The 252,500-nt window shown below is 44.4% G+C and overlaps 14 protein-coding genes across 22 annotated transcripts in view; 9 read left to right on the top strand and 5 right to left on the bottom strand.

Moving 5' to 3' along the window:
* si:dkey-172h23.2 (uncharacterized protein LOC393772 homolog) overlaps positions 1–17,138 on the bottom strand; it is a 96,917-nt gene extending 79,779 nt beyond the window's left edge. For 3 of the 4 annotated variants that reach the window (XM_068576738.1, XM_068576712.1, XM_068576729.1), the window contains exons 1-2: positions 16,850–17,138; positions 3,265–3,308 (exon numbers count right to left, since the gene is read on the bottom strand). In XM_068576738.1, the coding sequence (XP_068432839.1) occupies positions 3,265–3,297 (33 nt within the window). In that variant the 5' untranslated portion in view covers positions 3,298–3,308; positions 16,850–17,138. Of the gene's footprint in view, positions 1–3,264; positions 3,309–13,986; positions 14,096–16,849 lie in introns of all 4 variants that reach the window. The other variant, XM_068576721.1, reaches the window with a different exon arrangement.
* A 13,329-nt stretch (positions 17,139–30,467) lies between these two features.
* sv2ba (synaptic vesicle glycoprotein 2Ba) lies at positions 30,468–42,099 on the top strand. The gene is made up of 12 exons (XM_068573652.1): positions 30,468–30,945; positions 35,212–35,392; positions 36,781–36,932; positions 37,252–37,385; positions 37,927–38,016; positions 38,692–38,805; positions 38,930–39,018; positions 39,200–39,364; positions 39,461–39,594; positions 40,270–40,470; positions 40,576–40,735; positions 41,916–42,099. Exons 1-12 carry the CDS (start codon positions 30,468–30,470, stop codon positions 42,097–42,099), a joined length of 2,082 nt encoding a protein of 693 aa, XP_068429753.1.
* A 6,188-nt stretch (positions 42,100–48,287) lies between these two features.
* Positions 48,288–49,214, top strand: LOC137784532 (mesogenin-1-like). The gene is made up of 2 exons (XM_068575295.1): positions 48,288–49,040; positions 49,161–49,214. The coding sequence occupies exons 1-2, from the start codon at positions 48,288–48,290 to the stop codon at positions 49,212–49,214; spliced, it is 807 nt and encodes a 268-aa protein (XP_068431396.1).
* A 4,449-nt stretch (positions 49,215–53,663) lies between these two features.
* mespaa (mesoderm posterior aa) lies at positions 53,664–54,558 on the top strand. The gene is made up of 2 exons (XM_068575283.1): positions 53,664–54,356; positions 54,472–54,558. The coding sequence occupies exons 1-2, from the start codon at positions 53,664–53,666 to the stop codon at positions 54,556–54,558; spliced, it is 780 nt and encodes a 259-aa protein (XP_068431384.1).
* A 1,518-nt stretch (positions 54,559–56,076) lies between these two features.
* LOC137782761 (aminopeptidase Ey-like) lies at positions 56,077–64,763 on the bottom strand. Of its 2 annotated transcripts, none has more exons than XM_068572379.1 (20): positions 64,105–64,763; positions 62,791–62,923; positions 62,395–62,538; positions 61,393–61,519; positions 61,139–61,293; positions 60,900–61,013; positions 60,650–60,793; positions 60,262–60,327; positions 60,081–60,146; positions 59,067–59,239; positions 58,859–58,935; positions 58,629–58,762; positions 58,479–58,534; positions 58,250–58,397; positions 58,005–58,096; positions 57,420–57,530; positions 57,118–57,285; positions 56,861–57,001; positions 56,518–56,599; positions 56,077–56,300 (listed from the first exon to the last, which is right to left on the bottom strand). In XM_068572379.1, exons 1-20 carry the CDS (start codon positions 64,758–64,760, stop codon positions 56,142–56,144), a joined length of 2,946 nt encoding a protein of 981 aa, XP_068428480.1. In that variant the 5' UTR covers positions 64,761–64,763; the 3' UTR covers positions 56,077–56,141. The 2 variants fall into 2 exon arrangements, with proteins under 2 accessions (XP_068428480.1, XP_068428472.1); XM_068572371.1 differs by having other exon boundaries at positions 62,395–62,534; positions 62,781–62,923; positions 64,105–64,760.
* Positions 64,764–66,859: 2,096 nt separating this feature from the next.
* On the bottom strand, positions 66,860–80,185 carry LOC137785453 (aminopeptidase N-like). Its single transcript, XM_068576700.1, has 21 exons — positions 80,088–80,185; positions 75,858–76,585; positions 74,953–75,095; positions 74,517–74,656; positions 74,199–74,325; positions 73,317–73,471; positions 72,771–72,884; positions 72,533–72,676; positions 72,037–72,102; positions 71,847–71,912; positions 71,581–71,756; positions 70,956–71,032; positions 70,680–70,813; positions 70,418–70,473; positions 70,188–70,335; positions 69,616–69,707; positions 69,318–69,428; positions 68,629–68,796; positions 68,070–68,210; positions 67,710–67,791; positions 66,860–67,605 (listed from the first exon to the last, which is right to left on the bottom strand). The coding sequence occupies exons 2-21, from the start codon at positions 76,454–76,456 to the stop codon at positions 67,453–67,455; spliced, it is 2,892 nt and encodes a 963-aa protein (XP_068432801.1). The 5' UTR covers positions 76,457–76,585; positions 80,088–80,185; the 3' UTR covers positions 66,860–67,452.
* Positions 80,186–81,358: 1,173 nt separating this feature from the next.
* On the bottom strand, positions 81,359–86,799 carry ap3s2 (adaptor related protein complex 3 subunit sigma 2). The gene is made up of 6 exons (XM_068573150.1): positions 86,597–86,799; positions 85,500–85,591; positions 84,990–85,101; positions 84,074–84,145; positions 82,764–82,871; positions 81,359–81,758 (listed from the first exon to the last, which is right to left on the bottom strand). The coding sequence occupies exons 1-6, from the start codon at positions 86,663–86,665 to the stop codon at positions 81,633–81,635; spliced, it is 579 nt and encodes a 192-aa protein (XP_068429251.1). The 5' UTR covers positions 86,666–86,799; the 3' UTR covers positions 81,359–81,632.
* Positions 86,800–91,863: 5,064 nt separating this feature from the next.
* On the top strand, positions 91,864–132,490 carry igf1rb (insulin-like growth factor 1b receptor). The gene is made up of 21 exons (XM_068576686.1): positions 91,864–92,830; positions 99,169–99,735; positions 115,954–116,257; positions 116,679–116,815; positions 117,495–117,639; positions 118,690–118,898; positions 119,097–119,223; positions 119,945–120,180; positions 120,744–120,911; positions 121,042–121,249; positions 121,871–122,178; positions 122,275–122,408; positions 122,988–123,147; positions 123,302–123,401; positions 124,180–124,250; positions 124,352–124,581; positions 124,658–124,765; positions 126,093–126,255; positions 126,798–126,927; positions 127,060–127,194; positions 127,881–132,490. Exons 1-21 carry the CDS (start codon positions 92,740–92,742, stop codon positions 128,407–128,409), a joined length of 4,260 nt encoding a protein of 1,419 aa, XP_068432787.1. The 5' UTR covers positions 91,864–92,739; the 3' UTR covers positions 128,410–132,490.
* Positions 132,491–134,278: 1,788 nt separating this feature from the next.
* Positions 134,279–139,308, top strand: lrrc28 (leucine rich repeat containing 28). Of its 2 annotated transcripts, none has more exons than XM_068573103.1 (10): positions 134,279–134,414; positions 135,016–135,257; positions 135,368–135,408; positions 135,776–135,813; positions 136,107–136,244; positions 137,084–137,290; positions 137,403–137,505; positions 137,670–137,842; positions 138,106–138,265; positions 138,382–139,308. In XM_068573103.1, the coding sequence occupies exons 2-10, from the start codon at positions 135,090–135,092 to the stop codon at positions 138,449–138,451; spliced, it is 1,098 nt and encodes a 365-aa protein (XP_068429204.1). In that variant the 5' UTR covers positions 134,279–134,414; positions 135,016–135,089; the 3' UTR covers positions 138,452–139,308. The 2 variants fall into 2 exon arrangements, with proteins under 2 accessions (XP_068429204.1, XP_068429213.1); XM_068573112.1 differs by lacking the exon at positions 134,279–134,414 and adding an exon at positions 134,784–134,900.
* A 3,373-nt stretch (positions 139,309–142,681) lies between these two features.
* Positions 142,682–176,980, top strand: LOC137785427 (synaptosomal-associated protein 25-A-like). The gene is made up of 8 exons (XM_068576651.1): positions 142,682–142,848; positions 156,405–156,511; positions 157,610–157,651; positions 164,067–164,115; positions 169,775–169,892; positions 173,135–173,254; positions 174,064–174,208; positions 175,536–176,980. The coding sequence occupies exons 2-8, from the start codon at positions 156,440–156,442 to the stop codon at positions 175,602–175,604; spliced, it is 615 nt and encodes a 204-aa protein (XP_068432752.1). The 5' UTR covers positions 142,682–142,848; positions 156,405–156,439; the 3' UTR covers positions 175,605–176,980.
* Positions 176,981–178,842: 1,862 nt separating this feature from the next.
* On the top strand, positions 178,843–181,617 carry LOC137783296 (cytochrome c oxidase subunit 5A, mitochondrial-like). The gene is made up of 5 exons (XM_068573123.1): positions 178,843–179,000; positions 180,152–180,268; positions 180,561–180,682; positions 181,197–181,319; positions 181,484–181,617. The coding sequence occupies exons 1-4, from the start codon at positions 178,928–178,930 to the stop codon at positions 181,308–181,310; spliced, it is 426 nt and encodes a 141-aa protein (XP_068429224.1). The 5' UTR covers positions 178,843–178,927; the 3' UTR covers positions 181,311–181,319; positions 181,484–181,617.
* A 780-nt stretch (positions 181,618–182,397) lies between these two features.
* Positions 182,398–188,989, top strand: fam219b (family with sequence similarity 219 member B). Of its 2 annotated transcripts, none has more exons than XM_068576674.1 (6): positions 182,398–182,612; positions 183,122–183,230; positions 185,140–185,233; positions 185,347–185,424; positions 186,140–186,191; positions 186,538–188,989. In XM_068576674.1, exons 1-6 carry the CDS (start codon positions 182,538–182,540, stop codon positions 186,685–186,687), a joined length of 558 nt encoding a protein of 185 aa, XP_068432775.1. In that variant the 5' UTR covers positions 182,398–182,537; the 3' UTR covers positions 186,688–188,989. The 2 variants fall into 2 exon arrangements, with proteins under 2 accessions (XP_068432775.1, XP_068432766.1); XM_068576665.1 differs by having other exon boundaries at positions 183,119–183,230.
* A 1,070-nt stretch (positions 188,990–190,059) lies between these two features.
* On the top strand, positions 190,060–234,286 carry LOC137785415 (AT-rich interactive domain-containing protein 3B-like). Of its 3 annotated transcripts, none has more exons than XM_068576637.1 (9): positions 190,060–190,134; positions 191,457–192,095; positions 213,034–213,108; positions 213,512–213,584; positions 229,147–229,330; positions 231,589–231,848; positions 233,255–233,524; positions 233,737–233,829; positions 233,964–234,286. In XM_068576637.1, exons 1-9 carry the CDS (start codon positions 190,099–190,101, stop codon positions 234,164–234,166), a joined length of 1,833 nt encoding a protein of 610 aa, XP_068432738.1. In that variant the 5' UTR covers positions 190,060–190,098; the 3' UTR covers positions 234,167–234,286. The 3 variants fall into 3 exon arrangements, with proteins under 3 accessions (XP_068432738.1, XP_068432720.1, XP_068432729.1); XM_068576619.1 differs by lacking the exon at positions 190,060–190,134 and adding an exon at positions 190,198–190,349; XM_068576628.1 differs by lacking the exon at positions 190,060–190,134 and adding an exon at positions 190,519–190,764.
* A 7,311-nt stretch (positions 234,287–241,597) lies between these two features.
* The window catches only part of LOC137783539 (semaphorin-7A), an 11,281-nt gene continuing 378 nt past the window's right edge, over positions 241,598–252,500 (bottom strand). The window contains exons 2-14 of the mRNA XM_068573568.1: positions 250,619–250,752; positions 250,439–250,507; positions 250,244–250,342; positions 249,937–250,045; positions 249,497–249,601; positions 249,249–249,388; positions 248,948–249,126; positions 248,291–248,393; positions 247,105–247,285; positions 246,499–246,614; positions 246,131–246,270; positions 243,288–243,364; positions 241,598–242,250 (exon numbers count right to left, since the gene is read on the bottom strand). Of these exons, the coding sequence (XP_068429669.1) occupies positions 241,895–242,250; positions 243,288–243,364; positions 246,131–246,270; positions 246,499–246,614; positions 247,105–247,285; positions 248,291–248,393; positions 248,948–249,126; positions 249,249–249,388; positions 249,497–249,601; positions 249,937–250,045; positions 250,244–250,342; positions 250,439–250,507; positions 250,619–250,752 (1,808 nt within the window). The 3' untranslated portion in view covers positions 241,598–241,894. The remainder of the gene's footprint in view (positions 242,251–243,287; positions 243,365–246,130; positions 246,271–246,498; positions 246,615–247,104; positions 247,286–248,290; positions 248,394–248,947; positions 249,127–249,248; positions 249,389–249,496; positions 249,602–249,936; positions 250,046–250,243; positions 250,343–250,438; positions 250,508–250,618; positions 250,753–252,500) is intronic.

The following is a 252,500-nucleotide window of genomic DNA, read 5'->3' as shown; positions in this document are numbered from 1 at the left end:
TCGCAATAGCGCCGGAGGACTTGAACCTCTTCAGCACCAGCAGTTCTATCTAGAAACTTTACAAAGTGGATGGTGTTTTTTTTTTTTCTTTTTTCAATTAAAGGCTGACTACTTAACCCGTGTGAGCTATTTCACTGCGAGCGGCTGTGATAAGTGTCCTGAGGCCTGATGTCTAATGAGGCCCGACTGCTCGCCCGGTTCCACTCAACGGCCTCTGGGTGTAAATCACAGATAAGGTCTGGGTGGGTAATGTGTGCGAGCCACTCGAGCCCATTGAGACGCAAACACACATCTCTTTTCTTTTCCTGTGAGCTTTCCTCACCTGTTAGTGGTGTCTCACACACATACACACACGAAAACACACACGCACACAAAACACACACACACACGGTGGGCTGATTAAGCAGCAAAGCTAACTATAGCTATAAACTTGACAGAGTAAAATGAACTTTGCACTGCTGTCGCTCAGCTCTGCTCTCTGCCGTGTTCCCATTCGAGAGAATGCAATTATTTTGTAAACACTCATCAACGATGCAATACTTCACCCACCAGCAACCCGTTTACAATGAATCAGGGGGTTACATTTGTGTGACCCTCCGATTCGCGGATGAACTGCAACGCCCACGGCTGTAAGTCTGAGACACACACTTCATTTCACAGTAAGTCAGAGTTACAAATGACTTATAAACAGTAGTTATGAGAAAAAAGACTGTTGCACCCTATGAGATTATTATTTTCTGCAGATGTTTGCACCAAACTGATTGAAAATGTAATAAAAACCCCAAAAAGGTTAGACAATGGGACAGTGCATCCAATAAGGTTAAACCTTGACCCATAGCGTAATAAAATGTTCTGACTGATAACATTTGAATGTTAATGTGTTTGTTTTGTCTAAACTGAAGTGATTACTTTGACGGGTAATGTACTTTTTTTTTCTGTAGGTGTCATGTTTGCCTTTAGGAAACGCAATCATTTGACGATGATTTCATGTTTAGAAATGTACCTTCAGGCTTCATGTAGAATTTGAGATTTACAACAGATGGCAAGTGGTGCGCTTTAATCAGGCGAAGATGCATTAAACTTAAATCCTCATAAATGGGAAATGAGATTAAACCCTGCCGGTCAAATCTCCCAAAACACCGTGGGTGCCGATCAAACGCACGTCGGTGTGCACGACTCTATTATTCAGTTTAGACGTCATCAGAAGATGCCATGCGCTTCAGAAGGCGGATGACACCACGGCGAGCGATGAAGGCAACGCAGTTGATTCAGTCGTTCATTAAATGTTCCTTTAAAAAAAAAAAAAATTGTTTAAATCGGAGTCAGTGTTGACTCGTGTGAGATAAGTTGAACCCATCGCCTCGTCAGAGTTTATGGAATTTCTGCAATCAAAAAGGGTTTGAAATTGAATTTTAAAAAAAGGAAGAAATAAAAGTACTTTAGTAGGCATTTAGAATTTGCATTACGTTTAAGATTGTGGAAAAAAAAAAAAAATTAGTCGTCTGAGAAAGGACATTTTATGACATCATTGGTCGAGTTATTGAGTTACATTTTGGATCAGGTTAAATCGCAAATTTGATTAAATTTTCTCAGGACATTATTACATTATTGGGTGCTATAGGGGAAACAAGACATTGCCCGAAGCTTTGGTTTATTCCAGGAAGAAAAAAAGGAGAAGAAAGAAGTAGCTTGTTCTGTCCAACTGAAGAGGAAATCTGACATCTTGGAGCTTTATACGCAATTTAGGGGCAGAGGGAGCATGAGATTGACTGCTCGTTAAGGGGGTGGAGATTAGCTGCGATGACAACCAGCCACAAAGAACATTTAAACTCACAATTAACAAGAATATCGAGAGGTCACGCGTCCCCTTTGGCGCCAAGCTCTTTGCTGCAATTGCCTGCTGACCTATTGATTTGGACAAAAGGCACGTGTCCAGGTAAACAAGGCCTCAATTTGTCCTTTTTTAGAGTCATTATTTAAGGTCTTGGATCAAAACCAAGATTTAATCCAAAATCGGAGCCACAACAAAAGCTGCCATAGCTTTGACAATGTAGTTGTGATTTTAAAAAAAGGACATGAATGGGTGGAGCAACACACTGACACTTTGAGAGTTGGAAAAAATATAAACATGGAACAACCATACTTTAAAAAAAAGCAAAGAAAAAGTGCTTTGGATAAAATAAAGATCCACAGTCTTGTTTTTAGTCACTTATACATTACCCTGTACTATTTCTGTTATGTCAACAGTCCACCAAGACGTTCCTATCTTGTATTTCACTGATAACATGTAAAAGATGACGACACGGGACACGATAGAAACCAATAGGCCTCTCCAGTGTCACGTGTCATCATCATGAGACATGTGACACGTTATACAGCCACGCCATTTGCATGCTGCTATGTCGTGTTCCCCGTTAACTGGTCCTTCACACCCACACACTTAGTTTCTGTCACTCAAGCGAATTGGAGCTATTTCTAGGAATTACACAAGGGCATCTCATAAGCATCTTATAAGCACTAATAAAGTATGATAAAAGGCGCAAATTGTACCGCCCCAACAGGGGAAACAAAGGACCCGCGAGGAGCCCACCTACAGCACACAGTCCTGAGAAGAGGTCTGGTGGAGCTGTGTGGAAACAGCTGTGTGGAAACAGCTGTGTGGGCGGACTGATGTTGAGGCATTCAGAGACAAAGCTGTGGAGCAACAGCTTCTGAGTCAGGTCCAGTGTGAATAATAGAGATGAACCGATCCACCGGCAGCCGATTGAAAACCAGGTCAGACTTGTATTTACGAGTGAAAAAACACACGAAGCTCACAAAGGTCAAAAGAAACCGTGGAGAAGAAAACTAAAAACATTTAGAGCGACTGACATTCATTCAGCAACTCAGCGATATTGAAAATCAATATTAGAGACGGAATTACATTTTTAGCTTCCCAACACTTGCTATGAGCAGTTTATAAAATATAATAACTATTAATACCAGGATATTTGCTTTGATAAGAAACAAAATCTTGCTATTAAAAGTTGTAATTATATTTAATGAGCTGATCATAGATAATTCCGAGACATTTTAATTGTGTTTTTTTTTCATGCAAACAACCACTATCGATGACAATAAAGCAAAAAGAAATGTTTCAGATGTTTTCACAATGAAGTTCAAAACAGGGGGAAAATTAAAAGTTAATCTGGAGGCCTAATGTCATTTATAAAAATCGGCAAGAAAGATTGCAACGGGTGCCTCTCCATGAACAGAGATACTTACATAGAGTGGAGCTTGCTGTGGATTGAGTTTCATGTCCCTGGGCGCTGTGAAGACAAGAACACAGAAGAGGTTATAGCTTTGCAGTTAATGTTAATAAACCGTACACACAAACAAGGTGACGCGTCGGGGGAGGGGGGAAATGGCAACAAGCCGTCTTCAGCTTTACCATATGAAAACGTAATGAGGCTGATAGGTGTGCGATGCTCATACAGCAGCAGACGCGGTCGAAACATTTCATTTGGAGTCGTGTTTCTGGCTGAGTCCAACGCGCTCGCTCTCCTTTTAGCGCCGGGAAATGTGACAAATGGGAGCCAGTATTGTGTTCAGATGGAGGAGAAATCCTGCAAACAAATTGCCTTGGATGCCACACAACACTTGACCTCCAGGTTTTTTTTAGTTGTTTTTGTTTTTTGGGTTGGGGGTGGGGGGGTTGCGTTCCCCTTCCCACAAAATGCATGTGTATCAGCTGCAGCGGTGTCAGAACATTGTTGCCGAACAGGTGACAGTTAAGCTCGACCCTGGCGGTCCTCCCAACACTCAGTGGGAAGTTAATAGTGCATGAGTACTCAAAGGACACACACTGAATCCCACACGTGTGGGAACAAACACACACAAACTCACACAAACACACACACTCATCAGCATCCAACCCAAACTGCCAAGTCTCTATTTGTGCTTGTTTATTCAAAGACAGGCTGCGGCAAATTATGACAATTTATTACTGCGCTCCTGCCTCCTCCGATCACCCGGAACTTCTTCAGCAAGCAAACAAAACTTTTTAAAAAAGGGGGAAGTTCCCGGTCTTGCCTCCTCTACATGGCGGGAACGTCAGTTCAGCGGGATTTAGCGGCTCACGTTCACGTTCGATTCCCCTGCCTCGAATGTCAGTCAGGCCTCAAAAGCTTTTTTCTGGGCGCAAGGTCAGAAGCAGCGGGTGTGTAATTGCATCCCAAAACAGAAAACCAACATATTACATTTATCGGCTTGGGAACAAACGGTTTGGTTTTTTTGGGGGGGGCGGGGGGGGGGGATTGCTGAACTTTTCTTGAAGAGACATCGGCCTGCTTGCGTTCATCGGCGGGTCGAGGGGACCGGTGGGCTTTTCCAAAAGAACCGCGCGTTCCCCCCGGTTATTGGGAGACAAATTTTCTTTTGTCCGTCGTTCCCTGGCACTAAAACAAGTCCTCGCTGCCGGCCTCAGTGGTCAGCGGCAGTGCATTAATCACACGAACCCCGCGGCGGGCGAGGAGGGGGAGAGAGAGAGCGGCTGACAAAAGGCCAGGACCTAATGAGTTCAGCAGAAAGGAAAACCCCCGAAAGAGTCGAAGCTCGACGGAGCGCCTAGCCGAGGCCAATTCACTTTCCTCCGCCACCCAATCCAAAAGGGTTTGTTTTCCCCGTCTTTTCTGCTAAATAAACAGGCTCGGGCTGGAATTAGGCGCATCAGGTAAGGGGATAATCAGCGGCTCTAATAATACTCTGGAGTCTAATCCTCTTGCCTTAAGTGCAATGGGCCAGGGACTAGCTTATTCACCACATGCATGACTTTGACTGATAAGACTCTCACATTATGTCCCCATCGGGCTCACCGGCTATTTACATTTGCATATTTTTGGACATTTGTGGCGCACTCTTCTTTTTTTTTTACAGCGCCACAGGTCTAACACACGACGGGGCCTCGGCCTTCGGCTGACATTTTTATTTTATGCAACACCATATTGACCGTGGGGGTGACCTAACATCTTATTACACAACGGGAACATATTTACCAGGAAGTAGGTGTGTTGCTGAAGTCACACCCGCTTAAGGACAGCGTTGATAACGTCTATTGATCCAGTGGGGGAGGTTTTTATTGGACACGTCTTTACATCTATTACAAAATTATTGCATTCACAGTTTCAACTATTGCACAATAATAAATTGTAAAAAAAAAAAAAAGCTGCACACAGCAGGAAGCGGAGTCACTGTGCCGCCTCGTCACAGGGTGGACATTGCTCCACTGCTTGCTTTGGATTCATGGAGGGGACTTTACCACATCCATCTGAAACTTCCTCTTTAGGTGTGGCGGTCGAGCTACGCTAGTTAGCCTGTATGAAGAATCAAAAGGTGTCCCGCCAGCTGAGGAGGCGTCTGTGGCTCTGTGTAGTCAAGCTAACGGTTGACTTATGGTTGGAAAAGGTCCCATTGTGTTCAATTAGTGAGTGAACAATTCCACTAAATACTTTATATAAACACAACAAATATTTTTTTAAATATTTTGTGAAATAAGAGAAAATTCCAGAGCGTTTTTAACTCGTCTGAGCTCGTTTGCTTTAACCGTCCACCAACTTTGAAACAATTAACATGCAAATAAAATAGCTACAAGCTGCATGGAAGGTGTTCATGATAGTGTGGTTATCACTACAAGAGGCTTCTTCACAAGATGAGTCACTTGAGACAATGATAACACAAAATATGCCTCGGTGCAGCGGTTGAGATCCATTCATCGGGCTGCCTTGAATACATTTTCTGTGCTTGACCCACACGGTCGTACAGTTTGTTGGGTGTAATCTGGTCAAACTCTTGAGCGTAGAAGTCATTTCTAACTGCAACTCCTGCAAAGTACAGAAATGACACAGATTTCGTTGTCACAAAAACGCTGCAGTATTTCCCCAGAGGGACATACGCTCTAAGCAATTTCCTGCAAGTGTCTATTTTGGTGCTGCATGTGGATAATACCTGGACTTGTGGGGGAAGTTACAGTGAACATGTCAAGTAAGGCATTGGTGCAACGGTAAAACTGAAGAAGACATTGGAAACCAAACTTTCTACACGTTTTTAAATCCACATTTAAAAAAAAAAATAATTCTACAATTGTACCATCTTTCACAAGATGAAAAGTAAACGAGCATTCGTATTATCCTCAGACAATAATCGACTCAAATTCTGCCCCAAATCAGACCATCAAACAGATATCCTGCAATCTGTTTTCTTCAAACGAGATGGGCGAATTAAAAAACCTGCGCGCCTGCCGTGTAATTCGGCACACAAAAAAAAGAACACACGTCCAAACTAAACTCTGTTTTTCCTTCTATGGTAACAGAAGAACCTTGAGAAATGACATCCCCCTAAGCTCACCCTACGGCCATCCGACACCTGCTTATAGAGATTACACAATCCATTAACTCCACCTAAAAACACCAGGGGGAAGCCAGCCTTCAGCCTGGCTCCTTCACAGGCTCCATTATGGCCCAAACTGCCTTTAAAAAACAAATTTTCTTCTTTTTTTTCCACGGCAGTATGGCCACCAGAGAGGCGCCGCGCTCAAGTGCACGGCCGCCTCAAATGAACCGACAAATCAAGCGACAAAAGCCCCTCGATGCTGTGGGATATAGGAGCCGGGCTTGTGAATGGCCCTCGTTATGGATTCTTTTTTCATGAAGTCTTTCTAATTTTATTCTTTGTTTGGGAATGAAACAAAAGCAATGTTAAGTTATTTTTGCCCCGGCTATCTAAAAAAGAAAAAAGCCGTAACAGCCATGTGACTGCAGCGTGAATGAGGGGGGAGGTGAACGGGATTAGCTTCACAACTCATTAATCGGACTACGCCCTTCACAATCAACAGCTGACAACAAACCCTACACAATGAGCACGCGTCGGGGCAGACCACCACAGCGGCGTGTGGCCCAACGGTCAGTCGTCTGTCTGTAAATGTGTGGCTTTTTGTGTACCGTCGCTGACAAGGAGGTCCGTCTCTTGGGGGAGCGGGATGCTCGGTCTCAGTGGGACGACGCCGGCTTGCCAGCGCGCACGATTCAATAATCCTCACCTGGATGGAAGGTGCATCCGATGTCAATGTCACAGTCAAGTAAATGCCGCTTTGGGTCCAATATAAGAAAATGTTTTTTAAAAAAAAGGCATGGGAGCAGCTTCGCCGAATCCAGTAATCGGGATGAGCCGTCTTTATGACGGCCCCCTAGTATTCTGGCAAAAACTTTGAAAAAGGTGCCCTGTGGAGTCGTCTTGTACACAAGCAAACGTTTCGTTTACATTCAGTGCAGCTCACTAAAAGACATTGTGTGCATCCTTAGGGTCTAAATATGAATTGCCTGCCTCATAAAATGTTTGTAAAAGCTGATTTTCTTTTGTATTTAGAAAGACAGCATTGTCTACATTCAGAACTGGCTCGCTGTCCCTCTTCTTTCCCGTCTTTGCTGGTGCATCGTAGCACATCTTTGTGTCACCGCCACCTGTAGATCGGCGCTAATATGTCAAACCATTGGTAGAAATGTGTATTACATGACACACTAAACAAACGGACAAAAATAAATGGCACCACTATAGGCTTAAAACGTCCCTGGGGGAACTTTTACGCAGGAGATTTTCAGCTTTAGAAATTGAAATGACATCAAAGGTTTAATTGTTCCATTGCGCTCAAGCTTGATGATACAGTAATGCTTGTAATCCAACACGAATCCAAATTGATGGCAATAATCAGGTGGTTTGTTTTGCTCCCCTTCCCTTTGTCATGTAAAGACATGTAATCTTCTTGAACTTTTTCTAAATCCTCCAGATCAAAGAGAATCGACTCCGGATGGGATGACATGAGAACATGCGAGCGAAGCACTGACGGCAAGAACAGTAAACAGTGGAGAGGTCAAAGGTGACTGGAGGCCCGTGACGGCGTCAACACAATCATCTTCTTCTTCTTGTCAGCGCCGTCCCTCAGAGTCTCTCTCCCTCTCCCTCCCTCCCTCCCTCTCTTCCAGTCCAAAGGCCAACATCTCTCGAGTCCACTAAAACAAACGCACGTGTGAAGCGCAGGTCATCGTTTCGTCGGTCGCCAGGAGACCAATTAGGAGTTTGAAAACACTCCAGAAATAAAAAAGCCACGTGGTTTTGTGCGTGATCCAAAAGGTGCTCACCTAAATCTCCACCCTGCAGCCGCCCATCTACGTGCCCATCTGCAGCTTTGAGTCATTCATGGGCTCATTATCACACCTGCGGCGCACGGCTGACTAATCTAATCAACCAAACGCAATCAATGTTGGACAGTTAGGTTCATAGAGGCGTCGAATTGTACTTGTTTCACTGGCCTTGAAATGTTGTGAATAGTATGCACTTTCAAAAGCAGGATTGTATCAAACAATTTTAGATGCAATAATAATAATAATAATTTCCTCAACAACTGGCATTGAGCCATGCATATATTGTGAGTTTACAGATCAGGCCCTACTATTAAATCTTAACATCAGTAAAAAAAAAAAAAAAAAGAAAAGAAAGAAGAATAAGCAGGAAGTGGAAGCCAGTAGCTCAGAATCCAGTGCGGCTACTTAAAAATAAAACAGGTCACATCGATCGTTGAACTCGAAGCACATAACAAATTTACATCCGCATTTTATCGCCTCGGAGCTTCCTGCTTCAGTCTTCTTGGGTCAAAAACCTCCCGTTGGCCATTAATTAACTTACAGAATGCCAATGCAGATTAGGGATGCTAATTTAGAATTGTTTTATTTCTTTTTCTGACTGACAGCAGACCTTCGTTAACCGCTAACCGCTAACCGAGCCCAACGAGCCGGTCAGCCGCGACAAGAGCCAAAGCACGGAGAAGGGTTGAAGCCATCAATATATCGCCATCTGCTGGGTTATGCATTAATATTTTTTAAACCAGTGAATAAATGCCAAAACAACTCAAGAATACACGAGCCAGGTTCTTGTGACTCGCTTGTCACCTGATTCGCCCCGAAGATCCCTTTTGTGACCTTTAAGGTGGACCGGCTATTCTCCTGTAAGTGAAAGGCTGTTCGAGCTCAGATTTTTTTTAAATATATTTCTTTTAACTGATTAACATTAAACTGACAAAGTTCTTATTGCTGGTTAACAGTTCATCATTAACATCCCCTCGAGTATCAACCAACAAAACCAGGAAAACCTGCCTGGATACCTTCTCCTTCCTGTATGTTTTACCTCTTTTTTCACAATGACACACATATGACAAACATTTCAAAAAAACATCACCGACAAGGCATCTTTATCTTGACATGAAATCCATTTTTTTCCAACAACACACAGGTTTAAGGGGGTTCAAGGACCCACATAGGCATCTTGCTGTGAATGCAGTGGTTCTCAAACCTCTGCAGCCACTAATACTGACACAACGTGACGGCTCACACATGCCTGCACTCAACCCGTTTTGTTTTGCAGGGGTTGCACGTTATCGTTAATCATTTAAAAAGATATTCAGTTCAAAACAGGTTAATTGCACCCACAGTAAGCAAGTTTTTTGTGGCGGGGCATGAACATTTGTCTTCCTCTAAAGTGCGGGCGTGACAAAAGTTTGAGAACCACTATCTTGATGTAAGGTACAGTAAGGAGCTTTGGATGGAAAAGCCTTCACCAAATGGCCGATGAAGAGTGCCAGGTAGAGCTTCCGGGCTGATTTAAGCCCGGGGAGAGTTCGTTCTTAACCCCTCTTAACTTCTCTTCATGCTCGTATTATCAACCCGTCTTTTTTCCAGGTCAGACGCTTTGTATTAGCTCTGGATGTTTGAGTGCTGGAGCTCGTGATGGGCATCAAATCATATTTTTAATGCTTTTATTTATTTTTTGATGAAAGACTGAATGAATCTAGACAGGCTTGTTGTTTCTGTCCGAGTCTCCTCGCAAACGCGAGCAACGTCTCGACTCACAACACCGGGACTTCTAAAACTCGTGACGACCGTATCGCTCAAATTAATGAAGGACTCGCCGGTACATTCCTTTGTCAACCGCGCGTAATGGAAGCCTTCAATTGTGGCACGCTGAGGGAGGATTAAGGCTCCGTGTGGCTCAGTTGGGTTTGATGTTTAACTCTGATGTTTGTTTAACCTCTCATGCCTCCCCCCGGGTTAACCACTAGATACTGGCCTACCGCCACGACGCCGACGGCACTCGCCGCGGCACAAAACCCCGGAGAGGACAAAGTGCGTCCCCTTTTTCTTTTCACGGTTCACCATCAGCCCCTGCTCTTCGGGTTGCACGGCCTAATAAAAAGTCGGGCCTACGTCACCCACCTCAACAAGCATGCCACAGTAGCTGGGACGCACGATGTCGAGCGCCATTTAGATAGTCACGGCTGTTTGATTTAATCAAACCTCGTCATTGTCCCCCCGCGGACAGATATGAGGGCCGCCGCGGTGACGTGACCTCACCCCGCCGCGCACAAAAGCGGCCTCTGTGCGGCGAGGACTGCACACAAGCGCTGGCCGACAACACGAGGCCCGAGGATGAAAGGTCTCCTCAGTGTTTGGTGACAGTTATTACCCTCTCCACTGAAACCAAATACCTGTGGGCCCAGATAGCATTATCTTATTGTGAGGCGCACCGGGGGCCGGCCTGTAATCAGGGCCCGGGCCTTGAACAAGCGCTCCTCCCCCTCCCCGCCCCCGCTCTCGGTTTCCACAGCGATCAGGCGCTCTGTACACATCTTTAAAAACAAAAGTGTAGTTTGACATTTTAGGAAATCCGCTCCAAAATGTCCAATGTTTCCTTGAGTTTTAGGCGTGAAAAGACAGGGTTAGGCTAACGTTTACAGGCACGTCTGAAGGGTGTTGTGGCTTTTGCACCAAATGTTTGCTCTGGTAAATTCAATAAAAGAAGAAAACGGGAAACCTTCAGAAGGATTTTTGCTGTTCACCTTTGCACGTTCGGTAAATGTCCAACACTTTACACAATCAGCCGGGCAATTTTCTGCTACTTGAATTCAGCTGCACTTGGCAATCCAATTTCTCACCAGATCCTGACGGGCGATGGCTCGGGTGAGCGACTTGTTTACGGGAGCGGACGCGGGTGCAAAACCTCTTCAAATGATCAGGAGGACATTTCACCGGCAACTTACCGAGCTTACTCATTTCAACCGCGGTGCGAGGAAAAACAAACTGGTGTTGGAAAGAAGACCAAACGTGAGGGAGGCGACGGGGGGCGGGAGGGGCAAAGAAAAACACACAGACGGGGAGAGAAAAGGAAAGTGGCTGTTGGTCTCGTTGGAGAGGTAAGAGGTTTAAGCTCGGAGAATCCTGAGCAAAGCAAACCTCAGACTCGCAGCGGGCTTGGGGAGATTAACGTCACCCTCACTGCAGTAATGGTTGATACATCATTTCAATTACCAAAGCAGTCAACATGTCCCATTAAAGCATGTACAACCCCAAAGCTTTGCCTTATAATGGCATTTTGGTTAGTGCTATTTTCTCACTGCAAGAAGGTCCTGGGTCAGTCACAAACTCTAAATTGCCCACAAATATATATGTGTGTGTGTGTCTTTTTACCCCTGCAATACACTGGTGACCTCACCGAGGGTCTTTCCGACATGTTGCACTCCAACCAGATGACACATTTCAACCCACGCTCTTGTTCTTTGGAAACTGTTCATAAACAGCCAGAGACGTGTGAAACTAAAAGCCACTGCAGCGGTTTTGGGAACCGGATCGTACAGAGTCTGGACGGGTTCCCCAGGAGACTGAACAGGCGGCATCGCAGCCTCAAGCATGTGTTTCTCAAACAGGAAGCTAATAAAAACAGGATGGACTTCTAACTGTTCAATAACGTCAACGTAAGTATTGCATCAAACCACAGAAACGTTGAATAGAAGACCCTGCCATATTACGTAAGCATGAAGACACGCGCTTCATGGATGTTTTTTAGAAAAGAGGCACTCCAGTGATTTCATGTGTGTATCGGTTCCCTTGTCATTTGACATTTCAACGAAATGTTACTGAATATTTAAAAAGGCCGGCATTCAGTTTCTAAATTCAGGTGCGTTTATTTTGCACAAAGCATGACTGTTACATGTGACCAGTCACAGCCTTCGAATGCCCCATGTGACCACGAATTCAGCTAAGAAGTAAAAAAAAAACTGAACGAAAAACAACGCTTCTGCTATTAATTATTCGAACTTCATACGAGTGAATCCTACATCCATACAGAAATACATCAGGTATGTCATAATAAAGTTTCAAGCAGTGAGGAATTCATACCTTAAGAGTTTCGAGGAAAGAAAACATGTAATTTCCCATAAGCGGAGGCAGACGTTTCTAGGCGCTGTGGGGGAAATCGCAGTTAAACTTTGCCCTGGGTTTTACAGTACATCCATGTGTCACTTCTACTCTATCGTGCTTTTGTTTAGCCGACAACACAAGAGCCACCTGCTGAGCTGTACCCCAAAACTAAAAGAGCAACTTCTTTCTCGCCACATCGTCAACGGAAACCTTACCCTCGGTCTTGTCTGATGACGGCGGGCTGCGAGCTGACTCCTTCAGGTGCACATACAAGTCATTGGGAAGTCCACCGGGGGAGAGCAGGTGTGTTTATACTAGGCAGGCATCCCTGAGTAGCGGACTTGCGAGCTCTCGACCGCGCTGATTACACTGAGCTAAATATGGCTTTGTGCGAACACAGACAGTAGGCAGATCAAAGTGCTGATGTCAGAGGGGAGAGGCGGAGCCGGCGAGCCGCGGGTCAGGTGTCTGCTGCAACCTCGCACTGCTGGGACGGCAGCGATCCTGCTACTGCTTTCTACACGTTAATGTGTTGTTGTTGTTGTTGTTGTTGTTGTCCTTTCCCCATTTCTTTATCAGTCAAATACACACAAAAATAAGCGGCTGTGATGAGAGCTAGGGGAGAAAACACAGAGGGGGGTTTGTGGACGACGGCAATGTTTTTGTTTTGAATGAATAAAAAAAAAATCATTAAAACAGCCACGACTATATAATTATAGGGAAACGCTGAGATCGGTTACATGCTAATGACTTTCATATATTTATGTTTTTCTTTTCTGAAAGAGCATCTGTTGCTGTTTTTTCTCATGTTTTGCAGGCTTTTTCGCTGTTCATTAATTGAGATGATGTGCAGATTGCAATAAATAATCAACAGTTGCGGTCTAATATACCGCATCTTAAATCTGCAAAAGTAACGAGCTGCCATGTATTAATCTGGCAGAGTGAGTAAGATACCGTTGGGCTCAGAAATCTATCGGAGTAGTAAAGCGAATAGAAGTATAAAGTGGCATAAAATTAAAACATTTAAGTTCAGTACAAGTGCCATGCGAGTGTACTTAAGAAGAATACCTGTTAATATTAATGTACCATAGTACTTTTACACCACGACAGCCAACTTATTTTGTCTTTGCTCCTGTCATCTCTTCACTCATCGCTATCAATAAAAGGCATCAAATGCCTAAAAGCAGCAGCAGAGCGGAGTCTTCGTGTTTGGCGTTTGTCTTCCAACATGGATCAAACTTCAGCCCACGACGGATTCCATTCACAGAGTGGAAACATCTCCTGTATACGTACTGAAGTCTGACTACTGTTTGTGCACAGGAGAAGACTTTCTTCCAGATAGCTTTGTCTCCATCCATCCTCACAAACCAGTTTTCTTTGCACATTTCTATTTGCATCACTGCGTCTCGAAGCCTTGCGTCTGTTTTTGCTTCCTTGCTACACGTCGGGTTTATTTCTGTCAGCGTGGAGACTCCACACAGTCTTTAATAAGTCCATTGTAAGATCTAATCTGATCAACAGAATGCACATGTAAACAACTATGTGTGATGGTGAACGTACAGCACACACTGGTAACAGGATATGCAGCACATTTTCATCCGGGGGAGACACACTTTCTCTCAAAACAAACTTCTGGCTGGCGAAGTCGATGTTTTTGTTCGCAGAAAGATGCGGAAACCGCCACAGGCACGGAAACAACAACAACCCTTGCCTGATAAGTCCCGGGAGGAGGGGGAGGCGAGCAGCAGAGGTGGCTGCTGTTTAGGAACAGCGAGTGCGGCTGCCGTTCGGCGTGCCGTTCGGATTCCAGCGATCCCAGCCTTAACAAAAAAAAAAAACAGAGTCAAGGCCTCATTGCGGATATCAGCGGGGAATGCAGCGGTCGCCCTCCCAGGCATACGAAAACCCATCCCGCGTCGCCAACTAGTACCTGTAAGACTTCCTCTAATGCTTCCATTCTATAGTAAATACGGTGTAATTACAAGGCTGACACCGTGCATATCCTCCATCATCATTAAATTAGGGGGTTTTGTGAGGATGAGAAATTGGCTGGGTTCAGCTTGGAGCCGGCAGAATCCTCCTAGTAATTTACGGCGCTCTCCATGGGAAGGCCAACTCCTCTTTCATGTGTCGCTTGTGCCGGAGCTGAATATTTACTCGTGACTGGGGGCGGCCGTCAGAACCGGGCCTGAAGTTTGATGTAAGCGACGCAGAAGAGGTTACACAAATACGTTGGGTTTTTTTTTTTAGTGGAACCGTTGTTTAGTCCTCTGCTGATAGCCTCGTGAGGAAAAATGAAAACTCAACTGTATCCTCGTCCGCTGCTGCTTCCTGGTGCTCGTAATCAGTAGAGTGTGTCAGTATCTCATTTGGGAATTTACATTCTTCCTTTTGTGCTTCTTTGCATATCAGGATTGTCATTACTGTCTTACATTTCCACTTATTCAAAACACCCACTGCGACAACATGGTGGCCCTGATGTTCAAGACATTGAAGACTATATAGATTGCTTTAAAAAAGAGTTCCTATAACTCAATATTTAGCATTTAAAAATGAAAAAGAAAAAATCCACATGGCTGTTTGAGTGCTATGAAAACCACATTAAGCTAAAACACGTGGAGACTTTTGTTCATTTGAAAAGCTGAGAAACCTACACGTTGAAAATGTGCTTGAGGAACGCCATGACACACGCCAACACGCACACGTCATAATGGTTTATGATCTGGGTGGTTGGAACTCACTGGATGTTCTTCCCTCTAATACATGCTAATAAGCAAAGTATGAAAAAAAAAAAAAAAGCCAACAATCTCCCAGTGGAGCCGCCAGCAGAACACTGCACTCGTAATGTCCAGTTCCCAGTGTGTTACTGTAACGCTGGAGCACAATTCCCTGAAAAGTATTTATGTTTTTATTTTTAAATGAGCCAAGTACTTGAAGTGTTCCTGTAAATCAGACACACATTCTGGAGAGAGCGTTTTCATATATACGAGGGGGGACGACTTCATGGCCGACACTTCTAAAAAGGTGGAGTCGCAGATTTACAGGCCGGTGCCACTGTGGAGAGCCTCTCCACATAGAGACACACGTAAGGCAGGTGACTTGACTGACTATAAAATGTGTCAACGCTGACTGTAAAAAGCCTGGGTAGTGGCAGCAAGAGGAACAGATACTCAAAAGATTTAAAGGGGTCAAAACCAGTGACGACGTGGGCCGTGCTGGGGGAGGGACCAACAACTGCTGGGCAGAAGTTAAAGATCCATTTTTGTGTGTTGGTTTGCAATAAAACAGGATCTAGATCCTTTAAAATGTGTCCGGCTGCTCTTCCTCATTCTGTGAGTTCTACTCAGGTTACAAAACACGAGACAATTATTGCAGGCTGTAAATGGCAGCGTAATGGAGAGCAATCGCTTGTCAGATTTGTGCAAATTTTGATTGTCTTGGAACTTTTACACTGAGAACTTTATATTTCCAACTAAAACAGTGTGTATGTTTCTGCTGGCTGTCTTCGCTGGAGCGGTATAAGGAAGCCCAGGTGCACCCAGGAAGTGAACGACATGCATTTCCCCTATGGGGGTGTGTTCCAACAAGGGAGGGGGGAACCAGAGGTGCGGCCATGTTTTTGCGGCCTTGTTCCTTTTGAGTGCCTTTAAGTGGTTGAGGTCAAATGGGTGTAAATGAATTAGTAGGCTAGGGATTTTTTTTTTCTTGACATGGGTGCAGTCCCTCCTAGAAGTCTGAAACACACAGGGGGAGGAGGTGGGGGGGGGGTCTCCTGTAACTGAACTTCCTGGAAGAGTACAAATAGTCCCACGTGAGGTCACAGTGACAAGTTTATGATGACCTCGTTGTGCTCGATGATGGCATGTTCATTGCATATGTGATCATGACAATGTGGACCCTCCAAGATGGGCATCTAAATCAGCATTTACCATTTGTTTAAAGTTCTACACAGAAGGGACTCCGTGTCAGTGTGAAACTGGTGTTATGTGGTTACTGCTGATTACGCAAATGTAATTAAAAGGAAGTCTAATTTCTCCCAGTTACGTTTTTCAGCCCGACTTCATCTCCATAGAGTGTGACTCAACGGCACGTGGGACTTTTCCACTCCTATTCTACAAAGCAATATCAACTTAGTGTTCAATTCGTTAATTTTCATATCAAATTTCATCATAATACATGGCTATATCTTACATTATGTAATGCCATTAACGTCTCTGATAGTCACGTTGGCTAACTTCACTTGTAACCGCTGTGGTTTAAATATGACGTGTCCCTCGTTGTATTATCGCCGCTTTTGTTGTCATTATATCACTTTACATGTTGTGGGGGACAACCCGGGCTCGTCCTGAGTTCACAGAAACGTGAGAAGTCCCCACACTGAACCCCCTCCGGGGCTCCGGGGCGAGGATGTCATGGCTACCAAGCAACAAGTGAACCCCCCACTCCAGCCTCCAGCGTCCAGCAGCCATTAAACTCCTTCGCCGAGGAAAAGATACGTAGTAACGCTACATTTGTCTCTTCATAATCAGCCACAACGGCGAGAGACGGGCTACTTAGTGAGTGACTCCTCTTACCTCGAGCAGACGCGGCTCAGTGAAAAGGAGACGAAGAAGACGAAGAGGAACGCATAGTCTTCCTCCTGTTTGACGGACTCGCGCTGTTTGGAGCTGGGCCAAGTTATCCTTTTTGAAAAAAACTAATTAAAAAGTTTGCAGTGTTGGTGGCAATGGATGCGCGGCGGTGCGGGTCTCCCTCCGAAGTGTCCCACAATCAGGAGGCTGGAGTCGAGTGCACTTTCTTACAGTTGTTAGTGTTTCCCAGGACAACTCGGTGGGAGGAGTCTGTTATAAACCCTCTTTGCGTTGGGTTGCTCTCGCGGACTACAGGAAGTGCATTTAGTTTCAGTCGCGAGGGAGGCCAGAGTCGGAATTAGGGGGATTTAAAGGAGAACAATGTCCAGACAACGTGAGCTGTGGTGTCATTGGGGTGACTGTTCTTGATTGGTCTCGTGGTCGCTCTTCTTTGGCAGGATGAAGCTAGCAAACATGTGTTACTGTCCTGTGTGGGGTTTTCACAATAAAATAAATGACAAGTGTACGTTGTGTTGACACTTTGTCAAAAAAAAACAATGTTTTCATCTTCTTTGTACTGACTTGTGGACTTTTAACCCACTCATGTTCTCTTTTTTAGAACTTAAAAGTAGTTTTGGAGCATATAACATGGAGAGAGAGAGAGAGAGAGAGAGAGAGAGAGAGAGAGAGAGAGAGAGAGAGAGAGAGAGTGTGTGTGTGTGTGCGTGTGTGTGTAAGTGTAGGTGTGTGCGTGTCTGTGTGTGTCGAAAAGTGTAGACTCCGTATTACACTGGCAGCTACACCGTAACTGAAACTACTGTGCTTTTATTTTGAAGGCGAGGCTCCAACCCCCAAAAGATCTACCCACCAACTGCTGCAGGTCTGACAAGAGACCTTGCCATGTTTCCAGTCATAAATAAATACGGAAGACAGAGGCGTGACTGAAGAGTTCTTGCTCAATCTGTCTCCTTCTATTTGGGAGTTGTATTGTTCTACGATCACCTTGAAGTGCCTGTTCATATTATCTCCGGCATCACTTTGAGGAAGCTTACGGGACAGTTTCCATCAGCTCTGTACTTTCTCACCACCGTAACAATGAACTACTCTGAAAGAGCAATTATACATCTACTGCAGAAAATATAGGAACACTATGCAAAGAAATAAAATGCATTAACTTTCTAGATCAAATTCAGTGCATATTCTGTGTCTGAGTCTTGCCATGCCGATAAGGTCACTGGTTTTCTTCCTTTCTTTCTTTCTTCCCTTCTTTCTTGCAAGTGGTCAACCGTGTAACTAACTGTCGTTAAAGTGTGAATCGGACATGCTCGGATCTTCTGGTGCAAACACGAGGTGTTCACATGAATGTGTCATCCCTGTCTCATGGTGACTGCATACAGGACATAACCTTTTAGGCAGAACAACTCTTGTGGTTTGAACCGCCCTCTGCTGGTTCAGAGGGCCTTCTGCAATGATCTCTGAAAGCAGGGACACATATCGTGCAGATCCGGGGATGTGGTTTGCAGTAAAAAAAAAAAAAGAAGAAAAAACACCCAACTTCTTTAAGGCTTTTGTGGCATTTTTAACTGGTGGTGCAAATAAGTTGTGTTAAATAGTAGTGAACTGATGCAAGTTGTGAAGGAAAATGCTAGACTGGATATTTGCCTTGATAGTAAATTATAGTTTTCTTCATATTTTTTTTTTTTTCATCATACGGAGCCTCAAAACATTGCAAAAGCAGCGTACAACAAAACCATGCAGCGTACATCTGTACTTCACGTTGATGGTTTCCTCAGTCAGAAGGGATTTACAGTGCACACACACCTGTTGAGCTTAATCTTTATATATTTCATCAGGAGTCTGCACAAAATTGTGTCCATACAACTTATTAAAAATTACTAGAGTTGATTAAAGCTCGTAAATAACACCACACAGGGAGAAAAAAGAAAATCCTTCCTTTTCACAGCACAGGCTCATCTGATTGCCATCGGGGTTTTTTGGAGGGTTTTTTGGGTTTTTTTTTTATCGACATGAATTGAACAATGAAGTTATTGCGTGGTTATGAAGAAGAAGAAATGTGGTTTTCAGCGGAGACTTTATCTCGCATGTGAGCCCACACTTCTGGATGAAATCACCGCTCTATGGTGTCAGACTGGCCCCTGAAACAAAAGGAGTCTCGATGACCTTTTTCCACGGATGCGTTTCATTTCAGTGTGATCATTCGACGGGTCAACATTGGAGATCTTGTGTACTCGAGATTGGCGTCCGCCTCGGCGCTCATCTGCAGTCGGTCACGGGTCATAATGTGACCAAAGCGTGGATGATGAACAGTGGCTTTGTCTGCTGGCGTTTTAAAATAAAGGCCTGTGGCCAGAAAAGAGAAAGAGAGTGAGAAACAATGAATAAAACAAAATAAAATGTCCTCTATTGTGACATGGAAGTATGGAAACAAACATCCTTTGAACCTGAATGTATGCACATTTACGGTTCTTGCGTTTATCTGTTGGGCTTAACTATTGGGACCCAGAGAGATCATACAAATATAAAACGCTAAACTTGAGTCAATTTATTCCAAACAGCGATATCGGTACATTTCACATCCTGTGGCAGCTCGAAGCTACGAAGAATAGCTTTTCTTCAGCTCAACTTGTTTCTGCTTTTTATCGTTTGTGGCACATCAAACACGTTGTGCGCATGTGTGTGTGTTAGAAACATGCCGGGCACGCAGATTTCCATCGCAAGTTGAAGTTGAAGTTGTTTTTGAGGTTGCCCAGCAGGCAGCCGGGGCCTTCCCCATCCCGCCCATCACAAGCATGCGCCTGAGCTTCAGAGCTCCATGCCTTCTCCTCCACCTGTAACCAGCTAAACGGGTGATAAATGGCAGGAGGCATTGTAAAGAGTCCCCATTCTCCGCCGTGCTGAGCTGCACTTTACACATTATTGTAGTCTGGGAGGAGGAGAGCATGGGGCAGGGGGAGGGTGGATGTCAAAGCAGGGCGGGCTGCGAGACTGCCAGAACACAAGCGAGACGGGGGAAACAAGCGTGACACAAAGAAGTACATAGCGGCCTTTGTGCGGCGGTGAAAAAAAGAGGTTTTTGTAAGTTGGAGGACTTGGATGGAAGAGATAGCGCTGCAAAAAAAAAAAAGAAACCCAGCCAGAGTAAACACTTGGAGAGAGAGAGAAGAAAAAAAGCCCACTAGTTGGGAGAGGAGGTAGAAGGAGCGAGAGGCATATCATTTGGCTGAAGTGCCTCCAGAGTGCAGCTCACACTGGCACACTATTCAGTGGGAAGCTTCTCTCACTCGGCAGCGCTGTCCACATTTCATCTCCGGGCCTTGAGGGTTTTGTTTTGGTTTTTCGCCGAGCTAAAACAAAATGCAAGCGTGGGAGGCTCGGAACCGGTTGAACTTCAACGATACGAAATGATTGTCAGCATTCTGGCTGGATTTTGCACCTTAAACTTTGAATATCATGTTTTATATAAGTATACATGTGTATGTAAAACAATGTCTACGAAAACGTGTGAATAATAGCGGTGTGATTTGGTGGTGATTCTGGAGCTTTCAAGCTAACCGCGCTAAGCTTCTTCGTATTTCGTCTTCTCAACCGTGCCGGCTTTCAAAGTCGAGGTTCAACGTTGTTTTTCTGACCTCGGTCAACAGAAATAATGAAGAAAATGAAGAAGAATCTGGCCTCGAGGTGCGTCCGGTGCTTTTGCGCACATCGCGTGATCTTCATCATCAGATCTCTGGCGGTGGGATTGATTTCTGTCGGCAGCTGTTTCCGAGGCCGAGCGGAGCGTTCGCTCCGACTCTCACCGGAGTGACGAACTGAGAAACACGCGCAATTAGCAATCAGTGATGATGAGACGCTCTCGTCTGCACGCTGTGCATTCACTCTGTACGAGTTTTGAAATCACCCGTAGGCAGCAGCAGGTGTCCATTTCTTTTCAACCTAACGTGATAAGGTGAAAACAAGCGATTCTTTTTACTGGTATTATCGCCTTGGACGATCTTGGGCGGCCTCTTTCGGAGGATGAACAGAAAGTATACGATTCCTTTCCGCTGCTGCCTCTATACCCTGCACCGCTTGGAGGGAAAACAGAGAGTTACTTGTTTTTATTGTATCCACAGCAGCTTGATTTAGAGTTAAAGCAGCGACGGTTTAGGGAAATGGAAAAGTCGGGTGATAATTATCTGGGGGTTCAACGCCGTGAGTGATTTCAGTCATTTGATCCATTGTAAATAATGATTAGTTCAGCTTTACGTTAACTGAAACCATCTGTTTGAAAAATGTATGAAGGCTAAAGCTTAAAATCGCTGTGTGTGAATATTAGATTTGTGGAAAACCCAGATGACAACACGGGACGCTCTGACTGTGGCTTTTAAAGTTTCTCATCATTGTTATTTTGGCAAAGATGACACAACATCTAAAGAAGTTCAGACATCACAAAGACCAAACAGATGTCTAAAAAGCTTCCTCTGGGTTGAGACTGTCTGCTTTTTTGGCAACACAGTTCACTCAACTGACACCCGCCGTTTGTTTTAGCGGGCCTTTCAACACGTTAACCCGAGAGGTAAAACAATTCTCAGGGTATTTCACACAAATCCTCTCCAACTGTCAGATTTAAATTGACTCTGGATGTGTGATATTCCAGCAGCTCCTCACTTCCCCCTCCCCCACTCTCCATCTCAGCTTGTGAAAATGTCTAAAAGCGTCAGAACACCCCTCCGAATTATCTTGATACTGTGCGGTGTAATTGCACAGATATCAGCGCACCAGTCATGCCGCTGCCATTCAGCCGCTCGCATCGTGTTGCATCCGACATCGCCATCCCACAGCCAGCGTGCGTGCTCCTGTGAACGGATAGCGCTGGTCATATTCTACGTTTTGTTTTCTGAAGTGTTAACACATCCAATATGGACGCCAAAACCAACTACGATCCCACTAACAAGCGTTCCTCGATACAGCGTAGTCCTCTTTGGAGGCAAATCGCTGTAAAAAACGAAGATTGTAACCAATTAGATGGAGAGATAAAATGGTTTCTGGGTCCGCCCACTTGCTGTCGAAGTGAATTACACGCGCGGCGGTCTGATTAGCACCCGCGTGGCGCTCATTTTGTTTATTTTGCGCTCTCGGATTTTGACAGTGATTTGCCTTCACGTTCATCGCCACCATTGACCTCAACTGAAAAAAAAATACATGAAATCTAATTGTGAACGTGATTATGTGACATTGACAGTTTATGGCAGTTAACAAAGGCATCTAAAATATATATTAAATATAAAAGGTGGATTATTGAATTTGTTGACAGCAAATTTTAAATATACTTAGTATTGTATCCAGTATGTTTAAGTACTTTTATACACATTTTTATTCCCTCTGTATATTTAATATTCTTCTTACTGTTAAATTTTTAATTTTGTTTAATTACCATTCTACTGTTTATTTATATTACTTGATTTGTATCTTTATTTACTTGTAATCCTGTAATTTCCCCACTGAGCAAATTAAGGATTATTTTATTGTATCTTATTGTATATTATTTATTGAATAACTGCTCTTTCTTTTAAATCAGGTAAACAAAACCAAAGTATTCACTCCCAATGTCAGTAACTCCATATCTCAATGATAATATGTCTCATGAAATAACATGTTTGACATGTTTTCTGATTGGTTCTGTAAACTCATATGTGAATTAAATAGAAAAATGAAAAGTACAGAGTATTCTTTTCATTTAATCAACTTAAAAACTTAAACCTTCGGACAGTATACTCAGATTAGTTTGTGTGTGCTCCTTAATCATCAGTTGCGATGATGTAATTGTGTATCCTGATGTCTCCTTATATTAATTAATCTCGCTATAATTCCATTTAAAAAGACAAATGATCACATTAAATGATCCCACAGCTCCAAAGTACCCATAAAGGCTCCAAAGTATCCCTGAAGGGTGCACATGCACCCATTTAAGAAACATTGCTCTCGAGCACAAAAAAGTGTTTTAATCCGCTGCAGAAAATAGTCCTCAACAGATTTACAATCTACTCTTGTTTGAGGAACATTTGTTAAAAACAACAGTGCCAAGCTGTGGATGCCTGAACCTTTTTCTGGTTTTACGTCTCCAGTACGAACCAGCTGACATTTTTGTTATCTGGGGTTTTATTTACAGGATTTATTGGCTCAAAAATAAATGCAGGTTGTCCTGATTACAGAAGCGGCTGGAGTATTGGAGAAAAGCCGCGATCGAGACGTCGTTGCTGCCACTGATGCGTGCGTCGAGGTGAGGCACGGTGCCGCGTTTAAGCTTTCATCATCTTGTCCACAAGATGTCAGTGTCTGCGGTGCCGCGGGTCAGTAAGTCCAGCTGATCCCATCAGCTGGGATTTAGTGTCTTTGTGGAGGCCACACACACCACAATACAAATCACTTCCACACCAGCTCTCTTTCTGTGTGTGTGTGTGTGTGTGTGTGTGTGTGTGTGTGTGTGTGTGTGTGTGTGTGTGTGTGTGTGTGTCTGACATTCTTCAGACCATAGAACGGAGTGCTCCATTGATTTTCAAGACAGTAAAACTGTGACTGAATGTTGTTTTGTTGTTTGTGTGTTCCCTGCAATAAGGCCTATGTTTAGGTCAAAGTTGACACACACACGTGCGTGTTGATGTGTGTGTGTGTGTCGTGTAGTCCCGGATGCGTGCCAGAGGTCAGGTTAGGTGACTTGAGTCGAGCCAGAGCGCCTCCAACCGAGTGGGACTCCACGCTGACCTTTTGTCTTTTAAAACATCCACCATCCGCCGACTCCGCCCGCAGTCGGCGGAGGAAAAATGGCAAGAAACGATGCCGCAGTAATTGTACCAGCAGGGTTTTTTGTTTCCCGCGTCTCTCCGCTGCCTTGTTATCTCAAAGTTATTGGGCGCCCACACACGCAGAGGATGAGGCACTGAAAAAAAAAGGCCCAGAAACCCGGAGGGGCTTCGAAACAATATCTCAGAGACTATCTGTCAGAAGAGAACCAACATTTATCGAGTGCTCGTGTTCGACAAGCGACAGACAGAGAAAGTGAGTCATTCCCCCAGTCGAGTCGGTGCAACTCGTACTGCATTTTAAATGTGGCCTATCAACAAGCAGCTAATTGGAAGGAGGGAGGAAATGTCATGGCGTTCGCTGGAGGAACGCCATAAAGGTAGCAGTGGTTTTAAACCAGTATTAACAGGGACACAGCGATAGGGGGGTTTTTATCACTTCTCCATACAATCCTCCCCCGCAGAAGCTATTCATATCCCGGATGTGTGCATGAGACGCCGCTGTGATCCAGCTTGCCGTGCCATCGCAGGGATTGTGCGGGCTGCAAGCCCCTCCTCTCTCACAGCCATCGTCGGCCGTAATCCCGACGCGCCCCCCCTCCCCCTAGAGGACGAAGCCCCGCAGACAAATTGACACCGCGTTGGCATCGTAGGGAGGTTAGCATGCCGGTAGCCCCCTTCTGCTCTCAGGGTTCCCTCTACGGTTTCACACTTCATCAAGAAACATGAACAGGGTTCGGAGGGTTCGGGGGTTCAGTGTTGGGCCTGCAGATGCTGGATTATTCAGTTGGAGAAATGTCACGAAGGCGTTATGGTGAACCGCGGCGTGTGATTGGTGGACAGCGGGTCTGGGTGGATGGGTAGAGAAGAGTCGAGGGCGGGGCTTAGAGGAAGGGTTATATGGAGACTGAGAGTATGGGGGCTAAATTTAGCCAATGGCTCTGCTGGGGTGGAGCTAATCCTCTTTGCACTCGAATTATCTGGCCTTCGGATTAGAGGGCTTTGCCTCTATGCAAGACATCTACTCTCTATAATGATGTCCCATAGCAGGGTCGTACCATTTCCACTGGCGGGGGTGGAGGGTGTGGGGGATGAGTTGCCAGACGGGCTGCAGACTGGCTGCGGTAATGAACGAAGAACTTGTTTAATGGGCCAAAAATAATTCTCCATTTTATCTCCATATAGTGGCAATTATGCAATGGAGAAAAAGCGTAATAGAGGCTTTTTTTTTGGTTTTACTGGTAATGTCGCCAGAGACACACAGTTTGTAATACTGCAAATATGAGCCGGAGGCTCAATCAACATTGCGTTACCCCATTCCGCCATAGAGAGTGACTTAACAGACGTTTATGGAAATCTTTTTCACTTCATTTCACTTTAAGTCGAAGTAGAAACATCACTATGTACAAAAGTAAAAGTACGAATTAGCACAAGTATGCATCGGCATGATGGCCCCTGTCAGTGTACCATTTAGCATGTATTGCAATTACAATATATAATAATGATTTTATCGGTATTAATAAGCAGAACAAATCATATACAGAACAAATCACTACTCATGTAATCCACAAGTGAGAAGTAGTAAGTATTTGAGTGAATGCACAGATGTTCTGGAGACTGAAGTCCCATTTGGATGCATCGAGCCCTTCATTTCCACATTACAGGAGGGCAGTGTGCACACCAGCCCGTAACAAACAACTACATAAAGGGGTTTTGGTCGAGCGAGACTTCAGATGGGAAGTGCCCCTGGAGCCCAATGTAATCCATCGGCATGTTAAAAAGCATTTTATGTCATATAATGTACTATCATTCGGAGACGAGCCGGTATCATTTCAACATGTATAACTGCTGCTCTTCTCTTTACATACAGAACACTCCATATGTGTTCAGTATGTAAACCACAGGGATGATGCGTGGTGCTGCAGGAGAGCCATGATTATCCATCCCCCGGCAGTATAGGTGGCACTCAGACACGTCCACGATCACATCTGCTCTCGTCCACGGCCGTCAAAACCAACCGCCGGGCCTTCCTTTGGCGCTTCAAGGTAAGAGGGCTTCTTCAAGGTAAGAGGGATATTTCAGCCTTTCTTTCATTTTTTTTTTCCAGCTACTTCGGGATGGATGAGCAGCTGCAGAGAAGCGATGTCTCACTCAAGGACACTTGGACGGGACATGCAGCTATTGCCGGTACGTGCCCTCATGGGAGCGCGGGGGCTCATCTCGGCTGGTGTAACCGGTGATGACACTCCACCTGGTGTGGCGTTTGAATGGAATCTGAAACGAGCTCGCTCTTGGAGAGCACTCGACTGTGACTGCAGGCCCGCCGAACGTCTCCAGGGCTGTTTGTTCTGCCCAGATGACAGTGACCTCTGACCTCCCCGAAGAGGAGCATCTGCAGGGATCAAGAGTATCGCTGAAAAAACCCTGTCGAGAGTCTCCAGAGTTTGCAGTCTCTATCTGTAGAGCCTGTTGCTCTTTACACTTGAAGGACTGTACCACTGGGTCCGAGAGGTGGGGGGGTAGTTCCTGTAGGGATGAGCCCTGGGGAGGGAGGGGCTGGTGGCGGCGGGGGATCGTGAGGTTGGATCCTAATCCCTCAGCCTTGGCTGCAGCTCGGCCTTAGGATAAACCGACATGTAGGCTTTGGACATTTGGAAAATGCTACTTGGACGTTTGCACATTTATATTTATGTTTGTTTTGTTCAGAAGTCGTTTTTACGTTGAGGAAATATCCAACTCTGGTAAGACAAGAACTTTTGTTTTTCTTCAATGCTGCTGTTCAGATGCGTTGTGCTATTTAATTTGACAGTTTGCTGAGGGAGTGAGGAATAATTTATGCTGAAAAGATACCTGTGGTGTCATCCTTTATTTCTCTAGTTCTATCAGCTGCGGAAACATCAAGATGTCGCCGTTATAGTTCCACTAATAACAAGTGCGGAACCAAATCCTTTCATCTCAATGAAAAAAAGTTCCAGTCAGAGAATACAGTCTTATTTTTCCAACCTCAAGTCCCCTTACTACTCTTAAGAAGAGATACTTTGCTACACATCGTATCGTTGGTCACGTTTTCCAGCTGAAAGAGGACATTGAACGTAGGAATGTCCTCTCTCTGTCATCGGGGTCTATTCTACGTATCAAGTGACATATTTAATAAGGCCCAAAATGGCTTACTCCTGCTCCTCAACTGACCTGGTGACATTAAGTGGCTCAGAGACATGTTGCTAATAAACATAAGTTGGCAGGTTAGTGGACACGCGGCCCCCAGAAGTCAGCGAGGATCTTACTTTGACATCTCGAGGTCACACAAGAGCTGAGATTAAGAGGAACTCTGCTTTGACAGTTGAGTTTCACCACCGACAAATGCACAGCGTGCAGCAGATAGATGGATCTTAGATGTTGTCTTTTGTTGTTTCTGAAGAAACAGCGTGTGTGTGTCATACCGCCGGCCTCAGAGGCTTTCAAACCCCTTCACCTTGATGTTTAGTGGAACCCTGGTGGGGAAAACTGGAAGGAAGGTGTCAGCTATTTTTTGTACCAGGACAAATGGAAATCATGTTATGCGTTTGTTGTTTTGTTAGTTTGTTTTATCCTATCAATAACTGTTCAGGTGCATTATTTCCCCACGCACGTATGAGAAAGCAAATCAGCTGTCAGGTTCGGATCAAATATTGTCGCTGCAGTGAGGGATTTGTCTTTTAAATCAACTCTCTGGGTTGAGCTCCAGGTTTAGTGCAGATAAAAAGAACGCAGTGAAAGCAGATGGAGAGGAAACAACTAATGCAAAGTGTGCATGTGCGCTGGAGTCACCCAGAGGATGGAAACATCTCATGCAAAAACAATAAATAAATAAAAGAAAGATAGAAAAAAAGGATGAATATGACAAAATGCATCCACAACGACGCATCTGAGGTTACAAAATACTGATGATAACCCTGATCCTGTGACAGACCAACAAACAAGTCAAGATTTAAATGTATCATGAATATCGGCGATATTTCAGGTTACTAGGCGGCAAATATAAAGCTAAAACGACTTTTTATCCAAAACTCTGTCGCATTAATATGCTCTTGCACTGGTGCAGACGCCTCCGTTGCTCTCCGGAGAACCAGCGACAGAAACCGAGGAAGCAAAGTCGGCGGAGTTTGGCTCAGGCAAACTAATAAATGATCTCAAACGGCAGAAGGTCACTTGTGAAATTGAGATAGCTTCTGGAAAATTACACAGTGACCTATCTGCTTCCTGTTAAAGCTCAGACGCACATTGATTTTCATGATTCAAAGGAGCTCTTTGACTTTTCAACCCTGGTGGACGCTCCCGGAGGAAGGCAGATCGTGACCTATTCCAACTCGGCACAGGCGAAAAATGCTGATTTGACATCTGAATTAATGCGCATGTGTTGGGGGGGAAGTGAGGGCGGTGGACTTGATGCATTCATAAACTCAAACGTAGATCGATAAGGATGAAAGAGAAGGGTGAGGGAGGGACAGAGGTGGGTGAGTGGGTGTGTGGGTGGGGGGGAGTACAAGCAGCTGTACTCTGTTATGTAAGTGCCAGCTGTGAGAGTAAGGGCGCTGCAGCAGCAGGATGATGGAAGCAGCAGCGCTTCCCTCGACCACAGTGAGCATCCACCCTCTCACTTCCTGCCCTGACTTGTTCATGTATTATTCAGGTTACTGGAGGAAACAACAAATAAAAAAAACAACAACACCGGCGGCTCGGATGATCTTTGCTCATGGTACTGCAATTCCGCTCATCACTCCTGTCAACAACAAACAACAAAAAAATGATCAACGTCCGACTCAGAAACTACACATCCGAGATCAGCAGACGCATTTCAGTGCGTCAATCCAGACTCCATAATCCACCGTCAGCCACCTCAATGACTTCCGTGATGAAACAATGCTGTGAGGCAACGAGGGCAAAATGAAAAAAAAAAAAAATCTGCAGTCTTAATCTGGATTAAATCACAGTGTTCGTCATGCTGGCTCTAAACCAGGACAGACCAACCCAAACCGGCCATCCACTTGTCAGACGACAAGACAGCAATTTTTTCTGAAGTATTTCATATATGCAATGATAAAAAGATACACGAATATAAAAAGTTATACACGTATAACAAGTAACATCCAACAAGTAATTATACTCATAAAACATGTCATATCCAACAAGTTATAACACCAATATCACAAGTAATACTCAACAAGTAATACCCATTTAACAAAAAAATACCCATAGAATAAGAAGAAATACCCAACAATACAATACCCGATACAAGTAACACTCTTGTAACACACCATACACATCTAACATGTTCCAAATTTGGAAACAAAACATACAAATATTTGTACAATAGGCAAGACTACAATTCCTCTTGACAGATTATCCCCCATGAAACATTAGCTTATATTGCTAATATTAGTTTACACTAAATGTTGGGAAGATATTGTTGTGTAAATGACATTGCTTCCCTGCTTGTGCTACTGCCACTGTGTTTTAGCATTTACCATTATTAGCATTTTAGTGCAGAACTAGCAAGACACCGATGCATGTAGTTGTAGTCGCACGACAAGTATAACAACCAAATGTGACAAGGAGGTGAAGAAAGGTTTGTGTTACTTTATAGTTTAACAAAGTGACTCATTTCTCATTAACTGTGTGTTTTACTTCCTGCTACGCTGCTCGGTTGTCTGTCACAAAACGTTACACGTCATCTTTTTATTTAATCTGTGGAAATACAGAGGACCCAGCCTCGGGCTGACAGATGCTTGATTCGTACAAATATGTGCCCGACTTCACCGTGCGAGCCACTTTAAATCGTGACAATAAAGCATGTGACGGCCAACTTTCCGAAAAGGATAAACAATTTGCGTTACTGTCATCCTGTTGGTGCCCCTGGACTCTGTCACTGGGAAAATCAAGACCGATCTGAATGTGTCATCGTTGCAGCAGCGCTACGTGATGGATCAAAATGGCGTCACAGCATCTGAGGGTGGAGGGACAGTGAGATTATCTGGTTGTGTGGAAGGACACGCAGCCTGCAAGGGAGACCGGGAGTCCTGAACCGCTCTGTCCCGCCACATCACACGTTTAACTTGTGACAGCAATAATAGCCTGCATTTATGCATGACGTTAAGTCCTTTGCGTGACGTAAAAAATAGTCTAACATGGATTAAATTGACAGGTTAGGGAATGAAAGCAAGGAAACTAAAAGCTAAACAAAACAGTGAGCATAAAAACTGTGAGAGGGAAATTAAATACAAAGAAATGTCTCGCCCTTTTACCATTACGTGACATATCACATAGCTGCTTCCAGACTTTCAAGGACATTGTCAAAGAGAGTCAAAGGTCGTGATGTAACCCCTTAATGTTTCCACGGTATAAATGTTTTGAGGCCCTTTGAGACTGCAATTGTGACCTGTGAAAGGTCACAAGTCCTCCCAAAAGGCGCCGTTGCATGGCGATGCCTCTGCCCTCTAAAAGTGCATTCTTCTTCTTCTTCTTCTTCTTCTTCTTCTTCTTCTTCTTCTTCTTCTTCTTCTTCTTCTTCTTCTGCTGACAGATCATCTGCATTGTGTTTCAGGTCCAGCATGCAGCGCTGTGCACGTCAAGGAAGCTAAAAGTCTTTCAAGGCAGCCGTCGAGGCCTTCGATCTGAGACCGAGACTCTCCAGAAGATCGCACAGAGTTCCTGCACTAACACCGCGAGCGACTCACAGCTCCTGAGGAGGATTATGCCATTATAGCTGACAACTTGAGCTTCCTCACAGTACCACGGCGACAAGGCAAAGTCAGTCCTGCTGCCGCTAGCACCCAGCAGGAACCATGGATGACCCCTACCACAACAACGTGAGCCAGCAGGTGACAGAAGGTGGGGAATACACCTACACCCAGGACGGGGGAGGTCAAGATGGCTACCCCTACCAGGCCGACTACCCTCCGCAGGACGAGGACGCTCGCAGCGACGCCACGGAGGGCGCGGACGACGACGAGCGCATGTACGAGGGCGAGTACCAAGGCATCCCGCACCCCGACGAGATCAAGGAGGCGCGGCGGGCGGCTCGGACGGAGGCCAGGAGGAAAGCCCGTCAGGCCGTCCAACAGGAGGAGGAGGAGGACAACCTGCCGGAGCAGTACGAGACCATCATGGAGGACTGCGGCCACGGGCGCTTCCAGTGGATGCTGTTCTTCGTGCTGGGCCTGGCGCTGATGGCCGACGGAGTGGACGGCTTCGTGGTGGGCTTCGTGCTGCCCAGCGCCGAGAAGGACATGTGCATATCCAACTCCGACAAAGGACTGCTGGGTAAGTGACAGCAGAGGGAGGGGAAGGCCGGGGAAACCGAGGCGTCTGCTGAGTGTGTGTTGCGAAAACGTACATAAATCTTGCATCAGTTTTTCATTATACATTTAAATAACCACCTGTTTTCACCTTCTTTGTACCATAAATATCTGTACGCAGTTAAAAGTTGCTGACACACTCAGTGCAAAAGTAGTGAACTGACTTTTTCTTGCCATGTGGCCAGCTAGCATGGCTACAAAACCTGTGTAGCAAACACATTTCTCCAAACGAGGGAATTACAAGTCCAGCTAATTATATTGATCTGTTGAAGGGTCTCCAAATCTTACCCAGAGAGAAGGAATCTCAGCACTGAACTGCTCTGCTGTTGTGCTTGGCTGAGACAAAATCCTGCATATGTTTGGCTCTTGATGGCACATGGTCGCAGACCACAGACAGAAAAATCCCCCTAGCGCTTGGCTGCTTTTGAGCAAATGCAAAAATTAAGAGAAAATAAGCAACATTGTGTGTCCTCATAAGAGTTTAGGTCCATTGTGAGCCAGACTGAGACTTCCTTGGCTCTGGAAAGTTGACTGGAGGATCTCAATGCCAGATGTTATTTGTTTAAATATGTCAGATACCAGACACAGAAATAAGCGCCTGCTTTCAATATGCTTTGAAAGCTGAATATACTGTGTATTAAGGACAGTATTTCCGGTGCCTGCCAGCTTTATTTGTTTCCAAATGTTGTACCGCAACAGTAAACACGCCAAGAAATGTATACTGAAATTTGTATGCAGCATGAGCCCAAGTTACCGGGAAATGTACCTTGAAAGCGTCTGTTCCTCGCTTCCCGTGCAGACAACCAAACTGCAAATAAAAGCCCCTCACCTTATTTCCCAGGCCTCGCGTGAAGCCAAGCAATGTGGCAGATTGCGCGTAGCTCATCTCGCCTTAACAACAGGCTCCTGGGACGAGACGTTGCGAGAGATTGATGAGGAACCCGGAGGTGATTGTATTCAGTGTGTGTTCTCAGGCTAATATGGAGCATGTTGCAGCCGTCAGAGAGCCTGGCGGCCTGCAGCGCCCGGTGCAGAGCTGTCAGATACGCTTCGGGCCTCTGACAGGCCGCGGTAGCAGGAGGAGGGCCTCGGCGAAAATGAAATCGCAGCGTCTGTTTGGGCAGAGCGAGAGGGGAGCGCCGATCATCAGATGAGAATATGAAGTAGAGCTGCAGAATGATCCCTTTGCTTTTTTTTTTTTGTTGTTGTTCTGTTATCCTCGCTCATGCTCTGTTCAGCAGGCTAACCGGAGCAGAAATGTACTTAATCTTAAGCGTAGTCTTGGAGAGCAGATAAGACTTCCAACCTTGTGTTGGCAAGAGGAAGAGAGCCGGTGCACTCGCCCTGCATGCCGGTTCTATTGTTTAATCCATAGAGTGTAAACACAAGAGGCTAATAGCGGGAGACACAACGCTGAACACAAAGAAGAGAAAGTTCAGGCAGGTTTTAAATCAGAGACTCCATGTGGTTGCCGATATTTAACCTCTAGTAAATTGGTAAACTTCATGAATGCAGATCATGCGTATCTGGAACTGCAATTTAATAACTTTCCTGCTGCCATTCAAGGGATAATGGAGACTATATTTGGTAAAAAAAAACAAACAATTTATTTATTTAGATGTCAACCACACAAGCTGTCAAGTTCCGTCTCTGTCATTTTGATCAACTTTTTTTTTATTGGATTACAGAGATTTTCTTTGTCCGTTTCAGCTTCACAACACTCATATTAAATTATCTCTTAGCTGCATCAATTTATAATTATTCCTTGCGTGTCAAGTTCTTCCTTAGTTCTTTGTGACAACTATCTAGTTTAAAAGGAATTATTCACTAAATCGGGTTATATGATAAAATATATGGAATTAGCGTTGTCCTGTCTGTTACTTAGAAAAGCAATAGCTTTTGGGAGCCTCATGGCACATTGCATTTAGCTGACAATGCTTTATGAATGTGGGCATTATTTTGTTTGGTTTATGAGTGCATACATGGAGGTATACTGTACTTTATATATACTGTACATAGCATTAAAATCTTTCAAAAAACAGACTTTGGATTAATTGTCAGATAAAATATGTAGCACAAATGCTACCAGCTGCGTGACAGGCGGTTAGCATGGACTGTGTATGAGAAGTGGATCGTTTCATGAACTGAAAACAAACTCTAAACGGGTCAAAGGTCAACAACCAAAGATAAAAACCAGGACGACTGTCAGACGCGTGGTCGCACCTGTCAATCACAAAGTAGCTCCGCCCTAAAGCATCCCCTGCTTCATGGTCTATTTGACTCTATATGGAGCATGTGCAACCTTGCAGGTCACATAGGTTAAGTCTGAACAGCTTTCATTCACTGGATACAAATTCAAACAGGCCTGTTTAAGTCTGTTTTTAGTCAATCAGAGAAAAGCAGAACTGACATCAAGGGGAAAATGCAGCAGATTATTACTTCAAGGTGTCCATTGTTAAGGATTCATAAAACTAACGCTTGGTTTCCACAAGAAGAAGAGCAGGTAGAACCTTCAATCACGAGGTACGAGGTCTCGTATGTAAGTATGTAGTGATGAATGAAATCAAGGTGTAATTGCAGAAATGGAGCTAATGCTGCAACATCAGTAATGAGTTTAATTTCTCATAACAAAGTCACCTGCATGCTGCAAACCTTCCTCTGTTGAACCATGTTCACTTTGGTGGGAACACATTGCATCGAAGGAGCTCCGCGGGCATCTGCGCTCGTTTTTCCTCCAGAGAAGCATAATTGTCTCTTCATCTCGATGTGCTAAGCGCTTTCACTTTTCATACTGTAAGAAAAAGGGGGGAATTGTTCTTTGCCCTCCAGGGATTCAGTGTCTCCGCTGTGCTCAAGGACACTTCAACAGACAGACAGAGGCTTGTTGCTGCAGGGCCTGATCCCGGGCCTCCACCTGAAGGACAGGCTGTAATCGCAAGGGCATCCCTGTCACCCGGACCATGCGCCTGGCCTTGGGCAACGACTTGGCCCAAGACATTAGGTGACATTAGGTAACTCGTGGCCTCAGCCAAGCCTCTCGTTGAATGATTTAGGGACGTGTGGCGCGTGGAAGCGACGGCGCGTTCGGACGGCCTCGTAATCCTCGGGGAAGGTGCACACTACGGCTGCCGTTAAGCTGCTTAGTGCCGCTGTAATTAGGGCTGTGCGTAGTAAAAACACAGAGCAGGCAAGATGTATGGGTCTGGAGGGTTAAACTACACGCTGAGGTGGATGGGCCAGGTTGTAGGTTACAGCATAATACTCTCCCTACAGACACACACACACACACACACACACACACACACACACACACATGCATACAAAAAGGAAGCAATCATTGTTATCTCTAATGTGAGGCACAGAGCTGTTGCTTTGCAACAAAAACTGTCTGGTGCATGCTGGGAAATGCTCCGGGGGTCGCCGCGACTCAGGATGAAAATACCGACAGGATGAGTTATGTATCGTTAGAGCGAGTAATCAAAGTTAACAATAAAATGTCAAACTTTAAGAGGGCGACGAAAAAACCTGCAGTAAATGGAAGGTGAGTATTGCGGAAGTGATGCACCTCAAAAATCATTATGACCTTTATTGCTTAGTCAAAAATCTTTCTCGGGAGCGTTGTTATCAGTCTCGCTGCTTGTTTTTTCTTTGTCGATCAGCGTGTGTGTGTATGTGTGTGTGTGTGTGTGTGTGTGTGTGTGTGTGTGAGGTTGCTTCGCATTGAATCACGGTGCAAAAAGATGTGTGAGCTTCCGCCGAGGCTGTGTGTCCATACGAGGGGGAAGAGAGCCCCCTTGTGGAGATCATGGCTCTTTATTCTTTTAACAGACAGTTATTCCTCCCAAGTGATGTGTGTGTGTGTGTGTGTGTGTGTGTGTGTGTGTGTGTGTGTGTGTGTGTGTGTGTGTGTGTGTGTGTGTGTGTGTGTGTGTGTGTGTGTGTGTGCAAGAACATACAGTATTAATGCTCCAATGCCATCGTATTACCACCTTATGTATAGTGTTTTTGTTTTTTCTTCCTTATTATAGTTGTTTTTATTTACTAAACTGTTAATAGCTCTGCGCAAGAATCCCAATGTGTCTGGACTGTTGGTCGATGCACAAATGTCAATTAAAAAACCTTGAACTTTGACCCCCGTGAACCATTTTAAGGGAGCCAAACGTGTATATTGACCTTTGAGTCTAAAGGTCAAATGGGGTTTTGTGTGTTTCTGTGTGTGTGTACTCCGCAGGTCTGCTGGTGTACGTGGCCATGATGGTGGGGGCGCTGGTGTGGGGGGGTCTGTGCGACAAGATGGGGCGGAGGAAGTGTCTGATCTACGTCCTGACCATCGACCTGGTCTTCTCCTTCCTGTCCTGCTTCGCTCAGAGCTACGGCTTCTTCCTCTTCTTCCGGTTCTGCTCTGGCTTCGGGTGAGACGCGTTCACTTCTTCTCGACTGGCTTTATATATATATATATATATATATATATATATATATATATATATATATATATAATGGCCAACTTCTACCATCATTAATCTTTTTTAGTGGAAAAGTTCAGAACCTTTTTTTTCTGTTTTCGGGGCAAGACAAGCGAATCCCTGCGTTTATATTTGACAGGCGTCTGTTCCCGAATAAGACACCTGACATTTAGGTGAGATGAGTGATGGGAAGCGATGCCATGAAACCAAACCGGGGGCCTCTTTGAGAACAGGCTGAGGCCGTAAATCAGGAACGCCGGTCGAAACAAGTGTTAGTTTATTTCCCCTTGTTAATAAAACACATTTACATTGCACGCTGCACAAAGGGAGATTTCTGTTTGTTTACTCCATTAGAGCATTTCTTCCTTACGCCAATTAAAACAAGTGAACAATGCTCTTTTCTTGTTTTTAATTTGTGTTTTTATCGCTAACGTCCCGCCGCGCCGCCTCTGGCCCCCTCGAGGTGAAGCTTTTTTGTTCCTTCACATTTCTATTGATGATGTTTACGGCCCGAATGGACCGAGACCCGCAGAGTGGATGTTTGAGCCCGAGGAGCAGGCGGACTCAAGAGAAAGTCAACGGTGGTCTTGATGTTGAACGTACTGTATCGGTGTCGTGACGGGTTTCTCTCTTCTTAGTTTGAACTAATTATAAAAGATTTGACTTCTTTTTTTTTTCTTTTTTTTACCACTGAGCCTCTCCAGTAATTATGCATTATCTCACAACACACTGATTAAAGCGTGTAGGTTTTAATTGCATTACATTAATGGTTACATTGAACAATTGAATGTGTGTTAACCTGACAATAAAGCACAGCGTAAATGATTTTTGTGAACATTTAGTCTCGAGCCATTGCTTATTTATATGGCCAGTTCACCCAAATAACAGCAGGAAGTATTTATCCAGCAGAAAGTAGTGCCAGTGGAAACTGTTCACAGCAGCACGAGGCTCCCAAAAAACATTAATGTTGAGTCTTTTAAATGTAATATCTAATGTTTTGAGCATTTAAAATGTAATTCCATTCATCTCCCATGTGTGGGGTTGGAGTCAGAGAGAAACAAATAAAACCCAAAGTAGACATCAGCAGTAAATGGATTTTGTGTAACTTAGGTGAACCAACCATTAAAAAAAAAAAAAAAGAAACTTGCGTGAACCAACCATTTAAAAAAAAAAAAAAGAAACTTGCAGTAAAGTCATTGGAACAAATGAGCTCGCAATTTCTAACAGGATTTACAGCAAATCATCCTCTGAATCCTGTCTGTACGATGACGCATTTTTAAAAGGGTTCCCGTTAGGAAGGTTGTTTTTCTCAGACGTCTTGCGTTTCCTCCCCTCAGGATCGGCGGCTCCATCCCGATCGTGTACACCTACTACACCGAGTTCCTGCAGATGGACAAACGCGGGGAGCATCTCAGCTGGCTCTGCATGTTCTGGATGCTGGGAGGCCTGTACGCGTCCTTCACCGCCTGGGGAATCATCCCCCACTATGGTAACGAACGCACGCGCTGACTCGACAGAACCGGACACGTTTCAATTCACCGCAGGTGCATTTATTTAGTCGTGTGACTTTTCCTCTGTCTGTTGTGGCGCTTGAGCCTCACCTCGAGAACGAATACGGGGAAAAAACACGAAAATAATAACTCTACGGGAGTCCAACGGCTCGTCACAGTTTATAAATCCACTCATTGTTTCAAATGCAAACACCTCGGGCTGGAATGGATTCATCGGTGCGTGAAAATAAGATTTGGTAGGAAACAGAAGGCCGTGTTAAACATATAACGTTGCTCTTTACTGGATGCTTTTCCCAGGCTGGGGCTTCGCCATCGGCTCAGAGTTCCAGATCCACAGTTGGAGGTTGTTCATCCTGGTGTGCCTCTTCCCCGCGCTGGCTGCGCTCGTCGGAGTCGTCTTCATGCCGGAGAGCCCGCGCTTCCTCCTGGAGGTCAGAGCCAATGTCGCCGGATGAAAAGAAGACTCAAATATGGGCTTTTATTGTCTGTAAAACATAAAGAAAACACATATCTGCACTGCTAATGAGGAGAAAACTGTCTGAATCCGAGTCTTAAGATTCATCACATTCATTATGTCAGCGTCCAGTATTAAACATCGAGCTGTGATTGGCTAAAATGTGTCGAGTCGTCATCGGCCACCGCTGCAACATCCCACTGCTGTGCAAAGGTAGCGAAAGGCTGCTAAGGCGCCACCAGAACACCACCCACCCCTGCTTTCTCACCCGGCTTCATTGTCAGCCCTTTAACCACATGTGGTATTGTGTTTGTATGTTACAGCGGGGCCGTTCCAACATATCACACACACGCCAAATTATCAGGTCCCCCCCCCCAACACACACACACACACACATCTGATAAGAGGCAGGCCTCATGGGAACGTTGTTGCTCTGTACAGAGCGCTCTCGAGAAGTGGACTTTCATTGATGATTTGTTCATATGTGTGTGTGTGTGTGTTGTTTTTTTTACACCCAGAGTGCCCGACACGATGAGGCGTGGATGATCCTGCGGCGAGTTCACGACACCAACTGGAAGGCCAAGGGCGAGCCAGAGAGAGTGTTCACTGTGAGCGTGTTTTTTTTTTTTTGCTTCCCGCCAATCGCCCAGCGTTCACGGTACCGAACTCAGCAGTTCGTTAACGACGTAAATGCGCGCGCGCTCGGCCGTCGCGAATGACACAATCAGCCGTCGATAGGGAGCCGGAGCGATAGTGGATTATGAAAGGCCAATGTGACAACGGTAGTTTAGAGGAGGGAGAAGCCGACGCATAGTTCAATTTTTCAAATTTGGCAGTAACATGTTTCCAATCAAAATGTCTGTCTGTGCTGTTAGATAAGGACGGTACCGTGCATACACGTCTTGTGTTATGAATAGCACATTGTACGTGCTGTGTGAACAGGTGGAACTCTTTAAGGCAGATGAGTGCAGGTCTAAATATAAAAATGAATGATGGTTTCGGTTATCGTGTCATGTCGTACTGGAACGCATACAGTGTGTGAGCTGTATACACACACAAAGAAACACTTCTGGCGTGTTATCATCAGGTGACCTAATGGCTTACACATGTTCAGATATAAGTGAGAGTGTTACATCGATGTCTTGATAAAGACAGATGACATTTTGAATTGAATAATTGAAAAAAAGAAAAAGCCAATTGGGTCCTTTTGTGTGAAGCGTTCCTTTAAAAATGAAATGATCTGACATCTGAAGATGACATCTAACTCCTCTTTTTTTGTGCAGGCGACCAACATCAAGACACCACAGACCCAGGAGGACGAGTTCATAGAGATCCAGAGTGAGACCGGGACGGCCTTCCAGCGCTGGACCGTCAGACACATGACGATGCTGCAGCAGGTCCGCGCACCAGCGCTACGCTAAGATGCTAAAACAGAAAAGAATGCTAAGGGTTAAACAAAAGAAAGGTTGCATTTGTTCTCCTGCTGACCGTGTGTGTTTTAATTATCTGTCTGTCTTTCAGGTGATGGCTAACATCATGTCCCTATCAGCCCCAGAGCTCAGGCTGCAAGGCCTCTTCCTGGTTATTGTCTGGTTCTGCTTGGCTTTCAGGTAGAAACAATTATACTTAGCCTGCAGGCAAAGCTATTTTAAGAGAAAAGAAACGCCACTGTTAATGTCAAAGACCCAAGTCACACACACACACAAAACATTTTTCCTTATTGTGCTAATATCTGGCTGTTCAGATCATTAAGTCTGTATGCACTCAGGTTTGTATGTGTCTGTGTTTCAGCTACCACGGGCTGGGAGTGTGGTTTCCGGACATGATCAAATACATGCAGTACGAGGAGTACGAGTCCAAGGTCAAAGTGTTCCACCGAGAACGGGTCGAGCGCTTCCACTTCAACTTCTCCCTGGTCAACCAGGTCCACCGCGAGGGAGAGTACATCCATGACAAGTACGCTGTCTCGACACTGCCCCTCACACGCACACACACACACACACGTTATTGTTTATTAACGCTGCCTAATGAGATTCCTCTCTTTCCATTTAGGTTTGCAAACATTGAGATAAAGTCTGTCAAATTCGAGGATTCTCTGTTTGAAAACTGCTACTTCGAGGACGTCAGGTCAACCAACACCTTCTTTGAGAATTGCACCATCAAGAACACTGTCTTCTATAACACAGGTATCATAACAACATATTACTCGGCTGAGGAAACATTGTAATAAAGAATGGAAAGACCTTTTAACCCGTTGAAAACTCTGGAACCAGTGTTGGCTCCAGACCTGCTTTTCCCTGTGTTTGAGTCGTTGTAAGAACCCCAAATTAATTACAATACTGTTGTTTATTGGGGGAAAAAATGTATATGTGCAAAAAATTACTTTTAAAGATATTTTGATCGTAACTATGAACATCCAGCATGATATGAGCCAGATTCCCCAAAAATGCCTCCTCCAGCGGTCAATAACACACCTTTTTGGAAAGATTAGGACCTAAAGAATCAAAATCTGCAACAAAAATCACGATAAAACAAAGCTTGGTCTGTTACAAAAGAGTTTCAGTCCTAAAAACTGTGTTGTTCGGTTCAAAAATGGAAAAATTACGTAAAAGATTTTCTGAATGGGGCATGCTGAGACTTAAAATGGAAGGATTTTCACGCACGGTTCCTAAAAGGTTAAACAGCTGGCTCCTTAAAGTCTCGGGCTCATTGAACTCAACTAATTAGTGGTGTAAAATACTAAACCATTGATGCCGCCCCTAGTGTTGTAAGCATCAACACTTTGCAGTACGTTGGTCCTCCTGCACCGGTGGAGAGAAAACCTCTGTTTCAGCCTGATGTGATCCCTCTGTTCTCTCCAGACCTCTGGCAGGAGAAGTTCAAAGACTGTCGAATGGAAAACACCACCTTCCTCCACCCGAAGAAGGGCTGCCATCTGAACTTCCTGGAGGAGAACGACATCGTCATCTACATGGTCAGCTTCCTGGGCAGTTTGGCCGTCTTGCCTGGCAACATCATCTCCGCACTGTTCATGGACAAGATAGGAAGGATCCGGATAATAGGTGAGACCGGCAGAAAAGTGGAACAGTGCAGTAACCCCCGGACGGGTGGGATTTTAGTACGGTTTTGCCCCAACCTGTTGTGTCATCATCCATCTGTCCTTCCAGGTGGCTCCATGTTGGTGTCGTCTGCCTGCACCTTCCTGTTGCTGCTAAGTTTCAGTCAAGGAGCTGTAATCTGTTGGCAGTGTCTCTTCTATGGCACCAGCGTGGCGGCCTGGAACGGTTTAGAGGTCATTTCTGTGGAACTCTACCCCTCCTCTAAAAGGTACAGTCCAACTATCCCTCTCCACCATATGTTCATCTCTACCGCTCCTCTCCATTGACCGGTTTCCCCACGGTCTACTACAAAACAAAATGGTGACAACACACGTCAGCGTTCGCTAGGGAAGAGATCGGACGCAGCTCCAGAGCGACGGCTGTCTTGTTTGCGAGGTAGCTTGTCCATCGAGGGAGCAGCGGCAGAGAAGCGGAGGGCCGTTAAACCCAACGGCTGCCGCTGGCCACCGGCCCGCTCATTTTCTGGAGCCAATGAAGCGTTAAAGCGTGGAGGAATTAGCCGCTAGATTTGCGAATCCCACCACGCTCCACTGGTAGACTACACTGGTTTGAGAAAATAGGCTGAATAAAGGTAAAGTTGTTACTCATCTGGCGGTGGCACGACTCGTTTAAATTGTTAAAACAAACCTTCCCTCCGAGAGTTTCCAACTTGTAGTTGTTTACCCTTTCAAACAAAAAAGACAAGAAAGATAAAGATTGTAATCAATAGTGTGTTTATCTGTTCTGTAAGTTGCCAACGTTAGCATGCCCAGCTAGCTTACTGCCTACAGTATTGATATAGTGTTACTTTGAAAGCCTTGCAGCTCGGCATTTGCTAACCACGTTGTTCTATGGGGTCAAAAACATCCGTGAGGGAGTTAAGATACTAGTATATCAGAGTTAAAGATAATGTTAGGAGCTATGTCCTCTAGCAAACCAAAAACCAACATTGAGGTACGTTTGTCAAACTCATCATTAGTCCTCATCCTCAAATTTAAACATACTGTTTGAATATATGAACAATTATGGATCAATCTGTGTGTTGTTGCCTTCAAAACTATGTTGATATCAAAACACAAAAGGCAGGTGGAGGTTTAACTAAAACAAAGAGATAGTGTCAACTAATAATGCTTTTCATCAAAAATTGATGGTCATTATAAGTCTGTTGACTTTTGTATGTAGCTGCATAGTTTGTGCCCTCAAAAGTATGGTCCAACAAACACCCAAAGGTTTGGGATCACACCCATTTACACCCTTTGCTGATCTGATCCCATCTAATTCTTATGGTCTCTAGTCCTATATCATTTTTATTCAGATACCAATTCAATCACCAAGAACGAAAATACTCTCGCTGTCAAAACTAAGTTAAATGAATTTGCGGATCTTCATCTGTCTTTGTGTCTCTGCAGAGGCACAGCGTTCGGTATCCTGAATGGGATCTGTAAGTTCGCCGCCATCCTCGCCAGCTTTATCTTTGCGGCCTTCATCGGCATCACAAAGATCATCCCCATCTTTCTGGCCTTCGTCGCCCTCGTCTGCGGAGGTCTGGTAGCTCTCAAGCTGCCCGAAACCCGGGAGAAAATCCTCTCCTGAACAGCCAAACTCCTGCAGCCTCCGGCCCTCCACCACTGTGTAGCTACGGGGAAAGCTGAGTATCAGCTTAAACTTAAATGGAAAGACAAGGAAGAACGTCCATGCTGCGCTAACTGTGTTTCTGAGTTATGATTAAAAATGTTTTAACAAACGGTCTGGTTGCCTACGTGAACCTGTGGTTGCTTTCTATTCCCTCTGTGAGCTCCTCAGGCTGCCCAGCATTTCTGTCACGTCATATAAAACTAGTGTTTGTCCTTTTCTTTTTATCATTTACTGATCTATACTCTACACACACACACACACACCTACACATACACACACACATGCAGAGTGTAGCAACATTTGTTTTCTTTGAGGTTTATGTAAAAGAAAAATTAATATGAAATGAAAATGTGTCTGTACTTGAAAGGTGATGTAGTTCATGTTACCATGTTGTGCTTTGATTTCATTCCCCGCTGGAGAAAAAAAAAAAGCAAAGAGAGAGGACTTATAGTCATCGCTTGAATTGGATTTGAATCCCGGTGTATTGATGCAGAGGCTCAGCAGCAATATTACTGCTGGTGTTGTTATTCAGAGAAAACACCTCTTTCATTCAGTCTTTATTTATTCTGCACTGTCCTGTGGTGTGTAGTCTTCTTTAGTGCACATGTAGTTGCTTGGTTTGATCTTTGTAGACTTAAACCTGGATTGACGATTATATTAAATGTAGGAGTTTATAAACACATTTTTATTGCATCTACTCCTGTCGGTTTCTCCCAGCTCATCCAAATCCAACCCGAACAACCGACTGGATTCTCCTCCTGTTTGTCGTCCTGTCCTTGACTGGGACGTCGTGTCTGTTCCTAACCGTAGCGCTTTGTGCCGTAGGTGGTGATAATAGCGTAGAATCAGAGTCTTATCTGTCACATCTTGCCATGACAACGTGTACGAAATTGTTCTGTTTGTTTCTATTTTTTCGTCTTTTTTCACACAAAAAAAAACCAGAGTGATACAAAACTGTGAGATAACATGTTTTGATATGATGCTCTCATTTTCATGTTCTGATAAAGAACAGTTTTGCTGCATTTCTGACAACATGTGTCAAGATTTCTAAGGCGCATGTTACTTTTTTTTGATGGCATGACTGAGACGTGTGTGTGTGTGTGTGTGTGTGTGTGCGCGGTTGTTCTCCACATGTCTGTGAATGTACACAATAGTCTGACTATAATACTCTGTTTGTTGTTGTACATACTGTAGACCTGTGTATATTTGTTGTAAAATAGTAGCTCCATCATGACTTGAATAAAGTTGAGGGCTTATGTTCCAGTTATCTGGTAATAATTGAAACACACTTTTATAAACGTAAGAGGGTTTCAGACAAGACTTTAAGATAGAAATAAATAGGTTACTTAACTATTTTGGTAATTACAAGAGTTAAATGAGAAGATTTATACCCAATTCACAGTGTGTGCGCTAAGCATAGCGCTACAACCAGCTCATTGTGAAAAAAGGGAAACAGTTTGGCCGTTAAAAATGTTTTAACTCTACAAACACAACAGAAAGGAGTTGTTGAGCTTTAAGTTTAGCACAAAAACAGAACGGGCACACTTAGACATACACAGCCTGGGAGGAGGCGTGAGGAGGGGTCTGTTGCTAGCTAGCTAGCTCACAGCTAACTCTGTACAGGTTGTACGTCACGGTTTGGGACAAATAAAAGTTGCAGCGGTCAAGTGACATTTCATTTTCTGTCCGAACACACAACACAGTCTCACTCCCAACTGGTCAAATAGAGACGCTTAGTCAGTACAGTAACCCTCGAGCGTTTCTTTACTTTGAACGGAGAAGGCTACTCTTTGTTGTGCCACGCTAAAGAGGCTGCTTTCTGTAGCTGTGTGTAAGCGGTATCGATCTGCTCATTTTATTTTGGGAAAGAAAGAGAAAGAAATGTGTTGAACTATTCCTTTTGATGTGGCTGACAACTTTAAATGTGTGTAATGTAATGGAGGCTATAAAATACAATCACAGGGGATGTCATTACTTCACTGTGGTCATCATCGTGATATCTAAAGATGTCAGATTAAGCAGAACACATTCAAGATGTCTTTTTAAAGCTCTCTTTAATGCTCTCTAAATGAAATACGCAGAGGATTTTCAAAATAATCTAATATTTTAAACATACGCTGGGTTATTGCACAGAGCAGATTAGCATTGCGCCGTCTTCTATCGATGTCTTATTTTAGTTTTTGCTTATTCTTGCGATGACACAAGCTGAATATAACTGTTCCCATGTCAGTGGCAGCTGTGTGTCGGGCGGGGGGTGCTTGTAAAAACATGGCAGCACAGAAGTGTGAGCAAGTGCCGGCAGTAGGAGGATGTGTTTACTCTCGCTGAGGTGTGAAGGACACTCTGCTGATCCATCCACCAGGTCTACCTGATGCCAAACTAGAAGACAGCAATGTGGAACTAATGTTTAAATACGATCATAAAATGACTTCTCGTAAATTAGGACATTTTGCCAATTCATTATCTAAAAATTTAGATTTTTTTTTAGGATGGCCCTGAAAAATATATCAAATTATCAACATTTTCCTTAAGTAAACCAAATCAGTTACTGCTCCATACTTATAGTCTGATTTAATAATTTAGTTTATTTCAGTTTATTCTTTTAAGTTCTTTTGAATGTTGTTTTGTTCTTCCAATGTCACTCTCTTACAATTAGAGGAAATTTACTGTCCACCTCTGGCTGACCCCTCCGGCTCTAGCTATGTTTCACACCTAGGGTGCAAAATGTATCCCCCTCACCTGTCACCTCACTCACTGACACACACACACACACACACACACACACACAGACACACACACACACACACACACACACTCACACACAATGAAGCTTTCAACAGACCTAATATGACCACACAAGTTTAAGATAAAACTAAAACTCCTTTGACAGTGTCAAATGTGACGCAGGCCCCACTCCTTCACAGCTTAATTCACTTGATTGACGCCGTCGGTTATTATCTGTCTAATAAACGCACTCCATCGGGAGTACGCTGCGGCGTTAGAGCAAGAAAGCGATCAACTCTTGTTATTTTATATGCTCCATGCATATAATGCCTCGTCTTTGTTCATCGTCGCAAAAGTACATTCCCTCATTTGGTGTTTTTGATGATGACGTCATGATGTTCATTTGGGTCGAGACAAACACTTTTATACCAACTCATCCAGTGAGCCCTCGTGTCCTGTATGGAAGCAATAGCATTTATTTATTTTTAACTTCAACACAGCCTTATTATCAAATCTGGAGCCATCCTGCTGTCTCGGCTGTCTGACCGCAGCATTAACCGAAGCAGCCTGCTCCGAGGGATTATTCCTCTGTGCTGCGGTTGTGCTCTTGTTGTCTCCGCTGTACCACTGTTTGCCCGATGCGCCCGCAGGAATCATCGAAAAGATGTGTAATTTGATCGTATTCCAAGCCGAGGGAGCGCACTGGAGGTCGTGGTGGGGTTGATGGACCCAGGAGGCCCAGACAGGTGGCAGGCAGCCCAGCCTCAGAGCCTGCTGTGTGTGTGTGTGTGTGTGTGTGGTGCAGGGAGGAGGGGAGGGGGGTCCCAGAGGTGCCAAACTCTCAGCCAGGCTCCCACAGCCTCACCTTGGTCAGGGAGCGGGCGGGGTGAGGGCTGGCAGGGTCGCTGTGCGGGTTCAACCCCGGTTCACGCCGCCCTGAGCCCGACACAGCTGAAGTATTACCACTGGTGTTTTCTCAGGGTGTCATATATTTAATCTTTATTCAATTCAGTCACCCTTTAAATCAATCCAGTTTGCAATCAATATCACGGGGGATCCCAAGACTGGTCTTTTGGTTTCATGTGCGATTATTTAATTGGCAAATAACTTGAAAAAAACATTGTCAAGAGCCAAAATCTAAACTAAAGTCTCTGGAGAGAAAAAAAACATGCGATGCGTTATTGAAGTTATGGTCATTTAGAGACATGACATGCTCAAGATTTTATTGAAACTATATTAAGCAGTAAACACCTATGTACAGATGGAGGGTTTGGTGTTTTTTTCAAGGACCAAAACTTGTCTACCCCCAATGTTTGTAAGGGATACTTACGCACTGCTTCAACCTGATTTTATAATCTAATTTTTAAACATTTTCCAGGGCTTCAGTGTTTCGGGAGAAGGAACTCGAAGGGGCTCCACGCTGAAGATCACACTCTATAAACACTAGACCAATCTGCATTTTGCAGAGTTTCATTTATTTTTTTGTGGTCATTGCTTTTGACCAGACGATAACACTTTGATACCAGGTCAACCACAAAAGGGCTGGTGTTTTATTGAAAAACGGAAAAAAAGATGTTACAACGATAAGAAACATAGATCGAACACCCCCCGTTCGAGTTTCACCAACCCAAAGTATCGCAGTGTGCGTCGGTACTGTGCTCTGAAAGGGTACTATTCACCATATACCAAATTAATCCGATGCTGACACCAAGATCGACGCTGGGAAACACCGGGAAAAGAGGGCACAGAGAGAGGTTAGCAGTATTTCCCAGCATTCCCGGTTCTCACAGCCGAGGTGTGAAGCGACGCCATCAGTTCCCAACGGTGTGAAGCCGTCACACCTCTTCTTTAACGGCATTATACAGGTCATTATGCTTCATTAGATGTATTTCAGTTTCACCGCGTACGACGTAGGGACTCCGACGCGCAGACTATCGAGACACACGTACGTACCAGGAGCAGCAGCAGAGGAAATTGAGATAAATGAAAAAGAAGGATCAGAGGTCACAGCCCGACTCGCTGTGGCTATAAAACAATCCTGTTGGTGAGAAGTGGCGGGCTGTAAAGCAAAGGACAGAACACACACACACATGTCAGGTTCAAGGTCGGGGTGAAGAGGAGGACAAGAGGAGAGCGAGGAGGACGAGATCACCTCTGCTCTCGAAGTAATGAGAAATCCTCTGACTTCTGATGCACAGACATGATGACACACACTTCAACCCCACTCGCCTCCATGTCGTCCCAGACGTGTTCGTCTCTCCAGAGATGAAAACGGAGAAAGGAAAACTCCCTCTGGGAGCGAGTCACAGTCGTCGACAGCAGATAGTGAACCGCAGGTCACCCACATATTTACTCTCGGTCTATCCCTGGAAGAAATACAGAGACTCTTTTATGAAGTAGAAGTAGCACACGTAAAAGTACTGCATGCAAAAGAAGAGAACAAGTCGAGCACAAAAGTATTTTCAATGCTGAATCTCCTAAAGGTACTGATCATGCAAAATGATCATTTCAGAGTGCAAGCAAATAGTATTATGTGTGTCAGATTATTGTTTACACAAGAAAACACAAGAATCCAATGTTTTATTTGGATTAATTTGGAACCTTTTTGGATAATTCAATCTAAAAAAAACAATACTTCATATATATATAGAATATAGATATAGATATAGATACAAATACATATATATGTGTGTGTATAGATATATAAATATATATATGCTTGATCCTTTAATTTGTATTCAAAGCTTCTATAAACCGATATATATATATATATTTGGTGGTAATCACTCCTAAATCCTTATTGGGCTTTTATCACCGGATTTTGTGCAGAACGAAGTGATTTGATTTGTATTTGGGTGGAAACAGTACTGAAACATCACCGTGTGCTGAAATAAGATAAGATCATTAGCAGGTATGATGTGAGCGTGTCGGGCTTCTTCACACGATCACAATGTCCAGTTAGTGTCTCTGGGCTTCAGTGCTAAAAAGTGAATGCGGGAGAAATCCGGTCATTTAAAACAAACCCCGTCGCTGAAACATGTGCAAAATGCATCTGGGCTGCCGCAGGGACGGAAAAGCCCAAAAAGCAAAAAAAAAAAACTTGTTTATTGTTTTGAGCAGGAGTCAAAATTCACACTTCCACTCCTGTAGCTGGATTTTCCCAGACACGGAGGAGAGGGAGAGGTACTGAGACAAGGTCCCGGAGAGGGAGCGTGCGTGTGTGTGTGTGTGTGTGTGTGTGTGTGTGTTCAGGGGCAGCGGCCTCTGCTGTAGAGACAGTGATGGTTTGTGAGAATCTGCAGAGGTGTCACTTCACACCTCCGTGGCCTGGCCTGGACTTATAAACCAGTGCAACGGAGCTGAGCGGCACTCGCTGCCTCCCGGTCTCTCCAGTCAGACCCCAGAGCGCCGCTCCACGCAACATGGATACCTCCTCGGCTCCTCTGCTCAACTACAACCTGCAGTACCAGTGGTGCTCCGACTCGGACCTCTGCAGCATCTCCTCCTCGGAGACCCTCTCCCCCGTGCCCTCCATGGACTCCAGCCTCTCTCCGTCCTCCTACCAGCAGCTGACGCAGTCCACTCCGAAGGCGGGCAAGACCGGATACCCGCAGACGCTCGGGTCCTCGCCCTGCTTCCTGTCCGGACGCGGCAGGAAGTCGGGCCGGGCCAGCCGGATGCGCAGCAAGCAGAGGGAGAGCGCCAGCGAGAAGGAGAAGATGAGGATGAGGGATCTGACCAAGGCCCTGCATCACCTCCGGTCCTACCTCCCGCCCTCGGTGGCCCCCGCGGGACAGACCCTGACCAAGATCGAGACCCTCCGGCTCACCATCCGCTACATCTCCTACCTGTCGACCCAGCTGGGCCTCAGCGAGGAGGCGCTTTTCCAGAGGAAGGAGCAAGGGGACACGTCGGCCAGCGACGCCTCCTCGCCCGACATCCTCAGCTACTTCCAGCACGGCCCCGTGGGAGGACAGGAGGCCCAGCTGCAGGACCAGAGCCTGAACCACGGCCTGTACCAGGCCCAGTGCCACAGCCAGGGCGCCGTGCTGCATTCTGGGAGCTGTGGTTTTGGAGCGGATCAGTACAGCGCGCAGTACATGGAAGCGCCAATGGGAGACACGAGCTTCGACGGCATCCTGCAGTGCCCTCCGGCAACACAGCCCTGCTGTCAGGTATGTGAGCGTTTATCATCAAGTATGGATCTCTACGAGTGCAAATCACACTTCTTGCATGTTTTTTTTGGGGATGAAAGTACACATTGCTAATCAAACTTCATGTTTATTTTTTACCAGACGTGTGGCAAAGACTTCTGCATGCCGTTGGTTCCCAGGGAGTATTGGGGTTGAACCCTCAGCGTCGTCCTCCAACAACAGACACAAACTACTTCTCTGTCTTTACTGCCTCTCTTTGAAACACGTTATTTATTTAAAATATATATATATGCTATTTTACAACTTTATTTATTTGATCCTGTGAAATGCTGTGTGTAAATATTGATATGTCTAACAACTATTTTTATATATATATATATATATCCTTATGCCACTATTTATAATAAATGGAATTATTAAAATGTCACTCGTGTCACTGTCATCATTCACAAGCACTGGTTCCCATGATGCAGTTCTCTCCACCTGGTGGTTGAACGTGAGCTCAGACGGCTACAGAGCGCCCTCTGTTGGTCAGGAAGCCACGCTGTCACCCAGATGATGAAAATAATACACAAATATCATAAAATAAAATGACCGAATATATTTGTTTTGAATTAATTTATTTTGATTATGTTGAAGTCAACACTAAAAAGTTATAATTTGTGTTTTTTTTAAAGAAAGTTACTATGATTTATATATTTTTTAATCAGAATCAGAACCTTTTATTTACACAGACGAGGATTTTTTCTTGGCAGAAGGTGCATAACATGAGACAGACGAGACAATTAACAACAACAACAACAACAACAACAACAGTCCAATAGATAATGTGTTAGGTAAAAAATGAAGTGCTCAGACAAACAGATAACAGTGATGTAAACAAGTTAAAGTGTAATGTTAAAGTGTCATGTGTATTTAAATATGAAGTGTGAAGGGATGTGAAAGGGAGTAAACGGCAATTATTATTATTTATTAATGATTTATATGAAAAAAAAAGAAAGAGAGCGTGACAAAGGGAAAGGGATCGTTTGCCCATCAACTAAGGATTATCCAGGATCAACTCTTCATTGAAGCTACAGCAAAAGAAGAAAGCGACATATTCAGACCCACGGTGTCCAATGTCAAATATTCAAGGTAAAAAAATTAAGAAATTCAATAAAACATTGAATAAGAAAACAATATTATGTTGCAGAGGTCCTGTTTTATTAGATTGTACTCTCAAACTCAGCACATCTAAGCAGACATTTGAGCTACAGGTGATTGTGTGTGAAACGTGTGTGTGTATTAATAGCTTAGTATTAATGCTCTTACGTCAGGGAGGAGAACGCTTTTTTTCCACAATAATTTGCCACAGAGACACTACACATAGGTGAATATTACTACAACGCCATAATGTGTAACGTAAACACCCTAAACATGCGCTTGAGCAACATTACCAGCGACACACACACACACACACAAGCTCCTCTGGAAACAAGGCAGTGGTTCCCTCTCATGGTGCATGGAAGCAGACCTGAGCTATCTGCTTTATTTAGTGTGTCTTTGTTAATGTGGCTGAGCAAACAAGAGCGAGGTCCTTGGCGCCGCTAAGTCTAGACTAAGATATGAGATCCTCTCTGCCCCCCTCGCTCTCACCTCCAGCCCTAATTACCTGCTCAAACCAACAGAGAGGGCTTTAGTATTCATAGGGAAGCTCCATAGTAGGTAGTAGAATTAGGCCCCAGTGTTTGGTTTGCCACATACGTGGAGCTCATTTGATATGCGGCCCTGCAAAGACCCAACGCCAAGCCTAATGTGCCCACTTGGGCCTTTCATCACGGAAGAGCTAATAAAGTCTCCGGCCCTGAAAGGGCCGGGGATGAAAGGGTTAACACTGCCGTGCTGATTATTCGCTCATTCCATGTGAGTAAACACTGTCAGAGCTTAATGTGGATTAAGAGAAGGCCGATCCTCTCCATCATCAGCCGGGGAGGGCAGGAGGAAAGCTGACAGCTGGGAGGGAAACTCTGCTGTAGGGTTAGACCTGATATTCAGATGATAGTTTATCATTTGAAAACAAATAGAGCGAAAGGTGTTGGTCTGAAAGCTTTAAAAAGGAACGCAGAAAGTTAAGTACAAGTGGCAGGATCCCATTTGTAAAATGCTTCAAACTTCAAACAAAGACTAAAGTGATAGGATTAGTTGTTTGGTGTCATCCAACACACTCTCTAACTCAGGAAAATAAAATAAACACAAATTAAATTAACCGGCTTTTAGCAAAATCAGCCCCATCTCTGCGCTTCGTATATGATTCTCTGCACATAAGATCGTCTGTTTGTCTCACATGAGCGAGGTGGCTGGAGAGATGTGCGGGACCGGGTCACACGTCCCCCCTCTTCCCCCTCTCCACCCCCTTTCACCCCCCCCACACCAAGCTCGTGGGTTTCACCTCCGCTGCAGAGCAGGGGTCAAATGTGACGCGACGGTTTGTGGGAACGCTGCTCGGGACTCGGATCCACAGTCGACACCTGATGATCAGATTCACAGGAGCACCAGAGAGAGTCTCTCATATGTCATACAATGATATAAAGTAAAGAACCCTGCTCTGCTGAATGATATGTGTGAATGAATGAATGGAGAATTGGTGATGGAGGCATTCAAAAAACACAACAAAGTACATTCTAATTTTAACTTCCCGAACCAAACGAAGAGGTTAAAACAATGTGAGATGAAATCCACACTTGACTCAAGATGATACACATGCAGCATATTTGTCAGCAGCAGTTTGTGAACCAGAAACAATATTTGGGGGATCAAAGGAGAAGAGACGCTCCGTGGGAGTACAATTTTTATAATAAAAAAAAAAAAAAGGCGCTGAGGAAAGACGCAGAGGCGTCTGATGAATATAAAGGGCTATAAGTAAAATAAATACTCTGTCATTGACCTTAGCTGTTACTGACAATTACTTCTCTCCAACATCCTAATACTTTCATCACGGTGGGCATTAACTGGCTTTTTTTTCTTAAAGCTAACAATCTGGAAACTACATCCCACTGGTGCCGTCGTGGATCCCAACCAGGTGCCGCTGAGGCCCGACAAAACCGCGTCTGCGTGGAAGCGGTGGCCGGGATCGCCGGCGTGCAGCTGGATTTAATAAACGACGCAGCGGGTCCAGCGTGTCGGTCGGTCCGCAGAGCAGAGTTCACAGGCCAGCGAGGCGGACTGCTGTCCAAACAGGACGAGGTGTAAACTCCTCACACTTCACAGCTGCCCACCGGCACACTTTTGCAGCCTGACCTGGTTGTGTGTGCACGTGTGAGTGTGTGTGCGTGTTTGTGGGGGGACACTAAGCCAGTTCAACTTGCAGATGAAAGTTCACCTGCTGCCTTAAAAAAGCGAGTTAACTCAACTTAAAACGTCTTTTGATTCAACTGAGAGATGAAAGTTCATGAGGTCGACGTAACTACAACGTGCTAGTTGTCTCAACATTATGAGTCAAGTTGTCAGAGTTGAGTGAACTTTTTGTCCCTTGTTGTTTAAATTCGATCCAAACTTCATCAGGTGTTCGTACAACTCGCCATTTCAAGTTAAGAGGACTTAAAATCCAAATGTGTTTAAGCTTGCATAAAAACGTTATTGTGACTGATGATGTTCAAGACAAGAGAAGTACACACAACAGGAATAGTGGATGTGCGTGTCGCTCCTGACCAACACAAGCTGGCGACGCTAAGCACAACGTCAGATAAACAAGGTGACGTGTCCAGAGTCTGCTTACTTTATGAAAAATAAATTATCAATAATTCTTCCTTCTGTTTAATAGATATAACATTTATTGAAAGAAAATATACACAGACCGAAACAATCGCTTCATCTCAAGACACCCAAATACAATTTACAGTGTTTCCACATACAAGTGGAGGCGATCTGACGGTCGGTGTGGTTGTACACTGGCAAATGACAGATAATTAAACATGTTGATACACTTTCAATGAACAAGAGCATTGAAAACACAAAAATAAACACTTTACTTGATCGCATACTTTCTAATGAGGGGGAATAATATAATTAGAGACAGATGGAGATATGGTAGTGTGGGCTACTGAGAAAGTTTACAAAATTTCTTAAACACAATTCAAACAGCCTCACAAAAGGTTTAACATTTCAAAACAACCAATCCACAGTTTAGAAGTGTTTTAGTCAATAGGGGGCGTCTCTGAGCCTCTCTGAACCCGAGGTCTTGCGGCTCCACGGCTTATCTTTTCACCCAGTCTGGTTTGGTTGAATATTTCTCGGTCCCCTCACATTGGACTAGATTTCTAATTAAAAAGATGTCCATCGGGGTTCAGGCACAGCCCTTTGTCGTGTTCCCCGGGCCGCATGCGGCGTGTCGCGTGAACCTGTCTACTTCCGGTCGCACCTCGTCCCGGAGCTGGCATGTTTCCCGTGGGACCCCCCTCATCCCACCCACCCTGGTCGAGGTGTCGGACCTGCTCACAGAGCTTCTCGGGGTCGGGAGGAGGCTCGCCGGAGGTGCAACCTCGCACCTCCCACCACATATATGGAGCGGTCTCCTGGGTCCTCCTCACTCTCTGCCTGGCTCACCGGCAACACATTGACCGCCACGTTGAAAGACCCCGACCACGACTACGACCAACAACGGCAGCCATGGAGGTTTCCTACCGCTCCCCTCTGCAGCTCCAGGACAACTCTTTCCTGTTTGAGTCCCTGCTGGACAAGCCCTACGACCCCCTGGCCTACGATCCAGCCTCGGACCCCGGTTACTTCAGCGCAAGCAGCAGCAGCCTGTCTCCCACCTCCTCTGTGGACTCCTTCTGCTTCTCCCCCGCCTCCCTCCGGGCCGCCGGAAGCGAACCGAACGCCACGGACTGTTTCGTCTTCAAGAGCCCGGCGGCGCCTCGCCTCACCCGGGGGACGCAGCCCCGGCCTTGTTCCGGCTCCTCCTCCGCGGCCACGTCGTCCATCGCGAAGAAGTCCAGATCCAGGTACCCGGGGAAGAAGCGGCAGACGGCCAGCGAGAGGGAGAAGCTGAGGATGAGGGATCTGACCAAGGCCCTGCAGCACCTCAGGACATACCTGCCGTCCTCGGTGGCACCCGCCGGGCAGAACCTGACCAAGATCGAGACGCTGCGCCTCACCGTCCGCTACATCTCCTACCTGTCGGCCCAGCTGGGCCTCAGCGAGGAGGCGCTGCAGCGGAAGGCCTCGGGGTTTGCGGAGCAGCCCCGAAACCTCAACCAGTTCCTGGGTCAGCCGGCAGCAGCCAGCCACGACCATCAGGAACCAGCCTGCGACACCACGAGCTCAGAACATCTGTCCTCCCTGCAGCCCTCATACCAGGTATGTTTCAGAGCATTGGTCGTGTACAGCGCCACAGATTGAGGAGCTTTTGAGCTAAAGATAATTTGCTTCACTTAAACGAGTTCCTAACCGAACATCTGTCTTCTGTCGTCAGGTTTCAAATGGAGTTTGCTTCACCAGCGAGCCGTTCTGGACGCCACAGCAGCAACTTCACAACCTCGCCTTCTCTGGACAGTGCTGAGAGACACACGGGCATCTATCCGCCATTTTTCATTGCAGCAATGACCTCTGAAGAAATCTATGGACATATCTTCTTCATTTTGTTATTTTGCACAAAATATATTCCTGTCCTATTTGAGTGTTGGTTTTTTTTACACATAAAACTGTATATTTATCAAGCTTTCACAATGTGAACTAAATAAAATTAATTTATGAAAAATAACCCTCGAGTTTGTTGCATTCATCCAAATGTTCTCTTTCTGTAATGTGTGTGTGTGTGTGTGTGTATTTATATATATATTTAGTGCTTGGCCTCCACTTCCTTACACAAACACAGCAGCGTGACAATGAGGTGCTAAACAGGGAGCACATCCCCGCTAAAGTCCTTGAGGAAAGACCCCCACTGGGACAACTGGGGCCAGTTAATTGGGGCCTTTTCCGATCCTGTGTAAACACGCCGGGCGGTTGAGACCATGACACATGATGAATAAATAAGGTTTCTGGATTCAGTTCAGAAACTCCGAAGCCAATAATGTATTTCACTCTTGACTGTCACTTCCTGCTGGAAAGTGTTTCTCTGCAGTGTCCATGTGTGACCTCAGGAGTAAATAACATGGGAACATAATGTGTCTTAGTCATTCAAGATGGATGGCCCACTTTGCGGATGAATGTTTTACGGTGTTGCCGTGTCAGCGCGGTGATCTGCGATGTTGCCGAGACGCCCGGAGAGGCCGCACTCAGCAAATGAATATTTGTAGACATTTATTTTTAGGTATTTCCCATTTAAATGGAGTTTTTTTCCCTCCCTGCAGTGCTCGCAGTATTGAAACACAGTCTGTGCTCACAGTTTGGAGGAACAAGTGGCATTTATTCAAAACACTGGCATCAACAATAAATGCAAAAAAAATATGAGGGATGTATTCAAAACCTTTTGAATGTTTAAATTATTTACAGTATTAAAACATATTTTCATTTGGTATCAAATATTCATAAAAATGCATAATCAAAACTTTACATTTCAAAAACCAACATATTACATATATCACATTCAAGATATTTAGAATAAGGGGTCGATCACACCAGACGCGACTTTTAAACGCCTTGACAAAAACTTAATTTACAAAATGGATTCAAGGTTTGGGGTTCATGATATCAAAAAAACAACAAAAAAAACAAAGTACAGCAAACACCACCATCTATTCCGCGAATTGTGTCTCGATGACGAGTGCTTTCAGTTGTACTTTGGCTGAGCAGGAGTCAGTTCGAGCGTCTTGTGTGTTTCCACCTAGAATTGTCAAGCTCTTCGTAATTAAATACCGCTAATATTAGCTTCTAGTCAGACGCTGCCATTTTCTGTTGAATTCCCCGCTGTTCATACCACACAAAAACAGGATGCGGTAAAGTAATAAAGCCCGCCTCTCGCTTGATCCGATTAGCTGCCTTGGCCGAGCGTGACATTGATAAGCTGTGCGACTCCGCGCCTCGTGCTTAAAGTTGAGAATATGTAAACTCTTAAACGCGCCTAAAAACCCCTAAACGAGTCGCATGTGATCGACCCCTAACACATTTGTTCTCGAGCCGGTGTAAAAGTCGGTAAGATGTGTGTTAATTTGGCGTAGAGCCCTCACTGGTGAACCAATCAAGCACCTGCTTCTCGTTCTCGGCCACCCACTTCATGTTGGCCTTGGTGCGCTCCAGCGCCTGCTCGAGAGCCGTGGTGGCCGACCCGAGCTGCCCGGCGTTGTCTTCTTTGAACTGCAGCAACTGGGGAGCAACAGGGGGGGTTACTGGGATTCAACTCGTTCAACGTTGCCATCAACAGGTATGAACTGTGAGATTAACGTTCATGCTGTACCTGACGCACAGCACCTCGCAAACAATAGTCTCGTCATTCGTAACGACCCACTTGTAAATTGCCCGTGTGGAATTAAATAATGGCTAATCGGGGTCTCACAGAGAACAACAACTGGAGAAACTGTACCTGCTTGTACTCAAACTCAGAGGAGAATCGTTTGGTCAGTCCGCTAATAAGTCCTCCAAAGGAAAACGATCCACCACCATAGCTGGAGAAAAAGACACAAACAAGAAGGCTGTGAACATTTTGCATGCAATACAGGTTGTGTTACCAAAGTTTGGCTGGACTAGTTGTTTTCTAGAGTCAGGATTCCCCCTCTGGTTACTGCGGATATCCTGTCAACATGTCATGGCAGTCCATCCGATGGTAGTTATAGATGCAGTTTGTACCAAAGTGCTCAATCAATACGTTTAACTTTGACCCTTTTGACCATCACATTCTAGATGTGCGTGCACGAGGGAAGACTCACTCATTGAATATATGGTCCCATTTGGCTCTGACAAAGTCCCATACCAGAGGTTGACCGATGGGGTTGCTCGCAATGGAAAGGATGGTGGAGGTGGCGTCCTGCTTACGGATCTTCTTCGGGTCCAGACAATACTCCAGATACCTGAAACACACGCGCAGGTGAGGACAAAACCTTCTATTTGCTGCCTGCTGCCATGATGCGTGGCGTAGAACCGTCGAAACCCTGCGGTGAGTGAGCTCGGTGTCGGTATCACCGACCTGTTCAGCAGCCAGGGCTGCTTGGTGCAGGACAGCGCGGACATGAGCTTATCCGCCTCCGCAGCGATGGTGGAGTTCTTGAACATGGACCAAGCAAAGTCCCACTCCTTTGCCCCTCCCGCTGCGATCGCACTGCAGTACACTGTGGACTTCAGGTTGGGACTAATCCTGCAACCGTTGATGAAGAGGACAGAGAGTTAAAGGCAATGACAGCGGGGGCTTGGCAAATAAAACACTTAAATATTGCAATAAAAAAAACAACTGCTGCATTTAACAAGTTGAGGGTCAGAGTGTGAACATACGTGTTGTTAGTGGGATTGTTCTCCCACTCTTTGAACCAGCCGGTGGTCAGCTCATTACAGCCTTTCACTCCAGTGCTGCAGGCCATGGAGATTGCGTTCACCTGGTTGTACCTGGACAGGGACATGAGATGAAACCCAGGGTCAGGAGAATGACCAACGGCAGAATAGGAAGTGAAGCATCCCGCAAACGGAGACCTCTCCCCATTGGCACGGCGTTGAATGTTCCCACTCATGAAGACCATCTAAACTCCCTGAGTGTTGACTCCCCCGATGAGGGGGACAATGTCATTCAAGTAATGGAAAGTAAGTAAATCCCACCACACCTGAAAAATGCATTTGTTCAGTGGTACAGGACATTTGTGCAGGACAAAGAGATACACAGCGGAGTAGATGTGTCGCTCGGTGAGAGGATGGGTGGATTCTTCTGGCATTATCCAGTGATTCCCGTGGGGGTAATAAATGTTACATCTAATCTACGTTGCATTAACCCACAGGGACACAGTTTACCCCGGCTTACTGCAACCTAAATTGTCAATCAAATAATGTGAATAAGTTAAAACACAAGCGGCATGTTAACATCCTTACTGGTCGGTGTGCTTTTCTGGGATCTTTGTCCAGTTGACAGTGATCTCTTTGAAGTGGTTAAACAGAGGGGTGACCTGTTGTTTCCAGTAAGCCTGTGGAACGAAGATGTGCACGGTTTGCTAGGTTGCATAGGTGGTTGAGAAATGATGAAATAAAGACTTGCGATCCAGCTGCATTCTTTTATAAAGACATTGGAAAGAATGAATTGCGGAAGCGCGGCAAATGTTTCCCCGTTGGTCACAAACCTGCATGGGCCCGTACACTTTGCTGCGGTCAAACATCAGGTAGAAGTAGTTCAAGTTGCGCCTGGCTGTCTCCCAGGGCATGTATTCAACCTCACTCTTGAGGAACTTGGTCGTCCTCAGAGCCAGAGTTGTGTCCACCATCTTGGCCCTGAAAAAAGGTCCGCTCAGCTCTTTCTCTTTCAACGTTTTGATGACAAACGCTTTTGAAAAAACAAAAACACGGCCTCACCTGGCGAGGTTGAAAGCATCGTCGATGAGTTGAGCTCGGTTGATCACTGGGATAAGCTGAAAAGCGAACAAAGGCATTAAAAAAAAAACTAAAGATAGGGGGAGGGGCTTGTTTAGTCCTTTAGAAACAGTGTAGTGCGGCATCACGCACCTGATGTTGGGAGCTCAGCTTGGCGAGGAGACGCTCCCAGTTGACAGAGTCGTAGTTTACTCGATAGAAGCCCTTTGTGTTAATGTTGGCCACCAACCAATCATCAGCAGCAAGAATCATGTTTGTGTTGGTATCTGTTTGGATGGACACGAAAGACAAAAGTAATGCATCTTTTTCTATCGTATTCATCATCTTTTCAATGTACAACGAACACCCGGAATAAATCTTACCCTCTTTGTTAAGAAGCCAGGACTGCTGCTCGACTCCTCCAGTCTTAATCCAGTTGATAGGGACAAACCACTCATAACTACAGACGCATTCATCCCGCCAGACAAAGAGCACAAAGAGAGAGCGGGTGAGCTTCTTATCACAGGCCCCAATATGGCCACACTCGGTATATTCAGCATATTCACAAGAAACATGAAGAACTTTTCCTACTTGAACTCTGAGGGTCTGTCCACGACAGAGTCTGGGTCCAACAGGAAGTGTTTCTGGGTAATTTTTCCAGTCTGGGTGTTGATGGTGACCACCGGGAACCCCATCTGAAGGATCCACCGGTTCATGATAACCTCGACGGAGTAGGGCAGCTTTATGTTGGCGTTGTCCACTGCCTTAATAGAGGAATATGCATGTATTAGTCATATTGTGACCGTTTGTTACACTGACTTATTCTGCTGTTGACCATCGGTCATGAGTCACAATGAATGACATGCAGAATCATTGCACAAATGTTTAAAGTGAGGGGATATATTTTGTTGTTGTGCAGCGGCGATTGTGGTCCCAGGTGAAAATTACAGTAAAATACTAAATAGTAGAGTAGAAGAGTGTAGAAAGGTCATCAAAATGACTGCTATAGTATCAATTGCACAGTGCCATCAAGGCTACCTAAGTTTGCTAACATTAGCTACTTGAAGCTACTTGTTGTACACAAGAACAGGTTGTTGCACCAAGTGGACTGAACTTAATACCACTTTTCAGCTGCACTAATCAGTGAAATGTGAACCCACTGCAGACCGATGTCACCGGCCCAGCGCCAAACAACAGCAAAAACAGGTTAGCCGCTAGCATGGTGAACATAGCGGAGAGTGAAGCAGCTCAAGAGACAGATATTTCGCTCACAGGTAAGTAGAGACAAAAACAGAGCCAATAGGAGAGAGGTGTTTTTTGGAGTTACATTTTTCCAGTACCCAGAAGCACCACTTGAAATTAACGCTCATGTTTCTCTGCCGCTGGATGTTTAAGTAGGCGACTGTATGCTAACACGTTAGCGTGATCAACTTTTGTATGGTTATCAGTTTTGTGTCGTAATGTATTAATGTAATGTAAAGAGTTTTGTTCCACTGCCCTCAAAAAATGTATGTCTACTGCTTTATTATAAATTTAAAGATATACTCTCAGGTTTTAAAGAGGTTTTCTTTAAAAGTGGCTGTTCTGTGAATAGTGATTTCTTACCATTTGCAGGTGCTTCCAGAGATCTGTGTAGACTATGTTATTATACTTGAACTCCTCCAAGTATGTCTGCAAGCAAATTATACAATATTTGTTATGCTAAGTTAGATGCAGCGCAATAAAACAGGGACATTACAAACAGCATCAACAAAATACAAAACTAAATTGAGCCAGCTGTACTCACATGGAGTCCTTTGGAAAAGACGGTCTCAGTGATAAACTCTGAGAGCATCCTGAGGACCGCAGCACCCTGTGACGAAACACAGGAGGATATTAGCAGTGTTAGCGGGTGAAAGATTGGATGTGACACAATTACAGTTTAATTACATTACATTTAATTTAGCTGAGGCTTTTATCCAAAGACTTAAAATACGGATCGGTGATTCATTAGTACTTTAATTCTGTAATTCCCAAAGAGTCCTTGATGAGAGAGTCACCCGGGCCCGAAAGGGAACAGTTTAATTCATTATTTTTTGTTTAGCGGAGGTCAACATGATGTCTCCTGGGGCTTTGAGGAGAACGATGCATTGGGCTCAGGAAGTAAAGACGTCTTCATGTCAATTACGCCGCACCTTGCTGTATGTGATGGAGTCAAACAGTTCGCTGATTTGCTCTGGCGTCAAGACGTCCTCCTCTTTGGATGAGAGCGGGTGGGAGGAGGCCAAGGCATCCACAGACATCACACCAACGATCTCATTCAGAACTATTAAATCTTTCTGGAAAATACACAGGGGAAATATTTTAATTGGGCACATATTCTTCACACATTAAATGGATCCACCTTGTCGGGACTAAATTCTGAGTGCGGTATCAAAAACTCACCATATTCCACGTCGGCTCAGCAAAGTGGGCCCCAAGATAAGAGACGTAGGTGGCAAACCCCTCGTTGAGCCATAGGTCATTCCACCACCGCGTGGTCACCAAGTTCCCAAACCACTGAGAGGACAGAGCTCAGTTTTATCGGCAGGTTTTGAAACACATAGCTAAACACGATGACCGTCAATGGATATGAGTTGGTTTCTGGAGGGCAGAACCCCATTGAACGTGCTTCAGTGTGATACCATATGAGCGAGCTCGTGGGAGATGACGGTTGCCACCCACTCCTTGTCTCCATTGGATGACACGGCAGGATTATAAAGGAGGGCGGTTTCCCTGTAGGTGATCAGGCCCCAGTTCTCCATGGCTCCAGCGCTGAAGTCAGGAAGTGCGATCTGATCTAAAATGACGTCCATAAAGTAATTTCGATTAGCTGTATGAACTCAGTAGCGTAAACCTATTCACTGTCCTGGTGTTGGCCGGTGCGTGTGGTTCCTACCGGACTTGCTCAGGGGATAAGAGGAGTTGTAGTAGTTCTCAAAGAATGCCAGTATGGGCCCAGTTTTCTCCAGGGCATAAGCCCCCTGGCCCTCATCTATAGCCTTCCTGCGAGCCCAGATCCTGATCTGCACACAAACAGGGATTCATTACATAGACAGAGGGGGGAATGAACCAGAGGCCTGAGCTATGCTTGTCGTCCAGCAGAGGGCAGCATAGGAACATTGCCTCCAACAGGGCGGAGCAGCAAACTACATCCAACATCTGCTGCTTGTCTTGGTACTTGTAGTTATAGGAGTAGAAGCAGTGGTTTGTAACACTGCATTTACTGTATAATAAGTGAAAAGAAATATTATATGCAACAAGTTTGTGCAGTTAACTAACACAAACTGTTGAATCAGAAGCATGACTACCCATGGATGGGAATGAAACCACTGTTTCATCTGGTCATGTTGGTCACACGGCTGTGAAAACATGGTCCGTTCCAGTGTTAGGTGGGCTAATCCATAATATCAAGGGTCCAGGTTCACAGTGATGAGCCATACAAACTCTCTCTTTAAGTCAGATGCATTTCTTTCTCAAAAGAATACAGTAGTACTTTCTCGAAACTGCTGTCATGGTTGCAATTTCCCTTATTGTTATATGTTACGTCAAACTGCCAACAGCGTTCAAAGCAGATAGAAGAGAACAATCTGTTCTTGTGAGTCAGATCAGCTCAAATTACTGGGCCTAATTTAAGTTCTAGTTATAAAATTTAGCAATAGCAGATAGTAGCAGTAAATGCAATATTGGTAGTGGCTTTGAAACGGTATTGAGGGGGAGTGTGGTTCTCGTAGATGATTATTAATGTCAGAGTTTATTGGTCATCCTAACAAAATCCTTGTTCCGCTCTCCAAAAAGGTCAAGAGTCAGAGAGAGAGTGAGTGCAAAATGGCAGTCATAATGATGATAGGAGTCATTGGAACCATGTCCATTTGTATGCTGAGACGTGATCAATAATTACCAAAACATCTGCACCCGGTGGCGACGAAATGAATGTGAAATCAGACACAACGAAAGCCAGCAAGTAGGTTGACATAATCTCTGTGGGCTCGAAGCTCGTCTGGATCCAATTCTGTCCATTCACAGTGATGTTAACAGGGTCTGTGTGAGGGTGACGGGTGTATGGGGGGAGGGGGGAGACAGCAGCAGATTCATTACAAAAGAGGAATAATAAGCACATTGTATGGATATGTAATACAACACAGCTGAACATTTTATGTGTGCTGTTTATGCAAATGAAATCAGGGCGAGTCGACGCGTTACACTTGAAGTTCGGGGTTACTGGGAAACATCGCACATGGACAGTCAGTGCGTAAAACCGTTTAGGAAGCTGAGAAAAGGACTTGCCATAGTTCATGGAGTTGGACAGAGCCACGGTCTCGTGGGGGTGAATGAGGGTCATGTGGAAGACGGCTTTCATGGCGGGCTCATCGAAGCAGGGGAAGGCTTTCCTGGCATCCGTCGGCTGCATTTGAGTTGTGGCCACAACCCTGACGATAGCAGACACGAAACCAGAATAATTAACACATCAAATGTTACTACACTTTGGTCACACGTCCAGATAGTCCCGGTTCAATGTGTTCTAGTCATTTTGGAATTAAGTGATTGTTTTGTACACCTCCCTTGGTGAGGAAAGAGCCTTTCCCACGGTTGGCTGTAATGTAACCCGTGGGAAAGAAGTTGGGTTTTTTGTTGCATCAATAGAGAATATAATTATCTGACAAGATAAGACACACAAACTAAAGGGTTGATATCTGGATACCTCACTGAATGTAAATCACCGGCATTTATTTTTAAGGTGAGGACAGAGAGTTCGGTGTGTAATGTGATGTTTGATTGTATATAAGGAATGCAGTTGTTTGGTATTTCAGTGTCACACTCTTGGAGTAAGAAAAGTGACAATATGTCTAATCTTACACATCGTTCCTGTCAATATAACACTACAACATTTAAATTCTTTGTTTTTGTGCAAGAGAGTTTAAAAAAACAAAAATATTTTAGTTTTTTTAATTTGTTGGGTTTAATTTATAAAAAACTGTACTGAAGTCATTCTAAAATCAACAAACACATACCACAAATAATTTCTATTCTCCTTATTTTATCCATTGAGCTGGTCAAGAAATGTTCCTTGTTATTATCAGCCCACCATATACATTTTTATTTAAACAAAACGTAATTCAAATAGTGGAGACAGGCTTCTCTCGTTGACTAATCATTATTCTTATCCAATTAAAGAAATATGATATGTATTGGGAAATACATAAATTTGCCTTTGTACCTAAAGTTAAACGAGTAAATGGATACCACTCTCATGTTTGTACAATACAGTAAACTACAGCAAGCTTAGCTTAGCACAAATACTGGAAACAGATGAATTGGCCTTTTTACACTATGTTTTTTTTTGCACTGACTCAACATGCAAGAAACATGTGTTGCTGTGTGAGATCTCGAGGTTTGGGTAGAATTTTGCCACATTTGTACAAAGTCTGGCGAGAACTTTCCCCCCGTTTCTAATCTACATGCTAAGCTAAGCTAACAGACAAAACTTCAAAGTATATTACGACACATTCATCTTTACACATTGTGTAAAATTGCCCTTATTCTCAGAACTGAACCAAACATATTGAAAACGAATTAAATAATAAAATCGAGATGAAAAGGAAGATCCTACTTTTCCACCCCATCCTCCAAGTATTCACTCCTGTAGAATCCTCCCAGGTCGTCGGCCAGCTCTCCAACGAACTCGGTGAAGAGCTCGTACGTGCTGTTGGCCTTCAGCGGCCCGTTGAGCTGCACCACCAGGTACTGGGTGAGAGTCTCCAGCCAGGTGGTTTTCAGGCCGGGCGCCGCCTCTCCGCTGAGGCCCCTCAGCTTGGCGAGGTGCCCCTCGAAGGAGGTGAAGTTCAGCTTGTTGGAGTGGATGATGATGAGGTCGGTCTCGTTCACACACCTGAACACCACCGTGGAGTGTCCAGTGAAGATGAACAGGCCGAACGCGTCGGGCTCCAGCCGGGGCCACAGGGTGACATTGTAGGAGACGGGAGCGAGGGAGTCTGGGAGTCTGTACCGCTGCCAGGGCTCCTTCGGGGTGGAGGGCGTGGTCGGGCCGGCGGTGCTCGGGCCGGCGGTGCTCGGGCCGGCGGTGCTCGGGCCGGCGGTGCTCGGGCCGGCGGTGCTCGGGCCGGCGGTGGATTGCGGCGCCGCTTCATTCTTTGACTTCTCCTGAGCGTACACCACGGAAAGGGCTATGATGGTGGCTGCGGCGCCGATGGCGGCGACCACACAGGTCACCGCCACAGCTTTGCTGAGGAAGAAGCCTTTCCCCATGTCTTCACCGGAGGAAAAGGAGACAGGTGGAAGAACGGGATGGCTATTTATGCCCCTGCCTTGTTAGATTCAGCCCAGAGTTAATGGTTGATTTACTGGGTTGGGGGGGGGGAAAGCTCAACGATCAAAACACTGATTTGTAAAAAGTCCTTGAGATAAGAGAGAGAGCCCTATCTAATCTTTGAACTTTACACCAGCAAAATGGCTCTGAATGAAGGCCTCTTTAAACGCTGATTTCTATTTGTGCACTACTGTAAATCGTGTGAAATACAGTAGAACCGCGTGTGTGTGTGTGTGTGTGTGCGTGTGTGTGTGTGTGTATACAATTTGCAAATGTGAACTGTATACAGATCTGCCGATGTGAAAGAAGCCAGAGTTGCATAATGAAATGGGATAAAGGAGGGTTTACAAAACGGCATAAACTATTCTTTGGTTTGCGTCGGTTGATCCAAACAGTTGTGGCTTCAAGGAATGGAAAACATTCCAGCAGTTAAGTCGAAAGAACATGTTTGGTGCAAGAACCCCTTTGTCAACACAGCTGCCACAGAAATGTCTTCCAAACGTCATGGCATTTGGAGTATGGTGTCCAGACACAAGAAGAAATACATGTGCAAATCATTTTGATGATCGTGCGATGTTACTCTCGCCCGATAACGAAAGGAAAACATGAAGCGTCAGCTTTTAACTGAAAACTCTCGCTAATATGGAAATGCAAAGTTTCCATCACCTTTGGGGCGAATGAACTGGCCTGGAGTGTGGTTTGGTCTGAAGGTGGCGCTAGAGGATACACATGGCGGAAAATCCGCCAGCAAACGGAGCAGAATTAATGTATCGAACCATCCACCAGAGAAAAATGGAGATATTTTCAGGAATTTCAAAGGCAAAAGAAAAGTTTTCACAATTTAGGAAGCGTAAGATGAGTTTGCTGCTTCCATTGAGCTCCTTTAACGCGTTGCTTCAACTTCACTCCTTTCTTATGTGAACAGAGTGACGTAAGGGTGGTCTAAAAATATAAGAAAACACGGTATTGACATGTCGGAGAAGCCTTCAAATTCTACCAAACTCTTCGTTCTGCGTCATATTTAATCGCCCCACCTAAAAAACAATGTACGCTACAATGCAATGACATGAAACCACTTGCTTGGTAATTGGCTTACTTTGCATTTAGCTAGTTTAGATTACATACAACTTTCCACCTGCTGATTGTGGAGTTCAGTTTTTGTCACAAAGTGACAAAATGTACTAAAGTATTTTTGAGTTAAAAGTAAAATACCACGAGTTCATAGTCACTTTATGAAAGACCGAATTCCGTGTCCCAGATTTACATTTGTGATGTTTATGACGTGTTTTCTATTTTTACTTATTTATTGAGCCGAACCATGATTATTTTCTTAAACCCAAAAGAGGGGTTTTGTCCAAATCCAAGCAAATGTCTTTGTCTTACTTCCCAACCATGTATTTACTGCGCTGGACTACGCAGTGCGTGAGTGAGACAGCGAGCGGTCCGACAGAGCATTACATTGCCGACGCACTTCATCCTTTCAGCATGCACCATGTTGTAAGCTACCTTGAACATGATGCAGGGACGCTTTTGAAACCATTGGATCTGCTTTTTCTGGCTGATAATTCAAAGTGATGAGCTTCTGCCTGTAAAGCAAAAGGAGCTTTGGGGACTTCCTGTTCCACATTAGCATGAAATGCAGTGAAATTGTGTTGGGCATACACATTTCATACTCAATGCTTGTCTAAAATGTGCATTTTTCATACCTCAACATGATTTTTCCCTACTCAAAAGCCAAAGAAGGCATTACACAACTGTTTTCCCAGGCTGTGCAGTACATACGTACTCCCTGTGAACCGTGACAGAGAGACGTCTTTGACCTTTTCATTATGTTCAACTATACAGAGTTTACTGTCATAACATGTTGAAATGAGAATTTCCTGGAAGATTTCGTTTCCAGTTTTTGATATAGTGCTGACAGAGCAGATTGCCAAAGGAGTGGAGTCACACACACACACACACAGATGGACTTGGAAAACTTTCATTTCTATCACAGCATTAAACACAGACGTGAAGAGTGACCATCAGAGACCTGGGAATCCCTTTTGCGTGCAGAAAAATAGACACAGGCATCAGGTTTTTCTGAGCCCTTCTGATTTATTTCTCATTGGAGTCTTTGCATAAACTTGGAAGACAACTAGTACACCATCTCGTCCAATCATCTATGATCTAATCATCAAGTTTGAAAAAACAACAACAAGAAGCTTAATAAAAATCCAAACTCTCTCTCTCCTACAAGAGTGGCAAATGGATTTTCAATGGAAAGACGTCCAATGTTGAGAACGACTTAACATTGAGAGGGACTTTTTGTTAATGACAGTACAAGAAGCTGCATGGAAGGTTAATTTACAAGTTAACATCCCGTCATGAATTAGCTCCATTGGGTGCATTGCATGGATCTGAGAATAAAACAGAAAATGTATTGTAGCTACACTGATTGCTATTGACACTCGGGGCTCTTTGCTCATCATATTTCTGACGCTTTCCAAGTGAGTGGATGACCAGTGAGTTTCAGTTGACTTTGCGCCACTGTTTCCAAGAGGAAGATGATTATAGTGATTGTCATTCCTCACGTCTCCCTGATGACGGTGCAAATACAATAAGCGTGTCATTCTGAGCGCCCCAGTGTTCTCATTTGGACTCGTCATTAAACCACTTAATCACATGGGCTTTGTTCTCTGACACCCATTTGATGTTGGCTGTGGTCTTCTCTATAGCCTGCTCCAGGGCCAAGGTGGCCGAGCCAAAACCAACATGGAGGTTGTCTTCTTTGAATTTAATCAGCTGGAGGGGGGAAAAAAACAAAACATACATTTGTTGCCTTTCTTTTGCTCTAAATCCCCTCGGGGAAATGCCGTGTTTATGTCAGCGTGGTTGTGACTGCGTACCTCCTTTAACTCGAACTCTGTCGAGAATCTCTTTGTGATCCCGTTGATGAGACCAGAGAAGGAAAATGATCTTCCTCCATACCTAACAGAGAAAAGAAAGATGCCGTTCACTTGAAAGGTGTCGTGATATAATGATGGAGCTCAGCGGAGGGATACTGGGTTATATCCTGTTGTGTCTGACGCCAGATAAAAGTCCCTGTAAACAAGAAAGAGTTAAGTCTGATGGCGTGGACAGACCAAACACCATCCATCCATCCATTATCTGAACCGCTTCTCCTCATTAGGGTCGCGGGGCCAGCTGTCAAAAAGACTAAGAAGCAGTTAATATAGGGTTATTGATGATTGTATGGATGCTCTTACTGCTTGAAAAGGTAGCTCCATTTTGCTCTGACAAAGTTCCAGGCCAGCGGCATCCCCACAGTGTTCCTGGCGATGTACTGGATGGTAGATGTGGCGTCTTGCTTGCGGATTTTATTTGGGTCGAGAGTGTACTCCAGATACCTGGATCAGCCGAAACATGTTTTTTTATTAAAAAATACATTTGGTAGAAAATCATTCGATAAACTTGCTGTGTTGAGTGCATTTTCCCTTTTAAGGATGTTCCAACACAAGAAAAAAAATAATTGTGGTTTTATGTGTCATTGTCGTGTCATTGTGGCTCGTGGTCAAAGTGAATGCTGTTTAGCAAAAGTTAAATCCTCACATCCTAGTCTCCTAGTCCTAATCCTAGTCTCACATGCTACAAGAAATGTCTCAGAAAAGTACAGAAAACCTGTGAAAGTCAGTGAAAAGTACAGAAAACCTGTGAAACAACTGGTCTGCTGAATAAATAACAATTCTCTACTAGAGCACATCCATATCCGAGTGTCTCGTTCACAAACTCCTCGAAGGTGAATACTTGACTGGATGTTGCGTGTACCTGTTCAACAACCAAGGTGCTTTGGTGCAGGCTAAAGCCGCCCTGAGCCTGGAAGCTTCGGAGGCAATAGTGGCGTTCTTGAACATTCTCCAGGCAAAGTCCCACTCCTCCACACCCCCGAAGGCTATGGCGCTGCAGTAAACTGTGCCTTTCAAGTTGGGGTGGATCCTGGTCGACATCAAGGTAAACACACGTATGAAGGCAAATTAACGCCATAAATAAAGAGCGCAAATGAGCTCCATGCGAGCTTGCAAATCAAACAGTTTTGCGCTTAATTTACTTAGACGAGCGCTTTTACATCACTCCGCGAGCAAAATCCCCGCTCGCGTGAGCAACAGTTGCGCTCGCGTGAGCAAAAGTTGCTCTCACGCGAGCAAAGTTGCGCTTGCGGAGTGATGTAAAAGCGCTCGTTTAAGTAAATTAAGCGCAGAACTGTTTGATTTGCGCGCTCGCGTGGAGCTCTTTTGTGCTCTTTATTAATGGCATTAATTTACCTTCATACATTTAGTAGAGTAAAGAATGAAAACAAACACGCAGACTCTCTCTCCACACATGCAGCCGATGTGGAACAACTGACGTTAATGCAGTCGTTTTACGGGCTGTCTTTTGGCTTTCTGGCTAATTACGACAGCAAGTCAAATTGTGGGAAAAGGAAATTCGGAAACACACTTCAGCTGCTCTGTACTCACGGGTTGTGCTGTGGATTTTCCATCCACTGGCTGTACCAGCTTTTGATCAGCTCCCTGCACCCCTGCACACCCATGCGGCAGGCTATTCCAATAGCATTGACCTGATTATACCTGAGAAGGGGGACGTTTGAGAAAATGCGGGAAAACGGCGATATGGCATGACAATACGCAGCGTGAGAGTTGTGGAAAAGCTAGCAATCTGAATGAAATATTTGAATTAAATGGAATCACGTCACCAAATGGTAAGTCACCTGCATTTTGCTTTAAAGAATACATCCTCTGGTATACAAATCCTTACTGGTCAGTGTGTCCTGAAGGTACTTTGGTCCAGTTAGCTGTAATCATCTTGAAGTGCTCAAAAAGTGGTTGGATTTGTTTCTTGAGGTATAGCTAAAATAAAAATATACATCAGCAGTAGTTTTTACGTCCAGCTGTTTTACACTTTCCCTTTACACCCATTTCTCCTGTTATACTATGTTCACACTCAGAGGGACACAGAAACAGGCAACGAGGACATTTCAATGGAAGCCAGTCACATGAATTCTTGAGTTTGGGCTAAAAATACTTTGTGAGGTCACGGTGACTGACTTTGATCGTTACCGTCTAATCAGTTCCTCCTTGAGCCCGATTGAATGGTTACGCCAAATTTGAAGAAATTCCTTTGAGGTACTCCTGAGACACTACGTTCACGAGGATGCACCCGATGTACAGACGGACAAATGTAAAACATATAAGCTCCAGCCACGGTTATCGCCAGTATGGAGGCATAAAAAATGTTCTTGGCCAAGTGCCATTTAATTGGCCGTTGTGTTGCTTCTGCCCCTGTGAGTGTGCACACAGCATTGGTATTCACAGTAAAGGAGTACCAACCTGTAAAGCTCCGTAGACCTCAGTGCGGTCAAACATGAGGATGTAGTAGTCGAGGTTTCTCAGCGCGGACTCCCAGGGGATGTATTTCCTTTCCTTGGACAGGTATTTGGTTGTTGACAGGGCCAATGTTGTATTGACTATCTTGGCTCTGAACAAAGGAAACCCATTATTTGCAGAGATCCAACGTGTAAAGGATTTAATACCGAAGAAATTTTTTGTTTTCGTTTTACCTCGCTAGGTTGAACGCATCATCGATGATCTGGGCTCTGTTGATGATCGATAAGGCCTGAAAGAAACGACACAGGCCAACAAGTCCATGTTCAAATTCACATACACAGACCACCAAGCCCGAAATACGCAGACACAACAGCCGTTGGCGCTGCAAAAAGCCACGTCCTCTCTATTTGTATTCATCTGACACACACAAACCAACACAAAGAAAACCGTCACTGCACGGGATGAAAAACGTCCGCGCGATGGCATGCGACTCACCTGATGGTTGGTGTTGAGCAGGGAGAGGAGACGATCCCAATTGTCAAGATCATAGTTCACCCTAAAGTACCCGACGACATTGGTGTTGGCCAGCACCCAGTCCTCTCCCGAAACTCTCATCAGAGCGTTGGAGTCTGAAGGGAAATATTAAAGAATGTGCAAAATATTCAGTTGAACGCCGTGAACAGGGATTGTCAACTATTCTGGTCGGAAGCCTTTTCTTCTGTAGCATTCAGATCTAATACAGAAAAGAAATGGGTGTTACTATGAGAGTACCTGTCGCTCGAAGGAGCCAGTACTGCTGCTGCTCCACTCCGGTCTTCATCCATTTGATCGGGACGAACCACGTGTAACTGGACCGACACAGATAGAGATGGTGAGTGACAAAGGGGCACAACGATGGCTCCTAGCCATGCTAGCGGCATGGCTCTAGGGATCACAATGGCCGGGTCCTAGGACATAGGACGTAGGATATCTACAGATTGTAACGCCCTTTGAGGCAAATCTGTGATTTTGGACTATACAAAATACATTGGTCGGTCTTTCTGTTATATTTTTGAGTGGATTGCCTTGGAATATGGCACAGATATTCATGGTTTCCCAGAGAATTCATCCTGTTGACCAACTTTTTTTCATCCAGCCCCACCACATGGTTCACATTTGTGTACTTGGGTTAAATATTTTAACAACCATTTGATGGATTGACATGACATTTGGTTACATATATGTCACCCACATGATGTATTGTGATAGCTTTGGTGGTCTTTGTACATTTCGTCTACTTTTCAACATTTCCAAAACTTCCAGTGTATGACCAAATACTTGCAAAGCTAATAACTTTCCAATGAGCCTCCGCTGCACCTTTTTGTTCAAACACTTCAAGCTCAAACATGATTCCTACTTGAACTGAGAAGGCCTGTCCACAACAGACTCTGGATCCAACAGGAAGTGTTTCTGGGTGATACTTCCTGTCCGGGTGTCGATGGTGACGACTGGGAAGCCCATCTGAAGAGTCCAGCGGTTCATGATGTCGTGAACGGTGTGAGGAATATGCATTCCTGGTGTGTTATCAACTGCCTGACAAACAAAAAGTCACGAGAATTTAAGAAGAAACGCAGCCAGAGACTCATTGCCAGGTGGCATATAAAAGGTATTGACTGTACCGACCTGCTGGAGATGGTCCCACAAGTCCGTGTACACTGTGTTGCTGAAGGCGAATGTGTTCAGGTACGACTGAGAAGAAACAGCGACACACACACACCAGGATGAATCAATGAATGTGGTTTGGTTATGTATCTAGCGCTTGCATACACACACACACTAAGTGATGAGGCCCTTCAACAGAGTTAATACTCACACTGAGTCCTTTGGCAAACACTGGCTCAGTGAGGAACTCTGACAGCATCCTGAGCACCGCCGCTCCCTGACAACACCAGACACACAGAAACCACCAGATATCGGATGGTTGGTTTGAACTTCTCGTATCAGCCAAGTATTTTGCATCAAACCCAATATATTACAACAAGATGTTTCCAAGATGAGGCCAGGGAGCTCCTGATTCAGGTTATGAAACGATTTTTTTGTGGAAAAAAGACTCATCACACTGAATATCATCGCTTTTAAAGGTGTTATAGTTTTCTTGGGTGTTTGTGCTAAATGCATTTGAAAAAGAGTGCATTAATAAATCAGGTAAAACTGCACATAAGGGGACAATAAAAAAAACAATCTCACAATGGTTTGCCTCATTTTGGAGTATTTTCAATCCTCTGGGCTCCTTACTAAATACGTATAAGAAGATATTCGTATAAGATCCTACATCAGATCAGGTATGGGATCTTGTCAGAAAAGCAAACCTTGCTGTAGGAGATGGTGTTGAACATCTCGCTGATCTGAGCGGGGGTGTTGACCTCCTCTTCTTTACGGGACAGCGGGTGGGAGGAGGCCAGGGCATCCACAGCGAACACCTTATGCACGTCGGACAGTACGATCTCGTCTTTCTGCAGCCGAGCAGAGGGATGAGTAAGAGGCTTTCTGACCCAACCTGTGCCGTTAGGACGTCACTGATCCCCGAAATACAATTAGCAAGCTTACAATGCTCCAGGTGGGCTCAGCGTGGTCCGCTCCGAGGTATTCCACATATGACGCGAAGCCCTCGTTCAACCACAGGTCATTCCACCACTGCAGAGTCACCAGGTTGCCAAACCACTAAAAAAAAATATATATATGATGAGTAAAGCGTTAGAGACTTCTTCCACAGAAAACAGTCATGTCTCCGTTTAGCTTCAGGGAACCGATGACCAATTGAGCAAAATTACCACCAGAGTTCCCAAGAAATATAACGAGCTTAAGAAAACACCCCAACCACAGAGTTTCACATCACTGATGATGTCAGGTTTTTAATAGAATTGACCGAAAGTGGAACTAATTTGTCCCTAGGTGGTGATCTGTCATCCGCCTTTGCAAAAGGATATTGAGTACTTTGGCTAAATGTACGTTTACAACATTACTAAAGTAGAGCTGAGATTGAGTTTGGACTGAACGAGCGTCCTGCCAATAAACGGCTATTTCAACTTACTATAAAATATGTTTTGCTTCAACTGGATCAGATAGCAAATGGTCAGGAATATTGCGGCCTACCATGTGTGCGAGTTCGTGGGAGACCACAGTTGTAATTCTCTCTTTGTTTCCAGTTGAGGACATGATGGGGTCAAAGAGCAGGGCCGTCTCCCTGTATGTGACCAGACCCCAGTTCTCCATTGCCCCAGCATTAAAGTCAGGCAGAGCGATCTGATCTGGGGATGAGAAGAAATGCATCAAAAAATCTGAAGATTCTTCAGCTCTTTCATTTTACCTCATTAGGATGTTTTCCAATAAGGGTACACTGGTGAATTTGGTATTCATCTGATCCCAATAGATTTTCAGTTTGATGGTAGTTTATCATCCACGAGGTGTAAATTAAATAGCTGAAGTTGGTACAAATTTGAAAAAAAATGTGAGGTTGGAATGCTCTGGAATTAATTAACTCACCCCCGAGGGACCTATTAACCCTTTGAAGGTATTGATTCATCGTCTATCTATCGACAATATTCAGGAGAACATGTATGTTGTGCTGTCTCGCTTCTGCTTTTTAGCCACGCTTGCGAAAGACATTCTTGGCCCTCAGAGGATAAACCCTGATGACTTTGGTGATCCTCTGACTTTTTCCTTTACCTGCCACCAGGAGGTTTACATTTGTGGTTGTGAGTGAAAACTGTTGGATGGATTGTCATCAAACTTATGATATTCACTTTCCCCTCAGGATGAATGATGAGGACTTTTATAGTCCTTTCATTTCCTTTAAGGCACCATCATTAGGTCAAATTTCCACTCTGGTTAATGACCTGCAGAGGGTGAATATGACACACACCTAAAAACATTTACATGTTGACATGCTTTACTTCAAAGCTTGCCGTGGTTCCAGCTTGAAGCTGGCTCATGTTTGTTCTGTCCAGCTGAATGGTTGACGCATAGTCGACCTACCTGACTTGGAGAGCGGATATGTTGCGTTGTAGTACTGCTCATAGAACCGAAGGATCGGCCCTGTAATGTTGAGAGCATAGTCACCCTGCCTGTAATCTATGGCTTTTCTTCGAGCCCAGATTCGGATCTGCAAAGAATGAGGCAGCTTTGACGTGGTGAAAAAAAAAAAAGAGTCCTTTCATTTTGTTATTCCAGAGTCACAGGAATGTAATCCAGCTGACTCTCATTAACACGGGTTGTTTGTACGGCGATGCAAATTAGTTTGGATGCTGACCACACTGGTAGTTACAAAAGATGAAGGGAACCAAAATGCCTTACCAACAAATTCTTGTTTTGGGTTGATTGAATGTTCACAAAGTCACTGACAATAAACGCCAGCAGATATGTGGACATTCTCTCTGTGGGCTCAAACGTCGTCACTCTGACAGGCACGCCGTCAATGACAGAGTCTGCAGAGCCTGTTTAAAGAGGGGGAAGTTAGACTCTGACACTCATTAAAGCATTAACAGCATCTAGTTGCTGATTTTCCCATTACATGTCTAAGTTATCAATTATTCACACATAACACACTCGGCCCTGAAAGTGACTCTTATCGCAAACACGTCATACATCTTCCAGAACACCATTTATGTCGTTTTGCAATTGTGTTTTTCTGTGACTTTACAACTTTTGCAACGACTCAGCTTCTCAAGAAATTTGTGACGTAACAACATTTTAAAAAAAGGACTGTTTTTTTTATGTTTCTGACACCAACCAGTTTCCATGCCGTTGGACAGAGCCACCGTGTGCTGGTCGTGGATGATGGTGACGTTGAAGACGGCTTTCATGGCGGGCTCGTCGAAGCAGGGGAAGGTTTTCCTGGCATACGTGGCTTGCATCTGCGAGGTAGCAACGACTCTGCAAAATGTTCCAATTAAGCATTTGCACAAAATAAACAGCAACGAGGTGGAATACGAATAAACCAAGAGGAACATTGGAGCCAAGGCAATTCAGTCTTAGTTCACCCCAAACTCAATTATACACATTTTCCCCACAGTTACCTGTAGTGCTATTCATCAATCTGGATAGTTTTAGTGTGAGTCGCCCAGTTTTGGAGATATTGACCGTAGATATGTCCGCCCTGCATCTAAATATAATGGGACTGTTTGGCACTCGGCTTGGCTTGTGGTGCTCAAAGCGCCAAAAAAAAAACATTTTGAAAAACTCAACAGCAATGTCTCTTTTCAGAAATCATGGTCACTCAAGATAATACACATTTTTTTTTCTTCTCGCTTTACACACGGGAATTATTTTTCTTTTGACCAAACTTCAACCGTATCACCGCGCAGAGGCGAGCGTGTATCTACAGTCGATGCTGCGAGCTCGCCTAGCACCGAGCTAACGTCACAGCTCAGCCAAGGAGGATACCATTAAGCGGTGCATCTCGCACGGTTACTTGACCATGAGTAGAAGCGCAATTCCTTCTGCATCGTGATGTGGCAGCACAAGAAAATAGGTCTTTGGTGCTTTGGGCACCACAAGCTGACGTCTCCAACACCAGGCAACTCGCACCAAAACAATTGATGAATAGCATACCAGGTAAAAGAACAAACATTTGGGGTGAACTGTCGCCATTACAAGCGCAATGATGATGTGCCATGATGCTACGCCGTTGCTTACTTCCTTACACCATCCTCGATGTATTCACTCCTGTAGAAGCCTTCCAGGTCATCTGCCAGCTCCCCCTTAAATTCAGTGTGAAGCACATAAGTGGCTCCCACAGCTAGTCTGCTGCGTAACTGAAGCACCAGATACTCCGTCTTCTCCACAAGCCAGGACTTCTGTATGGCGGGCGCGGCGGCCCGACCCGGGCCCGTCAGCACAGCGTGGTGCCCGTTGAAGCGGGTGAGGTTCAGCTTGTTGGAGTGGATGATGAGGAGGTCCGTCTCCTTCACACATCTGAAGACCACCGCCGACTTCCCCGTGAAGATGTACATGCCGTCCTCTCCGGGCTTCAGCCGGGGCCACAGGGTGACATTGTAGGAGACGGGAACAAGGGCCACTGGGAGCCTGTAGCGGTCCCAGGGCTCATTTGGTGGGACGGGGGTGGTGATGGGCGCGGCGGTGCCGTCAGTTGCTCCGCCTCCTTGACTGCCTCGATTGCTGGGACATTCCTTATCGTAGGCGATGGACAGAGCTATGATCGTGAGCAGAGCAATGGCCGCCAGCACGAGCAACCCGATGCCCACATTCTTGCTGATATAGTAGACTTTCCGCATGTCCGAGTCAGGAGAGCGGAGAGGAACTCTGCGGGGTCTCAGTCCGTGTTTGTCCAGCACAGCAGGTCTCTTCCCTCCTCAGTTAATGGCTGAGCTATTAACATGGCAAAAAAGGCATTTTCATATGACCTGAGGAGAAACGGAAAGATGGGAAGACCTCGGTCATTTAGTCTGCAACTCAGCAGCTTTTAGAAATAGTGCTCAATCAGTGTTGTTTAAAACTGGCATCGCAGTCTATTCTTACGCTGCAAGTATGTCATCATCACATTTTAGACACGCATCATCAGTAATTATAATAAACACATAAAACCAGCATCCTCAACTGGCCTTAATAAAACAGAGTTTTAAAAATGTCTGCCACCAGAAAATCTACAAGACACATTCACAACCGCTATTTGTTAACTGCATCACATGGTTCACGAATACTAAATTAAACCTGTGTTTGTCTAACTGTTTACTCTGCAGGCATCTCTATTATGAGTGTTTTTCGTCAATGCAACACATCTGGTATATATTTTGTGTAAAAAAGAGGCCTGTGCTTTTAACCTGTGATGAGAGGAAGAGTGGTTTTCCCACTTAACTGTAATTATAAGTTCTAAATTACCCTGCTGTGGGACTAATAAAGGGTTATCTTATCTTATCTTATCCTGGTTTCCAGCAAACAGCCTTATTTGTAAATATTAATAAAGATATGATGACCTCGCGGCCTCTAGTTTCCACCTTGCGCACATCCTCGATTGCCGTCTGTGATAAATGTGTCGGGTGTAACATATTTTCGCTCAATGTATTTTCCATTTGACTTTGGCACCAACTTTTCTGCGTGTCATTTATTTTGGTTGAAACAATAACCAACAGGGCGGAAAATTGGCAGGACAGTATCTGGATTATTTCACAACTAAGGATGACTCGGAAAGAAACAGACCTTATCACTTCTTTACAGCCATCACAGTTATCTAATCCAATATTAACATTTACAGCTGACATTTATCCTTGACTTTCTTTGATGTTCGCAGCAGGCTGGCCTTATATATACAGTCCCAACTCATATACTGCAGATTATAAAGGCTCAACACGGATAAGTGATCAAAATTGCTTTCCTTTGTTAGTAACTGCACTGGGATCAGCTGGAGAGGAAACTCAAATCACACTTCCTTTTTATCATTCGAAGTACAAATTGCTGACAAAGCATCCGTCCTTTACTTCCTATCTGATTGCACACAGGTGATTCCTTTACATCACTAGAAACACCCAGAAGTGAAGTTTTATTCTGACATTTTTCTAAATGGAAAAGGTTGGTTTGATGACAACATTCTGCATTGTACAGAAAATTCAATCTTTGACTCGTGTTTATTCTTGACTTTATGATACAAGCTTTAGGATAAAGAGAGGCTCCAACATAACATGAATAAACATTAATCTACATTTGGAAACAAGTTTACCTCTGCTGACTGAAGACTCCTTGAATCTGTTTTTAGGCTTTATTCGCAGACCGATAATTCCATTGCACATTTATTGTGGAAAAAAAGTACAAAGCTTTAAATACAATATACAGAAATCTTACAAAGTCCGCAATAAATGAAAGCATCAAATCATAAAATCTGGATCCACTTAATCAGAGCTATCTAAGGATCAATCCTTTGAGTCCTTCAGCCACCAAAAACAAAGATCTCTGATGATTAAACTCATCACTCAACATGCATCTGGAAAAGATGGATGTGAATCCGACGGAAGTCTGCAAACCAAAACCACACAAACATAGACATTCTCGGACCCCTCTCTGATAAACATTCCCTGAGCCATGCGGCTTCATGCAGCGTCTGAGAGATGAAAACATCTCCAGTACGAATGCAGAAGGCTGGAGCGACAGAAGCAGTGAAGTTGAGAGAAAGAGGGCAAATTGTCACGACAAAAAAAACACAATAGAAAGCTGGTTTTACCTTTATGGTCTGTGTTTTTTTAGGCCGACTATTTTAGGGTGCATATATGCCCTCACAGTTGTTGATATGTATATTGAATTCAATATCATTTATCAATTCACAATTTTGTACTTAAGTGCTTAACCACACCACATGCAAGCCGCTAACCTGCTAGTTAGCTTTAGCAAGAGTTTCGCTGCTGCTTTTCTCCATCATGAATAGATTTGGTCGCTGCCTCGTTTCGTTACGGGGACTAACAAAGTTAATTGAAATATATGTCTGTCTCTTAAAAGTCTGTAAAAGTCATTCGCTGAACGATGTGGAGAAAATGTTTGAAAAAAAAGAAACAAATCTAGCGTTAGTTTCAGCTCATGCTAGCATCTGCTTAAACTAGCGCGCTAGGCTTTGTGTTTGGGCTTAGTTTTCAGCAATGTTTTTGTAGTTACGTCCTGTTTATATGTTGTTTAGACTGAAATGTCGATTGCACAATTTGTTACACGGTAAAACAACAGATAGCGAACGAATTAAGCTCTTCTTAACATGTTTACCAAACATGTAATTGATGCGATTTGCCTTCAATCTATCGTCTGCCTGAAAACAGAATTAGCTATTTTTTTAATTTTATTTCTAATAACGGGTAAGATTGTGCTCGTCGTAACGTATATGTTGTCCTCACAGTCTACGTTGCAGATATACAACTTCACCTAGTCTGTTCCAGGTGCAGTCTGTGCTAAAAGTAAAACATTACTTCATGGTTCTTCAAGGTGACACACAATGTCATGCAAATTCATGTCGATAGCATGTCACACATTTACATGGAGTACAAAAATGACAAGAGCCATGTGGTGTTTGTGGTGTTTGCTTTCTCATGGGTCCAAACCAGCACAATGACTCCTTTGTTCGCATATGATTATAAACATGTGCCACGCGCACATATTTGGATCTTTTTGGCATTAAAAGTTCAGCAGTTAAAATGGTTAAGATATGCTGCTCGTGGCGCGTGGAATTAATACATCTGGGAAGGACTTAAACTGGACACCTGCCCTGCACCGTAGAACTTAATCTGGTTTGTATCGAGAAATCTATCAACAGCAAAACTTACTAATTGTGTTGGCCTGGTTTTCCACCAGATCCCCTGTTAATCGTATCTCAGGAATGCAACGGTAAAATACTTTTTAGCACGCTTTACGCATTTTCTCTCTAACTGCACATGAACCTGTGACCCACACTATCAGCTCTGTGTGTTCCCCACTACACACTGTACTGACACACACGGCCAGCTGCGAGAGTTGCAGAGTTTACCTTCTGTGCAGCCCCCGGCTGTTGACAAAAATTTATCCTCAGCAGAGCCAACAAGTCAAACTATTTGCATACTACTAAAACAGTGATTACCAGCATTGTTAAAGGTTGCATTGAATTAAAACCAAAAGGCCTGTGATCATTCAGTTTCAGACACGGCATTCCCCAGTGGGTGCATTATGTCTCCACTGCATTCAAGCACCAGTCGTGAACCGTCAGGAGGGTTGGGGGGGGATCCTTTAGTTGCAGACCAATTCTGAGAATACTTCTTCGGCTCAACAATGCACCAGATGCCAACAGGCTGGAAAGCGAAGGCGCCGGCTGGCAATATCAGACACAAAACTGCAGCTGAAAAGAACTCCAAACTTGGCATGCAGCAGGTTTGAAACGTTAACATTAGCGAGAACAGTACATACCAAACATTGTGTAGCTGGACGTCCACAGCGAGCTCTGGTTTAAGTCTGCGTGAGACGCAGAAGTTGAACTGAAATGATCCCGCGGCTGATGTGAAACACTCGCAGGCTGTCAGTAAGGGTGGATGTGGGAGGTGGTGAGAGCCGACCATACGTTTTGCATGGGTATGCAGGGAGGGAACAGCTCCTTCAATTCCTTCCCCCCAGTTCCCTCCAAAAAAAAAAAATCCCCAAAATTAGTGAGCAGGGGGGGGGGAGAGAGAGAGAGAGAGAGAGAGAGGAACTGAAAGACTGCGGCTGTATCAACAAGACATTGTGGTTGAGCAGAAAGAACTCAGATCCTCAGGAGGTACAGAGTGTGCCGACTGGTTATGCTGGTTCAACACAGACCACAGACCGGTGACTCAGCATACCTGCTGACAAGGTTTAAAAAAAAACTCAATGTGGAATGAGCAATGCACAGTGTTGGGGCAATTCTCATTTATTGAATTTACACCGGCGGGAACCGTCTTTGACACAAACAGGTTTGACAGGAAGAAGTAGTGAAACTCGGGCTAAATATAACTCGGCCACAAAACACCTGCCAACAAAGACACTAACACGCATCGAAACACGGAACGACCCAAAAAACAACGAGGCAAAGCTCGTCTGTTGCCTCTCGGAACAAATGTTGGCAAGACCGTATCGCGGCGCATTCGAACTTGGCGAGAACTAGACGGCCTTTACATTTGTCGTACTGAGCACAAGGCGCCCCCCCCCCAGGAGAGCCGTAATGTCATTCGAAAAAAACTCAGAGGATGTCAGGGACACAATATATTACAGGGAAAGGAAAACAAGTTGTGACAGGAAAGCAGGGGAGTAAAATCCCACTCCACACACACACACACACACAGACACACAGGAGATAAAGATGTGTTCGAGCAATTACAACCCAACATTGAAGCCAAAAGATCTTATTACGTTGAACTGGCCGAGTCCAACAAAGCTCGCTCCAGACAAGAGGGGAAACTTTTCAATCCCCGGGCGGTACGACCGCTGATGAATGTCAGAGATTTGGACGAGTCGTGCAGGAAAATCGGCACTGGGTCAACGCAGTCTTTTCTTTTTCAGAGGGAGTAGGAAAACAACTGGAGAAATACAAAAACATAGAACACAGAGATAGAGAACAGCAGGGAAAACGTATATATATATATATATATATATATATATATATATATATATATATATATATATATATATATATATATATATATATATATATTAAAAATCCTCTGGATATAGAATCAAACTTTACATTATTGTGCGAATCCTCGCGACGGGGGCGTTAATCAGTAACTTGTTGAAAAAACAATCCTCTGCTTGTCGCCAGTTTAAGTGAGGAGATAGGAATGTGGGGAGAGAATAAGCTGCTGTGGTCCCATAATACACATGGAAAACCTTCTTCTTCATCTTCTTCTTCTTCTTCTCTGCGGTAACAAGAGAACCGGGTGGATTGGGGGAGCTGCATCAGGAGAACATCAGCCCCGCGGAGCTCAGCGGGACGCGTGTTCAGAACGGGGAGAGGCTCGGCACTTTGATATTGATGTCTCCGATGTTGATGTTGCGGGGAATGTCTGGCAGGTTCATGTTCTTCACGGCGGAGACAGCGCGAGCGGGAGCCGCCGACAGACCTCCCTGCACAAAGACAAAAAACACCTTTAAAGCCACTGTGAATCGCAATCTGGATGTGATTAGAGCGTCTGCTAAATTATTGACATATGTTTGTTATTTCTGAGGGGGTGGCTACTGTCAGGAAAGAAGGTTATAAACACCATACTAATACGTTTTAAATGTTTTCGTCCACCTACAATATTGAACATACTTAACCGACAAACATTTTCAAAGTATGCCTTAGATTAGATAATACGTTTTTTATGTGTTTTTTTCTCTCCCTACCGGGTCACCGTTAGTTAGGTAATGTCACAACAGTAAGAACATCAGTTTGCATCACTTTTCTTCTAGTCATAAATTTGTGGTACATGCAAATTAACGAGCTGTAGAAGTGCTGGCAGGCGGATTCTGTTACCTTTGAACAGAGTCCCACTCACTGCTCCACCCAGCAGTCACGCTGAACTAGACTAACCGTCATCTGGTGGCAGCCTTATATAAACACATTATGCATACATTATGACCGTCATATTGCCGCTGCTAAAAGTAGTTAGCTTAAAAGTTTTCCCTCCAAAGGATCAAAGAAACGTGCTAAGTTTAAACACCAATAGTCTGTTTTCAGGCCTCTGGGAATCCTGCCGCATGTCTGTCTTAAGCAACACAAAGTCTGATCGAAATTGCCTCAAGAGATGTCACTTGAGTCGGCTTTGGTTAGGGTTGAAGACTACAAGTGAAAAGGTGGAGTAGTCCTTTAAACATTTGTTATTTTTGTAAGTTGACTTAAAAATAATGTTGTTTTTCACATTTCATGAATGTCGCTAGCTTGCTCGCTGTAGGAGGCTGATGTTCACATTCCTCGCCACTTGGCCTGCTCAGCTCTGATTGGTCAGTTGTTTTCATCAACATCAGACCTGTTTGAAACATCGATCGTATCCGAGACGCGGGCGGCGATTCAGCGGGTCTGCTAGCAGGCTCATAGTAACTGTGGTGTTGGCGTTTACTCTGTCGCTCTGACGGGGCCGACCGACTGACCTCGGACTTCTCCATGCGGTTCTGCACCTCCACCTGGGCTGTGATCTCGTTCATGTTGGTCTCCAGCACCATGCCGCCCATCACCACCTCCTGCAGGATGTAATGGACCTGCGGAATGGACGCCACGCAGCGGTTAACACGCGGCGCTTCAGTCACTGGACTCCAACATCCAAAGAGCGCATAGTTGAACCCAGCAGAACACTTTGAATGACGCCAGATTCAAAACTTTAACTGTGGAAGAAACTGCAGCCAGATGTCAGGGGCTTGAAGGGGTGAGATGTTTGGCAGTTCACAATCCTGCACCCAAACAGTCCTCGGCTCATTAGAGCTTCTCCGATACAAAAAGGGAACGATAGAGGGACAAATAGAAAACTAATGTTGGGAGAGTTCTGTCCCCTCTGGAACATCTCTCTCATAGGTAGCAGTTTCAATTTCACTCCCACACACCGAGAGTCACAAGTTCCTATTGGCAGAGAGTATTTTGGGGGAACATGAGACTTCTGTTGCAGAACTGCTCTCAAGTTGAGGATGATGAACTTGAGCAATCATGCGTGGAGCCGCTTTGTAATCAGCAAGGTACAGTATTCCCTAAAGCTATATTCTTCATTTTGTCCTTGCAAGAGCATTAAGGGCTGGGCTTTAATCTATAATTTATCAATCTGCATGAGTCCAACATCAGAGTATTAAGACTCGATGCAGGAACGTCGTCTGAAAAGCTAAAGGTTTAAGTCTCGAGTCGAAATATTTCCCAATTCCATCTTGGGAACATTCCTCAGGCCAAACCCCACTGCACCACATGACATCAATTTCCTGCTGGGAAAATGCAATCAAGATGGCCGTGTAGACGTGCGCGTATTAGTCTCCTGCAACACTCCGAGCTCAGCTGCAGGTGGAGAAGAGAAGAGACCCTTGTTGTGGTCCTTCTGAAAAAAGATTCCATATTGTTTACGAGGGGAAACACAAAAGAAATATGATGTATGATGTCAAGGGCCCAGTTAGATTTACTGTATTAAAAAACCTTTTCTGGGCCCATACACAGAAAGGAACTGGATCAACTACAGCAGCTTTTTCTGAAAAGCAGCTGCGTGGAGAGGTCTGTTCAACACACACACACACACACACACACACACACACACACACACGCACGCACGCACACACGCACACAATGGAGTTAACATGAACCAAACACTCCCATGGTCTTATACAGATAGCTTTGGGCTACATGGTTCACACTGTGCTAACAGACTTTTAATTTAAAAAATAGAATTCAGCAAAAGATTTTTCTTGGAATACTTTCTTTTTTTACTCACTTTGTCCATGTGGAATATGAGGTCCAGCTCACAGACGTTTTCAAAGCATTTATCCAGCGTCTCCACAAACACCTACGAATGATGATGATAATTAAGAAGAAGAAGAAGAAGAAGAAGAAGAAGAAGAAGAAGAAGAAGAAGAAGAAGAAGAAGAGTCAAAAGTCTCACTCCCCAAATAAAGTTCAAATGTTGTTATTTTACAAAGGAATATTTGAGGGTTTAAAAAAACGATTATAATTAATTGGCATAGTGCTTATAAATCTGTAGAATGACTGAAGTGAAGACGGTCCAAACTCTGCAGGAAGCCATTGGTTCTGTCTCACACTAAACATTTATTTAAAAAAAAAAGAAAAAAAAGAAATAGCGAATAATTTGGCAAATAAAACCAATATTGATAACAATGTTCATGAATTACAGGTTGTTTATTGAAACTATTCCTACTTTTGTAGGGTTTTGTGTTGGTTAAGTCAACAAGATTCAGACATACAATGTTCTGTCTGTGTTTTATTCCACGTGCCGTAAGTCCCTTTTATTGACGATGACAAAACGTGTGGTGTCAGCGATCAGTGGGAGAGCTGAGCCGGTCAGAGGCATCGCTTGTTCTTTTTATGGGCACTAATTATTGTGGGTGAGTTACATATCTTCTGAGCTATCCTAAGTGCAATAAAGACATCTTTATTATTTTTTAGGCCTACCACCTCACCCGGAGAGATTTCCATCGAAATCAGTGGAGTTAAGTTTCATTTCCTCAGATCCCCGACATTAAAAAGAAACTAGTGGGGAGGCAACGGCTTTGATTCCCTCGAAATGCGTCAGATGCAGGATAATATAATGGGAAGGAGCATGTTAAGCAGCTTGAGGGGAGGAGGCGACCAGAGAGTCTTCTTTTCACTTTGGAAACAGAGTAGAGGCTGACCTGGATCAGGTCCAGGATGCCGAGCTCACTCTCAGACGAGTCCACGCAGAAGACAAAGTAGAGGGTCGCGTAGTGCCGGTAGATGAGCTTGTAGTCTGAGCCGCCGATGAGACTGTAAGAAAGAGATACTTAATAAATAAAAGGCCACCTGACGAGAAAGTTCCAGCTTTGTGTCGTGTGTAAATGAGACTGAAACAAATAAGTGTTTGCTGTAAATTTTCACATTCAGGGTTTTCTATGTAAATGAGTTGATGTGAAAAATGAAAAGAAGTCCACGTCCACATTTTGTGCGCTTTGCCTCCATCTAGTGGATGAAGTTGTGCAGCTGCAGTTGGCAAGACAGACTGAGGATAATAACACAGTTATGACTCATGCGCTTCAGTTTCAAAACACACTTGACAGTATCTTTTTTTAGAAGCACACATGGTGCAAATACATGCTCTGTTATTCCCTTGTCAAACTACAACTTTTTTTGTGTCCAGCATGGAAGCCAAAAACAGCAGTACTCGCCTTCCGCCCTCCAAGAAGTTGCAGACGTTGTCGTCTCTTTTAGACACCAGATGGAAGGTCTCCCGAATGATCTGCTGCTGCATCTCCTCCGCCTGCGGGAAAACACGTGGCATGGTCTGTTAAGTGCCAACCAATTCTGGGAAATGAAAGTCACCGCACAGACCATTGTTTTGAGTGATGTTTAATCAGAAGTAATCAGATAATTTAAGTAAAAGTACTAAGACCACAGTGTAAAAAGAAATAAATAAAAGTAAATGGCCTGCATTGGAAATGCTATTTATGTCAAAGTATTTAAGTATAATCAGGAAAATGTTTTTCAGTAACAAAAAGTAAAAGCCCTTAATGCAGATAATGCGTCTGTGACTGTTATGCCATTATATATAATACTAATTACATCATTATTATACATGCATCCATATACAAACTGGATTTTACTGATGTAGTTGAAGTGGAAGGACCGCAACTATAACGAGTATTATGGAGTATTCTGCTGATAATTTCCTCCCTCAATTGATTGATCTATTGGCTCGGGCACCATCAGAATAATGCAACTTAATCGTACAGGTAAATGTAGAGTACAACACTTGAGTAAATGGCCTTAAATAGCCTTCCACCGCTGCTGCTTGTGGAGCAGGTTGGATTTATGTTCAATAATACAACTGCACTGATGAGCTCTAGTTAATCAGTGATTACTACGAACTAAGCCCATAAGTAGTGACGGTGTATTTGCACAAAGCACACAAGCTGCGTGTGTTACACCCGTTTAAAACTGCTGAGGGAAGTATACATTGTTATATATGGCCTGAATAAGAGAAACTGACACTTAAAAAAGGGGCTAGATTAGCTGTTAGCTACGTTTGCTCCCCTACAGTACACCATTGCAAGCTAGCACCAGCTAACGCTAGTCATACTAAACGCGCACGCACACAACTACACACCCACACGTATATTTATGAATACGAGATCTAAGTAACATTTCTGATGTGGAGTATGCACCAGCTGGCAAAAGCTAATACCCTGCTCAATGAGTAAACGCAGCAATAGTTAATGTTGCATTAATGCTAATGTTTTGAACAGCGACCCCCACAAATACTTACAAAATACTGGTAGAATCGGATCAGCCGCGGCTTTCCGTGGTTGTTAAATATCAGGATGGCTTTAATCATGTCTGTTCTTTGGTGTTGTCGAATGACAATATAGGGTTATTGTTGAAATGTTACAGTTTTGACGTTTTAGGTTACGTTAGCCCGGGTGCTAAAGGGCTCTCTCAGCTGCCGGATGAGCGAATTGCTTACATCCGGTTGCGTCTCCACATTCAGCAGTCGACCTCGAACGGACACCTCGAACTGTTTGTATTTTCGTTCCGGGCCAGGAAGAAATGAAGACGCGCCTTCACCCAGATGATCGGAAGGTGGGCAGTGTTAGAATAATGTAAATAAGGATATGAAGATCCATTTTTCATGTTAATGACATGGCTAACACTTGGACTGTGGACACAATCCATGGTAATCAATCAGTCAGAAATAATCATGTATGGCTGGGTAAATGTAATGATGACTGGATTTACAGTATACTTTATGGCTATAATTCACTGTGTCCCTGTTTTCTATAAACATTAGTAGTATTATACGTCACTACGTCTCTAAACTCATTGGTAGGACACATCTTTAGACTTGAGACACCATCAAATCTATTACCCTGAAATCTCAAGAGGAGCAGTTTATTGATGCTTTCATTTAATTGTATGTTTTTCTTTTCTCCCATTAAGTGTCTCCACTGTTCCTATTCCTCTATGCTTTCCGTGTGTCATCGGGGTTCTGAGACTTTTCACCGCCACGTTACATAATTTCGCAGTCTTTGTGACTAATGCACCAGCAACTGAGGCACCACGCTAATTACTGGACCCTTTGTACCTTTGTCTCCGCCGCTGCCTTGAAATCTCAAAGCAGTGACGTCACATTAGCTGTACCTTTCTTGTGTCGTGACCAACAGCAATCGGGAATAGAAAAGAATCGAAAGCAACGACGTGTAATGTAAAAAGCAAAAGACTCCAAAATCAATAAAGGGACCGTGATGATACATTGACCCTCGCCAGTACAATTCTTCCCTCATTGCATTACAAATTACGGCCTCCCAAATGGTTAATTTAATTTGAAATCCATGATGGCCAACCTGTGGAACAAAACATAATTTAAAAGGTCGTCACACATCAAAAGGCAGGAGGCCTTATTCGATGATGACATCCTGACGCGTTGGAGAGATGTAAAAGATCCAATGAACAATGGCTGAATGCAATGTATCATGATTCCTTTTGACAGTGCGTATGCAGCGTGCGAGGTCATCGCCCACCGGGACACTTGAATGGAACGGAAACACCGTTAATGTAATTGTTATCACCTGTGCTTGTCCTATTTGAAGTTTAATGTCTTATTTTCATTCAAGCAAGAGGTAAAAGGCCTTAAGTTGAATGTCCTGGGACCTCAGCTTCTGCCATGTTTGACTTTCGCGCATTCATGTCTGTGCTGTATTGGCAAACTATTTGGAAATTATTTTTACTTCTTGACACAAAAGAGGATAATGTGTTTTAGTAATTTATTTTTCGGATACATAATCTGTCTGTGTTTTTCCCTTTCACCGTGAGTAATTTATCCCGTTGTGAGACTTAATAGAAACTAATAACGCTAATCATGTTTTTCGTCTGCTAAACATTAAAAAAATATTGTTGCTAATTTAATCTGTGCCATGCTGCATAACTGACGTGGAAATACTTTTTCCAAGTGTGTTTCAGTGCTGTTTTATAGCCGCGAGTGAACCCGACCTGAATGCATGTTTTCAGGGTTGGGTTCAGTGATTTGGGGCCTTATGCCCACACTGTCTCGCTTTACTTTTGACCCTTTCTCTAATTTGAAGCGTGGGTATTAGCAGTGGTAGAAAAATTCCCCCAAAATGTTTTTAAAGTAAAACTAATACTGGGCAATTAAAGTCCACAATTCCTACAAAAAGAGGCATTATCAGCACAATGTACAAAAACATACTTCCAAGTAAACACTATATGGTTTGGGACCCCACGCAACGATCGCTCCCTTGAGATTATGTTGGCGAGTATTCTTCACGTTAAGAAGTAAAAGGTTACAAGGTTATGTTTTACTGTCATTGCACAACAGGGCTTGCACACTGAAATGCAGAGTGTAGTCTCTCTGCAATACAACAAAATACAAAAACCTCATCCAAAAGAACAACTACTGTATATCATATGTAGAGGGTCACCCGCCGTAGAGCCCTGCAATGTTGTCGATTTCCTCTCGATGTAAAAACGATGACGGTAGTGTTGTCTGCAAACACGAGTTCTCTTCGTGTTTGGGGGAGCAGTTGTGGGTGTGCGCCGTGAACAGGAGGGGGCCGAGCACGCGGCCCTGGGGGCTTCCGGTTCTCAACACTGGAGTGCAGGAGTTTTGGCTGCCAATCCGAACTGCCTGGGGTCTGTTTGTGAGGAAGTCTAATAACTTTGAGAGTGAGGTAAATAATTAGTAAAACATAGAGCTAAGTTGCTTCCCTGAGTTATTTCAGGGTATAATGAGTAAGAATAGAAACATACAACATGTTAACATTATAATGCATTTGAGCTGTTCGAGACCTTTTGTAGATGGGGGCTGCAGGATGCCGACTGTTAAAGTCTGGTGTTTTTTTATACCTTGAAACAAATTGTAGGCCTATTCTGAAGTGTTTCTGACACAGCTTGGGTGTTTATATACCGTACATCATGGCAGGTGTATTGATCAGGACCTGAGCAAGCACAGTGTTGAGTGTGACATTGTTTGGATGAGCGTTTTCCACAGACACATTTTCCACAGAAGATACAAAAGGGCTACTGATGATTGAATGCTTGGTAATCAGAATGGGATCTACAGTTTATGGTGTCCACAACCTAATTCGACATTACTGTAGGTATCATTAGGTATCATTACCTTACCTATCAGACGGGGGTTTCTGAGGCGAATCTCATTGGGTTATCTTTGGGTCTATTCTCAGTCCACCTGGGGGATTATGGAGCCACAACCACCACACCTCCACCACCAAACCAGACCAGCTGACACCCCACACATCTGCGTGATCAGAACCCAGTGACATCCAAACCGCTGTACCGCATTTCCTGTTCTGATTTCATATCCATTCATTCTCTGTTGTACGTTTTTCATCATTAGTGCAGCAAAGCCACCCGGGCTGTTGTCTGCATATCATCTATTATTTCCCCTCTAAATTCCCTTCCTCCTGCATGAGCACAGTGGAAAACAAACAGACGCTCATTAGCATGTGTGACCCGTTGGTGGTAAACAGGCTTATTTCCACATGAGTGCAATGCGAGAATGGATTCCACCGGGACAGTCGAGGTAGGTGGGCCCGCCGGCTGCCTTCATGGGGACTTTAATGGGGACTTAACAAATGCAAGTGGACAGGCACAACATTCTCTGGCACAGGGAGGTCATGTTGGTACAGTGAGCACTTGTTAGAGGGTGACTCACTGTATGCTGGACTCTTGGGTGGCCACCGATATTCACTTCAGTTTTTAATGTGCATTTTCTTTTGTCTTCCTCCATTCAGTGCTAATTGTCGGATTGTGACGGATGCCGAGTGTGGGTCTGCCAGAGCTGAGGTAATGTGCGGCGGTCGAATAATGTGCCACTGCTCTGTGAAGTGATGAAAGCCGTCTGTATTTACGGGGATAATCAAAACTGTTAGAGGACTCTTCTGTGGGCGGGTTTTTGTTAACTGTCTACTTCTCTCGCAGCATCGTGAGCTGCCGGCCCCGGTCCCGTGAATCTCAGAAGCGCCTAGCGACTATACCTGTCCGTGTCTCAAGCAAAGTGGGATGAGTTGGTGTTGGTGAGTTGTTTTAAATTCCATGACGAACTGGGCAGCCAACAGTCTCCCTTTATATGCAGCTTGCAATCGACAGTGTGACATTATTTTGCCTCTCAGTTACGTGGATGCTTTTGGCGCTCAGGAGGCCACGCAAGGCCAAGGTTGACTGTTGGGTCTGTGGCTCTGACAGAGCTTCAACACCTTCAGGGTTGTTCTATCTACAAGCCACTGTGACCTCCCTTAATAACAACATATGCAAAGACAAAAATAATTCATATTTTTCCTACCATACATCGTATGCCTTCAGAAGGAATGCGTTAATATAGTTTGCTTCAGCAAATTGAGCTTTTACCCCATCCCGCTTCTGATTTTTTTGGACTGTAGATTTGAAGCTTGCAGTTGGGTCTTCTTCCCTCAAGATGGCGGCATTTCGGTGCCTTTCCAGTGAAAACCCAGAGCCGAATGTTTTTGCATGAGTTGCTACCAAGCAAGCTCCAAAACACATGACTACTGTGATGGATTTTGTGATAGGATGTTACAAGGCATGGGGATTAAAATCAAAGAGACTTTTTTTGGGGTAGTAAATTAGACTATTACATGATTGATATTCCACTCCATTAAACTCAGTTAAAAAGCCTAATGTAACGTCATAATATAAAAACAACCATGGCCACTAATAATGTTATTGTCTGGATAACCAAAAAAAGACAGACATAACACAGACACTTGAACGCAATACGTGAATATGACGACGCGAGTGATATTTGCGCACGTACGCTATGAATGACAGGCTTATAACACCGTGGATATAGAGACACAGCTGTGACTGCGTGGATTCAAGAGTGTAATTACAGGTGGTGCAGACAGACACGATCTTTGTATAGGCAGCCCTCCGCTGCTGCGTGTTTATGAGCAGCAAAACAACCCTGATCCTGGATCGGCATCCCGGATTTGCTTCCCGCCGCGTCGTAAACGGAGTCGCTCCGGCGGCGACCAGAGAGGAGAAGGCTGAGTGTGAAGTCTCACTCTGCCTCCGTTTTCGATCTGTCATGGGGGGACGTGGACTTTTGCGAAGCAGTGTAAAAAGTAACGCATTCGGCTAAACTGAGAAGAAGAAAAAAGATGTGTATGTATGGGCTACTCGTAGATTAATAAAGGCCCGCATAAAAATACAGAAAAGACCTCATTGTCTGGTGTGAATGTTCAAGCCAAATCGGCGTTTGTGAAGTGGTCCTTTTGGAAATGTGTAAATGACAATGACGAGTAACAACATGTGGCGTCCTCTTGTTAATATCAATATTAATATCGTTAAAAAATATGTATTGTTAGTACCAGACCAGTCACTATGGAAACTGGTCTCTGACAGTCGCCAAACTGCAGTCGGAGCGACGCCCACTTTCCCAGACTTGGAAGGCGGGTGGGGGGCAGAGAGTGAGGAGTGATTCATCTTTGCAAACAGAGACGATCTCTGCGCAGGGCGCCGTGTTTACAGCGAACACGGCAGACTGCAGACGGATCGAAGGAGAGCGCGTACGTACCTGTACATTAATCTGTCTAACGACGCTCAAGCCATCTATCGACGGAGGCCTTTGCATAAACCAGAGGACTTGACCCGAGCCCAGGCAATAGGGTCAAATAATCGAATTTTTCCGCTGATATGAAGGCGAATTACTCCGACCACAACAACGCGGTGCGTGTGTGCATGATGAGCGGCTGAAGAGGAGGAGGAGGAGGAGGAGGAGGAGAAGGAGGCTGCGGTCTGAAACTAGATTTTATCCTGGATATTTCGGAAGAAACGTCGTGTCGTTCACACAAGGAGGCTGCGCATCAATTTAACATGTTACTGTGCGCCACAGACAGTCTCTTTCCATCCCAGTTTTAGGGAAGGAGGAGGAGGAGGAAGAGGGTTTGACTCGAATTCCCGAGGAATTCTCCAGCAGCGGGACGTTGAACGTTTTTCCTCCAGACATGGAGCGTGAAGATGCGGATCACACGGGGGTCCCCGCCGCCGGTTTCACCGCATTGGTTTCATTAGACACACCGGTGCGGCGTTGTTTCGGGCGGGAATAAAAACCGAACTATGAATGCGTATTTTCTTGCCAGAGGAATAAATCGGTGATTTTTTTTTGTGTGTGTTTGTTTTGTTTTGTTTGGACGCGAGGAGGCTCTCTCTCTCCCGCTAGCCTGTCCTTACGAGCTATTAGCTCCATTAGCCGGCTAACGGCTACAACGGTACTGGCTGGAGATTTAAAATACAAGCATTACAACAACAACAAAAGAAGAAGAAGCTTTTTTAATAATTCTGAGCAGGTTTTGTTCACGTCTCCTTCCCCCTCGACGTATTTATTCGCAGGGTTTGGGAGGATTTACACGTCCAGGAATGAGGTCTCGAACGGAAAGGAGCCGCTTGACCTTGTTTTGGGGTCTGATGCTGGGTCTGTCGTCCTGCCTCCGGCCCGCCACCGCAGAGAGTAAGTAATGCTACTACTACACACACACACAAAACACACACACACACACACACACACACACACACACACACTGGGGGGGGGGGGGGGGGGGGGGGTTGTTGCTCTTTCCACGAGCCGCCGCCGCCTCTCCAATGTGGGGAAGAAGGTTGGCTTTCGTTACACGAAGCAGCAGCAACAACAACCACCATGCTTTACTATGCGCACCGCGGTGAGAGTGCACGTTGTAAATAGAGGCGGCAATGCATTACACTTCTGCATTTGTGGAGAAAATAATCAGAAAGATGAGTATTGTCAATAATGCTTTACGTCCCAACTTGGGGTCATGCAACTTAATTTGTTCATAAGAGTTGTTTTTTTAATTGGCATTAAGTCTACTGCGCATTTATACAACCATCATTTCATTCTAGTTGGGGGCATTTAAATATGTGCAAAGAAGTGGTTATTCTGTGATAATAATAATAATTCAAACTTTTATAATATTTTTCTAGATACACAAAGACGCTTATGTAAACTGTAGAAAGTCTGGCTGTAATATTGTAACTTGTTTTTTGAGACACACCATAGAAAATGAGTGTGTGTGAGTGTGAGAGAGGATGTCAACTTTGACTCACACTCAACGTTGGTGAGTTAGAATAATCAATAAGGGGATGGCATCTGTGTTCTCCTTAGGGTTTGAGAATTTAAAGGAAGGGTAGGTAATCGAGTTGGGTTTGGCTCGTCTTCCTCCCACATCCAAAACGGTTCTGCGACCCCGGGGTCAAGAACCTCTGCAATTCCCCCCGCGTACGCTCTGTTAGATCAGACGTCCCCATCCACAGGCACACGCAGACAATGTTTCTGTCTGGGTCGTTGTCTGGAGCAGGAGGTCTCTCTTTATTTGGTGTACCAAGTAGGTAAAGGTTCAGTTTATTTTTAGTCATAAATTATGAACCTTTCCAAGGTTTCCGATGAGACAAAGTAGATGGAAACGGAGTGAACGCAAAACAACAGTGATTGTCAGTTTGTGTGTTTGAGCGTCTAATTTAATACTCATAACTTAATACTCCCGGCTTTTTACTCGGGGATACCCTGACATTGGAAATATTTTCGCGAATACCAGGCTGCTGCAACATCCTCCCCCTCAGCCGAGTGATGTCAACCACATACTGAGGTCAGAGATTGCAGTTCAGCGATAATCCATTGAAGTAAACCATCAGTACTTTTGAGGTGCACTTTTATTGAAGCTCACAACTTCTCCTCAGCTGGTAAACTGTAAAATCCAACAAGTTTTAAAGCTTATTTTTTATTTCCTAAAAATGTAAAGAATTATTCAAATGTTTTCCCATGTTTTCCGTTTAACTGGAAACTTCCCTGATGCGTTTCATTCATCGTGAAAGAGGTGGATGTTAAGGGGGTGTGGGGGGGGTTTGAACCAGGGTTTTAAAATAGAACCAGCCGAGGCACGCAAAACAGACTAAGTTCTGTTGATTGGAAAGAGTGAGAAGCTTGTGAACTGTGTGTCATGGGGTTTACTGTTCACCCCACCTCCTAGTGGTTACAGGACAAACCTGGAAGAAGCAGATAGGTTCTCCCATCAAACCCCTACTGTGTGTGTGTATGTGTGCGTGTCTAAAGGTTCCTTGTGTGGCCAAACTCTCAAGCATTCCCGCTGGTTTGCTGTATCAGCTGGGACTAGAGGGTTCGGGTAAACCGGGGTCAGCTCTGTTCCGCTGCAGTCGCTGCCTTTTTCAGAGGAACCAATCGAGTTGTATCTGTCAAGGGGGATCTTTTTCTTCTCACCTCGCCTCTCATGTGTGGAAGTATTTACGAATACTCCCCCTCTCCTTCGGGGTAATCTGTCACCAACAGGATGGAGAAATGAGGAGTAAACAGACTCGCTGCGTGCTAGTGGCGATGTATGAAGCGGCAGCTCGGAGGGGCGAAGTTGCTTCCCATTTCTCGGTCTTGTTGGACTTCTCGTGGATTTCCTCCGATTGTCTCGGTGCTGCAGTCGGGGTTGGGGGGGAGAAAACATTATCAAAAGCAAATATGTGATCTGGAGGCTCATCGAAGCTGCAGAGATAGGCCTGTGTACTCAGCTGTTTAGAAATGTGTCAGTGAGAAAGGAGAGGGGGAGTTATTAAGCCGCTACACCTGCCAGCGGTATTCTCGCTTAGCCGAGTGCAAGGTGTAAACTTTTGATCTGACACTTTTGTTTGGCGTCGTCACAAGCGTGGTTTAGGAGCAGTTTCCCACGAAAGACTGGGAGGGAGGGAGGCATGCTGGCATCGGCCAGCAGGGGCCACCGAGGGTGAAAGCGCCCCGGCTGCGGTGGCGTTATGCCGCCAGTCGGCGCGTCGTCTCCCAGGCCCGGATTGTATTAACAGGTATGCAGCTCGCTGAAGGCTGCTGACAGTGTGAACTGACGAGTAGATTATAGAGGAAGACATAAAGGGCATACCAGCGCACTGCCTGCCTGCCTTGAATCACACCAGAGGCATTTCATAATGGCTCACAGAGAGAGTGAGAGAGAAAAAAAAGAAGACCGAGAGCTCTCAGCCGTTTTGGTCGAAAATGATGACAGCTCTCTGTTTTTATGCGAGAACTAAATTATGCCCGATTTTTTTTTTTTTTAAATGCCAAATGCAAAGAAAGGCGATTGGGCTTCATCACATTTTTACCACAGCTCCAGTGTGCTTTGAAACTCCTGTCACAACTGGGGTTGTGATGGAGGTCGACCGTAGGAAAGGTTGTGTAGGAAAGGTTGATTGTGGACATTTAAACATTTTTTTTGGGAACAAGAATTATAGAACAATCTTAAAAATTAACCCACCTTTCTTTTTGTGTTTTTTTGCTGCTTCTGTTTATTCTTTTTTTTTCTCAGCGTCGGTCGCTACTTTCTGTAGGCGTTTACATATATCTGCTTGAAAAAGACCAAGGGGTACCACCAGTTGGAGCCAGTTGGTGGCATTGAACTGGAGGATATGTGTAATGTAATGTAGGGATGTCACATTAACATTGCACTTTGCAGGATCTGATCACAAAGCTTGTTTTTAAATCCAAGCAAACTAGGTCTAAAATGTAGCGCTCACTGTAAGGACATTCAATTTGAAAGTGTACACAACCCCAGACTCCACATTATACACATTTAAATAAAACCTGCACGTTTAACAATTGTCATTTGCGATCATAGACCACGTTCTTAGAAATCAGCATACGGTTGGTAACTTCCCTAATAGCAATGTTTATAAAGTACAATATATTTCTGAGCATGTCATTAAGTTCCCCAAATGGAAAAGTACAAAGTGGCACAAAAGTTGTCTGGAATTTGACCTCCCTCATCAACAAGTTGACTGATCTCTATTGGACAGGTGTTACTTGCACACACTCTGGAGTTTTATTTGTTTTATTTCATACCTGCAACTTGCATTGAGGTGATGTCATACAATCCTAGTTGCCTCTTTTGTGTGTAACTGCTGTTTAGTGGACAGGTTTAGACCCTTTGAGCTGCACAACCTAAAGATCTAATATATATTATGTAAATGTACGTATATTCTGAATCAGTAAAAAAAAAAAAAAAAAAATTCTCCTTGGAGATTAATAAAGTACTTTTCAGTAATAAAAGAATTCGGCTAAAATTGAGACAACTAAGAATATTAAATGGTGATTGGTGTGTGTAACTGGTAAGACCTGTTTTCAGTACCATGTTGTGCTTTGCTGTAAAACCACGTGAAGAAGATAGCTTGGGGTGAAACATTTTCATTGCCAGCAGAAGGGTTCAGAGTGTTCTTTTGGTAATTAAAGATTGTTCCACCTCAGTACCGGTACGGTTTCTGAAGAATTGGCGCGTATGCTTTGGGGCACGACAGATTCTGGTATCAGAAATACTGTTTTATAATAATCTGCGTTAAGACGTTTGCTTGTACTTTTTAACTTGTCTTTCTGCTCCTTTAAAGGGCAACTAGAGGCATTTAGGTGGATCTATTGGCAGAAATGTAAAACCCGTTTAATAAGCATGTTTTTTTTTCACCTGAAAATACAAATGCATTTGTGTTTTTGTCGAAGGAACCAGTACGACGAGTAACCTTTGTGGGACCTCATCCTTGCAGGGTTCCCTGCATCCCTGCAACATATTTCCTTTGATTATACAGAGATGCGACACCCCTTCTCTCTGACATCTAGTGTGGGAATATTTATCGCCATCGGCACATTGCTCTACATCCAGGTTTCGCCTCTGAAAAAAAAACAAAAAATCTAGCACTCATTTAACATGCAACACCAGGCCGACTGTTTATTTATACAAATGTAGTAATTAGGAAAACAATTACATGTTTGCTTGTCATGCACCGTCTCTCCCAAACCCCTCTGCGTCACCATGGCACAGTAAAACTTTATAGACCGGTTTTAAAGTACTGGTGTGACTACCTGTGAGCTGCTCGGCGTGAGTTTTCCATGACTCACTTCCCACCAGCTTTTGAAGTCTGAATCCTCACACTGATGTGCGATAATGGCCTCCATGTTTCTGTGGGTGCTGCTGGGGCTTCGGGCCAAGTATTGTTTAGCGCAGTGGTTCTCAACCTTTTTTAAGCGATGTACCCCCTAAATAACACTCTCACAACCATCACCATCACTGACCTGACTCCCCCCTCTTCCAAACTTCTTCTGGTCCGGATTTGGATTCAGAGCAGTATCTTCTTTGTTTTTTTTCTACTTTGCTTTGTGCGACTTTTGGATCAAAGTATTTCTTTGTCTAAATAGAATAAGAGTCGACTGGTTGTTCCAGAAGAAAAACAAAACAAGTGCTGCTCATATGGCTAAAAACAAATGTAAACAACACTATTTTGCCCTGAACATGAAATTGAATAAATACACGTTTTTACAATTTGCTCACATCAAAGAGCAGACAACTGTCCTTTGTTGTCCGCCCTTTGATCAAAAGCCCGAACATATTCACTTCTGCATTAAATTAATCAATTCACCAGATCACAGTGTATGCACAGACGGCTCCTGGCGGATACATTTCCAGGAGGGATCGCTACATTGCTCTTGCAGCTGCTGTTTTTAATCCATGTTAGCAGCGTTTTTTTTAAAGGATGGCAACGTCGGTCGCTTCACAGCTTTTAGTCCAGGCGGAAATTCAAAACGGCTACCGGATCGATCGCCATTTCAAGCATACGTTCATGGCCCCCAGAGGAGAAATCCTCCTGGCTTCGGTGATTTCCCCCCCTCATGACCACGAGGTTGACATCCGAGTGAAATGGATTTGTAACTCCTGGATATGTTGTCCTGATATTTAGCACACGTCTTATGACTTTACCCCCATTGGGGTTGGGGTTTTCCTACAAAAGGTCCTGTTTAGGTGAACTCAAGGTTTTAAAACGGCCCTCCGCAAACCAATGGTGGAAGTCACGATGACTATGTCCACTTCTTAAATATACGTATAAATCTTATTTTTTGTTTTGTTTGTGCATACAACTGCAAAACTACTGACATTCCCCTCAGCTGCACTTTGAATCCAGTGATAATAAGCAACAAGCTAACAAGCTAAAAAGACAGGTGAACGTGGTCCGCATGATACCAGCACGTTAGCATTTTTAGCATTTCAGCAGAGTTGTTACCGAGAGTGTCGACCCCGTGTTTCATGTACAATGATGACTTGCTCGCCAAACGTCTCCCGTGATTCATTTGATCCTTCGTTCAACAAGTTGTTTTGTCACATACGCTGTATTTGATCAAACTAGAGCGTCTACATTTCTCTCAAAAGACAGCGTCTTTGATAGCGGAATAGTTTCTATGCCTTTTGATGGTCATTGTGCTTTAACGGCTCAATCACAAAAGAGGAGCGCTGTGACGAGAGTGGACACAAGAGCCACTGCAATGTAAACGTGACTGCGTATGAATACCTGTTGAATAGAACCCGACTCGCGTGTTTACTTTGTCACGCCATGTCAAGACGGCATTGAGAACGAGAACTGCCAGGCAAACATGTTGTGTCAACAACCGCGCAGCCTCAAGTGTACCGTCAATATTTAGGAAATGCACAAACAAGCATCTCTTTTATAAACATTACCAGTTGAATTAGAGGACATTGTTTTGTTAATTGCTCCGTTTCAACAGCCATTTATTGCATGGGAGTGTGTAAATAAATGATGAAATATCCAGATCATTTGCAAGAATGTGTTCTTGTGTAATTGTTCAGCCTTTGATTTCGACAATAATGTGATGATGAAACTGTTTTGATTCCCGTGGAGAGCCTCGAATGAAGGCCCAGAAATGATTAACAATCGAGCAAACGAGGTTTAGGTTATTGCTGAATTTGATGCATTACCAGTTTTTGTTTTGTCCTCCTCCCCCCGCAGTCTGCGGCCCCAGCATCGACATCGGGAACGACATCACCGAGTTCCGGCGCCTGGAGAACTGCACGGTGGTGGAGGGCTACCTGCAGATCCTCCTCATCGGTGACAAGAACAACAACAACGTCCACCAGGACCTCTTCCGCTCGCTGAGCTTCCCCAAGCTGACCATGATCACCGACTACCTGCTGCTGTTCCGCGTGTCCGGCCTGGACAGCCTGAGCACGCTGTTCCCCAACCTCGCCGTCATACGCGGCCGCAACCTCTTCTACAACTACGCGCTGGTGATCTTCGAGATGACCAGCCTGAAGGACATCGGCCTGTACAACCTGAGGAACATCACGCGCGGCGCCATCCGCATCGAGAAGAACCCCGAGCTCTGCTACCTGGACTCCATCGACTGGTCGCTCATCCTGGACGCCGAGTTCAACAATTACATCGCCGGGAACAAGCAGTCCAAGGAGTGCAGCGACGTCTGCCCGGGCATCATGGAGAACAACCCCCAGTGCAGGAAGACCATGTTCAACAACAACTACAACTACCGCTGCTGGAATTCCAATCACTGCCAGAAAGGTAACGCCGGCTGACACACACACACACACACACACATGCATGCACGCTCGCAATTGCTTGCTGGGGATTTGCATTGCAAATTGAACGCGCAGAGAGTCGAGCCTTTGGCCTGATTTGCACGGATGTGAATTTGGGAGTGTAATGAACGGCTCTGTGCCTCCAGCTGTGGCCTGCTACCTGTCACTTTAACTGCTCTGGCTGTTGTGTTTTGGCTGCGGGGAAGCAGGAAAGCAGGAGGGGGGCTGTTGCTATGCATGATTTTGCTGTAATATATCTCAGGTGTTTATCCAAGAGCTAAACGGAGGTATCGGCGGAGTGTGCGAGTCTCGGCCCCCATATCGCCCGCCGTGCGAGTTTTTCTGACAAGAGCAACTACTGGCCGTCAAATGACAACCTCTGTTTACTCACATACTCAGGCAGTCGCTCAGATATTCGGGTGTCTCGTGTCTGTTCCATACGAGTTCAATCCAGATCTGCCTGCAATACAAACTGAATCAAAGCGTCTCGAGTTTAATCAAAACCCTTCCAGGGCGCAATGGGTTTGAACCTGAACCATTTTGTGTTTACGACTGCAGCGTTTTAGATGACTCGTTTCAGACAACGTGTTTTGGCTGACTGTGTGTGTGTGTGTGCGTGTGTGTCTGTGTGCCGAGTTGTTTCCCCCGGGTGACTGCGGACTCAGCATGTTGATGTTTTCGGTCTTGTGACATGGAACGGTTGCGGGACCGGTCCCGGATCACTTGCATGTGCGCAACTGCGCAGTACAGACGCACGCCGTCCCCGTCGTCCCAACGCCAACCAGCTGAGTCGTCGGGAGTGGCAGAGTGTGGGCATCGCGCTGAGAGAGAAAGGATGGATGGTGGAGGAGTCTCATTGGAGGAAGACGTGTTGGGTGGATGGATGAGGGAGGTGGAGCAGCAGAGCTCTGTGCAGTTTGTCATTTCTCATGTCAGCAAGAAAACACTATAGAGAGAGAGAGAGTCCATTAGACCTCTTCTATTAGTTAAAGTAAATACCACTGTGTTAAATTACTCTGTTAAGTGAATGTCCTGCATTCACAAACGCACTGATGTAAAAGCATTTGCGTCAAAAGTACTCACTATGCAGGATGGTGGCCCATTTCAACTAGTAACTAAAGCTGGAACACAAATGTAAAGTACAATATTTGCCTCAGAAATGTTGTTACGTCTAAAGTTACATGACATTAAGATACTCCTACACCTCCAATTCGTTCATACACGTTGCATTCCACCGCTGAACATAAAGCCAATCTAAAGTTGTACCTTGACATTGACACGTCCGTCCTTTTTGCCTGCCGCCTCGACAACATCCAGACAGACGCAATTTAAATACTCATTTTGCTCATTCATGTGACCATTTGTATCCATCGTGAACATTATACACGCGACAACAAGTTGGAGGTGGAAGTTGATCAGTATGTTTATATTGTGTGGGATCTTATCGGCTTGTTCTGATGATGACGTATCGACATGGAGGCACTTGTCGACATAAACAAGGATGTAGTAAGGAGGTCATGTGTAACGGCTCTGCAAAGAGAGTACAGGGACATCTTTCTGTCTCCACTCTGTCGAGACGAGACCAAAACATGTTGTTTTTTTAGAGTCAGGGTTGTGAAGGTTGGGAAATAGATTTGGATTTTTTTTTTTTTAAATAGCCAACAACTAAATGCCTTGGCTAGTCGTAATACTTCTATTACCAGTGCTAGTGTGACAGCTGCTGCTGCTTCTACTGTTTCTCTTACTACCTCCTCAACTCCTACGCCATCTGCTGCTGTTGCTAGCTACTATAACTACTACTGCTTAGTGACTTTACCACAGTCACTAAACTAACTACTATACTAAAATGTCGGGGGCCACCTAGCGCTGCAGGAATGAGTCTCAATACCCGGGAGTGAGTTTAGTTTAGTTATTACTTGCAGGGCCTCCGCAGATGACGTATACTGTAAAGTCTCAATTTTATGAAATATTTTACTGCCGTTATACAAGCCCTGGAAAAAGTCAAGCATGATAAAGAAACTAGGGTTGCCTATCTTGTGAGCAATTTGATTTGGCTGCAAATTACATCATCAAATGTAGATTTTAAGCTTAAAGTATTTCAAAAGAAGTCGTCCGTCTTTCCTAAATCGGTCACGTTTGATAAGCTCCTTGAAATAACTTGCAAAGTCTCGGCGCGACAACGCTCGCACCTGGCGCCGCCTTCACGGGGTCGGGTATAAAATAAAAGTTAGCTTCTTTTTTTTTTGCACGACCGGTTCCCTCGCCCTCAAAGACGATATTTTTTGGTCATACAGTATATAAAATAAGTAAAGGAAATACCGCGCGAATGCAGTTGCTAACAAGTAGCTAAATGAGACTACAAGACGCCCTCACGCCTCGACTCGCCCTCCTTTACCTGTAATACAGAAAATGAACAGTGATTTTTGGCAGCCTGTCCTCAGACTGACTGGACGGATGACACGCTGGTGCGCTCTGTGTTCAGTTGGCATCTTCCTGTCCGAACCCGTCGACACTTTTAGGTTCAGTCGATTTAAGCGGACTAAAAATAGATCCAATGGAGAAACTACCCGGCGAAGATGCAAAAAGCAGCTCACATCAACCAGGAGGAGGTGGGGGGGGGGGGGGGGGGCTGCTCTTGAGGGAGTGCGTCGGCCGGGGCAAATCATTTGCTGCTGCCGCTGCCTTTTCAAGCAGCATTGATCAGAAAGCAACACGAGCACCACTGCAGAGGCTGTGTTGTTGTGCTATTTATTGAGCATTTTATTGGAGAAGTCTGGTGGTGCTAAAACCAGGCTTCATTACAAAAAAAAAGAAAAGAGGAAGGCCGATAGGCTGGCTGACCAAACAGCGCTCATTCCCCATCAGTTGTATGCTTCACAATACCCCGAGCGTTGGAGCCCCGAAGCTGCTCGAAGCCTGTCTGTTTGTCCCGGTGTCGGCGCAACGCGACGGAAGAAGAACAATGTGACGTCTCCGCCGATACCGTCGCCGTATCGAGCTTCAGTAATCTTATCTGGGATCAGTTGTTGGAGTGTGTGCCTGGCTCACAGGCCCTCTGCCGTGCCGGCATGAGAGTCATCTTTGTATTGTGGAGGCGCTTTATTTCCAGACCCCGGCCATTCACCAGATCAATAAATGACGGAAGGGGGAAAGTGTTTTCATTGAGTTACTATAAAGGACCTTCTTTCAGCCGGAACTCATTCATAAAACTGTTACAAGGAAAAGAGGGTTCAAAGCCTGTTTTCCTTCCCTGGGAAAGTGGAGTTTTTTTGTTTTTTTTTGTCGCGGTGGGAGGGGGGAGGGGGGGGGGCCTACATTCTCCCATGTTTACTTCCCTCATTTGTTTTTTGGGGGGAATCTGGTTTGGGTGTTTTGTCTCGTTCATAACTCACAGGCTTTTTCCAAAGAAGAGCAATGTCCGTGCATACTGGGAAACAAAAACACACACACATACTCTCTTCTCTCTCTCTCTCTCTCTCTCTCTCTCTCTCTCTCTCTCTAACACACAACACACACGCTCTCTCATTGAGCAGCATGGGGGATGTTTTTCCGGTGCTTTGTTTGGTCTGAGGAGATGAAAGCACGTCATTAAAGTACAAAGTAGGTCTTCTGGGATTTACTGGAAGGATTTTTTTTTTATTTTTTGTGTCTTTTGTTAACCCCTGGCTGAAGGGATTACACATTGAGGCGTTGCCAGTTAAGACACACATCAAGTATGGCAACACATTTCTAAAGTTTATGCCTCTTTGAAAGTTTTGGACTCATGCAACCTCTTGTGGTAACAAGACACAGCACTACACAGGGCCACCTCTTTACCTCCACTACCAGGCAACTCTGCCTAAAATGTCACAACAACAACAAAAATTAGGCTTTTCTTTTGGTGAGCAAGTCGGGGCGAGTAGAGGGCCCGAGGGGAAAATACAAAACTTTTGGCTGGAGTCAGTGAACCATGTAATTTGCTAATTAACGGCGTCTCCTTACAGTTACCCCTTGGATGTAAAAACTGTGATCTGTGCGAACTCAAAATTGAAAAAGATCACGATGAATGTTGCAACAGATTTATAGTTTTGACCTTAAGTCTCCTCCGGTGCGCTGGTTCAACAGTGACGAGCTTAGTGCTTCATCACTTATGTTCTAAAAAACAATTAATGGTGTTTAAGACACCGCAGTAAATCGGTAAATCTCGGCGTATAGGATAACAAATGGGCGATTTTTCCAGTTCTAATTAAAATGCTGACCACGTTGCCACGGCATCAGTGAAACTGTACATTAGCTGACATGCGGGCGGCGCAGGCGACCCACTATTAGCTGTGTGTGTGTGTGTGTGTGTGTGTGTGTGTGTGTGAGAAAGAGAGCTGAAGGCGATCACATAACAGGAGCGAGTGAGTCTCCCTCATCACTTTTTCCTGTTTTCCTCCATGAGTGGCTCGTCTGAAGTGAGGGTCTGATATCATGTCGGTGTCGTGCGCAGTGACCTCAACATTAGGGCAAGGCGATTTAAAGCATTGCCACAAATTCAATTGAGTCTCTTTGCTGCTTTGAACACATCAACTCAGACGATACGCTGCCTCCGTAATGGAGGCAAATGTTTTTTCAAAAAACGTACAGGAAGTGCCGGTTGCATTGTGGGTAGGAAGGCAACTTGGCAATGACGTAACATGTCTAAGTTTACCCAAATATGTTGCTGAATATTCAAATTACACACGCGTTAATTCTCACACATTCGTTCCTGCTTTGTCCCGCCCCCACTGTGCTGTGATTGGCTACTACTGGCGAGTAGAACTGTGCTGTTATTGGCGGGTTTTCTGGAGATAGCGGTGTGCCTTGTGTGTGTGGCTGAAGCAGTGTTCATGTTAAGTTTTTACTCATGTAGCAGCTGGCTAGCTAGCTAGCTAGCTTTAAGGTCATTCTGATTATCAAACCAACAAAATCAAACTGTCCGTGCATCTGTTTGCGGAATTATTGGATGTTACCAAAAATAGGAATGAAAGGATGGATAAAGTAGATCTTAAAAGGGGTGGTAAAGGTATTGAAAGAGTGAAGGAGGACCTATATCAAAGAATAAGTACGTAGTGACGAGCATGCAAAGCAACTACATAAATGAGCAGTGGGTCTTGGGTTTGGCAGTATGTGGTGTATTCATTATTTAAGGAAACAGTGGAGAGGGTTGGAGGGATTTAGATGGGAGGAAATCGCAGCGAGGAAAGCCCAGCTCCTGCTAGCAGTGATGTCATGTTATCCAGACAATCTGACTTGAGTGGCCGAGCGCTTACGGCTGAAGTCTGTCTAATCTCGGCTATGATTAGCTCTATACGATCATGCGCTAAGTACAGACACCCACCCACTCACTCAGTCGATCTGCACACGCTAGTCATTTCAGGGATTGATGCAGCTGGCGTGGAGCCACGTGGTCGCCACCCTATGTATCCCTGTTATGAAAGGGATTGAGCAAATGCTCACTCTTCCCTTCACGTCTACGGCAGAGATGCTACTAAGGACCAATGCAGGCAATGCGCTTACTCAACTTATAGCTGTCCAAAAAGTCTGCGTTACCCACGGTCAAGTTATCGTTTAAACCTCGTCAGCGTGTCCTTTCCTTTCACAACAAAGCTTTTTTATAAGGCGTGTACAACTGCATGTATTTAACAGAAAATAACACGTGACATTTCTAGCATGGGGACGTCTCTTAGGGCAGTTCTCTGTTATAGCATGCTAAGAGCTAAAGAAGCTAATAGACCATTTTAAACAACTTTTTTATGTGTTGAATTTCAATTTATTTATTTCAATAATCACTTAATTTTTTTGTCAGTAAAACAGCAGGGAGGGCAACAAATTCTTCCCAGAGTCCAGGATGATTTCATTAAAAGTATTGTTTTGTCCAACTTTTGGAAAGAAAGGGAAAATCTTCACATTTGAGAAGCGTGGGCCACGTCACGATTTTCAAATCGTTTTAATCAAACGATTCAATTATCAAAATATTTTGTCAGTCATTTAATGTCCTCATCTGTAGGGCACTCTTTGTGAGAGTGACACCTGCAAGACGTTGTGAGGTAAAAAGGATGCGAACCGAAAGTGAATTATGCAAAACAATCGATGTTATGCTCATAAATTTTTCACCTTTCTTGCCACAACTTTTGGTTTGAATGTAGGCTTTGAAACGGCTCGTCACACCTTCTAAAATAAGTCATATGTCTTTGAATTATTTGAGGAAACTGCCCTTCAGACCCACTCTTCTTGTAAGCAATCAGTAAAATGGATATTTACGCTAGGTAACATCCATCAAGATACCCTTTTGGGAGTTGTATTAACAGTTTGAATTGTTTTCACTCACAGCAGATATTCTAAAAGCAGTTATTGGCCGTGGGAAAAACGACAAAAAACCCAACACTTGATGGTGCGCGACTGGTCGCGCACCCCTGTACCCTGACCCAGAACCCGGAGGCTGTCAGGGCCGGTAATTATAGGGACGGCTTTGTAAACCAGGCACATCCATGCCTACTTTTAGTGAACAGTCACACCCATCCCTGGAATTCCTGGAAGAGAACATTACTGGTTTGGCTGTGTTGAAGTGCCTACTGTAATTATGTGGCCTTTAATTGTGCTCTGTTAACACCGTCGGATCGGGATGAGCCGTGACCAAGGACCGAGATGAGGCTCTTGTTTGTGGATTTTGAGGCCGGTTGCAATAGTTTTATGTTTTGTTGTGAAGACTCATTTCCCATCATTTCGCTCTGTTGCGATCACAGTAGGATTACGACGAATGAAGAAAGCGAATAAAAACCCGGCAAGGCAGTCTACGTCGTATGTGATGTGCTTATCGTTCGTCTGTATTTGTCAGGGTGTGACAAAAACACAAACTGTTTATACATCATATTGTATTTATTGATGATTCTGTTCTTTTTTTGGAGGTGGGGATTTGGGGAAAAAGTAGGATGGGCCGGGAGGCTTTACGGCCACTTTGTGTACACACACGCACACGCACACACAGACACAAATGGATAGCCGTGACAATGCCGGGCATCTTCTCAACGCACACGTGACGGGACGCTGCTTGCCAGCATTCCTGCCGCATTTGACCTTTCACTAATCCCCTCGCTAGAACGGCCGCTGTCCAATATTTTGTTCGCAAGCGTTGCTAGGCTCAGGAGGCCCGGCGAGCTCCCGGCGGCGTGCACGGTCCGACAGCAGATACCCTCGCAGCTTACGAGCAGTGTCGTACTTTACGCCTTCCAAAGCCAAAAAAACGCAGACCACTTTGGAGAGTAAGGTGTAAGTAAGATGCTCATAACGTTCGCGAGCTTAACACGTCAGCAAAGACAGTTGAATATCAATTACCGGTATTATTTATTTAGGATATCAAGTGTACGGATGTGCGAGCGGTGTCCATTTGTTTGAACAAATAGAAAAGCAGAATAATTTAGTTTTATGTGAGGTCATGAAAGCTATAAGCCAGGGAGTCATAACTGTCAGTCAATGTGAACTTAGCTAAAAAAAAAAAAAACCCACAAGAATGTATTTACTTATCTTGCTGTGCAGGAACATTGTTTGTTCTCCACTCTTGAGATGTCAAATTAAAATGTGACCATCATAACAACCTAAACACAGCATTGTTTCACTGATTGTCGTTTCAGTTGCACCTCTGATTAGTTTGGTCAGAAGTTCACGCACATCGGCGTCCTCAAACGAGGTAACGCATCAGAAAAGTCTCGGTTTGAGAGCCTACGCTTATCAAAGCAAGCGGCGCTGGCGTGTAAACGCATCTGGGCCGTGGATTCTGGCCGTGACAAGTTTCCCCGACACGCTATTAACGCTGCCAGACAGATATTGTGTAGATCATCAGCGCAGCCAACCAGGCCAGGCTTTCTCAAGGTGAATGGGACTCTCATATTCGAGCTCCTTCATCCAATTCCTGGGGATTCCCCCCCCCCCCTTCTTCTTCCAAGTAAACACACAATCACAAAGAGTGTGTGGGCCTGTGTGTCAGTGTGTGTATGTGTGTGTGCCTCTGTGGGTCTGCCTGAAGTCAACAAAATTAGGAATCATCAAGATTGACATCCCGCAGATGTTGAATCTCTGGAAAAACAGCTCTATGCACCCACTAATTAAATAAACACAAGTGGACTGATGAAGGTTAAACCAACCTGTGCAGAGCAATGAATGTGTTAAAATCCAACAACAACAACCTGATACAACAAAGAGGGAGCCAGTCCAAGTGAAAATAAAACCAGAGACTGTCAGGTATGGTGACTGTTGATATGGAAACCTGGGCTCAGTGCCATGTCCTTTCTCTCCTGAACAGAAAACGATATTTGGAGAGAGTCACTGTAACATTGCCTTGTTTCATTATGAACTCCAGTTACTTGCGTCATTGCAGCGTCAAAAAAGGCATCGCCCAATTAAGGATCTTATGTTTATGAATAATTTTTGCTTTGGATTGGTTGTAGTCCTATCGCAGTTCTGAGCTGCAGCTCCTGCTTTTTTTGGTGCGAATGTGGAATCACTCGTGATGGCAGAGAGCATCATCTGTGTTTACTGAAAACAGCGGCGATCCAAGGCATTCGTCAGAAAGTTGAGATCGTCTCCTTGTTAACTGGATTTCTTTTAAGCTCCTCCTTATTCTCCAACACCGAGCTATGTGTTACCCATGGGTGTGGACAGAGAGAGCCTTCGAGGCAGGTTTTTTTTTTAGTGCACTGTCTTTTGAAAGATCAAATAGTATTACAATAATAACAGTCAGGTATTCTTATCGTGTCCATTGTTGTTTTCGACACCTCTCTTTGTCGTTCTGGTAACGGAGCCATATGTGAAGTTTGTCCTTATCTTTATTCTGAACTTCTCTCGGCGCCGGCGGTATCAGGAAACAAGCTAGCGCGATAGCTCCCCTGGGAACCACACCCACCATGTTATTGTCCTGACCTCTGTGGGGGGAAGAAGAAAGAGGGGGGCAGCCCCTGGGATGCCAAGAATTTCTTTTTGTCTGTCGTTTTCTTGTAGTGTCAAATGATCGGACGGATGTGCGTTCCCAACAAGTTGCACAAGGCCAACGGCCGCCCCCGTTGTTTGAGTCGCTCAGACGAAGTGTTTCCCCCGACGTTGTTTCATTTGCTTTGACTAGAAGATAATGATGAGGCGATAACGGACAGCGCTGTTGTACAATCCTGCCATGAAGGGGAATAAACTGTTGTCTTCTGTCCTTCTGTGATAAGCTTTCAAAACTGTACTTACTGGTTTGTAATTCATGTTCTCCCCAGTACACTGTGGCGAAATGCCAGATACACTTGCAGGTTGTTTTTTTTCCCCATACGTCATGGATTTTCCGAAACTTTGACTTTAACAGTAATATCAAGAACCAAATTTTCTGTGGCCTGGTCTATCTGTAGATGCATCTTTTTTTATTCAAATATCAGTTTCTATTACATTAAATAAGTACAATCTTTCCAAGCACCTCTTGGGGGTGCTGGTCACCCGGTTGGGAGTCACCGCTCGAGGCCATCGCGCGCTACAGGTATATTGACCTGTATTTTATGCTGCGAAACATGACTCGGCAAGCATACCAATGAGATCTGGTCCTCGGTCTCATGAGCCTGCAGTCCGTCTTGGTGTAATTACGAGGTGGTGGGTAGCGCCGTGTGAACACACCCCCCCTTCATTGAGAGAGCGAGCCAGAAAGAGTGCAGCTTTCTCGTCACTTACACGGGAAAGATGGCTTCACCTCGCATTAGTGTTTTCCCCACTTAGAGCAGACTGTAATTATCAACAGGAAAAGCGTTGGACCACTCAGCTCCCGCGGGACGTCTCCTCGCACTTTGGAAGGGAAGGGAGATCCAGCCGGGCGTTTGATATTCTTGTCAGCAACGCTGTGCAAACTGCAGCTCTTTACCTGCGCTATACAGCAGGGCACTTCACGGCAGCAGCGTCCGCCTTTGTGCCCAAATGAACGTGCAGCAAATTCCCTTTTGGACTGGGGTAAACCCTGTTGTTCGTGATTCATTTATTAATTTAATCAGGCAGGACCCAGTGAAGCTGACTCAGAGTCAGCACATCTAGATTTAAAAAAACAAAAGTACCAGGCAGCCCAAACGCAAACACGTCGACTTGCATGTTGTTGTGGCGTCCAGCGGCTGTCTAATGCGTTTGATCGCTCGAACGGACCGACCGGCAGGTTTTGGCGATGTCCTGGTGTCATGCGCTGCGAGGCTCAGGAGGTGAGCAGGACACTTCTGGCCAGCCATGGAGGGATGTGAATGGACTGAAATAATGGAGATCTTTGTTCTGCCGAGGCGAGAATCGGCCTGTAGGCGAGACAAAGTGACACACACACACACACACACACACTACTGACTGACTGGTTTTCTGAATGACAGATTCACTGACTGAACCTACACACTGACGGACTCCGAGGCCGTAACAGAACCGGCTTTGTACGAGACTGGAAACACAGCTATATTGTTGTGTTTTCTGTACATCATCAACTTCTTGTTCGGTCCGAGGGGAAGGACTGTACTGGTCCTGTTCATTTCCCCCGATTCCGCGTACAGGAATTCAATGGAAGGGTGTGTGTGGAGAGTTTGGGAACATCCATGTGTTAGCGATAGCTGCTTATCCATCGGGGGGGACGGAGTTGATCCCAGCTGACAGTCGGCGACAGTCTAAGGTTCATCCTGGACAGGTTGCAAGTCCATCACAGAGCTGCCATGTCATTTTAATAGACTTGAGGCCTTGGAGCAAGTCTGCGACCGCAACTGAATATGATGTTGTTGTTGTTTTTTTTAAGTGTAATGGGTTTAAATACGCCTACATCTTAAAAACTAAAAGGACGGGGAATAATCAATACTCTGGCTCTAAGAAGCTCGTCACGTTTAGTAGAACTATTTGCTCGAATAATAACGAATAATCATGTATCTGGGATAATAAGTTGACATGTTCATAGTGGTAGAAGATAGAGTTGCGCAACAGACGTGAACCCCGGTAATACAAGCAGGCATCTTGCATGTTGTGTTCTGAGGGGAAGAAAGAAAACAAAACACCGAATCATATCCTTAAATAAACGCTGAATGGAGGTTTTAGACCCATTTCAGTTCTGAAGCTGTCGTACAATGAACGAGCCTGCATGCTGGTGAACGGACCGGTGCCGATCAATATGCTTTTGATCACTGCGATCAGTAGTTGCACGTTAATGTTTTGCAGGTGTTTTTATTTGGTAGCGGTGAGCGGTTATTGCTCAATGTGTTCAGAGTACTGCTGTGGATGCACAGCCGCCCGGCGCATTACGGCCTGGACATGTTATTTTTTTTTAACGGCTCTGTGGACGATTTTAAAAAGACAAAAAAAGACAAAAAAATTGTTGTGACTGATAAGAAAAAAGATTTGTTTAATACCCGTATTAAGGATAATTTAAATTCCATGTTCCTTTGTGCGGTAAATTAAATTCATATAATTTAAATTGTAAAAAAAAACTTCAAAAACAAAAGATCTAAAATATATTTTATGGATATGGTAATCAATAAAGAAGTAATTGATTGTATTGTAGGACCTCTGACCTATATGTGTAATCAGTCTTTTTAAAAAGGTAATGCCAATATTTAAAAATGGTGTGCACTACATGGATAATTATAGACCCTCTTTTCTCAATTTTCTAAAATATTGAGAAATAAAAAAAAATTGGATTTCAAACTAATCTTAAAAAGAGAGTTTTTGATATTAACGTAAGGCAAAAAAAGTGCTGCTGAATATAATTTTCTACAATTGTGCAAAGTACATGACCAGTGTTTAATTATTAATTATGTTGAGAACATGTTAGTCTCTTTAGACGTGACGGTACCGACTCGTCGTATCGGCGAGAGTAATTACAAAACCAAATCCGACAGGAAGTCCAGGGAGCCCCAGAGGGCCGGTTCCTGGCAATCTTTGTCACCAGGGCAACACAATTAATGGAGGAAAAAAAAAAACTTTATGATCCCGTTATCGACGACAGACATTTCCATCTAACATCCTGATCAAATTAAATAATTCATAGAGCTCAAAACCACACGTTTAAACTCCATCTTGATGGTTTTTGATCCTAGTAATATCCTGTTTCATCAGTATTTTGATATATTTAACAAAAAATAAATCTAGTCATACCATGTAGGAGGAAACGTGGCTCCCATATGAATAACTATTGTTTCATTGAGACGAGCAGAACGGTCTTTGACATGGCAACGACTGAGGTTATTCAAAATGCCAAAACGTCGGTTGAATTTAAATTTTACACTTCTAAATTGCAGTAACCGTTGAATTTCCCCATCTGCGCTGTCGGAATTGAAGCCAATAGATCTCTATCGGTGTTTTTGAATCAACTCTGCTGTCATCAGTCTAGACATCTGCCTCTGCCTGGTATTGTTGTGCCCGCGCTGCTGAGTAGTACACACTGCTAAAGCCTGCAGCGCGCAACTGTGTGTCTGTCTGCGTGTGACGCGCCGTTCCTGTAACGCCCCGAGGACGAGGGCTGGGGAAAAAAAAAAGGATTAACAGTTAACAGAAAAGGCTTTTAATTCTTTGTTGATCAGCTGAGAGGGAGAGAGAGAGACGGAGGGAAAGAAAAGTCCACCTGCAACTTTTCATTGTTTAGCCAGCCAGCGAAGTAAGATATTCAGAATTATGAAGTCTCATCTTAGTATGGCTGCTCTGAAAAATGAGGTTAGAAGCAACATTTCGCCGCCGTTTAGCTGGTGATGTTTAACTTTCCCTCAAAGTCTTTATATGGGCTTCCTGACCCACGAAATGAAAAAGGGTTTTACCTCCTGTAACTTTCCACAACCCTCCCTTTCAATGGAATACCTGAGGACACCGGGAGACACACCCCATGTAGATTGTTTAATTACTCAAAGCTGTATGGACGCGGGACCATTTTATGATACTTAAAAGAAGCTAGCTTGATGTGTTTTCTTTGCCTTTTTTTGTGGAAAAATGAAAAAGAAAAAATGGATTTTTCACGAATAAATTGTCACGTGGTGAACATGAAACTAACGCGTCTCATTTGCTGTTTCCGTCTTCTCGGATATCCCGTGTGAATGCTCTTCTGCGTCTAAGACCTTTTCCCCATTTCTGTCGGAGACGATCGGCTGGCCCGGGCCACTCAGTTCTGTCTGGTCTCGGCCTCTGCTTCCTCGCCGCTTTACCGCCAAAATGACTCCCATGTGTAGCCATCTTCGGTGGCAACATCTGACTGTAGTGTAGCAGAGTTCAATCGCTCCGAAACCAGTTGATTGGAAGGCGCCCAGTTCACATTTCTTCACTTTCTTCCTCGCTACACGGCTACAAACTAACTAACAGACTCCATGCCAACGCGAGTTCTTACAGGACCCAAAACCGAGCACGATTATCCTCCAAAACGTAAGACAATATACATGTGTGTTGTCTGAAAGTGCAGTAAAGAGGTGGGGGGCGGGGGCTGAAAGCTGGAAGCTGGGATTCATTACGCTGCAGATGTCCAGTGGAACGCTGATGCACACTTGTGTGTTCACGCCGGTCAGCCGGTGGGTTGTGTTCGGGAAGCTGCAGATTTAACAGCTTCGGTCTGAGCCAAAACTTCCGTCGCAGATTATCCTACTTCCCCTCCCCTCAGCGTTCTCCGTCTGCCAGCCCGAGGCTGTACATTACCACGCCACGAAATTACACCTTTCAAACAACCCCACCCCCTCCTCTCCGTCTCAGAGGTCAGAGGGCAGAGTCGGGGGGGCTCCGAGCGGGGAAAGAACATTGTGTGCCAGAGAGAAATGGCAGCGCTGGTTCCCTCCTGCTGCGCGCAAACAGCCCCGCTGGATGGTTTGTTGGGACCACACGGTCTGAGAGCTTTAAGTCAGGAGGGGGACTGGAAGGTCACCTCGTGGGCACCGCCCGGCGTTAAAATGTTGGCCGTATCGGAAAAGAGGCGGTAGATTTCCCCGACACCCTGAATTCTGCCAGAGCAGTGTTCAGGGTTTAGCTCGCGGTTGGCATCGCAGGAAGGTGTTTCCTGAGCAGGTGTGCCTGTATGGGTTTGACGTATCAAGTCAATCTGTATTTGGTTGTTTGGCAGTATCAGATATTTTGTCGGAGCGGTGTAGACTAGAGAGGCTGCACAGTAATTCAGTGTGATGATAATGAACCATTGTAATATATAGCTAAAGAATTTTTTTTTTTTATTTCGACACATTTAGTTTTAAATGTAGATACGTTGTAATTTCACAGCTCATAAATGTGTCCTAAAATGCCACCCAAATAAACATAATCATTTTTTTTATTATTGGAGCTGCCACGAGTCGGTCGGCATAAGAAATCTTCAGCGACTATTTTTCCACAATTGATTGTTCGATGAAACAGTTTTTCCCAGCGTGTGAGAAACCTCATGTCGAAACAGGAATAGTGACTGCTCTTACAAGATAATATCTCAACGTATTTCACAGTTTTTCCGCAGGCAGGGTTTAGCGTGAATGCATTAAAATGCATTAACCCCTTTGGTGTCCAAAGGTGACCGATTGGACTGACTGAAGTTCAACTGTGCTTTTTATGGCGGGCATTTTCCCAATAAACACACTTCCTTTCAGCACTAAGCTCCAAGTTGTTGAGGGAAAAGATCAAGCAGATTGTTGGACCCTCTCCGTTGTGTTTCAGGCCCCCGGGAACGACTTCCTCTTCCAATTTGACATCTGTCTTTTGGAGGCTCGTGCCCCCCCCTCCACTCCCACAGAGCCTGAGCAGCTCTCTCAGCATCACTTTACCCATTTTGAGCACACGGTGGTGAAGCAAGTTGCAGATCTTCTGACTCGCACACATTCATCCTGAAGTAATGGATGCGTTGCTGGAACATAAACACAACGAGCAACAGAACGCAACTCCTCCGGCTGGAGCGTCAATTCGTTTGACGGAGGCGACGTGTTGCAACGTGCTTCGCCGTTTCTATCACTCAGGGTCCTATAAACAACTTTTATCCCTTTGTTTAAACACAGCCTTGGCTAACCTAAGTCGATGACATAATCAGAATTACAGTTTTTTTTTAGCGGGGGGCGGGAAGGGGGGGTCATTTAGTTGTTGCTGTGGCCTCTCCTTTTTCTTCATGCCTTACAGGACACACACACACACAAATCTTTTCAAATTCAAAGTGTTTCCACAGCGATTCCCGTTTGTCCCTGTCGCTCACAGTCGAGGTGCTGCGAAGGGGCCTCGAGCTTTTCTGTGTCATGTGGAGCCGGTGAGCCGCTGTCAGAAAAGCCGTGTTAAAAAGTCTCCCGTACTTCGCTTCGCCGGTCCAGCGTTTAGTTTTTTTTTCTCCTATTTTCTGAAGTGTCTCAATCAGTTTTTCCCGTCATCAGTTTTTACAATATCCTCTTATTTAGAGGGACACGCCACAGCAACTGGAGGAGTTATTTGTAGCAGAGCTCGGTGGAAAACCCGGACCGGAGGGGCTTTTGTGTCACTGCGGATCTGGGATTGCACGCTACTGGGCTCCACACCAGCCCGCCCAGCTCACAACAGTGTCCTCTAATGAGCAACCTGTCACAGGACTGTGGGGTCTGTTCGCTGTGTTTACATCTGTTTTCTTTTTCTTTGAGATATAAGAAACTTGCATACAAAAGTGGTGGTTTGAACGTGAAGCACGCAGTGAGCTGGGTTCAGATCGATGACACATTTACATCCGTGTTGTGAGTCGCTCCACTGAAGATAATGCAGATAATGTCTTTATGAACCGTAGCCAGTATAGCCAGAGGGCAAATTGAGGCTGACTGGTTTGTTTGTCACATGCTGACTTTCTAAAGTAGGTAAATATCCCTTTGCTGTGGGGGATGGTGTAGGCGATTGTGTTTTTTTGTTTGCTGGATTTGGGATGAGAGTTGCGAAAGAAGCGAGGTTCTGGCAAGTGTTATTAGTGATCCATTGAGCTGATGTGCAACATCCGGCCATGGCCGACTTCCTTTAAATACTGATCCAGTTCAAATGTCTTTGTGGCAACCCGCCGGTCTCCCGAGAACACCGCCATTATACTTCTGTATCACCCTAGAACTGTATCCGGATGTATCCTGCTTTGCTAAATTAGCACGGCGGAGCTTGCAATGTGTGAATACAAATATCCGAATTGGACTGAACCATATCTGTTGCGAGTACTATAAAGTAGTGTGTCGACATTTCCACTCACCCGCGTAGGCGTAATACTTACTCTGTCTCCCTTTTTTCCCCCCGACAGAGTGCCCGGAGAAATGCGCGCGTCAAGCGTGCACGGCGGACGGCGAGTGCTGCCACCCTCAGTGTCTGGGCAGCTGCACGGCCCCCGGGAGCGACACGGCGTGCGCGGCCTGCGCTCATTACTACCACCAGGGGCGCTGCGTGGCCGACTGCCCTCGCGACACCTACAAGTTCGAGGGCTGGCGCTGCGTCAGCAAAGAGCTCTGCTCCAAAGTCCACCTGCCCGACTTCAACAGCTTCGTCATCCACGGCGGAGAGTGCATGTCGGAGTGCCCGCACGGGTACATGCAGACCGCACCCAACAGGTGAGCCGCAACCCCCACCCTCCACCCTCTCCCTGATGGCTGAAATGGAGACATTAGGTGGAGGTTCTCGCAATTGTTGGCCTGACATCGGCACCAACTCGACAGCCTGCTATTAGTTTCCATTCTAAAATGACTGAAAAACAGGTACAATATAGCGTGGTGATAGTAGAAGCAACCATCCATCCATGTCCACTTTATAAACCTGAAGTTGTTTGGTGAAATAATAAAGGTTTTCTAGGTAAAACTCTCTCCTAGACACAATTTGGCTGTTGCCGTCAAACATCACCGTAAAAATCTGGGAGTGGGGAAAAAGACATAAAAAAATAAAGGTCAGGGAAGACATACAAGACTTTAGAGAATGAATGTACGTCAGTAAAACGACACCGTCACCTGTCCCCTGTTCCCTCTCTTGTCTCTCCAGTATGTTCTGTAAAGCCTGCGATGGTCTGTGCGATAAAGTGTGCGATGAGAAGATCATCGACTCCGTGGATGCCGCTCAGTCTCTCAAAGGCTGCACCGTTATCAAAGGCAACCTGCACATCAACATCCGCCGAGGCCGTAAGTACTGCACGCGCATGCAGCAGCAGCATGCAGCAGCAGCATGCAGCAGCAGCATGCAGCAGCAGCATGCAGCAGCAGCATGCAGCAGCAGCATGCAGCAGCAGCATGCAGCAGCAGCATGCAGCAGCAGCATGCAGCAGCAGCATGCAGCAGCAGCATGCAGCAGCAGCAGCATGACGGTTGACGCTAATAACCGTTTCCACGCGTCCTCCACTGCCCGTCACTCTGCAGCTCTTCAGCAGAGCGTGTTGACATATTGACAGATGAGGCCGCTGGATTTTTGTTTTCAAAACACGACTGACCGAAGCGGTTTTGTGTTTCGCTGATAACATAAATGGGTCCACAAAGCAGAAGTGATGACAAGGTTAGTCTAGAGCAGGGCTTTTAAAACAGTTCCAGGAGGCGTTTCATTATCCAGATGTCGCCTAAAGAGATCGAGATAGAAAAAGGAAAATTTACATATTTAGCTGAGATGGAATTTCTAGTAAAACAAAGATGTCAAACTTTGAGCGGCCTACAAGTTAAAGATAGATGATATTATAGTGCAAAGTATAAATGCAAGATTTACAACTCCAGATGTTCAGAAGCATGAATGTAGAAATGGACCAATGAAACGGGTGAGGGAAAAATAAATGAGAACTAACAGTAGTCTGTGTGCGTCTTTGTGTGTGTTTAGACAACATGGTGGCAGAGCTGGAGAGCTTCACAGGTCTGATCCAGAGGGTGACCGGGAACGTCCGGATCCGACACTCCCAAACTCTGAGCTCGCTGGCCTTCCTCCGCAACCTCCGACACATCGACGGAGACAACCTTCTGGATGAGTAGGGACAAACACACACACAATTTAACCGCGAACACACACACACACACACAAACACACACAAAAACAACCAAGTTTCAGACATCCGTTGAGTTCAGTTGAGTTCTACTCTTCTGTAAATATATTTTACTGTACAGTTAATCACCTAAATACGAACGTGTTATGGTGAATAGTACTTGGCTCCATATTCAGTAGACAAATGTATTTAAAAAATATATACACAGAGGTGCAACTGAGGATTATCCACGACTGGGAGTGAGGCGACGGACCGTTGCACCCAGCAGCCTGAATTAGCAAGTTGGCTAACACATCATGCTATGTTAATTTGAATGGGAATGTATTTATTTTTTTCCTGTGGTTAGCCGAGGTCATCGCTTAAAGGCTGGAGAGACGAGGAAGAGGATGTTTTGACTGTGAGGGTGCAGACTGGGCAGGCTTACTTGTTTTGTGTTGGTAGCAGTGAAAGTATCACTGAAATAGTTTCTCTTTTTTTTCTTCCTTCTTTTCACTGGGAATGTTAATATAGTGACTAAAAGCTAACAGCAGGTGTCCCAATTTTTTTCTTCTGCAAGACCTTGAATGCTGCACGGCTTCAAAACAAGTCGTGGAAAAGGTTCTCTCAGGGTCACGCAGAGTCCTTCACTCCCTCCTCCGTCTGTTTATCCTTGACTTCACAGGAATCTCCCTGTCCCAAGGCCCACATTGCAGTCATTCCTGAATGTCTGAGTGCTACCCAACAAACTGCACCGTCTCTCCTCTTCGAGCATAAAAAAAAAAGAAGCGGTCCCTGGTTAATCTCATTCCTCGGGATCGTTTTTTCTTGTCCCCCTACTGTCTAACTGGGCTATTAAACCAGCAGCTGAACATATGGAGCTCTACTGAGAAGCACTCTGCTGATACCTTTTGGACAACTAGCATAGAAAGTTGGCTTTCAGCTTGACACGAATCACAATTAACCGGCACAGAAACATGACAGAACGAATGCACACTTGAGAAGCGCTTCGATCTGCCATCGTCCGTTCATCTACTCTTCCCCTCCGCCCCCCTCCAGCATGTACGCCTTCGTGGCCGTGGACAACCAGCAGCTCCAGTATCTTTGGGACTGGAAGCAGCACAACCTCACCATCAAGGCGGGAAAGCTGTTCTTCAGGGCCAACCCGAAGCTCTGCATGTCCGAGATCCGCAAGATGTGGGACAAGACGGGAATCCGGGGCCGATTCGATGAGAGCGATTTCCGGAACAACGGCGACCGAGCCAGCTGTGAGTGTCACTGGAAAAAAAACACACAAAAAAACGCTAGAGGTTGAATTGCGACGCCCGCTGCATGTGCAGGACTTACACCCTCCCTGAGCCTGATGCTGCTCTGCACCACTATCTGCTATCTGTCGCCCAGACTGATGGATGCACACATGAAAAGAAACATATTAAAGTTCCCTCCCTCACTCCCGTCTCCTTAAGGTGAAAGCACGATCCTGACGTTCAAGTCCAACAGCACCAGCAGCACAAGGATCAAACTGACCTGGCAGCGCTACCGGCCCCCAGACTACAGAGACCTCATCAGCTTTATCGTCTACTACAAGGAGGCGTAAGTTTATTTGTGAACTCTGTTTTTCTTTCTACTGATTGGAGCAATGAGAGAAGCTGGAACTGGATTTCTCCTGCCAATCAGATCCTCACCATCAGGTTAATTAACTTAAAAATACTCTGAACAGCAAATAAACTTGACTAATTGATATGCAAGTTTCCATCAGAATAAGTGCAAATCTCAAACAAATTTGCAGAAAATCTATAAAAAAACACAACTCTCCATTAATGTGGATTTTTATGTGAATATTAGGAGTTGAGCTTATTGGGTGCCATTAACCGTCTGAACCCCAATCCTTCGGGACATTTTCTTCTCCCGTGGCCAAGTATTTCACTCGTACTGCACTTCTATGGAAATAACACAATCACGGAAGTAGGGATGACAAAAAAATGCCTTTTTGTTTTGGGTTGGTAACTGATATTAGCAAAAAATTGTATTAAAAAAACATACTAACAAGCGTTTTATTCTATTTTACGATACATTGCATTATAATGTTAAAAAAATGCATTTCTAAAACAATGGAATCTATATTGTAGTCTGAATTCAATATAGCTGCAATTATAAATAAATGGAAAACGCTCTCGGTGATTTCCAATGCCGTGGACTGTTTGTTTACATCGCTGATATGTAAACACATATGTAAACAGAATAAATAAAAAAAAAAAATTTCATAAATGTAAAAAAGGTAATGATCGATTGAATTGAACCGCGTTCCCTGCAGGCCCTTCCAGAACATCACCGAGTTCGAGGGGCAGGACGGCTGCGGCTCCAACAGCTGGAACATGGTGGACGTGGAGCTGAGGGAGGACAAGGACTCTGACCCCGGAGTCCTGCTGTCCAACCTGAAGCCCTGGACGCAGTACGCCGTGTTCGTCAAGGCCATCACGCTCATGGTGGAGGACAAACATTTGCCGAGCGCCAAGAGCAAGGTGGTGTACATCCGCACCAGCCCTTCAGGTAAATGAAACGCCGAAGGTCAAGGTTAACGAGCAGGCCGCGGGGCTGCATCGTCGCAGTAGACGCTACAAGTGATTGCAAATAGCGGGGAGGCGCTAAAAGAGCGAGACTGATATTTAACAAAGCTTATAATTGCCAGCAATCAAAGGGGGAGAGTGTCATCTTACCCGGCGACAGTGACGAACCCTCGGGTCATCGGCTAAATGTTCCCGTCCACATTGCTGCTCGTTTCTCACATGAGCGACTGGTCCGTGACTGCGGCGCGTTTCACATTTCTGTATGTGATCCAGACGTAGTGTGTGAGGAGAATAGAGAGGAAGGCTGTTTTTGTAAACACAGCTGCAACTCAAAGAGATGGAGGGTGGTGGGAGAGGAGAGGAGTGGGGGGGGGGGGGGGAAATCTGATTTACAAAATATGATTATATGAAACGACAGATTGCTTTAAATAAATCCAGCTGCACCGCGAAGGCGTAGCAAGTGCCGCAATGTGTTATGAGAAGCGGGGGGGGGGAGAAAAGAAAACGGGCGCAGGAGTGATTCAGTGTGTCACGTGTCTCTTTCAGCGCCCTCCATGCCTCAGGACGTGCGAGCGTACTCAAACTCCACCACGCAGCTGGTGGTGCGCTGGTCGCCGCCCATCTCGCCAAACGGGAACCAGACCTACTACCTGGTGAGGTGGCAGCAGCAAGCCGAAGACCGAGAGCTGTATCAGCACAACTACTGCTCCAAGGGTACGAAACGCACAAACTCTCAACTTCCTTCTTCGCTAAGTAGATGGAGGAGAGAACGCCTAATCACGAAAACACGCCTTCATCTTCCTCTTCTTCTTCTTCTTTCTCTGCCTCATCCTCTTCCTCCCAGAGCTGAAGATCCCCATCAGGATCGCCGCCATAGGCGTGGGAGACCAGGAGGAGGACACCAAGCCCACGAAGCCAGATCCCGACGGGCCGAACAAAGGCCCCTGCTGCCCCTGCCCCAAATCGGCCGACGACCTGAAGGCCGAAGCTGCCGACGCCTCCTACAGGAAGGTCTTTGAGAACTTCCTGCACAACTCCATTTTCACACCGAGGTGAGCGGCTCATTGTCATCGTCTTTCAGGTCTTTAGTTGTTGGCCAATGAACTGTTAAAACCCAATAAACAGATTGATTAACATGTTGAAAATCTCTCTTTTTAAACTCTTTTTTTAAATTGTGTTTTGGCTTGCGTCTGATTCTTCTGTCTTTCACTTCAGACATCTGTATCTCATTATCTCTCTCGGTCCAGTTGATGTTAATTAGTTCTCAGTACACACAGACGAAGAAAAAAGGGATGCATGCATTTTGAAGATAGACAACAGGTGGGAAGGTGTCACATTACCTGCGTTTTTATTTCCAGCTGACCTCAGACCCGGACATTGTGTGAACCAACATGCATTTCACCTTGTAAACTGGACCGTTACATACCGTTCCCACATGTGGTGGGTCTGTCTGAAACGGTTAGAAAGAGGAAAGCGTTGCTCGTTTCCCCTCAAAAGAGAACTGCAGTTAAAGATAAAATGGCACAAGATGAAACACAACCTGGCACTTATGGAGAACTAAAACTCTCTTTGTTGTATTTTTATTTGACCGTAGCCATTTTTCTTTTAGCTGTCCTTCATCAGATTTCTAGATGTTAGTCTCAGATCTCTCGTGCTCTTCCTCTCTCCTCCAGGCCGCCGGATCGCCGCCGCCGAGATCTCTTCGGCATAGCCAACTCCACTCAACCCCGCCGCAACCGGCTGCACGCCAACAGCAGCACCGCGCCGCCTCCCCACGCCGCGGGCAACAGCAGCGCCGCGGCGGACTTGGAGCCGGCCGACAGGCAGTTCGATTTCGTGGAGCAAGCGGTGACGGAGCGCGAGCTGCAGATCTCCGGCCTGCAGCCGTTCACGGTGTACCGCATCGACATCCACGCCTGCAACCGGCAGGTGCAGAGCTGCAGCGCCGCGGAGTTCGTCTTCTCCAGGACCAAGCCTGCAGGTTAGAGGGGGAACGATGTTGGCGAATGTCAGGAGAATGTTAGGATTGCCTAGCCACTGAAGAAACGGTAACCTGTCCTCTCCTGCGGCTCTCCAGAAAAGGCCGACGACATACCCGGCCCAGTGAGCTGGGAGGGCCACGAGGACTGGGTGTCTCTGCGCTGGCTGGAGCCTCCTCACCCCAACGGACTCATCCTCATGTATGAGATCAAGTTTAAACTGGCTGCTGAGGTAACGTCAAAAAGTCTGATGTTTATTTAATTTTTGAGAGTTTATTTATTAGCACTCTCCTCCCGTCAGAGGGAAATAGTCAACTAGTTGGAGGAAAATCAATATCTTTATCTTTATGCATAGCATTTCTTGCTTTGCTTTATGGAGTAAACTGTTACCTCATCGTTTGGAGGTCGTAAGAATTTAGATTAAACCTTTAATAAACTTGAGTTACTGAGCACAAGCGTTGTACTCATTAATGGTTGCAACATTACTAGTGCAGGAAACACAAAATAATACCATATAAGTGTGTGCTAAATACACATCTTTGGTTATAAAGTGAGAAGAAAAAGACATTTCACACAGAACAGCTGAACCCAGTAAACAAGAGTGACGTCACGAACGCAACCAGAAAAAAACGAAACTAACCGCAATTTGTTATTTGGCAACAATTGGTTCTGACCAGATGTAGCGAACCCTATTATTTACACAGTAAAGATTAAAAAAAACAAAAAACATTCCCTTTTTTATTTTTGCATTTGTAACAGTCAGAACACAGTAAGCATTATTTTTGTGTGTCTGTCTGTGTGTGTGTGTCAGACCGAGAAGCACGAATGCGTCTCTGGTCAGATGTATCAGGCCCAGCGCGGCGTCCGGCTGTCCAACCTCGGTCCAGGAAACTACTCGGTCAGAGTGAGAGCCACGTCGCTGGCTGGCAACGGCTCGTGGACACACGCTGTGGATCTCTACGTGGCTGAACGTAAGACACACACACACACACACACACACACACACACACACACACAGACATTGTCACTGCGTCGCTTTATTCGTGTCCGTTTAAAAGAAAGCAGCTCAGACATGAAGACAGAGGACTGCAACCCTGGAAGTAATCAAAGTGTTTGACCCAACAGGATACGAAAACGTGTTCTACGCCGTTATCTTCGTTCCTATCGTCATCATCCTCCTCATCTGTCTGTTGGTCCCAATCCTGGTGGTCCTCAGCAGGAAAAGGTGTGTGTTTTTGTCTACTGTCGTCGTAAGCACAGCGATTGTTTCAAAACAGAATTTCTGATCACAACGTGAAAAAACAAGCAAACCATTTTTCTTCTTTTTCAATGTTTCAACCAGTTGCTAACGGTTGATGTGGTCACACTGGGATCCACATTCAATCACACGAGTGGAAAATATAGCGAGAATGTGCGCTGTGATTGGTACCCTCCATTAGGAAGTGTTCGTGTTTAGATAAGATGATGAATAAATGCATCAACGTGGTTCAAATGCTGGGAGGCATATATTGCGCTACAAGGAAGAACCGCCACGCTCAAACATTTTATTTGTTTATTTTTCTTTCTTTTTTCTATTTCTAAAGCGTAAATCAATGTTTTGTTATGTTCCAACCCAAGTGGAATTTTCAGAAATGTTTTGCCGATATTCGTTGGAAACTAGCACTCTGAAATTCACGTTTACACCCAACGCAGACGTGCACACGTGGGAGAAAGTGTTGCACCCTTTATATGGATTGTCCAGACACACATCCTGCTTTGGTTTTGCAACATTTATCCACCAAAGTTTTCGTGTAACAACGATCTACTTTTTCATCCGCCCGTCTTCTTCCCTTCTCTCTTAAAGAGACAGCACTCTTTTTTTTTTTCTTTGTTATAAAGCGCCAACGCAATACTGTCTGCCCAATTGGAACAACAACATTTGATAATGTATTTCAGGGCGCTACAAAAGCACAGGAAAGTGTGTCCGTGCGTCCGTAAACGTGTCTGTTTTCTTTCCCGGTCAGGAGCAGTGACCGGCTTGGTAATGGAGTCCTGTACGCCTCGGTCAACCCCGAGTACTTCAGCGCCGCGGAAAGTGAGTGTGGCGTGAACGCGAGGAATGCAGCGGAAGTTGTTTTTCCGCTGCTTCATTTGATCAACGCGTGTTTTCTCTCTCTCTCTCTCCTCTCCGTGCAGTGTACGTACCAGACGAGTGGGAGGTGGCGCGGGAGAAGATCGCCCTGAGCCGCGAGCTCGGCCAGGGGTCCTTCGGCATGGTGTACGAGGGCCTGGCGAAGGGCGTGGTCAAGGACGAACCGGAGACTCACGTCGCCATCAAGACCGTCAACGAGTCGGCCAGCATGAGGGAGAGGATAGAGTTTCTCAACGAAGCCTCCGTCATGAAGGAGTTCAACTGTCACCACGTGGTACGTACGCACTGCAGGATGACGACGGCGACGATGTCGTTCAGTCCTCGTGACGTGACGCTGTGTGTTGGTGCAGGTTCGTCTCCTGGGAGTGGTTTCTCAGGGCCAACCCACCTTGGTCATCATGGAGCTGATGACGCGAGGGGACCTGAAGAGTTACCTGCGCTCCCTCCGACCTAAAGAGGTACTGACTGACTTCTAACCTTCATCGACTTTTTTAAATTTTTAAAACAATCTCTGTCCAGACGAGCGCTGTAGCGGCGCTTCACAAATAATCTCCGCCCCACACAACCACTCCTGAACAACCCCATGTATCACGTTACAAAAACAGGCGCTCCACGCGGAGTTAATAACGTCACGAAACGCTCAAAATAATAGCTCGCCTGCTGCGCTTGCCGGCAGTAGTGGCCTTATAAAATGCAGCTGCCGGCAGAGACGACAAGGTCGGCAACGCTTGTAATTCGTTATCCGTGTTGAAATTAGCCCCCGGTTGTCGGGCCGGATGTTTTCTCCCATAAAGGGATTGTGTGACGAATCAGAGAAGGACACGTCGGGGCTGATGAAACCCAAATAAAGAAGCAAACGTGGATCTAAGATGCGCCGTTTCTGGAGTAGACGTAGCAGAATGAATGTGTTTTTAAAAATGAGCAAATGTAGTCGCGTCTACGTAGCCTGAGTTGGTTTGATTTGGATTCCTGATGATTTGGACTTTTCAGTTCTTGAAAGGTGACTCGAATCTCAATTTCCAGTCTTAAAAACAATGTGTCCCATTGAAGCCCATTGAAGCCACAAAGAAATAAAAATATGAGATAAATGACTTTTTATCTCATAATAATGACTTTATTATCTCATAATTATGATTTTTGTTGTTTTGTGTGGTGGAAATGGGTTTCCATACAATTGAGATTTGGACTTAGACTTTATTTATTTCATGTGGACATTATGATTCCTAGCACACATCTACGCACTAAAGAAAAAGCAGATGCACTGTGTTGAGTGTATAAAGCGAATGCTAATTTCCAACACTTGTCCACAGGAGGCTTTTTAAAAAATAAATAAAATAAAATAAATTTGATAAAACAGAATAAAAAAGAGAATCCATCCACAGATACATACACAACGTGAAAGTGTGATGTGTTGAATGTGTGAACAACATTTTCTCTTAACCATAATTTAAGATCTTTATTGAAAACCTTAAAATCAGGTTGTACTGACCACATGAGGTTCTGCTCGTGTTCTCAATAATGGCTTTAATCCCAAAATATGACACCTGCCAAAACAACACGGGATCCCTCAAAAACATTATAACCTAAAAATGAAGTATTTCATCACATTTTAGCTGTGAGCTGGTCATGTGATTAAAACATGCAAACAATATGACATTTATTCTTCATGTGAAATGTGCGCTGTGCACGTTCTCAGGGAACTGATAAGCTGTGGCTCAGCTGCAGGACCTTGTCCTTCCTGTGAGAACTGACTCCCTCCCCGTCTGTCTGTCTGTCTGTTTGCAGCAACAGTGGTCCAGCCTGTCTCTGCCTCCCCTGAAGAAGATGCTTCAGATGGCCGGGCAGATCGCTGACGGCATGGCTTACCTCAACGCCAACAAGTTCGTCCACAGAGACCTGGCAGCCAGGAACTGCATGGTGGCCGAGGACTTCACCGTTAAGATAGGAGGTAAAGGACCTGCGAGGAGGTCGGAGGTCAATGTCTGGGAATGTCATGAAGCGTAAACGTCCAAACTATCGAGCTGCCAGACGGCCAAATTCACCAGCGTGGCTTTAATGTGCCGGTAAAGGAAACCCTCTAGGGGGCAGCGGTGTCGCGCTGTCGACGTGTTTTCATCCGCCGAGCCAGAACTTCTCCAGTGGAAATGTGACGCAAGTAAACATCTCGTTTCCAGATTTGTTTCCTATCAGAGAATAGGATCCAAACTCTGTGTGAAAAGGTCCTGGCCGTCGTCGTGACCATCGTGGTTGCAATGACTGCCAAGGAATTTTCAAAGTCTGCAACAGCGGTACAGAGGGATCGCTGAGGGGATTGCGGTCACTGTAGTAAAATGTCAAGGCCTGTAACCTCAGTAAAGAGCGCCCCCCTGTGGAATACAGACACGCATGATACAAGTACCAGAACCAGCTGCAACAGTTTACTGGAGCAAATGTATTTTACGTAGACATCTTCAAAGCTTCACTTCCTGTTTTGTGTGTGTGTACTCGCAGACTTTGGCATGACCAGAGACATCTACGAGACGGATTACTACCGCAAAGGTGGCAAGGGATTGCTCCCCGTCCGCTGGATGTCGCCCGAGTCTCTGAAGGACGGGGTCTTCACCACCACCTCGGACGTCTGGTGAGCAGGCGGGCAAAACAAACAACTCGCGGTGGCGGCTTCATTTTCTGTGTTTCACTCCTACCGAAGTACGATGGCGATGATGGAACAGGCATCGGTTGTAAACCCTCCCCTCCCCTCCTCTCCGCGCAGGTCCTTCGGGGTGGTACTGTGGGAGATCGCCACCCTGTCGGAGCAGCCCTACCAGGGTCTGTCCAACGAGCAGGTGCTCCGCTTCGTCATGGAGGGAGGGCTGCTGGAGAAACCGCAGAGCTGTCCCGACTTGCTGTAAGACGACGCGCAATCTGTCCCTCCACCCTGCTGTTTCAACCCTCTATTCCCACAGATTCATGCAAACATGACGCTGAAGATCACTCAATAACATGCCATTGTCTTGTTTGGTTAATCGATACAAATACTGAAACGTCAAAACGCTTGCCTGGGCTAACTTTTTTTGTCTTTGTGCTAAGCTAAGCTAACCGGCTGCTCGCTTTAGCTACCCCGTTAGCAGCCTATAATGGCTTTCTAAAAAAGTTCAATTGATTAATATCTCAATATTCATCGTCAGCTTTCAAATTTACCTGGAGGAATTATACATAATGTACACGTTCTTCTCTAATTTAAATTACAATAAGGGCTGGATTTAAAAATATAAAACATGACAAACAAATCTTGAAGTGATGTCCCAATATCATATTCTCCTCATCTTCCGCGTGTGTGTAGGGACTTTTTTTCAGCTCTATTTTCCTCTGTACACATTATTATTGGACGGTGAATCACTGCAACAGGATTCTGATCACATTGGGATCTCAGATTGTTTATTTTCTGTGCCTTCGTTTTGGATGCGAGTATTGTACGTTTGCTCAAACGATGTTTTCTTTTTCTCGTCGTGACGCTTCACGTTACCGCTTTTAATATTTTAATAATCGTCACGGCCTGTGTGTGTGTGTGTGTGTGTGTGTGTGTGTGTGTAGGTTCGAGCTGATGAGAATGTGTTGGCAGTACAATCCCAAGATGCGTCCGGCCTTCGTGGAGATCATCAGCAGCCTGAAGGACGAGCTGGACCCGTCGTTCCAAGAGGCGAGTTTCTTCTACAGCGCCGACAACAAGCCGGCGGACGCCGCTCAGCACCACGTGGACAAGACGGACGGCGCGGACAACGTTCCTCTGGACGCCGTCGCCGCGTCCGCCACGCAGCAGACGCAGCAGACCCCAGTCAACCCCCAACAGACCCCGCCCCCCCCAAGCTCAGAGGCTCCGCCCGCCCCGTCGTTAGCGCCCAGCTCGCCTTCGTCTCCCTGCACGTCGAGCGCCGCCACGGACAAGCAGCCCGCCGGCCAGCAGGCGGCCAACGGGCTGGCGGGGGCGGGCCTCGCGCCGGCCGCGGGCCCCACGGCGGGGGCGGCGCTGCCGTCACTGGACGAACTGCCGCCGTACGCCCACATGAACGGCGGGCGCAAAAACGAACGCGCCATGCCGCTCCCGCAGTCCTCCGCCTGCTGATTTTGGACAGAGACACCAGCTGGACTGCGACCCCTGCCAGGACCCTGATGTCTCAGCGGATGAGAGCTCTCTCTCGCTCTCTCTCTCTCTCTTTTTCTTTTTTAAAATCACATGCAGCAAACCCGTGTCCACCAGCTGGGGGCGTGGCTACTCACTGACGAGCAAAGAGTCGCAGGAAGGTGGACAAAACTGTCGCTAAGCGCATGTTCTGCTGTACCTCCACACGTCGGTTTCGTTTTCTTTATAGTTGTGGGGTTTCTACCAGCTGGCAGTCGGACCGCGACACTGCCGTTCATGAAAAAGAAAGTTTAAAAAAACTGATTCGGGGGATGGGGATCTCTTTGCAATTGAACTTAGTTTGTTTTTCCTCTTTTTTTTTTTTTTTTTACATGACGCGTAGGCCTTCATAAACCGGCGTTGCAGTCGCTGTGCATCATGGTTAAAAATGTTAAGCATATCTAGTGAAGAAGCACTTGACGGAGGTCAGCGGTCCCTCGCTCTGCAGGTTGGGCGTCGGCCCGATGCCGGGATTCAACAGCCAATCTGCTGATGGGGAGAGAAGTCGAATCTGCCAAATTTGTTGCCAAAATTGTACAAAATTCTCTCTTCTCGTCCCCGTAACTCTCCGGGTTGAAAATAAGCACTACCACGTTTTTCTAAAACGACATTAACTGCAGTCCGACACTACTCCTTCATTGCTGGTTTTGCTCGCTGCAGCTACTCGACTCTGCAATGAAATTGATCTGAAATTCCTCTCACAAAGTGCCGTTCCGTCACGGTTAAAAAAAATAAAAAACGCCAAATGTAATCAATCAAGAATAGAGGGGGGGAGGAAAGAGAGAGAGAGGAAGTTGAATATGAAGTCTGGGTCTATGACGTCTCTCTGTCGGAGGTTTGCTCCGAGTTCACACAAACCGTTGTATACAAACAGGTGTTTTTTTTAGACTTGTCTTCAGTCTCCAACATTTCGGACATCTCTCCACGGCAGAGCATTTATGTACGCACCAGTTGTCACTTTTCTAACTTTTCTACGGTTGGAGACATTTGTCATGTACAAAACAAGAAGAAGCTGCTATTCCTTATTTCTCTTTGTGGTTGTAATATAGTTGAGATATATAAAAAGCGAGAAACAAATCTCCTTCAGGTTGGCTCTGCGAACATTTCCACTACAGTCCTTTTTTTAATATATATATATATCTATATATATCTATATAGATATATATATATATGCTTGTAATTGTGTAAAAGTGTATCTGAGCTGGTTTTGGTGTCTTGTGTTGGCGTAACGGTACGACAGTTTGCCTTGTGTGACTTCTCCCTCCCATCCGACGGGAGGACAGTGATGGAAAGCGATGATCGAGGTCCATGTGTCCTCTAGGGGAGGTGGGGGGAGGGGAAGAGGAGGGGGTCCCGCTCAACCCTCCAGAGGTCAGAGGTCGGGCGTCACTTCTGAGTCCTAGCTAAATCTCAGGTCAAGGAGAAAAGTAAAATCCTTTTCTATTTTCTTTTTCTTTTTCTTTTTTTTTGTGTGCTGTCATATCCAGAAACATCCAGCCTCATATGTGTGTGTGTGTGTGTATTTCTGTGTGTGTGTTAACCTGATTCTTTGTCCCTCTCACTCCGTTACTTCATGATCACTCGTCACCTCGCAGCGTTTCCTCCAACAGTGTGAAAACAGGAGCGGTTTTCCGGTCTTTGCGTTTACCGCACGGAGCCCCGACTGACAAAATCTAACAGAAAAATATCAAACTGAATACACTGATGAGTACTATTGTTAGTTAGTTAGGATGGAGGTGCTTTACGCTTTTGGCTTCACCTCCAATCAGTTGGTTTATAAAGACAAAAGATTTTAGGTGCATAGAAGAACTCTTTGTCGGCGGAAAAAAAGCTTAATTTTTGTTTTTTCGCTCCATTTCAATTATTTAACTTACAATATTTGTTTCTTATGTACAGTCATATTTAATCATGTGTTTACCACATTTTGTCAGTTTCGGGGCTCGAAATATGTGTGCAAATTAATTTCAAAATAATATTTATTCAATGTGGCCTTGACTAACCTTGTGTTCGTCAGGCGCACACATTAAACTCGTCTGTCGGACATTTCCACTTCCTGCTCGTCAGGCTCTCCTCAGTCGAGGCTGGTTTTCGGTTTGCTGCTGGAGTTCTCCACACTATTTATCTCCCATTGTTCACGTTATTAACGCGTGTGTGTAGACTAAGTTAAAACGGTTTGCGGAGCAAGTCGGATCATCTCACAGCCCTGAGGTTTTTTTTCTGTTTTGTTTTGTTTTTCTTTTGCTTTAAGAAAAATAAGATTTCACACCAGAGGACGAGTCGCGAGATTGACAAACGCTGACGAGGCGCTTCTTTCTCTTCTCCTGGACGAGTTCCCTTTTTAACAAAGAAGGCTAACTCTCGATTAGAGAAAGAACTGGTTTCCATGTCGGCGTTAGACGGACTCATCATCAAGGTTAACGAACCGCATCGCTCCAACATGAAGCTGCGATCAGAGAGGACCACACGGCACGACCTCACACAGTTTAGATTCACAGCCCAGATGTTATTTATCTGTTTCTTTGTTCATGTAAATCACTATACAAAATTCCCCTTGTTTTTTCACCCCCCCCCCTTTAATATTTTGATGATTTTTTTCCGCCTATTTTCAGGGGGAAGGTTTTTTTTATTCCTTCAACCATCCATCTACCTCACTTTTTTTTTTCTTCAATCTATTTACATGTCCAGAAAAACAAAACCTCTCCCCTCCGCGGTCCATAATGACCTGGAGAGCCGCTAACGTGTTCAAAACACTCAAACCACAAAACTTAAGCAACAGCCAGCCTCAGTTTGTGCCTCTCGTCGCTCTGCATCCTTATTTTTATTTGTATTTATTTCTTAGGAATACAGTGTGACCACTTGGTCCTTTGAAGGACACTTGATGACGTCCTGAAGGCATTTCCAGAATCCACAAAGACTCTTCTTATAGACGGAGGAGAAAAATACATGAAGACAAATGTAACGTACAGCTGTTTGTTGGATCAGGAGTCTTAAGCTTTGCGAGTTCATGCGTTTCCAATAAAATAAAAAGAGTAGAGCGCTAAACCCGGGAGGTAATTACTGTTAATGTATGAGAGGCACAAACTGGGACCGCCAGAGGGCGGAAAGGCTCTTTTTAAAGTCCACATGCGAGTCCCCTTTGACCATCAGAGAGCCGATCAAGCCACTAACGGAGGAATGTTCATAATTTAAAAAAAACATTCAACTGTATCTCGTTTCCGTATGTTTTTTCAGTGACAACTACATTTCCACTCCCAACCCTTTCGGGCTTTATTCGATTGTGATGGTGTGTGTCTGGTTTGGGGACGGTCTGCACTGGTTATCTTTCAACACAACAGTTTTTTTTTGTTGTTTTTTTTAATGTTCAATCGGAAGCTGTTTGTGTTCTCCTCGTTTTAATGAGTGGAGTTGGACACATTGCTTTCCTCTTCGTGTTTCTGATGCAATTTTTTTTTTTTTTTCCGGAACTTTTTGGCACGGTTCCTTGTGCCTCGACCTGTTGCCATGGCGACCATATGTTTAAAAAAAAAAAAAAAAAAAAAAAAAGCAGCATCCTTTCTCCCTCCTGGTACACAACTGTGGTCGTCGGGCTGGCGGTCATTCTGGCTCCCGTTCACCCCGGTCGGTCGGTGCCATGTTGGTGCTGATGTGATTGGTCTGATTTTTACCGCTGGAGCACCTCAGGGTGGACATGTACTTAAAAACATTTGCCCCCCCCCCCCTCTTCCCCTTTGCTTGTTTTGTTACGTTGATGGCCAATTTGTTACTGAGATGTTGACGTGCGTAAGTTATTCATAGCCTTCCAGCTCCTGTGTTTTTCTATTGAAATGATCTGTTTAGATTGAAGTTTCATTTTTGGTTTTCTTTTGTACATGCTGTTTTTTTTTTTCCTGTCATCAATATATTCTGAGTACTGGAGAGGAAATGATTGGCTGAAGGAAAGGAGACTGTCTGATTCTTTTTTTTTTTTCTTTTTTTTTTTCTACACGAGATTTAAGATGAATAAAAATGTATGCAAACTGTTTCACTGCTGGTGTGTGTGTTATATTGTCCAGTCAACGTCAAGCTCCAGGCGGCAAGGCCGAGCGCCTCCTTGTGGTGCTGGCACCACAGTGACAAGCGTGTGGCAGGACTCTGACTACTGCTCCCTAAAGGTGGCACCTCTCTGACTACTGGTGGCAAGTCTCTGACTACTGGTGGCAGGTCTCTGACTACTGGTGGCAGGTCTCTGACTACTGGTGGCAGGTCTCTGACTACTGGTGGCAAGTCTCTGACTACTGGTGGCAAGTCTCTGACTACTGGTGGCAGGTCTCTGACTACTGGTGGCAGGTCTCTGACTACTGGTGGCAGGTCTCTGACTACTGGTGGCAGGTCTCTGACTACTGCCCCCTAGTGGCGGCACATCTCTGACTACTGGTGGCACTTCTTTGATTACTGCCCGCTACTGGTGGCACCTCTCTGACGGTGGCAAGTCTCTGACGAGTCGTGGCACTCTTGTGACAACTACCAGCACTGGCAGCTAGTGGCACCTAACTACATATAAGGAGAAAACTAGTGCAGATATTGTGTTGTTGTATGTAAAAACAAGTTTTTATAATTAGTTTTCAAGGTTTTTTATTTGCCATTTGTGCATAGACCAACAGTCCTGACACTTTGTAATTATTGTTGACTCAGTTGACTCAACACAGCAGCTGATCTGTATAACAACAGTGGGTGTTCCCAGAAAATGTGGCTTGGTAGTTTCTTTAAAAAAATCGTCCCTAACTTTCTTTCTGGACGTTGGACGCTTCTTGTTCCACAACAGAGGGGCTCTGCTCAAGCAGATGCACCAATACATACCAAGCAAGTATTGTTTCATCCCAACTAAGTCATATTTCAGTTTTGTAGCTGGAAAAAAATGCAATGTGGTTGATCTTGCTAAGGCTTTTTCTGACAGTGGTTTTGGCGCAATTGACGAACTCTGTAAGTTGTAAACTTTCCAGAAAGGTGTGCCAATCATGTGTGGCATCAAGCTAGGGATACAAAAATGTAAATTTTCATAACTTGGGGAACTCTCTCGTGTCACGTTCAAGTCATATGCAAGGTTTATGTTAATATGTATAGTTAAATTGTGTTATTTATTTATTTATTTACATGCTCTTGTAACTCTTGTAACACCTGAAGAAGAATTCTGCTGCACTTGGGCTTTATAGTTAAGTGCTTTTGGGACCCTTTTAAAGATTATTCATCAGTGTATAATGAGTTAGAATAGTAACATAATTCAATATTTGTCATATTTAAATATCATAGCAAATCTAGCTGTTTGAGGTCTAGTTGGGGGTGTAAGAACTTGTCCTGGCTACTGAGGAGATACAGTGGGACATCTCTGGAGTCCAAAACAGTACTCTTATGCTCTCATTTAGTGCGTTATGTTCTTAGAGTTATTCGAGATTACTGAGGCATTTATTGGTTGAGGTCATTTTAACTGCTTTAGTTTGTGTTTTTCTTATCTTTAACAAAACGTCCCATTATATAAAAAAGGACAATTGATTTAAATAGTGATCTCAGTCACCAAATGAACCTGCACTTATAGCTAAGTAAATGTCGTAGGGATATCTCATGGTTTCCCTCTGAAATGTAATACAAATGTAATAACCACAAACGGTTGCACTTCACCGTAAATGCACTTTACACCACTTCGTGAGGGACGTATGTGATTGACGATGCAGTTCAATGATGAAACAGCAGGTGGCAGCAGCGAAACGGTCTGAACGAGATTTCGACGAAGAAGAAGAAGAGCGTGACCTTCGACATCTCGCGTTGTTTACGTTCCGGCGGACTGGAGTACTGTTGCTGTGCGACAGCCCTTTTCTTTAGCTTCTGCTTTCAAACACACCTTCAACATTAAGCCGGTGCCATGTGCATATGTGGGAATAAAATAAAGTAGGATAAAATGGTCCCGCACAATTAAGGTAAATAACGGCTCTCTGTGCGGCGCATTGTTATCGACAGCTATGTGCTTATATCAGCTACGTAGCTAGCATGCTAACGGTGTGATGTATATAAACACCGAGCGGCTCGTTGAAGGCTAGCCTGCGTAAACAAAACGTTATCTACAGCTTGAAATGGCTTTTTTGCAGTTTGTGGTGAACAAAACAAAAACACTTAAGTTGCTGCGACTGACGGTAATGTGTATGTGGCCTGTTTAGCAGCCGTCGCCTCAAAGCAACACAGTTTGTCACAGAATCCCAAACACGGGTTAATTTCTGACTCTGCTCGACACTGATATGACCCCTCCGCTGCATGTGTGTCCGTGCAGCGCTACACACGGTGCACGACCCTACAGCTCACGTTTGGGTTTAATAATCCTGTTGCATGCTGTATTATTCTGGGTCCACACTCCAGATTAGTGGGTGGCGGTAATGCACCCGAAAGTTGTTTTCCAACCGCGATAAAAAGTAAGAGAAGAAGAAATATTATCCTGGAGGTTTTTTTTTCTCAGCTTGCACTGGGCAAAGCCCCAAACGCTGCTGTCTGTCTGTTGATGCCTCTGTTCATCTGCTTTTCATTCAGGAGACAGTGATGCCATAGAGAAGGAGGCACTGCCAAGTCTCCTCCATCTGGAGGAGGAGAGGTTTCTTTCGAAAATGGCAACTGAACTCCATGAAGCTATTTTTGTGGCCAAGCAGGAGCGCCACAAAAACCTGTTCCTGAACTACAGGAACCTGAACAATTTCCCGGTGGAGCTGCTAAAGGATGAAGGCCTGCAGTTTCTGGAGAGACTGTACATGAAGAGGAACTCGCTCACGACTCTGGTACATCTGTGCTGTGCATATTCTGGTTTTGCATGACTTAAGACGAATGTTTAAAAGCTGCATTATTTCAGACGTTTTCTGATTATTATTTTTTCTCTCTCCTTCATTAGCCTGACAATCTTGCTCAGAAGCTCCCAAATCTCATTGAACTGTGAGTATTCAGCGACGCTGTGTTTTTCTTTTTTGGACAAATAACCACAAATAACAAATAACCACAACCCTTTTTAGGGTTAGAGTGGACTAAAACAACGCGTCCCATTACATAATACTGGCTGGTATAATAGCACAGGTTGCTGGGGAACTGAGAATATGTATTGTAATCTGTGTAATTTGCACAGAGTGAAGCTGTCTGATGCTTTTCTAAATTGTAACTGATGGATTATTACACTTCGATATGTGGCCAACAGTTGACTCTGTAAACTTCATCAACATGAAATTGAAAGGCAAAATATAGTTGATTTATAAAATAGTTTGGTCTATTCCAACTGTAACTTTGTATTATTTATTTCTCATTTAAGGTATTTGCACTCAAACAACATAGTCATGATTCCTGATGGTAAGTCCTTTGTTATGACATATTTTTTCCTTTGATTCCTTTGTCATTTAGCTTTCACACAAAACATAATTAAAAATGTCTGACTTTGATTAAAAAAAAAAAGAAGTTCTGGTTGCCAAGAACATTGTTATCAAACACTCAATGCATGAATGTTCAACTATATAAAATAAGGGACTGCTGCAGACACAAAGCCGGCCTTCTGGTTGTTTTTTGCTGCAACGCCTTTATTTGATCTGTGCTGGTTAAGTTACTCTTTTCTCCAGAATGAAGGCAACTGTGGTTTTGGTCCCCAGCTATTGGAGACCTGACCAGACTGCAGTCATTGGACCTGAGCAATAACGCCCTCCAGTTCCTCTGTCCAGAGATTGGCCGGCTGAGGTCTCTACGGCACCTTAGATTGTCCAATAATCAACTAAAATGCCTTCCTCCAGGTGAATACACATTTATTTCATCGCCATCTTTGATCCCGAGGTCTGGTTTAATCTTTAAATTATGAAAAAACTGAACTTTTTAAAACTACTGACAAATTTCAGATTAAATTTTGTTTGGTCTACGGATGTATTTTACATTTGACTTTTTTTTAACTTGTAAGTATTCAATCTGCCAGCAGAGGGCAACAGAGCTCTGAATCAAGAATATGGTTGTGTCATTAATGCAGATGATTGTTTTCATTTCATCCTGGAGGATTAAGAAAAACAATTATTGTACAACTTGATGTTTTAATGGTATGTTATGCTTGTGAGATTTCATCCTCTGTACATTTTGTAAATTCTTCAGAAACATTGGTGACATTTAAGTCTCTCCGTACTCGTAACTGAACACACACTCAGTCAGAGATTTGTTCGCCATCAACTGAAAATCTTTTGAATTTTCTTCTTCTTTCTTTTGTGTGTGTGTCAAGTTTCATTGCATTTAAAGCTCAGTCTGCAAATGAAAGGTCTCCGGTACAATCACACCAACAGCCTGTCAAACTTATTTTCTATTTGACCACCCCTGTGTTACTGAATCCTCTGCAAAAGGTCAGCGAAAAATATAGCAGGCAAGAAAAATGTAATATTGCAAAAACACTGTTCCGGACGAAATATCCAGTGGTTTCCCATTTGGAAAGGTTAGATGACATAAAACAAAAAGAATGCTGATGTTGTCAGCATTTAAAATAACAATAGATTTAGTTAACCAAATCTGTAAAGTGTAAAATAATTAAATTGTTACTTTTTTTTATGATTGAGATCTAATTTGTTTCGATTTGTTCTTCATGTCACACCTTCAGAGATTGGGGACCTGCAGGACCTGGAGACCCTGGACGTGTCGATGAACCAGCTGATGTCGTTCCCCGACCGGCTGTACCGCTGCGCGACGCTGCAGAATCTGACAGCCGACCACAACCTGCTGGGCCACGTTCCCCGGCAGCTCTGCTGGCTGCACCGCCTCAACCAGCTCTCCATGGCCGCTAACCGGCTGACCTTTCTACCGCTCGGTCAGCGATGCCCCCAAAACGCAGCCCCTTATCTGTGTGTTGCCATAGTGATGTATATACTGAGAGCGAGGCGATGTTAATAACGTTGTGTGTGTGTGTGTGTGTGTGTCAGATCTGGGCCGATCACGAGAGCTGCAGTTTGTGTTCGTGGACAACAACGTGGACCTAAAAGGCCTTCCCTCCTACCTGTACAACAAGGTCATCGGCTGTAGCGGGTAACTCAGCTTATCAGTTTGAGTTAGTTCAGCTATGTAGGGAATATAATTGTGCATGAGTTAAAAAACAGAATATTTAAAATGACAACTGATGAAAACACTGTGGAAGAAATGCAGCTACACAATGTTCCATTTGAGATTAAAACAGCGTCGCTCCCGTGCAGGTGCGGTGTGTCCGCCCACGGGTTGGAGGGCGGCCAGAGGGAGGCGCTCAGCGAGGCGCTGGTCGGGCTTCCGCCCGAAGTGAAGGTGGTGGGCTCAGAGGCGGACAGCGTGGTCCCCCTGGAGGAGATCGCCATGAGAGCCCTGCATCGCATCTACCGCCAGCGGCCGACAGGTGAAGGGCGCTGAGCACCGTATGTATGCGTGTATGAATGCAAATGTATGTATGCATGTGGCCAGCTGTGGCTCCCTGACTTCTACTTTAACCTACACGTAGTAGTTTTGATTCATCTGGTTGCATTTTCACTCTTTATAAGAGTGAAAATGAGGAAAAAAAGATGCCGTAAACAACAACACATGCACCAAACAAGCAAAAATGAAAACACCTATCACTTGAGATTTCACTGAAACGCCTTCTGTGTATTTTTTCTTTTTTAGACCTCAACTTGCTGCCTCCCATCAACCTCCCCAGGAGCCTGCTGGACCTGCTGCAGTTCCCCCTGGGACACTGCCACCGCTGCAGTCAGACCATGTTCACCATCATCTACCCCAAACTCTTCCCGCTTCGTGACACAGCACTGGCGGGCGTGCACCGCAGGTCAGAACAACCGCCCGCCTGCTCCAACAGGAAGACACTGACAGTCCAATGTAGAAACTTAAATTGTTGTCGGCTCATCTTTCTCTTTCCTCCCCATCTCTTCTTTCCTTTTAAAGAACAACGGTGAGTTTTGTGGCCTATTGCTGCTCCAGTCGCTGCCTCCGGACCTTTGACCTCCAGGGATGACGTTGTTTCCTCTTCCCTCGGAGCACACAGTCGCTCAGGAGCCGCGGTGCCGTTGTTTCCGGAAAATGTGGCAGGTGTGCGGGGTCGCACAACGTTTCAAGGACAAGACTCGAACCTACGCGATGTGCCTGAATCCAACTGACCGGGAGGGTTTTGTCTTGTGTGTTCTGGGTGGTCGGAATAATAACCACTGTGTGTGACCAGTAAACTTGCAGAAATAGACCGAAAGTCACTACTAACAAAAAGGCACTTTGTAAGAACAGGCACTGTTTGGGTTTGATGAAATCCGCCATTTTTCACTCGGATGTTTATTGCAGTAGACGATCGGTTGCTTGTGGAGTCGTATTCGAGGTATTGACATTCATAGTACCGTTTGTTTTGACTGATTATTGAAGAAAAGAAAAGGGGTAGGCAAGTGAAAAAATGTTTATTTATAAAAGTCAGTAAAACAAGCCAAGGATTCGTCTCACATATTCGTTAAATACTTTTTCCAGTGTCAGTTATATTGGACCGGTATCCTTTTAAAAAAATCTGACCTTTGGAAAAGCATTTGCTATGTTAACATGCCTTTTAAAAAAATCATGTTTTTATCTTTACATAAACCTAAATGTGGAATACAACAATCTAAATAAATGTGGCATGAACCCAAAACTGTGGAGCAGGTTTCACGTCCGCAGGCCCGTTCAGTTTGAGGTCAGATTTCTGTCGGAAAACGAGGTCACTGCGCATGCGCGGGTCTCGTGTTGAACCGACGCTCGTTTGTTAACGTCCATCACTGTGTGTTTGTACAATTCTAATGTATCATTCGTTTTCGATTGTGTTGCGTTTTCGCAGTAAAAGTTGACTGATTTCAACAACTTCCTGTGATTTTCTTTATTTAAATTGTAATTGAATGTTTTGACCCTCTGAAGACGGGGGTTGTCAGGGACGGAATGCATGAACATGTGTGAACGTGACAGCTGGGCATGTTAATAACAGCTTAATTAACTGTGGAGATCTTTAGACCACGCGTCTCTGGAGACCATAGCGTCCCTGAACGCCTCTCCCCTGTATAGTCGTCGTTGGTGTCAGTGGGTCATCTCAGTCGCGCTCTTTGGCTCCCCCGCATGTGAGACACAGAAACAAACCTCTTCTGTTGCTTTGTGTCTCAACAGCCTCGTGTATGTATTCATTTAAAGGCTGAAATATCTGTGGTCCGTGATAAAAGAGGATACGTGGAAGAAGGAGCGCATTGGCAGCGTTGCCTGCATCGGTGTCGTGTTTTTAGATGATCCTCTCTGGCCTCATCCCTCTGGGACTATCGCGTCTCTGCTGACTGCACTCATGATGCGACATAGATTCACATGCTGCGTGTTCATGTGGAAACACAAGACACACACACGATATGATGGAAATCGGCATAATATATACAAGAGCTGCACCCAACGTGAGGATCGAAAGATGCTATATTAGTCTTTTTTTTTAGTCTATACTGTAAATATTATTCACCATATCGAGGAATTTAGCTGTCTGTTTAGTATTTTTAACAGTCAATCTATTCATCTTTCAATCGTTTAACTCGTTTGCATATTCCCTGACCACTCGCGATGATCCACGTGGTGCACAGATGTGGATAACTAGAAAACAAGTGAATAATATTTCTATTTTATTTTCTCTCTCTCCCAAAGCTGGTTGGGAATCACTGCTTGTTGTGGATCCTCCACGTAGCACATATTGTCTGTTCTCTTGTTGATGCAGGCTGACTGGAGTGTGTGCATCTGTTACACGGACTGTGAAAATGTCACGGGCACGGAAGGATCTTTCAGGCGCAGCGATGTGTACATTAGATCAGTGCCTTGTTCTCTGGTGGGAGGGGAAAAAACAAAAATAATGACGATTTGCTGAATGAATGTCTATCTTCCTGCACGTGCCGTGCTGTGAACACATCAATCCCATCGCTTAGATCGATGGCAATACAATGCGCGAGACTCATTGCGCCTCTGGGTCATTATCGTGGGAGGTTGAGGGCAGTAATGGTTTTTCTTCGATGGGGCTCTGGTAATGAGCTGCGCCACATGTGGCGCACGCGGGTCGATCCATCTCCAGATCCTCACGATGTGTCCGTGCACGAAGCCGACGCGGTTGACTGGCTGTTCCGCTGTGGAAAAGGAAACGTGTCTCTGACCTTTGACCTTTGCTGCAGAAGTAAAGGGCACATAGTGGTTGACCATGCGGCTCCCAGAATGTCATAAAAGACACCGTATGTCGACGGTTCAAGCTGGGCGAAATGCTACTTTATTGAAACTGATTTATGAAACGATTGTGCAACGAGTCATACCCCTAAAAAGGCTTAAAAAAGACCCAATGGGTTTTAATCTATAATTCATCACATTCAGTTCACTCAAGAGAGACCACGTCATCTTTCTTTCGGTTTGCTGACGGTTTATTTTTTGGGGGGATTGTTCACGTGTCATCTGACTGATGTAGATGTGATTATGTCAAGTCAAGGACTCCGGGGGTCAAAACAGTGAGGAGCATCTCCACTGTGTGCACGTATATGGATATTAATATGAATAACACAGGCTATATTAGCTTGCTTCATAACGCCATGCGGGGTCTGTTGCGCGGGGCTGGGCGTGAAGTGCGATGTGGGACCAGGTGATGCGTTCAAGGTAAACAGGGTCTGAGGTTATTACTGCTCAAACCTCAGAAACCTCAGTTACCTCACCTTGTTTTCGGTTAGTGTTGTGTTAGTGGTTCAGTGTTTATGATGAAGCACTTATTATGTTTTTTTAATTGAGTTGATTTAAAAACAATGTTGAATTGAAAGAGAAGACATGGTAGCACGTTCTAGCCGTCAATACGCCATCAGTGGGTCAGTGTGTGTGCGGGAAATAAGAACCCCAAAATGTGTGTTTGCGTGTGTGTGTGAGAGAGATACGTGCTATACGTGTTACACGTGCACGTGCATGTCGGCTCAAGGAGGTATCTCAGGTGGTCTATGCAGAACTACTTGAAGCGTGCCAGAGGGTTATTTTATGCACTAAAGGAAAGAAAGGAGGAGAAAAAGAAAGAGTGAGGCACCCTCTGTCCCTCCGCGTCTCTCACTCTGTCTCCTTCGCTGACAGGGCATTTGAATGCAGAACGACCAGATTTGATGTATGCCTTATTATAGTTATTCCCAAAAGCTGGTTTGTGTTTTTGCATTGTATTATATATTTTAAATCAAGTTGTATCTTTTTTTGTTTTTGTTACTAATACTGCTTAACACTTGCTGTTAATGAGTAATAATAATATGGAAGGACATCTTTTTTTTAAAAGTAATTATGACATATTACAAGTAAACATTATTAATACTAGCCTACTTTATTCAAAATACTAATAATACCCTCTGTCTGTTTTTTAAAGTTGTCATTTTCTTTGATGATTATTTTTGACTGTCTTAGATAAACAACCCGTGAACTAATAATATCTTGGTCTACAGACGCGTAAAACAATCTTTTATCCACTCCCTGTGACATCAGAGGGCGCGGCCATTTTGTGAGCGGCATCAATTTCAGACAATGAGACAGGAAGTCAGGAGATTTAACCACCAAAGTAAAAGCCACGAAAATATCCAACAGACACACATGTGATGGGTCAAACCTACTTCAAATAGTTGAATATAATTATAATAGTAAACATTAGAACGACATTTGATACAAGTCGAGTAAAAACAGAAATAATGACGATAATACAATAATAACACACACACATTATATATATATATATATATATATATATATATATATATATATATATATATATATATATATATATATATATATATATATATATATATATAAACGGATTTATGAAACAATTGTGCAACGTTTCAGGTCCAAAAAAAGGCTTGAATTAATTATAATTCCTCACATTCAGTTCGAGAAAGACAGCATGTTATCCTCTTTTGGTTTGGTTTACTTATTTATACAAACGTATATAGTACATATAAGCAACATTATTATTATTATCAAAAAACGGAACCGTTGTTTTTTTTTTGGAGGGGGGGCGGACTGTTTTTATTGAGGCACAATGGTGAGAAAGAACCTTCTGGACCGTTTGAGCGCCACTTTGGTGTTTTCGTTTAGTGTTAGCTAGCTTTACAAGAATATCGGATGTCCGAAGAGGTAGTAAGTCGGTTTAACGTACAGTATTTTAAATGTTTATTTTGTAAAACTTTCACAGGAAGTGTGTGATTTCTTAGTGCGTCACGCTTCACCCTTTGGGGGAGGGGGAGGAGAAGGCGCGTTTCCACCGGGGACAGTCCCGTTGAGTGGAGCGGCAGCACGGACGGACATTTTCATCCTGTGTCGAAAACAAATACAGCAAATTAAGAAGACGACGAAGAAGAAAAAGAGCAGAATACACTTAACGAGGTAGGTTTGAATAGGTCGGTTTTGCTTTCGTCGAATCCACGTAAACAACGCGTAAACTTTGAATTATTCATACAAATATGTGGCATTAAAAAAAAAAATGTTGTAATATCACAATCACGTTGCTGTCTTGTTATAGTTCCCCCCAATCTGTTTGACTGTCTCTTCGCGTCTTCGCTCGTTTGTAAGACGTGAACGTGAACGCCTCACGAAGCAGAGTCCTACATGTCCCCGCGGTGTTGCTGTAGATCTCTGGGACCGATTAACGCGCTTAAAGCGGTCAACTTTGTGGCGTTTTCTGTGTCTGGAGGGCGAGCTTCCGCCTTGAACATATTACAGGATTTAAGGAGTTGTTTGTCAGGATTACATTGGAAGGATAGAGCGGCCTCTGCGAAGCCGTCTCTTCTGTTTTCTAACGGGTCGCGGCGGGGAGGACGGTGTCTTCCTGCGGACTGAAGGGTTGCTTCAGCACCGCGGACAGCTCCGGAGCGAAAGAGCTCGAGCTGGCAGAAAGAAAACACACACACACACACACACACACACACACACACGCACACGCACACGCACACGCACACACACTGACAGGAACCTTACCAACAAATCTGAGCTGCTGGCGTTGAAATATTGGTCAAACGTCTTTAATTTCCTTGAAACAAGCGTCCGGTTCTCGCGGCTGCGTGGATGGAAGTTTTATCCGGTCGTGGAACGACGCACGAGCGACTAGACGACCAAAAACGTGGCTCTTTACTGCCTAGAAGCTGAACTACGTATTCAATAATTATTACAAGCCAACACGCTTTTGAAAAAGCAAGAGGATTGGTTTCTGCTATTGGGTGTCACATTTTTATTTTTTGGTAGATGGGGGAATTCAGATGGACATTGTTTTTGCATTGGTCTCTGAGGAGTAGGCATGGCCACAGTGGTGCTGTGATGGAGGAGAGGCGGCGATGTGATGATTCCCCCTCGCCTTCATGTTTACATTTGTTTGTCCGTCTTCTTGGGAGAATGCGGTGTACTTTGTGGTGGATTGGAGGGCCAAAACACTGTTGTTGTCTGGCACACCAAGAGTTTGGCACCAGTCCTGTTCCTGTGTCTCCCTGCGGGGGCTACAGGAACACAGTTAACTCTCTGACTCCGAGAAGCGCGCTATTTCTAACCTAAGGATCTCGATAAAGACTCTTTTCAGAATATATTATATATGGAAAATAAATAAAAGTTGTTGTGTCTGCCTGATTATGGGGGCGGTGTTCCTCGATTTAATGTGTCTAAATGTGTTTATTATTCAAGACTTGATTATATATTTTATCGTAGGAAAGAACCACACCTTCAATCCAGGAATAAAGAGCGTCATCCGGAACAGTTTGGCCTCTCTCCCTCTCTGCTCCCGCCCCGTCACAGTATCTGTGTTACAGTAATGTCAGCGAGGACAAAGAGCTCAGGTCGACGCGTGTTGTTGTTGTTGTCGTTATTTGGCAGCCTGGTGTTATTTGTTTTCCAAGAGTACACAGATAGATACTTCCATTAGGACAGGAAGTGACCCAGAGGCACTCAACGTAGGCTGGTGCCTTAGCCAACTAAAGCCTCGCCGTAGCTTTTATGCATCTCTTTACTCATACAGCTCTTGGACGTTTGCCTCTGTTAAACAGAAAGCATTTTGTGAAGAAGTTGGACCACAGAAATCTGGTACCTGTGTCGCAAATTATTAAACGCACTAACTCAAGTGGCCTTTTCTGTTGAGCCGGTATGCAGAACCATCAGCACATTGACTCCTGCGCAAAGTTGGAAATACTAAAACACACTTTTGTTGTTGCAAATAATACACAAGCGGATCTGCAGTAAAGCCATAATTTAAAACTAATTGCTTGTGGGTGTCGTCTGCTCAACACTGCCATTGAAATCCCACACTTAATTAACAATCGCCTGCACCCAGAAAACACCTGTGAAAACACCGGTAACCAATCAGATCACTTAGTAATCAGAGCTCGAACACCATCAACAGGACACTCTTCTGGTGTGACCATGACAACGGAGGACAATAAGCTGTATTTTGCTGAAAGTGCAGCACAGTAATTATATTCATGTCACCTTCAGTAATTGCGTGCGATACTGTTACTAGTATACGAGTATCGAATGGACACACTTTGCATCCACGTTGTTCATAATCTTGTTTGGAAGCTTGCTCCGAAAGGAAAATGCCAAAGGCTCGAGATAAAAGTATTTTCTACTTCTCGGAGCACATCATTGTGCAGTTGGCATGTGGCAAGAGCTGTTTATTTGTGAAGCAAAAATACAATGTTTAGACGAGATTATCCCGGACACTTGAGACTTCCTGCTCAAAAAACTGCAACGGAAAGCCACTCAAAGTCCAAGTTCCTCCTTGTAAACTACCCGACTTCATGAAGAAGCGGTTGTTTGACGTCACACAAAGAACGGCAGCGTCCACTGTAAATTGTTATTGTAAAACCTTCAAAAAAACAAAACCTTTGTTAAAAAAATACCAGAAAGAATGTGGATGCTGCACCGCTGAGAGTTTGATTTACACACGCTGGAGGTCGGAAGTTGGAACTTTAAACTGTGAAAACTCTGACCTGCGAGTTTGTGGGAGGCATCTTAATATAGCTTTTAACAAAGTGTTTACTTAAATGCACGATGTGTAATATATTCTGTGTGTATGCTGCTGTTTGTTGTGTGTAAAGTTGAGACAAAGCAGGTCCTAGTCAGAGAAATTGCAAAAATTCAGTGAGTCCAACGTACACTGACTTAGTAGGTCTGGTTGCAGTTACTCTACTCTATCCGGCATTTTGAAAGACAACATCCATCCATCAATTATCAGCTGCTTATTCGGGGTCGGGTCGCGGTGGCAGAAGGCCCGGTCGGCCGACTCAGGCTTTCCTCTTACCCGCAATGTTTTCCAGCTCATTCTGGAGGATCCTGAGGCGTTCCCAGGACAGTTGTGAGATATATAATCCCTCCAGCGTGTTCTGGGCCTTCTCCAAGTTGGGCGTGCTCGGAAAAACCTCTAATGGGAGGTGTCCAGGAGGCGTCCAGGTGGCATGCAGGAGGCGTCCGAATTAGACGCCCAAGCCACCTCAGCTGACTCCTTTCGACACAAAGGAGTAGCGGCTCAACTCCAAGCTCCCTCCTGATGTCCGAGCTCCTTAACCTATCTCTGAGGCGGAGCCCGAGAAAGACAAACAGCTTTGTCCTAAACATCCGGCTGGCTGGTGAAGTGTTGGAAAAGGGGTCAGAGAAACCTGGTTAGTTGAGATTTTCTCGTTTGTTAAAACAGGTGTCGTTTGCGTGGATTCTCCACCACTGAACATGAACTCGGGGCGCACAAATAATCCATTTCTAGCTGAGAAAATGGTTCCTACCTCGGCAGTCGCAACACCCCACTCCCGCCCCCTCCTTCTCCCGTCACCCAGCACTCACCACTCACCCATCCATCACCCTGCCCACAGAAGAATGGCGAAAAATTGCCACCAGCCTCCCGCTACATCTGTGGGAAAATAAAACGACACAGGCATCCGCACACCCTTGTTCCTTTTTGCAGTCACGCGGTTTAATGAATTCTCCTCGTTATATGTGACTCTTTGTTTTTTTTGCTCCCTCCTTGTTCAATTTAAATAGTGATCTGCGACAAAAACGCCAGATGGTAGAAAAAGAAAACATCCAAGAATGCGCTGTGATCACAATCTTCTCTCTCTCTCGCTCTGCATGTTGCTCACTTATTAGGGTTCAGTGAAAATGAGCGAGGGGATCGCGTTCTTGGCAACTGACGCTTTTCTAACCATGTGGGATTTTTAGATACGTAGCGGTTTGTTTTGGACGTCCCCTCTTAAAACCTGTTAGTGGTGCGTCATTCATCAGAATAGTTTTGTCATCTTGAGCTTCAATTTACATCTTTTTTTTATGGGAGGGGCAGATGTTTTTCTTTTTTAAAGCCCCGTTGGATGTTTCAGCCTCATCGAGTGTGTGTACTTGGAGGTAAACTGTTTGTGCTACCTACAGAGGTGTGGACTTGAGTCACATGACTTTAGGCAACTTGGAATGGCTTGGTATCCTTGACCAGGCTCCTGGTAATTTGTGACTCTGGGCAATACAAAATAAACTGAATTGAATTTGACCAAGCGTGAAGATTAAAAATGTGTGCAGGGGAATCAATTCCCAGTTTTTCCATCATGACTGTGAGGGGACAAGTTTATATTTACATGTTCAGGACTTGAGACACAGATCGTGTGATTTTGGGACTTCACAGGCAAGACTTGAGTCTTTGTTTTTTTACTTTTTTTGTGATGTGCAAATCTTTATCTTCTCTCTGGCAATGCGTAGGGAGTAATGGTTTTTCGAGCTCAAGGATAGACACAATGCGTTTTGGCGTTTCTTGTTTGTTAAGGGGGAAAAACCCCACGGGGCATCTTACGACGCTCTCGTCAGATTAAAAGGCCTGTGAACCATCACGTAAAGGGACGCGAATGCAGTTTGTTGTGCCGGCCGACCCATCGTCTTCTTCACCGAGACAGATCATCGACCAAACGGAACAATTCAGACATTCAAAGTTGTGAAATGCACGTCCGCACGTTGTGATTAGGATGACGTGGCAGATAGCAACCAGATTGCTGCGCTCCTCAACCCTCTCTTTATCTCTTTAACGGCTCATTTATTGAGTTTTCTCAAACGCAGAGCAGTCTTCAGGAAGAAAAAAAAGGAGGAAAAACAAACCCCTTTTATTTATCGTCGACAATGGCACAGTGAACGCAATGGTATCTGAGGAGAAGGGGACAAAAAGGAAAGGGGTGTGTACATGTTGTGTAATGAACACAAAGGCTCTTCCCCTGAAGGAGTAAGAGGTTAAAAAAAAAAGCGGTGGTGGTGATGGATTTCAAAAGGAGTTTGTCTTATGAAAAGATCTGTCACAGTCGTTCATGTGCTCGGTGTTTTTTGCGTGTCGCTGTGGTGTTATGTAAACAACCATGTTGCATTTCTGCATATCATCTTGCAGCGAGCAAGTTTATGTTTTGCATTCATCATGTATGTCACGTACATGACTAGATTATCCTTTCCTAGATTATATATGTATTTGTATATGTATATATGTGCTATATGCGCCTGTCAGCACTAGGTATGTGTGAGTGTCCACATAAACAGCATGTAAAGAGCAGCATGTTGACAGGTGTCCATTCGGATGCAGGATGAGGGAGGAGAAGAAACGGTGGTAAGGCGGGGGCGTTGGAGTGTGTGTGTGTGTGTGTGTGTGTGAGTGTGTGTGCGTGCGTGTTTGTGCATTACACGTGCACTGTAGGTTTTGTTAGTGGGAGCAAAAAGTGGAGAGAGAGAGAGGATGTGAATGTGTAAGAAAAAGGGAAAGCGTGTACGAGGGAGGTAAAGTAGAAGAGAGTGGTCCATCCATGTGTTATGTAAGTGTTGTGAGGTCTCTCTCGCTCTCCCTCTCTCTCTCTCTCTCTCTTCCCCCTCCTGTAGGCCTGCAGATTAATCCAGTGGGTTTTATCCTCAGTGAATGGGACAGTGGGGCTTTGCAGTGATTATCCCTGCAGGCCACAGGATGATTGCTTTGAATCTCCTGTACGTCCCACACCGCCATGTTCCCGTGCCCGCACATCATTCGGCCTAATTTATCGCAAACACGTTGACAGATCACAACATTGGAAGAAGAAGACGCCTTTCCCCCCCCCCCCCCCTCCTCCCTGGACGCTCAGACGATCCACCGTCACGGTCCCGTTGGATGAAGTTCACAGCCGGTCCTAGAACCGCTTTTTTTTTTTTAACAAAGTGGTTTGTGACGTAAAGGGAGCGCTCCACCTCTGCACGCGTCTATTTCTCTGGTTAATCTGCCCGTCTCGTAGCTTTCTGTCCGTCCGTCCTCCTTTTGGATTATGTAACCAGGAAAATGTCACAAATGCAATCTGCTCCATCATCCCTGCTCAGCTGAGTAACAAAACAAAACAAAAAACGGCTGAATTTTGGGAGACATTCGTCATTTTACGCTTGTCAGGTGATCAGGTTGTGATCTTGTATCTCTTCGCTGAGTCGTTTCACAGTTTGTATTGTTTCATCATTCAGGTTTTGGGGGACTTTCACATCCAAGGAGTCTGTCTTTGGTGGCATTTCACTGCGATACAACACCGAAATAGAACGCTCGGGCGTTTATCCTCCTGACTCCCTCGGTGATTTTCGGCAGGAGATCTCTCCCTCCCGCGCGTCCTTCCTGTCTCTCCGTAGGGAAGGATTTTAATTTGGCGATGCCATATTGGCATGGCAGCAGTTGCTGTGGGCATGAAGACCGGCTCCCGTGTGAGCTTTTTGTGCCTCCTTCCATTCGCATTCAGCCTCTGCGGTTTAGCCCGGATGGAAATCAGGAGGCCTCTTTACGAAGCTGCTCTCTGACCATGTTGGATCTGAGAAGGTGGATGGAAAAACCTGGTTTAATGAACTGTGGAATTATGAAATGACTCATTTAGCCTTGGCCTGAAGTGCATTGTGTTCACATGAATGTCTCACATCATGAAACATGTGTTTCATAGGATGGTGATATAATGCCAAATCCATCCTGTGCTCGCACTAGTTTCAAGATGAGAGTCTTTCTGTTCAGTTATCTGCAGATTAGACTATTTGAAGTTGTTTTAAATGACCCATTGCTTTGAAAACTACAAATAATTCAGACCATTATGTTGCCGTTATCGTCTCACTGTCTGGTTTTGAAGTTAAATGTGATAAAGAACGTGGACAAATGGATTTCTTTTTTTATGCATCCAGAATTATTCTTTACTCACCGTTTGCTTTTCATTCTAATAATAGAATTAGACTGGTAAAGCATCTTTTAGCACGGTCTGTGCACTATGTGTGTGTGGCTGTTACATGTATTGTACATTTGCGGTCAGGCACGAAGCGGTGGGCGTTCTGTCTGAATAGCTCAGCCCTCAGGCTCCCATCATGCTCTCTGGCCCGGTCACGTCTTGGCATATGTGTTTTACTGCTCATAGGCCGACATGGAGGTTTACAGCGTGTGTGTGTGTGTGTGTGTGTGTGTGTGTGCGCGTGTGTGTGTGTGAAAACCTGCACTAAAACCTAGATCTTTTGCCTGCTTGTGATGGAGGTCAAATATATGACTGAATTAATATAGTACATGTTTTATTTCAGTAATAAAATAGCAGTAAGCAGGTATACACCACAGAAATGGTCTTGGCGTTGGGTGTGTTGCGTTTCCTGACTGGAAGCGGTGCCAAACAAAAAAATAATCCTGAACTTTCACTATTGTTTGGTTGTATCTGGTGCTTTACCCGAGTATTTACATGGATGTTTGGAGCTATTCCTCTTCTTCTTCTGCTGTTGAACCATGTAGGGACCCCAGGTGGTGACTCCCAGGTGTATTATTAGATGCATTACATTGGAAGACACTGTGACATTATATAATGGGATCTGGCTGCAGCACACTGAGACCGACTGCTGCAACAATAACAGAGAAAAAATACAAATAAAACAAGAGAGCATGTACTGTACACACGCGTGTATGAACGGCACACATGTGCATGTGCAGGGGTGTACTAAAACACACACACACACACACACACTCTGCATGTGCTGTGTGTACTGTATACACACCGCTGTTGCATTAATAATGTTGACCTGCCTCTATACCCAGTGAATTATGAAACATGGTTCTGCTTTGATGCGGTGAGATGTTGGACCCTCCGACGCCCGCACACCCGAGTGTTAACCGGCACAGCACGCCCACACACACACACACACACACACACACACACACACACACACACACACTCTAACAGACAGGCGAGTTCGCCGTCTTCTTCACTTTTCGTTTGAACGGACAAAAGAGAGACACGAGAAATGCTCCATGAAGATAGTTATGCCCTGTATTTATTCAAGATCAGTAATATTTAAATAATTATTACCTTTTGTTGTTGTTGTTGTGCAACACTGCTGAGGTAAGAGATGTGCACGAGTGAGAGCAAAGACATGGAACTGTGTGAAATCTTCACTGCTCCTTCATGCATGTTTCTCCGAGGAGTTAAATTGCTCCCACTGACTTGCCCTGTGGGTGGGGGGCGGGGGTTCACTCTTCTGCCGTACAATTGCTGTATACTCACACACATACACACACACACACAACCAGCTTTGCTCGCAATTATATGAAGCATAGGAGTTGTGCAGAAATAACTCTGCTAATTTCCAGTCACGCTGTGCCCACCGTCTCATTTGCACGCCGCCTCTCCACCTAATCCTGCGGGGAAAAAAAAGAAGCAAATGCATGACAGAGAGAGACAAGCGCACCAGCTATTCTGAAAAAAAAAAAATCGCCACAGATTTAGGTTAGCGGCTTCTCTAAACCCGTGAGAAAAACACAACCGACAAGCTGACCTGGTTTCCCCCGACTGCGAGTTTTCCGTGCCGCCGCAGAGCATCCCCGCGTCCCGTCCGGCCTCGCAGACATCGTTGGCTCCGATCGAGTCGAGGCAGTTCATCACAACGTCCGTAACGCTTAACGAGTGTGACTTCATCTTTCTTTTCTTTTCTTTTCATGCTGCAGCTCTTCTGAATTGATCCTGCATTGCACATGTTTGCCAGAGAAAGCTCAAAGAAATTGGGTTTTTAAACACAACTCGGGGTTCATACGGTCATGGAAAACCTGGAAAAGTCGTGGAATTTTAAAATGGTTTCGATTCCCTTTTGGAAAAGTCATGGAAATGTGTTATATGCATGTGTTCATGTTCATTTAGGTCAAGTTTGATAATAATGAATATGCTTTTAAAGGAAAAACGCTCAAAATACAAGCAGGCACACATACATGCATCTATATAAATGTTTATTCTTTTAATCAAACTATTGTCTCTCATTCATTTGTGTCATTTAAGGTTTACTGTATGCTTTGAATCCTCATTGTTCGTTTAAATACTACATTTTTATCACTTCTTCATGTTTACAACCAGATTTCACAAAATGTTTGGTCATGAAAATTGGGTTTAAAGTCATGGAAATCCACTGGTTAAAATGTGTATGAACCCTAACAACCATACATCACCTTGGAAAAGTAGTTCCCCTAAAACGGTAGAGGAGACGATTACAGGGTCAGAGGTCATCTTATCCTGACTTTTCACGAGAGGAAACCTTCAACCTCTGCTCTCAAATAAAAAATAAATAAATAAAAAATCTCCCTTAACTTTTTTTAAGGTCTTATGAAATGCTTCCGGTGTATAAAATTACAAGTTTTACTCCAACCAGCAGTTGAAATACCTTCAAATTAAAAAACACCATCTTCCCAACAGAGCTCCTCCATCACTGACATCTTCTGTACGAGTCTTCAGCTTTGTGTTTTTAGTGTTTGAGTGCAATCGTTTCCATTTTTGACATGCTTTGACGGGATTTTTCTTTGTTGCCCGAAATAGCTCGTCGCTTGTATTCCTCCGCGGTCGGGCTCTGCGCGGTAATCATGTCAGCGTATGACGGCGCTAATCCAGGCCCCCTCCCCCCTTTCTGGAGCTCTGTGCCAAAACCGTAACGCCGCTCCGTCCTCGCTGCGACTCTCGAAGGCGCCGTACGTGACACACTAACTCAACATACCTGAGAAATGGCTTTGCAGGAAGTGAAGAAGGTGTGATGGCGGAGGAGGCGGACGAAGCGGGAGGCAAACGGAGAGGGCTTCCTTCCACTTTTTTGTCACTGTGCAATGAGGCGGATGGGGATTCGGTCGTCATTAAACACAATAACAATTTGCCTCTTGTCGGCACAACAAACACAACGGGCCTCGCTGTGTTCGTCTTCCTTTCGCAGCTTTTAGGATTAATGCTATTAATATTTTGATCAATAATTCATTGGTGCCCTTTTAATGTCTCCATTTAAGCCAGTGTTCTCCCAGCGCGCTCGAATCTGTTATTTTATTTCCAGAGGGGAGGCGCGTTATCGTCCGTCTGGTGTTTTTTGCGTCGTAACCTCCACGACGTCCCGTTACAATTGTTATAAAGTTTGTGTCTTTAAACCCGGCTATCCAGGGATTAGAGTCTCACGCCCGCTCACTTCCTTTTAAGGAAGCCGTGTCACTTCCTGTGAGCTCGTCCACAGAAAGAAGTTTTTGGATCGCGACCTAAACTTTCTTTCGGCCAAGGACAGAGAAAGAAAGAGAGCAAAGAAAGCATGAGAGAAGAGATAGATAAAGTAGTGAGAGAAAGAGAGTGAGAGAGAGGAGGGAAAACAGTGGAGAGTAAATCCTCTTTCCCCCGCTGACTTTAATCTTTCCACAGGCTGAACCCGGCGGTTCGAGGCCTCACACCGGCCGTCAGTCAAGAGAGTGACAGCCATCGTGGCCGCGGGCCGCAGGTGGGGGATGGGTACGAGCGGACGTCGCGTTACGTCAGTGTCGACTGTGTGTGTGTGTGTGTGTGTTACCATCTATCAACAGAGCAGGATGAGCATGTTAAAAGAGGAAGTGACTTTCAGAGCGGGATGAATGGACAGCGGGAGGACGATGGGGGGAGGAGGAGTGCAACGTCACTTCACGATTAAATTGAAGTGACGTTTACAAGTACAAATCCATAGTGTCCCTGAGAATTTGGGACTGCAGTGTTTTGTCTCTTAGCTAGCTGTAGCTCACTTCTAAGTGGTTGTATTTGTGCAGGTAGTACTGTTGGCCTGTGTGTGTTCGCAGGACGATGGCTTGTTGATAGAAAAACTAATTAGAGGCTCAGGTGAACACCTTTAGCTCTGTCCACCATTGTTTGCACTGTTAGCCTCGTTAGCTTCTAGCGTTACAGGAAGTATGACGGTGTTGGAAGAGGAAGGTACGAGGGGGGAAACAAAGGGATGCAGCGATTATACGGCCGAAAAATCGATGAGTGAGATGAGACGTTTGTACGCTTGCATGCGGCTGGTGATTACATAACCAAGTAGAAGTGGTGGGGTGCAGACACACAGTTAGTTGCGCCAAATGACAAAGGCGGAGAACGCGGACGAGTACAAATTAGCTAATCGACGAGTTTGGGTTTGGATCCCACCGGTGATAGCAGACGCAGCGACAGAAACAAGTCAATACCCGAGGAAATGAGAAGCTGTGCTGTGTGTTGACAGGAAGCCGCTCCAGTGCAACGAGACAAGCAATCAGCGACGGATCGATGACGCGGCAGAACGCGGCTGTCAACAAGTGGCCGTGATTTGAGCGCGCCGACGGTTTGCTGCCATGTTGAAAACTTCGTATCGTTCCCTAAACCGAAGACGGAAGAAATCTGTGTTCAGACTGACGTTATTAAAGTTTTACTATTCTTTTCTTGGACCTCTTTCAATTGATAAAAAGTCACGTTTGGCTGGTAAAATCAAAAGAGCAACTGTTTCCTGTCCCGCTTAAAACACGGCTGGACATGAAAAGGCCTCGTCTCCTCGCCGTGATCCCCCCCCCCCCTCCCGTAATGTATGATCTATGAACTGGAGATCATTCTGCTGTTGCACCCGTTGTAAGGAGCTCTGGATTACAGCGTCAGCCGAATGGCTACAATTTAAAATGTCAACATAAATATTTGAAAGTGGCATCGCCGACAAAACACACACACACACACACACACAAATGGAGAGAGAGAGAGAAAGAGGAAGAGAGAGAGGGCATGAAAGAAGGAGAGAAGCACTTTGAAAAAGGCTGGCGCTTTCTTTTTTTTCTCCCCATCGCTCTTCCCGGCACATGTTCAATTATTAACCGTCTTGACGACTCCGCCGGGATGGAGGGAGGGAGAGTTTCAGACAGACAGACAGACAGAGAGAGAGAAGGCGCGGCAGAACAAGGACTTACACTTTATACTTTCATCAAGCATCCAGCTGTGGCTCTGACTGACCTTGTGTCTATTCACCTCCGAGACCTCGTGTCAGCGACTGATTGACGAGGCCTCCGGGGCTCCAGCAGAAGGCTAACTTCTAAGCTAATATATCCACAGAAACCCTCGCTGTTTTTTTGTTGTTGCTATTTTTCCAGTAAGATTCATAGGAAGGTAAAACAAGATCAAACTATACCAGAGCAATACCGTAACAACTTGAAGGGAATTTGTTTTTGAAGCACATCTTTTTCTCCACGAAAACCCGGATTTAGAAATGTTATTTGGCCTGAGGATAAATCACCTGTTTGAGTCAGAAACTCACCCGTTGCTGCACTGTGCATCTCAGTAGATTAGATTACATTCAGCTTTAATGATCCCCGAGCTAAAAAGCCGGCGGGTGGTTAATTTCATATCAAGCCACATTAGACCTCAAATTTCTGCAATTATGATTTGTGCGATGGAAGAAATTACACATTAGATGCACAAATGAGGTGATTGGATCGGATTATTAGCCCCATTAAGGGCTTAATTGATCAGAGAAGCTGCGACGGAGTGAGTGAGAGAAGGAGTGAAGGGAACATAGAGTTCCCTCCGTCTCCTCGGTCCTGACCAGCAGCAGCATGTCGCTCCGTCAGCCTGCAGAGCTACAGCGGCATCCATTTTTCATGGACCATTCCTCCAGCTCTGCTGCGTGCAGCTACATGAAATACTGTCTGGCAGTGCGTCGGAGGAACAAAAATAGACTCTGTCCTGACACTTTGTCCCTCAACAGCGATGGAGCTCGTCCCTCGTTCTTCTCCCATCACCGACGGTCCCCGAGGAGGAAACTGTGGGTCAGCGAGGTGGCCAGTTGAACTCAGGGATTCCTCAGAAGGACGGCGTGTGTGTGTTTTTGGGTGGTTGTTTGCGTGACTGCCGGCTGTACACAAAAGCAGAGCCTATTCACCCGCAGTGTTTTAACCAGTGAATTATGCATCACCTGTGCTTACGGGGTAAGAATTGCACCCCTTTGCTTTGGCTTCGGCTGAGTCAGCAACACCTTGTGCCCTTTTTGTTATCTAAAAAGCATTGCTTTGTTTCCTGCGTTGATGTGTGATTGTGTTCATGTGCCGTTGATGGTTTTGGTCAGCTCGGACTTTGTCCAGGAACACAGAGAACGGTACCGGAGTGGAGTTGTACTCCCACAAAGTAGCTGCGGTGCGAAGCGGCGCTTTTGTCGAGCGTTAACAGAGTTCAGGTCTGGTGTGAAAAAGCTCCTCGCAGTTCTGCTGAAGGACACTTTGTCCATAGCCGCTAAATGAAGCGATTTGAACCTTCGACCTTGCCGTTATGGAACAGCCCGTCCGACCTTCGATCCGGCGAACAGATGAGGACTGACAAGATAATTAGGAGCTTTCGTTCTTTTTTGTTTGAAATCTGAACTCGTCTCGAACTCAGCAGTTCCGTCGTCTCGCGGCTCATCACGGGGAGATCGAATATAATGAAGGATCAGAGCTCAGCCTCCTCGAAATTCACAGATTTGCTGCTCAAGCTGGACTCCATGGATTGTGTTTCATGTCCCACCGCTCCCCAGAGGCAACAAACGCCCACCGGCACAGCATTGTTTCACGGCAGGGCCGAACGCCCTGCGGCTAATCTTTGTCACAAGCCCGGGGCGACGCTTCACATCGTACTGTTTCATTTTTTTTACTTCATTTGTACTAACCGCCGCCCTCTCTTTCTCCCTTGCAGTCGTTCTTGTTTGAGGTCAAAGTTCAACAGTCATCATGGCCGACGAATCAGACATGCGCAATGAGCTGGCGGATCTGCAGACACGCGCGGACCAGATAGCCGATGAGGTAAAGTGGAACACACACAACACACACACACACACACACTCACTCGTGTACTTCTGCGTGACACACAGACATCTGCTCTGATGTTGACAACAAAGATAATACATCACATTTCATCTGGCATGTGTTCCTGTGTTATCTGCTAAAGTGGTTGCCAGTTTCAGGTCGAACTTCCTCAGATATTGATCGGCGTTTGCACTCTTTAAATTGCCTCATGATGTTATTATGAATCTGTGTTGCACTTCTCATCATATGTGACACATTGTCATCTGTGTTTTCATTTTTTTCCAACTCTTTTTGCAGTCTTCAGTCAACATGCAGTTACTTTGTGTGATAACTTTGCGCGACAAAATGCATACATTCAAACTGTTCTCTCTAAAGTCTGCAGACTGATGGACACAGCTACTGTAATTTGACCCTCCCTTGTTTTAGCAATTTGTTCTCAAAAGTTTCTTTCATCAAGACAATGCATTTTTAAAAAAAAAAAAAGATTTTAAGAACGGAAGAACTTTGCCCTTTTTAATGAGTCGAGAGGAGCTCGGGAAGAGCAGATAATTCTGTGCCGCGAAATAATGGAGCAGCTCCAATGGCCTTATTAAACATTCATGAGGAGATAATGCAAGGCCAAGAGGCTCCGTGGATGTGACGGGGAGGGGAAGGGAGAAAAGAGGAAGCCGGGGATGGTTAGGATGGATGGAGATAACGCAGGGGAAGGAGCCAAATGAGGATTAGGAATGAAATTAAAATGGTGTTTGGGTTCAAGAAACGGATGAGACTCGAAAGAGGGTCCTGCAGAGGGCTGGAAGTTGGCAAACAAATCAGATAATTTATCCTATGATAAGACGAGAGAAGGGGAGAGGAATAACCACGCCTGATTATGTGACTGAGGAGCAGTCATTCGTCTGTCGACACTTACCAATACTCTGTCTTTTCTTTTCTCACCTCTCGCATGCGTGTTTTACACCTTTAAATATTCCTTGAGTCGTCGTTTCCAATTCATGTCATGACGTGCTATATGTCCTGTATTCGCTCTCTTGGGGACTCTCAGCTAATCATTTGCTCTCTCTCTCTTTCTCTCTCTCTTTCTCTCTCTCTCTACAGTCTCTGGAGAGCACTCGGCGTATGCTGTCTCTGGTTGAGGAGGTGAGTTGGCCACTTGTGTGACTGCACAAACAACGATTTATCTCGGTGTCTTGCGCATCAGCCCCCTGCTAGTTCACACTGATGGAGCTGCAGAGGTTACAACTTTGCCCCTCAGCTTTACTCAGGTCTTTATGCTAGAGATAGGTTGTAGGGAAAGTCAATAAGGAACCAGGGATCCACGAGGTGAGTCAGCTATCGGATCGGTAAATGAGTCTGCAGCTTCATCCTTAACACTATTGATTTGAAAGGTTACATTCAAACTTGACTCAGCAGGGGAAACCATGACATAAATATAAACTATTTATATGGAATTGGTGCTGCTGACAAACCTCTTGACAGATTCTGATATATTAAAACAAATACTGTACTTATACATTGATATATATTGATATAATGAAGGCAGCACTGTTGGAGCTTTAGAAAACCTTCCATTATGAATTTAATGGGCACATTTCTTCTTTTTTTTAACCAGCACTTAAATAATCATTGTCCTGTAACCCAGCCATCTAGACCTGGACAAGTCAATATTTAAGATTGATATAAAAGAGACCAAATCCCAGATGATATTACTATTAATTTCATCTATTGAACGAGAGAAGTGCCGTTTTTCTAAAACTTGGAGCGTGCCGAGCGCCATCAACTGTCGCTAAAGGACTGACAGTGGATAAGGACCTCAAACAACTCCACTTCAAAACACCCAAACTATCCCTTTAATGGTGAACAGCCAGGTGTCTGAACTGGGTTTATATGGGAGGAAATAGCCACTTTAGACAAGTTCATTCGCTCCGTTTCACTAAGGAGGACCTCACTGCATGTGATGCTCTCCTATAGGCTACCAGTTTGCATTCATATTTGAGATGCATATTTATCTGTTTTCTACCGGCATGAGCTTGTGCGGGGCCTCTACTTCCTGCTGCTGGCTTCAGGGACACGCCCATGCTCGGACCCCAGGACCAGCCACCGTGTCCTAACGAGACAAAAGCCGCGAGGGACAGAGGGAGACCCCGGGGCCGAACCCAAACGGCGGTAGCTGAATCATTTGCCCTTTTCAGACGATAATGCCAAGGGAATGCCATTTGTTTCGTTTTCGACCGTTGGACTCCGTTCTGAAGATGTGCGGCGGTTTGTTAGTGGAGAAGGAGCGGAGACAAACAGCGACTGTGTCATGTTTTGGCTTCTCGCTGACAGCATGCTCTTTATCCCTCTCTCGCTTAGCATCCCCCCAGAGAGACGAGGCTCAATATAGACTGCAATGTGGCAATAAGGCAGCATGGATTATGGATGAGGCTGAACATGCCTCTTTATACAATACTGATGTTATAAAACTGCATCTGGGCTTTTTAAATATACAACAGGATCATTTCGACATTCATTCCTAAAAATAATTATGTTTAAGTCCAACAAAAACCCAACAAAGAGAAAGTAAAATATGGGTGAACTGATTTTGTAGAATAAATCCAACCCGCCCTTCTTTCAGGCTTCTTTCCTCTTCAACTTTTCTCTCTCATGATCCTCCTCACAGGATCACACCTAAACTCTCCTGCACTGCAGCTCTGACTCTCCCTCTCTTTACTTTTTGTTTCTTATAATCTCCATGATCCAGAGACTCAAGCTCATTCTACTGTTGTACTCGGTAAGACGCTCCGGTTGAGCTCATCGGCCTAATACCTGAAATGTAATTGTAAAATCTATGCAGAACCTGAATCGTAATGGGTTCTCATTTGAAATCCATGACCTACAGTAGAGAGAAACCTGGTGAAACCAGTTTGTATGGAATGCAAATAAACAACCATGGCGTCATAAATAGTACATTTGTTTTAGGTTGAGGTCGAGAGCGGTGATAGTCGCTCTAATACAACATATGATACAGGTTTTTGGGGGTCAAAGCAAATGCAAAGGATTTTATTCATGTTACGAGGTAGTTCAGGACGACCCAGAAGCCAAAGCAACAGTGTAAAGAAATATATGTTTATTTCAAAAACTAACAATGACAAGCCTCCAAGGGCCGAGGGAAAAAAAGGAGATGCATGAAAACAGGAATCACAAAAGAATGGACAGGAAGGAGAATCACAAAACCGAGGAACACGACAGCATAAACACGGTCTACTCACACATAGGACACAGTACGATCCCACACTGGGGACGAGATGAACAGGAAACAATGGGCACATGGACAGGAAGTGCAGGGGACAGAGGACGCAAGAGGGAAAGACTTTCAACATAAAACAGGTACACAAAACACCAAATCATGACAATTTAAATCCCACTTGTAACCGTATTTCCACAAACATAAAAGGTATACAAATGTCAGTTAGAGGTCAGACCGTAGAACCGCTCACAGTGAGTGATGTCATGTGTCCTTGTCTCGTACAAATGTGACCTGTAATTCATTCTCACGACCATGCCAACACGCACGTGACCTTTATTTTGCAGCTGGAGCCAGCAGATAGCTAGCTTAGCTTAGCCCAAAAGACTGGAAACGGGGGGTGCAGCTGGCCTCCGTCCAGCAAGCCACCTACCAGCAGCTCCAACGTTTGCTAATTAAATTGTTACACCTTGTTTAATCTGATGAGAACTTGTAGAGGTGCTGCTAGGAGCTAGATTGTGTTACCTTTGGACAGAGCCAGACTGTCAGTTTCCCAATTATCTTTTTTTTTAATATATATCAGGAACGACATATCTTGCATAATAACCCACCATTTTCACTGAAATGTTACAGATTAACTATTAATATTGAAGACAGCGACACAATTCTGTTGTGGATGCAAAATCTACGGAGTAGCATCATAAATCAAATGTACAGTATTTTAAATGTGTCACGCAAAATGTGGTCTGATGAATGAACTTGGTGGTGCAACACGTTTTCTTTATCAAGAAAGATCCAGAGGTATTGAAGTTGTTATAGAAACGGTTATCTTCCCCGAGGGACAGAAACGAGAATCTACTCGTCTTGGTCTGGAGCGAGCGGCCGAGGCGAGATGGAAATGAAAAAGAGAAGATGAGACGGAGGGACGAGGAATGAGATGAGGAGAGTGATGAGAAAGATAAACAGAGCGTTAGAGAGAGGAGCCTGCGAAGGCCTTTTGAGTCCAAATGCGACGCCTCTGCGGAGCAGAGAAACGAGAGATCTGATTTGACGTGCAGCGTCAGGCCCGAAGACAGAGAACGCATTACACAAGCTGGATATGATATTACATTCATGCAGGCTGTAATATCACTACGCTGTCGCCTCGATCAGAAAGAAAATCAAAAAAAGGCATTTTATTCACCTTTTGAGACCTACAAATCTTGTTTTTCCACCTAGAAAAAAGTATAATTTAGGATTGTGGGTTTTTATTCAGAATGGAATCCCACCTGCCGTGTTTTTCATCTTTTTTTGTGCGTGAAATGTTGTGACTAAAATGGTTTGAACCTGGGGGGAATCGCTCGAGGCGCAAAGCAATATTTTTTACATTTTTATTATTGTTTTATTACATTTGCTTGCTGAGAATTAGATGAGAAGATCCATACCGCTTTTATGTCGGTGCAGTAAATATACGGCAGCAGCTGGTTAGCTTAGCTTAGCATAGCGTAAAGACCAGAAATGGGATAGAAATGGATAGAAAACACCTATTTTTAGGCCCTTTCCTCGAAAATTGCATATCCAAACTAAAAAGGGTGCATCTCTGCAACCACTAGGGCTGTTTGAATAATTTAGGTGTTAAAATAAAAAAGTACACATGTGAGATTTTGTATAGATGTGTACATATCGGTCTATGTGTTGCTGCTTAAGAGTAAATGAAGATGACAGAAAAAAAAGAAAAGGTTTCAGGACCGCCTATAAAAAAAACACTTTATTTCTTGATTATTTCTTTACAATGATGCAGCTGTAAGGTCCAACTTTAACCCAGATTATAACACAACATGTGGACTTTCTCTCTGCAAAGGTCAACTTTGAGAAAGTGAAGCAGAGCCAAGTCAGAGAGGTTAAGAGGTCAAACAAATGTGTCAATAGATGCACTTTCTTGGTGCTTTTAGGAAAGAAAGAACATTTTCATCTATCAAAATGTATTTTTATTTTGATCTTCACATCATAACCAATTTACCGTCATGTTAAAATGCAAATTAATCTAAAAGGTGTGATCTACATGAAAGTTTGCCTCTGTTTCAAAGTATGTCCACCGAGGCTGTTATTCATTCTAATTAAAAAAAAAAGAAAAGCAAAACTGCTGAATCAATCGAGCCGAATGATTCATTTATTTCCGTCATGTGAAGCTTCAGTCGAGTTGTGTTCATCAGATATCGCCTCAGGTGGTTGTCTGACCAGTAGCAGGGCGGCGGCGGTCGTCTCCACAGTGACTGAGTTAGAATAGATTTCAGGAGACAGTAAGGAGACATTTCAATGAAAGAATCAATACCAGGACTCGCTCTTAATGTCAACCTGCCCTCTTTCTCTACAATGCTCTTTGTTCTACGTCTTTCTCTCAATTATATATATATATATATATATATATATATATATATATATATATATATATATATATATATATATATATATATCTTTTAATGCAGAGAAAAGTGACACTAATTCTGTTTACTTTAAGGATTGTAACCGATACGAACACCACCTTAAAGCCTTTAAATCACGTCACCGTCAAGAGAACATAGACCGAGGGGCGGAACAAAGAAAGAGAAAGGGCTTTAAAATATTCATCTCTATTAATCTCTTGAAAACACCTGCCAGGTTCATTTTCCGGGCAGGAAACTATTTTGGGAAAAACTGCACAAGAAGAAAAATCATCAGTCTCTCTCTCTCTCTCTCTCTCTCTCTCTCTCTCTCTCTCTCTCTCTCTCTCTCTCTCTCTCTCTCTCTCTCTCTCTCTCTCTCTCTCTCTCTCTCTCTCTCTCTCTCTCTCTCTCTCTCTCTCTCAGCCATGCAGAAATATGTGATGTCATCTCGTCAGACTACGCCAGTTGGCGCGTTCTGACATCCTGTCCTGCAGTTCAGGAGCCGCGGCTGCGACCTCGCATGTCTTGTGGTTTCCCATGATTCCTGGCGTGGGGGGGTAAACAAACAGTTCTTCCAACGGGGTTTAGTCACGTGTCACTGCAAACATTTCTGAGGGTTTGATCATTTATTAGTCCACAGAGCTCATGTAAACGGACCCAGATCCGCGGCGGCTGGCGTACGTCTGCCGCAGTGGGTCCGGTCGGTGCTAGTATCAGTGGCAGGTCTGACTGGCCTCCGGCGGCGCCGCTCTCCATCTATCACTGCCCCCCAAGAAGGTCAGAGCGCACTTTGATCCAAAAGAGCTGATGCGTGAACCGAGCGGCCTTTAGGTTTGTTTTTTTGTTTTTTTTAAATATCTGCCAGAGGACGCCTCGGGCTCACGGGGAGCACAAAGCTGTTGTTTTGTCGGACGCGCGGCGGTTAATGCGGTTTGTTTGTGCGCTCACTGAAGGGTGACATTATGCGACGGAGACGACGCCCGGGCACGCGGAGGAACAACTGAGCGGGTCTTGCGACGTCGCGTGCATGTTTTGCGCGTGTGTTTTGAGCGGGCGCCCGCTTTGAGAGCCAAATCAGAATGTTCCATTACTGGAGCTCTGTCAACAAATCTCTGGTACCGGCCCAAATGAACATGACAAATATAGCACGCGCCATTTGGTGGACGAGTTTATGACAGGGAGGGGGAGGGGCTGTGCAAGGATTCACACATGAATATATATATAATCGTGGCTTTTTTGGAGGCTTTTGTTATCTTCTCTAAGTCTGTGTAAATCTTCTTGGTTCGGCACTTTCTTTTGTGCCGGTGAGTCTGTCCCTGATCATTGCACATTAAGTTGACAGGAAGTCCCAAAGGGTCTCCGGGCACTACCTGCTTTACACGCACATGTACACAGCAGTAATGTGGGTTACTTTAGGGCGCGAAAAGGATAATTCTGTACCTCATGTTTCTATTCTCCAGCTAAAAATATGATTCTAATGATGAGCCGTGTTCATTTCCTGTGGAGTGATTTATTCCCATGATTTTGCTTCCATCTTGAGTCAAATGTAATGATTTTCTTTTTTTTTTTTTTACTGGTGGCTGTTTTAATTTAAAAAGGAATAGTTTGAGATTCTGGAAAATATTTGTATTTTCTGAGGACATTGTGTGACTTTTGGCAAAGAAAGCCGATAGGTGCATTTTCCCCCCAAAAATGCACCTATCGGTGCAAAACAAAAAATCACGCTGTCTCCAGACAAGATGAGCAGCCACGCTCCAAAAAAAGTGATTTCCGACTGCAATTCGACACCTCTGCTGTCCTGATGGCTCTGCTCTGTTGACCTCTACTTGTCTGTCACATTTTATTCCTCGTTTCCCAACTTTTCTTCTTTCTCTCTTTTTTTCCCCTCTCCTCCATCTCCCTTCCTGTCTGTCTGTCTGTCTGTCAGAGTAAAGATGCCGGCATCAGGACTCTGGTCATGTTGGACGAGCAGGGAGGTAAGTTGGTGGAGAGAGAGATCACCTAACACCGTCTCTCTAACATCTCGTCTGCTCCACTGCCGATTCTCTCCATGCTGTATGATGGGGCGAGTCGCCATCACCAGTACGTCCAGTATAAACGCAGTAATGGTCCCTGTCAAATATACGGCACAGATGCGGATGACCTTTATGGTTCTATAATTACTAAACTAGAAGGGCAGTTTATTTCTCTGTGAGCTTCAGCCAAGTCTTTAAAAGTAACCTCCGCTGCAGTCTGAGCTAATGTGGCTGAAATGATTATACTGGATGAGACTGTTGAGCCAGCCGTCTGCTTCGCCTCCCTATTACAGCGCTGCGCTTTCCTTCTTCCTGCATTTGTCACACAAATGCATATATACTGAGTTCATCTTACTGATTTTATTTTAGCTTTATTATACAAGTGCTTTTTAAGCATTAGAACGCAGAGAAACTTCAGCTTTACTCTGTTCTCTGAGGGGAAACAACTATCTGTAATGTCAAACTATCTTTCTCGTATTCCATTCAATTATTTACAAGTATTTAATACAATATTAATAAGTATGTTTTCTTGTGTGTATAATCACCTGAACATAAGAATGGGTGTGTTTTCATTAGCTTAGAATGAGATGTTTTATCTACTTAAGAGCTGGTCTTCTTCACGGAGTCTGCTGTGTTTCTACGGTAGCCCAAAATGGACAAACCGAACCGTGGCTCTGCACGCTTGGCTACACGCTTCACTGCTCGCTGCTGCTGAATCCTACACGCTGCAGCTTTAAGAATTAAAGGAACGGGAACTCAGCCGCTTGCATGAAGTTCGTTGTTGCTCTGGAGGAACTTTTAGAAGTGATGGTGCAGTCGAACAAACGACGCTATCGAGTTGCATGATGAGGAAATGCAGGATCCGGTGTTTGGTTTTTGAGAGTGCAATGCTAAATTTAGTTTGTGGGCCCTCCTCTCCAGTCACAGAGTAATAAAATACTAATATTGCGCACAGTATAAAAGTTTGAACTCATAACATAACCATAATTTACCTACAAAAACTGTTGGGAATAAGATAATATATATATTCTAACATTTTCTTATAGTAACTTGTATGCATACAACTTATATACATTGGAACTTGTGTGTGAATATATATACATATATGGTGCACAGGGAGTCAAGGATATTTTTCTCATATCATATTAGTATAACGTTGTATGATAAGGACCATCAGTCTGTTCCTCCTGTCCGGAGTCTCTCCAGATATCGGGGATGAGCTCTGTCATCACTGCTGCTGCTGCTGCGGCAGCTGATGAAGAACAGAGTCGCTCATAAAAACACCCGCGTCGGGATCAGCACCCTCGGCTCGGTGTCACTGGCCTTCACCGCCGGTCGACCACCGAGAAACCAGAGGCCAAAGCGCGACAACGGTCCACACCGTAATGGCTCCGGCAGCAACGGGAATGCAAGCCGCAGGCGTGTGTTCATCAATATACACCGTTACTGTGTAAAGCGAAGAAAAAAAAACAGCATCTTATCCAGCTTTGTGACGCAACAAAAACAACATAACGTCTTCTGTTTTAGTCCTTCAGTCACAGAGGAACCAACTGAGAAACACTGCCACCCGGCGCTAATTCAAAATGCATTCTACGGCTTATATAACCGACTCATTTCTGTCAAACTAAATTAATTATAACATCTCTTTTAAATACATAAAAGACAACCAGGTCCTCGAAAAACAGCGAAGCAAACGCAAGGTCAGAGGCCCCTCAGGGAGCACCAGATACATATCACATGATATTATCATTATTAGCAAGATAAAATTCCTGGTAAAAAAAAAATATAATAGGAAATTTGGGTACAATCCTCGGTCCTAAAAGTCCCACTATAGGCTTGTGCTTCGCTGCATGCGTGAACGAGCAGCCTAATTGGCCTGTCAAAGGAACAGATAGCCTGGTTCCCTTCCCTCCCTCCCTCCCTCCTTCCTTCCTTCCTTCCCTCCTTCCTTCCCTCCTGTCTTCTTCCCTCCAGAGTCACGGCTGCGTCGGACAGCAATCAATTCACAGATTTAAATTACCTCTGCCTCTCGGCAAATGTCCTGTTAACCCGATCTCCCATCTGTCTCTTTCTCACACTCTCTCTCTGTTTCCCGTCTTCCTCTTCTTCCTCTTCTTCTCTTTCCCACGTTCCCTCTCCTCTTTCCCACTAGCCCCTGCTCTCCTTCCCTTTCGCTTTACTCTCCTGACCTCTGCACGTTCTTTCCTCTCCGGCTCTTTTGCCTGGAGATCACTTTGGTTACAGTAATGATGAAGCTCTTTTCTTGTCTTCTTTCGTTTCGTCTCTTTCTTCCTCCCTTCCCCCCTCCCAGACCATCCTTCTCGTTTACAATGGCTGCTGAACTACACAAGCCTCTACAATTTCTGGACACATTTGCTGGGTTATTTACATCAAGAATTCCCTCTAATATCGCCATTAGAGTAAAAAAGAAGGCTCATAAGTAATCGCCTGCCATGCGTGTGGCCATCAATACGTCTCGTTGAGCCGTACGCCGACGTGTAACTAATCCCTCTGCCCTTTACGCACGCAGGTCATACTTTGGAGATGTTTCATTTCTTGGGAGTGATGCATTACCCGTGGTGGAGGTCTCACTGCAGCTAATGAGCCCCCCCCCCCCCCCCACGCTCGGCTGTTACACGCATGTTGACCTGTGCCGCACGGCTGATGGATTGCGGCTTCGGAGCGCTAACCGTCGGTCGGGTTATAGCTCCTGCAGGTCGTAAAAGTACTCACAAATCAAACGCATCCATGTGACTATGCAACAGAGCTAGTGACGTAGTATTAAATATCGAGAAAGAGCATTTCTGGAGGGCGGGGGACGAGGCGGATCGGGTCCAATTAACACAGGAATGTCAACCACAACCGGTGTTCGACAAAGTGCTGTTGTGGTTTTGTTGCGTAAACCTACTGTCCGTAACAGTGGAACCTTAATAACCTAGTTATTTTAAGGCCTAACATAACCTGTACAGGTTATGTACTACATTAAAAACACTTAGTAGGAAGTGGTTTTGTTGCCTAAACCAAACTTTTATTTTTTAATCGTTCCGAGAAAAAAAAAAAAGGACAATATTTTGCAGTGTTTCAAGTTTTTATTTTTAATCACTATCCTCAATTTGACTTGACATAGAATGTAAAGATTTCAATTCAGTTTATTTTGTTTAGCCCAAAATCACAAATACTTTTGCCTCTGAGGACTTTACAATCTGTACACATGACATCCCCGACCCAGGACCTCACATGGGATCAGGAAAAACTCCCCAAATAAAGATAATAAAACCCTTTAACAGGGAAAAGAGGAAGAACCCTCCAGGAGAGAACAGAGGAGGATCCCTCTCCCCGGATGGACACAAGCAATAGAAACCATCTTGTAGGTTTCGCATCACGGCCACCAGTTAAAATGATTTCAACTTTGTTTCTGTGAAGTCGTGGCGTGTCCGTCATCTCGGCTCAAAACAACGACGGTGATGTTCGGCCGCCGTTGCCATGGAGAAGAAACCAGTCAGAGGCGCGAACGAAAGCGCTAACAAATTCAAATGTTTTGTCGGTGCAGTTGAGAAAAAAAAACAAGAATTTTAAACAGATTTCAGCTGCAGGGTTTGTTTTTTTCCCTTTCAGTTTTCTCACCACTGTCATCATCAGCTTTTCTCCCACGATTAAAAGCCTGGCCACATCATTCAATTCATGGACGTATGAATAATAATATGGCACTGGAAATGTAACACTGATTTGACATGCTGCTGGGTAGGAGTCCCAGCGTACGACGGCTACATTTCTTCTCCCCTCCTGCCGTCCCCGCCCCAAAACAATTGACAAAAAAGCTATAAAATATACAATTCTTAAAATAAGAAATATATACGCATCAAAAACTTCTTTTTCCCCATTGATTGTGTTCTTTGAGGGAGTAAAAGTAAGATGGAAACTAACCTGACGCTCGGGGCCTTTGAGGCAATGAGTGGTGCTCCCTCATTGGTTAAACCTACTGACTATGGGAAGAGGAGGGGAGGGGGGGGGTGGAGGCTCTCACACGATAATCCTCAGACGGCTTGAGAGGAGGCAGGTTGGCCCGGCTGTGCAAAGCTAAGGAGATAAACAATGACTCTCTCTCTCTCTCACGTTCCTTCTCTCCTCAATCCCCCACTCACACTGCCATGGGATTACCGCTGGAGGCCATTTAGTTGTCGTCCACTCACTGCACGGTCCACTCGTACTGTCCAGTTAGCAAGAAATCATCTTAATCTCTCCTCCTAATCCTCTCGCCTCAGCTTTTAGGATCTCGTCTAAGATTTCGCCCCATTTATTTAGCGCTCCGAGTAAACAGCGCTGGCTTTTGGAGAGAGAGAGTGAGATAAAAAAAAAACCTTCCCCAGGTCGAGTGTTGCCATCTTGTGTTCTTTGCCATCCCGCCTGTGGCGGTTACAGCTTTCACGATTATGAAATTGACCCTGATAGCAGAGATCTGCACAGCCGGCGCCAGAGGTCCGAGCAAGGTCGTCGTTTACGATCACACGCGGAGGCCGTGATGTGATCGTCGACCGTCACACACACACGCGCACACACACACACACACACACACACACACTCACACGCAGGATCAGCAGCACTCGTTCCAATAGATCTTAAACAGCCGGTGTTTTATGACCATCTGCATCCTCTTGCGCTGCAATCTGACTAATCAAACCTTAGGAGTTTCTTCCCCTGGAAGACAAAGTGCCCCTTTCCACTGAAGGAGATTACTGGTATCCTGTCCTCCAACCAATAACGAGCCAGAGAGAGAGAGAGAGGATCCAACCTTGAATCAGAGCTTTTTATAGCTCTGTGCTCCTCCGACCATCTGAGTGAAGAAGCATCGGTGACTGAATGTTGCTTTTCGTAACACTCTTCTCATGATTACATCGATTTTGCCGCTCATTTATGCAATTGCTTTTTTACGCGCTCAGCCTCTCACGGCCTCCTAGTGGCGTGCACGAGTACTACATCCAGCACCGTATGAGGCGTGCAGGTCTGCCGAGGCAGCCGCTCAGATAAAATACTTGGCGTCACTTTGGATGGAGTTAGGAGACAAAAGCTGTCGGGAAAACCCCCGCGTAGATTTCCAAGGAAATAAATTCATCCATAGCCCGCTTTGCCTTCTGCGTCCAAAGCCAAAACCACTTTTTTTTTTTGCCTCTCTTGCACTGTAGCGTAGCGCGCCAACCCTGGTACAAAAAAAACAACCAGTCAAATTTATTTCACTGCTCTCATGCCTTTTATCCTCACCAGAGCAACTTGATCGCATGGAAGAGGGCATGAACAAGGTGAACGCAGACCTGAAGGAGGCCGAGAGAGATTTAAAAGATATAGGACAATGCTGTGGTCTGATATGCCCATGTATTAAAAAGTAGGTACCGGCCAGGAGCCCCGAGCTTCTGCCTGTCCAGTGCTGGTGGTGGTGGTGGTGGTGGTGATGTCTGATGTCTCTCTTGTCACAGTCAATGTCTTTTTTTGTCTCTTCTCCTCTGTTCACCCTCTCTACTCCCCTCCCTCCCCACCCGCAACTTCTTCCACCTCTCTTCTCTTCTCACGTGCTTTCGTTCTTTTGCTGGGAAAACAAAAAAAAAAATGACAATGTGTTGGTAATCAGAACAACTGGAGCGCATCGAGGAGGGGATGGACCAAATCAATAAGGACATGAAGGATGCAGAAAAGAATTTGAACAATCTAGGACAGTTCTGTGGTCTATGTTCATGTCCCTGTAACAAGTAGGTGCTGCCTGTGTCGCCTGACTGCATGTGTTTCAGTGCCTGCCTTCCTGCCTCTCTATCCGCCCGCCTGCTTCTGGTGTGTAAGAGCATGGTGACCTGTGGGGTGAGCGGTCGGGCCCATGGCCACGACAGCGGCAACACCGGCAGCAGCAACAGCGGCAACACGCTCCCGGAACAGGCACCAGTGCTGCATGCATGTGTGTGTGTGTGTGTTGAGAGAGTGTCAAGTGAGAGAGTGTGTGTGCATGCATGAACGACGCAACATCTGCACGACAGGCTTCGGTGTTTTTTTATTGTTTTTTTTGTTGCCGTTTGTCATCAACCAAAAAAGCCCTTCATTCCACATTGGATTAGAGATTCTCTTCCAGCAGGTAGCAGCATCATCAGGGATCTGCAGGGCCCCGGCACCCACCCACCCACCCACCACCACCACCACCCCCCTCTGAACCCCACCCAAGCCCAGCAGCATGATGCAGTCATGCTGTGCACAAAGTCCAACCAAAGAATAAATCAACTAGTTGCCTTCTCCACTAAATTACTCATTTATCCGTTTTGTTGCCATTTGTAGAAAGAAAACAATGTTGGTGTCTTACATGTTTTTATATTAGTTCATCGATCATCTGGGGCTCTTGCAGTGTAGAAATTAATTATGCTTCTTGCCGAGAGTGAGATAAGAAGATTGCTACTGCTCTCCAGTCTGTTCTATACATATGTAGCTTAGCTTAGCACAAAGACTGGAAACAGGAGGAAGTAGCTAGCCATGCGTGTTCCAAGCTAACACAATCTAGCAGCACCACTAATGTCATCAATTAACACGTTGCATCTTGTTTGTTAAATATGGACAGAGAACAAAAGTGTAAACTTGTTGTTGCAGTTTTTACAGTAGATAAACCAGAATAACTATTCCATTGGCGAACATTTACATCTTTTTATTAATTAAACAAACAAGATATGACCTGTCAATTAAGTGAGCTTTAAAAATACTAATGGGCAGATCGTTTTTCTTTTGAGAAGAGCCAGGCGAGCTGTTTCCACCGGTTTCCAGATGTTGTGCTAAGCTAAGCTAGCAGTTTGCTGGTGGTAGCCTCATAGTTCTTCATCTCACGCTCAGCAGGAAAACGAACGTGAATATTTAAAATTATTTCAGCGTTTAGCATCTTTGAAGTCACAGTTCTTCGATGTGGTGATTTATTCATTTATTCTTGTATGTTATATCGTCTACATTGTTCAGACTGGAGGCCACCAGCACATGAGCCGGTTACTTTGTAAGCCAGCCATCACCAGTCCAGTAACTTTATAATGAAACACAGATGGTAAAACAAAATCTATAAAAAAAAAAAAGGTATAACGTAAGCTTTCACACACCAACTTTGACAAATAACCCAAAGATTACGAGCTGTGAACCATAGGATGCCTCAGTCGGCCCCTGCCCGTCTTCCCTCAGGACTCTCATACAAGAGCGAGGTCAAACTTGATCCGTTTTGATATTAAAGCTCTTAAACTTTATGCATTTGTAGTGAGAAAGCTTCGACAGGAAGGTGGGTTCCCCAGTGCCCCCTTTTGCCAAACTCCTGTGTGATCTGGTCTCACCGAGTCATGTCACACTCTGACCAATACACGTACTGTATACAGTTGTCTCTCTCAGAGCTATAGAAAACACAAGGGATAAACCAAGAACTAAATGGCTATATGTAGGTTCATTTTTGGTGGGTTTGCAGCAGGATGTTTCGCGATGCCTTATAATATAATATTGTATTAGTGTAGAAGGTGCAGTTTTTTGGTCTTCTTGAGGAATAACACAATCCTCCGTGTTAGATCCGACCGAGAATGACACATTTTAGTAACTCTTTTTCTATGTTTTCATTGTTTATTATTATTATTTTTACATCCACTCTGGAGATTGAGTAGGCCTTTTAACAGACGATTTCTTTCTCCAAAACAGGGCTGAGCAGGATTCTTGACTCTAGCACACGCTAACTAATCTGCTTCATTTGCATCACAGCCGTCATTTTGTAGCAGTTGGTGTTTGTTTAATTGTCACCACCTGATTTTGGCTTGAATTTTTTTAATTTTTTTTGCCTCCTGTGATGAAGGTATATTAGCAGTTTGCTGCCTCCACCCGGTCCTTTTTTTTTTTTGGTCCTGCTTCCATACATGATTGTTTTTGGGTTCAGATCTTGTCTATTCTATAGCTCTCTGGTCCTCCCACTCACAAACCGCTTGTGATGTGATCCTGTGGTCATGTGTTTTATCTCATATACACGTCTTTACATGCCAGTGTCAAATAGCATGTGAACAATAATTCTTGCTTGTTGTTATAAGATGGAGCATCTGATGGGCGTGGTTTGCATAGCGCTCGTCTTTCAATAAAAACTGACCAAAATACAGATTTTTCAATTTCAAATTTTGTGTTCATTGGGTTGTCTTCCGCTCATCAGATGCTCCGAGCGAAGCAAAACAAATGCTAAGAATTACATTTGCCTATTTGACTGTATACAGTGCATATCATCCTACATCCAGATGAAATGAAGGGCTCATCACTACGACTGTATTGTATAGTCTTGCATGCAAAATGATCACCATTCACTCACTGTTTTTTTAATTTATTTTTGGATATGGTTTTACATAAGGGATCTAACTGCTCGGCTTTCTTTCAATAATTACAGTGTGTGTCTGATCCTGCTCTTTCTTTGCGTGTTTCCCCCTCCCTCCCCCGTGTTAAACGTTGTGTACAATGTCTTCCGCCTCGCACGTCCTCTCGACTTTGCACGTGTGTTTTGGTGTCTCCCTCCGGCCGGAGTTTGGTCATTATGTGTTCTGTGTTTGTGCTCTTCTGTGTGTGCTCGTGGTGGGAGATGGTTTTACCTTTCGAACACGGCTTCTTGTGCTCGTATTCAATTGATCTGCATGTCCGATCAATTATTCACAGATTGCAAACGCTCGTATGTAGGTCTACTGCACGTGGCCGGCAGGCCGCTTCTAGCTAATTGACGCCACAATTATGCGACGCATTCCAAAAACACACATTGTGTGAGTTTGGAATATTTTAAGTTGCTAGAAAACAAGCACTCACATGAAAAATGCATATGCACAACCTCACATGCACGCCCGCAGCACAACTAGTCTTGGTAATGTTCACAAACAAGTGAAAACACACACACAGTATATACACAAGCATCGATACACAAGCACACAACGCAGCGGTTAAACTGGCCCTGACTGAAATGTGTGTGTGGTAGGATTAAGGGCGGGGGCCAGGCCTGGGGAGCCAACCAGGATGGAGTGGTGAACAGCCAGCCGGGGGCTCGAGTGATGGACGAACGTGAACAGATGGCCATCAGCGGGGGCTTCATCCGCAGGTAAGTAGAGCGTGTGTGTGTGTGTGTGTGTGTCCCTTTGTATGTGTAGCTGGCAAGCTTGCCATTTCGCATTTCAGTCGCTCACCTGAGTTTTCATCCTATTTCCCACGAGACTGATTGGATTTTTTTTTTTTAAACCCGGACGCGTTCTGCAGCAATAAGGGTTCAATACAGAAAAGTAAAAAAAATTAAAAATTGCACCTGATGGATGGATGTGTGTTGTTCCGCTAGTTTCCAGCCTATTTTGCTTGTGACCACTTATAAATAATATGTCTACTTTTGACCCTCCTCCCCCATCACTAGTGTCAGAAATCTAAAACTTTGTCAAAACTTGAGCAGGTAAAACTATCCACAAAAAAAGCAATGAATTTAAATTTGTGTCGCAGAGCTGTGTTTTAATTGTGACTTGTTGAAGGGGTCCCGACCCTCTGACTGCGAATCACTGAGTACTCCTATGACATACGATCTCAACCTTGTGGATCCTGGAGAGTTATCAGGGTTTCTTCCACTAGCCGAGTTTATTTTTCTCCAATTCCTTGAAACATCGGACTCTCACAGAGCGACGTGCTGACTCTCCAAACGGCTCATAAAGTGTGTGATGTAAAGCGTGCCGTGTGGTCATATACCACATTTGCATTCCAAGAACATTGTGATTCATTATTTACTGACTTATTTATTCACTTTATAGACACACGGCGTCTACCATGTACACTGAACTACCTTTTTAGTGAGGTCGGTGCTCTCCGGCACAATGTGACGGATCCCAACGTGATCTTTGGCCCCGCTTCCCTCCCTCCTGTGTGCTGCAGGGTAACAGACGACGCCCGGGAGAACGAGATGGATGAGAACCTGGAGCAGGTGGGCGGGATCATTGGCAATCTGCGTCACATGGCCCTGGACATGGGCCAGGAAATCGACACCCAGAACCGCCAGGTCGACAGGATCATGGAGAAGGTACAGCTCAATGAGATGGATTTCAGTTGGTGGGGAATGGTGCCTCTTCGCCGGTCTAAACTCATACAGATTATGGGAAACAAGTCAGAGTTGAGTTACTCTGCAGCGACATGTCCTAGTTGGTGGGGCAGAGTAAACGTTCCATCAGAGGTGGACAACTGTAGCGCCAAAAGAGTTTCATTTATGGGTGTGATGCGGTAACGTTTTGGTAATATGGTCCACAGTGTGAGGATCAAGAAGGAGTTTTGTCATAGATAGATGGATAGATACCAAATGGATTTGACTAAATGAACTAAATACACAAAATAAAATGGAACAGGGGTGACAGATATATACAAATTTTTATATATATATATATATATATATATATATATATATATATATATATATATATATATATATATATATATATATATATATATATATATATATACACATATACATATATATACATATACACACACACACACACACACACACACACACTAGAATACAAATAACTGTGCAGTGTGTATTAAGGAAATTAAATGTTAACAGAGTGTGCTAAATGTGCAAAATATGTATACACATTAGAATATGAATAACTGTGCAGTGTGTATTTCAGGACATTAAGTTTAAATAGTGTGCATAATGCAAGGTATGTTTAGTGTATATGAAGTGTAAAATATGAAAAACAAATGTATTTGTCTTTATCAATGAAATCGCAGAACTGTGGGTTAAGTAAATAAATGAAAGGCAGCAAATCTAGAGCAAACGCGAGCTAATCTATGCAGTATTTATCTGATGTTTAGCATGGATTACACGCTCAGCAGTACGAGGCTATGTAACAGCGGATGCTGCCGTGCTGCACAAAATCTGATTTACATGCAAATGGACACAATCTGGGTGTAAATGTAAGTGCTACGCATCCATATTGTCCGCTTTGTCAATTAAATCAGTACGATTATCTACATAAAAAAATCAGTATGATTATCTACATTAAAAGGACAGCTGTGGTTTATTTCAAGCGCATTTCACAGAAATATCAACATGCAGGGGGGTTCGGTCAGCCGATAAATGGCAGGACATAGATCCCTATGCAGTTAGCCATAACAGCCGATTCATGCAAACATTGTGATATTAGGCGAGCTGAAAGGGGCTCCAGCGTAGGACCCCTCATTTCCTCAAAGCTCTACAACGGAGATGGTGAGCGCAAAGTCAGGATGACCCATGAAGTCACCCACACAGTTCTGATTAAACCTGCATTCTCCATTTTAAAGTAACTCCTCCAACACATTATGCGGACCACTGGCTGAACTGTGTGTGTGTGTGTGTGTGTGTCTTTCAGGCCGATTCTAACAAGACCAGGATTGACGAGGCCAACCAGCGGGCTACAAAGATGTTGGGCAGTGGCTAAACTGCAGCGAGAAGGAAAAAAAGAAGTGCTTTCATCCCCGTTTAACCCCAATCACCCTAAAGAAAACACACCACCAACTAAACCAAGCCCTCCGCCCCCCGCCTCCCCACCCCACCCTTCACTCTCACCCCCGCCAACAGCCACTTCCTATGCTCAACAGCAGCCGCTGCAAAACCATGCTTATATTGTGATAGAGGTTTGCACACATGCACATATCATACATTCCCCTCTCTCCCACACCTCTCGATTATGCCGTTCACTTCCCTCCCCTCGTTGTCTGTTGTTCTGTGTCGTCGCTCTTTTGAAATGTTGTTAACAAATATATAGTTCGGCTACACATCATCCACTCAAAGTGTCTCCACGCTGTACATAGCGCTTCTTAAATGGCTTCGTCGACTTAGATCACTCGCTTCCCGTTTTCTTTATCGCTCTTTTTTTTCTTATTTTTTAAGTCTGTGTGTAATATAAACTGTATGTACACTTCGTTTTAACATGACTGCCCCCCCCAGCCCCCGTCATGTCAGTGTCCTGGCGTTGTCCGTGTAAGGCGTCGTCACGTGTTCATCAGTTAGGATGTTGTGATGCTACATGATAAAGGCCACAGTGAATATAGTGAACATGCAGCCCTCACAGCTTGTAGCCAAGGCCATCGTTTTGAATAACACCCGAGTCATTTAATGTTGACGTGGAGCCATTCGGAGGAAGACGTGACTTTTTAGATGGAGCAGTATTAAAGGCAATTCGATGCCATTAATTGTGGAGTATTAAACCTTTTCCTCAGGGAGCTAAATCTGACCAGTCAAAAGCGAGGTTTGAATCTTGAATTGATTTGTTGTAATCCATAAAAATCTCTGTCATAAAGGCCCCAGTGCATAAGCGGCTGTGGTCTGAACAGCATCGTCGATGGGACTCGTGTTTTACGGCGTCAGAAAAATATTTGGGCATTAACCATAACAGGTAACATTGTGATGGATGATAAAAGCAGGTGGAGCCTCTGCTAAAGGTCACGAGTTCAACAACAAGCAATTCAACTGTTGGGCAAAGTTTACAGGGGAGGTCACAGCCTCTCCACATGCCAGGCCAGACTGCTTTACCCATGTCTCAACCCCAGCAGTATCAAGCAGTGCATTAAGTGTGTTATGCATGTCCGACCGCTGCTAGAAGACACTGAATTATTCATTTATTTCAGACAGAAATATCCTGACAGGGCAACCGCATGCTACATATGTAGGCCACATGGAAGAGAGGCCAATATTTATCTGCAGTAGTGTCACTCTTTTCTTTTCATGTCTCTTTAACCTTTATGGACTGTGACCATCATTGTAAAATAATACCTTGGAAAATGCCAATAAAACCATCATTACTGTAGAACCAAACTGAGCTTCCTTTCTATTTGTATGTGTTCGAGCTCCAAGTAAACGGCCTGAGGTTTGACACGTTTGTGACAGTTTTTGTATGACAGATGTAGCTTCAAACCCCTCAAAAAGACAAAAGCGACAACGTGTGAATGCAAGAGTACCGGGACTGTGTGATGTAAAAACTACTCTTGAAACACAGTGTCGGATGTGAGACAAGAAATACAAATAAAAACCTATAGTGATCAAAATGGGAGTTTTTTGGTTCTAGCCGGGGCGAAAAAGAAGATAAAAGATTCACTTGGAACGTGACACATGTGCATTTTATTAATTATGTAAATAAATAATGAATATAAAAAAGGTTTTTTACAGTGGAAACAATCCTATATGCTCTCAAATATCACCCCCTTTCCTCTCGTATCATGTGATGTTGAATTTTCTCATTTTAGGGAGATTGAGTTCTCCGTGGTGTCAACAGTCATTTCCTCCATTGACGCCGAGGGGCGATAGTTGTGAAGGGACTTCAATCTTGAGCCTCCGCACATGTCACATGACCCAGCTTTATATAAGGAAGAAAACAGTAGATTTACTCACCCTATGAAGACTTCTTTATTAGTACTATTGCCATGTCATATTTGTTTTACAGCCCACAGTGTAACAACAGTGTAACATTATATTATGCTCATCACATCAAGAAATGCTCTAATTTGAGCCCCGTCCAATGGGCGGTGAGAGGTCAACAAGCTTATCTTAACTGGTTGTAAATTGCTCTAAATCTGGAGCTAAATGGCTAAAATATGCAACGTCAACGCAGGTATCTAAAGCACTGTGGTCTGGCATGGAAGAACAACAACAAAAAATGACACTGAAGGGAGAGAGAGAGAGAGAGAGAGAAAGAAAGAAAGAGACAAGAAGAGATAGAGAAGGGAAGATGTGCAGCAGCACATTACACTAATGGACATCCAGTGTGGTGCCCTGGGCTTAAGGCGGATTAGAGTTTACCACGTCACTAAGCACACACACACACACACACACACACACACACACACACACACACACACACACACACACACACACACACACACACACACACACACACACACACACACACACACACACACACTATCCTGTGGTTACATGGGCAACACGGCCTCTGTGCATGCATGGGATGCGTTTGCATCCACACAAAGACAAAATAAAATGGATGAATGTCTTCATCCATGTTGTGAACATGAATTCTACATACATGGTCATTTGTAGTTCATTAAATACAACATAACTTTACCCATTGAATGATAACTTGATGTTTTGTTGTGGAATTTTGGAGTTCTTTAGCTGCTCGCGCGCACTTATTATACATAGTTATTTGCTGCTGGACCGATAAATAAAACCAACATGCTTTGAGCGCACTAAGGTCTGCAGAGAGATTTTTAGACCAAGCGCTCCCTCTGCTGGTATTATGTGTTGACTTTATCAGTGACGTTAAAAGGTGTTGAATTGTAGTTGTCTAATGAAAGATGCTATTAAGTTGCATTATGGGAAGTGGAGGATCCAGTGTGTTTTGGGGGCTTGACTCACACTCAACTCTAACCCTGCCACACAGTGAATGCCATTTACTCTAACATGACTTGACAGCTGTGGCAATATGATGTAAAGTCATTTGAGCGCTCATAAATAATTATATCTGAAGTTTTAAGTCTTCCTGAAGCAATGTCAAAGCTGGACAAATAAATCCACTGGAGACCAGAGTTAACCAATTATGTCTAAACCACTTTCTACAATCTGTGTCCCTCACACACAGCGAGTCTATAGTATCACGTGATTATGAAACGGACCCGTCAGCGGCGTGGACTTAATAGCGTTCGGCTTTCTCCGTGAGTCACGTGACCCGCGTCGCCCTACTCGTGTTTGTCCGTTCCGAGTCTCCCCTCTTTGACACAGAGGACGGTTAGCGCCTACTACGATACCATGTTTCGAGCGGTGTTCCGACTATCAGCCACAGGAGCCCGGAGTCTGGCTCGGTCACGACCCTCCGACACAGGTATGACCGTCTCCGCGTTGACACCTAACTGTGAAATTAAAAAGACTCTGTTCACAAAAACGACTACAGTAAGCGCGCTCGGCTAGCCGCCCAGCTAGCTTAAATGCTTCTGTGCAGTGCACCGTTTCGGGTGACATTGAATTATTTTTGTGGTTTGCCAACCTTGTGGTCCCGACCTGGACATTTTACTGTGCTTCCACATTCATTTAGCGTATTTTAAATAAGGAACCGCGAAATTAATGTTAGCGAAAGAGTCACGACCTTGCGATGACCCTCCTCACTTAGTTCAGGAGCGTCAGTGACCGCAGGTTATGCGCAGCTGTTAACAACACGTCGCAATGTCCAACGTATAACTGATGTAATATGTTTTCTTATTTGTTTAAAATAACATAAGCTTGATATAGCCGCCTTGCACGTTTTAGTTTGTGGCCTGTTTTGATGCTAATATGCTGCTCCCATTTGACCCGTCCTGTGTTGAACCTGTCCTGAACTAAACCCCCGTAAGGAGGTATAGCTTACAGTATTTTGGGTGTCTATTCAACTACAGCTGACGAGGTCGAATCCACTTTCGTTAGTTCCAAGAAATGACATGTATATGTATGATTGTATAACTAGGATTCAAATAATGAACTGTTAAATTCGGTTTGATTTGTAGTGTCAATATGACCTGTTGAGGAAAGGAGATAGAAATTAACTTGAATGTGCTGTGCAGAAATACTGGAGTTGGAATTACTAGACTTGCGCAGTGAGCACTTGCATGTCATTGTGGTACTGTAAGGGTGAGGAACAGTTGTTATATGTTTTATAGAAGGGACAATTTTACTCTTGGAACAAGTCTTCCATGCCTTAATGCCTGCTCACCGACAGTTATATGAAAACAATAAACATTCTATGACTTAAAAGCCTTTTAAGGGTGTTCTGTTTTGCCAGCTTGACTCTTTCTAATTTGAAGTGACCTCATCATAGTACATATTGAAAAGTAAGGCCAGGCTCATAACATATCACGATAACAAGTCTTGATAAGCCATTACCACCGACTAAAGTGCAAACAGTCAAGTATTAAAAATATGTACTTGTTCTTGCAACTTATGTTTTGTCACTTATGTTTCAAAACACGTGAAACAATCTGTACTCTGCCTCGTGTTTTCCAGCTCCATTGGCCTCCAGATGTTACTCCCATGGGAAGGTGGAGTCAGACGAGGAGTTTGATGCCCGTTGGGTCACCTACTTCAGCAAACCCGACATCGATGCCTGGGAACTGAGGAAAGGTGACTTTGTTGTAAATTTTTGCTATTTACATTCTGATAATGCGTCCTCTGCCTGTTGTTCCTAGTTGGGTAACTGTCATGGTTGTAAATCGGTTAATTTGAAAAATATTCAGACAAATATCAGCGCTGTGTTTAATACATTTGACTGGGTCCACTATAATAACCTATAGCAAAATGGGAACGTTCGATGAATTAATGGTTCATAAGATTTTAAAATTTTTTCTCTCATTTGTTGTTTGTATTATTGCTGATTCTTCAAAGTAATGAGGCGTTTGTTCTATTAATTGAAAAGGCATGAACACCCTAGTTGGGTATGACTTGGTACCGGAGGCCAAGATCTTGGATTCGGCACTAAGGGCATGCCGAAGATTGAATGACCTGGCCAGCGCTATCCGCATCCTTGAGGCTGTTAAGGTGACTGACACAAACCTTTTTATTAAACATAGTTCCAGTGAATTGCCTCAACAGAAGTCAGGAATCAGAATCAGTCACTGTAGCGCAGACACATCAGAAATGTCACATTAGGAGTTCACATTGTCACACTTAAATTAAATATAAAAGTATCCTACAGTTTCTTCAGAAATAAATAAATATATATATAAATATAAAAGTATCCTACAGTTTCTTCAGAAATAAATATATATATATATATATATATATATATATATATATATATATATATATATATATATATATATATATATATATATATATATATTTATATTAAATTCACCCAAATACTGGGGGTAAGAAGTATACAATTTTCCTATTTGATTAAGCAAAAATATTTAACGACGGTAAAAAGAACATAATGTAAAATGCAACCCCCCTTCCAATAGCAAATTCATCACCAGATGATATTGTTTAAGACTAATTATTGCTTCTTGCGACATGTTGATTTTTTTTAATTTTTTTTTTCGTTTTGCAGGACAAAGCAGGCCCTCACAAAGACATCTATCCATACCTGATCCAAGAGCTAAAGCCAACACTGTCAGAACTGGGTATCTCAACACCAGAAGAGTTGGGCATTGACAAGTTCTAGACTGTCAAGGTGAGCCTGCACTACATGTAGCTTGGGAAGTTGATGTGTACTGATGTTTTCCAACACTGCCTGTGTGAGTTTCATGGCCTACGTTATAAATGTACAGCAGATTGTGCATTATGTTGCTATTACTTCCCCGCAGTTGAGACTATCTTGTGTTCCTCTCTCTGCAGGTCATTTGATGTTTTAAAGAGATGAGTTCCCCTGATTCTCTCCTGTCAAATATGTCTATATTGTTGATTAAATCCATGCTGTCCTGTTCTGTACAAAATGGTGGACCTAATAAAGAAAACCAATAATTTAAGAATGTTGTGTTGGCTGTACTCATTATTCACAATGTAACCTCTTTTAATAAATACAAATATGTATGTAAAGTCACACCAACAGCAGAAGTGACAACATGAGCTGTATGAAGACAGAGCTTTCATAAAGCATTATCCACATAAAATATTTTATTATAAAACATTTGCTCGTTTTATTTTTAGCCTTACATGATGATTTATTCAGTGTTTTTTCTCAACCACTAGTTGGCGCCAAGAGGCTGGAAATCTTTCTCCTGGCTTGTTAATTACAACAATGAGGGGGATAACAATAGCATGCACTATAATGATAAAAAAAAAAGAAAGAAAAGAAATATACGGTAGTTATTGCACAATTTAGTATTTTTTGGAAATGCAATGCATTTACGGTGGAAAACCATAACAAGAGACCATTATTCAATGCGTTTAATACTGATTATTCACTATGAAGTATTACAAATGTTTGAATTAGTATTAAACTTCACATGAGATTATATATATATATATATATATATATATATATATATATATATATATATATATATACACACACACACACGTTATTTGTTTTTCCCGTTTCTTAACTCATTTGTGCTTCGAGTTTAACTAAGTTAGACTTTTAGTTTTGGTTAGTTAGATGGTTTAGTGACAAACTACGAAAACGTTGCGGCACAAAACAAAACATTGTGGTTGTTTAATCTTCTCGGCTAACACGCATGTTTTTGTTTTTAACAGAACATATAAGCGAGGGAAGTGTTTTATTTTGTAAATTTGGCCGGAAGTGGCATGGAAGCTGTCACACAGCGTAGCTGGCTAACAGAAGTGCCTACCTGTCCCTGAAGAGGAAACAACAAAGTCCCGCGCCGGGTGGGGGGACTCTTGTCACCATGGCCGTGTCGTGGGCTGAACTGTGACAGCTGAAGCCAAGATGATGAACGACATCATGGAGGAGCCGGAGAAGGACACCCTGCTCGAAGCGCAGCCGGAGCCACAAGTTGTGTCGGTAATGTCGGCTCAAGCTAATCCGGCTAACGCTAGCTTGTAAATAGTAACTGGGAGGCTAGGAGACGAGCTCGGACAGTTGGAGGAGCCGTGTTAAGTAAATGAGTGTCGAGGCGGGACTACTATCCGTCCGTTGGGGTTTGACAAGTTTGACGTCAAGTGACGTGATTAATGAGCTGATGTGCACACGTGAAATTGATTTTGATCTTCGTGTAGACCGAATGGACTGCTGGGAAAATTTGAAGGAGTTTTCGAAAAAAAAAAAAAATGGCTGGCAAAATGAATTGCACCGGATATAAACTAGTTTTAACCTCTTTTTTAAATAATTATTTGTTATCCACATTTTAATTTTTGTGACGACCCTAAAAACAACTTCCCAGTCTGGTCGTTTAGCTGTTTACGTGGCGCAATGTAATCGCTATTATTATTATAGTCTAGTCTTGTTGATCACACGCATGCGCACATGTGGTGGGAAACGATGATTATTCTTCGTTTTTCCTTGGACAGCAGGGCCCCAGTAACGGCACGAGACCTAAGGCTGGGGATGGAGGGGTCCGGCCATTGGAGAAAAGAGGACCTTACATCATGTCCAGAGTTCCGGCCATCCACCTCAAACTACGTAAGCATTTTTGTTGACTCATGTGACCAGTGTTATCAGGCTACCCGCCTGTAGACAAGAATCTCTTCCTAAATGTTCCTTCTGAGTTCAAGTGTGGTTCACACAATTGGAACGACACACACACACACACACACACACACACACACACACACACACACACACACACACACACACACACACACACACACACTGTTGTACAGCTGGCATGTCTGGATAGTTTGAGTCATGTGACACCGAGATGAGCAAAATCTCCCACGGTGTGTATAGAAAGGCTTCAATAGAGTCCATTTTTCGTAAAGTAGTCCGCTAACTACGTTCAGCACGTCTAAGGTCATAATCCCTATCGTGTCTGGTCAATCAAAACGCTCCGCTTAGCTGTCAAGGTCTCTGCAACCAACATTTCTGCACTTTGTGCTGCTGACCGGCGATTCCAAGATGCAGAGATTTATTTGGTGTCCACGAGAAAAGAAAGTGTTTGTGCAGCCGCACATTCCAGAGTGAAGCCAGGCAAATGTCACGGACAATGAGGGTTCCCACGCAGAGAAGAGGTGGTGTTGGGCTTCATGCACGGTGAAGTGTCGGCGAGGTGGCAATCTTGTCATGTGAGACTGCAAAAGACACATGTGTATATGTGTATATTTCACAAAATCTTAAAGCCTCCGTGTTTTTAAATGCGTTCACAGCTCAACGCTCGGTAAATAGGAAAAGGGATAATAACTGGCACTCGAGGGGAATTTATTTTAAAGCCATCATTTACTTATGGGATCAAATTAACAATTAAACCCAATTTAAATCTGTGCACTTCAATATGTATCACATACAACTCAGAGCTTGAACACCATCACTGTGTTCCAAATTGCATCTTTTTTCTTTGAGTACTGACTGCAGCTGCCCTTACAAAGTACACAGGTACTATAGCATGCAGTATGCGTTCAATTGGACATACTACTTTCTCATAACATTGCATCTTATACTTTGGCCTACTTGTGTCGGGATGCAGTCGGACGTTTGGTAGTTCTGGCATCCTGCATTTTACATTTTATGTATTGGGACGTACTAAATACTGTTCTGGCATAGTGACTAGTATGGTCGCATGGGTATTGGAGCGCATGCTGTGCTATATTCAGGCGTGCTCTTTGGTGTGTGTGACAATGAAGGTCAAGTTTCACAATACAGTTGAAGGACTGTTCTTGCAATATACTTTATTTAGTATACAGTACAATATGGTACATTAAAAATGCCAAAAGACTCTAGATACTAGTGTTTTACTCTTACAACATCAGTGTGTGCTGTATTTTTTTAAGAAGAGTTTATAGAGCTTTAAAGTAATTGTTGTCTATGTTTTGGGTTTTATTTTGTGTGTGGAGTTTTGGCAAAGAGGGCCCTTGTTTCAGAAATTTGGGTTTTCACAAGGGGGGAGTATAAAATCCTAATATCAAGATGCAAATGATGAGACCGGCTTGTACACGCATGCCAGCAGGTGTGAAAGTACACAGTTTGAAATAACAACTATCTTCTACACAAGAACATCGTGAAAAAAGAAACTCAATTTTTTATTTTTTATTTTAAGATATGATGTTACAAACTTCTTCTGTGACCTTTTGTGCTGACTCTCATCCAGTCATTTAAAAAAAAATGATTTCCAGAGAAGCTCATTGTGTCCATGTTGTATTTTCCTTCTGTTTGTCTGTGACTGTTGACTTTGCTCATTTACCTGTATGTCTTTTATTGTTGTTTAGCTGTGTCTGACTGTTGTGCACACATTGTAAAAGTGTCAGCATTTTTTAACCTTGTATATTTAAATTTATTTCTGTTTTTTAAACATCTGACTACATATAGCTAACTCTGGTACATTTAACAGAAAGGTTTAATGTGCACTGTCCCTTTTTTAATCAATTAAACCATTTAGAAAAGCACAGGGAGATGGCGAGGAAGGCACTGAAGAAGAAAGCTCTCTCACCAGGACCTCCAGTGATGCATCAGCCGAGGCAAGGAGCGAAGAGGTACGACGAGGAGAGACGAGGGGAGGAGAGACGAAGACGATGTGAGCTTCAAGCTCAAAGGAGGACATGATTCATTATTTTATTTTTTTAACACTTTCTGGCTCTCCTTTTAGGACGGTGAAGTATAACAAGGGCTACGCTGCCTTGAGTCAGCACGCTGAGGACAGTTTGGTTGCCGTGGACTCGGACAGGTAAGGTGACACCAGGTGTGGAGGCGGAGTCCCTCCTCTTTCCACCATGTTAGTTAACGGAAAGAGGCAAATAGTTTTTTTTATCCCGCTCAAACTGAGCCATGAATCACACGTGAAATGTATTAATTCAAAACATAATCTCCCGTGTCATATGGTTTTGTGTGAGGTCGCACAGCGATGTCATCAACGCCAACATGGACGCTAGCTAGCGAGTTACATAGCTAAGCTTTATCCGCGCAAAAGCTCGTCAAACTTTGTGCGAGTAAGTCCCGGTCCGAAAAACACACAGTTGTCGTAGCATAACTTTTGGATGTGGAGACTTTCTAATTATGTATTTTCACACTCGAATACAAAACGGGACTTTGTTGTCATGCTAAATTAACTGATAAACGTGCAATTCATGGCGCAATTTATGCATGCTAAAAACAATATTTTTTATATATATTTATTTATTTTCCCTGAAAAAAAAAGAGGATCATACTTTGCCTCTGTACATGTGATTGTTGAATTCCTTCTTTATGCAGCAAACTGAGCACTGAAATACTTGCCGATTTATTGTTACCACTTCTCAATGTCAAAACTTGACGTTTCACGTTTTGCCTTAAAATCATGCCACCTGGACATGTTCCGGGTAGAATTTTTGATGTTTTCCCAGCAAACATTTCCAGTTCACACACGCACAGAATGACAGAACCTGTCGTACTTTTCCTTACAGCGATGAAGAGATTGATTTTGAGCAGTATTCCTCAGGATACTCTTCGGCTGAGGTGAGTTTGGCCCTTGGTACCTTCTTGTCATGCTTCGGTAATCCCACGTACCACGTGCTGTGTGGGTGTGACCATAATTTGATGTGTCATTTTAAACCGTGGCTCTATTTTTCTTTCACTTAAACATTGCTTTGGTCAGCACAATTTCCAACAAAAAAAACAAAACATGTATTACGTTTGGGTCACGGCAACAGGCACAAGTAATCACGGGGTATGAAAAAGTCAAAATATATATATACACATACACAGATTAACCTGAGAGAGAGAGGTGTGCCAGGTTCAGCCATCTTACTCTGGTTGTGTGTATGTGTGTGTGTTATAGCGATGTCATGTCTTCACCCTCCAGGTCCATCCTGATTTAAGCAAGCAGCTTCTCCAGGACGGCTACCGCCTGGATGAGATCCCCGACGACGAGGACCTGGACCTGATCCCGCCCAAAGCCATGGGATCCTCTGTGTGCTGCTGCTCCGAGGGCCCGTCCTGCTCTTTGCAGTGACGCCCCGGCGCCGTTACTCCAACCTTCTTTTTTTTTTCCACGAAGCCGCGGCACAACAGCTCCTGTCCCTGACTGTAGTCACCGTGCCTGAGGCCCTCTCTCTAATCAAGCTCTGCCGCTGTGCTGCCTGAGGACTTCCAGCTCTGAAGCCAAACTCCCCGTTCCTGCAAGACCACGTGCACAGAGATCGCTCAACCCACGCAAAGAAAGACAGAAAGAAAGTCAACGGGACATACGAACAAGCCTTATTCACTGTGACCCCAAAGCTTGACTTATTTTTCTTTCTTTTGAACTTTAATGAAACGCTAACTATGCCCGTGCTCCAGGTAGAGTGGTCGTGCACATTATGGGACGCGTCCTCGTTGACCCATTGGGGAGATGGTTACTGTCGTTTCCAGTTATTAATTAACTAACTATATGAAGGCACCTCACATGATCATTCCCTGACTCTTGTTGCATTAACTGGATGTGTATCCATTTTTTTCTTTCATGTATCTGTCCTCAAAAAATGACACCTACTCTAACAAAAAGAACAACTTTAATTATGTTTTATTTTTATTTTTATATGAAGCAAAGTACTAAATTGAAATAGGTCGTCAGATACTTGAGTGAAAACACGTTATAATTTTTCAGCACACATGTAATCATTCTTTGTTTTTTCTCTTTTTTTATTTATTTTTTTTAGCTAATATTGCTATCTAGAGAGAAACCGGTTTCTGCTCAGCCCATATTATTTGCTCTGGGTCCGAGAAGGCAAAGAATTTATTACTTTTTACAAGCCGTCGTTGAGCAAACGGCTACATACCAAGAAGAAAGTTGTCCCACAAGGTGATCCACCGCTTGTAAGAGTACCAAATGTTACACTGCCGTGAACGGCGCCAAAGAAAACTAAAGTTTAGTGACTCAAGTGCTTTGTGTTACAATCTCTGTATTGTATAAATACGTTTTAAGGTCCAGAAAGCTGTTCCAAAACAGGCAGAAAGCAAAAAAATATATATTTCAGATCCTCATAGAAGTGATTTTGTCATTAAGGCGTTTGTGTTTGCGGTTAGACGTCGATATGTTTCTCATTTAAATTCCCTTGCTTTTTTATTTTTTTTTGACGATTTCGGATTGATTGGGAAGAATTCAAAAATAGATTTTATTGATCACTTTTTCCGTGTCATCCTAAACACATCAATTGTGTGTGTGGAGGGCAGAGTTTGAGGTCACAATATTGTATTTATTTATTTATAAGTATATTCATCGGGGACACTACACATAGTTACAGCTCAAAGCCAGTAAACCACATTTGCATAAGGTTTAAGGCATTTGTATCCACTTGCTGTTTGCGGATCATATTTGCGTACATCAGTTGTGTTTGTATGAGTTTTTTGTTGTTGTGATGTGTCTGTTGCTGTTTTCTACATATGTGCTGAAAATGGCAGGTTCTTTTTTTTTGTTTCGTTTTTTTTTCCCACTTAACACACTACGTGTTCGCTCTTGTTGCAGTCGGGGTCATATTTTATTTTTTTAAATTGCATTAACAAAAAAAAGCAAAATATATAAATGAGTGATCACTTTTTCAGGAGATTAATGTTGTGTGTGTATGAGTGAGCAACGAGAAAGTAGTTTGCCTTTTTCCACAAAAGAGTAAATAAACAGCAAGTTTAAATTGTTTGCCGTTTTGTCGCGTAGAGGTCAGGATGGATGGGTGGCTGCTGTTGCACGTCACCTGCAGGCCTAAATGAAAGGTATAGCAGGCCGCTTGACCAACCGCAAAGACTTGCAAGGACTGGAAAGAGTATGACATTTTGAGAGGGTGGAAGTAGGAACTTTGATTCGTATTCAGATAATTGGGGTCAACTCAAAAGACTGTTGAAGAGAAAGATGTGAGGTGTTGAGAATCAGTTTCTCGTCAGTGCACGCCGTCTTTATAATGAGGGTGACTTGGAGATGAAAGCAGATTCTGCTGTTACACTTGAGTGTGAGTCACTTGATAAAAGCCTGATGTAAATGCTTTAAATGCAACAGCTGTATTTAAAGTGCGTAGATCCCCCTCTGGCTCTGCACGATGTTTCTCTGGACACAAATATTGCACTTAACACCAGTGGTCAGTAGCAAGTACACTTGACTCACCTGTACTATGCAACTATTGGGACAATCTGCTTGTTATACAACATTGTGACAATGTCGTGTTATTGAGTGCTAAATGCAATAACTCAGTTATTTTATGATGGTAAACTAAATGTTTTTTTTTTTCTTTTTTCTTTGATTGTACTGTTTATTGGTTTACATTATTAAAATAAAGATATTATCTATACTTCCATGTGTAGGACTCTGATTACAATGATTGAGAATAATTTCCGGTAGCGATTGTGTGAGGAGTTGGTATATCACTGAAGTTGCTAGTTTTAATTCTATGACGGGGATCTTTCGGTCCTGGAAAACCAGGGAAAGTCATGGAATTTTAAAATAGGTATACATAAGTATTATGCTTCTACCGATACCTTTTTAGTATTTCTGTATTTGTAAATTAAATTGTGGCTTTACTTATTGTATTTCGATGCTTGACGGAATAAAAAACTAACCGTTATAAACAATAATCGTAGTTGCCACAAGGTGGCAGCATGGAGCCAAGCTGCTTTCTCAGTGCAATAGCTACCTGACTTCAGCGTGAGGGCCCCTACAATGACTTTATTTTCTATTATCGCATTGAAACATCGCTTGATACTCACTGTCATGTTGTTTATCGAGCAGAGAAAGGACTAATTTATTTGTAAAGCTTGTATTGAGGTGGCGCTACTATTGCTGCTACTTCCACACATACCTTTATATCTGCATCTAAGTGCTCCAACCTACGAAATGCTATGTTGTAAAAATGGAAGATCGGAATATGAATAAATTATAGGTGAGACTACTCAATAAAGAGTGTCATGCAACCGAAGGGTGTGTGTGAGTGCGTGTGCGTGTGTGTGTGTATGTGCGTGTGTGTGTGTGTGTGTGTGTGTGTGTGTGCGTGCGTGTGCGTGCGTGTGAGAGACATGTTGCTGTAGCTGGGCGGGCCTAATGTCGATGTGCGCCATGCGGGGGGTGTCAATTGAAGGGGAGGAAAAAAGAGGAAAAAAAAACGAGTGAAGGGAGTTACCTCAGCGCTCTCCGAGATATGAGATCGGGCCATTTTCCAGGCGGTCCCCTTTCCCATTAATGAAGAGAAAACCAGTCGTGGGGGGGGGGAAGGAAAAGAAAGACAGAAACACAGGTACATTTTTGGAGAGGTCGCTGCAGAAGAGAGCGCACAGCAGCACCTTTCTGCCGGCGGACCCAGTCGGTGTTTTTACTGTGTGCGGGCGCACGCGCGTGTGTGTGTGTGTTTACAAGTGTCGCAAACGAGGGAAGGACGAGAACGCCGAAGGAAGGAAGGAAGGAGGGATGGTGGACAATTCGAGTGGTAGTAAGGCACAAATGGTGAGTCGTGGTAATGCTTGGAGTCACCTCTTCTTTTTTTTCTTCTCTCTTTTTTTTTTTTCTACATGTCTCCGCTCGGTAGCGAACCCGCGCCCTCCCGGTAGTCGCGGTTTGACTGCCTTCTTTACGGGGAAGAGTTGAAACGTTAGCCAGCCAAACGGGACGTTTTGCGTGAGGGGGAAAAGAAAAGAAGGAAAACTTAATTTGACCTTATGGTTGGTTACTTTTGATAACTTTTTTTTACTCATTGAATCTTCCGGAAACACTGTAACGCATCTTTTTATGTTTAAAAAAAAGAAGAAAAAAAAAGCCGTTAATGTTCCACTATCTCTTGTGTGTGTGCGTGTGTGTGTCTACGGTAACTGATCATAACACTTATCAACGTAGCGCTTATGTTTCTACGTGTTTTGAGGATGTGGTAGCTAACGTTAGCTAATGCGGCAAAAAAATGTTTTTTTTTCTTCTTTTCTTTTTGCAGGTTTAACTTGTTTATTCCCTCTTGCCTGACTGTTGAACAGAGTTCAGTTTAACGTCCCTTTTCATAAGTTTGTCTGCTGGTTTGGACGCCGTTCATCTGTCTCTCGGGTTAACTAGCTAGCTAGTTTGAACACTAGCTAGTTGGTTATATAGGTTAGTTATATTATAAACATTTGGTGCCAATGTTGCGGCTCCTCGGTTTTGTTAAAGGCCTTTTAGACGTGTAAAATCACTGTGCTGCTGCTCCAAGAAGTCATAGTAATACTAATTAGTTGGTGAAAAAGTAACTTTTGCTGCTGTGTCCTGTTAACGTGATATCTGTGTGGACTCAGTATTGCTTTAGTCCCCTCTTCTTTCTTTTCCTTTTTTTTTGTTGTTGCAAAGGTTTGACCTGGCTGTTTACGTTACAATGCTGGTAGACAGCGTTGGTGAATGATCCTGCTATATTGTTTTCTTCTTTCACACGTGCTCATGCTTTGAGTGTATATGTTGGACATGAAAGCCTAAACCACCAGAACACATGTCTCGTTTGTGTATATTAGCAAGTAAATGAAGATGTATCGTTGTAACGATAAAGTTTTTTTAAGTTCCCCAGTTCAAACATTAGCTAAAGCAACTGAAAGACAGGAATTTCAAGTTTGAGCTACATGAACCTGATGGAAATTATATAGTTGGATTACCCATTTGTACAAATATGGCTCCTCTGTTCAAGTTTAGCTTTTGATTATTGTGTTTTTTAGTGTGTGCATGGGTCTTACATGCATTTCATTTCATCCTCTCTAATAAGATAAAGGAGTAATTAGATTTCAGCATGTCATCCATGGCTCCTTCTCTTCCCCCCACAGCCCAGCATGTCTCAGGAGCCTGGTGTGGCCTTTCCTCAGAGCGCCTCTACAGGGGGGATGAAGCTGGAGGCGGTAATGGAGCAGCTCCAGCGCCAGCAGCAGGCCCGACTGGAAATGGAGCGCAAGGAGAGGAAGCTGCGAGAGGCCCACATCATGTATGCTCAGCAGGTCGCTGCCCAGCAGGCCATCCTGGCGGCGGCCCGGGCGTCCGGGGCCAGCTTCATGGGCAAAGGCCTGGCCGGGGTGGTCCCCGGTGGCGGGTTACCTCCCAGGGTCTCCAACCAGAGCAGTGTGGACTCGGACAGGGAGGACGACGAGGACAGAGGCCGGGATTCCGGGGACGACGACGACGACGACGACAATGAGATGATGGAGGGGGACGAGGGCAGCGACGAGGATGAGGGAAGCGCAAGCGGTCTGGAGTTCCTCCGCAAGCAGACCCTGGCTTTGCAGCAGAGTGCGTCCCGCATCGCGGCCCGGCCATTTGGCAGTTACTCTGCGTCGGCCCCCCAGAGGGCTGCATCCCCGCCCATCAGAGTGAAGCAGGAGCCCGACGAGGGTCTTTCTCCCGCGGGACCTCACTCTGCAACCTCTCCTAACGGACAGGCCGACTGGGGCTTTGATGATCACTTCAGACAGGTTAGTGACCCGGCTTTGGCACAAGTTCATCCTTTTTATTACTTAAATTCCTCTTTTAGGTCTTTACCCAGTTATGTGTCTGCGCCTCAAACTAAAGCTGCTTCCTGTCATGTGTGCAAAGTTAGAATTTTCTTTTGAGAAATATTCTTGGACATAAAGATGCCGCTGTCAATCCTAATCTTTTTTTCACAAAACACTGTTTGTTGTGACTATAAAAGGGGTAAAGGCCCCCCACCGCCCATTGAGTGTTTTGTTTGATATCTCAGACCAGCCCCCTGCCGTGAGCAATTAATCTATACTGTGTGACAAACCTCTCCAGCAGTTTATACGTGAGACAATTCAAATCTCCTTGGATGGTTGAGTGCCGATTGGCTTTTGTGGCTAACAATCTTCCCTAAGTGAGTCCTGGCAGAGGGCCAGGCTGGGGCGTAATTTGTTCACACTCACTCGGTGTGTGTGTGTGTGTGTGTGTGTGTGTCGTTCTCTGTCCCTCTTGGCGCTTTGCTCAGGCTCTGGTTTGGCTCTGATCCAGGTAGCGGAGTCAGCCAGGGCAGGACCGCTGCTGTGAGACTGTGGGTGGTTGGCCGGGTCAGCGTGAGGATTTGGGGTGGGTGGGAAGTTTGGATGTAGTACACAGTAGCAACCTGTCACCCCTCCCCTCCCACTCCAACCCAAGCGTTTCGGCTGTGTGCCAAGTGCACTTTCCCTTGAAGGTAAATATTGCCTCAGCACAGTGTTACAAAACGCTGGAATGCCAACTGGGAACCAAGCCGAGCTACGTGTGGTTCAGCATCATGGCTCGAGACATAGCAGGTTAAAGGGAGCTCAGCAGCAGCGTGTGGGTGATATATATAAAAAGCCGTAGTTGCACAAGAGTGGGCAGTGTCAGAGGGCAAATCTGAGCTTGATTAGTAGGCTGAGGGTGCTTGACTATCATGTGTCTGGATTTTATTGCTGTCTATTTAAAGGCAAATGTCTTTGAATGGCGCTTCTCTAGACCACATTTCCTAATTTAGTGAAGGCACAGAGGTGGGAGGAGGGGCGGTAGTAGTCTTAGTTTTATTATCATTGTATATCAACCAGAGCCTCTGCCCTTACAGGGATTAGCTGGAGACGCATTTAAACACATCGCATGGACATGAGTATTGTATAGAATGGAGTTTCATTGCATTGTTTTCATTGGTGTCAGAGTGAAGCAGTATTATGCTGCGAGATGGCCAGGCTTTGTGTGAATGTTGTCGGACACAGATGATCACAGCAGCAGGGTTGCAGCTGACCAGTGCCCTATCTGTGGCCCGGTGTCTTTTATTAGGAGAGGCGGGCCAATGCCTGGGGGATGGGGGAGGCATTATGGGCCGAGAATTGGTCTGGCCCTTTTTTTTTTTTTTTTTTTTTTTGTTTCCTCTCTTTTATCTTTCCTGTCATTATGTCAGCTCTGCAGTATTTAATGACGGCTCATCTCTTCAGGCCGTTTCAGGTTGCACCGCTGTAGGGGGAGGGGGACAGCGGAGGCAGGGGAACTGTTTTTGTGTGTTTTTTTTTTTTCCCTTTTCTTTTTTTGATGTCATTGTCTTCAAGAGGCCAGAGAGAACCCTGGCAGATGTCGCATATACCCACCACCTATAATAATGTTGTGAGCAGCTCATTTATTATATTCTAAAAAAATAAAAAAAAATCTGTGACAAGGTTGGCTACCGAGAAGAAACCAATGCACGGAAGACCATTTACATTAACATTTACATTTCACGCGGGCAGGCTTTTATTTGTTTTTTTGTTACCCGTGTGTGTGAATGCTGTCACCACTTCGACAGAGACACTGCGATGCGTTTGAGCCATGGGTTGACCGTATACAGAGCTTGTTCTGCTGATTTCATCCGCACCAGCTTACATGGAGACAAACGGGATGTTCATGTCCCATTTGTTAGTTCACCGATATGTGGAGCAGACGAAAAGCGGTGATCGCAAAGGTCACATGTAGCGCTTAAACAATGGGTGGAACATGAGTGACACGCCGCAGAATAAGAACAAACAAACAGCTCGCGTAGCACTCGTAACACGGTATAGTTTAATTGCATGCGAGTTGCCAGCAGCAACAACACTTGATTGACAACCGTTTGATTAGTCTGTCTTGTAGTCCTGTACTCCTAAGTGTTTTGAGTGTATGAGTGGCGAGGGGCCTGTACAGGTCAGATGGGGGGTGGACAGACATGGGTAGCCAGTGTTTTCATGTCAGTGATGTATGTGTGGTGACCTCAGCTCTGTCCTAAACAGCAGAGTAAATAATTGTCCAACAAGGGGATGGACAAAGGCGTCGCGTGGAGAGGGAGGGTGAGGGTGAGCAGGGGCGGCCGTCCGGCCACTTTGGCCTCCACCACAGAGGCCGTCTGACCCCTGTAATCCACCCACCCCTCCTGCTCGCATACGAACGTGCACAGGACCTTTCCGCTCCTTCCGATAATCCCTCTGTGATTAATAGTTTTAATCATGCCTGCGGGACACAGATTGTGTCTTATGTCGCACTGTAGTGATTGAACTAGCCGTACGGTGTGACACAGAGATAGTTCGTCTGTGCATGTGCCTGTGAAAAAGCAAGCAAGCGGTGGCTTTCGTTCTGGTTTTTACGTCCACACACTGTTTGTTCCCCGACGTGGCACTCTGTCCTCTGACAAATGAGACAACGTGGAGGCAGTGAGCAGAGCACGTCCTCATTTGAATTGCTATGACCACCGGGGGAGAGAAATGACAATGCAAAAGAGGATGTGGAAACGGACATGAGTACATCACTCATCGCATCACAGGGCGGAATAATGCACTTCGGGACCAGCCGTCAAGATGACAGATCGGTGGCCACATTTAAATTATTCGCAATTGGGACATTGCATTAGCGCTCTTGTGTAATTTATATCCCACAATTTAATGAAGCAACCAAGAACGCAAGTACATTTTGATTGGACAAATATTTAGCTGCCTCAATTACGTAGCTGGATAATTACCCCCTACAGTCTGATTTAGGATATGTAGTTTATCATTTTGGATGGATCAGAGAAGTTATTAATGAGGAAATTCTGCCAACCTTAGTGTAAAAGCAGCAGTATTATTTGCTGGGCAAAATACAAGAAGGCACAGCTAGTCTACAACTTGGTTGAGGGATACATTTGACTCGCCAACAAAGGCAAACGGACCACGCTGGGGTCGGGGGGGCATTTGTTACTGCAGGGCCACGCCGTCGTTTGCCAACCTTGAGCCTTAGCTTCTGCTGCTCGAGCACTGAAGCCTGTCTGTTGAGCCAGCGCTGTTGCATAATTTAGCTGTCGCCCAAGCAACACATCAGCCAGGAAGTGGGGAGCTGCACTGCATGGCTGCAGAGCAGCGATCAATACGGTGTGTGTGTGTGTGCGTGTGTGTGTGTGTGTGTGTGTGTGTGTGTGTGTGTGTGTGAGCTTTTAGAGGCAGGAATGTTTGGCCTCGTTTATGGTTCATTTATGACAAATGAGGTGGACATTGTATTCAGCAGATGGGTCCAAGTTATCTTTTTAAACGTGGTATGTGGAACAAATCTGCTCGCCCCCCCCCCCCCCCATCTCTCCCACCCCTTGGTGAATTGGCCCACCCACCGTAGCGTTGGTGGGAGGGCCACTGGACGTCTCTCTGTCATGTCGTGGTGGGAGCCAGGGCGCCCCACCGCCCGATGTGCGCGCTGCGCGTTCGCCAACCTGACCCGATTTCTGCTCTCTGAACGCTATGCCTCACATGCCATAACTGTCAGTGGGTTTTAAATGGTGTACTTAGTCTTATTCTGTTTACTGGACTTCCTGTTAGGCTGATGTAATAAGGCAGAAATTACAGTCTGACCCCTATTCGTACAAACCGCTCGCAAATGGAGGTAGTTCAGATGATGAATTATGAGGAAAGTCCATTAAAACATGTCGCGCTGCTTGCTCCGGAGCGTGACGCATGAAATGCTCAAACTTTTCTTGAGCTGCGTAGGGGAATTGAAAACGGCAACCCAGACTGCTCACTTCTGCTGCGAATACCGGCAACAATTTGCTTTCGTGTCACAATGAATGCATCGTGCCACGTGACCGAGAATCAAAGAACGTTACAGTAAAGTAGCAGTTGTAGACACACTCGGATGTCAGTGCATCCTTCGCGGTTCTGCACAACTTAAGTGACGATAAACCCTTCAGCAATAGGAGGTTGGAAAAGTCAATTTGACAGTTAAGTGGTTGCCTTTTTGAAAAAAAGATGTTATTTCAAACTAAATGGAAAATTAATAAAGTCCTTTATTTCCTTCTTGCATGTGTTCCTGATGCACCTCTACTTTTCATTTTTTCCTGATTCTCCTTAATTCCTCATAAGGTACTTTTGGTCATCTGGATGACTTGGCGACTCCAAAATTATATTACTAATGGCATTTGTGATGAGTGGTCTGTACACATTTCCAAGTTCCCCCTCTAAGCTACGACACTGATCTCAATACAGTTTAGGCCGTCTTAAGGTGTCTTATTTTAACATAATTTGTAGCGCACTAATGTGAAATTCCGCTTCGACATTTTCAACTTTCTATCCCTCTCGTAGACACGTCATACTTGTTCAACCAGAACAACTTCAAATATGAATGCGATGTTTGCACTGTTTGCTAAAACGGACGGTTAAAAAGATATATGTTTGTATTGTTCTATTGCATTCAGGTTTGTGCCCCGAGCACTTCATTTTAAGAAATGTGTTTTCAACTGATCCGCCCCCGCTAAATTCAGGCTCCATGAAAAAATAAGTGCTAAACTCTCAAAACAATCGCATTTTGAAGCGGAGGCGTAGTTGTTTACGCATATGAGGCATTGCTCTGGAATTTTCCAGTTTGTTTGTAGTTCAGTGCTGCGTGAACCTTGCTTTGCCTCATCGAAAGCCGGCTTCGGCTGGTCGGGTCGGACGGAGGCAACGAGGCTTTTAACTCTGGATTGCTTTTTTTAAATGGCAGTTTTCTGATTGATGCTGCTCTTTAAGTACTGCCAGCCGGCCGGTGCGGCTACCGTTGAATTTGTGTCAGGATGGAAACAAATAAGGGCCCGCACAACGGCACAAATTAATGACGCGTAATTACATTTTGCACTTCCAGTTTCCAGTAGCGCTGGTGTCTCGGCTTTATTGAAACATCTAACTTCATTTGAATTGTCTGTTGCGTAAAGGAAATAAATATATATATTCTTTAAACCCCAACTAGTGCCGGTGGGCCCTTTTTGGTACCGCACAGAATGGGGGAAAAAAAACAAAAAACAATCCATTGATTATTAAGGTCTGAAATGAATCATCAAAGTATTTATCCAAAGAGCCAAGGCTGTAAACTGTGTATGCAGGGTTTCATACGGTCATGGAGAACCTGTAAAAGTCATTCAATAAAATCCCAAAAGTTTTGAAAAGTCATGAAGATTTGTTATGTTCATGTCGTTCATTTATGCTGAGTTTGAAATAATTAATATGCTTTTAAAAGAAATACTCAAAATGTAAGCAGGCATGAGTATATTTATACATGTTTATTCTTTTAATCAAACTATTGTGTCTCATTCATTTGTGTCATTCAAGGTATACTGTATGCTTTGGTATAAACACTCACTTTTTCATGTACACACCGAAATTTCACAAGGTGTTTGGTCAGGGAAATTTGGGTTCAAGTCACGGAAAAGTCATGGAAATCCATTGGTCAAAATGTGTATGAACCCTGTTATGGCGATGAACGCATTATGATGCGTTTAATAAAAATAAAATATTTATCTGGTTAAAAAAAGCACATTCCCGTCTTACATTGAAATAGTAATAAGCATTGCTTACACTACAATGTGCTTAAGTGCAACTCTGCTGGCTCAAGTGACTTGAGCTTGCTCAGCTGAGATTAACTTTTTATGTTTTTTTTGGTACTGTAGTGTGGATGGCAATCATCTATTATATATGCCAGAGTGGGTGTTTTTTCTTCACTTTTTTCACGCGCAAATGATGGTTTCAGTTTTATCTGAATAAGAGTGCCAAAGTGTAATCGTGCTGGCACCGACCAGGCTTCATTTTGTGCTGACCTGCTCTTAACAGCCATGTGCGGAAGATTCCCCCCTGCCCAGAAATAGAGGTATTGAATTTAGTAGCTAGATGAAGGGGGCGGGAGGGAGAGTGGGGTGGGAGATTGACTGTGGAAGGAGAAGAGGGGTTAGTGGTCTGGCTCAGCACACTACAGCTGCCCCACCCAGAGGAAACATTCCAGACAGAATTAAAGAGTTAACTCTTCAAACAGTGAACATTCCCACCGGGGGCTCCCAACAAGAGACAGGGGGTTTGATAGGGGGGGAAGGGGAGGGGGGGGTGCGGCATGTCCGTGTTGTAGTCGGGCTCCTGATTGGTGATCTTTCAATTCATTTCACTCAGTGTCGCAGGGGCTGTAAAAGGAAAAAAACAACAAAGGGCCTGAATGGGAGGAGCTAAATGAGACCCCCCTACCCTCCCTCCCTGGTGCAGGAAGAGACACTTTCTTTTATTTAATTTATTTTATTTGTCTGCGTCCCGAAGGGCACATCTGCTTCTGGCAGACGGGAGGAGGCTTCTTGTGGCGTGTCCAGTCCCCTCATCATGGTCTGGTCTAACGCTGCACTGGTGGGCAATGTGCAGTCTGTCATGATGGATCTGGACTGTGTTCATGGATTCCCTGGTCCTGCACATCCTTGAGGGGATACCTACTGCGATCTCCATTGATTTTAGTTAAAAGTTACGTTTTCACTCGACATTAATGTGTGTAGCGGTTGAGCCGTGATCGGTACGGATCACCCTCTCTTAACTGTGTAATTAATCCGCGGTTCTCACGCGGATTAATTACAGTTTCACGTTAATCACGGCAGTGGGGGATAAAGTTCTGCCGACGTGATCGTTATCCGCCGACGTTCAATAAAATGTGTGATCAAGACATCGGTATTCATGCATATGTGTTAATCTGTACAGATAATACAGATCTGTGTTAGATATATATATATATCTATATATATATATATATAGATATATATATATATCTATATATATATATATATATATATATATCTATATATATATATATATATATCTATATATATATATATATATATATATATATCTCCAGTTGTATGAAGGCAACGTTTTCACAGCAATGCATAATGAATAATAGAGATGAATTGGGCCCTGTTTACACTACCGTTATACATCATTAAAACCGCTAATGACAAGATTCGTTTTGAATCGATATAATACTAACTTTTATTTCTTTATCGTTTGAATTGTGTGAGAGACAGACAACGCTGCTGCTATGACATTGAAATGCTCATTTCCTTTCGTGGCTTTATTATCTATATGCGTTAGTGATTTGCATTGTGGGCATGTTTGCGTAAAGTTGGGCCCCTGGAAGACTGATTGTTCCACAACTCCATTCAGACCCCAGTAGACGTGCGCTAGCCCTTTGACTAACAAATGTCTTCAGGAGAGGAATAAGAATGCTGTGCTCCTCACAACAGACCCCGTTTGATCCGGCCTTGCCACTCGTACCTGCTCAGAGCACACAGCCTCCTTGTAATGGAGTTGTCTGCCTCTCCGCTGAGCTAATCGCTGCTGCAACTTCCTGCAAATTACCTTTTGGATAACCCCCCCCCTCCCTCATGCGCACCGTCGCTGACAGCCACACTGCTCATCTCCATTGACTTGAAAGGCAAAAAGTTCTAGCATTTAAATGCAAATGTTATACTGTACGTCCATTAGATATGTCACACTTTTTTTTTAATTCTTTTTTTTCACCCCTCTAAATCGACCCTGAAGGATTGACTTTCTTGCTTCTAATGGAAACTGAGCTACTGATGCCTGCTGTAATTTGATCAGTTGCTAGTGAAACCGCAAGCCCCCGCCCCTCACACACTACTGCTGGTTTCATTCGTCCTTTACAACTACTCCCACTCAGCATATCTCAACACCTGCCCTTTAATGAAGGCAAACACAGAAAGGGGACTCGCCAAATGAAACGCAGACAAACAAAGACGTCCACTAGCCCCTTTTGGCAGCTGCATTAAGGTAGAGCCAAGGTCAAATGACACTGTTGGGCAAAGTCTCCTTGAGTTTTATATAGGCTGACTGCCTATAGTGATACATACAGTGCACATGTATATAGACTGCGTGTTGTACTGACCCTTGGCACGGTATGCAAGGTCCTGCTGTCCCTATACTGTGTACAGTATGGTTTAATAAGTACTGTGTGGTTAACTTGTTGGGCTGTCTTTGCTTTGTGATCACGTGGTTCCTTCTTTGCATGCGCTTGCTACCTAAAGAGATATTGATGCAAAATAGGCCAAGTTTTGCAGCATGAAACAATGTCAGGTGTAACGATCTTCTTAAAGTCACACAAATGCATTGCAACAATATGATCATCAAAGCTGAAGTCGGTGACATTGGAGAAACTAGTGAAAGTCCACTAGGTTTTAAAAAGTGATCCAACCGATAAACCCAACCTATTGTTGCCAACTCTTTAACCAATATATGTTGCTGATTATAGCATGGTCACCAAAACTATGCTCTTTTCAATACTATTTAGCAAAATAAGCCTTTCGTCTCAAATGTAAAACCAAGCAGATCTTTAAGGACTTTACCTAAATGAAAAAAAAGTTAAGTCTTATTTTTATTTGACAGCTTTTCTGACTTTGAGTGTGTTTGTGTCATTATAACACCCACATTGTAGGATTACTCAAGAGTAGAACAAGTCAAATTAGGTTTGCTGAACACTGCGATATATTTTTTTCAGCCCTCAGGAGAAAAGGCGTTTAAATTAAAAAAAAAAATAATTTTTCGGGGCGTTAAATGAACATTTTAAATAATTAAGTAGTTTGCATTTAGGGTGTAGCCTGGATCATAACGGGGACATAAACCACCGTGACGTTATTGAGATTATCTTAGCTGCAGCCACAACTGTCTCCAACTGGCTAACCACAAAAGATACGGTTTCTTTTGGCTTCTGGCCCGCAACGTCGCTCCTTGTAGAAAGTGCCAAGCAGCGGGGAGGTGTGTAGGTGGAGAGTGAGAGTTGTCTATTGTCAGTCGCTTTTCTTGGCTGCCTCCTCAAACCGCTTTGGCTGAGCTCCAGGCTGTTGTCGGGCCTGCAGGTGCTAACTGGGCCACTGTGTCAAGGCCCTTGGGTAAACACAGCAGAGAAGGAGGTGAAAGAGGTACGGGAGGCTTTCCTTTCACTGTAGCCTGCCGGCTTTTTACTCTGCACAGTCATCGCGCCGCCTGCCAAAATCCCATGTAGTTTATAATAGCATGTGGCCGAGTTGTTTGGCTGCCAAGTCTTCAAACACAAGCCGCGTGTAATCACGTGCTTGTAAGAGGGAGCTACCAGCAAAGGAGGAAGGAAAGGGAAGGAAAAAAAAAAAGCCCTGGCTCCAGCCCAGGAAACGTCACATTACACTGAAAGCAATGTGTTCACGGCTCAGCTTCCAACATTTACACTCTACATTCAGGGCCGTGCACCCCTCCCAAAAGCGGCTCACTTCCTGAATCACAATCAACACAAGAAAGCCAACAGTAAGCAGCGTGTCTGTCAAATGCTTAATCTTGTGCTGGCATAAAAGCTCCTTTTTTCATAAAGGGGGAACAAAACACAATTCCTGTTGGAATGAGCAAAGTTCTGCCCCTTCTGAATCAGTCAACTAATGATTTGAATAAGATTTGTGCCGTCAGTTCATCACTTTTAAGTGCTCTTCATCCTGAATGACTTATTTCCCAGAAGCTCAAGAGCACATCCCTGGTGAATACAAGATTTCAAATGGCGCTTTGTGGGAAAAACTCATTTTTGCAGATAAAAAGCGCACAAGCGTGAGTCAACTATATATTTTTTCAGATTCACGTTTGCATGTATGTTTCTGTGACACACAAATGACTGGCTGCCCTGCTCGTACGAGGTGTGTTGAATCATTTTCAGATGACAGAAAAAACACATCGGGCTCTGACCTGCAGCTGATCTGGTTAATAGTCAATCACACTGTGAATAGCACTATGGACCATGTCAACTGCAGTCAATAATTTCAAAAGCCACGTTAGTAAATGATTAAAGAGGGGAAAAAAAGAAAAAAGGAGAAGAAAATTGAATTATTAACACATGGACTGCAGCGAATATAGGTTATTATAAGAACTACATGCTGTTGCACGGGGAGGCCAATCATCCAATGCTTGATGTCCTTCAGTGTTACGCACTTTTATGATTTGACAGCAGAAATCTAATCTCGCCATCTTAAGCAGGTACCGACTGAGTCGCGTTCGTGTCCGTCTGAAATTGACATAACTACAAGTATCGGATCACGGGGCTCTTTTCTAACAAACATCAGCATATTAACGTGGACACGGCTCAATAATGTTTGTGGCACATTTGGGGATGTCCCAACCCCCAGTGGAGCCAGCCTTGATTTGCCAGCCATCTGGTCAAACAAAGACATCTCAGGTTTTCCTGCCCTAAATAAATGCGATTAGAAAAACCTGAGGGAGCTTTGTGTGAGGATGTGTAGTCGGAGCTTTTGTTTGAAAAAATAAAAAAAGTAACCGATGGCATACAATTTAATGCGTTTGGAGGCGGAGTTAATCATTAATACTTTTGGAATCGGACAAAGTAAAGCTTCACTGAGTGAGCATATGAATAAAAATAAAGACAAGTTAGATCATCAAGTAGAGTTACTTGTGCATTATTGAGTAGTAGAAACGTTAATGACATATAGGCTGGCCGCGCTGAGTTAAATTCAAATAGGGCTCAGTGAATGTACTCTGCAAACAGCTGCTCACCTGCGATTCTGTAACTGGAAACCCTGTATGTCTTTGCATTATTTGTTTTTTACTATTCACAGTATGTTCTTCTTTTTTTTTTGCCGCTGTTGTGTGACATTCAATACAGTCTGTTTGCTCTGTTATCAATATCATATTCATTGCTGCCGCATCAGCCCAATTTCCCTTTGAGAATCATTAGTTTTTATCTTATCTGATCCTATGTGCTGTATTTCAGTGGTGTCTGTATATGGATTGAACTGCAGCACACAGAAGTATAAAGCAGGCTTTTAATTGGGTTCTGTACCCTGAGGCTGCCAACAATTTAATTACATAGTTTGACTAAGCATTATCATTTATGTTCCAAATGTCATGTCTTCTGAAACCAGCTTTGCAGAGAGGCGACCTAAAGAGTTTAAAATGTGTCCTTGGTTGGTTTTCTTGCACTTCTTATAACATAGCTCCTTTTTCTCATTTAAAACTGATCCTCTGATTTAAAAAAATGGGCAAAAAAGAAATACAAATTTTCCTGTGAACACAACTCACCCTGGCCGTGGCACGTCACAAAGTCCAGTTTTGAGTTCATGGGAAATGTGTTATAATTTCCAAACAAGTCAAGTGTAAATTACAGAAATTATAATATTTTAGAGGATTGAGTTTTAATTTTTTTAACCATTGGACTCAAAAGCTTTTTGCTAAACCTGTTTGCATCATGACTACGTGACTTCCACACCGACGACTCAGAACGTTTGTTTTCTTGAATATTTTTTGGCTTAATCATTTTCCACTCTAACCAGGAGTTCTCTTCAAGTTTTTGTGTCTTTGTCGTCTTTTTGTTTTGCCTTCAAGCCTCCAGTAGAGATGTAGTGGCTTGTTGTGCCCCTGGAGATGAGCTCCAGATGCATGACGGGCTGCATCATCCCAGCCGGGGGTCCCTGGGGTTGGGGGTGGGTACAGGCCTGTCAGAGGTGGAATGCCCCTGCACACTTAACGCTAGCTGAGAGGAAACAGATACCGTTGGCTCTGAACGGAAGAAATAGCTCCCTATCGATTAGACTCCACAGAAAGCTGTGAATGCGCTTATGGTTTGAACATTTGATACTGCAAATTCAGAGCGATAATCATAACACTAACTTCTCTGATGGATGAACCACCACCACCAAACGCCCAAATAAAGAAAGTCATTTACCTCACTACAGACGCCATGACCTCTGTCATTTCATATACATTGAGATGTGATGCAGTGAATCATTTGTTTAAAATCTTTTGTTTTGTGAATGTTTTGAGTTCCCGGTGCTGTCAGTGTAATGAGAATGTATATAAAGGCCTATCAGGTCCGTGTGATGTCTCCAGCTTCCATTAGCATGGGGGTGAAGTGGATGCTTGCTCTTTGAGAGATGTGAGATATGCAAGGTATTTTTAGCCAAAGCTTTTAGCGGCTAATAGCTGCTTTGACCCGAATGCAGCCGTATAGCTTCTTGCTTAAAGCCTCATTGATGACAAAAAAAAGTGTGGTTTTATTTTACAATTCGTTTTGCCACAATGTGCTGTGAGAGTATGAGTTTGTGTCCGACTGCTTCTGCATGTTGGGAAAAACTTCATAAATGTTGTCATTGTGCACGCCACGGAGCAAAACAAATGGCTTCTCTCCCATCCCACGCAAGCCTGTGCATACGTTAGTTGGAAAACCGAGTCGCCGGAGGTCTAGCTTCTTATGGTCCAGAAGCACCGCGGGAAAGGGTTAAGTCTGCTGGAGAGTACTGTATGTGGTGGCACAGATGTGATTCACTAAAATGTTTGCTCTGCCTGTGAAAGGGTCTTTGAACCAATGAGTGTGAACTTCTGGCCGCACCAGCCTATAAACGATGCATTTGTGTGAGGCAGCGAAAGGGGCCAGCTAGTGTAATGGGGGATGGGGCCTCTGCCTGTGGAATGTGGTGTCTTGGTGAAAGGGCTGGAGCTGAACAAATGTAGTCAGTTTATTTGGCAAACCCGAGTTGCTGGTCACCAACAGACATGTTTACCCAGGAACTAAATATGTAGATCCACCCTTTTCTTTCAGACTTCAGTCTCTCTCTCTTTCGCTTTCTCGCTCACACTTCTTTTCCTTTTCTGTTCCAATTCAAGTGGTTGTATTGACACGACAGCGTACATTACAATGTTGCTAAAGCATGTTAACAAACAAAGGCAAACAAAAGAGTTGTGTATAGGAATAATATAAGATCTAAATACATAGAACAGATGGTTGTTGCCCTCTTTCGCACTCTATCTGTTTTACTCTCTCTCTCCCTCTCTCATGTGAAATTGGATGAGGTGAAAAAGTGTTGATCAAGTTTTTCCTCTGCATGTGTCTGCCTGCCTGCCTATTTTCATTCTGTCTTTCTATCTGTGACGACCCCCTCCTTCTTTTTTTTTCTCCTCTGTTTCTCTTTTTCAGCTTTGTAATTGGAGTGATTAATGGAGGGAGGGGTGGTCTTGCCTAAAGGCCTGTTTTTCAGTGGCCTGTTTAGAGGTGCTGGGGCCGGGGCAGGTACCAACACGTTCTCCCCCTGGACGTTTAGCCCCTTCGTCCCTGCCACTTTGTCTGTTTCCCCCAAAAACCCAGAAATCTGCTCCAGCCACAAACAGGGCGGCAGGCGCTTCCTGTTCGCCGCTGCTGGGCCCGCTCTCATGTGATATGTGACCTTTTTATTTGGTTATGCTCCATAGTAATTCCTAATGAGAGCAGAGAGTCTGCGGCAGATCTGTTTGTAAGCAGGACCGCTGCCATATGTCTCCCAAGTGGCAGCGAGATTTACTTCCTTCTCGTTGCACTTGGAATTACGATTAGCCGGAGCCTTTTGTTGGCGGTTGTGTATGGGAAGCTCACCAGGAGATCTTTTACAGTATAGTTTGCAGATAAAGGACGCCATCGGCTCATTGCCTAACTTCCCAATGCGCCCCCCGCCTTCCCCTCACCCACTAACCCCTCCCCACGCCAAGAGCCACAATAAATGATCCACAGGGTCCCGCTGTGGGATCAAGGCCCCAATTATTTGATTTGGATTAGAGATTGCTGCCCCCCTCTTCACAATGCTCGTTTTTACAGACACGCTGAGAGGAAGCAGATTCGCTTTCTTTGGAAGACTATAGGCATCTTGTTGTCGAGGAGATTAGGAAACTGGCTTACTACTGTGTGTGTGTGTGTGTGTGTGTGTGTGTGTGTAATCTGTTTTAGTTCCAGTTTTCTTCACAAATACATACACAACATGGATTCATTTTAAATGTGTCTTTATGTCTGGCTCAGGTCGCTGCATTTTAGTCACATTTTAGAGGGAGAAAATTAAGTCAATGTCAAAGTTAAATAACCAAAATAAGCAAGTTTAACTGCCGAGCATGTGCGGACTTCGTTTCTAGCTTCTCGCCATTCATCACTATTGTTGGCTGCGATCCAAATTTCTGCTGGAGTCCTTGATTGTGATTAAATTACTGCCGCTGTGTCTGTTTAAAAGATTTCCCCTGCTGAACTGTTTTGACAGGCAGCAATTTGGCTAAAAAAGATTAGTCCGGGAATGAGATGTTAAGAGTACCTGTGGGATGAGAGGGGCTCTCCTGTTATTGTGAGGTCCTGTTACTGGTGTACAGGAATGTTGGTGATTTTCACTAGCCTCCCTCCCTCCCTCTCTGTGTCTGTATTCTGGTAGCGCTCGCGTTGAGAGCACACTGACATTTTGTTATCCTTGATTTACCAGCTGCGGTTGCTATAGGGATTTTGCCTGTATGTGCATGTATTTAGTTGTTTTATTGAGCATGGGAGTGGCTGTTTACACACTTTTTTTTCCCTCCTTCTGCTTCTTGTATAGCTGCAATTTTGTTGAGGGTTAAACCATGGAAACCTGCACTGCGTTAGTCAAAGTAAGGGTGCCTTTTTTTGGAGGTGAAGGGGTTAGGTCACCCTGTGAGCTGTGATCCTGCCCCTCATCTCGGTTTCCCTGGCGTGGCGGTAGATGACTGAGGATGATGAGTATTGACGTGTGCTGTGAGATTGCGTCCGGAGGGGGCTGGGGACTTCCCTGTGTTTGCACATCCAGGGCTATTGATTTGCCTCCCGTTCAATGGCTATGGCCCAGGGGGATTTGGTCTGCAGTGTGGAGTTGTGTAAAGGAGGACACACACACACACAGAGAGCCATGACAGTAGCTCGGAGAGGGAAGACAGGGGTTAGGGGTTTGGCTCAGGGCTAACAGGGCTCTAATGTGGCACGTGCCTCTCTTCATTAGGCCATGTTTAGTCTGCAGGGTTCAACAAGCTGGCTGCAAAACAACAACTGTTTTCAGGTCCGCTCCACATTTCAGATGAGGCATTGTGTCACTTCTGCGATCCCACAGGTCAGGGTCGCCCTCTCTAAACTTTACACTATAAAGTATGCAATTGGCCGCCGACTGGGGTTGCACCATGTATCGTTTCTGCGTCGACATTGCAATGCGAACATTTGAAACTTTATTTTTCCTCGCCAGGCGCCTTTTCCTTCATAGGCAGTTCGCCGCGGTCGGCTTGGAAAGTGAAAGTTGATTGTGGCACGACTATCAACTGCAGAGACTTTCCTTAGTGTGAAGGGTCTGTGGCATACCCACCTGACCGGTCTTGAAGCGTCTTTGCAGTCTTTACCGCTCATGTCTGCACAACCAATGTGGTTTACTAAAGCACGAAAATAGTTTTTCCTCAGCTCCCAATTTTATTTTCAAAGTGCACCTTTCACTTTAAAATGCACAACACTTAGTGTGTATATTCCAGTCAAATTGTTTTGCCGTGGGCAGGAAAAAAAGATCTGTTCTTAGATGCAATGCGGTTTCCTTTTGAACGATTATGACTCGACGCAGAAGACTCAATTGGAAATTTCAAACTCAATTCTTAACAGTACGATCGCCTCTAACCCTTCCGTGACACCGAGATCTGGAACCGAGATACAACGTTCATCTCTACGTTTTTACAGACACGGCGATACTGAACAACCAAAGCAAAGCTAAAGTTGTGGAGTCACTGAGGAAAGCGGAGAGGATTGTAGTAACACGCTATGAATAGGCCACAAAATCACTTTATCGCTGTCTGTATAGTTTCATCACATTTTCCAGAAAGCATTATTTTACTACAATAGCTGAATGCTCATTGCCCATAACGAGGATTTGTTTGAAGATAACTCTGTATTATTTATTTGTGAATGAGGACAGCTTGTTATGTCGCATGACTCGAAACAGGCTGATTTCTAAGTTTTTTACTACGCGGTCCAATGTAATTTATTTTCTTGTTGGTTCTCTTTGCTGTGATGAAAATGTAACCCTGCAGTTGACACTTCTATTTGTTACTAATACATAATGAATAAAAGATTATGTGAGTAAATTCATCATTAATCATTAAGCATTAAACATATTTTTCATTCGAAGTAGTAGAAGATAAACACAGCAAGAAAAAATTAATCATCAATGCAGCAAGATGAATCGATCATTTTATAAACATTTTTTTCTTCCCGTGCAGCCCTACTGCTGTGCTTTTAACAAAACAAGTTTCAAACCCACCCCCGCTTTTATTATCCTGAGATGATTCCCAAAGTGAGTCGAACACAGTGAGTATTTCCTTTAGCTCGGGGGCTGCTATTTAAGCCCACTCAACCTCCTACTGGAAGAGGCAAAAATCACATGATGCCGTTATTAAGAATGAGCCTCTTCATCTAATAACAGCTCCTCTATCAAATTGGAGAAGTGCTGTCAACATCCTGAGCAATCAATGTCATCCATCCCCCACTCCCCAAGCAGCAGCCATTAACCCTTCTTGTTCCGGCATGCCTGGCCTCACTAAAATGGTGGCTCTGCTCCAGACATCTTTCTATAATGGCTGCGTAGAATTACCCCCGAGCCATGTATCGACATTCAAATAGGAGAGTGTGTTTTTGCCTTCTTTTTTTTTTGTCCGGTGCGGATGGAGGGATATGCAAAGAATGTCAACTTGTTGCAGATGGAGGGGTTGCCCGACAATAATGGCACGTGACTACACAATCCAGATGTTTGAATTTCACAACTGGGGTGCACTCAAAATGTGGGCGTTTTTTTTTTTTTTTTTTTTTTTGAAACAGCAGTCAAATCTTCTGGAATGTCAATTATTTTTAATACTGCACACATTAATTTAATGCTAGTGCTAAAATAACATTTTTATTTTTTATTTTTACAAACTCTCCAGAATAATACACTCCCCCTCCGTACACCTTGGCGATGACCAGCTCACTTCTGGTCATCTATCTTATTCTTATCCCTGATTTGGTGCTGTGTCAGTCACGTATGGCCATAATGTGATTAGGCCACCCACCGCCTGGCCAGTAAACCTGCTAACAGCCAGAAAGAGACGGGGAGAGAGAGAGAGAGAGAGAGAGAGAGAGAGGAAACACGAGCGGCTTAAACACATGAAGGCTTCTGTTTATCCTGCTGCATCCAGCAGCTCAAGCATATGTTGACAATGCATATACATAGACACACATGTTTCATGCTTTATTTGAATATTATAATTTCATTTCAACTAACTGGATTGTAGTTTGGATGAATGTACTCTCAAATAACTCCCCGTAAGAAGCGTCAATTGTAAACAAATAAATAAAGATGTTAAAAAAAAGTATCTACTTTTGATACACATACATTTACCTAAAGTTGTGTGCTTTGAACACTTAATTAGAAACTATTCAGGATGATTAAAGCCCCTGCTTGTATGCCCCTGTCATGACTGTCGGTAGGGTGTGGGAACTTCTTCCTTTTTAAAGAAGTCCTTTCTGGGTGGAGCGCTGGATGTGATGAAGGGGCTAAGGCGACTGATCATAAGGAGTGGTCCCAAAACATCAGTATCCACTCTTAACTTGACAAAAAGCGCAACGTAGTGTTAACATTCCTCAGCTGACCAAGGTCCCAATTCGAGAGCCGACATGTCTATTCACGGTTAACAGCTTCCATGTTTCAATTGCTCTTTTCTTTCGTTGAAGCGGCCAAAGAAGTAGACTTCTTCTGTGGATGCACCTCAACTTGTTTGCAGAACTGCACTTCTCCAACCCAAATGCAAAGAATTAATGATCGTTTTTTTTAGATGGTTTACCGTCAACAGCAGTGCCATCCAGTCAGCCACATGGTGCACACATGTGTTTGTTGCAGACGCCTGCTTGGTCATTGTGAGTTGCTTTGGTGAAGTCTTCTGGTTCAAATAATTGATGACTTTGAAAGCATATCTCTGTTTCTTATTTAGCAACTAGTAATAGTTACCAGCCATTCAGCCTGAGCTTGTCTTTGTGATGCTACGACAGTAGTCAGTCATCCTGATGGAGCAAACTTGGATGGAAAATTCTCGATCATGTTGTAGTAAAACAATTTGATTTAGTGGAACCAATGGGATTTAAAACATTTTTTATACATTTTCCTCTATGAATATCAATATAACCACATTACTACATTTTATTTTGTCTCCCGCCTCTTATCTTTTAACAAATACGATTTGCTGTAATAACTGAACTTAATAACAGTACTTTTTGTACTCAGGATTAACAGGTTGTTTCATTCATTTGCAAATAAGGCACCTCATAAAAGAGCCCGACACTGACTGGATGGTTGTGTTCTGTCCCTTTTTCTTTTCTTTTTTTTTTTTTAGACCTTTTGTTCTCGCTTGATGTAAAGGAACACCTTGACCCCTGCACTCCCATAACACAGTGTCCCTCGTAGAGACAGTGTGTGTATATGCGTGTGTGTGGTTTGGATGCAAACACATTTGTGTTCACCTAACAAATCCAAGGCCAGAAACCCAACAGCCTTTGGCTGTTTTGTACTTTATGTCCGATTGTGACGATCTGGGAGTGAATTCTATTGTTGGAAGAGAAGGCTCATTGTCAGTCACTTTGGATAGGAGCCAGGGATGTCTGTTGAATGACAGCATGTATTAGACACACAGTTCAGTTATTGGAACTGTCAGCGTGTCCTGTATGTACACACACGAGCCACACTGTTGCAAGTATTGTGCATAAGTACTATTTGATTTTAAGATACTTTACAGCCGAGCCGATCAAACACAAAGGTTTATCTACCTGTTATTAAAAAAACTGAATTGCTGTTCTGTACATCGGAGTAGAATTACATGCTGACAAGCAGAATGATGATGTTTCACGTTAAGCTTTATTGCTCCCTGTTTGGTTACTGTGACTAAGATTACATATAGTGTCGACCTCTGGGCCACTGAATAGGGAACATCCAGCATGTATAAAAGCTGCAGAAAGCAAAGGTTTTTTTCTTTTCTTTCATGCATGAGCAAGCATGTGAGATTATACATGGCTGCAATCTGAACTATCTGCTGTTTATAATCATTTATAATGGTTAAAGGTTAACAGAGGCGGTCAGATTGTGTGCAAAGGTCCATAAGGCCTCCGAATGTACCGCACACGGTATATTTACCTTCACATGGTCGATCCTGTTGTAATCTCTATGACATGCTACAGATAATATAAGTTGACGGCGAAATACATTTCTGATGATGAATGAGCTGCTTTTGTGGGCTCATTCTCAGCCCAAGATATCTACAGAGAAGCCGATGTGATGAAATAATCGCTTTTGAAAGTAGATAGCACTCTCACTTTTTGAGGGGATAGCGATCTCCTGGTATGTCTTTGAACATTTGAACATTGGACTTCAAATATTAGTTTTCCCCTACTTGAAATGAAGCATTTGGGAACTGAACTCATCTGGGAAATAACCATTATTGATGGTTAATGATGTTGTCAGTAAGGGAGTTGATTTACACCCATTGCGTTTTTTTTTTTGGTTGTTTCAAAGTGGAAGTGAGGGTCATTTATGTATTTATGTTGACGCAGATATGTCATTTTCTGAAACAAAAGGCCTTTTGTGCTCTCGACCCCGACCCCGAAACGTCCCATTTGCAGCGGGTTTGTAAGTTGATGGCCGGTCAGTATTTGTTTAGCGAGCATGGATGTTGACAACCGTTACACGTACAGAGAGTGAGAGGGTGAAAATGACTTGCTCTCAGGGGCCTTGACAACCTTTGCCCTCCCGGCTCTCATTTCAGGCCTTGTAATTGCCACTGACCAATGGGCTCCCGTTTGAAACTGGACCCCGGGCTGCAGCTATTAACGTCCCCCTCCGAACGGATCTTGTTTTGATTCCTGATGCTTTTATAGGTTTTGTCTTTAGGAGACATTCCTGGTCGGCACATACCATGCACCCCCTTTCTGCCCCCTATTTTCCTTCCTTCCCGTCTTGTGGGGCCATTGCCCCCCCCCCCCTCCCCTTCCCGCTGCCTGCTTGCACTCACAAACATACACACAGCCATGATCAGCCTCTGCAAATGTGTGTGTGTGTGTGTGTGTGTGTGTGTACGCGTGTTAGGGCTACTGACCAGCCCGCCCTCCCCTGGCCCCTCCTGACAGCCAGCTACACTCCATGAACTTGGCCACCCGTCACAGCTGCGTTAAGATTGAAGGATGGGGGGCCCTCGTATCCAGCTGGGTCGGAAGACATGGGTGGGGGCAGGGCCGGCCCAGATGCAGATGGTTTAGGTCAAATGGAGATGTTTGAGGATGAAGGGGGAGGGGGACACAGGGGCTCAGGGGCACAATAACTCCAGAGGTTACTCCTCCAACCCCTGGAAAAATGCACTTCTTGGAGTTTAAGTATGTATTGGTTTTCATGCGTTTGCATTGCAGGATGTTGGTAGTTGTTGTAACTATCTTAGTTTGCGCCGCTTCTTTTTTTTTTTTTTTTTGCGAGACACAAACTTTTTCACCCACGGTCAATGTCAACCTGATGGAATCTTTGCTGGAACTCCAACACACTTTCGACAACACCAAAAAAAGTTGCCGGTCAAAGTCCATTCTTAAGAATTACAAATGTGCGACTACGTCGGTGGTGGAGCCAGACAAAGTCCCCACTTCACTTCCAGCCAGGGACCTCAGCTGCAAGACAAACATGTCTGTGTCCCCTTCACCTCCCCCACCCTATGTTTCCTGTCTCTATATCTGCTGTCGCACTTTAATAAACAAATGATAGTTCCTACTCTCTAGGCGTTTGTCACCACTTTCTGTTTGTTTACGGACTCTACCTGTGTTTACTCTCTCTCTCTCTCTCGTCTGTTGCAGAACGGGAGTGCAGGCTGGGCAGATGAGGCTGACAGTAGCAGAGGAAGAGGAGAGGCCTCCAGAGACTTTGCTAAGGTAAGCGTTTGGAGACAACCGAGAGGAAAAAAAAGCTTTGACACCACATTCATTCTTAGAGATATCAAAGTAGTGGAAATTGTAAATAAGTTAAGTTAAGAGCTTTAACTTAATCCCTATGATGTTGTCTCACGCAACCAAGGATGATGGCTAGTGGTCCGCTGGCCGGTGACGTGCATGTTTGTTTTGTTCCCATGTTCGGAGGAAACGCAGCATTTGCACTGCCAAGAACATTGCCGAGCGCCTTAAACATTTCAAATAGGGAATGTGTAGAGATGTGTAATGAAACAACTTAACATGCTGACAAAGCCAGACGCAGAGCAAGAGGACTGTTGCGACATGCAGCGGTCAACTGACAAGTCGGCACACCATGGCCCTAATAAGCTTCTTTTTCCTCTCTCAGTTGTACGAACTGGACAATGACCCCAAAAGGAAGGAGTTTTTGGATGACCTCTTCACTTTCATGCAGAAAAGAGGTAAGGGCATAAATCCACATCATACTAAGAGGCATTTGCCTCTTTTTGCACAGACTATTGCATACACTTAGTACCTAAATAGTTCATTTGAATCCCTACTCGACCGCCAATTATGACGTACGTTAGTAATTTTCCTCCCTCTGCCTATGTGGAAAAAGCAAATACCACACATCTCCCATGTCTTAAGAGTCGTTTCCTGTCTCGATGTGAGGCGGGGTTGCTATTATTTACTTTATTTCTACTCAGCATCTGAAATTTCACTGTAAATCGGTTGGTGTTCGGCCTACAGCACAAGCGGTTTATTTGGTCGAGGCCCACACAAAATGAGCGAAGACAAAAATGGAAACGTAATAGTCATTTTCCTTGTTGCTTTGTCAAATGTATCGGCTTTTTTCCATAGCTGTGAAGTGTGCTCTGTCGCTGATCAATACAAAATAAAACGTGCTCTAACTCTCACTGGCTCAGAAAATCCCCTGCTAATTCCCCTCACCCAGAGTAAAGCCTTTAAGGGGTCAGCAGGTAAGATCAGCAGGTGAGATCTTCCCCCGGGTGATTCTGCAGGTATCAGAGCCAAGAGGATCTAGCACCGGCCTAACTTATTTAGTTGGCCAACAGCCGGAGAGGCTCAGCTGACCGCGTGCTACTTTGCCACTGCCTTCAAAACCCCTATGACCAGGGCAGCTAATGCACTTAAGCGTCTATCAGACAAATCTGTTGCCAAACAAGTTACATGGCTTGAGCAATACCTCCCAAGGTGAATCACAATGTTATTACAGTGGCGCATACTTCAGATTATGTTTTGGTGGCGTTTGTGATGGGTGATGATGGTCTGCGAGCGTGTGTGTATGTGTGTGTGTGTGTGTGTGTGCGCACGTTCATACTTCATGATGTTTTGTCACAGGTTGATGGGCGATACCATGTATGAGAGTGTGTACGTGATACATAGTTTGTTTAGCCAGACTGTGACGGATGATGATGGTGCAAAAAAGTTGTGTAGCCGTGTGCGTGCGTGTCGGCCAGCTCTCATTCGCACGCGGCTTCCTGAGCGTCTGGTCTGGTCGCAGCACCCGGGGGTCTTGTTTGGAGGGTGATGAATTAAGCCGAGTTGGGGGGAGAGAGACAGCGAAAGAGAGAGGGAGGGACAGGATCTGTCAGGGCCCTCTTAGCATCTCTGTCCGGTGCCAGACGCTGGAGGAGTGGTTGCCTGACCCTTTCCTCGTGCTGGTCAGACGGGGAAATCCATCAAGCTGACTAAAATGCCACCCGACAGCAGATAACTGGCTGATTAAAGTGTGCCATGTCACATTATTCTCACTTGCTTTGCGTTTACTTTAGGCAAGAACAAATGGGTTGAATTTCAAATTTTGTTTATTGCCCCATTGTTTTTGTTTTTTTACACAAATGGGAATCATTCAAGCGTTGATAAAAGAAGAAAAGACAAATTAGCTTGTAAAACCATCCCACCTCAAAGCAAAGACAAGCAAATCACTGCTAACAATATTAACTTTATTAGAACTCTTGTCGTTTCCATTTTTGTTTAACTTGTTTAGCCAAATTACTCTTTCAGAGTGAATGATAGTGAGTGCAACTGGAATCGGCTTGCACGGATCAAGTTCCTGTACCATCATCATCATCATCATCATCAGTGCATGTGACCAGTGTGGGGCGCGGGGGGTGTGGTGGTGCGAGGGTCAGTGGCCGACGACAGTTGTAAAAAAAAACATTACTGTGTCACCGAAGTGCTCAGCTATATAAGAAGAATATTGTAAAGGATAAACGCAGGCTTTTTCTCTTTCTGTTTTGATTTGTGGGTTTTCGTATGAGGGGGAGTGAAAGTGCCGCAGAAGAGAAAAAGAAAAAAAAAAGACTCAGTCATAGAAATGACTGCACCGCGCTTCAAGTGCAGATGCAGGATATGGCCGGGACGCTGCTATTGGCATTAGAGACCATTGTGCAGGAGGGTAGGGTATAATTTCAGCTACTCTAAGGGTGAGTTTGTCTCCCCTCCCTTAAGACGAGAGGCACTTGGCTGACCTCTGCTGTCTCTCGAACCAGAATCTTAATCACAAGGAACAAATTGCTTTGTTGGATTCCCTTTTGCTGTCGTTGCCAGGAGTTTAAGGGATGAAGCGCAAGCCTCGCTAAGCTTGTGTTAATGGTACCTTCTAATTACTGTATGTTTTCCTCCTCCTTCCATTTTATTTCAGATATTGGGGAGCGGGGGTCAAGATTATTGCACGCTTTTTTTTGATGACCGAGTATTTAGAAAGCCTTTTTTTTATTGAATGTTGCTATGTGGAACAAGTGTGTTTGTGTGTGTGTGTGTGTGGGGGGGGGGGGGAGGATAACAGCTGATGATATGGGAAATGTCAGCCTCTTCATTTGACTGACCTTACGAGCCGAATGCTTAAAAAGCACTAGCTCGTTTTGTGAAGCAGATTGGTCAGGGAGAGACAAATGGTGAAGTGCTTTTTCCCACCTCGCCGTGGGGCCTCCAGGCCTTGAGAGGAAAGCTGCAGCGGAAGGAAAACTTACGAGGGATTCCCATTTCCTGCCTCTACGCTTAAAAACAGGCACGTGTGTGTGTGTGTGTGTGTGTGTGTGTGTGTGCGTGAGTGTGAGAGAGTGTTAATGGCTGAGGAATTTTAGCAGCTGTCCTAAAGCCTGTCTGTGCGTAAAGGGGCCCATTGATGGGCTCTGAATCACAGAAATGGCAGACGCCACACATGCAGATCCTCTCTATCTTTTACTTCTTCGCTGACTACTTCAACACATCGCTGGGACCCTTTTCGCGCTCGCAATTGATAATTTCGCACTACTATTTGTTGCTCTGAATTATTTTTTTTTGGAGGAGCTCAACTTTGTTCCACTGTCGTTCGCTCCGGCTACAAATTTCCGCTAATGGCCCGCGATATGTAACTGTAATGTAAATGCACAAGGCCTCCTCGTGTTGGAAGAGTGTGGGCGGAGGATATTGGCCTTCAGAGCCACTGTCCATCATATCCATTACAGGTTGGTTATTTTGTGCCGTTTCACGCCCACGCAGAGCGCTGAGAAAAGCTCCGACGCCATTAACCACCTCAAAGGTTTGGATCGAGCAGATGAGGGGGAATGTTTGTTGTGGCTTGACACCCCGGGCCACTTTCTCACTTGGGATGAGGGTTCGGGGCAGGAGGTGGAGTTGTGAAGAGGTGATCAAGATGAAGGAGGGGTGGGGAGGCTGCGGGATCTACGGGTGCGCGATAAAGAGGGGAAAAAATAAAAAGGAGTGATGCAGCCAACTGCCTGTCAGCGCTGTCCACTTGAGATGATTAATGGCCACAGGCTGTGATGGACAGAGCCAGGGAGAGAGAGGCGCTTCTGTTCAGTGAAATCACCAGTCTAGAAAAGAGGGGGTAATAGTGGTGTGGGAGTAAAGACAAGCGTTTTAGCTCTTTCTACCCCACACGTCGCCTTCAGCAAAGGCTCGATCCATCCCAGTGTGACGCTCTTAATGTGAAGTGTAGATTCAGCTTAAGAGGGGCCACATGGTGTTCCATCGCTGCTTAAGAGTTATTTTAGGGGGAAATCCCTCCATAGTCGATTTAGGCCTGTTAATAGCAATAAAGTGCTAAGCCGGACTTGTCGGTGTCATTAAGTTGCCGTGGTCTTGACGGGGCGAGGGAAAGATGTTCAGCATTAGGAGGAGGGAGTAGGAGGGAAGGAAGCGGAGCTAATGATTATAATGAAGACGTCTCATTTAGCTCAGTCAGTGGCTCCCATCATTCAAGGGGCCTTAATTCAAAATGGTGTACATGGACTTTGTTTTGGTCAAAAGTGGCACATTTCTCACTCAAATTGTATTTTCCTTTTACTTCAAAATGACAGATTAAAATAACTATGTCGGTGTGGGGAAAATAAATGTTCCCTCCCCGTTAAACTGGATTTTATTTTTATATATATATATTTTTTTTATGTGGTGTGGGAAGAGTGGCCTCCCAGCAGGACATTGGAGGAAGTTCTCTAACTGTAACCCTGAGACCGAGAGCTCTGTCCACACCAATTACACCATGAATGGACTCTAGGGGATCCATGTATGCATTATATTACTCCCCTGGTCAGCCTCACACTGGCCCTCGTAACAGGCGGGTCCTCTGTACAAACACCACATTACAATAGGAACATTCTCCGGCTCTTTGATACGGCCTCATTTTCCTTTTAGTTAACACCCCACAACTTCTGGAAAGGGGCAGCACCTGGTTGGTTGAGCAACAAAAACACTGGACACTGTGGGCACATTTGTTCATTTTAGATGGCGTCGGGTTTGGGCCGGAATGATTTCTCATTTAAGATCGACCTTTTTCCACGCAATCCATGCAATAGTTGTCATATGCAATCGAGCGATCCACTTATATCTGTATTTTGACTCATTAAAGATGCAATTCTCTCAATCGATGCAGTTTTCAGCACCCCAGAAGCGTGTTTTACTGCGACTGCGTCAATAAAATGCAGTTAGGAAATGACATTTTGTCCTCTCTTGTCTTTCTCTCTCTCTGACATCCCCTTCCTCCTCCTTTTACCCCCCCCCCCCCCGCCCCCCACCACCACCTCATTCTCCTTCCCCCTCTGTTTATTGTGCTACAGTTACAACCACTGAAACTTGATAACACCATGGGGGATAGGGGCGGAGGGCCGCACTGTGGCCCGCTCAGTGAGGCCGGGGGGTGGAGGAGCCGGAGGAGGGGTTGGATTAAGGGGCCTCCTGTCTTACACGGGATGATTAATGATCTCCAAAGAAGCCAACCTTTTTTTTTCTTCTTTTTTTTTAATAGGGCAAATGCTGACGGGCAGTAGACAAGAGAGTGACCGCCTCGTATCTGTATGTGTGAAAAGAGAGAAATGAGAGAAAAACAATGAGGAGCAGACGGGGGAAAAACCACAGTAGGAGACGAGGACAGACGGGGTACCGGAGGGGAGGTTAAGGAAAGCATCGGACAGCTCGCCTAGAGACGAGGCCCCGCTCTTTCATTTCCCTTTTAGAAAGCGCTCCGTCAGCGGGCTGAAACTGACCGAGCTCACCGAGCAGTCGGAAGATAATCAGGCAGACGTACCAAAAAGGCCGCCGCGGGCCCCTGCTCTCAAGAAAAGGGTGTGCACCCACATGACACACAGATTTCAACCGCTGCTTTCCAATCATTACTCCAAGACGGACTCTAAAAGAGGAGACAAAACTATTCCCATTGGACAAATCCTCCCCTCTGTGCTCGCGATCAAAGATTTTGTGGTTACCGTGTTGATGTGTGCAAGGGCTGAGATTATCTCGGCAGACTCCACCCATCGGCTGGCAAATTACAGCCTCGCCTGCGGGGAGCGAGTGTATGGTGGTTACGCTCCTCTCGTCTTTCAAAACAAAAGGAAATAGTAGTTTTAGATGTTTTTTTTAATGTGTGTGTGGGAGCGTCGGGAGATGTCAGATTAAAATCTTAAACCTTTTTATTTTGTTTCCGTTACCAACCGAGACTACTCTTTGTGTCTCTTCCTCTCTCTGTCTCTTCATCCCAACCCCCAATCCGCTCCTCCTCCCTGTTACTTCCTCTGTCATTTAGCTAGACTTGTTCCTCGGGCCCGGATTGCCACTGTGCTGTCCATCTTTAATTACGACCATACTGCGCAGGGATTTGAGTCCCTAAGCTGCCGAGCTGGGAGATTCTTAATCGCCATGCACGTAAAGAAACTGAGCAGGGGACGAGCACGGGCCGCGAGCAGATTCACGCTTCCCAGCGAGGTCATCAGTCAGGGTAAAAATAACACGGGCTCCTCAGATCCGCGCACTTTGTTGTGGCTTCAGTGGAATACATTTGGAAATACCCTGAAAACCAAAGGCTATTATATTTCTACAGAACAAGTGTGAAGGGGCCAGTCGCTGAAAGCACAAGCCGTTTTAATGAAGAGGATATCGCAACACCATTCAAATCTACATCTTTTTGATGAAGGAACTTTTTAAAAGGCCTAATGTGAAAATAGTTGAGGGACAAAACTAGACAGTTAGGTTAATACAAAATGAGCCAGAACTAAACACTTTAATACATCAAGAAGAGCCACAAAATTCTTAATTTAAACCCCTTTTGCACCTTTTCAAGTGAAATATTCAAATTCTTTTGACTCTAAATATATATTTATGTCTTGTGGGCTTCTTTGTGAAGCGGTTCCCCTGTGAAGCTCTCCCGCGGCCAACAAATTCCCCAAACTTCTGCTATCTCTGCATATCTGCGTGTCTTGCTTCTCCATCTGTGTCCTGTGTGTGCTCTTAAAGCAAAGTTTCCCGGCCTCCACACCCCTTGTGATGGATGGTATGAAACGCATTACAGCCCCCAGAGGAGCCCTACGCCAGCACAATAGCCCTGAGCTCACTTCCAGGGCTGCAGAGCTGCGCTTGGAAGAAAGCGGCGCGGCAACGGAGACCTGAGTGCAAAGGGGCCTAATGGAAAACATTGACGCTGTGTCGGTTTGTTGATGTGGTTTGCTGTTTGGGGGTGCACATATAGATAGTTTGGTCAGTTAACAAGTTATGATGGATGAGTTCTCCTCATCCAAAACCGCGCTTAAAACTTGACATTTGTGTCATTTCTCAAAAAAGTATTGAAAGCCTCAAGATTATGGCCTCCAGGAATATTAAGTGTTCTTGAGTTTAGAAGTATGCAGTTCATACTGCTGTAGGTTTCATCCAGGGTATATATTGTTTGGAGTTGATACATCAAAGCATATGCTGCTATTGATCTCATTTGAAGTCACTGTGCATTAAGCGCGTACGCTGAATCCTTGTCTAGGTAAATGTATGACTCACCGTCATGGATTCCAAAAGCCAAACGTAATTAGCATTGATGGGAGTTGAAATTTCCAAGACGCATACGCATTGCACGCACACACACACACACCCTCCGGTCCACTCGCCTGTGATTCCACGTCCCTCGCTCTCCTCGGCTTATTGCAGCTGATGTCTCCCGTATTGATCAGTGGTGCTGGGCCCCAAATGGGACTCGTCCGCTGATGGCTTTATCTGTCAATCCGGGTGTCCATTGATCGAAGCAGTTAGCTGTGTTATAAAGCTCGCTAGAAGGGGAGAGGGAACACTCAGTGTTGCACCTGCCAGCGAAAACATCCCTGGCACCTACTTACACTTTAAACCAGCAGTTAGCTGTCACAGATGACCTCATCATCCCCAAAGAACGTGTTGTTATTCTTTTTTGTGCATCGTTTCTCTTACGCATACTCTTTATGCGCTGCTTTTGTTTTTATTGGTTCTGAATACGCTTCTCGCTGTCAGTCTTTCAGATCGCCCCGATATATTTTACCCGACCTCCGAGCTAATCGAGTGAGCCTAACCTCCGCAGCTTTGTCTCAAGAATCTACAGTTTATGCCAACAACCCCCACACACACACACCTCCTATTATGCGTACAACATACCATTGTCATGTTGCCGTGACACATACATTCTTGACATTTCTGCAAAGAGCAGAGATGGCCGTTTACAAGGCCAAGCTATTGGGTTACTTTTTCTTCCAGTCAGATGTAAATATAGAGCAGAGGTCGTCCACTACGTTTGACCGAGCTGTTAAGTTTTATAATTGTGTCGCGAGAAAGACATTGGCAGATATACTCTAGTGCACGTTATCGAGTGTGTGCAATATCTGAGGCGCTGCATTTTAAAATAAATGCAGAGGGATCAGTGCTTGCACAGCAAACCAGTTTTGGTACTTAGTGTTTATTATATACATGTTGTATTCAAATTCAGTTGACTATACCTCTTGGTGTGTTTGTAAGTAGTTCAACTTGTGGATAGAAAAACAGCTTCTATTGACCGGACTGTAACTCACAATACAGGCCTGTATCGCCAGTGTTTATAACCACCGCACATGTCAACAAAGATTTTAACCTCCGCCCTCCTCTCTAAATGTCCTCGCTGTCATCTGCTGCGTTCGCCCTTCTATCAACAAGCTTGCTAATAAATTTGATTTTTCCAAAAGATATTTGTCGTCCAATCACATTACAGCTGCAGGCCTTTAAAGCCAGTTCAAACAACAGTGTCGGATGTTCCTCAGATGGAGGGGGAAGATAATGGAGGACACATTCAAACACTCGCAGCAGAACTGGATATCCATCATTAATACTGAGTACCGACCAAATTATCTCTGGAGCGCATTTCCATTTTGTTACCTTTAGCTATATACTGTCGGGAAAAGTATCAAAACTCAGATCTTGCATTGACACTAGCGATGTAAAGATTGTTAACAAATACCAGTATTAAAAGAATTGTGCAACGGGGGAGAGGAAATGTTGCTCCCACACTAAATGCATTGCTCATGCATGAGACATGCAACAGGTTTAGGTGGTTTCTGCGTTTTGTGCGGAGGCGTACAGCCTACGGCGCTGAAGACATTAGAAAAACACACTCTCCTCAGGTCAAGCGTTGTCAAGTCGATCCCCCCCCGCGGCACGTCCTCGCACTGCAGCGGAGGTTGTATCATCTGATTCATTAATCATAAAGTGAGTGCACGGCGTGCTGGCGTCACAGTAGCACACTCAAAGCGCCGGGCCTTTTGGCTAGTACATTGCAAATTCATCAGCCACCTGCACAATTTCACTGGTCTACTAGATGTTAATGGAAGACAAACATTCCCAGAGAGTGGTTAGTCGCCTTTAAATGGGGCTGCTGGGTGGAGGAACTAAACGCTGCCTGAAGCAGTAATGGACGGATGCATAAACAGATACTCGTAGTAAACACGATGCAGTCATTTTTTTTTCTTCTCTACTTGTCAGGCGCAAAACAAGAGAGAGCAGGGAATATATGCATTCCTTTTATTATATCTCAAACTTGTATTGCTTGTATTATAGTACATTTTATTTGTGCTTTTTTTTTTTTTTGAATAGCCAAATTAAGTGGCACAAACACATACATGTGTGTGTATACATATGTCTATTTATCTATCTCTCAGAAACTCAAATTTGCAGATTTGTGAGAACCTCAATGAATTGAAAGGCCGGTCACCGTCCATTCATCCGTCTCTCTGTCAGCTCCATATCAGCCGGCGTTGATTGGGGTCCAGTCAGTTGATCTGCTGGGTCTCTGGGGATCGAGGGGACTTGGGTTACCGTCAGAGAGGCCATCTCACTTTTCGCGCCTCCAACCTTTCCAATCCCTCCCCCCCAAACACACCAGACACACACACACACACACACACCCTCCCCCTCTATCTCACCAGGTGACCCATCTTTGTGACACATGGAGAAGGTGTCATGTTTCCCTCCTTTTTCTTTCTTCCACACACTCTCTTTCTCTCTGTTCGTCGCTCTAATTCAGTTCAAAGACGCCTCTCTGTCAAGCGATTGAGGCGGGACAAACCAGTTAACTGTACTTTAAACACCACATTAACTGTATCGGACTTGTCAGTGCAGAGATTCATTGCCGGCTCGTACCAGGTGGACCTCTAATCGTGTAATTCAAGTTCTAATAGTGTCATTATTCGTAGCCGGCGAGCTCCCCCAGCACGTGAACGGCACCCGGCGAGATTTACAGCCTCTGGCTGTTGTTTGGAGCCTCTGCCGTTTTGCGATGTTTTACACCACATGCCGAAGCAGTTGACAGTGCACAGGAGACAGCTCCTTTTTTTAAAATACTGTCTTGTCTACTCGCTGCAATAACTCTTACTAAGAAGCTACTCTCCATGCTTCTTAAGTAAATAGAGCTTCAAGTGACTTATCCATCATTGAAGGTTAGCTTTTTTTCTTCTCCCCTTTTTTGTATCTGTTCATTTTGTCAAGACAACTGTGAGGAAGAGACATAAGACTCAAAATAGGCTCATATGAAGGTAATTACTTGCCAGTCATAAGTTAGATTCTCCATTTAATCAATAAAGCAACCTGTGATGTGGGCTCCTGTCAAGAAGACCTGAATGTTATTTTTGAGCCGACGTGTGACAGCTTTTTCACTTATTCGCACGTAGCCTACGCAGTACTTTGCTTTGTGTCGTCGTCCACCCACACGTGTTAATCCCTTTTATTTGTTGTAGGTGTAGTCACATCATGCCGTGGCGTGACTCGCTAATGCCGTAGCATTGATGGGGCAACCTTGTCGTAATGTCTCCGCAGATGGATACAAGGGACTTCTCAGTTTATTCTTTAGGGTGTCTTATGTGGAAAGTCTCTGTTGTCTTCATGGTTATGAGATAACATTTCTTTCTCCTCCCGGCCTTACCTGTCCCCCCTTTGTCTGTTTCTGCCCCCGTCAACTCGCATGAATCAAACTTTATTGACAGGACGGCCATGAAAACCTATGCAGCCGCCGGTTTAGAGCTCATCTACCCACAATGCTGTATTGTGGACTTTATTAGACGGCCGTCCTTCTCGTTCTATCTCTCTATCAGCTGTGGCTTAAGCGTCACGCTTAGAATAGCGATGTATCTATAGTGTAACGTTACATTTAACTTCCCTGAATGTGGAGGGTGCATGTCTCAACACTTGATATGAATTGGTCCGCCATGCGAGCGGTGGCTCTGCCTGGACTAAAGATAGCAAGTTCCATACACTCAAGGCTTTTTTACCATTTATGTCCCTGGCTGTGCATTAAAAATAAAACAAACATGCCCCGGCAGAGCAGGGTCCTGACAATATGCCGCCCGCCGCCGTACGAACACGTAAACTAAACAGCCCGGAGGCTGCCCGACGTAAAGTAAACACTTGGCATGTGCAGACCAGACATTTGTCTCACCTGTCAGTGTCTCTCTGTCCCGCGTTAACAAAAGGTCTGGGCTGTTCTGTCATGACAGAATTCATAAATTGGAGTTGTCGGCGAAAAGCGGAGAATTGCAGCACTCGAGGGCCGTTTTGAAACGCCAACAACAGTCATGCTCCCCGTTGCAGTTTTATACGCCTTCAAGTGATTTACAGGCTTCTTATTTTAGGCCAGAGAGAGAGAGTGTGTGTGCACGTTTTGCCGTTTTGGCATCGGGGTTTCTCGCTACCGGTCGGTCTGGTGCGCTAAGTGAGCGTGCGTCAACTGAACTGTGAGGAAGTGGAGCGCAGGGACTGCGATCCCTGGTTTGGGTGTTATCTGGTGTGTGGATGTTGGTGGTTGGGGAAGGGAGGAGGAAGGTGTGGGTAGCTGGGGTGGGGGTGCTCTGAAAGGTCTCAGACGCTGCCACAAGGCCAGAGGCTGTTTGTGTTGGCTGACACCTTCCTTACAGCAGTAATCCAGTCTTTCTCCAGCTGGCAACTTACTACACCTCCCCCTCCCCCACCTGCCCGCCTGAATGTTCCAAAAATTGTCCTTTTTCTTTGCCTCCTTTTTTTTTTTCTTACACTTTTTAATCCAGCTCTGTTCTCTCTCTCTCTCTTTTCCTCTCCATCTTGCTTCCTCTCTGTTTTCCCATCCCGTCCAACGTGCTCTTTACTAATGGACTGAGCCAACAAATTAACCACCGGAATTAAAGCAACCAAAGACCGTGAGATGATATGGATCTCCCCTCTGCCCCTCTCCTTCTCTTTGTCCGAGATCACCCGTAGATGTTAGTGAAACCTCACACCAGCCAATGCTCATTCAGTAAAAATGCATTTCCTGTGTCTTGTCCGCTGGATGGCTGTCGCTCTGTCACTCAATTATTTAAAAAATGCCCATCGTGTGAAGTCAGCGATATGCAATTTACCACAAATGGTGCCAGGGGCAGCCAATTGATTTATTATAGAAGCCCCTTTAATGTGAACAGCTGTTTCCTACTAAAAATAGGTCAGAGGTCAGATAAAATGACCTTGTTCCTTTTTTTTTCTTTTTTTTTCTTTTCTTCCTTCCATTGAGATAGAAAGCTGGATGTGAGGTGGGAAATGGGAATGTTTGATTCATATGGACAGTCGACTGTCTGTTTGCTTTTGTTTGCCACTTCAAGTCATTATTCCTGATTGTGTATGGTCTGATCGATGTCTCCAGCCTCTGAAAGGACGGCTAAAAGGCTTTTTACTGGATTACATCATATTGTACTGTATAATTGAGTTTGCGTGAATGTGTTTTATTATCATTCTGCTGTGTGTGTTAATGGAGAGATTTATTTGTCCCATAATGTAAAATAGTTTCTCTGCTGGGAAATCATCCCAGGCATAAAATTCAGCACGTAAAAATGTATTGATTATCTGCACAAAATATCAAAACACAACATCACCTAATATCAAACCCTGTCCAAACGTGTTATCCCCGAGAGATCTGTATTGGTCAAACTTTATCGGTCTCCTCTGTCAGACTCTCTTTCTATATCTCTTATCATTTGAAGTCTAGCCGTTTGAAGACGGGCCGTGTGGCTCTTGTGTTCACTGTGGAAGTCAGAGGAAGGACTTGGGGAGTGGTTCGGGGGCCCTCAGCCGCGGCACTTCCCACCAGAGCGACCTCTAACCCCTGGTGCCATTAATCACTAGGCTCCTGATGGCCCTGTCCCTGGGGGAAAATCAGTCCGGGGCAAAGGATGATGGGAGGTGAAGCCTGCAGCCAATTACGGATTGGCTCGGAACAGCCGAGTGGACAAATCAGGGCTTTGCAGGGAGATGAAATACCCAATAGTTGCCTACTTGAGGCCTGCGTGGTCTAGTGGAATGAAGTGGTCTCGCAACCCTGCTGATCACAGTGTCTCTAGTCTTCTTCGTCGGGGAATAGTGAGCAATGTCGGCTGAAATGAGAACCACTATAACGGCGGAATAGAGTGCGCGTTAAGGGGACTGTGAGGCGGAGGAGTTGTGATGCTGTGATCAAAAGAAATGTTTTGGACCCGTCTAATTAAGCCTGTTACAGCTAAATGTCTCCAGGGTTGGACACGGAGCAGATGTTGGACACCAAAGGCAGGCTCTCAAATTAGGGAACTCTCTGGCTAACTGCCCACGTGTTGCTAATGTGATTTTTTTTTTTTTTTTTTAGGTCAATTTACGATATTATCAAAGGGGCTTTCCCATGTGCTCAGGCCACATTGAAATGTGAAACTGGACTGACGGTTTGACTAATTAATGCTGTTTCGAAAGCGCCTCTGGTTCACTTAAAATATAGAGATGGATATTTAGGTTTACTCCCTCACACGCGCGCTAGTAGTTGCTCGTAAATGCATACAATACGATCTTGATTTGACAGCAGCCGCTGATAAAGGGGCGAATAAAAGCATAGGCATGAATTAAAGCCTAAGTAACTGCTGGCCTGTCACTATGGGGGCCAGTGCCGTTGTGTCTCATTTGTTGTGCACTCATTGTTCATGTCCGGGCCAGTATGAAAACATGGCTTCCTGCTGACCTGCAGTTTAATTCACACATCAATAACCCCCGGCTGATCTCTGACCCCTTTTGGTTGTACTAATTGTTTGATGCAGGATTGATGTCCAACGCTGCATTAAATAACTGCCGTGGCGCCGGCAGCAGAGCATTCCTGGGTGCTGTGACCCGCTGCGTGTTCTGGAAACCGGACAACTGCCCCGAGATGTTTAGTGGAACGTCTAGTTTACTATCCACCTTTTTTTAATTTTAATTTTGTAAGAATAAAGCTTGGCTTCTTTTACGTCTATTAAGAATTTGGTAACCACATTTGTGATCCACTGGGGAACATGAGCTTTCTCTAAAATATATATATTTTTATTTTAATAAATTAATGTAGGGATTATATACAGACCCAACATTTAACAGTCATTTAATACTAAATACTCTTTGTCTCCTTTTGCTCTGTGCGTATCTAATCCAAGGGATCTGTAAGGGAAGCTGCCGTCTTGGCAAAGGCCCTCTTGTTTTGTTAATTGTTAATTGGCTCTAGAGATAAGATGGCTAATTTCCCATAACAGAATTTTCTGCAGCTGAACAATACTAACCAACCACACACACACACACACACACACACACACACACACACACACACACACACACACACACACACACACACACACACACACACACACACACACACACAAGCAAGCTGTTTTGCTGCTGTCTTCTACATTCATGTTGCAGAGTGAGAGCAGGTCTTACAAGTATGTTTTGGGTTTATATACACGTGTTCATTTCTCACGTATCAGATCCAAGTTAATACCATCTTCAAATCTTAATTTTAAATGGACATAATTAATTTGACAAAGGAGAGATGTGCTTGCAGGCGTGTTGTATTGGGTTGCATTCGATTTTTCAGATTCCACTGTAACGAATTTAAATATTTCATGTTATTTGCATGTAATTACACTCGCAACCCATTGTTGGAAGCAGAATAAGGAAACTGTGGTGGGAAACAATGTTAGTTCAATATCGCAGCCTCATCGGCTTTCCCCACCCCCACCCCGTGTATGGAACCACTGCTCCATAATGACGTCTATATAACAGGCTATAGGTCTCCCTCACCTCGCCCAAACACAGGGCGCCGCCTTTGTCATCTAGAAATCTCTCTGGACAAACTTCAAGATGGATTCTCGGGGAACACAACGGCAGCGTAAAGCATTAGTTTCAACAACCTCAAGCAGAAAAAGTCGATATTAAGTTGTCCACTTGACATAGTGCCCCCTGACGGAGCCGCCTTCCTGATCGCCACACTTACGTAGGTCCGAGTGCGTTCACCTCCGCCCCTTGCGCATGGCTTAAAGACATGTTGCTAACTTAAGAAAATGAATCGGGGCTAATCTTTGCGGCCTGATCACTCTGCTATTTTACACGGTCATTAATGAGTCCGATTGAGAGCAGCCTGTGGAGGGGGCTGAAGGATTGGCTGGCATTAGCTGCAAAGGGCAAATCTGCGCGACTCCCCCTGCTCTAACAGCAGAGGGGTGTGGATTTACTCGGGACAATCCTCTAAATGAGCTTCATTATACTGGCCTATCCAGGAGCCCCCACCCACCCACCGCTGCCCATGGATTAGCAGGTTGTCACAATCCACAGTCCCCTCCTCCCGCTTCATGCTTACACTGTTGCACATTGCACTTTTTGATTTCCCCCGCCTCCCACCGCCGCCGCGCTCCATGCAAGCCTCACTGCAGATAAGCTGTTGACAAGATTAATGCATCTGTATCAAAAGTCTAGAGCCGCTTGGCTTTGTGTTGTTTGCGAATCCCCTTTTCGAGGTCAAGCCAGATTGCCTTAACTGGGCTAATATGTTTTCAAGCCCAATGTAACAGGCGTGCAGGCAGCAGGCCGGACACCCTTCTCTCACCAGCATCCTGACAGCACTTAGTATCAGTGTCTTGAGGTCTAGAATGACTCTGGGTGTTTCGGCATTGATTGGTTGATGAATGAATGCATAATTTAGAATTCGCCCCGCTTCGTCATTTACACTGCAGCAGCTTTAAATGTATTTTCTGTGTTAGGTGCCGATATGTCTGAGCGGAGATGTACACACAAAAGAAATTGTCCGCATTATGGGTTCCATTCCCGTCGGGGTTGTCCGTGTTAAAAATGCATGCGCACGTGATGCACTTCATCCACCATAAAGCGTTCATTGTGCGTCACTAAGCCGTTGTGAATTCAGATGTATGATTTACACTGTATTGATTTTTATTTTATATTCCCCCCCCCCCCCTCCCTTCTTCTCCACAGGAACCCCAGTCAATCGTATCCCCATCATGGCCAAGCAGGTCCTGGATCTGTACATGCTGTACAAGCTGGTGACGGAGAAGGGAGGCCTGGTGGAGGTCATCAACAAGAAGATCTGGCGAGAAATCACAAAGGGACTCAACCTGCCTACCTCCATCACCAGCGCCGCTTTCACCCTGCGCACACAGTAAGTCTTTGCAGCCGTGTTGCAAAAAGAAAAAACAAGTGCGTTTTATTTAATTGGCTGCAGTAGCTATAAATAGTCCCAGTCTGATTTTTATGTTAATCCTATATAAACTCTAATTTAATCAGCTGGAACTAAAATAAAGAGTGTGTGTGTGTGTGTGTGTGTGTGTGTGTGTGTGTGTGTGTGTGTGTGTGTGTGTGTGTGTGTGTGTGTGTGTGTGTGTGTGTGTGTGTGTGTGTGTGTGTGTGTGTGTGACTTGTCGACCTGGAAAACAATCATCTTCCTTATACCGTGAATATGTGGATTTCTGTGTGTGTTGATATGAGTGCGGATGTCAATATTAACCCGTGATGTAGTGTTTGTACACATGCGGGTTTGTTTCCTCCAACAGGCCGCCTTTCCCTCTTCACATTCAATCCCTCCGTCCCTTACATCACACATAGCTCTCATTGATTCCCATAGATTTATTGACGTGATCCGGGTCAGAGTTCGCAATGACTAAGGTGCAGTTTGACTGACAGATTGTACGGCGAGCTGCGACCGATTCTGGACGGAAATCCTGCCGTAGATGTAACACCTCTCTATCCTGTCCACTGGCAGGGTGCCCTAATGAACCTTTATGTATATTTAATGTCGGTGGGCCATTGTGTGCAGCGTTGCTCTGTTGGCTCTATCTAATGGACGCTGCTCATAGCGTCTTATTGATCTGCTTTTCCACCATCATGCAGCCAGCACGCACAACACTGTATGTTCATTTTACCTAATTCTCTTATGGGATGGGTGAAACATACCAGAGCTGTGACTAAGCAGACTTGTGGAGCCCCTGTGACGTCATCCAAGTATACGCTGCATACAAAACGTGTTTTTTGACACAACGTTGTCATACCAAGTTGTCATTAAACCCAGTGCTAATTCATGCACTTTAAAGACGGTTACTGTCGGCTTTCTGTAGTAAACGTCTTTTAAATGTGCTTTACAGCAACCGCAACTCTGATTTCCTGCCTTTTATTTTGTCCATGTTGCTGATTCCTTGTCTGCTGATTCATTTACTCACCGGTCAGCTAAAAAAAAAAAAAAAAAAAAGATTTCAAAGGCAGAGATTACTGTCCTTGACATCTGCTGACAGCCCCGCATTATGTGCTTATGTAGTAAATTAAAGGGTGACATATCCTGCTCATTTTCAGGTTCATAGTGTGTGTTTGAGGTTTCTACGAGAGAATATGTACATGATTTAATGCTCAAAAAAAAAAGCTCAATTTTTTTAGCTCCTTTCCCAAAAAAAGCCCAGTCTGCTCTGATGGGCTTGAGAGAAAAATCTAGCGCATCTTCGCAAAAGGTCGTTCTCAAGCCATGCGGGGGGAGAGATCCTCTGATGGGGAACTGTATATATTCTAATGAGCCTGCATGTGACATTGGGAGGAGGGGAGCCAAATCTGGATGGCACGTTAAATCACATGTTTTCTCATCTAAACGGCCCCACAAAGTAACTAGCTGGTCTAATGGTTAAAAATACTGTACGTTTTATAGTCGTTGCAGGTTTGAACATCATATTTTATTTCATATAATTATGTTCAGGCTGGCAATGACCCTTTTTTGTATAACGCGATGTTCTCCATCGCTTTAGACTTTTTGAGAAATCGCATGATTCATCGGCACTACCTTTCAACTGGAAGAGCAGTCTTTTCTTACCCCTTGTAACGAGCGCTTTCTTATCCATCTGCTCTAACCTTTAACTCACAAATCTGCTGTTGAAGACCCGGAAACTTGTACCCTCTCTAAAACAAAATCCACTAAGACCCCTAAGTTCATCGTCCAGCAGACTTGTTTCTTCTTGCAAGAAATAAACGGCCAAAGACGACTTTGATTCAGAGACTTTATTCCTCCTTTCCCGATTGACAGTGAACATCTTCCATCACACTGGGTTGTCTTACTTCGTTAGCAGAAACTCCAGATACCCAAGTGTATATATGCACAAGCCCTGAAGGACTTCTTCTTGATATGTCCCCTTTTTAAAGTAAATATTTGTAAACAATTTTACAGTTTTCACTCCAGATTATCACAAGTACGTTTCAGTTAGTACTGGTTATGTTTCTGAGCCGGAGTAAGCCAGTAAGACTAATAAAGCTAATACTTGTCATGTGAGCGTTGCTGTCGTGATCTAATGCTCTGTGTCCGTGTGTGTGTGTGTGTGTGTGTGTGTGTGTGTGTGTGTGTGTGTGTGTGTGTGTGTGTGTGTGTGTGTGTTCTCCCCTCTTAAGGTACATGAAATACCTGTACCCGTATGAGTGCGAGAGGAAAGGCCTCAGCTCCCCCGGTGAGCTCCAGGCCGCCATCGACAGCAACCGGCGCGAGGGCCGTCGCCCGAGCTACAGCAGCAGCCTCTTCCGCTTCTCTCCCTCTCCCAGCACGGCTCCCCACATCCTCTCGCCTCCCAAGATGCACCTTTCAGCTCTGGGGGCCGGGGCCTCCGGGGTCCTCAACGGCCTGCAGGGCTCACCGGGACACTCTCAGAAGAAAGGTAGGAACCATGCCGTCTGCGGCGAGAGGACGTTAATACAACCTCTAGCGAGCTTTTACTCCACTTGGTGTCATGCATATTTTTATATAAAATAATCAGAGTTTTATGGCAGCCTGAAGAGAAGGCTAACCTTTATTCCACAAATAATAAAGTAAGAAAAATAAGTTATGGGGTGTGTGGGAATTACTTTTTAACACGAGCCTGCCTGCAAGTTAACGAGCAGCTCAGATCTGTGTGTGTGTAACTAAGGAAGGGTAGAAAAGGGTGTTGCTGGGGGAAAGAACAAGCATAAATGCTCAGTTCTTCATGAAGCTACTATTAAACTGGGTAAATGTTTACCACAGAGAATGTATGCTGGTTGGATCAAACTGGGGGAGTTACTGTTACAGATGTGCTGAGACTATTCGTAGGGAAACACTGCCCTCTGTCGCTCTTGAGAAAAACTACAACCGGCCATAAGCACCTGAATGAAAAGCAGACTTCAAGATGAGGTTTTCATGATTTAGGGAGGCTTAGTTTTCAGTATCAGCAAATAATTTAAAATGCATACATATATATAGGCCCTGACACTAGACCGATATAGTCTTCATTCCAGCACCTGCTCCTTTAATGTCAAATGTGTGTGAATGTGTGCGTACATGGTGTGTATTGGCATGACGGTGTGTGCGCATGCAGGAATGTTGGCATGCGAGTGTACGGTTACATTTGCGTATTACATTCTCGCAACATGTCATGTTCCCTCCCTCTTCTGTATCTCGCCATCAGTGTGTGTGTGTGTGTGTGTGTGTGTGTGTGCATTTTTTCAGTCTTTTTATATGACTTTGTGTGTACGTGCCTGCATATGTGTGTGTGTATGTACGTGCCTGCATGTGTGTGTAGTCAATCCAGGTGTTTTAAGAGTCCACGTGTGAACCAGTTTTGCTTCAGGCTGCTGGGAGCCCTCACCTTTACTACTGATTAATAACACGGTTCCCACGCTGGGGGGGACACTTTATGAACTTTGAAGCCTTCTTTTCACATCAGTAGGATCCTGTTGATAACTGTCATTATTACCCTGCCGTCTTATCTGATGTCACTTTGACTTTGCTGGAATGTGACTCCGCGGCAGATCTGTGGTACGACTTGGTAATACTCTGTATTTTACCTGTCAAATCGCTTTATGGGGTCAGATCGGACGGCACGTGGTTCGGCTGACGCGGCCATTACGCACGTGAAACTGCTCTTTGCGTGTTCGAAACCGTCTGTTTTGTTTTTATTCTAACGAGTGGATCGTAAAGTGAGGTTCTGGGAAGTTCATTCTGCGCTGGTGGTCTCGCTGCTGCAGCTAAAATATGTTGGAGTCATAAACGTAAATTAGTCTTAACACACACACACACGCAACTGATCCAATACGCTCCCTCTTCCAGATGACCTGACCGCCTCCATCATGGCGGCAAGACCCTCCATGGCGCTGGCCCTGGGCCACCACCAGGTCGCGGGCTTGGCAAGGGCCGCCACTCTGGAGCAGCTCAGAGAAAAGCTGGAGACCGGCGGAGAGGGGCCGGACCGGAAGATGGCCCGCCTGGCGGAGGAGCAGCAGCGCCTGATGCAGCAGGCCTTCCAACACAACCTGCTGGCCATGGCTTCCCAGATGCCCATGAACATGCGCCTAGGAGCCCCCACCATCACCACCCAAGGTCAGTGTTTTAAAAAAAAAAAATACTAGTAAAAAAAAGTCAGTGGGTTTTTATTGAGTCAAACGAAGAATCTAATATTTTTGTTCCAACAAAGTCAAAGTATCTCCTCTATACAGATATGAACTGCTACATACACATGTACAATTGATTGCATACGTATTCGGCCTGTTGAAAGCAACGTTTTTAAATCAAAAATATTTTTGTCTCTTCAGATGAGAAGCAGCAGGACATGTCTCTGAGCATCTCAACCAATGGGAACGCCAGCATCACCGTCTCGGTGGAGGTCAACGGCACCATCTACTCAGGTTGGTTTTTAGCGTTTATGAATTATCACGGATCCTTAATCAAAAGTTACGATGTGGTACATCCTTTAATATTCCCCCCCTTGTCGCGATCAAGGCACCGTGTTTATGATGCGATGTCTCCCGTTTTCCTACAGGAACCCTGTTTGCCCAGAAGTCCGGTGGGGCCCCGGGGCCGGCTGTGTCGGCTGCCGCTGCTGCCGCTACCGCTGCTGCTGCCACCCCGGCCGGAGCCAGCACCAGCTATGGCTTCTCTGCACCTCTGGCTCAGACCCTCAGCCCCACGTCCTCCTCCTCCTCCAAGGGCTCTGCCGAGCCGGCCCCAAGCGGATCACCCTAACTCGGGGGGTGGGAGGGCCCGCCCTTTGCACCTGCTCCCCCCCCCTTCCTCCACCTTCCTCCCCCTAAGGCCTCTCTTTCACTGGGAGGCCCAGCAAGAAATAAACAGTACAATGATAAACGGATAAGAATAACAAACTGTTGCACAACAAATACCTCATCAACCCTGTCGACCTCTTGGCTGTCCAATCACGAACACAGAGCCCGAGAATATTCTGACAGCACGTGCCCAAACGCACAGCTATGCATTTTACTCGACACACATACATGCACTACACTACAAACACACACGATTCTACACGCACACACACGCACGCACGCACACAATCTACACACACGCATACACGTGGTAATCCTAATGTACATGCTAAACACAATCAGCTCAGCCAAAACCCACTGACAGGTGTAGTCACAACTGAACTTGAAAAGTTTTATCTTTGGACATTTTTGTTTGTTGCCATTTTGTCGTCTTTTTTTTTTTTTTTTGATTTTGTGTTTTTTAGGATGGTTTTTGTTTTTAGTTTTTTCTCTTTTTACATACCTCAAATCAAGTAACCTGCAGTGGTGTCTTTACCTCAGGAGCTGTAGTATATTTAACCTGAATCAACTTTATTTTTATATTCTTTTTTCTTTTTCTTTTTGACCTAGTTGCAATCAGGGGAAGTCAGGTAACTCTCTCTCTCTCTCACCAGTGGAACCTCGCAAACTGAGCACCCGCCTCGGCGGCCGCCGGCCTCCCGCCGCCCCCGGGCCGCTCGGGTTTCTCACCGGCGCCGTAGACTCGACTCAAACTGGTGAACGATCGGATGCTGTGGATCAGCACGTAACGTACCGAATCTCAGAACTCCGCCCTCAGTTCAGATCACGTCGAGTCCCTTACATTGGCTGGAAGGTTCATTATGTACACACACACGCCTCCCACAGTGGACCGTGAACCCTCTCTCTCTCTCTCTCTCTCTCTTTCTCTCTCTCTTTCACTCACGAGCGCAGGAATTTTGTGTCTCATCAAAAAGAAAAAAATCATGGCAGAACCGCACAAACGGTCATTTTAAAAACAACCACGTGGCACACAAAGCCGGTGGAGGGGAGGGGAGGGGCGGGAGCGGCAACTTGAATCCAGCCGCAGCAGGCCGAGCGGACCCCGAGCTCGTCTCTCCACCCGGCTCCTGTCCGATGTTACTAGTTCAGAAGACTCGCTGTGAGTTTGCTTCACGTCTTGTTCGTGCACCCTTCCTCCGGCCACGGAGCCGAACGTCGGCCCGACATTGGCGGTCGTCAATGCATCGTTTCTCAGGTTGTCTCGTGCCGGCCTCCTGTGCTCTTTGGGGTGGGGGCGGTGGGTGGGGTGGCGGCGCGTGTCTCTCTCAGGGAGCAACGCGACAACCGCGAGGAATCGCTGTTGATGATACAAGAAAAAGAAGGGACGTCGTTAACCTGAAGAATGCACAAGTCTACACGACTGTTCGAGAATACCTCATCAGACTCTCCCGAAGGAGAGCTACACTACATACCTCATAACGGCTGCGAAGCCATCAAGACTTGATGCCACAACCCCTCCCCTGCCCCCCCTCCGAACCCTCGTGATGGAAATCGTACCTGACCTGAAACTGACGTGAACGTACCGACACACTGCTGGTGTTTTTTTTGGGGGGAGGACTAACGGAATTGGGACGGGGCCCGCTATCGCTCTCTCCCCTCCTGTGTTCACTTATGTATAACTTGTTTTATGCTTGCTTCCGTTTCCTTTCTCTTTTTTTTTTCTTTTCTTGGTTCCTCAAGTGGTCTGAGGAGACATTTAGTTGTTTTGTTTTTTTTTCAGGGAAGAGGAAAAGAATAGTTATTTCCTCACGGATGTGTAGGATTGTCAACGGGTTTCGAGGTCGCCGCGGGTCAAAGCAGATAAAACGACAACAATCGACCGTGTTAACCTTAAACTTGACCGCGGACTCCTAAATCGCAGTCGACGCTTCTCTTTATTTTTTTTCTTTCACGACAGAAGCGAAATGATAATGCATGTGTACAATCATGTGACCAGCGTTTTTAAAGACACCCTAAATGTTCTGGTTCACGTTGGCCTCTGGTTATTGCACAGCTAGATACCAAAGACTAGCCAGGTCGCTCCTCGTGGTTGATCCCTCGTACAATCCTGCCGGCTGTGGCGCACAGCAAGGCAGCTTAAGGTCTATTTTGAGCTGCATAGAAAAACAAACATTTTAATCAGGTTTTCCTTTTTTTTTTTTTTCCTTCTTTCTCGAAAGCAAATGAAAATATAAAAATATCTCTAGATGAGGCGAATCCCCATGTTTTTGAGTTGTACAACATGACTCGACGGCGGAAATGCGTACATTTCTATCTGGATTTAAAGACTCAAAATCTGATTACATGACATGTGCAGACATTTTGTTTTTGTGGGCAGATAATAAGGTTTTGTTGTCCAGAACAGCAGCGCAGACGCTGGCGCTTTCTCCCCAATTTGAATCCTTCACATTTATGGGCTCCAGAAAAAAACTAACCGCCCTCCTTTTGAAAAAAAAAAAAATAATTCAAACACCTCACCCGGTGCGCCGAGAGGCCCACGAGTCTGGCTCTTTTTTATTAAAGCAGACTCGTTCTGATAATCCCGTAACCGTCAAATTGTCCCTCCAATTGTACGGCATTTCCCCTTTTAAAGTCAATTTTTACGCATTTTCAAATACCACAAAGGATAGGAGGATGATGATGATGATGCATTTTTCTAGCTTTATCGGTGTTGAATGTGAGGCATTGTATCCGTTTAGAAACCTCTTTAAGCCCAGTGTGAACCGAGGTGGGCAGCCTTGTTGCTTTTACTAGACTGTATTTTAGCTATTACGTGTCAGGTTTTTTGCAAATGTTTTGCAGTGCAGGTCTCAGTTTTGGGACTTTTGAGGGACGGCGAGTCCTCGCCGGTGATCCCTTCAGAACCCTGCATGACACATAACTGTATTTTATAAAAAAAAAACTAAAAGAAAAAAGGTGAGAACTGTATATGCTGCCTTAAAATAGTTGCTGGTGAGATCCCGCCGGTGCAGTTTTCTCTACTCGGGGGGGAAAATGTCTTTCTCTCCGAGCTTAATCCATCGGAGAGTAATCACTTTTTATTTTGGCGAACACTTCAATCAGACGTTTAAGACACCAGTTGTCATTCATACTGTGTGTAACAACTGAGTTTGGCTATTTATTTGTGTGCGTGTGTGTTTTTTGTTTTCGTCCTGGTGGACCTCGTTTTCAGTATTAGCTCAGCTTAATCGTTTAGGCGCCGTGATACTGAAACCTTTCATTGTGTGCGTGCGTGTGTGTGTCTGTGTCCACGCGCCTGCAGGTGGCGCCATGGTCGCATTTATCACAGGAGCGGGCTATTTTAATAGAAGGGGGACGTTTTCTCCAACAGTAGCCTCCCTTAATTAAATCCATGCAGTTTTTGGTCCCCATGTGGTTCATTGGGGACTTCTCATCACACACACACACACACGTGTGTGTGTCCTCTGCTGTCGCTTGTACCACTTTGCCGTTCGTCAGTTCGATCCCTCGGCTTCAAGCCAGCGACCCTCCGGTCAACCTCACAATCCTCCACGCTCTTTCCCCCTGATTTGCTGTATGATGTGTTGCGCCTGTGAGCCTGCATGCATGTGTGTGTGTGTGTCTGTGTGTGTATGTGTGCACATGTGTGCACGTGTCTATTAGAGACCACCCCCCCTACCTCGTCATACCACAATACCTCAGGGCAGTGGGCTGCAGTCACTGTTGCATTCGATATTGAAGCTGCGTTGGGGGACGAGTGCTGACGGTCACTTCGCTGAATGCAACGCTGTTTTCTTTCTCTTTTTTTTTTCCGTTTTGGATTTGCGTCGTCAGTAACTGTAGGCGAGGTCTCGTCACTCAGGAAGCTGTGAAGTTGGAAGTCTGCAGAACCTTTTGTCTCTCAGATGATTTTGGAGTTAATTCAGTTTTAAAATTGTTTAAAAACTAACCTGATCTGTGTAAAAACAGGCGCATATGCAAGTGGTTATCGAATACCTCATTTATCAATTTTATGTTGTTGTTTTTTTGGCTTGTACAATGCTCCGTATATTAATTCAACTGTGGGGTTTGTGCATATTTTTGTACTGTTATTATTATGGACATGGTAATAATGATATTACTGATATTATAGTTTTCTCTTTGATTAAAGCAAACAAAAAAAAATAGGACAAAACACATGAATGCTTGTAAAAACTGGTTTGTGCTGATTGTATTTAAGAGGAGCACTTTTCCAAAGTGGTTTTCACACATTCAGTTTTGTTCATATTAGTAATATAAAGATATGGTTCTCAGGGCTTTAAACTTGTATGTCATGATAAAGTTTTACTTTATATCTTACTTCCATGTGTGTTTTGTTTTATTTCTTCTTTTTTCAAGTGTTGTTGGGCTTCTTTAAACGGTGTGATCTACACCTGCTCACGTTTTAGAAGCTGGGTTAACGTTGAGGTTCACTTTCACATCCTCTGACCTTCATTTCTATTCCAGTGGTGCGGAAAAAAAAAACTTCACTTCCACTTTTAAATTGTCAGTAAGTTTCCCCTCACAAAACAAACCAAACCCAGAGCCTCAAGCACGGAAATTTATCACTTTGGTACATCAGCCTCAGGTGTTTTCTATGTCACACTTTGTGTGGGAAGAGATGATATTCCTACACGATCACGAGCGTTTCGCAAGTGAACGTGTTCTGACCAAGAAATGCTCAGGAAATGTCACAATGCAAGTTGTGATATTTTAGTACAACCCATTCAGTATCGATGCCACAGTGGTGCTGCTGTTTTATAGGGCAAAAAACAGAATGTAAAGAATAAAAATAGTTATACTGCCGCCGCTGTACCACAGCCCTTCATGAGGTTTGAAGAAGTAAACTTGTAGATCGTAACAAACAATGACGGTAAACTGCAGAACGAAAAAAAGGATTGGCATTAATATTGCATGTTTTCTAAATGTTTTCTTACAAAAAATAAATCCACTGTAACGCTCAAATCCCAACAAAACATCACATCGTGCCACAAACATGACTCTGGCATCTGCTTTAACAGCTATTGTTGTGTTCCCACACACATGGCATGTCAAACAAGTATTAAAACATTAATTCATTAATATATATATATATATATATATATATATATATTAATTACAATGAATAAAGTGCTGAACTAGTGTGCAAGGTAGGAAATGTACTGCAAGGACAGAATGTCCTCGGTAAAGGAAACGGGTATTTCAAAAGAACGGAAATGCAATGACGCTGCCATTGTATGAGAGGACTCTTGGTTTCTACCAACCCAACAAAGGTTTGCTACGTGCCACTTCCTCGCCCCAGTTTATGTGGTCAAGCGTCTGGGTTTCTTCATCTTCAACCAGTTGCAGCTCTGCATCTATCTTTAAATCCAGAAAAAGATGGCGGAAGAGAGACGTCGTCCTGGATTTGTTCGACACAATGCTGTAATTTGAAAGTCGAATTAACGGCGACATTCGTCAATATTTTCTCCAATGTTGTGTGGCTTATAATAATATACAGATTCAACATTTATGGTGTGCAAAACAAGCGAAGAGGTTCTTCTTTTAATCGCCGCAATACCACCTTCACCCAGCCGGCCGTGTGGTTCTGCATGGAGATTCATCTTCTCATGGTACCAAACCGTTAGGATTAAGCTGGGCTCACAAAATATGAATTCGAATCATTATTGGTTCACGGTACATGAGGACCAGTTTAAGCTTTTACACATTTTTTTACTTCATTCTCCTGTAAGTTTGCATTAAAAGTCGAGGACTTATTATGTACACTCCAAAGCCAGATGGGGACATCAGATTTCTTCATCAATGTCTACTCTGTTGAAAGCAATGCAGACTCCTGAATGCACAAGCGCAGGAATACTATTTTGTGAAATCCACAGAAGCAATCACTATTGGGACCTAAAGGATTCATTAATTTATTAACAATGTCACCCCTAGATATGTTTCTATAGCAGACACTTAGGAGATCGACAGCTGGATAGAAGGAAGGAGGATGAATCCAGGATGAAAAATATTTAAAATTATTTAAAAAGCCAAAGTGTAAATGTCAATCACAACATTCAGACAGAAGACAATTAAACTCAAGAACAACGCTGTTCCTCTTTATTCATTGCTACCATCATTAATTAAAAAGCAGAAGCTCAACATTACTGGAGCCACAATGTCGCATGTAAAGAAATTAAATTTGTTCTTGAGCCAAAATTGTTTCAGAAACTCTCGACCTTTCTTAAAGTTTGACCCCCCTGCTGCTGCACACATTAAAGCCGGGGCTTGATTTTAAGGGTTGTTCATTCAGTGTTTCTGTCGTACTTCCCTATAAACTGTGAGGGATGAAAGCGAAGCATCCAGCTGTGACAAAAGCCATAGCTTATTCAAAATAATTACAAAAATTTAAAATAAAATTTGCTGAGCAGATTTGGCTGGCCTGCACCAGAAGATATGTCGCTTTTCACTTTGGCCTGGAAGTCTTAACCCGCGGAAATGACTGAAGACCTAATTTCAAAGCTCATTTGCAGTTTTGGGGACAAGCGGTAGCGTAATGTTCAATGCCTGAGGCCATTTAGCCTGCAATATAAACAAGTCTATAGTGAATGAAGAGTGTCTTCATTGCTTAGCTCAAGACTGTTTTTGTTGTTGTTGTTGAGCATGGATGTTGCAGAAAAGAATCGCCATGCTATTATCTTTAATAAATCGTCATAATCCATGCACTGATGAGCACATGCTATGAATATGACTCTAGTCTTGTTCCTGATAACAACTATTGGATTACATAAGTCTGGTATATATTATACTACAGGTGCAAACAATTATTGCGTTTCAGTCCACAGAAGGTGAAAATACATCCTCTGAATTAATAATTCATGTATATATATTTAATATGCGTTGTAATTTCATGTATTTCAGGAGTATTGCGCCAATGTAGCATGATGTTTAAAACATGAGAAAATCAATGCAGCAGAACCAGAGATATCCTATTTTTTAATTCCACACATTCCTCCTCCTGGCGCGTCCATCACCCACAATGCAACTCACCCATCAGCGGTTCTGTTATAGATAGGGGTGTGTTGTGCTCCTAGCGGCTAGCGTAACCTGCAGCCTCCAGCCTGCCACAGAGACGAGCAGCTTGCTAGCTACGAGCGAAAAAATGGAGAGAGGCCTTCAGGAATTTAATTTAATTTAACAAAGAGAAGCGCTGACACATAAAAATGCACCTAAAGCGAGTGTCAAAACCTGTTTTTCTAATCTGATACATTTAATAATGTCTATTGAAATATATAAATGGAAACACAGCTTTTCTTCACGTGGGCAGTAATGTGTGAAAGATCCCCTCAAAGCAACGAAGATAGTAAGCTGCAGTGTTTGTAGCTTTGATTGTAAGTTTCATTTTGTTAAAATGAGACAAACGTTACTTTTATTGATATGGCACATCTAGGAAAATAATTTTAAAAAATTGTGGAGAAGTTGTGAAGTGTTATGAAGTCAGCAAACTGGCAAAGTTAATGTAAACAAATGGAAGGTAACATTTGCCTGTAGCCACCATTAGCTCAGCTATGCAGACCTGCTTTATAGTTTCCATCGCGCATGAGTTGCGCTTGCCAGTAGGTCTAACTGTGTTACACAGGTTGCGGGCGAATAGTCCTTTGATTGCCATTGTTTTTCCTCCCGTGTTCTTTACTCAGGACAAACTCTTGATCAGAAGAGCCATCAGACAAAGCCAGATCAGTGGGCTCGATGAGCGGCCCGCGGCCCCGCCCTCCAGCTGTAGTTGGTACTGCGCCACCACTCTACTGTAGCCCATCTCCTCCGACACACATGTGTACGCCCCCGCCTGCTCGGGGCCCATGCTGTCGATCAAGAGGAGGCACTGCTGCTCCCTGGAGTTGCAGGATGTGTGGTTGCGCTCGAGGTGGCGCCAGGTGTACCGGGCGTGATGGGACGACACCGGGCACCGGAGGAAATACTTGGAGTTAGGAGGAAGTGTGATCCTGCCCGTGGCCGCGGCTGCATGCGTCGCAGTGGAACCTTGAAACACTGAGGAAAGAAACGACGGGTCTGTTAAACTTTTAGACGGGTGTTTGTTTAACCCCTTTTTTTTTTTTTAATCCGCAGACTATTTGTTCGAGCATGGCGAGCCTCTCGGAGATAGTAAAAGTACGCCACGTGTTTGAACGATGCAACAACTTGAAGATGTATTTTATCAAAGGTTATTCTATAACGCAGAAGTAGAGTTCTTCACGTTGACTTGAGATGTGAGGGGAAAACAAGTAGACATTTTGGTTGATGAGTGAGTGGACTAGGAGAATAGAGAACTGTATCGTCAGCGTACGGTATTCTGCTCTCTGATGTTGAACGGAAGTTGTTGACCGGGAGATAAGAAAGAAGTTGACTAATTTGTAATTAGATAGTCAGGGGAAACATTCATCGTGGCAGAGACGTGACCACGGCAAAATAGCAGACAGGAAGTCCAGGAAGTGGCCGTGTCAATTGCTTGCAAGATTCCCATATGATTTGAAGCAAATGTTAAAGGTTCAAATCAACCTAAATGCCTCATTATTTAAGAAACGGTATTTCTAAATTAATATGTAATTAAGTCTACTTAAACAGTAAAATAAGTGTATGTAAGAGGACTTCTGGGGACGTTGAGCTTCAATTATTATGGTTGTGTTTGAAGAGTGTGGCTTGGCTCAGGATGATTGTTGTCTTCGCAGTGTCCCAAAGTAAACTGTCGGAGACAAACCGCGATACTAAGAAAGCACTCGTGTGTCACTTTTCCAAACCTGCCAACTCAAAGTAAATAAAGCGTCACGTCGATGTTTTGAGTGTGTCTATGTTGATCATGAAACAGGCATATCCGGATCTTTTCGGATTAATGTTATCTCCCAGGGCAGAGCCTGTGATGAATGTTTTGGAAGTTTACTGCCTTGCTCAAGGGCTCTTGCTAGCGGTCACTTGCCATGTGTTTTTTTTTTGTTTGTTTCATTATGACTCTTCCTTCAGTTCTTCAAATCAGGATTTTCGCTTCATGCTTTTTTTGGTGAGCCTAGCTTAGCCAGACTGGAACCTCATACCATTGTCAGGGAACTGAGCCGTGGACACAGGCGAGCACTTGGCATGGTTCCCATAGGTCACATCCTGCAGCGTGCCGCTGTGAAAGTAAAGGATATTTGAGTTAGGCTACAAACATAAACCGTGCATGTTTCCATTCGTTTTTGTCAAGCTAATTTTCAGTGAACTTTTGAAATACCGCAGAAAGAGAAAATGCAATCCACTTGTTTGGATCGAATAAACTGGACTACAGCGTGGTTTGGTTAGAATTTGGCGCCTAAAGCTACTCATGCCTAAAGCTACTCATGGCTAAAGCTGTGCATGGCTAAAGCTACGCATGGCTAAAGCTACGCATGGCTAAAGCTACGCATGGCTAAAGCTACACATGGCAAAAGCTACACATGGGAAAAACTGTGCATGGCTGAAGCTGTGCATGGCTAAAGCTACTCATGGCTAAAGCTGTGCATGGATAAAGCTGCGCATGGCTAAAGCTACGCATGGCTAAAGCTACGCATGGCTAAATCTGCGCATGGCTAAAGCTACGCATGGCTAAAGCTACGCATGGCGAAAGCTACGCATGGCTAAAGCTGCGCATGGCTAAAGCTACGCATGGCTAAAGCTACGCATGGCTAAAGCTGTGCATGGCTAAAGCTACGCATGGCTAAAGCTGTGCATGGCTAAAGCTACGCATGGCTAAAGCTGTGCATGGCTCAAGCTACGCATGGCTAAAGCTGTGAATGGCTAAAGCTGTGCATGGCTAAAGCTGTGCATGGCTAAAGCTACTCACGTGATGCCGTCAGGACACAAAGACACACATTCAGATGCAAGGAGACAGCGGAAACAGATGATCACTCATGACAGAATTTATACCACGAGGACTTTTCTACGACTCAGTTTGTGCATCACACTTTAGCGTCGAAGGCAATAAAAACCCCTCAAGTTTCAACACATTTCTTTTGTTTCTATACAGCTCTTCTATTGGGATACTTCAAAATGTACTGTGAGTGAGTACATACCACTCAACAGCAATATGTACACACACACCAGACACAACAAAACTACCTGCCAGTAAATCCAACAGTTTAAATTGATATTAAGGCAGACGCACACAAGGTACACAACTGTCACAATACAGTTTGACAGCAGAGCCGAGTTACTGTACACGACTGAACCCACATCTTTCTGATGAAGACTTTATTGGCAACAACACCGGTGTAAAAAGTTTGTACCACAAACACCCATATGAGGAAGATCTTCATGACTAAATGTATCTAAGGTCTGCTTTCAACTTCTTCTGTTTAACTTTAAAATATCCTTCACTTCTAAGTACAAGAACAGACGAGTTTCACATAAAGTTCTCTTTTTCTGGCCATTTTGAGAGTTTAATGAACCCACAAATGTGATGCTCCAGATACTCAACTAGCTCAAAGAAAGACCAGTTTTATAACTTCTCTCACCAGCAGAACTGTTTTCAGCTGTGTGACATCACTGCACAAGGGTTTTCTACTCGTCCATTAGTCTTCTAAGGCGATTATCAAACACAATGTACCACTAGAACACTGGAGTGATGCTGCAGGAAATGGGCCTCTATACACCTCAGTAGATATCTAATTAAAAACCAGACGTTTCCAGTGCTGCTCACAGTAACACGCTGTGAGGTAGATTTCCATATCAGGTTCAGAAGGAGGGGTTGCACTAGATTGAATGAAACCACACCAGCGTTAAGAAGAAAAAAAGTTACATTAACCACATCACTTCCTGGGGGGGGCTCACGGGGGATTTTGCAGTCTTTATGTTTTACCACAAAAAGATGCACTGCCAGACCGACTATTGCTGAGAGCAAGAATACATTTTCTCCAGTTGCGAGATTGTGAGTCAACTCTCCCCATCACCCAGACAAAGAGCAAATTCGATTTTACGTCGCGTCTGACTAATCAAAGTCATCATTGAGCACACAGGAAGTGTGTATGCAGATGTGCTGCTGGTTGGCGGGAAGAGGGCGCTGGCCGTGTTCCTGTGTGTTACGTAGAAACCAGTAAAATCTAAAGATATAATTAACTTCATGACAAACTTTCTTCCTGTTTGCAAACAAAGTCCTTTTTTTTAAGTTAACTTGTCCCTGTAAAGTCAGAATGTAATCATGAGAGAGAGGGGGTGTACAGTCAATGCTGAGCCATAAGACTACAGGGTAAGTTCCAGAAATATGTATTTGTTACTTGATTCCAGTTGGCGTTTGTACTTTCCAACAAATCCAGTTAGCACTAAGTGGTATCTGTTGAGGTGAGGCCCTCTTCCTCCCCTTAAGGACTTCTCCCATTGGCTGTTATGAGCTAATGCTCTCAGGTTGCGAAAGACTCCAGCGGCAATTAACACAAAGCAAAAATCAGCTTTGCCTTTGGTCCAAACACACTTTGGACCAAAGTAGCACTAAAATAGGAAAGTTATCGCTACTTTTTGAAGTTTAAAACCATAACTGGCTGTACAGGGGGCTGGATTTATCTTTATATCCTCAAACCAGTACCTTTTTTTTTAAACTTATATTTCCTGATAGAAAAAAGGTTGTTACATATTTAATCATGCGAAACTCTCATGACAAGTCCTCTCATCATAAAATACTCTGTAGGAATTACTTTTTCTTCTGCTGATCTTGGCAGTTCTGAGTTTCAGAACACAACATGTGACAATGAGGCGACTGCTGTTCAAACACATGACAGCCGCATGCTTAGGCCTGGAGGTGAATATTAATAGCACGAGCACTTAAACCTTCACCTATTATGTCAAATTGTGAGAGAACTCATCACTCTGAAGGGATCATGTATGGTATGATCAAGGTATGTTTTAATATCTAGAGGATGATCCATCTTACTTGGGGGTGCAGTGGGTGCCGTTCCAGCCACAGTCGGGATCTCTGGCCAAGACGCATAGCTCACAGGTGTTCCCATACTGGCCACAGTTTGCCACGTTCAGTTGGACCAGTTCATTTCTGGAGCTCACGTACAGCTTCCCCTGCAATGATACACAGCACAACCTTGTAATGGAAACCACTTTTCTTTTTTTTTTATTCTTAAAACAAGCAGTATCCTCTGAAAAACATCCAAGTTCTACGCCCTTCTCTCAGAATTGCTCCCATTTTTCTTGAACTCACTCTCACCAATATTGATGTACATGGGTATGAATCTTCCATTGTGTCTTGTTTTAGGAGGGAATAGTTGTGTAGGCGGCGTTGTTACTCACAGAAGAGGGCTGGAGGTTGATGCTGACCACGTTGGCCCTGTGGGTGAAAGGTTGATACTCGGCGATGATGAATGCCTGACTTTTGTTCTGCATCACCTTATGAATCCCTCCGTTATCTGGATCAAGGAGACAGGAAGGAACATGACTAAATACTCACACCCGTTTTTACACACCCTGCCTTCAAAAACAAGCCCACTCATATCCCATGCTTCATCACCTCGCTATGACACGTCCAGCAAAGCATATCAAAGGTTTTAAAGCGAAAAAAAAGAGTCTGTTGGGCTTGGTACTACATTGGTACTGTAACTTATAGCTTCTTTCACAATGCTGTAACTTGACTGTTGCACATATTTTATTACCAAAGAGCCAACAGGAAGGTTAGCAGTGCTGATGTAACTGAGGCCAAAAAGCAAGCTATCTGGAGATCAGTCAAAGTTCAACAGAAAACCCAGTTCCCTTTTGTGGGTTTGGATTTAAAAATGTCAAACAGTGCATTGTTCTTACAGGAAAAACTGTTAAGAGGAACGTGTGTATGTAAATCCCCTCGAATGTACAATCATGAAAAGGACACTACACAAATCAACTTCCCTGATCAATATCACTCACTGAGAGACAGGAACAGGACGGTTTGGTGTTGGTCTCTGGTGCTGACGTGGATGTGAGTGTAGTAGTGGTGATTAGAGAGGAGCGGGCGGTTGTTCACAGGCCGGACCAATTGCTTCATCTCCGAATGCATCTTGATCATCTTCAGGACCGCTGGTTGAATCTTTCTGCTGTCTTCAACACACTGATGTAAAAAAGAAGAAGAAGAAGAAGAAGGAGAAGGAGAAGGAGAAGGAGAAGAAGAAGAAGAAGAAGAAGAAGAAGAAGAATTAGAAGAAGAAGAAGAAGAAGAAGAAGAAGAAGAAGAAGAAAGGCATGTGGTTTGTCCTGCCTGTACATGTTGCCTGGATTCCTCACGAGGTCACGCGGGAGTCGCGGATATGTGTGTGAGCTGACGCAGAGGAGCGACTTTTGGGTCTCGGCGGCTCCCAGAGCGGTCAGAATATGACGCTGCGACGTCAGTTATATCTGTAGAGCGTTTCTTCTTTGAAAGAAGAAAGAGGAACGGCACTGAAGGCTCATCTCCATGGGAAAAAAAAACGTTTCGCTCCTTTGTCAAACTTCTCCCGTTTTGGTGAATATTTGATTGGCAGAGGGTTCATTCCCCGAAAATAGTTTCCAATGTGATCATCTGTAACTAGCGAGCTAGTTTTCATTAGTTGGCTAATGAAGCTATTGTTCGCTTCATGAGTTTACAGGAAAACCTGTCTGGCTCAGTTTTGAATGCTTTCAGCTGACTTATTTTTATAGAAGAACCTTAATATTCCTAAATATTTGACGGCTACGTACATTAAATTGAGCTTGACGCTGACGTTGAGACTTATATATAGAATATATAATTACATACAGTAATAATGCAGTTGTTGGGTATTCTAGTAGCACTAGTGGTGACTTCAAAGCTACTATAATATACACAAAAGGTCAAAAAGGTCATTTGAAAATACTGGTGAAATTTGAGAAAATGTCAAGTTATGTTTCAAGATGTGCAGACATGAAGATGATTTACCAATAATGAAACAAAAAGAGTAATATATATTACTCAGAATTAATTACATCTTTGACTTCGTAACTGTATTAAAGCGTTGGGGTTGAAAGATTGTGTCCATATTGGTGTCAGGAATCTTCTGGTGACGAGTCCAGTTGGCACAGCTGTTATTTTGCACTGCAGATAAAGTTGCTGGACACATACCTTTCTCGGCCTGTCTGTTTGCCCGACCTCGCCTTTAAATGGGGAGGTTGCGAAGATGTGGTCAATATCTTGTATGGTGTAGACACACACAGCACTCATGCCCCTGCGGAGAGACGCATCGGTCAGCGTTGTGAACAGACACAAAGTCTTAAGTCATGATGGTCAGGAAAATGTTCGGAAAAAACATATAATTAGGCTGGGCTACGTTTAGAAAGGAGGAAATCAACTCAAAAGCTAAAAAGAGCAAGCATAAACAAGGCGTTCCCTGTTAGAATAAACGGGATAAAACCAAACAGTTCTGATCAACGTCATCTTCAAAGCACAGGGAAAACATTATCTTGTTTTACCTCGGAGTAAAAACTGTTTTTAGAGTCTTTATTCCCATCTCATGATTAGTCATGATGGTTTGTGGCTATGGTTTGGTGCCTGACACGTCATGTGACTGTTTAATGTAAAACAAACCGAAATGGAGAAGTCAACGTGTTTTCACATTCGGCTTAATCTTGAAAATGCACATTATTGCACGCTAATGCTTAAGTCATGGCTGTACTTGAGTCTGACTTCAATTTATCTCACAACAACGGGATTCAAACGAGTTTGAAAACTCCCCACCCTTCTTTCTTGAGCGCGTGAATGATAATGCATGAGTCTGTGTACCATTCATTCCTGAAGAGTGCGTAAACCCTGGTGTCCTGCCACTGGTCTGCGTGCACCGTGGCCGCGTCCACCAGCTCAGAGAACCGCTCTCCGCTGTCGGCGTCTCCACAGAAGAGCGGGGCATTCATCTCGGACGTCCAGCTGAACTGCAGGATGTTCTTGGGGCCGCCACGATCCCCCTATAGCGACAATATATAATTAGTAGTATATGTACCTCGCATATGTGCACATATCTGATGCTAACGATGAGTTTTTATTCAGACAATTTTGCTAAATAAAATCTTACTTGTGCAGGTCTTACCATGCAAAGCCGGGCCACAAAAGGGAGCCACATTTCACCGTACAAGCCTCTGTCTGTGGTTTTCTCCCTATAAAAGGCATAGACTTGCCTCTTCAGGGGTTCTCTCAGTCTGCTGAGCACCAAACCCACATAGTGCTGCTCTGAAGAGAGAAAAACAAAGCCATTGTTTCTCTCTATCGCCGTAGAACGTGTGCATTTTTAAGTGAACATCGTTTACAAAAAAACGGATCCATCTCCATTGCAAATACCTTTATTGTGTCTTGCCGGTCCAACTCTGTGTTTCCCAAACTTGTGGATGCCGACATAACCTTGAGATCCAGAGTACGCAATGTAGAGATCACTTTCTGGAGAATCTGCAAAAAGACGGCGCCAAGTGTTACACGTGTTTCGGGTGTCACATCATCGCTGTGCTTTTGGTTTGCAGCGAGCGCGTCAGTTTCATATTCCAGACGCCAGTTTAATGATATATATGCAAACCATAGATAAAATGCAAAAGGTGTCTGTGCTGGCTGGCATGCCAGTGGAATAAAACTGGAGTCTGGAGTGAAGAGCAGGGGCACAAGCTGGAAGCACCAGCGCAATGTCATCCCTCCTAAGCATTGTTAGGTCAGAAGGAGACACCATCATGAGAAAGTGCGGTTAGTTCTGCTGAAAAGAGCATTAAATTCCTGCGTGTTCAGAAACTCACCCAGAAGGGCAAACTGTTCACCTTCCTTTGGGATAAATTCACTGATGGTCTTTTTTATGTGATCCGTTTTTGCAGAGGGAAGGCACAGGGGTGACTGCTGTGACAAATTCTACAAGAAAACACAAGAGATCTCAAATCTAACCCCAGCGGTTCTCCATCTGGCAGCACAATTTGGATTGTGTCAAACACACGGAGGTGTCCTCTGTGACCGGACGGAGAGGAGCCCCGTCGGTGCCGATGACTGTCCCCGAGATGCTGTGACGGCGAGACAGACATGTCGCTGCTCATCTCGGTGTCAGTGTCCTACCATGTCGCAGCACAGGGTCTCCTTGCCATTGGTCCCGCACAGAAACACACAGTTGGCCTCCTCCCTCTTGTGGAAGATTGTGATGTTGTAGTTGCAATCCTAAGTGAGAGCCACATGGTGCGAGGTGTTACAATCAGATGTGACTATACATGGTCCACATGTTCCGCTACGTGCTGTTATATGATGTTAGTTTACTGCTCTCAGTCTCGCTGGAAGCCCGCCGTCGATGCACGCTGGCCACATCACGTGTATTTCCGCAGGTCTCTGTGAGGAGAAGGCCTCGTTATCGTTATCTCCACGTCACATTGTAAATGAATGTCATCTGTTGTTTACATGCAAAAGCTCTGATAGTGACGTCGGCGGTGTGCCGAGTACCTTCTGAGGGTTTTGGAAGTCGAAAGAGTTGAGGTGTTTTCGTCCGGCGGCTATGACGGTGTCTGGCTCCTCATCCACAATAATCCCTACGGGGTTGTGATGTCCAGTTAAAGATACTCTCTTCATTGTTGTCTCTACATGGGAAAAATAAATATTGAATCATAAACAATGGATAAGGTCGAATTGTCATTGCACACACACACTAAACCGGTTATAAACCGGGCCAGCGGCGTGGTGCTATCCAGATTAAATTATCCAGTGGCAGCTGTGAAACCGATAACACTCCCATCAGCCTCACTTGTGCTTTGTACTCGATTACCATGCTAGCACGCTAAACTGAAATTGAGAGCATGAGAAAGATTATATTTGCTTAACATCAGCTTGTTAGCATTGCCGTTGTGATCGTGTTGGCGCGCTGATGTTAGAATCTAGCAATAAGCAATGCTAAGTCAAGGCACGGCCTCGCATCAGGCCGTGATTGGTCCCACCAGCAGCCAAAAATATTTTTTACATTTATACTAAACAGGAAAGAGAAAGCATTTACAGAAATGTGTTTTATTAATGTGCACTGTCCCCTTACCAAGTAGTTCATTAAAAAAGGACCACACTTGCTCATCCCTTGAGACTTTCCACATGTTATGGTCTTTCTGAGGATATGGACTACCTTCCAAGTGTGTGTTGAACCTTGTAATTAGTTGTCCTTTTTTTTCATAGCCATAGAAGATTTGGGTGTTTATTTAATCCTTGAATAGTTTGGGTGAGACGCTCCTCTTTGACTCGGAATCTGGTGTAATGTTAAGGAGGAAAAACATCTGTCCTTATCGGTCTCTGGTGGAGTTTTAATCTACCTGAGTTTGGGATGACAGTGTTTTTTCATTCATTAATTCATCCTTCATTCAAATGGTCGATGTCCTTCTCAGCCTTTTTCAACAAACAAGGCCCATATGGAAAACTGCCGGATTGTGCGAATGAAAGCATTTTCGACGCACACAGGGGAGGACAACTTGCGTGCAAAATAAAAAAAAAGTGGTGTCAGATTGAGGTTTATCAATCAGCAAGATCTGCAGAGTCAGTGTCCATTTAAACGTGAGAAATTGTCGAGGATGAGAGTTGTCCTTCGCTTGAAGTGTCAACTTGAAATGTGAAATGTTGAAGCGTGACAGATCTTTTTCTAACACTTGAACTCGAGGTGCTATGAAGGACATTAATGATGCTCATTCTGTGCTATCCGAGTGTATCAGTGGGTCAGCGTGCACAAACTGAAGCAGCTGAATGACATTCAGCCATCGTTAACTTTATCATTTAAACCTGTGTGTTACCTAAATATCTGTTAAAAATGCCTATTGCTCATAATAATGTCTCAACTTTTCACCTTCCAAATGTGTGTATCCCCCTAATTCTTCAGTAAACATTTTTTAAATGTTGTGTGGTAGTTTTGATATCTCCATGATGGCACAATCAAACATTACGTTTACTAAGACATTATTAGCTTTAAAAAATAATGATATTATCATCATATGTACGTCTTGTGATACTAAATATTAAAGTCTTTGGTGTGTGTGTGTGTGTGTGTGTGTGTGTGTGTGTGTGTGTGTGTGTGTGTGTGTGTGCGTGTCAGTCATTAAATATTCATGTGCTTCTATCAATATGTCCGACAGTTTCCCATCACAATAAACTTAGTTTCTCAAGAAGGATGAGCTCCTGACTCCCGATGAGGGAACTGCCAACACGTCGGTGTTAGTGCCAAAAAAAAGCACTTTAATAATTACTTATAGCGCAATGCAGCAGCTGTTCGGTCCCTTTGACAGTCTTGGGCTGATTCTGTGTGTCTCAAATCAAACTTGGAGAAACGATAACTTCTACATTTTTTAAACGTTTGACT

Source organism: Clinocottus analis, unplaced genomic scaffold (genome assembly GCF_023055335.1).
Source record: "Clinocottus analis isolate CAN_PGR_092001 unplaced genomic scaffold, fCliAna1.0.p SCAF_1, whole genome shotgun sequence".
Taxonomy (NCBI): Eukaryota; Metazoa; Chordata; class Actinopteri; order Perciformes; family Cottidae; genus Clinocottus; species Clinocottus analis.
This window is presented reverse-complemented; position numbering and strand designations above follow the sequence as displayed.

Coding starts and splice junctions, on each gene's coding strand:
- sv2ba (XM_068573652.1), top strand. CDS start 30,468: ATGGATGACCCCTACCACAACAACGTGAGCCAGCAGGTGACAGAAGGT. Junction 37,386..37,926: donor GCCCGCGCTTCCTCCTGGAG/GTCAGAGCCAAT, acceptor TTTTACACCCAG/AGTGCCCGACACGATGAGGC. Junction 39,019..39,199: donor TGGTTCTGCTTGGCTTTCAG/GTAGAAACAATT, acceptor TCTGTGTTTCAG/CTACCACGGGCTGGGAGTGT.
- LOC137784532 (XM_068575295.1), top strand. CDS start 48,288: ATGGATACCTCCTCGGCTCCTCTGCTCAACTACAACCTGCAGTACCAG. Junction 49,041..49,160: donor CAACACAGCCCTGCTGTCAG/GTATGTGAGCGT, acceptor ATTTTTTACCAG/ACGTGTGGCAAAGACTTCTG.
- mespaa (XM_068575283.1), top strand. CDS start 53,664: ATGGAGGTTTCCTACCGCTCCCCTCTGCAGCTCCAGGACAACTCTTTC. Junction 54,357..54,471: donor CCCTGCAGCCCTCATACCAG/GTATGTTTCAGA, acceptor TTCTGTCGTCAG/GTTTCAAATGGAGTTTGCTT.
- LOC137782761 (XM_068572371.1), bottom strand. CDS start 64,760: ATGGGGAAAGGCTTCTTCCTCAGCAAAGCTGTGGCGGTGACCTGTGTG. Junction 62,924..64,104: donor TTGGAGGATGGGGTGGAAAA/GTAGGATCTTCC, acceptor TGCTATCGTCAG/GGTTGTGGCCACAACTCAAA. Junction 62,535..62,780: donor GTCCAACTCCATGAACTATG/GCAAGTCCTTTT, acceptor ACCCTCACACAG/ACCCTGTTAACATCACTGTG.
- LOC137785453 (XM_068576700.1), bottom strand. CDS start 76,456: ATGCGGAAAGTCTACTATATCAGCAAGAATGTGGGCATCGGGTTGCTC. Junction 71,913..72,036: donor TGTTTGCCAAAGGACTCAGT/GTGAGTATTAAC, acceptor GTTTCTTCTCAG/TCGTACCTGAACACATTCGC. Junction 71,757..71,846: donor TGTGGGACCATCTCCAGCAG/GTCGGTACAGTC, acceptor TTTGTTTGTCAG/GCAGTTGATAACACACCAGG.
- ap3s2 (XM_068573150.1), bottom strand. CDS start 86,665: ATGATTAAAGCCATCCTGATATTTAACAACCACGGAAAGCCGCGGCTG. Junction 85,592..86,596: donor TCCGATTCTACCAGTATTTT/GTAAGTATTTGT, acceptor GTTTTCCCGCAG/GCGGAGGAGATGCAGCAGCA. Junction 81,759..82,763: donor ACCGCATGGAGAAGTCCGAG/GTCAGTCGGTCG, acceptor GTCTTTGTGCAG/GGAGGTCTGTCGGCGGCTCC.
- igf1rb (XM_068576686.1), top strand. CDS start 92,740: ATGAGGTCTCGAACGGAAAGGAGCCGCTTGACCTTGTTTTGGGGTCTG. Junction 123,148..123,301: donor GGATCTCTACGTGGCTGAAC/GTAAGACACACA, acceptor TTGACCCAACAG/GATACGAAAACGTGTTCTAC. Junction 123,402..124,179: donor GTGGTCCTCAGCAGGAAAAG/GTGTGTGTTTTT, acceptor TTTCCCGGTCAG/GAGCAGTGACCGGCTTGGTA.
- lrrc28 (XM_068573103.1), top strand. CDS start 135,090: ATGGCAACTGAACTCCATGAAGCTATTTTTGTGGCCAAGCAGGAGCGC. Junction 135,258..135,367: donor GGAACTCGCTCACGACTCTG/GTACATCTGTGC, acceptor CTCCTTCATTAG/CCTGACAATCTTGCTCAGAA. Junction 137,506..137,669: donor AAGGTCATCGGCTGTAGCGG/GTAACTCAGCTT, acceptor GCTCCCGTGCAG/GTGCGGTGTGTCCGCCCACG.
- LOC137785427 (XM_068576651.1), top strand. CDS start 156,440: ATGGCCGACGAATCAGACATGCGCAATGAGCTGGCGGATCTGCAGACA. Junction 156,512..157,609: donor CGGACCAGATAGCCGATGAG/GTAAAGTGGAAC, acceptor CTCTCTCTACAG/TCTCTGGAGAGCACTCGGCG. Junction 157,652..164,066: donor TGCTGTCTCTGGTTGAGGAG/GTGAGTTGGCCA, acceptor TCTGTCTGTCAG/AGTAAAGATGCCGGCATCAG.
- LOC137783296 (XM_068573123.1), top strand. CDS start 178,928: ATGTTTCGAGCGGTGTTCCGACTATCAGCCACAGGAGCCCGGAGTCTG. Junction 179,001..180,151: donor GTCACGACCCTCCGACACAG/GTATGACCGTCT, acceptor CGTGTTTTCCAG/CTCCATTGGCCTCCAGATGT. Junction 180,683..181,196: donor GCATCCTTGAGGCTGTTAAG/GTGACTGACACA, acceptor TTCGTTTTGCAG/GACAAAGCAGGCCCTCACAA.
- fam219b (XM_068576665.1), top strand. CDS start 182,538: ATGATGAACGACATCATGGAGGAGCCGGAGAAGGACACCCTGCTCGAA. Junction 182,613..183,118: donor CGGAGCCACAAGTTGTGTCG/GTAATGTCGGCT, acceptor TTCCTTGGACAG/CAGGGCCCCAGTAACGGCAC. Junction 185,425..186,139: donor GTTGCCGTGGACTCGGACAG/GTAAGGTGACAC, acceptor TTTTCCTTACAG/CGATGAAGAGATTGATTTTG.
- LOC137785415 (XM_068576637.1), top strand. CDS start 190,099: ATGGTGGACAATTCGAGTGGTAGTAAGGCACAAATG. Junction 229,331..231,588: donor GCTTTCACCCTGCGCACACA/GTAAGTCTTTGC, acceptor TCCCCTCTTAAG/GTACATGAAATACCTGTACC. Junction 231,849..233,254: donor GGGACACTCTCAGAAGAAAG/GTAGGAACCATG, acceptor TCCCTCTTCCAG/ATGACCTGACCGCCTCCATC.